Here is a 282,251-nt window from a genome sequence, read left to right as displayed (position 1 = left end):
GATGAGTTGTTATAACTACAGGTGAGTTGTTATAACTTATAAAATTAAGTTCACTTTTCTCAACTATATTTTATAACTATATTTTATAAGTTGTGACAGCTCATTTCTGTTGACATGACTTGTAAATCTGAGTTGATTTAACAAAACAAATTAAGGCAGCAAAGTATTTTTTACAGTGTGACATTTTAAGAGTTAACAAGTGATATTTTTTTCCTAAAATCTACCATAATGTAAAAATAAATTAAGATTAATAAGAATTGGGGAAATGTCAATGTTATTAAAATAATGTCAATGGAAACTTAATTATAAAATATGCCTTATTTTCTTACATAGACATAACATTTAATTTGGGGTGGAAAATGAGTTTGACATGTCTTGACAGTTTTTTTTTATATTTCCTAGTAGTTAAGTCATTAGGATCTATAATTAAAAAATGACAAGGTTAAAATTATGTTTATTTGTACAGCTGTGGGAAAAATTAAGAAACCACTCCAGTTTTGCCTTTAATTATTATTTCTACATATATTCTGGGCTGCGTTCTCCGAAACTACCTTAACGCTACGTCGTTCTTAAGTTGTACCTTAAGCTGTACCTTATCGCTAATACCTGTTTTCCGAAACGTTCTTAGTTACGTATCACTTCTGTAAGTCGTTCGTTCGGAAGGTTGGTCTGGAGCACTCTTAGCTATACCTTTTCCCACATGATTTCCACTAGGGGCCATCAGTTTCATAAAAGCTTACATTGTAGTCTGTATAACTAAATATTTGTAAAAAAATGCAATACACTCCGTGTTTAATTAGGCAAATATTTTTATATTTAAATAATAAAACATTTACATAATTAGACATCATTACATTGATGGTTGTTAGATTTTTAATTATGATTTCCAAAGGGACATCAACTGCGAACTATTACATGCTACATGATTAAGAAACTATTTAAAAAATATATTTTGGGTGATGGAGTTGGTGAAACTGGCAGCTATACAGCGAATCCTACTATTTCATTTGTGCATTTCATATCCGTTAAATCTTAGTCTAACGGCTAGTATTTTAGCTGCATAAATAAATCAGGTAAAATTACAAAAACTAATTATGATTATTCATGTTAATTCGACTTTGCATCGAAGTTTTTTAATGTTTTATTACTTTGAGGCAACTGCATGCCATATTCTTTATAAACATTCAAAATAAACTGTGCACTTGATTACTGCTTGTATAGTCTAAGGTCGACAAAATGTCCATATTAAAACTAATCAAAGCTAAAATCTAAAGCAATCATACTATATATTTATAGGCTATTAATATTATATAATATTTGATATGTTATATTTAGACAGACAGGCTCCAGAAATGCGTCCATTAAGCTTTATCCGCATTGTTAACGCGCTGCTTGTGCATACAGTGTCCAAGCACAATAAACGCGTGAACTAATGACAACAGCAGTTTGTTTTTATATACTTTAAGTGTAATGCACAGCCAAGTACTTGCACAACCCACTGTATTCCCCTGTGCAACGCACTTATTGGGAACCCCTAATATAAATGATCCTTTCAAGCCATAGCGGATGAATTGGAGCAGTTTAAACATGATACGTTTGGAAATAAAGTTGCGGGTTTTGCACGGGTTTGATATAAAATATAGAAGGTTGAATTTAGTTGTTTGCAATTTGAAATATTTTTTACCAGATATTCCTAATAAATTGAACTTGAACTATTTCTAAAATGTTTATTTAATAAAGAACACCGCTATCTCATAACGCAGCGAAACCTATTACATGAAGTGAATAATTGATTGTCGAGCAATCGATATCAACCTATTCAGCACCTCCACCATGGACAGCACCCGCTAAGGTCGAACTTAAGAAGGTTTACCTTAAGCAACATCCTAAGGGATAGTTCGGAGAACACACGTAGGAAAGGTATACCTGTAGTTAAGGTTTAACTTAAGAGTCTTCGTAGCGCGCTAAGAGACAACGTTATCGGAGAACGCACCCCTGATCATTACAGTCCAGTGTTTGTCGAATTTCAACTAAAGCAACCATTTGGAGTGACATAAAGTCATCAAACAGCAAATGTAAAAGACATGACAAAACCCATGAAAGATGTGAATAAAAAAATCTACACTGAAAAAATGATTAATTAAATTTACTACATTTTTTAAGGTAAGTGGTTGCAATCAATTTATTTAAGCTACATTTAAACAAAAGTTTTTTATTTTATTTGTTTTTTCTATTTTTTTTAAATGTAGCTCAAATAAATTGATTGCAACCACTTAAAAAATGTGTTAAATTGAATGAATCATTTTTTTCCAGTTCAAGGTTTTCCAAAAAAAAATCCTAAAAACAGATAAAAACTTGTATTTAGTTGTTGAAAAATGAATTTGAACTTGTTTTCTTTGCAGTATTAAAATTTGGAAAACACTGCATGTTTTTTTTGTTATTTTGAACATTTTTGTAGTAAATAAATGTAAATAAAAACATTATTTTTATTAAGAATTTGGTAAAGATTTTGTCGGTAGCTGACAAAATGAAACAAAAAATATAATTTTACCTAATACCTAGTAAATCTAGAAAGGGAACATTAAAATTGTCTATTATTTGTATGTGCACAAATACTTCTCTCACTGTAGTTTTGCCAGATTTAGAGCGCCACCATGTGGCTAAACAAAAATCAGCATTTTATAATAAAAACAAAGAATCTTGAATGAAGCAATTTGCAGTTAAGCAGCTAAAATACAAAATACATTCTTAAAAATAAATGTGCTACATCATACACCAGTTTTGTTTATAAAAGGTTCTTAGATTATAGAAAACAAAAGGTAAGAAAGAAATGTTTTTTTAGAAGAATGGTTTGTTGAGGAACTAAAAATAGTTTTTACATGGCATCGCTGTGAAAAACCTTTAAAGCACCTTTATTTTTAAGAGTGCATGCATATACAGCAAAAACCAAAACGTATTTTGACAATATATGATAACAAATCAACATACAGGAACAATAAAGACATGCATTTAGTTAAAGGCACTGCCAACATACTTAATAACTTAAAAAATAATGTAGCATAAATATAAACATACTGTAAAAATGTATTTGCTGCATTACATTTTTTAGTTTAATAAATTTAGTTTAAATTAACTTATAAAAATTATACAGTTTGTCCCATATTTGTACTTCAACTGCAGATTTGATTTTCTAAAAGTTTGCCTGCTTACTCTTTTGTGTTTTGTTTACATAAACACAGATCATACCTACTTGCTTATTAAGACACTACTCGGATGATAAAAGAGGGAGTTTTATAAATACTTACATAACACTTACATAACACTTATTTTTACATTAGTCACTTAAAAACATAAAAACCATTACAGTATAAAGATAAAACGCTGTAAAAAATACTGGACTAGAAGCACATCAATAAAGCAGTTAACTACTGAAATACTGAAAAATCAACTACAGTATATATAAACAGAAAAATGAAGACTTTTAAAAAATAAATATAGACACTTATTGTTTTATTTAAAAATAAACTTTAGTTTAATTTAATATATGCAGATTTGACATTGACCGACTTAACTCATCTGTTATCAAATCATGCCAGGATAAGAAACTCAATGGTCTATAAAACATTTTTTATCAATGCAACTCAGACTTTTGATCTGTATATCTATATAAAATTAAACAACAAAATGTATTATTAAATGATAACAAAGCTCTTTAGCAAATGACTCCAAAGGTGCAGAATACAATCCAGCATTAGTGGGTCAAACTTTATAAACAACAAGCCAAACCCATACATTTTCAAGTGCTGCCACCTGCTGGAACTTTACCCCAAATACACCGGCCCATCTTCATAACAACTCCATTTACTCACATTATTTGTTCAAAAATCAATAAACTTCTTTCAATATGGCCCATGACCCATTGGCTCTTTAACCAGCAGTCTGCACATGTTGTCAATGCACCTTTTCACCTTGAGTTTGTGCCACACTAAATGAAGCTGCTAAACACAACCTGCCCCAGATCAGAGTCATTGTGTGCCCAACATTTATTTGTCCAGATAATGTTGACAGATAATACCCAACGCTTGTACAGGAATGTTTGGATGAGTTACATCAGAGCACAACGTTCCCTACGACCCACGGCAGCGCCCTTTGATTGATGCTTACAACCCTGTTGTGCCCTTGAGTGGGTTTTATCTCAAAGCAAATGTCAACGACTCACCTCGTGAGTTTGTTTTTCAAATGAAGGTGTAGCAGAGTTCACCGGGGCTATCCTACAACCATTAAAGACCATTGTATGACGTGTAATATTGTGTAATATCTAGATTGCTATAATATATGCAAAGGAAAACCATACAGGACATAACCAGAAATGTTCAGGCCGAGCTAAACCAAGCAAGGTGATGAATTAAATGTTTTTCTTGGGAACAGAAAGTCTCCCACACTGTAAAAATGCAGCATTTTTGTCAAATAATAAACTTATAGTTTTATGTTAATTTAAAAGTTTTGACCTATGGTAACTTGAATGCTAACTTATAAAAACAGTGTTTTTTACAGTGTAATAGACCTTATATCTCACCAGCAATGATTTTAAAGCACTTCATATGTTTGTTAGTATTAATATTAACTTTAATACTTTATGACTAGCTCATAAATTGCAAATAAATTGTCTAAAAATTAAACTAGGTTTGGGAAATTTAGTGAAATTTTTTAATAATAAGCTTGCAAAAGCTGGGAATTTAAAGGTTGACGATTAAAATTAAAATTATAAATAAATTTTAATAAAAAATTTAAAAAAGTAAAAAAATAAAAAAATAAGTATAAAGTAAAAAAGTAACTCTTTACAATAAAGTTGTATTTGTAACAACACTGAAAAAAATGATTCTGTGCCTTAGTAAATTTAACTTAAAATAAATTATTAAATTCTATTAAAAAAATGTAAAAAGTAAAAATAACACAAAAAATTTAAGTTAATTCTAAATTAACAAATTATTGAGTAAATTTCACTTAATTTTATTATGTAAAATCCACCCAAATTTGTAAAGGGAAATTTTGTGTTGAAACTACTTGAATTATTTAAGTAAATATAACTAACTAGGCAGTGGGCTTGTACTTCCCAGCATGCTTTGCATGGGACTGCATTTGGAGAGTAAAATTTGAAATTAAACGCTATTTTTTGTGTTTTTAACAAAAAAGAAAGACTTGTTAGTGTTTCAGGTTAAATTATCTTTGAGATTTAGAAGAGTTTCTGTTTCTGTTTTAAGTTTTGTGGTTACCATCATTCAGAAGAGTGGTGCTTGTGTATAGACAATAGGCGACACGATGAAAATCATGATGTAAGCAATAACTGTGCTTATGCCAGTAATGAGATCTATTGAGTCTCTTCTTACTTGCTCAACATAATGTGGCAGTTAAATGTGAAAAGTTAAATAGAATAAGAGATTAAAAAAATGATTGGATTATCTTTATTTTAGTATGTAGAAATTAAACCATTAAATTGATTTGTTTGCACATAATTAATTTTAGTGTACTGAACATAAAAAATTGAGCAAATTCTACTCAAAATAATTATGAATATAATTAATCTGAAATTACATATAAAATATAAGTACACTCAATTGATAAATTATAAGTACACTCAACTTAAAAAATATATCTGGAGTTAGATAAATTAATTGTGTGCATCTTCTTGTCATAATAAAATTAAGTAAATTCAACATAACATTTTTTTCAGTGAATTAGATGCATAAGCTAACATGAACTAACATTGAACAAAACTAAAGCATTTATTAATCTTAGTTCAAGTTAATTTTAGCATTTAATATATTATTAAAATCAAATGATTAAAATGTTAACATCTGTTAGAGAATTAATAAATGCTGAAAAACTATATTGTTTGTTAATATTAGTTAATGCATTTACTAATGTTTACTAATACAACCTTATTGCACAGTGTAAAGAAGTCAAACAAACGACTATGCACTGTAAAAAAACTTTGCTGCCTTAACATTTTTTCTTAAATCAACTCAGATTTACAAGTCATGTCAACAGAGATGAGTTGTCACAACTTATAAAATATAGTTGAGAAAAGTTAACTTAATTTTATAAGTTATAACAACTCACCTGTAGTTAGAACAACTCATCTCTAGTCAAGATAAATAATAGTAAGTTGAAATGACTTGAAAAAAGTATTGCAAAGTATTTTTTATAGTGTGTAAATAAATTAAATATATATTACAACTTAGACTTTCTTTATTTATCCCCAAAGGGAATATTTTAAAACAATTATAAAAAATAAACAATCATTATTATTTAAAATGATTTTTTTTATTAAACTTTCACAATGAGTTACTTAAAATAATTTAATTAATAATCTATATTAATACTATTAATATAGGTTCTTATCTCAAATAAATACATTTTTTAACCACTGTTGTCTTTCTTGTTTCTCTAGTAAAAGACACCGAAACAGCTGCAGATAAACTGAGAAGTCAAAAACAAAGTTTCACCTGCACATTGACTTGTTTATTAGTCCAAATGTTCAAATATGATGTAGATCAATTTTATGTTGATTGAATTATGTACGCAAACTCAAAACCCACACACATTCAACACCGGCTGTTGACCCCTTGACTTATTTGTCATCTAGCATTCAGCATAACAAGTTTATGGCTACAAAGTCTATTGCGTTCAAGAGTCCATGCCGATTGAGACTCTGAGGAGCCGTTTTACGGAGGGTTCGAGGGGAAGCACAGAAGCTGCGAGGCAAAGTAACCTTGGTCACCCATCATTGATTACACAGTTCACTCACTCGTATGGCCTTGTTGCACTCTATGGTCAGGAGACTGACATGATCCAGCAGATATCATCTCATGCACATACATGCACTTACATCATAGATGTACAATCTCAGAAGCCTCTCACCTGTGGTGCGTCTGATATGCTTTCTTGTAAATCAGCATTTTCTATGTATGGATTCGAAGTGGTTTTTCTTAATGGCTTGAGATTAAGCGAAAGTATTTGATAAATGTATAATGCATGCCGAGAGTATTGGGTAATAAGATGCACGGCATTTAGAGGCTTTTTCATCTGACCTCCTCTTGTGATAACAAAATATTTTTATGAATAACTTTATTAAACATCATTAGCTTCTTGCAGATAATTAATGTACCACATTCAGAAATATACCAAACATTGATATATTTTAAAGAAAGTCAAGTTTATTGAATTTATTTATCCATGGACCCCTGCCAGACGGTCAGTACATCCAGGAGTTTGACAATGGATGACTTACAAATTATAATATCTATTTTCTCATGATCCCACAGATTATATGATGATATTCTTGGACTCCATTCAGCTTTTGAGACTTTAGATAAACATTTCTGAAATATGTAGTCATTTTGTAAATATTCTCCTTCTAGGAGCATCTATGAAGTAAGACGTGGGACACACTGGACAATTTTTTACAACTTAAAAGATTTTAAATGCGTGGGAGACAACAGACATAGTGACAGTGTCAAATAATTTTAACAACATAATCTTCAGAACGCACACTGGATGATTCAACCAGGCCGCGAGATTACACACGTGACGACGAATTCAAAGTGACGCGAGATCTCACAGAAACACAAAATCAAATGTGACTTGAGAAAAACAAATGTTGTGGTTATTTTTGCATGACACACTATAAAAATTTATATTCTTTCTCATTACTCCTTCTTCATGTCATTTGTTTTCATTTCTTTCATTTGTGGGTGTCTTTCAGCTATAAAAGCAAACAACATCCAGTTGAAGCTTGCACGCTCTTATTGGTTATTGCAGCTGTCACGTCAAAGGCAGCACGATTAAGTTTGATATTTACGATTTGGGATCAGAGAGGCTCGAGAGCAGCAAAATAATCACAATGACACCACACACCGGAGGTTTTTTTTGGACAAAAAATCAGCTGCAGTAAAACACTAATCGGGTCACCCACCCTTACGATGGCTGCGGGTGCAAATTGGGCTTAAAATCTACATGTGTGTAGCCAGCCTGTAGCAAGATTTTGTCATTTCACAATGCCGGCTGCTACCCAGTCTCACGAGGTTTCGTGATATAGTCAGGTAATTTTTGTATTCTTTTTTCGTGATATTATCACAAATTTCCGCAATTTTTCATGATCGTAAAATGAATTCCTGTTTTCGTGTGATTATCACGTATCGGTTACTCAACTGCTTTTTACTATTTTCAAACCATTGTCGATTCGGGTTAGATTTGGTGCTTGCATTAGAATGTCACTTTATACATTGGTTTATACTATTTTTTCTGATTTATTTTTTATATGTCGCCTGGCGTTAGGGTTAGAGTTGGGTTTGGGTAGGGATGTCATTTGATGTAAATCTAACCCTAAACTGAAGTGACAATGGTAAGAAAATAGGACAAAACAGTTGAGTAACCAATACGTGATAAACTCACGAAAACAGGAATTCGTTATACGATTACGAAAACACGGAAATTCGTGATAATATCACGGAAAAAGAATTAAAAAAATATGTGACTATATAACAAAATTTCGTGAGATTGGGCTGCTATAGAGCACAAATGTCTTTTTTGTGCCACCCAGCACAAATTTTTATAAATGGTTTTTCATGTCTCTGCCACGACTTTCTTTATTGTGTAATTAAAAAAAAAAATCTCATAGTTTTTTCCTATTTTTAAATCATTGTCGCTTGGGTTTAGGGTTAGATTGGGGGTTTGTGGATGCAATTTTATGCATTGGTTTCTACATGTTTTTTGTCCGCTTTAAAAACTATTCTCATCTAGAGTTGGGGTTTGGGTAAGGAAGTCGCAAAAAGTGATTCTAACCCCAACCCCAAGCGACAATGGTAAAAAAATAGGATACATTTCCGTGAGATTTGAACTTAAAATAGTAGGTTAAATTGAATTGCAAAAAAAAAGTAATTTTACAGTGTACTGCAAAATCAAAAAAAGGACATAAGATTTTATTAATTATATTAATTTCCTTCATGAAAATATAAAACATAATTTTTAAGATTTTTTTCTAACACAACAGATGTATTTATGGTTTAGTGATTTGGTATGCAGCTGAAACCATGCTATGTGAAGTTGCAAGGGTTGAGCTACAGTAAAAAATATTTGCTGCCTTTTTTTGTTTAAAGGGTCGGTTTAATGCTATTTCATTCATTCTGATTTATTAACACAGTTTAAGAGTTGTAGTCCTCATGCTAAACATAAGCAAAGTGTCAAAAAAGCAGTTGAGCTTGTAACAGAGTATTTCTGAGCCAAACTCAAGCCTCCTTTTTCCTACAAGTTTTGGAAAGTTTTTTTCAAATGGGGGTATCCGTTACGACTGATTGACCCCATATTCCTTTTATGGGTCTTTACTCCCAGAAAAGCACGCCTGCCGTGCACGTCAAGTGAGAGCGGGAACGCGCATTAGCATTGCTCCGTCGAGTAGAAGTCACCGGTATCATTGCACAGCACGCGACAACTTTGTTTTAGCAAGATAGTTTGACAAAAGAAGTGTGTTTTTTGGATGTAAGGAGAAGAAAACCTTATTTAGCTTTCCCTGTCGTAAGACAACAGTGGATGCAGTTTGTTTTTCCTGGACAGCAACGTAATTGCGAATGAGTTTGTTTGATCCAAGGCTGTATTTCGGAGAGGACTGCTTTACAAACAAGGTTCAGTTTGACGCCGGATTTTCCACTTTTTTACAACTATTGGAGCGGTTAAACCTTTAAAAGACCCCGTTTAGGAGTCACAACCACACGCGTAAGTAATTCAAAATCTCACGTGTTTTGTTTGCAATCGCGCATACGTGCATGTAATGTAAACAACACCAACAACAGCACTTTGTACTGCATTTACAACATTTACACCTTATAAAACGGGCAAATGCTGTTTAAAAACTGGATTATGTTGCTTTTTTATTAAAATAGTGGATAAACAAGCAAGGATTAATTACTTGATAGAGACGTCCTGCTGTAATCGTTGCTGCCATTGTTCCTGTTCGTCCATTACTGACTAAGTATCCGATTCTGGACCATATGTATAATGTAAGGCTGGTTATTTAAAAAAAAAAGTTTTTTTAAAGTTTGATTTCTATCTATGTCGGCTGTAAATCCAAAAGTAGTATCCAAAGCTGCGCCTACTCGTAACTCTTCAGCTCCGCCTACCGCACGCCTTCAAGTGTTCGACCTTTTACGCCAAAAATCGGAAAGGCTGTTTTTTCTTTTATAAATCTGACAAAACGAAAGACTCTTTGGACATATGAATGATGAAATACTAATCTATATATAAGCAAGATTAACATTAGATTGGCAAAAACGTCTTGTGTTTAGCAGCTTTAATCAAATTGGCTTTTAGTTGCAGCCAGTGACTTCTTTTTCGAGGGCACACCCTGCGAAGCTCATCAAAATGTATGTAGCCCTTCATGTGTGTGGCTCATGTCATGTCAAAATATGTGTTTGGTGCATCATGTAAACTCATGTGCATAACGCGCCATGTCAAAATACGTGCCTGCTCCAGACGCTTCAAAGGATTTTATGATAAAAGAGATGTTCACGTTTGCCAGATACTCAATCTCATGTGTTATCAGAGTTTATTACACGGCTCTCTGGAATGCTTGATTCTGATTGGTCAGTTGAGACATTTGCAGGTTCGTTCTTTTCAAATAATAACCGCTCCAAAGTAATAACGCATAGCCGGTACTACTTGTACGATTAAAATCGCTCTGCGCCAATAAAGATTACTGTTTGGCGCCATCTTGTGACAAACACTGGACAACCACAATTAAGAATGGAAATTTTTGACATTAATTTTAACATGTACGGAAAAAACTAAACATTTAAACAGTGGATAGAAGAACGAACAACGACAAGACACAGAGAGCTTACTGAGACTGAACTTGACAAAATAGAGCATGACAGCTACGAAGCAACTCACAAAAAAAACAGAATGGGCATTAAAACTTCTCAAAGACTGGCTAAAAGAGAAAAAAATTGAGACAGACAAGTATGAAGCAGAGGATCTTAATAAGGTATTACGATCATTTTATGCATCTGTGCAAAGTTTCGTGGAAGGATAAAAATGTTAATTTAAAACAAATATGCCAATAAAATGGTTCAAATTCATATTCATGTCCAGTTTTTTTTCATATGTGGCAAGTAGCCGTGTAATAAGCGGGATAATGTAGAGGCAGCCTGTAGTTATCACAAAATAAGCCCCTTCAGTGTGATACAAGACCCTCCGCCACTGTCGGGGCTTATTTCCCGATAACTACTGGCTGCCTCTACATTATCCCTTACTTAGTGTTAAAAGTATTTTGTGAATGTGAGCGTCTCTTGCATCATAAATCCTTTCGACACATATGAGTTTTGACACGAACCACATAGGTTAACATGATGCACCGAACACATATTTTGACCTGACGAGCCACACACAACACCCCAAACATATATTTTGAATTTGCACCCCTCAAAAAGAGAAGTCACTGGCCACCACTGTTAGCTTAACAAGTCATTTCAACTTACCATTTTACATTTTGATTGCACTTTAACTTATAAATAAAAATCTTATCTTCATTTTGTTACAGTGTATTCAAAACCCAAAACAGAAAATTGAAATGACTTGCATAGCCAATGATTCAATGTTCAGGGGCGGTTTCCCGGACAGGGTTTCTAGTCTCAGACTAAAATGCATTTTTGAGCTGCCTTCATTTTAAAACACCTTGCACAGACACATCTTAACATATATCAGTGCCTTTGTTTTGTCTTAAGATGCACACTTGTACGGTTTGTTTTTAAACGTCCTAATATAAATAAGGCCTAGTCCAGGATTAATCTAAACCACCCTCCAGTGTATAACTTTTGTGCTTTGGCACTTTGACATTTAATATGGAAAGAACATAAAGTAGAACGTTCGAGACATTATTAGAAAAATGTGTGTGCTTCATTTCAAAATAATGACAGAAGAAAAGATGAATCACTTTAAAAATACTTTCTGCGAAATATAACTTTTTTCTTCCATTGGTTTTGGGGTGAAATGTGTCCTAGACCATTTTGGTGACATTTACTTAACTATGACCTGATTCATTTTAACACCGGGAATGTGGAATGGTGAAAACAGACCCATAAAAAGAGAGAAAGAGAGACGCTGGCATAGGTCATACAGTGCATGTTCCCAATCCCAGTGGATGGTGATTCACAGGTTGTATAGTTAATGGAGTTTAGCCCTCAGAACACAAGCACTCATTTGAACCCGAACTCTGGCACTCATACAACAAATAAACTGAGGAGATTGCAAACACACATAGTACACAAAAACATCTTCTGCTGATAGAGGCACAGTTTAAACAATGAACTACGATTTCTTTTTTATATGAGTATTTGCATAGGGGTTACTATATTGTTGTGAAGCTGGGCATCTCCATGTCAAACATCCAAAAGCAGCTATGCGCTACAACTGAATACTTGCGGTAGGTGATTTCTTCGAATGCCTCACCAAAAGAATGAACGTAGTAACAGACAGACCGTAAACGACAATGGCTCATGTTAAAACTATGAAAACGACCAGCAAAACAAATACATTTTTGGTTCCTGTGAGGAACATTCACATGCCACAGACTTGACTTTTTTATTTTTTAAGTTCAACACACTTGGCGCATCAGAAAGGCACAGTGTTTAGCTCGGTCGACCTTGACCCATCTTGGTCGTAACTAAGTGATGTTTAAAAGTACTGACCATTCCTTTAAACCACCTCAGCCCTTGGCCAGACCAACTTGGCTTTGGCAAGCCGGCTCACGGGACAAATGTTGAAATGATTGGTGACAAACATCAAACCACCTTTTTCCTGCCATCCAGAGGAAGAAACACAGCCGGGGATTTAATCTTTGGTTTGTTTCTTGCGGCTGAGAAGTAGTTGGGATTACTGCGCTCTCCTTGACCTGCTCAAACCAGTTTTTTTAGGGGCGGTTGTTATGCCTGTTTTCCAAAATGATGTCAGATTCCTTGAGTTCCCTGAGTGTAACACCAATTTTACGAGTGTTGTGCAAGCGTAAATTCTTCCCCCTGATAAAAGGCGAGGGGGAAAGTGTAACCCCTGGAATGTTTAAAGATATGTTTAAACTGGGACAGCTTGGTATAAATGTCTTGTTTCAGCAAGTACAAAAATCAAAACACTGTTACGTATTGGGTTGGTTTGGGTTTGCTATAGTTGTATGCTGTGGCAGCTGCAAGGTAAACGGGCAAGCAGCTGTCTATTATGAAAACAACTATCTAGTAATTCCCAGCATGCAATGGGGTGGCCTAATAAAGCCATTCAAAACTTCACGAAGGAATAGTTTATTGCTTTAAGGACACACTTTAAATCTCTGTCTAAGTATTAACCTTCGCAAATGTTTCTTAATTATATTTATTTGGAGAAATAAAATAAGATTGAGTTGAGCTTGTGAACATACATGGTAGAGTTATTTAACTAATGTGGATGGCTCAGATATTTTGGTCATGAATTAATTTAAAAGGATAGTTCACCCAAAAATGAATTTTCTGTCATAATTTTCCCATTCTCACGTTGTTCTGAACCTGCACTCAAAAAAATTATTCAGGCCCTTCTTAGAAATAACACATTAAAATTGTGTTCAATGAATTTAAAATAGCTAATTAAGAGCAATAAGTATATATATTTAATTAGTCTAACACAAAATGAATATGCACTATAATTTATTGATTTCGTTTTAATTGCGTTAACACAATTAGTTTGAGTCTGGGTTCTGGAAAAATAATTTCCCAGCATAGTTTGCATGCAACTGCTTTTGGAGAGTCATTTTTTATTTAAGTGTTATTTTATGCATTTTTAGGTAAAGAGAAAGACTTAATAGTGTTTAATGTCCGTATATCTTATTGTTTTAGAAGCGTTTGTGTATTTTTTCAAATAGTTTGGTTACCATCGTGCAGAAGAGTGGCGCTTGTGGTTAGGTTGTGGATGTGACATATTTTTCGCAATGAGCACTAACTGTGTTAATGCCTGTTTGGAGATCAGTCTCTTCTCACATGCTCATCCAAAGTATCATATGTTATTATTATTAGCATGCTAACATCTGCTTATGCTAATTAGTATGATATAAAAACGTTGTATATAAAAGAACAGAATTGAGTTTATCAGATTACACTACATTGAGTTATTTAAACTACGCTAAATCGAGTTATTCAAACTACACTAAATTGAGTTGAGTCAACTAATCGAGTATTGCCATTTACTTTAAATTGAGTTGGACTAACTCAATATATTTTTATTGTGTAAAGCAGTTTTTTATGAGTTAGGGGTACACATTCATATTGGATGGAAATCCTGCCCACAATTTTATTGAGTTAATCCAATTAATCATTTTTTTTAAGTGTGTATGAGTTTTTTATTTTTATTTTGATGACAAAAAAAGAAGATATTTTGATAAATGCACACAGCTAATTGTAACCATTGGCTTTCATAGTAGGCAAACTAATATTATGAAAGTATTGTAATAAATGATAAAGAAGATATTTTAATAAGTGATGGTAAGCACACATCGCATTTGTTTTTCCTACTATGACAGTCAATGGTCGCTATCTGCTTTGTGTTTACCATCATTTATCAAAATATCTTTTGTGTTCATCAGATAAAAAATGAATTTATAAAGATCTAGAACAACATTAGGATGAGAAAATGATGACAGAATTTTTATTTTTGGGTGAATCTCTGGTTGCATTTTTGCACTTGATCTCAAGGAAAGTCATATTATAGTTACAAAAAAATAGATATTTTTTGTGTCCATGGCACGAAATTGAGCTGTTTTCTTGTCTTGAGCACGAATTTCTTTGTCGTGTCACGCGCACCAACCCCAAGCGACAATGGTAAGAAACAATGAGAAAACAATACATAAAATGAAACGAAGAAAGTCGTGCAATGGACACAAAAACTTTTCATAGAAATTCTTGTGCGTGACACGACAAAGACATTTGTGCTCAAGACACGAAAAAAAGCTGAATTTTGAGCCATGGACACGAATAAATTAATAAAAATTTTCATGACTATAACACAACTTTCCACTATTCTTACAAGTTATTCATACATTTTTTATTCAAAACTAATCATTACTGTTTTAAGTAAAATGTAGACTGAATAACTAATTGCTAGTTGGTCAGACTAGTTCTTACGACACAGTCTTAACTTACTGGCAATGTTTATGCAACCGACCACTGAAAACAGCACATTGATATCTCCTTTGAGATGTGAGAGTACTGGGGTCTTTATTTCATCAAAAATGCATGTGTGTGTGTGGGGGGGGGGGGTATCTGCATTAGTACAAACGGCAATAATAATTACATCCCTCTATGCATTAAAGGCTATGAATTGTGTATCATATCATGCACAACTCTGATGTGTAACAACACCTTGTTTACCCGACTGTATGATTTATAGAAAACATGCACAGATATTCAAGCCAACATTTTCCAAAACATGTCACGTGACTCTATTACATCACTCTCTGTAAACACGTAAGTGAGCTGAGTAACTTGAATCCACTAGTAAGCATCGACTGTAGTCATTCATACCCATCATGACAACCACCGATGAGCTCATCATAACATCCCTGAATCTTATTTCAGTGACATCGGAAATGGGTAGAAGGAGTTCTACTTAAACATTTGGACGGTTTTACAGGATGCTTCCCGAAAGGTTAATGAGACATGTGGCTGTAATTTATTTCCTGCATCTGTTGGGTGCTGAAAGAATTATAAATAGAGCTGCTAGGAATCTGTGATGGTGGTCCCTCCTACAATATACGAGTCAAATCACTGACACATCTTCCTTTGGGGGACGCTGGAGGGGTCGAGTAACACCGTCAACACATGAGTATCAGCTATTTGTAACCTAATGTATGTAAACAATGATTTAAATACAGAATAAACTTTGATTATGCAATGTCGAGATACAATGACACCATCACTTTCCCTCATGTTTATCAGTCTATTTTCGTTATTTTTTGTCACACTACACAGTCAGCAAGACATGTAAGGTGTGTTCGACCTCATGCGGCACCGCAAGGTGATCAAAATAACGTGAGGGTGATTTGAGAAATCATACGAATCACTCTCGGGATACTTTGAAGTCATCATTTGGTGTTCACCAAAATGAAGCTGATCACCCTACTGAAAAATCCAGCTAAGACCAGCATAAGCTGGTGAGCTGGTTTTAGCTGGTCCACAGCTTGGTTTTAGCTGGTTTTGCTGGTGTAGGAAGCTGGTTTTGCTGGTGTAGCAAGCTGGTCTAGCTGTGTTTTGGTCACATTTTAAGCTGGTCTAGCTGGACTTAGCTGGTCATGCTGGAATACCAGCTGGCCCACCAGCATGACCAGCTTTGTCAGGCTGGGAGGACCAGCGTAAACCACCTTAAACCAGCTAAAACCAGCTACCAGCTTATGCTGGTTTTAGCTGGATTTTTCAGTAGGGCAGACTCTTGAGAATTTGCACCATGGTGTTATTTTCTACCCAGTCTCCTGAAGATGCGTATAAATAGCAAGAAGTGTAAAACTCGTGCAATACATACGCCAAATTCCACTTTGGCGTGCATATGATACGCAAGTCCTTCCCATTCACTTAAATGGGGCATCTTTTTTTGTCGTTTTATTTATTGGTTTCTCAATTTTTTTCTGTTTTTTAAACCATTTTCGCTTGGGTTTTAAGGTTAGATTTTAGATTTGCTTAATGATGTTATTTAATATACAGGTTTCTCCATGTTTTTGTCCATATTTAAGCCATGGTCGCTTGGAGTTGGGGATAGAGTTGGGGTTTGGGTTAGGATGTCATTTTTATAAAACAAAAAGTTGTTCTAGCCCTAAACCCAAGCGAAAATGGTAAAAGGGGCAGAAAAATTGAGAAACCAATAAATAAAACCACAAAAAAGATGCACTGTTTAAGTTAATGGGAAGGACTTGTGTATCATATGCACACCAAAGTGGAATTTGGTGTATGTATTGCACGAGTTTTACACTTCGTGCTATTTATACGCATCTTCAGGAGACTGGGCTCTTATTTTCCAGTTCAAGTGCTTTAAACCACTTCAGCGCTATGTAAGTCAACACACTACATCCTACTAGATACAACTGGATATTAAACATCTGTTGTTTTTTTAGTTTTTAGACATGGGTTTCACCTGACAGATGATGAAACAGCTTACCTGAGGACCATTTCTAAAGGCTGCCACATAAGAGAAGATAAATGGGGCAGATTTGAGCTCCTTACGACAATCCTAGATAAAGTCTTGGTGGTCGTACCGATTATCTTATCCTATTTCTCTGTGGTGTGTTAAGAGTGATTGTATCTGCAAAACGCAAATATTCAACATCAGAAATCCTGTTTTGTGGGCCGGGGGAACCCAATCAGAAAGCGAGCTGATGAAAGACAAAAGCATACTGGCACAGTCCAAAGAAAATGCAAACTATAGTATTAATATCATATCTTTATGCCCGTCGTTTATGAAGGGGATCTGTTGGTGTTTGGTGTACTGCCACACACTATACAAAAAGGTTAAATCATAGATTATTTTATGGTTATGTTTCTTGTCTTTCACATTTTGACAATCTGATATGATTTAAAAAAATATTTTTGTGTGGCCTCGCCTTAAGGTCTGACACCACACAGGACGCATTGAGTTTTGCACGTGAAAGCACCACTTATTTTTGTGTGGTTGTGTGCTCTGACATTGTCTTTGCGTTTGTTTTCTCTGTCATAACCTGATAAGATAAGAGCGCCAGGATTTCTGCTTGTTTCCGAAAGCCTCTGCACCCTAGATAGGGTTTGTGAGCTGTGCGGTACACGTATCTAAGGTCAAGAGCTTCAGCAAATTTACCCGAGGATTTAAGTAGTTGTTGGGGTCACAGGGGACATCATCACCTGTGTGTCAGCCAGTTCACTGTAGTATGCATATATTTGGGATCAAGATTAGGAATTTTTTGAAACTAAAGGCATTGTTAGGTGAGATCTGCTACACAGCCTACACTGCTAGTTAAACATGTGAACATGCATGACTGCATATATTTAAATTATATTGATTTATTTTTTTTAAATCTGAGGATAAATGACTTGTTTTTACAATGCTCAAATGTATTAATTTGTTTAGCATACATGGGAACTTCTCCAGAACATCTCACAATGAACCTCAGGGGGTTGAATAACAGAAAGCTGTAAGGAAAGAGCTGATATTTTGATAACGCAAAAAATATAAGATATAGTCGTTTTGATTTATGTAACAATTATATGGTCTCTGCTGCATTATTTTCATACTTCCATTATGGTTTTGATGAAATAAAGTCTCCCTGTAGTTAATAATTTTATCACTTAAATCTTTGAGCATCATAATAGCCAGCCTGATTTCACGAGAAAATGTATATATTTTATGAGTTGGCAAATTCGTATCAATTTATATGAAATTTATCATGCTAAATCGTACGATTCTTATGAAAAAAAAAAACTAATCCCTCCCCCAAATCGTACCAAAACTTACAAATGTAGTTGTATGAATTAATAAGAATTAGCCAACTTGCAAAATATGTAGGAATTCTTGAGATAGCGTTGCAATAGCATGTAAAAGTTTTTTTGTGACAGTAATTTCTTTATGCTTTAAGACAGCTGAAATGTAATTCTACCCTCACCTTGTTTAATATATGCAGACCTATGAATATGCAAATCAGCCCCCGCCTCCACTCCTTCCCCCAGACCATAGATATAAATGCAGATAGATGCTTAATTTATCAGTTTCAGACAGGTTGATACCAAAAATCAAATGACACGCTGTAAAACCGAGAGTCGTTCAGAGTACTTAAAACATTTGTTGGAAACTGATTACCTAAGTAAGTAAACCAACTTAAAATGTTAAAGTAAATAATATTTATAAATTTTCACTTAATCCAAAATTAAATATTCTTACCATAAATTAATGTTTAGGACTATTGAGTCTTTATCTTTACTGAAAACCACACACAATATCACTTAATTTAAATTTAAATTTTAAATTAAAATTAAATGCTTTTAAGGCTCATGCAAAGCATGCTGGGAACTGGAAATTCTCACCAACCAATCATGTTGATTTAACTTTAAACTGAAGTAAATTTTTAAACTTAACTGGCCATAAAACTCATCACAACCACCAAAAGTTTGTAATTATTTGCAGGGTTTGTTAAAATGAGGCTGTGATATTGAAATTACTCTGTTTGGAAGTTTTAAATAAAATGTTTGAGTTAGCTAAGATCTTTGACTCGTTTTATTTGAGTTTACATCACTCAAAGCGGTAAAATTATTGAAAACACATATAACTTTTTGAAACAGGTTTGAGTACAGTTCATTTAAACAAAAAAATTGTAAAGTAAAGTAAAATATAAAACTTTTGTTTAAATGTAGCTTAAATAAATTGATTGCAACCACTTACCTCAAAAATTGATTAAATTCAATGACTCATTTTTTTCAGTGTGTTTGGGTTTACAGTGCAAATATTTCAATATGCATTTTGCATAAAACTGAGATATATGAACTGTGCTATTCACATCCACATTAATTTCATAATTTAATTTTATAATCCTACTGTATCCCAACAATTGTTTTTTATTTATTTATGTGTTGTAATTTATTTTAACTTACTTTTGAGGAGAAATAGCTGAGAAGTTGATTAAACGAAACATCAGTTTACTGAGAAGCGAACTCTGAGCGATGATGTTTTCTTCAGGGACGTACTGTACATAAAATGTTTTGTCATAATTTAAGGCTTGTGTTATTTAAAATCTCTCAATCAAAAAACATGCATGCTTTGAACGTGCGGGCACAAGATGAGCTGAACATTGCGGGCAGGTGGGGACAGACTTTTACTCTGTTATATATGCAAATAAGAGAAGCTGATTTGGAAAACTGATATTGATTGCACCCGTTGATCTATTGGCTCATTTGTAACCCTTTGCATTCAGGGCTGTGCTAAAGTAGAGCAGTACGTAATGACAAAGAATAGATGATGAAGCATAGGAAATTTCAAGTTAACATACAGTACATTTATATTTTGCATGGATATTGCAACAAAATGTTAATTATTTGGTAAATTGGTTTTATGTTGAGAAATTACATTGTTTTGTTGCTACGTCAAATTGAAAGCTAACACGCATTTTATATTTTACAAAGAAAATTATAATTATTATTCATGCAAATTAATTTATATAAAGTATTCATATAATGTTTGTGTGTGTAAAGTAGTAAAGGATAGTTACTGGCAGCTGTACACAGGAGAGACCCTTAACCCTTTCCCAACCCTTTAAGTTGTTTGTGAAGGAGAGACCTCAATGAGGGTCAGTGAGTTTACAGAGGGGTTGTTCCTTCCCCAGATGTCATCTTTACACCAGTTTCAGAATAGTGTAAACACACTGTACATTGACAGCAGAATGATTGTCATACTGGATTAGATTAGTTACTCAAGTGCTGATGTGATAACAGGAATGAATGACGTTTTACACCTCTTTCAACACATTGATGCCTTGAGGAATGCGCAACTTGTAGCGGGGATGGTCCACTCGTTCCCGGCACAAGTAAAGAATGATATTGCTGGGAAATCCGGTTAAGGAATTTTGGGAATTTCTAAGAGAAGCACAGGATGGTTTTAATTATCAGACAAAAGCCTCTTTATTATTCTATCTACAAATCTGTGTGTAGTTTGTGTATGTGTGTGTTTGTGTAGTGTGTGAGTGTGTCACCGAACTCATTGACCTAGCATGAGTCGGGGTCGTACTAGCTTGAGTCATCAGTTTTGGTTTAGTTTATGTGTAAGTACCTTTAGGTTCAAAGGGTTTATGTGGGAAGCACATTCAAAACTATTAAAACAATAGTTTTGTTTATGTTTTTTAGGCATTACTGTATATCAGTATTGCTTCGACTCATAAATTAATTGTTTTGAATAAAGCCCTAAAACTATGGATTCAACTTTAATGCAAAGCTTATTCCAGATTATTGCTGATCCAAACATAAATAATAACTTAAATCATTGAGGAGAGTAGAGTAGTGTTGACTAGTCTAAACTATAAATATTTTTATATATATGAAGAGTTTCGTTGCAAAACGAGATAAATCCTTTTTTTAACATTTTTGACAAAACATATTTATTATTATGTTATCATGTTATTATTTTGTTTTATGGTGCTACTTAGCTGTATTTTTTAAGTTATGAAGGTTTAAATCAAAACAAACCAACTGCAGTTGAATTGATATTAATTGCACAACCAAAAAACGAGATTTCTGAACAATTAAAAAAACGGTGGTTATCTCGTTTTGCAACGAAACTCTTCAAATATATTTTACATTTTTGTCTAGTGAGCAATAAAATAATCAAATAACACATACAGACAGCTACGTACATTAAAGGTACCACAGTAATGCTATGGGCTCTTGTGATTTGGGCCAGTAAACACTTTGAATATCCCTAACCATCAACACTATCTTCTATGCAGCAATTTTGTCAAATCAACATATAGTTTTAAATTACTTAACTTGAAAAATTAAGTTAAACATTTTTAATACAGTTTTAGTATATTTTAGCAACCATAAAGCAAACCCTAACATCATGTTTCATCTTTTATTCATTTGAAAATAATAATGTTTGTGCAGGTTTTGTTGTATTTTGTTTTTGTCTTTCTTTTCATCTTTTCAAACAGTGTTGAGCAATGAACAATCCAAAGAGGCTGAAGGGACTTAACCAAAAACCCACCAAAAGAAAGATTATCGTGTCAACCACAAAGGTCCGCAGCCTAATACTGACTGCCAAATAACCAAATACAAGTCAAAGGTTTAAAGTCCTTGCATGGCTGTAGTTCTGTCAATACCTCTAATACCTTGTTTTTGCCAAAGTAACCACTCTTGACCTCTGGATTAACCGGTCTATGGGTTCAAACGGGATATTTGCTATTTTATTGAGCATTTTGTTTAACAAAACATGTTCTAGTTCAAATATTTGTAAGGTCTTTTATGCAGTGATCTATCAGACAGGTCAGTGCTGGCCGATAACTTTCATCAGTTTTACGTTTTAAGTGTAAATATTTCATTTTGTTATTTGGCTAAAAATATGAATTTTAAACAAATATGTGTACATTACTTGGTTGCTGTATTACAAAATCCGTTTAAGGTCTAATAAAATTTTATTCCATTTTGAGCTTATTATGTCAGTGTTAAATTTACAATGTTGGGCCTGAAGGGTAGCAGAATTTACCAGTGCACCTTGCACATTACATGAATTAGCTATACTTCTTACCTGTTAAAAATCTACCTTTTGAATAATTTTTTAGGTAGCAACAAAATATAATTTTGATTTTAAATGTCTTTGATACTATATTGAGTTTTAATCAAAGTTTAAAGATAATGAAATAAGTTTTTAAGAAATAAATTATTTATTTGAGATGTTGAAAGTATTTATGTAGCAATATTTGAAATTATCTGTATCTTGTTATTTACAAAATAAACTTAACTGGTTCTGTTTTCTTGTCTGTGCTTTGTTTGACAAAATATCTGTTTTCTGCATGAGGGCCAGGTGATAATGTTCTGGACAACGTGATCTCACAAAGTTCCATGGGGATAGTCACAGAATTTTTTGTTAATTTTTCTATGGCATTCTCATGGATCTTGCATTTTTCCGTGGCCCTGCCACGCACTGTCTTTTTCCGTGGCATTCTCACGGATTGGTTACCATTTTCGCTTCGGTTTAGGGTTAGATTTGGTGTTTGTGTTAGTATGTCACTTTAACTATTGGTTTATACAATTTTTTCTGATTTATTCTTTTATATTTTCTAAACTTTAAACAATTGTCGCCTGGCGTTGGGGTTAGAGTTGGGTTTGGGTAAGGATGTCATTTCATGTAAATCTAACCCTGAACTGAAGCGACAATGGTAAGAAAATAGGACAAAACAGTTGAGTTACCAATCCGTAAGAATGGCACGGAAAAATACAGTCCGAGAGATGCAGAGGTCCGTGAGAGTGCCACGGAGGGATGGGCAAGAAGATTCTGTGACTATCCCACGGAGATTTGTGAGATCGGGCTGGTTCTGGAATGTGAGGTGGGGGGTACAGGTGCTATTAGCATTATAAATAGAGGACAATAAGCTCTACAGACAGCATTGTGTGAATTCTGTGGAATGGCCGAATCCTTTCAAATGTATGTAAATGTGATTGGAATTGATTTGCATTGAATAAGCATGGAAATAATGTGTTTTTTATTTCAGAATTCTACCAGACAGGACTGTCTTATCTACAATGTGTATGATGTCATTTATATCATTCAAACTTGAAAAAAGTGACTTTGAGATGGAACTGCTAAGGTGGAATGTGGCCTCTGAACTGAAAAATAAAAACTATAAACTCTATGTCTGCCCATATAATGATTATGTGAACATCACACCAACAAAACCAAGCCATTTGACAGGTATTACTCTCTGAAAAGGGATTTTATTAGTCTCGATACTGATATATCACTAATGATGCCATCTCTTTCCATATACTACTGGAGTACCTCTGAAGGTTTGTGTCAGAAGACATGATCATGATTATGTACATGGACATACAGAATAGGCTACTGTTATTGGGCTACATAAGCAGTACACCCTGCAAATAAACTCTTAGATGTTCTCTACATTTGTTTAGATAGTGAATGAAATTACTGAAATTCTGCTACCTCAAAGGTCCAATGTTGTATTACAACATTTCCATAAAAACTTACTAAAAACCCATTTATTTCTGCATTAGAGTGCAAAAAAAAAAGATTTGAAATAAATCTATTGATATCCACAGGTTTGTATGAGGGTTAGGTTTGATGATATGAGTACAACCTGAATGTGTATGTGTTTTGTGGCTTGTTGAATACTTTGGCAGACAGCTTGGTTACCAGCAAGCAATCTCTGCAGAGTTCAAGGTTATTTACACATGATCTATGTATGCTATGAGTCAACATGTTTACTGTACCATATCTTTACTTTTGTAAACCTATACTATGTCATAAGTGTGGTTTGGGATTACCAGAGGCTCTTGAGTTCAGATGTAAGGTTATGTTTTTCATCATACACTGTGTACTGGGCAAAACACTTAACCCCTGCTAATTTTATACCCTAACTTGATGGGTCACACGATACACACATTATCAACATGGTTTGGATGCCGTACCCTTACACAAATTTACCATGATGGGCTAACTATAGTTTCTGTCAAAGTAGCACAGGTAATGGATAGATGATGAGATTTAAGCAGTGTCCTGTAGTGTGATATGCATTTCTATTAGCCTATATTCTAGTAAAAATGTTCATAAACATCCAATTTTTATAGGTTTGATTTCCTTACATCAATTAAAAGACTACATGTAATAGTGAAGCCAAAATGGTTATGAAACAAAAAAGTAAGAAATACAACTAAGATGTAAACTTATAAATTTGACCTAAAATCTTGCTGTTGAAAATATAGGGATGGAGAGGATGGAAAGAAAAGTTGGATATGTTATCTGTGAACATAATAAAGTGGTTAACTAATAATGATCCATAACAATTATATGACTATAAGATTATCAATGAAATTCCACAATTGGATGTTCTATTGCTCAAGCGCGCGAATGCAAACAATTGTGATTGCCATGCGCCTTTGACCACTCGTGCACACAGTAGTTCTTATGCAAATATTTACGCATATTGGCGAAGCGTGGTCGTAGTGTTGACTCAGAGAGAGAAGTTAAGGTTGTTCCAATATCAGGAGCCAGGACAGCTCAAAGCGAACCGCGTCACCTCCTTTTTGTTTATTTATAAAGCGCGTTTGAGGGCACTTCCTCGGTTTATCCGGGGTGATGAGGTACTTACGCGGATCCATAAATGAATGGTGGGCTCGACATTTACGCACGATTCCTGATTGGTCCTTGTGTCCGACCGAGATAAACACGGACAAGGGTATATATATTGTGACAAGATGTAAGCCATCTAAGAGAAACTTGAGGAACACTTTTACGCACGTCATTTTACGCACGCATAAAGATGAGAGGGCAGATCCAGAAAGCTCCCCAGATTTTGGAGCTGCTGAAGAAGAAATCTGTGGGTCTTCAGCACTGCAAGACCACAACGTCGGTGTGCGTGCTGGACGCAAAGGATGCTGTGCCGAGCGCGCCTTGCGCTCACAGCCTCGACTCCATCCCTGGACCAACCAACTGGCCGCTGTTCGGCAGCCTTATTGAGCTCCTTCGGAAGGGAGGTTTAAAAAGACAACACGAGGCGCTGGTATGAACCACTTTCATACTGATGCACTTCATGCATTGCCTTATAATTTATGTTTATTTTTTAATATTGATACTTTAGTAGATTTAAATGTTTTTAAAATATTTATATGCTTATTTCCCTTCAATTAGATCGATTACCATAAGAAATTCGGGAAGATCTTTCGGATGAAACTCGGATCTTTTGAGTCGGTTCACATCGGCTCTCCGTGTTTACTGGAGGCGCTTTACCGCAAAGAGAGCAACTATCCTCAGAGACTGGAGATTAAACCATGGAAAGCTTACAGAGACATGCGAGACGAGGCTTATGGGCTGCTGATATTGTAAATATATCATTTTCATTACAAGTACATGCTTCATTTTAGTTTTCAAGATGTTATTTATAATATAAACTTTTCTGCGTTTGCAGAGAGGGGAAGGATTGGCAGCGCGTGCGCAGCGCATTTCAACAGAAGTTAATGAAACCAAGTGAAGTCATGAAGCTGGACGGAAAAATCAATGAAGTGAGTATAAGAGCTGATATGATATGTCAGTCCCAGGGTATAATGTAAAAGTTTAGCCTGTATGATGGATCGTTTGTTGTCTTTGTTAAAGGTTTCAGCAGACTTGGTTGAGAGAATGGGAAAAGCTCACGTGGATGGGAAGATCAATGATTTGTATTTTGAACTCAACAAGTGGTCCTTTGAAAGTAAGTTTTAGTTATGTAAAAAATGTTTTGGTTCTTCTTCCTTAAAGTTTCTTGTAAGATCTGCTATGTGTATTAAGGGTTCCCCTCTTTTTCTGTCATTATAGCTATTTGCTATGTGCTCTATGACAAACGTTTTGGTCTCCTGCAAGAAAGTGTCAGCGAGGAAGCCATGGATTTTATCACAGCGATAAAGACGGTAAATTGATCTCTGCATCTCTTTGATCTAATAAGAGTCGAATCAGTGAAGTTGCAGCATCTGTAACAAGTTTTATCTGTGGACGTCCACTGATACAGTTGTGTTTGGCAATGCAAAGATGCTATAAACAGTTCACTGGGTTCAACAAAACCAGGACATGCATCACATTTTATGAGCTGTCCACTCTGAATTTGTAAACTATATCTATGAAAGTGTGTTTTGTTGTCCCTTGCAGATGATGAGCACCTTTGGAACCATGATGGTGACTCCTGTGGAGCTCCATAAAAGCCTAAATACAAAAACATGGCAAGACCACACAGCAGCCTGGGACCGCATTTTTAGCACAGGTACTAAAGATCTCCTTAATTGCATGACGTGTGACTCATAAAAGCACATTTCCAGTAAGGTGATGACACATGAATTTACGGCTTAATAGTTTGCCCCCTCTTTCGTACCCCATAGTAGATCCTTGTGTGTAGAGTAAGAGAGGGAGGGGTGGAGAGTAAACCTTTGTAGTAAACGCAGTGACCTGAACGCAGCCAAATATTTGTAGTAGAAAAGAGGGAGGGGTGGGGAGGACTGTTGAACTACTCACAGTTTGTTGTGCGGCTGTACACTCCGTTAGTGGCAGATGTCACACATACGGCAAGGCTTCAGGTCACACAGAGCTTATATACACATACGCACACCACTAACAAAAAACAAAACAAAAGTAGTACTAACTGGACTGGACGATACAATTTTTTGGGAATGTTTTTGTAACATCAAAAAATCTATTTGTGCCTTAACAGCAAAACTTTACATTGACAAGAAATTGGAGAAACACTCAAACGGGGAGGCCAAAGATTTCCTCTGTGACATCTACCATCAAAATCACCTCACCAAGAAGGAGCTGTATGCCGCTACAACAGAGCTCCAGGTTGGAGGAGTGGAGACGGTACGAGTTCATTTATCTTTGTTCTGCTCTTATCCATGTTAAGATTGAACTACACATAGTTTAATAAAGCACATGAGGCATGGCATGTTTAGTGTAAGAAGAACATCACTAATAAAACGTGATAGTCTATCCGCTGGACTTCCTAAGAGCAACCTTTCATGTAAATCCCTGTTTTCCTGTTTCAGACGGCCAATAGCATGCTGTGGGCTATTTTCAATCTCTCACGTAATCCCTGCGCGCAAGGAAAACTTCTGAAGGAGATCCAAGAGGTGATTCCACCTGGGCAGACGCCATGTGCCATGCACATCAAGAATATGCCCTACCTCAAAGCCTGCCTGAAAGAGTCCATGAGGTACAGACCCAGAATCAGTTGCTATGACATTTGAAGTTTATTGTAATTCCCATTAAGCACAATAATCAGGGGATATGCATTACTGTTATCATTCTGTAACCTCATCTGAACACAAAGTCGTCCCGGTAGATTAGACGGGTCATTACCAAGTTCGTTGACCTGAGTTGAAAGCCACCGAAAAACATAATAGCCTCTGACTGGAATTCATGAGTCATGTTTTCACCGTGATTTGTTACAGGAAAACATGACATTAAAGCAGGATAATGCTGTAGTATGTGGTGGAATGTTCATGGGATTATCTAGCCGTGCCTCACGGCTTACGCTCACTTGCGTGCCAAACAGGAATTGAGGGGTTCACTGTTGTTTTCTCTCTCTCTTTCTCACAGACTTACACCATCCATCCCCTTCACAAGCCGAACTTTAGACAAGGACACGGTGCTGTGCGATTACACTTTACCTAAGGGCGTAAGTGTCTTAGTAGTATTTTCTTACAGTATACTGCCCCCGTATGCTTTAAAGGTGAAGTGTGTAATCTGTTAGCTTAGACGTTGGCTAAAAGCAAATACAAAAAGCAATACAAGAGGCGCCATATGCTCATTCAAACTAAAGGGGCACATCATGCTCCCTCATATTTTTGTGCCAAGTTGATTTAGCATGCAATCTTAAAATCAAAGCGTCTATTCATCCACTACTTGATTTTATAGGCAAAATATTTTAAATCTATATTCACATGCTTCATTCTGGACAAAATAAATTATTAATTAATTATATTACAAACCATCATCTGCCCATCTGTTATCTGATAAAATAAAAAATGCAGTTATGTTATAAAATGGCACAATTAAGCAGACTTTTTATTGTCTGTGCATACATTTCTGTGTGCTATGCACATTAAAAAACTTTGGTGAATGATGCTCCTGCAAGTGAAACTCACAATATAAAGTAAAAACCACCTTTAGACCTCCAGAGCGGCCTGGCATCACATTTTCACATTTCACCTTTAAGGAATTGTAGTATGCTACTGTAGTAGGAGTCTTTTTCACGCTCATTTTTATGTTCTTAGACAATACTGATGATCAACAGTCAGGCTCTGGGTTCAAATGAAGAATATTTTGACAATGGAAAGCAGTTCAGACCGGAGCGCTGGCTTCAAGAGAAGAGCTCCATCAACCCGTTTGCGCACGTGCCCTTCGGGATCGGAAAGAGAATGTGCATCGGTCGACGTCTTGCTGAACTACAGATCCAGTTGGGTTTGTGCTGGGTAAGTTTACTGTCCAGTGTAGATAGATTTTGTCTTATATTGAATAATTTGTTTTTTCATGTCAATATATGTTTCGTTTTTTTATCACAGATACTACGTGATTATGAAATCGTGGCCACAGATTTTGAGCCAGTGGAAGCGTTGCATTCTGGAACGCTGGTTCCCAGTCGAGAGCTTCCGGTGGCTTTTATTCCCAGATGATGTAATAAAATATATGTATTATTTCACAATGTAATGTTTCATATGGATCGATGAGGAATAAGTTTCTACTGTATTTTCAAACGTGCTTTTTGTTTTCACAGATAATGAACCAATGTTAACCTCAATGGATGATGTCATATCAGTGGATCCAAAACGCCTTTATGCTGCTAACCAGAATGTATCAGATCGCCTCTTTATACCTCATATCATGTAGTTTATAGTTTTTACTATAGTAAATATAGTTTAAATATGATTCTTCTATTTATTTCGTTTGACAATAAGCATTTAAAGAAAATATTTAAAGTGTTATCTTAATTGCTGCTAAACTATTATTTTATTAATGTTATATGAAATATTATTTAGCACTGAAATCATTCCATGTACAGTATGTAAAATTTTGTAGACTTTTTCTGAAATATTTTGTGTAGAAATGTTGTACATAAATTTCATACATAAATGTAATATTATATTTATATACACAGCAGAACAAAATTGTTTATTGTATTGTCTAAAAAAACAGTGAATGTTGTTTGTTTGTTTGTTTATAAAAGAGTTTAGAGGATATTGGATGTTGTTAAACCTTAAACCACTTTTGTGTCTAAATAAAAACACATTCTGATACTTGGTGCATCAGTCATTTGAAACAAATTCACCTTAGACAAAATCTCAAACTCCTATAAGATAAGAGAGTAATGCACTGTAAAAAAAAATGCAGCACAAAGTTAAAACAACTTGTTTTTATAAGTTAGCATTCAAGTTACCATAGGTCAAAACTTAAAATAGTAGGTTGAATTGACTTGCAAAACCAAGTTCAAATTGTTAAACTTAATTTGTTAAGTTAAAGTAACATAAAACTATAAGTTGATTATTTGACAAAAATGCTGCATTTTTACAGTCTGTAATAACACAATTACACACAAAATGTGAAATCTTTGAAAAAAAAGCCTTTTATTCTCTGGAAAAGATGACAAACTACTAAAAGAGGACATAAGCCAGTTGTGAAATTTTGTTTTAGTAATTGTGTGGATGTTATTGTGTAATAGCTTTTCAGCCAGTAAACAATTTGTGAACTATAATTTTATAGGGCATGGCCCATTATAAACTCATTTTTTGCAAACTTCTTGAAAAACAAAGTTGATGAAAATAAATCACTTTCCTAAATGTGTGTCAGTGTGGTTTTGTGTTCAATGGTTTACCAGCCATTACAAAAATGTTTTGAATTTCAGTTTGGAGGACAGATTAATAATATAGCAAAGATTTACTAAAAGTAATATTAGTAATAATACTATGAAAGTAAAGACTAGCTTGAATTATCTAAATTGTTCACTTTGTGTCTTCAAGAAAAATCCCATGTTCCTTTCCGCAGCGTTTGTCTCTTGTCATGGGTCTTATAAAGTGGGAGGGTCTTGTTAAATGGGCGGGGCTTGTGGTGGGAGGGGCTGTTGATTAATTAGCCACTTTGAGCTGACATTGGACACAGATTTAATACAATGTCATGATGTTCAGATATTTCACAAGCTGTGAATCTGATGTTTTGACAGAAAAGCACACAAAAACATTGCCAAGTGATATAACAGCGGCTACTGTAACTTTAACCCTGGTTTCCCAACGTCCCTTTGCTTTGGCTCGTGGCCAGTGTCATTCACCTCCGAGTCTTGTGGATTTAAATGCAAAACAAACCCCAATACGCCAATAGAGCGATGCAATAAAGCCAAATGTCCTACTGCCACCTGTGCTTATATGTTGCTTTTGGAAAACTTAAGCTCTTTGTGAAAAGTCACCTGCTATTAAAAATTGTAATATTGATGATTGCTGTTTTGGCAGCTGTTTATCATATATCAGATCTGATTCTGCCTTTACAATCTCACATATTTATATAGTTGTATATTCTTGATTAAAGTCATGATTTAAATGCTTATTATGTGATTACATATCACCCTGTGCATGGTGTATAAAACATTAGTCCATTTTGACAGATAATTGCATTAATGAATAATTAAAAAATATTTTTAAATGAAAAATACACCAGTCAGTTACTGGTCTTATGCATATCAATATAAACAGTTGTATTAGCATACCATAAATTCAAACAGTCTTACTGATATTACTACATCTGTTATTGACATTGTATATATTACTGTCTACTGACATTTTTCTGTTAGCTTACAGTTTTTGATATGGCTTTTTGAAATTTAGGGAATATGACTTCATACATCTACTAAAAATCACAATGTCACCAGATGTTTAAAAGTCATTTGATAAATGCGTGCAAAGTGATTTTTACTGATTTTCCATATTTATGTACTATGGTAAAAAGCACTGTAACACTTAACACTGGATTAAAGTAAGATGCTGTTCTTTGGTGCAAAATGGCTTCATTCTTAAATACTGTGATGCATCCTGATCCATCTGTCTGATCTGTCTGAAATTACACTTTTTAAGTGCAATTATACTAAAGTTCTACAAATATTAAACTAAAGTCGCTGTCTCCCTCTAGTGTTTGCTTAGAAGTACAGCAGAAAAGGTTTTATAGCTACTGTACCATCATCATCTTGAAAATTACGTTTTGTTTAAAGGTGTTTTTTATATGTTACACTCACCATCTCCTTTATCTTCACAATGATGAAAAATAAAAATAAGGGAAACTTTAGTTAAAGGCGGGGTGCATGATCTCTGAAAGCCTTCTTTTGATAGACCCGCCCCACACATACGCATCCCAGGCAACAATGTCGGTTAGTAGACACGCCTCTTAGTTCTGATTGGCTACAAGTGTCTTTGGTAGTCGGCCCAACTCCTTTTTCCAAAGCGTATTTCAAAAATCATGCACCCTGCATTTAATAAGAAACTGTAAGCAATTTGCTCTCACACTACTACCCTTACAAAATTAACCATGGTTACAGTTAAAACACAAAAAAACATGGTTACTGTAGTAAAACCATGGTTATGCTAATAGTAATCAACACACCAAAAGAACATGGTAACTACAATTTTACCACCAAAAAAACATGGTTAATTTTCATAAGGGGTGTCTCACTCATATTAGTATTACATTATCAGTATATCATGTTTTAAACAATGACATTATCTGGATATTTTATGATGTGAATTGTACTTTGATTTTTGGGTTACACTTTATAATAAGGGTCCATGAATCATAATGAACTACATAGGCCTAGATTAATGCGTTACTAGTCATAAACTAATGAAGAGTCATCATTAAGTACCTTAACTCAGCACTTCATATTCACTCCACTAAATCCATCATATTACTAGTAGTACCCTACTACAGTTCCTTAAAGGTAAAATGAAAATGTTATGCCAGGCCCCTCTATGAGGTCTAAAGGTGTTTTTTCCGAAGGGAGCACACAGTGTGCATACACAAAAAAAAAGTATATGCACAGACCATAAAAAAGTCAAAATACAGACATATTAGCAGAGCCTACTTTTGAAATGGCATTAATGTTTATTTAAGACAACTGTTTAAAATAACTGCGTTATTAATTTTATCAAATAACAAAATGCAGTAACGGGCCACCGATCGTGCACAGATGATGGCACCAGCGCTGATGTGTTTGGTTTTGTAATATAATAAATTAGTGATTCATTTTGTGCAGAATGAAGCATGTGAATGAAACAGAGAAAGTCTTAGAAAAGTGAAAAAATACAAATATTTTGCTTATAAAAATCATGTAGTGTATAAATAGATGCTTCGTTGATTTTAACATTACATGCAAAATCCACTTGGCTCAAACATCCGAGGGGCATGTGCCACCTCAGTTTAAATGGGCATGGCACCTCTTGTATTGCTTTTTGAAACATTTTAGGACTTTTAGCCAACTTCAAAGACAACAGACGTGGCCACAGAAAATGCACACTTCTCCTTTAAAGCATACTTTCCATGTGTAATGATTACATAGGGGGCAGTATACGGTAAAAGAATACTACTTCATATTTAAAGTAAGAATTAATTTAGGTATTAAGATTTTTGGATTGCATTTTTGTGTATATAATGAGGTTATATTTTTTGTGAGTACCTATTGTAATATTACGTGGTATGATTTAGGAAGGCCAATGAGGAAATTATGTATTTCTTTTTTATGATTTTATTGTGAATTTTCCATATTCGCTACTTATCAATGAATCATTCTACTTCAACTCATTATTATATTGAATCCATTCATTCAATTACCAATGTCATATCAGCCATATGTGCGGGTTCTGAAACACAAATTCGATCACAACAGAGGTTTGGCAACCCTGGCCACTGTAATCATCTATATACTGTTGATCATCTTGATCATTTTCAATCTGGCTTCCGTCAGCATCACAGCACAGAGACAGTGCTCATAAAGATAATAAATGATATTCGCTTAAACTCTGATTCAGGTTAAATATCAGTGCTGGTGCCACTAGATCTTATAAATCACTTCATGGCTTAGGACCCAAATACATGACAGATGCTAACTGAATATAAACCTATTACTCAGATCATTAAGATCCGGTCAGTTAGAAATACCAAGGGTTTACTCAAAACAAGGTGCGTCAGCATTTAGTTATTATGCCACCTCTAGAACCAGCTTCCAGAAGAGATCAGATGTGCTTCAACAGTAAACACTTTTAAATCTAGATTAAAAACACATCTGTTTAACTCTGCATTTACTGAATGAGCACTGACTGCACTTTTAACTCAAGTCACTTTTACTTCTGTTTTATTCTTTTTAAAGGAATATTTACATTTTCTTAAAAGAAAAATCCAGATAATTTACTCACCACCATGTGATCCAAAATGTTGATGTCTTTCTTTGTTCAGTCGAGAAGAAATTATGCTTTTTGAGGAAAACATTGCAGGATTTTTCTCATTTTAATGGAGTTTAATAGAGCCCAACATTTAATACTTAACTCAACACTTAACAGTTTTTTTCAACACAGTTTCAAAGGCCTCCAAACGATCCCAAACGAGGCATAAGGGTCTTATCTAGCAAAACGATTGTCATTTTTGACAAGAAAAATAAAAAATATGCTCTTTTAAACCACAACTTTTCGTCTAGGTCTGGTCCAGCGTGACGTAACGTAAATGCGTAGTGACGTAGGGAGGTCATGTGTTACATATATAAAACGCACATTTGCAGACCATTGTAAACAATAAACTGACACAAAGACATCAATTAGGATCAGTTGACATACAACAACGTAGAAACGATCCTCTTTCAACACACTTGTAAACACTGGGGCGGAGTTTCGCGTTCGTCCTCTGTGACGTCTTGACATCATTACATATTGCGTGGGGTCACGCTGGCGCATCACGACCGGATCTAGACGAGAAGTTGTGCTTTAAAAGTGCATATTTTTTATTTTTCTTGTCAAAAATGACAATCGTTTCGCGATAAGACCCTTATGCCTCGTTTGGGATCGTTTATAGTCCTTTAAACTCAATTGAAAAAATTGTTAAGTGTTGAGTTAAGTATTAACTGTTGGTGTCTATTAAAGTCCATTAAAATGAGAAAAATCCTGCAATGTTTTCCTCAAAAACATAATTTCTTCTCGACTGAACAAAGAAAGACATCAACATTTTGGATGACATGGTGGTGAGTAAATTATCTGGAATTTTTCTTTTAAGAAAATTGAATATTCCTTTAACATTGTAAACTGTTTTTATTAAAATCACATTTATTTTCTTAAATTGTTATTTTAAATTCTCATGTATCTTTGTTTTTATTGTAATTTTATCATGTATCTATTATTTTTACATCTTTTTTCTCTTTTATATATTGTTTTCTCATTTCTATGTAAAGCACTTTGAATGACCTCTGTGTATGAAATGTGCTATACAAATAAACTTGCCTTGCCTTGCCTTGCCTAAATGACATGTTATGTAATGTTAATGTACCCATTGTATAGGACTGAGATAGGCTGCCTTACTTTCAACCTAGGTTTTACGTATAAGCAGAACAATGAGACTTTCAAGGAGAATTTTGTGAAAGCCCTCCAAGTAGTCTGAAATGAAGTGTTTTTACGATTCTTCTCTATCAGATCGGAAGTAACTAACTTACTACTTGAGTAGTTTTTTCATCTAATACTTTTATACTCTTACTCAAGTAAATAATTAGATGGATACTTTTACTTTTGCTTGAGTAAATATTTGTATAAATACTTGTAATTTTGCACAGTACAGATTTTGGGTACTCTACCCACCTCTTCCCCAGTGTTAGAGTAACGTTTTGAAAATGCTATTATAACGTTATAGGGGAACGTTAAACTAATCTAAAAAAAAAAAATGTTTTTGGGTTTTTGTATAGAACCTTTCCTGGCTAAACAAATACAAACCTTGGGAAAGAACATTCTGTAAACCAAAGACTATAGGGGAAAGTTTTGGGAACCAAAAATTGTTAGCTGGGAGTATGCACAGTTGACATGGAGCAACAACAGTTTAATGATCTACTGAAAGAGCGCGGACAGCCCAAGACTCCAGCCACAGTAAAGAAGTATGGCTTACTAAAGTACAGCACGTCTATTAGTAGATTCCATGTTGTGTTTTTATCGATCATATCTATATAAAATAAGTAAAACATATTTCCATGTAATAAGGAGGAATAAAACAATATATTTATCATAGTTATCATAGCACAAAGAATCATAGTTAATCTATAGTTATTAAATAATTCTACTACTGGGAAAATTGACTGTTGAAATATTATATAAATATATTAAAATACAGTACAGGTAAAAAACAGTTTTTACAACAATCAAAAGCTTCTAACATCATATTCTTTTCATATTCTCCTCAAATCGATATATATATATATATATTCTTTCTCAACTATTTAAGTTACTTAATTAGTAAAGAGAAAATAAATGCTGACCATTTTTAACGATAACGTTCATTTAAAATAAAGTTATGGGAGAACGTTATTTTATGGTTCCAAAAAGAATAAAGAAAAAACATTAGAGAACGTTCTGAATAAGTTCTGTATTTTTAGGTTATTTTAAAAATAATCACCCTGCAACGTTATGGGAACATTATTTTATGGTTGCAAAATGAAACCTAAAAAGAACTCCTGTTTTAATGTTACAACAAATTCACAACTTGTTTGACACAAACAATGACAACTTGACTGCTGTTAGATAATGTTTCCCAGATAATCAGCATCAGTTTTTTTTATTAGTGCCTGTTCACTGACACAACCTGCTCAAAACTAGGCATAATTATTTTCGTTATCACACGATGACTGACATTTTGTCACATTAAACATCTCTCTCTCTACAAATAGGCATAATACTTTTATTAGCAACTGCTTTGCAAACAAAAGCTTTAGCTTACCTGAAACTAGGAAATGTTAAACATTTCAAGTGATTTTAAACAATTTAACCCGCAAAAAGGCGCTAAAGTGAGCAGCTTTCTGGACGCACATGCGGTTGAATGTATTACTTTCATAATACATAAAGTGCAAGTTAGGTTAATAATACACTGTAAAACATTTCTGTAGAAATAAGAGTATTACTGGGTATTATGGCAACTAGCTGCCAGTAACTTACTGTAGATTTTACATGTATGTTATTTACTGACAACAGTTTGTTCAAAGTTAAATAAACATGAAACATGAAAGTCTTTATTTTCTACAGTAAGTTACTGGCAACCAGCTGCAAAATTACAGCAATTTTTTTTTCTATACTGTGCATACATAGGGTAAATGTATTTGTTGCATAGTTTTACCACAAGTTCAAATGATGGCTATCAGTATTATAATTACAACCTACAATGTCAATTTGCTAACAGAATGCTATCTAATTATTTAACCAAGTGGAAAAAACTCTTTATTCTCAAAAAATATGCCTTTATAAACTACATCATCAATTATTTCGTTTATAATGGACTGCACAAACAGTGTACATGAGTATGTAACTGTGTAATAGCACTTCATTTCTTGATGGTGTTTTTGTTTTTGCAGCTATGAGAGAGGTCCTGGAATAGTTAGCCTGTCTGGAACCGAGCTGACTTGAACCACTATAATGTTTGACACTTGCATTACATGCGAACGGCCCCTACGCTAATAGAAATTCTGTTTTTCTCTCCCTGTCTCGTCCTCCACCACGAGGACAATGAGAAAAACAGACCCAGTTCCTGTTGCTGTGAAGAACATCGCATCACTGATCTACTGGATGTCCTTCAACGTGATGACCAGCCGATGCCCGACCAACGACCACCGGCTAAACCAGTTTAATTCGCTTACCCGCCTCCTATCCCTACCGTATCTATATATATATATAAATATATATTAATTCCTCCCAAGGGTTTTTGTCCTTCTAGGAGTTTTTCCCATTGGGGGTTTTTTCCTAGGGGTTTTTTTCGTCCCAGGGAGAGTCAGCCAACTTTGGCTTAACTTAGCACTTTACTGTATACGTTACATTATTAATATGCTCGCTTGTACGGTTTAACCGCTATCTCTACTTCTTATATTATCTATTGATTTTCTGTGTTCTCCTCTACATCTTCTCATGTAAAGCTGCTTTGCAACAATTAACACTTGTGAAAAGCGCTATATAAATAAAATTGAATTGAATTGAATTGAATTGAAACATCAACTCCAAGGAGGAGAACATTTTCTCCAGCATTGGTGCTTCTGACTGTGTAGGCAACCATCAGTAGGGGGCAAAACCACCTTCTCGTGCTTCTCCAGGCGGCATTACTGTCATACATTTTTCTGTTTACATTGTACAGCTGTCCCTGTTATGTTAATATTAATAACAATAACCATAAGTGGTGATAGAATAGTTATGGACATGTTAAAAATTGTCATGTATAAATAAGTATCTAATGTATATGATAATAAATACATCACATGTATCTATGGCTTACCCTTTATTTTTTGGCCATCAATACACACTGCAGTTGTACAACAGTTATAATTAACCCTTGTGTGGTGTTCATATTTTTGTTACTTAGACGATGTTTGTGGGTCTATTGGACCCAGAGCATTATTAGTATCTTAAACCAATGCAGTCATACAAATTTATGTAATATTGTTTACAGATGTTTACTTTAGCCTTATTGCAAGTAACATAGACAGAATTCATGGTTAATATTTGTTATTTACCACTGGTAGAGGACTATTTATAAACTAAAGTGCCATTCGTTTTTGTGGTAATATGAAATAAAAGAAGAAAATTCTATTCTGATCCAGATTTTGGGGGAAAAACTATTTTATCATAAATAAGTATAAATGAAACCAAGTTTTTCATCACTGTTGATGTTATATTCTTTGAACTTTTTGAAATTGTACACATTTGTGTCAGTCTACACAGCACAGGCCCCAACTGAGCAGATGCCGTAACTTAAGAAATTATTTACACTGAACACATAACCTGTTCTTGCCAGCAAACACAACACATTAGAAGCAAAATTTTACTGTGTAGTTGTGTTGCGTATGCATTTCTTGCATTTTATACACATATAATGTGTCCATCTTATGTCCACACACATGTTATACAATGTGTTGCTATTGAACATAACTTAGAATGATGAAAATTCATGGATAATATTTTACTTTCTCTATTATTCACTCTCTCTCTCACACACACACACACATCTTTGTTGGACATTTAGTTCCCACAATGTGATAAATACCAGGTACACACACGCACGCACATGTTTCTGGTTTCCATGTTTTGTGGGGACATTCCATAGATGTAATGCATTTTATTTCTATTCCCCTTACCTACCCCATTCCCTAACCCCAACCATCACAGAAACCCTTCTGCTACTTCACATTTTCAAGAAACATCATTTTGTTTGATTTATAAGCTTGTTTCCTGATGGGGAAATCAAAATGTCCCCACAAGGTCACAAAAATACTGGTATTCCTATCTTTTTGGGGACAATTGGTCCCCACAACGTGATAATTACCCGGCCGCACGCACGTGCACGCACACACACACACACCAGGTTTTGTGGTAAACCCATTTTTTTTTACTACACTTTTACTACAGTAAAACCATGGTTATTTTTTGTAAGGGATATAATGGTAAAATGTAGAATGTTTCCTGTTAGACAGAAGGTAAAGTGTTTGGGACAGTGGGGGCAGACAAGTGTTCATGCATGATATATAACATGTTGGATGCTTGCGGCATTACAGCAAGAGTAGAAGGACAAAACTCTGACATGCATCCATCACATATGTACAGACATATATACAAACACACTCATGCACTCACAGGAGTCGCAGATAGGAGAAAAACAGAGTAAAGTTACATAGCAAATTCAATTTTCACATTCTTATTACCCCCGGGTCCAGTGGACCCGAACACCACATATGTAATATAAATGTGTAGGGGGGGGGTACACGATGTACAGTAATTATAAAGTTGTTTATTTTTATGTTCTTCATAGAAAATGAGCCAAGGCCAATGAATCTGAGGTTGAAACAACAATTAATTACATAATTTTTCTTACAGTAAACATTAAAAACGGGTCCCACAGACCCGAACACCACACAAGGGTTAACAAAAAATCTTGAATTTTAAGAAACAAAATATAATAGAAATAAATGCAAAGTAAATTTGTTTGATGCCTTGACACTGCAAATATAGGTTTGTGAGTAGTCTTGTGGTATTGTATGATTATGCCAGAGGGAAAATCCTAGCCCAGAATTAAAACCTGGGTCATCTCCTGAAGAAGTCTCTGTGGACAGAAATAAAACAAGGCTTGTAAGTAAGTGAATGATAATATGTTGGCAATATGGAACTGAATCCCAATAAATGACAAATACACAGAACTAGATATACATTTAGATTGACATTGCTACATGTGTGCACAATATACTACTATGTAAGTACAGTAGGATACAGTAACAGTGCTACATGTGCAATGCTACTAAGTATGTAAGTAAGTTACAGTAAAATTGCTACATGTGCACTACGTGCTACTATGTAAATAGAGTGACACTGCAAGGTGTGTACAGAGCTGCTACGTAAATAACGTTACTATTTTGTGCAGTATTATGGTTTGTCACTCAAGTCAGCATATAATAACGTTACAGTAAGTTTATGAATAAGTACGTAACTCCAGACACCTCGATTACAGCACTTTTGTTCCTTTGGAGAGCTTTCACTCTTTCAATATCCTCTCTTGTGCCATCCTCTCTTAGCGGAAACATAAACACCTTTAACCCAACGAGTTAGGTTAAACAAAAACTATCCAATACTGATAAAACAACCCAACAAAAAACCCAACTGCCTCAACCCAGCAGTTGGGTTAAAAAAAAAAACAACCCAACACTTTTTAGAGTGAAGTATCATAGGAAGTCTGTGTGTTTTGTGTGAAGGCCGGGACGATGAGAGAATGTTTTACATGTGAGTTTTTTTCAGTGTGAGTGTTTGTTGCGTGAGAACCGTTTGCCTGTGAGAATTGCCTGTATGTGGGTGTAAAAAGATAAGAGCCCCGGAGTGCTGCCGGAGGCCCAATAATGTGTGTGCGGACGTGTGTGCATGTGTGTGTGTGTGTGTGTGCGCACATGTGTGTGCATGCATGTGTGCGTGTGTGTGTGTGTGCTTGTGCGTTTGTGTGCGTGCATGGGTGTGTATGTAAGAGAGAGGGAAGAGATATGGAAACACCTGCATGCTGTCTGCCAACTGGCTATGTGTGTGAGAGAGAGAAAGAGAGAAAGAAAGATTTTCTGTGAATGTGAGCTGTAAATCTGAGTGATTTTTTTCTCGTTAAAAACAGAGCTTTTGATCTTATTTATTCACTTTCTCATTTTCTTTTTTTCCTTATTAAATGAAGTAATTATGGATGATAATAACTTAAAATATAAGAAAAGTGTATTTATAGCAGCAGAAAAAATGTGAAACGCTAAGATACAAAGTGAAACAAGAGAAATTAAAGGCGTAGTCCATAATGTTTGAAAAACTCGTTGGAAAAGGAGATGGGCCGACCACCAAAACACACTTATAGCCAATCAAATCAAATCACATGCCGGGTTGCGTATGTGTGGGGCGGGTCTATCAACAGAAGGTCCAGATTCTATTGGGGTAGGGGCGTGTTTGTTTAGGTGATTTCAAATATCAACATTGGCTTTCAAACATCATGGACTCCGCCTTTAACATACGCTTCTGGAAAGACATTTTGCAAAGATTTGGCAGTAATACAATACGAATTAATAGACTGGTATTTGAGACAATTAGTGGAAATACAAAAATTACCAGAAGTTGAGAAAAGTGGCCATACATATCCTTTGTGGAGTTTCAGTGTTGACAGAATATTTAGAAATAGTTTGCTCATACAACTTTCAGAGATGAAGTACGGCACATTCACCTGAAACTATTTTGGAAATATTTTTGTTGAGCGTGAAGCTGCCTATTTACAGTATTCATTGGTCACCCCTTATTTTGTATTGGGGAATATACAAGAATTATTGCATAATAATAAACAACTAGATAGGTACATTTCCTGAAGAAAATGTGAAGTGGTGCTTGCCGTGGCAAATTTCTGGGGACAGTATATGATTATACGGTCCAACTCCCGTGTCTCTACGATGTTCTGATGCGGAGATATAAGGCTTTGTTTACTCTGTTGCTAGGGTACTGTATTTGGTTGCTAGGGAAAAAATTGGCATCCCATAGTGATTACACTCTGAGTCACGAGTCAAACGGTCCAACCCCTGTGTCTCTACGATGTTCTGATGCGGAGAGATAAGGCTTTGTTTACTCTGTTGCTAGGGTACTGTATTTGGTTGCTAGGGGAAAAATTGGCATCCCATAGTGATTACATTCTGAGTCACAAGTCAAACTGTCCAACTCCTGTGTCTCTACGATGTTCTGATGCGGAGATATAAGGCTTTGTTTACTCTGTTGCTAGGGTACTGTATTTGGTTGCTAGGGGAAAAATTGGCATCCCATAATGATTACACTCTGAGTCACGAGTCAAACGGTCCAACTCCCGTGTCTCTACAATGTTCTGATGCGGAGATATAAGGCTTTGTTTACTCTGTTGCTAGGGTACTGTATTTGGTTGCTAGGGGAAAAATTGGCATCCCATAATGATTACACTCTGAGTCACGAGTCAAACGGTCCAACTCCCGTGTCTCTACGATGTTCTGATGCGGAGATATAAGGCTTTGTTTACTCTGTTGCTAGGGTACTGTATTTGGTTGCTAGGGAAAAAATTGGCATCCCATAATGATTACACTCCGAGTCACGAGTCAAACGGTCCAATCCCCGTGTCTCTACGATGTTCTGATGCGGAGATATAAGGCTTTGTTTACTCTGTTGCTAGGGTACTGTATTTGGTTGCTAGGGGAAAAATTGGCATCCCATAATGATTACACTCTGAGTCACGAGTCAAACGGTCCAACCCCCGTGTCTCTACGATGTTCTGATGCGGAGATATAAGGCTTTGTTTACTCTGTTGCTAGGGGACTGTATTTGGTTGCTAGGGAGATATAAGGCTTTGTTTATTCTGTTGCTAGGGTACTAAGTTTGGTTGCTAGGGAGAAAATTGGCATCCCATAATGATCATACTCCAAGCCACAAGTAAAACGGTCCAACCCCCGTGTCTCTACGATGTTCTGATGCTGAGATATAAGGCTTTGTTTACTCTGTTGCTAGGGTACTGTATTTGGTTGCTAGGGGAAAAAATGGCATCCCATAATGATTACATTCTGAGTCTCGAGTCAAACGGTCCAACCCCCGTGTCTCTATGATGTTCTGATGCGGAGATATAAGGCTTTGTTTACTCTGTTGCTAGGGTACTCTATTTGGTTGCTAGGGAAAAAAATTACATCCCATAATGATTACACTCTGAGTCACGAGTCAAACGGTCCAACCCCCGTGTCTCTACGATGTTCTGATGCCGAGATATAAGTGTTTGAATTTTATGTTGCTAGGGTGCTCAAAAGTGGTTGCTAGGGGTGTGGCTTAATACCTATGTAAGGATCCTGAGAGACTGATTGGATGCCTGAGTAAAATGAGCCCACCCCCATGTCTCTATGACACTGTGGTGCAAAGATATCCATCTGGGCATTTTATAATGGCAGTCTATGAGAGATGTTGCTAGGGTGCCCCAAAATTGTTGCTAGGGGCGTGGCTTAATAGCTCTAGGATGATCCTGAGAGACTGATTGGATGCCTGATTAAATTGAGCCCACCCACTTATCTCTACGACACTGTAAAGCAAAGTAATCCCATCTGGAACTGTTTTATTCCCTTATATGGGTGTGTTCCCTGCCCCATTATAAGTAAATGGGAATTTTCGGGTGCCTCTTACACCCCAGGGGTACAACTTACACCCCAATGTCATGTATGTTTTTACTGAGTCTAGCACCCTCTTCAAATTTAGTAACCCACATGTTTCTATGAAATCCTCACTCGGACCTATGACCCGTCAAAATGTTTCCAATGGTAAGTCTATGGGATTTTGCCCCATTGACTTTTCATTGGGCATTTTTGGGCACCTCTTACACCCCAGGGGTACAACTTAGACCCCATTATGATGTATGTTCTTAGAGAGCCTACCACCCTCTTCAAATGTTGTAACCCATAAAATCCTCAAACGGAGCTATGACTCGTCAAAGTTGGACGCAATGTTAAGTCAATGGGATTTTTTGGGTGGTTTTTCGTCCCCCTTTCGGAAATCCTGCACCCGGTCGCTTATAAAAGTCATAGCACACCTCTCCTCAATAATCCGGTCGATTTGAGCCCTCTTTTATGGGTCTACGACAAAACGTGCGGGACGAGTTACGCGCCGAAATTTTGTGCAGACATAAGAAAATATAATAATAATATCCCTGAGCAATAGTAATAGTGATGCTTTGCATAAATGCAAGCACCACTAATAATAATAATATTAATAATAAATAAATAAAAGTCACAATGGAAGAAAAGAAACAGGTCCCTCATAATGAGATGGGTCGGAAATAATAACCATTTACCAATGATTACAGGTGACATACAATTTGAGGATAGAAGTAGAATAGAAAATAAAGAATAGAAGTAAAGCCAGACCAACCGCAGGCTAGAGCACAAACCCTTGTATAAACCTTTATACTCACCTACTCAACACAAACAGAGATATGCCCAATAGAAAAAACACAGACAGCTAATCAAGGACACAACCCAGTTCTTAACGCATATGCTGATGCAGCCAAATAATTAGAACAGATGATAACCCCCTGAGATACATAAAAAATATGATAGTGTAGCCACAGCATCAGATAACACCCCTAGACGTAGGCAGAACAGTAAGGCCTAAGTTAAGGATGGAAAAATATAGTGATTAAATTTTAGAATAGACAGATACAGTGAGGAAAATAAATATTTGAACACCCTGCTATTTTGCAAGTTCTCCCACTTAGAAATCATAAAAGGGGTCTGAAATTGTCATCGTAGGTGCATGTCCAACATGGCCAAGAACAAAGAGCTGTCCAAAGACACTAGAGACAAAATTGTACACCTCCACAAGGCTGGAAAGGGCTACGAGGAAATTGCCAAGCAGCTTGGTGAAAAAGGTCCACTGGAGCAATCATTAGAAAATGGAAGAAGCTAAACATGACTGTCAATCACCCTCAGACTGGGGCTCCATGCAAGATCTCATCTCGTGGGGTCTCAATGATCCTAAGAAAGGTGAAAAAGCAGCCCAGATCTACACGGAGGAGCTGGTCAATGACCTGAAAAGAGCTGGGACCACCGTTTCCAAGGTTACAGTTGGTAATACACTTAGAGGTCATGGTTTAAAATTATGCATGGCACGAAGGTTCCCCTGCTTAAACCAGCACATGTTCAGGCCCGTCTTAAGTTTGCCAATGACCATTTGGATGATCCAGAAGAGTCATGGGAGAAAGTCATGTGGTCAGATGAGACCAAAATATAACTTTTTGGTCATAATTCAACTAAATATGTTTGGAGGAAGAAGAATGATGAGTACTATCCCAAGAACACCATCTCTACTGTGAAGCATGGAGGGGGGTAGCATCATGCTTTGGGGGTGTTTTTCTGCACATGGGACAGGGCGACTGCACTGTATTAAGGAGAGGATGACGGGGCCATGTATTGTGAGATTTTGGGGAACAACCTTCTTCCCTCAGTTAGAGCATTGAAGATGGGTCGAGGCTGGGTCTTCCAACATGACAATGACCCGAAGCACACAGCCAGGATAACCAATGAGTGGCTCTGTAACAAGTCAGTTTCCAGACCTAAACCTAATAGAGAATCTTTGAAGGGAGCTCAAACTCCGTATTTCTCAGCGACAGGCCAGAAACCTGACTGATCTAAAGAAGATCTGTGTGGAGGAGTAGGCCAAAATTCCCCTGCAGTGTGTGCATACCTGGTGAAAAACTACAGGAAACGTTTGACCTCTGTAATTGCAAACAAAGGCTACTGTACCACATATTAACATTGACTTTCTCAGGTGTTCAAAAACTTATTTGCAGCTGTACCATACAAATAAATTAAAATAAAATAAAATAAAATAGTTAAAAAATCATACATTGTGATTTCTGGATTTTTTTTATTTTGTCTCTCAACGGGACATTAAAGCTCTTTTGGCAAAGAGTGTGGGTGTAAATAAACTAAATGAACTTTTTATTGATTCTGGACTGAGAATCGCATTTGACAATATTAGAAGAGATGAAGTGGCTTTTGATCCATTCAGAATGGACATGTGGGCAACACTGCACAGAGATCAACCCATGCAGATTGACCCAAAGATGCTAAGAGGGAATTCGATTGGAAAAACAGAGAATCCAACAGCATATGCACAGAAACAGCTGGAATGTTGGCTTGAAGAACTGGAAAAAGACCTAGAAACAGACTTTGTTTTAGCTGCACTGTTCAGAAATGCAATAGCGGAAGCTATTGTCACCGGGTGACTATGATGGGGCGGAACCAAAAGTGGCAGAGAAAGGTTCCGCCTGAAGATGGTTTCCGCCCGGGCCCGATTTTTAACTACACTATTTTACTTCCTGGTCTCCCTGACAACACAGATTACGAGGGAATGAGCAACAGGTGTGGGGCATCAACGTGACGACCCGTGATTGGAGGAGGAGGAGAGACAAGACACATTAAATAGGTCCAAAGAAGCACAGAGGGGGAGAGTTGTTTTCGGGCACGAGCTCCTGTTATTGCCTAGGGCAGACCTGTTCACACGCTCCGTCCTTAGAGGAGCCGGAGGGCGCCGTTGATCCACGGAAGCGCTTATAGCACGAGGAAAGAGTGCGGCAGCCCAGAAAAGCGAGAAGGACGGAGCGGTGGAAAATAAAGGAGCACTACACCGGAGCGTGTTGTTGATGGCACTTTGTGCATACGTTGCTTGTGCTCGTTGCTACGGTGGAGATCGGCTGGGTTGACTCACATTTATCCCTCAGGGAAGACGAGAGGTTGAAGACGTTGGAGCAAGGAAGTTATCGAGTGATTTGGATGTGGAGAAGCAAACACAACGCTGTTGGATGTATATTGGGAAATCGGTTGGACAACCAAGCACAACAAAACGCTCTGTGTTATTCAGAAGAGGAGTTACTGTTATCTTTTTGGGGGTGTTGAAGGTTACCGGCCCTGCGGAGATTGAATGCGTAGGTGAGCCGAAGAGGTAACTAGGAGACATAGAGGGGCGTTGTGGAACATATTACCTGTGAAATCTTTTCTCTTTCTCTGGCGTGTACAACCCCCAACCCGCCTCTCAAGCAGCTAAGACCTAGGCGGCCAAGCCTTAACTTCACGTGGAGTGCGTGTGCAGAGTGCTGTGGTGTGACTTTTACCGTGTGTTTCACTAAGCTTGCTGTGTGTGTGCTGTATTGACAGTAACTGAAGCCGACCGGGTCCCGTGCAGATTGTGCGAAGAAATAGCACGTTGAGGCCGAGCCAGAGGAGAGAACCCAACCATTACCTGTGTTCGCAGTAACGCCTCGAAGAGGATTAAACAGTGTCAGTAGTGAGAACCCATTACCTCTGTCTCCACGAATGCTTGGAAGGAACCAAAGGCCCCAGTGTTGTGAGTAACATTACCTGAGCAGTGTATCACTTACCTGTGTTTGCAGTAACGCCTCGAAGAGGATTAAACAGTGTCAGTAGTAAGAACCTCCTACCCCTGCCCCAACGTATGCCCTGGAGGCGAGAAGAGGAAGATTGTTTTAAACTGCCCTTCCCCTTTCCCCTTATGTTTTAATTATTTAATAAAAATTCAGTTTTGTAGTAATTCACGTGTCTGTCTGGTCATTGGGGTGGTCTTGGGAACCTCCTCGAGGTGGGAACTAGAGAGGGGCGTGACCCTTTAGTCATCTTGGGTCCGCCCCGGCCGTGACACTATGCCACCACCTGTTAAAACCAAACTCGAAGATGTGGTAGGACTGAACTCCAAAACACACAAGGAGTTCACATGCAGTCGAGCAGTATACCGAAGGATTGAGCTGAAGGCAAAGACAGTAAAGAGGGGGCTGGCACACTGTTCTGAAGGAGGAACAACCAGCTGTAATGGTGCTTATCAACACACCTGCACCCACCATCCAGCAAACGCAGACGGCAACACCAGCCCAACCCATTTTGGGAAATGTTCAACAGCAAGCCACTCTCATTGTTATCCGTGCAAAAACACAGCAAAACAGCAGGAATGGACAAAAACAGCAAGGAAGCAGAGGACGGCCCAGACTAAAAACACATGAAAGATGCTGGGGCTGTGGAAAGCCTGGACACTTCATAAGTGAATGTAGCAGCAGCAATCACAATAACCCCAGAGCGGTCCAGTGAATCCATGACAAGGTTTGTTTCTGAAAACACCAATTTATTTATTAGAAATAGATCATCTGTATAGAAAATACAGATGATGGCATTTATATTTACAGTGAGGTAGTTAGAAAAATTACAATGATGACACCACAAGTATTTCGGAAAGGAAATTTAGGATAGAATGTAAAAAAGTTTGGAAAAGAGCAAATTAATGAACGTAGAAGTCAGACTGTGAATTTTTACTGTATGACCCCTTACCCAGAACAGTTCTAGGAAAAGAGTGACTACATGAGACAGAAGGATAGGAAGTTCCCCTGATTTTCCAGCATATAATAATAGGGCCCCAAGAAACAGCCGTACTAATAGACACGTGTAACGTCATAAACAAAGAACAAGAGATTTATGACTCAGCACCACATGTAACTACTGCAGGCAACTAATTTTAGTATTAAGATCTTCGCCATATGATGAGAAAATAAAATAGGGAAGCATAGAAAATTCTATACTGTTTATTTTGGAAGACAAGAGTAACTAAAAGGTTGCGTGCACCACGGACGGTTTCGGCAGGAGTAGTCGTAACTGATAAAATAGAAATGCGTTTGGCAGTCGTCCCAGAAATACAGTACAGGCAGGTATGAGTAATACAGTAGCTGCTTCTGAATGATTTATAGTCTCAGAATGCAGAAACTTGTTTGCATTTACCTACGAAAGTAAACAACTCATCTAGATAACTGCAAGATTTCCTCATTCACTTTGTATTTTTGATACATTTTTACAAACAGTGTTGAAAAGATCTAGTGCTAGTTAATACACTGTTCCAATATGTTGATGATCTTTCAATTTGCTATCTTACACTTGAACAATGCGCTGAGATTATACAAATATTGAATAAATCAGATGAGGGGGAAGGCACGCTGAAAAAAAAATGATTCATTGAATTTAATCAATTTTTTTAAGGTAAGTGGTTGCAATCAATTTATTTAAGCTACATTTAAACAAAGAGATTAGTAAAGTAAAATAAAATATAAAACTTTTGTTTAAATGCAGCTTAAATAAATTGATTGCAACCACTTACCTTAAAAAAATTGATTAAATTCAATGAATCATTTTTTTCAGTGCACACACTGTAAAAAATAATATGCCCCATCTACTCAATAAAATTGTGGCAACAGATTACAAGCAATATCATTAATTACATTCAACAAATCAAAATTGATTTAGATTTAGATATAAACTCCTTAATATTTATATATTCAAAAAGCCAAACTGCAATTTGCAATTAAAATTTTTATTAAAATTTAAACAAAAATATTGTGTATACTAGACAATAGGGGTGGAACAATACATGTATTCGTTTCGAACCGAATCGGTACGGGGGTCACGGTTCGGTGCATGAATTTAAACGGAGAATACACGGTATGAAAATAAAAAAAAACTTGCGTGCAAAATAATTAATGTTATGCGGAACTACTGTTAGATAGGCGGGTTCTTTATGGACAGCTAATCTGTTGCCCCGCTTTAGCTCTGAAGCTCTGATTGGCGCCGATGCAGCCGAGCTCCGCCTATGTATGCGCTCTATCAGAGACCGTCTACATTCTGGCACTCTGCAGTTTTTTGTCAGGTTCACGGTCCAGTGAGTGAAATAGCAGCGACAGCGAGTATGGCAAATGGTGGTGAGGATCCGCCGGCCCCTTTAAGATCGCAAGTTTGGCAAAACTTCAGTTTTCCAGTCAGTTACAATAGTACAGGCGAGAGAGTGGTGGAAAAGACGAGGACTGTGCGTCGGCGTTGTTCAGCAGTTGTTAGGTATGTGAGTGGAAATACATCTAATCAGGGCTCTCAAGTCTCACGCATTCACCTTGACAAACACGCATTTCAGTCAGTTCAAATGCCACACTTTGTATTTCTCACGCTGAGAAGTAGGATATAAATTGTCCTGCTATATACAACAGGCATACGCAGGGCAGTTTTGTCGAGTTCAGCTGCTTTCAGTTCTTTAAGCGTGCTCAACTTTACGCAGCGCCATCAGCGTCAGAGTACCGCGAGAAATCTTGCGGAGGAGGCTGATTTCAAATCGCTCTCGCGTTACTCTGACGTCATCCACTTGTCGTTTCTTGCAGCGCCTCGTGAAGTCGTACACACCTATTAATTCATCCTACAAGCCTATTTTTTTGTTCTTTAGTACATTAATATGAAATAAGGCCATAAATGTAATTTAAAAATGTATTTAGGTAACACTTGTAATACATTTGAACCCCTATTTGTATGAAAGATGAGTACAAGATTACTTAAAGTGGTATATATTTTTGAAATACGAGATAGTATGTTAAATGCATTTCAGTTCATATTCATGACATCTCAACATAACACTGATAAGGACACCTATGTTTTTAAGATTAGCTTAAAAAAATGCCTTCTTCATTTTTGTTTTGCTTTTTTCCTCCATTGTACCGAAAGTGAATCGAACCGTGAAGCCTGAACCGAGGTACGAACCGAACCGGGACTTGTGTGTACCGTTCCACCCCTACTAGACAAAGATCTAGCACTATACAATAAAAAAAAATATTATGCCATATCTACTCAATAAAAGTGTGGCAACAGATTACAAGCCATATCATAAATTAAATTCAACAAATAAAAATTGTGTTAGAATCACTCCATAAACTCTTTAATAGTAACCCCTTCAAAAAGGTAATCTGCAATTTGCAATTAGAAATTAATTTAAATTTAAACAAAATAGCCTATTGGGTATACAGGACAAAGACCTTGCACTATACAATAAATACTATTCAATTATATTATTTTAATTTAACATCATCCATTAATATTTTTATTAGTAATGAGTATTATATCTGATTTCAGAATGACAGACAAAGATGAATCAATTCCTATTTTATTGCAGTCAAAAGAACAGGAAAGCATCTCATTTTAATGATGTATTTGTAACAGTGTAAACTTCAAAAAGTATTTTACAGTCTTTAAAGAAAACCGTCCACATTTCCCGACGAAAGGTTCTATGTTTGTGTACATTGATTCACACCCAGAAAATCAGACAGCAGTTTAGACTTACTGTACTGTAATCAGTTCATAAACTTTGAAGAATCCAGCTCCAAGAAAAGTTTCTGAAACACCTGAAAAGATGCCTGGGATACTGGAGATTCAATGCATAGATCCAATGAGGATAAAGCATGCCCTGTGAACACCTTTAAGGCCTCAATAACAATTCCAGCATCCTTTGGGCTTCCACTCCTACAAGATCCATTCTTTACAATTACAGCCATCACAAGCTGCTCAAGTCCCGCCTCTTCATCTTTATCCTGCAACATTAAACAGCAAATATGTCTTAAAACCTTTATAAATGTATACAGCTTGAATATTGAAATAATCCACACATTAAACTTGTATATTAAAATGTTTTAAAGAAATCTGGAAGATATGTGCAATGGAGTTCATCTGAGTTTGTGGCTTATTAGGTATGTTTGAAATGTGCAATAATATCGAAAACTGATAATAAATTCTCATTGGAATTACAAATAATATCAAAAAATGTTTGAAAAGATATATAATCTATATTTATAATTAGGGCAAATCTTTTCCCTACATTTTTTTTCTGTCACACGACAGTCACATATTTATTTGTTAACCAAGTTACTCACATGTGTACAGTATTGTTCAAAATAATAGCAGTCCAATGTAACTAACCAGAATAATCAAGGTTTTTAGTATATTTTTTATTGCTATGTGGCAAACAAGTTACCAGTAGGTTCAGTAGATTCTCAGAAAAAAAAAGACCCAGCATTCATGATATGCACGCTCTTAAGGCTGTGCAATTGGGTAATTAGTTGAAAAGGGTGTGTTCAAAAAAATAGCAGTGTCTACCTTTGACTGTACAAACTCAAAACTATTTTGTACAAACATTTTTTTTTCTGGGATTTAGGAATCCTGTGAATCACTAAACTAATATTTAGTTGTATGACCACAGTTTTTAAAACTGCTTGACATCTGTGTGGCATGGAGTCAACCAACTTGTGGCACCTCTCAGCTGTTATTCCACTCCATGATTCTTTAAAAACATTCCACAATTCATTCACATTTGCTTCAGAAACAGCATTTTTGATATCACCCCACAAGTTCTCAATTGGATTAAGGTCTGGAGATTGGGCTGGCCACTCCATAACATTAATTTTGTTGGTTTGGCCCTTGGACCCAAAAAGAAAAATTTTACTCTCATCAGTCTACAAAATGTTCCTCCATTTCTCTTTAGGCCAGTTGATGTGTTCTTTGGCAAATTGTAACCTCTTCTGCACATGCCTTTTTTTTAACAGAGGGACTTTGCGGGGGATTCTTGAAAATAGATTAGCTTCACACAGACGTCTTCTAACTGTCACAGTACTTACAGGTAACTCCAGACTGTCTTTGATCATCCTGGAGGTGATCATTGGCTGAGCCTTTGCCATTCTGGTTATTCTTCTATCCATTTTGATGGTTGTCTTCCGTTTTCTTCCACGTCTCTCTGGTTTTGCTCTCCATTTTAAGGCATTGGAGATCATTTTAGCTGAACAGCCCAGGGCCGGAGTGGGGCCACTTTTCAGCCCGGGAGTTTCAGGCCCAAGACCGGCCCACTTTTTCCATAGTGTTATTCCAAATTAGCACTTTTTTCAAATTGGATAAATAAAACAAAAGTCCAGCTCTTACTATAGTTTCTATTAATATCATGGTTAAACAAATAAGGTAAAAGTTAAATAATATTTCACTTAAGATGAGAAGTTAACAAAAATATCCCTCTACACTTTAAAAAAGGCTGTGTTATCCTTGACCCACAATGGGCAAACATCCGACAGAACAAATGCTGGGCCAAAAATAACCCAATGCTGGATTGCTGTTATGCAACCATGGATTATAATAACCCAACAGTTGGGTTAAAACAACCCAGCATTGGGTCAATTTTAACCCAGCATGTGTTCTGTCCAATATTTACCCATTATGGGTCAAAAATAATCCAACCCCTTTTTGGAGTCAATTCCACAAGAAAAGGTTGATAAATTATTAGCATTGCTAATGCTATGAAGGCTATGATTAATCAGATGCAAATAGAAATATAAAACCCAGTCCTAATTAAAAAAGAAAACAATTTGACAAAAATATTGAATCCAATATTGGGTAAATATATAGCATAACAAGTGATTTATAAGCTTTTTTAGGCTGGTCATTTTTGACTGGGAACACAAAAGGTGTTATATGGTTCTGAACACAACCTGAGGGTTAAATAACTTTAATTCATATTGTTTTCTCATGGCCTACTCGTTTTCAGCAGGGAACTGGCTTATCTGCTGCTCAGAAGCTGCTTGCATAATATTTGCAAAGTCTATGAATCGCCATGTATACACAAAAGGCTAATATTTTAACTAAAAAAAAAGTTGGCTTGTAAATAGTTTGACAACAGTATTAGCCGAATAATTACGTTGCTAATGCTAATCATTAACTTACTAGACTTATTTATCTTTAAGTTACCTGTTGTTGTCCTCTTGAAAATAAATCTGTAAGTTTGGCACATTTGGCAGCATCATCCTCCAATGGATTTTTTCTTCAACCTGTTTTTTACGCCCTCCTCCTCTCAGACGCGTATTGTTACGGTAGGGCCGGCCCAGCCTACCGGAGAAAAGTTTTCTGGGACGTGCTTTGGACCGAACCAACTCTATGGGAGGGGAGGGGGAAACTCCCTCACATGGAACAACCCATGAAAAGGCTGTGCGCTGCAGTGTCAATGCGAAATGTGTGAAGTGTCATTTAAGAGAAGATAGACTCACTAACGTGACAAATGTAAAAAAAAAAAAAAAAAAAATTGACCGGCCCAAAAGTGAAGCGGCCCACCGGGAATTCTCATGGTTCTCCCGATTACCCACCCCGGGCCTGGAACAGCCTATCATTTTTTGCACCTCTTTATAGGTTTTCCCCTCTCCAATCAACTTTTTAATCAAAGTACGCTGTTCTTCTGAACAATGTCTTGAACGACCCATTTTCCTCAGCTTTCAAATGCATGTTCAACAAGTGTTGGCTTCATCCTTAAATAGGGGCCACCTGATTCACACCTGTTTCTTCACAAAATTGATGACCTCAGTGATTGAATGCCACACTGCTATTTTTTTTAACACACCCCTTTCAACTAATTCAACTAATTGCCCAATTGCACAGCCTTAAGAGCGTGCATATCATGAATGCTGGGTCTCATTTGTTTTCTGAGAATCTACTGAACCTACTGGTAACTTGTTTGCCACGTAGCAATAAAAAAAATATACTAAAAACCTTGATTATTCTGGTTAGTCACATTGTACTGCTATTATTTTGAACAATACTGTATATACACACACATACACTATATACACAATATAATATGTACAATATATTTATTTAATAATATTCCTCACCTTTTGTTGTGAATAAAGTTCTCCCTCAGCAATGTTTCACGTTGCCTGCAGGAAGCTGCAGTACGTTACAGGCCTTCATGAACACACAATTTAGATAATAGGTCGCGAAATTAATAATAATAATACAATTTTCAATTTACATTATGTAGAAAGCTTAAACATTTTAAAAAGACAACTTATACATTTAATATCTTACTCACCTTTTGTGGAATTAAATGAATAATGTTATATTTCCCCTCAGTAATGATACTGTACTCGCGGGAAAATTCAACACAGGGCGTCGCAATTGAGCACACAATTAATTTACAGCGAAGAATAGTTTTATATTACCAATTTATTCGAATACTTTGTGGATATAGTTAACACAAAACTAAATAAACCGAAAAAGACCGCAGTAAAGTCACATTTATTTTTATAACACGAACCAAGCGAGCGAGCGAGCAGAATTTGTCATAATAGATACATACATGATACATATCTATGAGAGTTAGTGATAAGAGAACCCACCCATTCAGAGGAACAGTATGATTGGTAAGTTTCCCTATCGAGAGCGGTCTCTCGACATTGTGTCCGCTGACGCTATGGGTTAACTCCTCCCACTTCACCAAAACTGAAATCTTATTGAACAACGCCATTGCAGGGCACTGGCCAATCGTCGCTGACCGCGGGAAGCGGGAGCCTATAAAAGGCGGTGTAAGAGCGACGAACATCAGAATTCTCTTCTTCACTCAAGATGAAATCTTCAAGCAAGTCTATGATCTGCATTCTCTGCGCGGGACCCCTGGAGCAGCCGGACTCCCACGAGCACTGCATCGCCTGTCTGGGATTGGCGCACGCCGAGGCGGCTCTCGCGGATTCTTCGTGCGAGCACTGCGCCGACCTCCCAGCACGCGTGCTCAGGATTAGGAGAGTTGTGGCTCGAGGTCTCGCCGGGGAGCAACCCGCTGCCGCCGCTGTGCCGCAGGCGGGTCCCCCCCCCTCTGATTCTTCTCTTGCTCCCCGCCAGGATGGTAACGACGGCAGGAGCTCCTCCGGTGGCGCCCGCCCTTCGGGATCTAAGCGCTCTCCAGTGGAGTTCCACCCGGATGTTTTCCGCCCCCCTTCTGCTTCGGACGTGGCTGTCTCGTTTGGTATTGAGGACGAGGAAGACAGCATGTCGCTTTCTGCATCTACCAGCTGGGCTGAGGCAGAGCGGGAACGCCCGCCTCACGTGGATCTCCAGTCTGAGATGTCTAGGATTATGGAGATGGCGGCAAAAGAGCTGGACCTCAGCTGGACATCGCCTGACGAGCCGGCGAGGAGCAAGCTAGATTCATGGTTCCTCCAATCGGGCCGCCAGCAGGCCGCTCCGAGGAGGAAGACGCCTTTCTTCCCTGATGTTCACGATCAGGTCTCCAAGACATGGTCTGCACCCCAATCGGCGCGCGTCCATGCACCCGGCATGTTCTCGCAGGTAGACGGCGGGGAAGCCCACGGTTACGTGCGCATTCCCCCCGTGGAAGAGAACGTCGCGGCACACCTTTGCCCTTCCTCCGCGTCACTCGGCGCTGAGCGCGGCCTGCCGTCAAAGCCCTGTCGGATGACAGCCCATCTGGCGGACAAGGCTTATGCATCATCTGGTGAGGCGGCGGCGGCGCTACACGCTATGGCCGTTCTACAATTCTTCCAGGCGAAGATTCTGCAGTCGCTGGGTGATGATGTCGATACTGAGGCGGTACGCAACCTACGCGCTGCCACGGATTTTGCTCTCATGGCAACGAAGCTCTCTGCCCAGGCCGTCGGAAAATCTATGGGCTTCATGGTCGTCCTTCATCGCCACCTATGGCTTACCCTAGCTGAGCTGAAGGACAACGAGCGTAAAGCGTTGCTGAATGCTCCGATTACTCCCGCCGGCCTCTTCGGTGACGCCGTGGAGTCAGTCGTCGAGCGTTTTTCAGAGGCACAAAAGCGCTCACGCGCCATGAGTCAGCTGCTTCCCAGACGCTCCTCTCAGCATGAGGCGGCTAGATCGCGCTCTTCTTCAGCCCCGCGATCCGCGCAACGCCCTCCTAAACCAGCTGGTTTCTCCGCACCATCGCGTCAGGAGCCCGATGTGCGCCCTAAGAACTGGCAGCCCCGAGGAGGTCACGGTCGTGGCAGGAGCCCTCGACGCCGCGGCGGACAGCATCAGGCTCGCAAGCCTTCTTCCTGATGGAGAGGGCGAGAGGAGGAGATCGCTCGTGAAGGGGCAGGCGTCTACACGCCGGGTTCCTCTGCCCCCCTCTGTTCCTGTGGGCGACATTCCGTGTTCAATAAACACCGTTGTAAATACTGTTGTGAATACTGTTATGTGTGTAAATGTAATAAAAACACAAACATCACCACAAAAAGAGCTTTTTCCTCCTCACAGCCCTCATATAGCGACCGAAGCCCTGCAGTCAAGCAGCGCGAGGTTGAGATATGTACAAAGTGCTTATCAGTTAAACTCGGGCACCGCCACCGAGCCGTTGAACGAGAATCAGCTTCTACGTGCCGCCCCGCCGCTGACATTTCTAGCTCCGCAAGGGTCAGGCTCGTTCGTAGAAAACACGTCACAAGCGTCTATGCACGGCCACCTTCGCCCTCTATGCCAATTTCTAGAAGCTTGGAAGGCGATTCCGGGCGTATCAGAATGGGTAATAAGCATCATAGAGAACGGCTATTCTCTACAATTCAGACGCAGACCGCCCCGTTGCAATGGTGTGGTAACGTCATTAACAACACCGCAAAATGCCCCTGTCCTGAGACGGGAGATACAAAACCTGCTCGCGACAGGAGCGATAGAGTGTGTCCCTCACGGCGAGTTGAACAGCGGATTTTACAGCCGGTACTTTGTGGTGCCCAAGAAAGACGGCGGGATGAGACCGATTCTGGACTTAAGACCTATCAATCGTGCGCTACGCAAACGTGTATTCAAAATGATAACCGTGAAACAGATCCTAGCGCAAGTTCGCCCTGGGGACTGGTTTGCGTCGATCGATCTAAAGGACGCTTACTACCATATTCAGATATCCCCCCGTCACAGGTGTTTTCTGAGATTTGCGTTCGAGGGCGCAGCTTACCAATACTCCGTCCTACCGTTCGGGCTAGCTTTAGCCCCGCGCACGTTCACGAAATGCATGGATGCGGCTCTCTCCCCCCTCAGAGCGAGCGGGATGCGCATTATGAATTATCTGGACGACTGGCTGATTTTAGCTCAATCTCGCGATCTATTAATCAGTCATGCAGATGCATTGCTGCCCCACTTGGAAGCGTTAGGACTCAGAGTCAATGTACAGAAAAGCAAACTCATACCGAGTCAATCCATTTCTTACCTGGGAGTTCTGTTGGATTCTACATCGATGCGCGCTCATCTCTCGCAGCAACGTGTAGAAACATTAACGCTGTACATTCGCCGTTTCAGAACCGGCCGGTTTGTCCTCCTCAGAGAGTTTCAAAGGCTGCTGGGTCTGATGGCATCAGCCGCTCCAGTTTGTCATTTGGGATTGCTTCGCATGCGGCCGTTACAGATATGGCTGAAAGATCGAGTTCCGATGAATATGTGGGCCTCAGCGTTTTTGCGCATTCAGATAACACACAGCTGTGTCAGCGCGCTGAGACCGTGGCGCGACCCGACCCTGTACAGTGTCGGAGCCCCGCTAGGACAGGTAGCCTCTCGTATAGCGGTCACCACGGATGCGTCGAGGTCAGGCTGGGGAGCGGTATGCATGAGCACACCAGCGTCCGGTGTGTGGCCGGATCCAGTGAGTGTTTGGCACATAAACCGTCTGGAAATGAGAGCGGTAATGTTAGCGCTCAAGACATTTCGTCCGCAACTCGAGCGTCATCATGTTCTAGTACGGACGGACAACACGACGGTGGTTTCATATATAAATCGCCAGGGAGGTATTCATTCAAAAGCCCTATTCGAGCAGGCGGCCAGCCTTCTTCTATGGGCGGACCGCCATTTACTCTCCATCAGAGCAGCACATATTCCGGGCATTCTGAACAGAGGAGCGGATATGTTATCGAGGAAAGGCCTTCCCAGCGGAGAGTGGTGGCTCCATCCCGAATCGGTTCAGCTGATATGGAGCCAGTTCGGGAGGGCGTCGATAGACCTGTTCGCGACCAGCGAGAACACGCACTGCCCGCTGTTTTTCTCGCTCACTCACTCCCCGCTACAAGGGGACGCGTTGACATCACGCTGGCCGGAATCCAGACTGTATGCTTTCCCTCCGATAAAACTCATACCCTTGGTGTTATGCAAAATCAGGGAGGAGAGAGCCACGGTAATTCTAGTCGCACCAGACTGGCCGAACCAGCCGTGGTATCCGAACTTGAGAGAGATGTTATTAAGCCCCCCATGGCAGATTCCCTTAAGGAGGGACTTACTGACTCAGGTGGAAGGTTCAGTATGGCACCCCAACCCAGGGCTGTGGAACCTACACGCTTGGCAGGTGAGAGGAACGTAACGTTAGATAACTTTAGCGATCTCTCGCATCGGGTGGAGAACACGCTCACTGAGGCGCGAGCGCCGTCTACGAGGCGCTTGTACGATCTTAAATGGAATGTGTTTCTAAAATGGTGTCATGACAACGGCATCGACCCGTTAAACTGCCCGGTGTCGGACATTTTGCTTTTCTTACAGCATAAGATGGACGCCGGCAGCTCGCCGTCGACGCTAAAAGTCTACGTGGCGGCTATTGCGGCGATACGCCCCCCCCTTGGAAGGGCACTCGATAGGAAAACACGCACTTGTTGTCCGATTCCTGAGAGGAGCGAGAAGACTAAAACCCCCTCGCACCCCTTCGGTGCCGCCTTGGGATTTAGATGTAGTGCTTAGTGCACTTTCACGACCGCCGTTCGAACCTCTGGAGTCTTGCTCTATTAAAGACCTGTCTCTTAAAACGGCTCTTCTTCTCGCTCTGGCTACTACGAAACGCGTTGGGGATTTACAAGCGTTTTCTGTCAACGAGGATTGCTTACGCTTCGGCCCGGGAGATTGTAATGTCATCTTGAGACCCAAGATTGGATTTATACCTAAATCTCTCTCTACCCCCTTTCGCGATCAGGTAGTTACCATATCGGCGTTATCTGCAGCGCCTGCAACATCTCAGAACGCATCTAACCAGGAGGCTATTTGCCCTGTCAGAGCCTTGAGGGCATATGTGAATCGTACTGCCAATTTCAGAGCATCGGACCAACTCTTTGTGTGCTTCGGTGGCGCTACTAAAGGCAGAGCGGTGTCTAAACAGCGGCTCTCTCACTGGTTAGTGGATGCTATAACGCTAGCTTACGAGAGCGGCGGATTGGAGCCCCCTTTTAACATCAGGGCACACTCTACGAGGGCTATTGCCTCATCATGGGCTTGGTTTCATGGTACTACTGTGCAAGATGTGTGTCGCGCGGCTGGTTGGGCTTCACATAACACCTTCGCGAGGTTTTACTTGCTCAATATGCATTCGCTAGCTGCAAAAGTTCTGTCGGTGAGTACTGTTAGTTAGTTAGTTAAACCTTTATTTGTCCCCTTAGGGCAATTTGTTCTGCAGCAAGACATACACTAGACAAACACAAATACAAAAATCAAGACACATGAAATACTTACATTACAATACAATCACCATTACATCACAACATCATGAAACCTCAATGAGTATTATTCATGCTATATAACAGACCCATCACTAATTTATTGTCAAGTCCTCTGGGCTGCGTTTAAGAGAGAAATGGCTGTCGGAACAAACGAGTGCCTGTATCTGTTGCTCTTTACTAAAGGTAGTCTAAACCGAGACCCAGAAGGCAAGAGCTGAAACTCTAAATGAAGAGGATGGGAATCATCAGAAATTACAGATTTTGCCTTCCTTACTACCTGTCTGTTATACAGGTCAGTAAGACTGTACTGCTGGACACCTATAATTTTACTGCTAACCTTCACTATATTTGAAAGAGCAGTTTTGGCCTTAACAGTGAGATTTCCATACCAGCAGACTGCTGAAAATGTTAGTGTCACGGGGTGACGACTTTTCAGGGCGGAACCAAAAGTTGAGGAAGTTTGGTTCCGCCCGGATGTTTCCGCCCCGACCGGAAAAATAGAAACACCGGACATCCGGCGGCTCCGCGAAGGCTGTAATCAGCCGATTGGGCACAGCTGTGCCTAGTTAAAGAGATCGCCGGGTAATTGGATAACGGGAGTGTAAAGAGAAGTATAAAAAGCGCAGTTAGATGACAGTTGGCAGTTGAGTGTGTGCTGAGGAACGGAGCTGTGCTCATTGTTAGACGTGGTGACTGGCTATATTTCTCTCTCTTCCCTCCTCTCTTGTTGCAGTTACGGTGGACCGGCTGGATTTGAGGAATAACCCTACGGGTAGAAAAGGAACTCTGGTCCAACTAGTATTTTGGAAGGATTAAAGCGAGAAGGGATTTGACCTCGTTACACAACGTAAACAAAGGCTATCCGCTGTGAGTATGTCCGTTGGTGTAGCATAACTGGCAGAAACTTACATTGTGTGATCGTTGGAGTCTTCTAGGATTAGGAAGGCGGCCCTACCCCTATAATTAGCGTGGTGGGCGAGCCGCTAGAAGCATACATTCCATACAGCCACAGCAACGCGACTTTGGTCTGGTCGGTTTGCCATCGCCTCTACGTTAGCCCCAAGCACAGTGGAGGATACCGGGCGTTTCCCTTGTGGTGTTGCACTTACAGTGTGGTGAGTGAGACTTTACAAATCATAAGCTTTTTCACGTTAGAGTGGTGCTGTGTATTTGCTGTGGGTTGCTGTGTGTCTTGTCAGAGAAGCCCCGCACCATCCATTCTCTTCCCTGGAAGGAGGACGGAGGGGCCAACGACCTCAGACCTCATTGCCATCATACGCTGTGAGCTGTTTTAAGAGTACGAAGAGACGCAGACCAAGAGCTGTGAAGGACTGTGAGTAAAATATTAGAAGCATTTGTGGCGTAAGCTTATCTGTGTTTGTATTGTCGCAGAGTCGGAGGCGAAAGGGTCCGCCGCCCCCGTGGTCTCTACGAAAGGGCGCCCCTATCCGGGATTCGATCGGCCTACGGACAGTGGGGATAGGGCAGTGCTCGACCCGGCGAGGTGGTGTGTGACCTTCGCCCCCCTGCTGACCTACAGAAGAACCGACTGTGAACGTGATACTTACCCAGAAAGCTGTAAGCAGCGGAGCCGGTGAGAAACATTCAAAGTCCAGTAACAGTGTTTCTGTGTCCTAGCGATCACCTGTGGAGAGAGAGAGAGGAAAAACGAGAGTGAATCAGTAAAGAGCCAACTGTGAACGTGATACTTACCCAGGAAGCTGTAAGCAGCGGAGCCGGTGAGAAACATTCAAAGTCCAGTAACAGTGTTTCTGTGCCCTAGCGATCACCTGCGGAGAGAAAGAGGAAAACGAGAGTGAATCATTGAAGAACCGCCTGTGAACGTGATACTTACCCAGAAAGCTGTAAGCAGCGGAGCCGGTGAGAAACATTCAAAGTCCAGTAACAGTGTTTCTGTGTCCTAGCGATCACCTGTGGAGAGAGAGAGGAAAACGAGAGTGAATTAGCAAAGAGCCGACTGAGAACGTGATATTTACCCAGAAAGCTGTAAGCAGCGGAGCCGGTGAGAAACATTCAAAGCCCAGTAACAGTGTTTCTGTGTCCTAGCGATCACCTGTGGAGAGAGAGAGAGGAAAACGAGAGTGAATCAGCAAAGAGCCGACTGTGAACGTGATACTTACCCAGAAAGCTGTAAGCAGCGGAGCCGGTGAGAAACATTCCAAGTTCAGTAACAGTGTTTCTGTGTCCTAGCGATCACCTGTGGAGAGAGAGAGGAAAACGAGAGTGGATCAGTAAAGAGCCGACTGTGAACGTGATACTTACCCAGCAAGCTGTAAGCAGCGGAGCCGGTGAGAAACATACAAAGTTCAGTAACAGTGTTTCTGTGTCCTAGCGATCACCTGTGGAGAGAGAGAGGAAAACGAGAGTGAATCATTGAGGAACCGACGGTGAACGTGATACTTACTCAGGAAGCTGTAAGCAGGGAGCCGGTGAGAAACATTCAAAGTCCAGTAACAGTGTCTTTGTTGTCCTAGTGGCCGCCTGTGGAGAGAGAAGAAGGCGAGAGTGAACCATTGGGCACGGACAGTGGGAAAGACCTCTACCAGTCACACCAAAAATTGTCTGCCTCCAGGAGAGAAGAAGGAGGGCGCCACGGCTAGCAGGGTCCAGGCGGGAGCCTGACGTTTCCCTCTTTCCCCGTTGACGGTGGTTGGCACCCCTGTTGTTCTGTCCCTGTTTACCCGTGGCTGCAGTCTCCCTGGAGGGAGGGGAAGAAGCCATTAGTTTTAAATTTCCCTTCCCCAATTTTCCCAGTCCTTTTAAGTATTTAAATTCAATAAAGCTTGTTTTAAATTTTACTTACCTGTTTCCGTGTTTGTCTGGTCATTGGGTCGGCTTTGGGGACCTCCTCGAGGTGGGAGTTCAAAAGGGGCGTGGCTTAGTCAAACACAGCCAGCCCCTAGTGGTGACAGATTTTGGCGTAGTCGGCAGGGTCCCACCTCGAGTTGAGTAACCAAGGTCACCCAATGACTGACAACGCGGGGCCAGCAGCCCCACCCCGTGCCACACCCGTTATCATGGGCAGCCCATGGGTCCAGAGATATGGAGGAGCAGAGTCGGAGGTACGCCTGACCGAATGGAAGGCCCAACTGGAGTACTTGGCCGACTTGCAGGGCCTTAGCGCCGCCCAGCGGCTCCAATTTGTGTTGAACTCCCTAGAAGGAGAAGCACGGCGAGAGGTACAAGCCGCCCCCGAAGCAATTAGAGCCACCGCCCAGACTGTGTTCCAGTTCCTTGCTGAACAATATGGTGACCATACCCCCGTAGCTGTCCTCCGTTCACAATTTTTTAATTGTAAACAAGGCCCCCGACAACCTATTCGAGCTTTTGCCCTCAGGCTGCGGGAGCAGTTCACTCGCCTGCAAGCCCGACGAGACCATGGGCTAGGAGATGGAGAAGCTTTGTTACGCGACCAGTTCCTCCTGGGGATGAAAGAAGGCCCCGTGAGACAAAGTCTGAGGGTCCAGTTTCGGAGGGACCCCGGGCTTACCTTCGAAGATCTAAAGAAGGAGGCGCTAGCCCTGGAGGGTGATGAGGCCGAAGTAACCGAAACCCCTGTATGTGCAGCCGTAAGTGGAAACACAGCAGCGCCACCTGAACACGCAGACTGGAAGCAAGCCCTGAGGGTAGAGTTGTTGAAAGATGTCCGAGAGCAGATGTCGGAACTATCTAAGACCCTCTTGGGAGAACTTCGCCAAAGTAGGGCGCGAGAGGAACCGAGGCCGGCACCCCGAGAGCGAGTCTACTCTGAGAGGGGCCGGGAGCCACCGGGACGCCCGAATCGTTTGAACCGGCCCCGCTTCGAGTGGGATGACCAAGGGCGGCCAATCTGCAATCGGTGTGGAGAACCAGGGCACTACAGTCGCCAGTGTGGGCCTCGCAGGGCATCGGAGGGGGGTTTTTAAGACGACCGGCCACAGTGGGTCGTGTGGCCGGGACCCCTAGAGAAGACCCTGGAAGACGTGAGAATTCTAGAGACCAGATGGTTGGGCACAGCCCAATGGCGGAGGTGAAGGTATGTGGCAAGACAATACAGTGCCTAGTAGATACGGGCTCTCAAGTGACATTGTTTGCGGAAAGTCTCTCGCAGGAAGTATTTGGGAAGCAGAGTGCCCAAGGAGGGGAGGCCCCCTGGCTGACGTTGCGGGGCGCCAACGGCCTAGAGATCCCTTATATTGGCTACCGGCTGACGGACTTAGAAGTTCATGGGGTGTTGGTCCCCCAAAAAGGAGTGATTATCGTGGAGGACAGATGTTTGGGTGTCCATCGAGCCCTATTAGGTATGAACGTCCTCTCCGAATGTTGGGAGGAGTTATTTCGGGCTAAGCCCGGCCCTAGGATCTCCCCTGTCGAGAGGCCCCTATGGGAGCAAGTAGTAGCCGACTGTCGTCGGGTCCAGATGACCCAGGTCCGCAGAGGCCGGGAAGAGGTAGGAAGAGTGATGTGTCGATTTGCTCTGTCTATTCCCCCTAGGAGTGAGGCCATGGTGTGGGTGAGAGTAGCCCCCCGAGGAGTTGGCCCCGAAGAATGGGTATTGGTTGAACCTCACGCCGATTGCCCCCAAGTGGAAGTAGCACGAGGCCTAGCGGCGGTCCGCCGGGGGAGGGTCCCTGTGAAGGTCCGAAACGACCACCCCTACCCAGTATACTTACACCGACACCAGCGGCTGGCCCGATTAACGGGGGTCGCGCCCCATCAGGTGAGGGAGGAGAGAGATGTTAGGTTCCGTCAGGTGTGCCCCACTGTCATCGAGGTGGCCCTGACCCAGATGGAAGCCCCTTCGAACAACGGGGGGAGGGACGTGCCGAGGCACTTGGCAGGTGAGTCCCTGCAAGGGGAAGAGTTGGAACAGGCGCAGACACAAAGACTCCAAGCCCTCCTTCAGAAATGGCAACATGTATTCGCAAGACACGAGGAGGATTATGGGTGTACTAAGGTGGTGGAACACCATATACCGACTGGAGATGCAGGACCCAGTAGAGAGAGGTACCGGCCGATCCCACCCACCTTGTATACAGAGGTACGCTCACTACTGCAGGGTATGCTGGAGCGAGGCGTCGTCCGGGAAAGCAGTAGCCCATGGGCAGCCCCTATCGTACTTGTGCAGAAAAAGTCAGGAGCTTGGAGGTTTTGTGTGGACTATCGGAAGCTTAACCTGGTGACCAAGAAAGACGCTTTTCCCTTACCCCGGATTGAAGACTCCCTTGCCGGTCTCACACGGTCTGCTTGGTACTCCACTTTGGATCTGGCCAGCGGATATTGGCAGGTGCCAGTGGCCGAGGCCGATAGAGAGAAGACCGCCTTTACGACCCCGTTCGGACTATTCGAGTGGGAACGGATGCCCTTCGGGCTCTGTAACGCTCCGGCCACGTTCCAACGCCTCATGCAGCGCTGTCTTGGAGGTCAGTTAATGGAGTCAGTCTTGGTATATTTGGATGATGTAATTGTGTATTCCCCAGATTTCGATTCCCACCTCCGACACCTCGAAGAGGTTTTTCAGGCGATGGAGAAATATGGGCTGAAGTTGCAACCCGACAAATGCCATCTGTTGAGGCGGGAAGTCCAGTTCCTGGGCCACGTGGTCAGCGCTGCTGGGGTGGCCGTAGACCCTGGGAAGGTCTCCGCGGTAAGAGACTGGAGTGCACCCAAGACTGTGAGGCAAGTGCGGTCATTTCTAGGGTTTGTGGGGTACTACAGACGGTTCATAAAAGACTTTTCAAAGATTGCCAAGCCCCTTAACCAGCTACTGGTCGGCACAGGGCGAAACCGGGGACGGGGGTCACCCCCTATTGATTGGGATGAGTTCTGTGAGGGGGCATTTCAGAGATTGAAACAGGAATTGTTACAGGCTCCTATCTTGGCCTATGCAGACTTTACCCAACCATTTCTCTTGTATACAGACGCTAGCAACCTGGGGCTGGGAGCAGTCTTGGCCCAACGACAAGCGGGTACGGAACGGGTGATCGCCTACGCAAGCCGAAGCCTCCACCCAGCGGAGAGGAACGATGCGAACTACAGCTCATTTAAACTGGAACTGCTGGCCCTGAAGTGGGCCCTGAGCGAGAAGTTCAAGGACTACCTCTGGGGTGCTAAGGTAACGGTGATTACAGACAATAATCCTCTGGTTCATTTACAGACAGCGAAGTTGGGGGCTGTGGAGCAGCGCTGGGTGGCACAACTTGCCAATTTCGATTACCAACTGCAGTATCGGCCCGGCCGGGAACACACGAACGCGGATGTCTTGTCCCGATTGCCAGAGGTGGACGGCCCCGGCGGCTGTGATGGCCAAGAAGAGGAAAGCCAGGGGGAAGGCTATCTGATAGGGGTCGTGGAAGCACCAGGAGGCCAGCAGGAGGCGGTGCCCGGGAGCTGGGGTTGGGACCCCTGCCGGTGGAAGGAAAGACAGGCCCAGGATCAGGATTTATGGCAGGTGAAGATGTGGGTGGAGCAAGGCCGGCGGCCAACGTCGTCCGAGAGGCTGACCCAGACAGAGACGGGAAAGAGACTGCTGGGGCAGTGGGACAAGCTGGAGATACAGGAGGGGGTACTTTGCCGAAAAGTAAGTGATCCGAAGCTGGGCGAGGAGGTGCGCCAGATCGTGGTGCCCGCCGACCAAACAGCAGCCCTGGTGTCTGCCTACCATGACCAGCTGGGGCACCAGGGACAAGAACGGACCGCATCACTGCTGCGCAGGTTCTTCTACTGGCCGGGGCTGGAAGCATCAGTACGTAGCTTGGTCCAAGCTTGCCCCAGGTGTATGTTATTCAAGTCTCGACGAGAGGCCCGAGCGCCGATGATACCCATATGTGCCAAAGCCCCCCTTCACATCATGGCGATGGATTTCCTGACCCTGGGCCGGCCACAGGACCGCTATCCGAACATCTTAGTAATCACCGACCTGTTTACGAAGTATGCATGGGCAGTCCCCACCCTCGATCAGACGGCAAGTACCACCGCAACGGCTTTATGGCGGCACGTCTTCCAAACGTTCGGATGTCCAGAGTTCTTACACTCAGACCAAGGGGCAAATTTCGAATCAAAGGTGATCCGGGAATTATGCCAGCTGTATGGGTGCATGAAGACCCATACGACGTCATATCACCCTCAAGGAAACGGCTGCTGCGAGAGGTTTAATCAAACCCTGTTGGGGCTCTTAGGGACCTTGGATCAACGGAAGCAGAGTGATTGGGTGAGTGCTCTACCGAACCTCTTACAAGCTTATAATAACAGCATTCATAGTACGACGGGATATGCCCCCACTTATCTGATGTTCGGTAGGCATGTGCGGATGCCGACGGACCTGGTCCTGGGAGCGGCCGCGGGCCAGGAGGAAGGACGCGTGACGGAATGGGTAGGGCGCCACCACCAACGGCTGCACTTTGCCTACGAGCAGGTATCCCAGAAAATACGGGCCACAGGAGAAAAGAACAAGCGGTGGTACGACCGGACGGCCCGGGAAGCCCCCTTGTTACCAGGAGAGAGAGTCCTGGTACGAGACAACCGGCGGCAAGGCAAAGGAAAGTTGAGCGACCGTTGGGAGGCCACCCCGTACGTAGTCTGCAGGCAGCAGAGACCGGGCCAGCCGGTGTATACCATCCGGCCGGAAGGAAAGGCCGGTCCGGAACGGGTGGTACACCGAAACATGATTCGCCCTTGTCCAAATTATCCCGAGGTCACGGAGGAGGTAGTTGCGGAGCCGGCACCGACGGCCCCCTGGATGGAAGGATGGGCTGTGGTACCAGGCTTACCTGTGGTGGCACCACCCCCGGCCGCCCCAGGAGAGCCAGAACTAGCACCTGAGCCAGTTGAACCCCCGGCCGCCCAGAGGCAGCCAGGACCAGCACCAGAGCCAGCCGAACCCCTGGCCGCCCAAAGACAACCTGAGGTTGTGCCCGAGCCCGCCGAACCTGACTCCCCTGTAAGGCGCTCCCAACGGGAGAACCGCGGCCGGCCCCCTTCCCGCTATGGTGAGTGGACTACTCAAAGGCATTCCAGGGACTGGAATGTATTGGCGGGGGAGGATGTCACGGGGTGACGACTTTTCAGGGCGGAACCAAAAGTTGAGGAAGTTTGGTTCCGCCCGGATGTTTCCGCCCCGACCGGAAAAATAGAAACACCGGACATCCGGCGGCTCCGCGAAGGCTGTAATCAGCCGATTGGGCACAGCTGTGCCTAGTTAAAGAGATCGCCGGGTAATTGGATAACGGGAGTGTAAAGAGAAGTATAAAAAGCGCAGTTAGATGACAATTGGCAGTTGAGTGTGTGCTGAGGAACGGAGCTGTGCTCATTGTTAGACGTGGTGACTGGCTATATTTCTCTCTCTTCCCTCCTCTCTTGTTGCAGTTACGGTGGACCGGCTGGATTTGAGGAATAACCCTACGGGTAGAAAAGGAACCCTGGTCCAACTAGTATTTTGGAAGGATTAAAGCGAGAAGGGATTTGACCTCGTTACACAACGTAAACAAAGGCTATCCGCTGTGAGTATGTCCGTGGTGTAGCATAACTGGCAGACACTTACATTGTGTGATCGTTGGAGTCTTCTAGGATTAGGAAGGCGGCCCTACCCCTATAAGTAGCGTGGTGGGCGAGCCGCTAGAAGCATACATTCCATACAGCCACAGCAACGCGACTTTGGTCTGGTCGTTTTGCCATCGCCTCTACGTTAGCCCCAAGCACAGTGGAGGATACCGGGCGTTTCCCTTGTGGTGTTGCACTTACAGTGTGGTGAGTGAGACTTTACAAATCATAAGCTTTTTCACGTTAGAGTGGTGCTGTGTATTTGCTGTGGGTTGCTGTGTGTCTTGTCAGAAGCCCCGCACCATCCATTCTCTTCCCTGGAAGGAGGACGGAGGGGCCAACGACCTCAGACCTCATTGCCATCATACGCTGTGGGCTGTTTAAGAGTACGAAGAGACGCAGACCCAGAGCTGTGAAGGACTGTGAGTAAAATATTAGAAGCATTTGTGGCGTAAGCTTATCTGTGTTTGTATTGTCGCAGAGTCGGAGGCGAAAGGGTCCGCCGCCCCCGTGGTCTCTACGAAAGGGCGCCCCTATCCGGGATTCGATCGGCCTACGGACAGTGGGGATAGGGCAGCGCTCGACCCGGCGAGGTGGTGTGTGACCTTCGCCCCCCTGCTGACCTACAGAAGAACCGACTGTGAACGCGATACTTACCCAGAAAGCTGTAAGCAGCGGAGCCGGTGAGAAACATTCAAAGTCCAGTAACAGTGTTTCTGTGTCCTAGCGATCACCTGTGGAGAGAGAGAGAGGAGAACGAGAGTGAATCAGTAAAGAGCCAACTGTGAACGTGATACTTACCCAGGAAGCTGTAAGCAGCGGAGCCGGTGAGAAACATTCAAAGTTCAGTAACAGTGTTTCTGTGCCCTAGCGATCACCTGCGGAGAGAAAGAGGAAAACGAGAGTGAATCATTGAAGAACCGCCTGTGAACGTGATACTTACCCAGAAAGCTGTAAGCAGCGGAGCCGGTGAGAAACATTCAAAGTCCAGTAACAGTGTTTCTGTGTCCTAGCGATCACCTGTGGAGAGAGAGAGGAAAACGAGAGTGAATTAGCAAAGAGCCGACTGAGAACGTGATATTTACCCAGAAAGCTGTAAGCAGCGGAGCCGGTGAGAAACATTCAAAGCCCAGTAACAGTGTTTCTGTGTCCTAGCGATCACCTGTGGAGAGAGAGAGAGGAAAACGAGAGTGAATCAGCAAAGAGCCGACTGTGAACGTGATACTTACCCAGAAAGCTGTAAGCAGCGGAGCCGGTGAGAAACATTCCAAGTTCAGTAACAGTGTTTCTGTGTCCTAGCGATCACCTGTGGAGAGAGAGAGGAAAACGAGAGTGGATCAGTAAAGAGCCGACTGTGAACGTGATACTTACCCAGCAAGCTGTAAGCAGCGGAGCCGGTGAGAAACATACAAAGTTCAGTAACAGTGTTTCTGTGTCCTAGCGATCACCTGTGGAGAGAGAGAGGAAAACGAGAGTGAATCATTGAGGAACCGACGGTGAACGTGATACTTACCCAGAAAGCTGTAAGCAGGGAGCCGGTGAGAAACATTCAAAGTCCAGTAACAGTGTCTTTGTTGTCCTAGTGGCCGCCTGTGGAGAGAGAAGAAGGCGAGAGTGAACCATTGGGCACGGACAGTGGGAAAGACCTCTACCAGTCACACCAAAAATTGTCTGCCTCCAGGAGAGAAGGAGGGCGCCACGGCTAGCAGGGTCCAGGCGGGAGCCTGACGTTTCCCTCTTTCCCCGTTGACGGTGGTTGGCACCCCTGTTGTTCTGTCCCTGTTTACCCGTGGCTGCAGTCTCCCTGGAGGGAGGGGAAGAAGCCATTAGTTTTAAATTTCCCTTCCCCAATTTTCCCAGTCCTTTTAAGTATTTAAATTCAATAAAGCTTGTTTTAAATTTTACTTACCTGTTTCCGTGTTTGTCTGGTCATTGGGTCGGCTTTGGGGACCTCCTCGAGGTGGGAGTTCAAAAGGGGCGTGGCTTAGTCAAACACAGCCAGCCCCTAGTGGTGACATTAGTACAGACTCAATGTATGATTTATAAAAAAGGGTCATCAAGGTCTTATCGATGCGGAATTTTGACAGTTTTCGAAGGCAAAACAGTCTTTGCTGGCCTTTTTTGCAGATCATTTCAGTGTTGGAATTAAAATTTAATTTGTTATCAATCAAACTGCCCAGATACTTGTATGTTTCTACAAATTCCACCCTCTGCCCGTTTATGATAGTGTTCTGTGGAATTATTGGCTTGCGCCTAAAATCAATCAGCATTTCCTTTGTCTTCTCTACATTTAATTTAAGGAATGCCCTATCACACCAAAGCACAAAGTCATCCAAAACTGGACCATGATCACTCTCCTCAGAGGAGAGGAGACTGACAATAGCAGAGTCATCTGCAAATTTTAAAATGTGTCTGTTTTCATGCTGGCTACGGCAATCATCAGAATAAAGGATGTAAAGTAGTGGTGAGAGGACACACGCCTGAGGAGACCCCGTGGATGATGACATCACCTCTGACAAACAACCATTCACCCTTACTCTCTGAGTCCTATTTGTTAAAAAGTCAAGAATCCATCCCACAATATTAAAATCAAGGTTAAAATTCTTTAAAAGCTTATCAACTAAAATATGTGGTTGGATTGTATTAAAAGCAGATGTAAAATCCATAAATAAAATCCTTGCATGTGTTTTACTACCTTCAAGGTGTTTAAATAACATATTTAGCAGAGTAGTAGTGGCATCATCTACCCCGCGCTTAGCCCTATAAGCAAACTGTAGGGGATCCATGAGCTGCTCTGTTTGTGTGAGAACTACTTTTTTAACCAGTTTTTCAAAACACTTCATAACTAATGAAGTTAGAGCCACCGGCCTAAAGTCATTTAAAACTTTTGGATGATTATGTTTAGCCACTGGAATAACAGTTGACTGTTTCCATATATTAGGTACTTTCTGTTGCTTTAAAGATAACTGGAAAATATAATGAAAAATGGGGCCTAATTGATCAGCACAAGAAATGAGCAGACGACTACTTATATTGTCAGGCCCAGAACTTTTTCCAATTCTCGAGTGTTTAAACATGTTAACCACCGCTAGTTCATCAAAAAAGGGGACAAAACCATTTCCAGATAAATAAGATTTCTGTTCTAAAATGACATTTGTAAAATTAGAGGTGTCAAACCTCAAATAAAACGTGTTTAATTCAGATGCCAGACTGTCACAACTAAAACCTTCCAACATGACCTTAACATTCTTTTCTGACCTGGTCCCAATAACGGTTTTCATACCATCCCAGGCTGAACGTAGATTTCTTCCACTAAAATCTCTCTCAATTTTTTCCTTATAATCCTGCTTTGCTCTCTTTATTTCACTTCTTATTTCCCTTTTCAACTTGTTCAATTCTAATAAGTTGCCTTCCCTAAATGCCTGCCTCTTTTTATTTAATAGCAGCTTAAGTGATTTTCTTACCCATGGCTTATTGTTGGGATATACCTTTACAATTTTATCAGGGATTACATTATCAGCACAATAGGAAGCATAACAACTGACAACATCTGTAAGATCATCTATGTTGGAACAGGAATCCTTAAACATGCCCCAGTCAGTACAGTCAAAACAGCCTTGAAGGCTCAAGATAGCTTCCTCAGTCCAAATCTTAACACGTTTAGTGAGAGTTTTACCCCTCCTCAGAGCCGTGCGATACGACGGGATGAGATGGACACAGTTGTGGTCAGCCCCGCCCAGCGGGGGAAGAGGAAGAGCTTTATAGGCACCTTTAATAGAACCATAACAAAGGTCCAATGTCTTATTTTTTCTAGTCGGACACGTAACATATTGATAAAAGTTTCTCAGGCACGTCTTCAGTGAGCAATGATTAAAATCACCCAGGACGAAGACAGGTGCTTCGGGCGATATTGCTTGCAATTTTTGAGTAACTTTCAAAATCGACTCCGCGGCTTTATCCGCATTTGCTCTTGGATGAATATATACCACTATAACAAATATTTGTGGAAACTCCCGAGGCAAGTATGGGGGGCGCAAAGAAACTGATAGTAGTTCAACATCTGTGGTGCACAAACTTTCTCTAATGAGAACATTTTTACAGTATCTTTGGTTCACATATAAGCAAACCCCCCCACCTCGCGACATACCTGTAACATCGGCATCTCTGTCCAGGCGTATAGGCGCGCCGAAGCCATCAATGACCAGTTCCGAGTCCAAATCACTTTCCGAAAGCCATGTCTCTGTAATCGCCAGTAAACACGCATCTCTGAATTCATGCTGGAAGCCTACATGGGCTTGCAGCTCATCAGTTTTATTACGAAGTGACTGGGCATTTGATAGAATCATAGAAGGTAGGGGGATCCGGGAGAAAGATTGTTTTCTCAGTCTTTGAAGTACGCCACCTCGCTTTCCCCGCTTCCTGTTTTTGAGTGGAAGCGCACCAGTAAATTCCCCTTTCCTTTTTCCTCTCGATTGATCAGGGAAACAGTTTAGATCAGGGAAGATCAAATCGAGGGGAGGATTATTGACCTGAAAGTTGCTCCATTTTAATAGAAAGTCTCTGCTGTATCGAATATGCGTTGGATTAGGTGGCTCATTCAGAGTTTCCCCGAAGTGGAGCACCGTCCACCATACAATCAAAACGATCCACTCCATCGCTATTTGTTTCCCAACAAAACAGCGTAGGAAAAAAGTCAAATGAATTTCTTTTCACTCACTCAGACCGTTTCTATTTGTGCAGGGAATTAAACAAAGCTACAAGCAAGCAAACAAAACATAAAACATAAAACAAAAAACAAACAAGACGTGCCTCGCTGCTGGTCGCTGCACGAGCATGCGCCCCTCCTACTGAACATTCTTATGCCTCTAATTTATAGCGCCCTGGGTTCTCTCAGGTCGTCTTGGCTTCTAAAGCAGCTATCTGTATGTGTGTGTGCTTGTGTTACTCTCTTAGAACGCTGCGCTCCATCAGGTCGTCTCTACTAAAGACGTTGTGGGTTTAACGGTGTCACCGCTGCGGCTGTTAACTCCGTGTTGAGACAGAACCCCAATTACCTCTATCAATTTTGCTCTATGTTGCCCGGCAAAGCCGTGCGTGCTACTATTACTACGTGTATTCACTCAAATTACTTGTCTATTTGCCCCGTAGCGGCGCAGTGATGAGTATTCACGTTTCTTAGGTTTGGATATGCAAATTTCATACCTCAGGAATATCTACATCCTATTGGCCGGACACGCCCCCTATGTTACGGGCGCCGCATGTCAGGGTTTTTATTGGTTGTGTTCTAGACAACATTGCGTTGCAGGGCTGGCTTCACCCCTCGCTCGGCGTGGTTGTACAATGTTCCCATAGCGTCAGCGGACGCAATGTCGAGAGACCGCTCTCGATAGGGAACGTCTCGGTTACTATCGTAACCTCAGTTCCCTGAGAGACGGGAACAAGACATTGCGTTACGCGCCGAGCTCGCGGCTTGCCAGCCATATTCGTTCAGTCGAGTATTCTGATGTTCGTCGCTCTTACACCGCCTTTTATAGGCTCCCGCTTCCCGCGGTCAGCGACGATTGGCCAGTGCCCTGCAATGGCGTTGTTCAATAAGATTTCAGTTTTGGTGAAGTGGGAGGAGTTAACCCATAGCGTCAGCGGACGCAATGTCTTGTTCCCGTCTCTCAGGGAACCGAGGTTACGATAGTAACCGAGACGTTTTCTGTCACTCAAAATGAGTTGCATCTGGACCACCAATCGCAGCATGCGAATCGACGAATGCATCCTAGAGATGCGACCTCCTGGGTCCTAAAGCTGAAGCTACGTCCAATCCCAGTTCATATTAATCCTTATTGTAATTAATATTTACAAATTACAAACAAATTATACAAAGAAACCCTGCTTATAGACTTATAAGACTAAAGATTGCCCGTTAAATTTACCCGAAATGAATTTTATTCACAGTTTAAACACTACATTGACGTCACAGCCAGCGGAGATTTTCAGCGACACTGGCCGAGGTGAGGCGCCGTTGTCCCGTATATTTACGCGCGGAGCGCCCGCTGATTATCTGGAGGTCCCATCACCAAAAAACTCGAAGGAAATGGGCGATATCTTTATGAACCTACTGCAGATTCTTGTTTAAAAAACATACATTCTCGACTGAAATGTTTTCAAAACTTTGAATTTTGGCACAATAACAGAAATATTTCCTAAATCCGTCTGCACAGCGCTCACGACCTGCAATACAACCCGGAGTGGTTTTTGATTTAAAACAGCTGATTAATATTACGTTGGATTTATTCAGTATTCGCTACATGCGCAGATACACAATAAGAATAGCTAAATCCTTCATAAAAACAATAGGTTGTTTTTATTCCAGTCATTTTTAAAGAATTTTAACACAAAAAAAACCCAAACTACATGAAATTAATTTTATTAAATAAAGTTTACATATTCAATTTCATAAAATCTACAAGCCTGCAGAATGACTTTTTACAGTGCACTTTTTGGACATGATTTAGCTTTGACTGCATAAAAGATCATAAAGCAAAGTGTCTCAATAGAACTAATGGAACAGGGGGAATAAACGTGGGAAAAATTCCATGATCATTGCATCATGATTTGACATCTGGATAAATGTATGTTTTATGCAAAAAAGATATTGTCAGAACTTGGTATAATCTGTGAGCTACAGCAACATTTACAGACAATTTCACAACATACTTTGCTGCCTTATATTTTTTTGTTAAATCAACTCAGATTTACAAGTCATGTCAACAGAAATGAGTTGACACAACTTATAAAATATAGTTTAGAAAAGTCAACTTAATTTTATAAGTTATAACAACTCACCTGTAGTTATAACAACTCATCTAGTCAAGATAAATAATAGTAAATTAAAATGACTTGTAAATCCATCTATTTTTTACAGTGTAGAATTTACTAGGAAAACCTGTAAAAAAGTTAACACAGACCATTTTTAATTTAAAATATTATTTATTTGATAATTAATAAACCTGATGAACCAGTTGAGCCCTGACCTGTTAATAAAATGAGCCCATCCTTTAATGATGTATTGATCAGCCAAAGGGAATAGGTTAAAGTCAGAAGATAAATCAAATTTGGATTTGAATTCAAACTGGTTTGGATAACACCCAACTAAAAATGGTGTTGAGTAATAAATAAAATGTGCTCAAATGTATTTAAAAAAAAAAAAAAATATATATATATATATATATATATATATATATATATATATATATATATATATATATATAAAGTGTATTTAGCTACCACAGTACATTTGAAAAGTTTACTACAAGTGCTAACTAAATACATTTTCTATTTGTGCTGGTTAATTATAAACAATAGGTACGATTAAACTGCTAGAAAAAAACATGAGAGTGTGTGTGGGGTGTGGTCGAGGGCCAGCAGGTATGCTGCAAATACACAAGAGCCCAACCCCTAACAGATCTAATCTTACTCCAAATTGAGAAACGGCCAATGTCTGTGGATCCTATATGTTTCTGTGAACTTTGGGATGGAGTGGACGTATGTTTTATGAAGGTGACGTCAGTGGTGTGTCTCATTATTTTATGTACAACTTCAGTCAGATTTGAGCATCGCATCGATTCAGGATAAAGGCGTTACAAAATAATATTAAACAAACAGTGAGTAGCAAAATATCTATCTGTCTGTCTATCTCATCTATTTCGTTTTTATCTACTCCTCTTTCTTTACAGTTTTAAATCATGTTTATGTATTTATTATACGTTGCATTCCTGCGACAAAGAATCATACCTGTCAACACTGGAATTTGAAAATAAGATAAACTTCCTAAACCCTAACAACCCCCCCCACACACACACAAACACACACAAACACACACACACACACACAAACACGCACGCCATTTTCATTATTACACAAGGGAATGGATGATTACACTGATTACAAAAATGACTTTCTTACTTAGTATTGTTGTTAAATATTTTCATTAAATATCTAACAATTTTTAAATCAAGATGTATTTTCTTGATGAGCAAATTAATTAAGAAAATAAGTCTAGTTTTTAGACAAAAAAAGTTTAGTTTAATGTGCTCAAGTGAAACTTTTTTTGTGCTCACGTGAAACCTTCATGTGCAGAATTTAAAAAAAAAAATTATTTTCATGTGCGCATGCTAAACTAAACTTTATTTAATTTTTTCTCCATGTCCCCTTAGAGGCTCAGCAAATTTGTGCTTAAAAAAGCAACAAAAAAAAAATGCCAATAGGGTGACAAAAAAATCTTTAAATAAGTTTAGTTTTTTTTAAACACTTAATTGAAGAAAAATTTATGAAAAAATATCAAACCCCATTAGCAGACTTTTTTCTTGTTTTAATCACAAATTCGCTCAGATTTGATTTTTTTTCTTAGGTCATTTTGATCATCAAAATCTTGATTTAAAAATTGTTTTATATTTGTACTGAAAACAAGATAAAAATACAAAGTAAGAAAGTCTTTTTATGCAGTGTTTACCTTGTATTATTGTTTGTATGGCTCTCTTGCCTCTGCAAGTAACTAACACATAGGTCGCATACATTGCATTCCTTAACACCATCTGAGTTAAGCAGTAAAGCACAAACAGCAGTGCTTCCCTATACATGCAAAGTAAAAAAAAAATGTTTGTGTATTCTCACGCTGGCGGACAGACGTGCGCGCTAATGCTTACACTGGTTGAAGCTTTGCCCACGGCTCGTCATTCTCCACCTTCTCCACCCACCAATAAAACAAGAAGAAAATTTTTCTTCTAACAACAATAATTTAATAAGATTGTTTTCTTCTTGTTTCATTGGTGGGTGCTGTTTAAGTGATATGTTACAGATAAACTGCTGCCTGCTTTACACATAACCTTTTTATATACATTTTATATATGCCAATGGACATTTTGAATTAATTATGAGCATATGTGACCGTCAAAGCCTGAAAGATCAAAGCTCTGCATGTGCACGTTTGTTCCTGCTGAGATTTTATGGGCAGAAGACTTTCAGTTGTGTCCCAGCAACTTAATTTAAAGACTACAAAACAATAAATTGTAATACATTATGATATTGCTTCACCAGATCCTTGCATATGAGACATATTGTGTGTCAAGCAGGTTTCACAAGGACTGTTCACGTGTGTATACTCATAAAAATAATGCATTATAACTTACCATTAAACTTTAGAAATATAGTAGAGATAATGTCTTTATGCGTACTCAGAAGATGTGATTTACTGTTAACTGTGTGGTGCAGGGCTGTTATGATAATGGGATACAGCGTGCTATAAGAGGGATTGATCTTTTGCGTTACTAAATTAAAGCCAAAAAATTTTCACCAAGTTGTCTACTCTATAATGACAGATGGTATATTTTATTTATTTTAATGAGACAGTTTTCATTTCTGGAAATATTTAATACAGAATATGACAAATAATGCATGATCCCAAAAATGTGACATTTTGTTGATTTTGCGCTGTTCTGCGATCACAAACACATGAAATATTAGATGGTGTGTTTGCTGCCAAGATGTACACAAATATGGTGGCGGGAATGGCAGAAGTGATGTCTTTGGTGAATTTAAACAATACAAGAACCAATCACAAAGCAGAGACAACAAATCACTATGACAACAAACAAGAGGCAGTGGGTGAGTCAATAGTCCCTTTCAGACATACAGTCTTTACTGGTAATTTACTGGTAAATTGCCGTTAACATGTCATGTGTGAACAGAACCTTTCCGGTAAATCAGTGCTCCCAATTTACCAGTAAGACAAGTTGCAAGATTACCAGTAATTTACCGGTAAGCGCTGTGTGTGAACGAAAATTATAGGATTACCGGCATTTAGAACGGACGACGTCAGACCGTGCTGACAGCTTCGGGCCAATCATAGCGTTTTAATACAGATGACGCGTTTACCCCCACAGTGTTTACTGACGTTTCCACACACATATGCTGCTTGAAAGTTGAGCACACCTGAAGTTTACGTCCACATTTCTTCACCAAAGTTGTTTAAAACAGCTTACCGCCGAATTGCCGACGTCCTTAGCACGCCCTCTGTGAAGCCTAAAGTGCAAACAGTACTGTTATTAAAAACACATTTTCGGTTTGACGTCGTCTCATTCAATGTTGTTTGGTCATGAGCAACTTCGCGACTGTTTACCACAGACGTGAAAACAACAAAATACGGACCGTGGTTATGAACGACGTGGATTGTTTACAAATACAACACTGAGCTTGCCGCGTGCTACAGGTACTTCCGCTTTCTCAACGAATTTACCGGTATTTTGATACTGATGTGTGAATGATGTTTTACTGGTAAAATAACGGAACGCCACTGCGTGTGTGAACAGCACATTTTTGTATTTACTGGTAAATTCATTCTGGTAAATTCATGGTAATTTACCAGAATTACTGTGTGAAAGAGGCTAATGACTATCCATGGTAACAAACAAGGGGGCGGAGCAACACAGGAACAAAAAAGAACAAGGCAGACTAGAAAACAGGGCAGACACAGACCGGACTTCATGACATATAGCATATTTAACTGCGTACTAAATATGAATACATAATGTTTAAAATTGACTTTTTGATGAATTAGGCCTTTATTTACAATGATGAAAAGCTCTTCTGTTGATTTGTATATTTGAATAACTTTCCTCTCTTCTTTCTCTTATCCCTATCACTAGTGCACATTTTGGTCCGTCGATATGAGCCTTCTGATCAAGAAGCCATTGAAATGATTTATAGAGATGCAACTGAGGAACACATCAACCCTACATTCCTACACGCCATGACCCAGCCTCTTCATATCACTATAAGTCTGTTTTTTTGCATTGGTGCTTATCTGCTCGGCGGGTCTGTTATTTTGGCCATAATATCTGGAGGAGCCTGGGTTGGCCTGGTTTACTTCTGCTGCTATGAGTTTTACACTTCTTATGTCCGGGAGAGACTGCGTACAGACATGAAGGACATTCCAGGTCACTATCTCAGCAATCCAGATAACTGCTTCTGGGTCGCTGAAGCCGAGATGGACAGTAAGCGTCAGATTTTAGGTTTTGCGGCTGTGGAAGCCATAGATGATGGAGACGGAAAGAGATATGGAGAGCTTTTACGAATGAGCGTGTTGTCCACCTGTCGCTGTGCTGGTCTCGGTCGACAGCTGACTAAAACCGCCGAAGACTTCTGCAAGGAACGTGGCTTCACAAAGATCATACTTTCAACCTCTTTAACTCAAAGAGCAGCCGTGGCATTTTACTATAAGATTGGCTATAAACTTGTCCTGGTTAATACTCAATCTGAGAGACCAAAGTGGTTGGTGTGGATGTCTCGACTCAAAATTTTGTACATGGAGAAGACCATGTGATCCTTAACTGCTGTTATTACTGAGCTCAATAGCAGAAAATATTTGTAACAATATGTTATGTTTGGGGATATAATATGGAAAAAGTATTTTATAGCTACAGGGTACCTAGTATTGTAATATTAAGTGGTATATAACTTACGTTGATGGGTAATGTGGCCTACTGATTTTTTGTTATTATTTTATTTAGATTTTATTTTCATATTCGCTACCTAAAGAAAGTATATTCTATACAGTTCATGTCTACGAACCATATTGGCAAATAAAATATAACACTTCACTTTTATTTCGGTATGGACTGTATTATACCTGCCCTAGCTGAGGCTCGAACCGACTTTGTAAGTAGGAGTACTATGTAACTCTTACGTTTGTGGGCTGTAAATGAAAGTGGTGCTTGTTACCCCCTTGTTCTGTGTATTTAACTTTATTTTGTTTCATGTTGAGTTTGTGCTCTTATTTTGTATTTTTGTAATTTCCAATTACTTGTTTTCTCAAACTTAGGTAGATTGTTACTTATATATGCATGGCTGTAATCATATCCCTTGATTGTTTGTAAAATTGAAGTAATAATAAAAACAGGTCATTCTTATGTGATACACCTTTATGTAATAACACAATTTGGTGTTTAACCTCTTAAACCCTGAGGACCCAGTCCCGGGTACAAAATTTCGTATTTTGACTCAAATAAAATATTCTTTTAATCTTTAATGGTCCATCATGGACCCCAGTAACACATATGAGATACTGTTTGAAAGCTTAGCCTCTCTACTTTCTCCAGATATGCATCACTTTGAGAAATCTGTTACTGTAAGAAAGTTATTTACACTTAATTTACACTATCACCCCCCCCCATAATTTTGTATATGATTTAATATTCACATATTTCATATTTTTCAAGTATGACAAACATGGGCAAGTCTTATATCAAATGAAAGCTCTCATTCTCAGGAATAAGGCTACAGCGTTATTTTTGTTCTATTATCAACACATATCCAACAATAGTTGAATGAATAATAAGGTAAAAAATCGTCTTTTGTAAACATATGGGAAAATTGAGTGTGGACTGCTTCAGATAGCACATATAGCCACAAATGATACACCATCTTTTCTATTAGGTCCTACTCTAAAAAATGAGTCCATTTACAGCATTTTCTTAGGTTGTGTGCATGAATAATCCCTTGTTATTTATTATATGTCCAAAACAAAAAATTAATATTTATATGAAAAATGTATTTTCGGACACTTCAGTAAAATGAAAATAACTTTTGAATGCGACATGCTAAAGAGATCATTCTTTTTTTGGGTGTTTACTGTCTGCTGCTGTTAACAACCAGAACTGTCTGCAGTCTGCTAGAGCACACAGAACCAGAGTTATACACTATCAAAGACAGTATTTACAACATAAAAAAGAAAATTTGGTGTTTCATCATATGAAAAACAACATAAATAACACTATTTGTCACAAACAGCAGATTTTTATGTAACTTCAAAGGGTTTTCTTTAAAATGATATAAAGAAATTGCATTTATTCCACTGTATGTGGTTATGGGAGCACTTCAAATGTTTTTAGGCAGAAATTGTATACAAAAAGGGTATTATTCCTCCCATCAGTTGGAGTAAAATAACTTTTGCATATATTATGATAGAGAAAAAATTTTTTCCTCTGTAAGCTGACAATTGCTGGAATCAAACAAAACTGTCTGCAGGGAGCTGAGGCACTCAGGGCCAGAGTTATACACTTTCAAATAAAAACTTTAGAAAACAAAACATCAAAAAGCGCCTATTTATTTTTGTGTTTATTAGAGGACTGACATCACATACAACCATGTTTAGCACTTTCAACAGTGTTTTATGTAATTCCAAAGGGTTTCCTGTAAAATGATACCAAACATTTGTATGTAAACCTCTGCATGTGGGTATGGGAAGCTTTTGAAATTGGGTAGGCCAAATCCAGGCGAAAATCCCCAAAATAGCTTCAGGGTATGTTTATTTGATAACACAAGTAAGTGTTTAAAAGATACGTGTTTATGTGTTAACACAATTTTGTGTTTAAAATATATGTGTTTATGTGAAAACATGCAGCGTCCATTAAAATTGCAACTCTCATTGTGTAGTACAATATTAATGTAGAGGGAAACCAAATGAAGCAGAACCAAAGTGCGGGTATTGTTGCACTGTGCTGCCTAAGTGACGGACGCCTCCCTCTTCTCTCATATTGAGATTTAGAGACGAAGATGGCGGTTCGCTCTTTCACTCATTGACTTTACATTCTGTTTTCCAGGCTGTCATCCAGGAGAGTTGAGAGTAGTGAACCCCAATTAATTGAAATCATTTGTTACTCCAGTTCCATACATTTAAAACTCGTAACAAACTGTGGGGGCTCGTCCGGGATCTCTCCTCATCAACCATAGGGGGAGCAGGTCCAGAGATACTAGAACCACGCGACCAAGGTGACAAGACGCTGCTGCATGCCAGGAGTCAATCCGTGGGTGTCCGAGGAGGGGGACCAAAGAGGAAAGGGATCTCAACCTCACTTAGGAGCTGCACTGCTGATCCTGAGGCCAGCGCACGTTACTTTCCAGAGGTCTACGTGCTGATTATGTGGTCATCGCACACCAGCATTTGGGGATCTTACCTGTGATCGAGAGGTCGACACGCACACACAAGCCATTTTCTAAGTCACAGCACCACTAATTTACTGAACCACACACCATGTCGGCAACTCGTAAAGACCTAGTATGGGGCATCAAGAAACAACTATTCAGACTCTCGAGCAACGACATCTATCAGGTTGCAAAAGACATTGGAACTAACAGTCGACATGAACAAGAGCCGAATGTGGATGATGAAGAAGGCTGCATGGAGTATGTAGTCTCCTACATGCAATCTGACACCTTACTAGAACTTGAGGATGAGGGTATGGGTCAGCTGTTGGTTTTAAATGATTTGATAGGTAAAATGATTAATGCTGATGCTTCTGTTAATTTTCCAGTGGGTACATTGAGTGAAGCTAGCACACACATTACACCTAGTCAAAGTCCAGTTACTACACACCCAAACCCTACATCACAACCTTATTCTCACCCTAACAGTACAGTTATGCAAACACAACACCACTCTAACACTCCTACCACTACAACAACACAGTCATTAGAACAACTAAGACAAGTGTATGAAGAGCTGGGGGAGAAACTGCGGCAACGTGAATTCACAGAGATCCCAGCACCCACAACCTACCTCCATCGGGGTGAGTCAGAGTTACACTGTACGCCACAGATGATCACAGAGCGACCAGTATTACTGAAGGACATCTCCTACCTGCCGCGTAGAGACTTCAAAGTACATGGCGGTCAGGTTGGGGATCAGAACTCTGATTTAAATTACAACAATATCAGCAAACAGATCGACGAGGGAGTGAAAGAGGGCTTTGCAGAAGCAAAAGTGGTGAGAGGGGTGTTGAGGATCATCAAACCAGGGGCTTTTAAAGATGTGCTTGTAAACAAAGACTCAATTACAGTATCTGAGCTAAAAGGTTTCCTCAGGTCTCACCTCAGAGAGAAAGCAACGACTGAGATGTTCCAGGAATTAATGTGCGCCAGGCAATCAGACCAAGAATCGCCTCAGCAGTTTCTCTATCCCATGATTGGGCTGAAGCAGAAAATCCTTTTCCAGTCCCGACAGGCAAGCGCAGACATTTCATATGATCCCAAAACCATCCAGAGGTGTTCCTTCATACTATCTATCAGGGTTTGGGGACAAGACATGCTGATCTCCGGCAGAGATTGAGGCCTCTAATCTCAAACAGCCAAGTCACAGATGAGGAAATCCTTCGCCAGGTCATGAAAATAATAAGTGATGAGAATGAACACCAACGCAGACTGGGCCAACCACCCCGGCAAAAGGTAACACAAGCACATAGCGCCAAGGTTGAGACAGGAGATTGTAACAATAACAAGTCACGGGATATGCCATCAAACAGTGAAAATCTCCACACAATACAACAGCTCACTTCTCAGGTAGAGACCCTTACACACATGGTGGCTTCTTTGATTGAGCGGCAAGCAGAAAATACACGTATGTCTTACCCTCCTCCTCAGCCAACCTCTGGCAGACCTGTCCAACCACAGCTGGGGCAACCTACAGTCCAGGTGAGAGGAAGAACAGGCCGTTGTCCGAAATGCACCGAATAGGGTGTACAGGAGTGTAACCATTGCTTCATGTGTGGAGAGGCAGGGCACAGAGCAGTGGGATGTCTGCAACGTGTCAGAGTGCAGGGAAACGGGGCTCGGTCTTCGGGGAGGGATGCCCAGAGACCGGTGAGCAGCTTCAGTCCCAGACGGTAACAAGTAACAAAACAATAACAAAACACCCCAAGCAAAACAAACAGCAAAATTCACAGGTACTTACCAACCAGAGTAACATCGCCTCCAAGGCATACCCTAATTGGGAAGAAAAGTCTGCTGAAATGTTTGATTGGCGGGTACCCAGCTACCGTCCTATTTGATTCAGGCTCACAGGTGAGCATAATTGACCAACAATGGACCGATACTCACATTCCCAATCATATCTTGAGACCCCTTTCTGAACTGTTAGAGGAAGAACTTGGCGTCTATGCAGTTACTGGCCATGCTGTCCCCTACAGTGGATGGGTTGAGCTCACTGTCAATCTTGCAGGGAATGAAGACCCAAATCATACCATACAGGCCCCTTTCCTTGTCAGCCCACTATCACTGCCCCAGCCCATTCTAGGAGCAAATGTACTCCAGGAAATCATCAGGAGGAAGGAGCCCTCAGACAATGCAGTTGCAACGGTTGTCAACCTTCTCCGCAGCGCCTTTGGAATAGAGGAGGAACAGGTGGAGGCCATTGTGAATCTCATCCAGGTGCCTCCTCGGACATACAGTGATCCAGTAACTATAAGAGTGGGCCAAGACCATACCATCATTCCCCCTGGCAGAACAGCTCATGTATGGTGTAGGATACCTCCTAACTTTGATGTCTCTAATCCCCTTGTTCTATACGAACCAACAGAGGAAAACATTGTCTTAGGGCAGCTGAGTGTAGGAGAAGGCCTCTTGGAAATCAATAACACCCGTCGGCCCTATGTTAAAGTGCCCATCTCCAATCACTCAAAACATGAAGTCACCCTGCCAAGAAGAACCTCACTGGGAACCATCCAACATGTTATCAAGGTCATTGAGACCGATGCACCACAGTCACATCATGCGGATCCCACACCAAGAAAGTCGACATCAGTCGAGGTTAAGGTTGTCGCTTCTCCCATCACCGCTCCACCCGAGTCTTGGCTTCCTCCTGTTGATATCAGTCACCTGAGCCCTGAACAACAACAGGCAGTGAAGGAAGTGCTCTACGAGGAATGTGGCGCATTCGCCCGTGACAGCAACGACATAGGATGCATCCCCTCCCTACAGATGGAGATCAGGACTAAAGATGACATACCTGTTCAGAGGGCCTACGCATCCATCCCAAAACCACTCTACAGGGAAGTTAAGGAGTACATCCAGGAGCTGTTGGTTAAAGGGTGGATCGTGAAGTCCCAGTCGCCTTATTCAGCTCCTGTCATCTGTGTAAGGAAGAAGGATGGGTCCTTGCGCCTATGTGTCGATTACCGGCTCCTCAACAACAAAACTGTGCCAGACCGTCACCCACTTCCCAGAATTCAGGACCTCACTGACTCCCTGGGAGGATATGCCTGGTTTTCGATCCTCGACCAGGGCAAAGCCTATCATCAAGGCTTTATTGCCGAAGGGTCAAGGTACCTGACTGCCTTCATAACCCCATGGGGGCTCTACGAGTGGGTCCGCATACCGTTTGGGCTATCAAATGCTCCAGCGGCTTTTCAGAGGAGCATGGAAAGGATGCTTGACACGCTGAGAGATGAATGCTGCATCCCTTACCTCGACGATGTGCTGTGCTTTTCCAGATCCTTTGAGGAGCATGTGCAGGTGCTACGCAGAGTCCTCCAAGCCTTGCAACAGCACGGGGTTAAGCTGAAGCCGGAGAAATGCAAGCTCTTCCGCAAACAGGTACGATATGTCGGCCGGTTGGTGTCAGTGGAAGGGGTAAAAATGGACCATAAAGACCTTGAAGCAGTGCGTGCTCTGAAAGAAAAGACGCCACAGACAGTTGGGGAAGTTAGGCAGTTACTTGGGTTCCTGAGCTACTACCGAACATACGTGCAGGACTTCTCACGTATAGCTAAGCCCCTGTATGACCTGCTCCAGTCAAAACCCAGCACCCCTCCGGCCAAACCGCCACGAGGAAAAACAAAATGTAGTCAGCAGTCCTCCCGTACTCCGGTAGAGTGGAACAGGCAACACCAACAGGTCCTCGAACAGCTTGTGGACCAGCTGACCAAAGCCCCAGTGCTGGCGTACCCCGATTTCAACCGTCCCTTCACACTCCACACCGATGCATCCCAAAAAGGTCTTGGTGCAGTTCTTTATCAGAACCACGATGGGAAGATGAGGGTGATCGGGTACGGGTCACATACCCTAACATCAGCTGAACAAAAGTATCACTTACACAGCGGAAAGCTTGAATTCCTCGCGTTGAAGTGGGTGATATGTGAGAAGTTCCGTGACTACTTATTCTACGCCCCACATTTCACAGTCTTCACGGACAATAATCCCCTCACGTACATTCTGAGTACTGCCAAACTCAACGCAGTTGGTCACCGGTGGGTCGGGCAACTGGCTGATTTCAACTTTGACATCAAATACCGGCCAGGCAAAACCAATATCGATGCGGACACCCTATCACGCTGCCCCCTGGACATTGACACCTTCATGGCTGGGTGCTCGGAAGAGATGTCGGAGGATGCAGTATGTGCTGCATGGGAAGGAAGCCAGAGGGCACAACAAGGAGATGTGGCCTGGGAAAAGGGAAAATGGACACACACGCAAGGAGGTTGTTAAGGGAGTGGAGCAGATTATACATGGAGAATGACCTTCTCTATAGGAAGAGTGCAGGTCGACAACAACTGGTCCTACCCGCCACCTACAAATGTACAGTACTTACCCAGCTGCATAACAACATGTGCCATGTTGGTGTAGAAAAAGTTCTGAGCCTTGCGAGGGAGCGTTTCTACTGGCCTTTCATGAAAAGGGAAATAGAGGAGTATGTGACAAGAAAGTGCCCTTGCATTAACCAGAAAAAGCCAGCTACACATGAAAGAGCACCAATGGGAAGTATTACATCAAATTCACCTCTTGAGTTGGTGTGCATCGATTTCCTTCACCTGGAAGCCTGTAGAGGTGGATATGAGTATATCCTGGTAGTGGTGGACCACTTTACCAGATTCGCACAAGCTTATCCCACCAGGAACAAGGCTGGCAAGACGGCGGCTGACAGGCTTTTCAATGATTTCATTCCCAGATTTGGGTACCCGGCCAAACTACACCATGACCAGGGTCAGGAGTTTGAGAATGAACTCTTCAGAACTCTCAGACAATTAGCTGGTGTCGCTCACTCCAGAACCTCCCCGTATGACCCCCAGGGCAATCCTGCAGAAAGATTCAACCGCACGCTATTGCAGATGCTCCACACCCTGGGGGAAAAAGAGAAGGAGAGTTGGAAGGACCATTTGCCCCATGTACTCCAGGCATATAACTGTACAAGGCACGAGGCCACAGGGTTCTCCCCATACTATTTGCTGTATGGCAGGCATCCCCGCCTACCAGTGGACATCCTCTTCGGCCTCATAACAGATGAGGGAGCTGAAACGAATGGACCAAAAGGATATGCTGAGAAATGGGCAGGAAAAATGGTGGAGGCATACAGAATAGCAGACGCAAATAGCCGACAGTCCAGCTCTAAAGGGAAGACATACTATGAAAAACGTAGCAGATGTGTGGTTCTTCAGCCTGGGGACAGAGTCCTGGTACGCAATCTCAGTGAACGAGGGGGCCCCGGGAAGCTTAGACCTTACTGGGAACAGCTTATCTACATTGTGAGAGAACAGGTCGGAGATAGCCCTGTATACAAAGTAAGCCCAGAGGCAGGAGGTTGACCCATTCGCACTCTACACAGAAACCTCCTGTTGCAAGTCAACGACCTACCTGTAGAGCCTCTTCAGAACCCGACTAACAATGCAGCTGAGTTACAAAAGAGAAAGAAGAGGGCTCCAGACCCAGAACCCACACATGAGACCCAGAACATAGATGTAAGTGACTCAGAGGAAGAGGAAAGTTTGCCTTGTTACTGGTTGGGAATGCCTAAGGAGAAACCAAGAGCTGGAAATTACTTACCTACATCGCATGTTACTCCTGACTTCCAAAACAGACCTGAACAGGAAGAGATCCACCTAGGAGAAATGATTCATGCAGAACCTGAACATGACAGGGAGAGTGTTAGAGACGAGGGACAGGAGACATCCAGTGAGAATGAACATGGCATGGAGCAGCTGCAACCTGCAATTGTCCAAGAGGAACTTTATACTGTCTATCAAGAAAACAATGTCCCCAACCCACAACCTGAACATCAGGTCCCACTGAGACAGTCCACGAGAGAGAAACGGCCAAAAAATGTGTTTACTTACCCATCCCTGGGTCAACCATCTTATTACCCATGGCCCACAGGGAGTGCAGTTGAAATCCAGCCAGTACAGTGTACTTACCAGTGTTTCAGTTCACCATACCTCCACCACTTCCAACCCCCGTCCATTCCCCCATACCCTTACCTACCTGTAGTGTACCCAGCCCACTGTGGATGAGATACAATGAAAGGCAATTACAGACCTAACAACAGTTACATTCTATACTCACCAGTTACGTACACACACTTTATAGGACATATAGGATACACTGATTGAGAGTTGGGATATTTTGAAAAAAAATGTGGGAATGTTCAGAGTGAAATTGTTTAAAACATTTTGTGTCAGGAGCCACTTTTATTTGTTGGGGAGTGTGTGATACACCATTATGTGATAACACCATTTGGTGTTTAAAAGGTATATGTTTATGTGATAACACAAGTAAGTGTTTAAAAGATATGTGTTTATGTGCTAACACAATTTGGTGTTTAAAATATATGTGTTTATGTGATAACATGCAGCGTCCATTAAAATTGCAACTCTCATTGTGTAGTACAATATTAATGTAGAGGGGAACCAAATGAAGCAGAACCAAAGTGCGGGTATTGTTGCACTGTGCTGCCTAAGTGACGGACGCCTCCCTCTTCTCTCATATTGAGATTTAGAGACGAAGATGGCGGTTCGCTCTTTCACTCATTGACTTTACATTCTGTTTTCCAGGTTCGTACTCTATAAAAACAATAACAAGAACTGTTTCATCCTGAAGTGTATGTAGTGTATTGAAACTGTGATGAGTTTGTTATGGAGTTTTTGATAAGTTAAAGCAGAGTTAAAGACCCGCGTTTATAATCGCGGGAGAAAGCATGCGTAAACGATGACGTCATCGGCTGTATAACGTGTGTACTTTGTGATTGAATGTGTGAATAGGTGTATAGGTGTCCTCACTCCCTGGTAATGCTTTATTGTTATTGTGTCCTGACAGTTTTTAAGTTATTGTAAATGTTAAGGAAGAGGAGTATGTTGTTAAAACCTCTAAGTGAAAATACTACTAAAGTTGTACAGAAGCAGTTAGCTGTCTTACAGCCGTTAAAGTATTGTTTTACAATGTTTTTATAAGTTGAACAGCCTTCCCTATGTACATGATTCATGTTGTGGCTCTAAAGTCATTTAAATATTCATTTACTGCCAAAGAGTGGTTATCATTCACATTACTACATTAGTAGATTTCTGAAGTTTAAAGGAAGAAAAAAACAATTAATTATATATAAATAACTATATAGCTTAAAACATGATTTATTTGTGATGTAATTGCACTTTAAATTAAGAGTGATGTTGGTTTTTGCAAAGACATGATTATTTTGTAAATGTGAGCGTGTTGGTTTTTGCAAATACATGATTATTTTGTAAATGTGAGCGTGAAAAATGTAACTCACTGATATGTTGAGAATAGGAAAAAACTATTGAAATGTTGAACTTGAAATTACCAGACTTTGAAATTGAAACATGTTTACAATAAGGGAATGTTATTGTTTTATACCATGATTTTGATACATTTATAATAAACATATTAAGATTTAGAGAATTTAGAAGATGGCGGTTCGCTCTTTCACTCATTGACTTTACATTCTGTTTTCCAGGCTGTCATCCAGGAGAGTTGAGAGTAGTGAACCCCAATTAATTGAAATCATTTGTTACTCCAGTTCCATACATTTGAAACTCGTAACACTTACAGTTGCAGATTGTAAACTGAAGTGGTGCTTTGATCACCTCTTGTTATAAATTTAGTTATAGGGTAAATACCATAAACATACACAATATTGTAATCTTTATTTTAAAAACAACTTATTTTAAAACATCTTTACAACACTATATTTAAAAAGACAGTAAGATGGTAATTTTAAGCATCCTATCATTGTTTATAAGTCCTGGACAACAGGTTTAAAGTAATTTTACTTTATGCGGTCAATTCCAAGAAGAGACCAGGACCTTTAAAAATGGTCTTGAGACCAGTCACCACGGGGGTGGTGATGGCGCAGTGGATAAGACACACTTTTTAAAGGTCTTGGTCTCGTCTTGGAATCGACCGCATTTTTACTCGGTCTCGTCTCTGTATTTCAAGACTACAACTGATGGCACATCACAAATTTATTTTATCATTAATTTTATGCAGTTTATTCAGGTTTGGCATATGATGTTGGCATTGTTTAAGCATTGTTTAAGTTTCTCACAATGACAATTTTTCTAATTGTATTACTAAAAACCCCTGCATTGTGTTAAGTGGATGGCAAGCCATGGAAAGACAGTTCAGAATAAATGGTTAAGTGGATTTCAGCACTTTAGTGTTTGTTCACTTTTATTTGCTTATAGACAAAGATAAATTCCCACATATCTGCGATATCTTTTATTATTTTATCAACTTCTCTGGTGGCATACACACACACACACACACACACACATTCTGGTTTCCATGTTTTGTGGGGACATTCCATAGACGCAATGCATTTTATACTGTACAAACTGTATATTCTATTCCCCTTACCTACCCCATTCCCTAACCCCAACCATCACAAAAACCCTTCTCCTACTTTACATTTTCAAGATACATCATTCTGTTTGATTTATAAGCTTGTTTCCTCATGGGGACATCATAATGTCCCCACAAGGTCACAAAAACACTAGTATTCCTATCTTTGTGGGGACAATTGGTCCCCACAACGTGATAATTACCAGGTACACACACACACACACACACACACACACACACACACACACACACACACACACACACACACACACAGACAAGAAGTGCCTAATCATATGCTTATTTCACATTTTATCATAAGTGTTTTAATGCAGTGACTTGCAATGGTCTTGACTTGGTCTCAACCCTTTAAAGTCTTGGTCTTGTCTCGGTCTCGGCCTGTCTTGGTCTTGGTCATGACTTGGTCTGGGTTTAGGTGATATTGACAGCAACACTATCTATAACATCACATAACATGAAGAAGGTGCAATATGAAAAATCAAATAAAAGAACTGTAGATGTTCAGTATATCAAACTACTTAACTGTCATGTTATTACACTTTCAACACTAAAATAATCATCAACATTTCAAAACTGCTAATGCACTAACAATTTAACATAACACTTAAAACAAGCAATGAAAGAAGTCAAACTCTTAAATTACTTGGGACTCAAAAACAACACAAACATGCTCACTGTTCTGGAGATTGTCTTAATTCTGATCATGATTTAATTTTTGCTCAGCAGTTTTATGAAGAACTTCAAAAGCATCCACAGCCAAACTTATTACTGTAAATGTCCTTGCTTGTTGCTTTGGTTCTTCGCTGTGCAGCATGTGAACTTGCACCGTAGTATTACATTTTCTAAAAACAAAACTGGGAATACATTACAAGCGTAATGGGCCATTCACATTATAACGATAACTATATCTATAAAAAATATAGTTTTAAAAATCATTTTAAAATACAGAGAATAGCGGTTTCACACCACAACTACAGTATAACGATAAAGATACAATGAACAATATCTGTGGGATCACATTCAGAGAGATTTTTGACACCATTGACAGCCAATCAAATCTATTTGAACTTTAAGTGCACATACTTGAAATGACAGTGAAGAAGCTCATTGCTGAGGTCTATAACATAAATTACCAGCGCTGATGGAGTTGCTGTGAAATTGACTATGTAATGTTTTTCCACTACTACACTGACTACTACACCAAAAGGTAGATATTAACGTTAGATTACACAAACTAGATTCACTGTTTAGAGTAACGCAGCGTGTTGAGGACATCTGCTGGTTAACCATTGTGTAAATGCAACAAGAACAGCATATATACACATTCAGTTACATGTAAACAATTGCAAACATTTTTATTACAGAAAATACAATATTAGTTAATGTCATTAAAGACAAGTGATTTGTGAGCGAATTAGCATAAAGTTATTGTTATCATCCGGTGATGTGGACGCTATATAATTATTGTTATAATGTGAACAACTCTTAACGGTTATGAGGGACTGTCTGTTATATTATTTGCTCTTTGTATTAAAGTGACAGTCGATCAAAAATAATAATTTCAATTCTCTGTTCTGTGGCCTTCCACAAGGCTTTTTTTACAAGGCTATTTTAGCTCCATTTTATTCTCTCTTTATATGCTTCCATGGGCTCTATTCTTCAAAAACATTGTGTTTTCTTTTCATTTCTTTACAAATGCCACCCAAATCTACTTACCAATGATTAAAAACAACCCCACTGTGATCATCTCTTCTCCAATGTCAAGAAGAGGCTAAATTATGGATAGCCCAAACTTTTTTTTGTAAATGAGGACAAGACCGATGTTATTGTGGCCCAGATGAGAACTCTCAGTGATTAAGCACCAAACTAGTTTATCCGTTTTCAGATCCTCACGGGTGAAGAATCTTGGCATCTCTATTGACCAGCATTTAAAATTTGACAAACAAATTTATTCTGTTATTGGGTCCAGCTTTTATCAACTGCGTTTACTCTCTAAAAATAAAACCTTTCTTACTCCCCCCACCCTATTGAAAAATCCAGCTAAGACCAGCAGCTGGTAGCTGGTTTTTGCTGGTTTAATGTGGCAGTAGCTGGTCAAACTGATGGGTCAGCTGGTCTTCTAGCCTGACCAGCTAAGTCTAGTTAGACCAACTTAAAAAGTGACCAAAACACAGCTAGGTTTTTTAGTCTGTGTAATATTTTATGCTCTGTAAAGCACTTTGGTCAGCCTTGTGGCTGTTGTAAATTTGCTATACAAAAAATTTTTACTTGAACTTGACTCATGGTGTTCCGGTTCCTACTGAAAAATCCAGCTAAGACCAGCATAAGACAGTGAGCTGGTTTTAGCTGGTCTCCCAGCTTGGTTTTAGCTAGTGTTGCTGGTGTAGCAAGCTGGTCTAGCTGTGTTTTGGTCACTTTTTAAGCTGGTTAATAAATGTGGGGGAAAAATCCATGATCATTGCATCATGATTTGAAATTTGGATAAATGTATGTTTTAGCAAAAAAAAGATATTGTCAGAACTTGGTATAATCTGTGAGCTTCAGCAACATTCACAGACAATTTCACAATAGTAGAATTTACTAGGAAAACCTGTAAAAACCAGACTATAACTTTTTCTTCTGATTTAGTCCAGCAACAGACAAAACCCACTGCTGTAGCCGAATTTTTTCGGATATGGGGCAGAAATGCCCCAGATACTGGAAAGGTGCTAGAGTTAAATGAACACAGGCCATTTTTATTTAAAATATTTTTCATTTGATAATTAATAAACCTGATGAACCCGTTGAGCACGGGCCTGTTAATCATAGAGTAAAATAAGCCTATCAAAGTGCCAATCCATTAATGATGTGTTAATCAGCCAAGTGGAATACCAAATGAAGTTAAAGCCAGAAGATTAATCAAATCTGGATTTGAATTACACTGGTTTGGATAACACCCAACAAAAAATTGGTGTTGACGACTAAAATGTGCTAAAAATGTATTTAAAAAAATGTATTTAGGTACCACTTGTAGTAAATTTGAAAAGTTTACTACATGTGTTCACTAAATACATTTTCTATTTATAAACAATAGGTACAATTAAACGTCTAAAAAACCATGAGAGTGCATGTAGGGTGTGGTCGAGGGCTGGCAGGTATGCTGCATATACGCAAGAGCCCCACCCCTAAGAGATTTAATCTTACTCCAAATTGAGAAACGGCCAATGTCTGTGTGGTTCTGCAGCTGGATCTGCTCCTGTGAACTTTGGGATGGAGTGAACATATGTTTTATGAAGGTGACGTCAGCGGTGTGTCTCAGGTCATTTTATGTCCAACTTCAGTCAGATTTGAGCATCGATTCAGGATAAAGGCGTTACAAAACAATATTAAACAAACAGTGAGTAGCAAAATATCTATCTTTCTGTCTATTTCATGTATTTTGTATCTATCTACTCGTCTTTCTTTACAGTTTTAAATCATGTTTTGTTCATGTTTTCAGAGTGTGCTCACAAGCATTATAGAATTAATGCTTGGTAGCTGGTTTTTGCTGGTTTAAGGTGGCAGTAGCTGGTCTAAGCTGGTCCTCCCAGCCTGGCAAAACTGGTCAAGCTGGTGGGTCAGACCAGCTTAAAAAGTGACCAAAACACAGCTAGAGCAGCTTGCTAGACCAGCACTACCAGCTAAAACCAGTTCACCAGCTTATGCTGGTCTTAGCTGGATTTTTCAGTAGGGTTGCCTCTGCAACTGACTTATACACAGGTCACAGATGTTGCATTTCTTAACACCTTCTGAGTTAAACAGTAAAGCACAAACAGCAGTGTTTCCCTACATGCAAAGTTACAAATAATTGCCCGCATATCCAAATGTGTGAGTTTGTATATTCTCACGCTGGCGGGCAGACGCGCTAATGCTTACAGCAGTAGCTTTGAGTGTCCATGGTAACAAACAAGGGGGCGGAGCAACACAGGAACAAGAAGAACTAAGGCAGACCAGAAAACAGGGCAGACACAGACCGGACTTCATGATATATAGCATATTCAACTTCGAACTACCCATAAATATAAATACATAATGTTTAGAATGGACTTTTTGTTTTATTAGTAGGCCTTTATTTACAATGATGAAATGCTCTGCTGTTGTTTTGTATTGTATAGGAATATATTTTAAAAACGTATTTCTCTTATCTCTATCACTAGTGCACATTTTGGTCCGGCGATATGAGCCTTCTGATCAAGAAGCCATTGAAATGATTTACCCAGATGCAATTAAGGAACACATCAACCCTGCATTCCTACACGCCATGACCCAGCCTCTTCATATCACTATATGTCTGTTTTTTTGCATTGGTGCTTATCTGCTCGGCGGGTCTGTTATTCTGGCCCTAATATCTGGAGGAGCCTGGGTTGGTCTGGTGTACTTCTGCTGCTATGAGTATTACGCTTCTTATGTCCGGAACAGACTACGTACAGACATGAAGGACATTCCAGGTTACTATCTCAGAAATCCAGATAACTGCTTCTGGGTCGCTGAAGCCGAGATAGACGGTAGGCGTTGGATTTTGGGTATGGTGGCTGTGGAAGCCAAAAATGACGGAGATGGAAAGAAACATGGAAAGCTTTTACGAATGAGTGTGTTGTCCACCTGCCGCCGTGCTGGTCTCGGTAAACAGCTGGCTAAAACCTTCGAAGACTTTTGCAAGGAACGTGGCTTCACAAAGATCATACTTTCCACCTCTTCTACTCAAAGAGCAGCCGTGGCATTTTACTATAAGATGGGCTTTAAACTGGTCCTAGTTCATACTCAATCTGAGAGACCAAAGTGGTTGGTGTGGATGTCTCGAGTGAAAATTATGTACATGGAGAAAATCATGTGATCCTTAACTGCTGTTAATACACCTGACCTGAGCTCAATAGCAGAAAGTATTTGAGAGTTATGAGATGGTCAGATGAAAACTGATATGGAGTTCCATCATTTAAAAATAACCAAAGAGTTTCGATATTTTTCCTATTTACAACTTAACTCTTTTGTAGTTGCATTGTGTACTAAAACAGACAGAAAATTTAAAGTAAAAGTAAGATTCAAATGTTTAACTCTAGGGGAGCTGGAAAATGAGCATATTTAAAAAAAAAAAGTAAAATCTCCCTTTAAGCCTAAGACACATTTTTTGTTTTATCTGTCTCAACTGAAAATAATAGAAACACTTTATATTACGACCCGCAATCTCCTGCATAATTAAACCAAATTACAGCGTACCTATTTGTAACAACATAGTACTTTTACAGTATGTACTTGTAGGTATAAGGAAACAATATGTAAAGTTTGGGGTAATTATATGGTAAAAGTATTTTATAGCTACAGGGTACCTAGTATTGTAATATTAAGTGGTACATGACATACGTTGATGGGTAATATGGCCTATTGATTTTTTGTTATAATTTTTTTTCTTATTCGCTACCTAATAAAAGTATTTTGTATACAGTCCATGTCTACGAACCATGTTGGCAAATAAAATATAACACCTACGTCTTGATCTGTATATGTAAGTAGGAGAACTATGTAACTCTTACGTTTGTGGGCTGTAAATGAAAGTGGTGCTTGTTACCTCCTTGTTCTGTGTATTTAACAGTTAACTCTTATTGACGGTTTCAGCAGTAACAACATAAACAAGCGGCTGTCGCGGTCCGCACGTAACTTCCGGTAAACTCTGCTAAGAATAAATAACAACAAAGATCTTTAAACGTAGTTTATTTATATATCAAGCAAAAAAACAACACATAGATTACCTAGGAAACCAAAACATTTGTTATTTTTGACGAGGCATTTGTTCAAGAGATCAGTTTAGCAACTAGTCAGACCATTAAAAAACGAAACCGGAAGTAAGGTTCGGATCCAGACGTGTATCACGTGTGTCCGATGAAACGTCTATATTTGTAGCCTGTTATTAAATTGGTGCTTGTTACCCCCTTGTAATGTGTATTTACCAGGTAATTCTTAAAACTTAATTTTGTTTCATGTTGAGTTTGTGCTCTTATTTTGTATTTTTTTAATTTCCAATTACTTGTTTGCTCAAACTTAGGCAGATTGTTACTTATATATGCATGGTAATTGAAGTAATTATTAAAAACACAGGTAATTCTTATAGTTGCAGACTGTAAACTAAAGTGGTGCTTTGATCACATCTTGTTATAAATGTAGTTATAGGGTAAATAACATACACAATATTATAATCTTTATTTTAAAAACAGCTTATTTTAAAACATCTTTACAACACTATATTTAAGTCAACGCTTATCAACTTTTATTTCAAATAAAAAGTCATGACAATCTTTTGTTGTTTTTAATAAACCTGATGAACCCGTTGAGCACTGGCCTGTTAATCATAGAGTAAAATAAGTCTATCAAAGTGCCAATCCATTAATGATGTGTTAATCAGCCAAGGGGAATACCTAAAGAGTAAAGCCAGAAGATTAATCAAATCTGGATTTAAATTTACACTGGTTTGGATAACATCCAACAAAAAATTTGCGTTGACGACTAAAATGTGCTAAAATGTATTTAAAAAGTGTATTTAGGTACCACTTGTAGCAAATTTGAAAAGTTTACTTCAAGTGCTAACTAAATCAATTTTCTATTTGGGCTGGTTAATTATAAACAATAGGTACAATTAAACTTCTAAAAAAAAGAGTGTGTGTGGGGTGTGGTCGAGGGCCGGCATGTATGCTGCAAATACACAAGACCCCCACGCCTATCAGATCTAATCTTAATCCAAATTGAGAAATGGCCAATGTCTGTGGTTCCTCAGCTGGATCTGTTTCTGTGAACTTTGGGATGGAGTGGACATATGTTTTATGAAGGTGACGTCAGTGGTGTGTCTCAGGTTATTTTATGTACAACTTCAGTCAGATTTGAGCATTGCATGGATTCAGGATAAAGGTGTTACAAAACAATATTAAACAAACAGTGAGTAGCAAAATATCTATCTGTCTGTCTATCTCATCTATTTCATTTTTATCTACTCATCTTTCTTTACAGTTTTAAATCATGTTGTGTTTGTGTTTTCAGAGTGTGCTCACAAGCATTATAAAACCAATGTATGTCATTCTTATACGTTGCATACCGACTACCACTTTTTTCTTAAACACTTAATTTAACAAAAATATATATGTATTTTTCCTTGTTTTAATCAGAAATTCACTATTTTATTTTCTTAGGTAATTTTGCTCATCAAAAAAACGCATCTTGATTTAAAAATGATTTGATATTTGTACTGAAAACAAGATGCAGTGTATGCCTGGTATCATTGTTTGTATGGCTTATACACAGGTCACAGACGTTGCATTTCTTAACACCTTCTGAGTTAAGCAGTAAAGCACAAACAGCAGTGTTTCCCTACATGTAAATTTACAAAATATTGCCTGCATATCCAAATGTGTAAGTTTGTGTATTCTCATGCTGGCGGGCAGACGTGCACGCTAATGCTTACGCCAGTTGTAGCTTTGCTGAGAAGAAAGATAAGCTTGTTTGCTTCTTGTTTCATGTTGTTTAAGTGATATGTAAACTGCAGCCTGCTTTATCGGAGTTGAATGTAGCAAACATCAAATATGGCAAGTGGGATTTTTTTCTAGAAAGACAAAAAATACGGGAAAAATACAGAAAATTATTTAAACGGGATGATGGTGGGAAAGAATGGTAAAATATGGGAGAATCCCAGGAAAAAAACGTGAGGGTTGACAGGTATGCCACCTTTAAACCAGCTAAAACCAGCTACCAGCTTATGCTGGATTTTCAGTAGACAATATAGTCCTTTGTGTGACATTTATTTTTAAGTACAAAGTAGTCAAGTAAAAAATATAGTAATAATAATAATAATTAGAAAAGGGTGAAACATATACAACGACTGACCAACAGGCACAGTAGTCATCCGGACCACGTGATGTTGTTGCCACCATTTTTGTGTCCAATCACAGCTGCACGCTCTGCTTTAGTCTATGGTCACAGCAGCCACAAATACAAGAGGAATATCAATTAAACACTACCAGGAGGTTTACAACAAAATTACAATATGCCCAGGATATGTTGTGTTGTTGGCTGTAACAGTCGTCAGAGGAAACCCAAACTACAATTTGATTCTATTTCAAAGGAGGAATAAAGGATTGCCTTGACTACAAAGGGCAACATAAATGCTTGCTGAATATTAAGTGAATAGTTAAATAATCAAGTAAACAGTAAGAACAGAGAAACAAATAAAAAATGGTTAAATAAACATAACATTAAGTTGCAGATTGTTTTTTTGATTAACATATACAGCTGTCACTTTAAAAGCTTACAGTAATGGATTCATCCGTCCTAAACCACTTTATACCTAAACTGAAGGACTACAAAACAATAAACTGTAATACATTATTATAATATTGCTTCACCAAATCCTTGCATATGAGACATATTGTGTGTTAAGCAGGTTTCACAAGAACTGTTCACGTGTGTATCCTCATGAAAATAATGCATTATAATTTACTCTTAAACTTTAGAAATATAGTAGAGATAATGTCTTTATGCGTACTCAGAAGATTCACTGTTAACTGTGGGGTGCAGGGTTGTTTTGATAACGAAATAATGCAGGATCCCAAAAAATTCAACATTTTGTTGATTTTGCCCAATTCCGCGTTGGCAAACAACTTGTGGGACTGACTGGCAGCCAACATCTAACTCCAGATTGTAAAATCAATATTTTGTCTCTGGTAAGCGCTCAATTCAACTTATAAATGTGATCATTTAGCACATTAGAAGCTGTGTTTGCTGCCAAGACGGAAGTGACATCTTTGGTACCCATGAATTTAAACAATACAAGAACCAATCACAAAGCAGAGACAACGAATCACTATGACAACAAACAAGAGGCAGTGGGTGAGTCAATGAGTGTCCATGGTAACAAACAAGGGGGCGGAGCAACATGGAACAAGAAACAAGGCAGACTAGAAAACACATCACTCTTCACATCACTATAAGTCTGTTTTTTTGCATTGATGCTTATCTGCTCGGCGGGTCTGTTATTCTGGCCCTAATATCTGGAGGAGCCTGGGTTGGCCTGTTGTATTGTTGCTGCTATGAGTATTACGCTTCGCTTCTCCGGAAGAGACTGCGTACAGAGCTGAAGGACATTCCAGGTCACTATCTCAGCAATCCAGATAACTGCTTCTGGATCGCTGAAGCCGAGATGGACGGTAAGCGTCAGATTTTGGGTATGGTGGCTGTGGAAGCCAAAAATGATGGCAATGGAAAGAGGAATGGTAAGCTTTTACGAATGAGCGTGTTGTCCACCTGCCGCCGTGCTGGTCTCGGTCAACAGCTGGCTAAAACCGTCGAAGACTTCTGCAAGGAACGTGGCTTCACAAAGATCATACTTTCCACCTCTTTAACTCAAAGAGCAGCCGTGGCGCTTTACAATAAGATGGGCTTTAAACTGGTCCTGGTTAATACTCAAACTGAGAGACCAAAGTGGTTGTTCTGGATGTCTCAAGTCAAAATTTGGTACATGGGGAAGATCATGTGATCCTTAACTGCTGTTAATACACCTGACCTGAGCTCAATAGCAGAAAGTATTTGTAACAACATAGTACTTTTACACTATGTACTTGTAGGTATACGGAAACAATGTGTTAAGTTTGGGGTAATAATATGGTAAACGTATTTTATAGCTACAGGGTACCTAGTTTTGTTATATTAAGTGGTATATGACTTATGTTGATGGGTAATATGGCCTATTGATTTTTTGTTATAATTTTATTTCGATTTTTTTACAGCACACACTGAACCGTGTTTTTGGATGATGCAGTTCAAGCAGAAGGTCATCTCTTTCACTGTATGGTAAGTAAATGTTCAATAAATACAATTTTGATCAATAACATTTGAGAGTTTTTAGGTGTTATGTTTTATATTGCTGTTAGTATGAAGTTTAACATTAAGGGTCATGTGTTATTGTCATTATATGAATGCTGCAGTTGAGTTTAGGTCTTAGTCTCAGATGGAGCAATTCATACTCATAATGTTTTGGGGAGTTTTTTGTTGTTTTTTGCTTTATATGCTGTTTTAGTTTAAAAAAAATTTTTTTAAATCCATTAATGTGTGCAGGAGATTCGCTTTGGGGACTTTGGAGGAGCACAGAAATTGGCCTACATGAAAATTTCTTAAGATGAAGAGAAATTTTATAACAAAGTGAGTATTTTGTGCAAAACATAAATGTATAACTATTTTCAAAGTATTTTGTAATGTGTTCTGTATGTAAATTCTGTAATGCATTCTGTAAATATTAGTTTCTGCGATGCTATACTTAAATATTGTTTTTTTAATAATACATTTTCCCCTTTAAATTTTGTTTTATTAACAGAAACGTTCAATATCCAGTCTGAAGGTCTGACCGAGGATCATATCACCTCCTTCCCGCGGCTGGTTCATCATATTCTGCTGTTAATATGTGAAGACCAACATGGATTTTGGATTAAAATGAAGTCAAACTTGTTTGTATGAACTGAAGTATCCCATAAACTGTATTTATAAATATCTGTACTATTGTTATACATTGGGAATGTGCTTTTTAGTTGTCTCGGATATTAATATGTTAATTTAATGAATACTTAAATGCATGATACATTGAGGACAATTTTTCTGTCATAAATAAATGTTGATCAGATGACATTTAAAAAAATCCTTAACAGTTTTATAATGATAATGATCGATTATACTGCTGTATTGTTACATTAAAAAAAACTGTTTAAAAATAAAGTTTTTTGTCCCAAAAGTACCGTAATATGTTTCTGTCTTTACATTTACCATATTAACACCATAGTATAAAAAATAACACTACATTGGAGTTAACAAATTACACCGAGGGAGTTCATTTTTAACAAATAAAAATATTTAACACTGATTAGTGTCAATTTATACTTAGATTTTTAACTCTGTATAGTGTCAATTGCTAACACTTTAAAAGAGTCAATGTGCCAACACTTTTAAAAGTGTTAAAATAACTCTATTGGGAGTGGACCCCATGAGACACTTTTAAAGTGTTGAAATTAACTCTTATAGAGTTATTCTGAGGTTCCAGATTTTGCTGTGTAGGTCAATACATGTTGCACTATTGTTGGTCTGTGCCACTGATCTGTGGTCTGTGCGGAGACTCTGTCAGTTGACCAATCAGAGCAGAGTAGGCTACTGAAAGGTGGAGTTTTGGCCGACTGAGTCATTGAATGGCTTCACATAAATCGTTTGGGGATCTCAGAGAAACGGGGTAACTTTAAATTTATATTTTGAGAAAATTACAGTGTTCTTTTACCTTGCATGCATTTAAACCTGTTTAAAGATGTTTTAAATTAAGTTGTTTTTAAAATAAAGATTACAATATTGTGTATGTTTATGGTATTTACCCTATAACTAAATTTATAACAAGATGTGATCAAAGCACAACTTTAGTTTACAGTCTGCAACTATAAGAATTACCTGTGTTTTTAATAATTACTTCAATTACCATGCATATATAAGTAACAATCCGCCTAAGTTTGAGCAAACAAGTAATTGGAAATTAATAAAATACAAAATAAGAGCACAAACTCAACATGAAACAAAACAAAGTTTTAAGATTTACCTGTTAAATACACATTACAAGGGGGTAATAAACACCAGTTTAATAACAGCCTGCAAATATAAGAGTTACCTGTTAATTACACAGAACAAGGGAGTAACAAGCAACACTTTCATTTACAGCCCACAAACGTAAGAGTTACTTATACAGATCAAGACGGTTACAAGTTGGTTCGAGCCTCAGTATACAGTCTATACCGAAATAAAAGTGAGGTGTTATATTTTATTTGCCAACATGATTCGTACACATGGACTGTATACAATATACTTTCATTAGGTAGCGGAGATGAAAATAAAATCTAAATAAAATTATAACATAAAATCAATAGGCCATATTACCCATCAACATAAGTCATATACCACTTAATATAACAATACTAGGTAACCTGTAGCTCTAAAATACTTTTACCATATTATTACCCTAAACTTAACATATTGTTTCCTTATACCTACAAGTACATAGTATAAAAGTACTATGTTGTTACAAATAGGTACGCTGTAAATTTGGTTTAATTACGCAGTACATTGCAGGTCGTAATATAAAGCGTTTCCGTTATTTTCAGTTGAGACAGCTCAAACATGTGTCTTAGCCTTAAAGGGAGATTTCACTTTTTTTTGGAAAATATGCTCATTTTCCAGCTCCCCTAGAGTTAAACATTTGAATCTTACCTTTACTTTTAATTTTCTGTCGGTCTTAGTACACGATGCAACTACAGAAGAGTTAAGATTTAAATAGGAAAAAATATTGAAACTCTTTGGTTATTTTTAACTGATGGAACTCCATATCAGTTTTCATCTGACCATCTCATAACTCTCAAGTACTTTCTGCTATTGAGCTCAGGTCAGGTGTATTAACAGCAGTTAAGGATCACATGATTTTCTCCATGTACATAATTTTGAGTCGAGTCATCCAGACCAACCACTTTGGTCTCTCAGATTCAGTATTAACCAGGACCAGTTTAAAGCCCATCTTATTGTAAAGCGCCACGGCTGCTCTTAGAACAGAAGAGGTGGAAAGTATGATCTTTGTGAAGCCACATTCCTTGCAGAAGTCTTCGGCGGTTTTAGCCAGCTGTTGACCGAGACCAGCACGGCGACAGGTGGACAACACGCTCATTCGTAAAAGCTTTCCATGTTTCTTTCCGTCGCCGTCATCTTTGGCTTCCACAGCCACCATACCCAAAATCCGATGGATACCATCCATCTCGGCTTCAGCGACCCAGAAGCAGTTATCTGGATTGCTGAGATAGTGACCTGGAATGTCCTTCAGGTCTGTACGCAGTCTCTCCCGGACATAAGAAGCATAAAACTCATAGCAGCAACAATACACCAGGCCAACCCAGGCCCCTCCAGATATTAGGGCCAGAAAAACAGACCCGCCGAGCAGATAAGCACCAATGCAAAAAAACAGACTTATAGTGATGTGAAGAGGCTGGGTCATGGCGTGTAGGAATGCAGGGTTGATGTGTTCCTTAATTGCATTTGGGTAAATCATTTCAATGGCTTCTTGATCAGAAGGCTCATATCGCCGGACCAAAATGTGCACTATTGATAGGGATAAGAGAAAGAAGAAAGTTATTTAAATATACAATACAAATCAACAGAAGAGCATTTCATCAATATAAATAAAGGTCTACTAATAAATCAAAAAATTAATTCTAAACATTATGTATTTATATTTATGGGTAGTTCAAAAGTTGAATAGCTGGCTTTTAAAGTGACAGCTGTATATTTTAACCGCTTTTTATTTGTTTCTCTGTTCTTATTTTATTAACTTACTGATTACTTGATTATTTAACTATCTATTTTATATTCGGCAAGCATTTATGTTACCCTCTAGTCACTTCTGATTAAAGCCAATCCTTTATTCTGCCGATCTAACTCCAGAATAAATTGTAGTTTGGGCACGTCTGCCGCCAGCGTGAGAATATACAAACTCACACATATGGATATGCAGGCAATTTTTTGTAACTTTGCATGTAGGGAAACACTGCTGTTTGTGCTTCACTGTTTAACTCAGAAGGTGTTAAGAAATGCAACCTCTGTGACCTGTGTATAAGCCATACAAACAATGATACCAGGTATACACTGCATAAAAAGACTTGCTTATTTTGTATTTTTATCTTGTTTTAAGTACAAATATCAAATTTTTTAAAATCAAGATGCATTTTTTTATGAGCAAAATGACCTAAGAAAATAAAACATCAAATCTAAGTGAATTTGTAATCAAAACAAGAAAAAAAATTCTTCAATTAAGTGTTTAAAAAAACTAAACTTATTTAAAGATTTTTTTCTCAATTGGGAGTTTTTTTTTTGCTTGTTTTAAGCACAAATTTACTTACATTTTATATTTTTAGTCTAAAAACTAGACTTATTTTCTTAATTATTTTGCTCATCAAGAAAATACATCTTGATTTAAGAATTGTTAGATATTTGTAGTGAAAACAAGACAACAATACTAAGAAAGTCATTTTTTTTGCAGTGTTAGGGTTTGGGAAATGTATCTTATTTTCAAATTCCAATGTTAACAGGTATGATTTTTTGCTCCAGGAATGCAACAAAAAAGAAACACATACATTCTATAATGCTTGCGAGCACACTCTGAAAACACGAACAAAACATGATTTAAAACTGTAAATAAAGACGAGTAGATAAAAATGAAATAGATGAGATAGACAGATATTTTGCTACTCACTGTTTGTTTAATATATTGTTTTGTAACGCCTTTATCCTGAATCGATGCAATGCTCAAATCTGACTGAAGTTGTACATAAAATAACCTGAGACACACCGCTGACCGCTTCATAAAACATATGTCCACTCCATCCCAAAGTTCACAGAAGCAGATCCAGCTGAAGAACCACACAGACATTGTCCGTTTCTCAATTTGGAGTAAGATTAGATCTGTTAGGGGTGGGACTCTTGCGTATTTGCAGCATACCTGCCGGCCCTCGACCACACCCCACACACACTCTCATGGTTTTTTTAAATGTTTAATTGTACCTATTGTTTATAATTAACCAGCAAATAGAAAATGCATTTAGTAAGCACTTGTAGCAAACCTCTCAAACTTACCACAAGTGGCACCCAAATACACTTTTTAAAATACATTTTTAGCACATTTTAGTCGTCAACACCAATTTTTTATTGGGTGTTATCCAAACCAGTGTAATTCAAATGCAGATTTGATTAATCTTCTGGCTTTAACTTCATTTGGTATTCCCCTTGGCTGATTAACACATCATTAATGGATTGGCACTTTGATAGACTTTTACTCTATGATTAATAGGCTCAACGGGTTCGTCAGGTTTATTAATTATCAAATAAAAAATGGACTGTGTTAATTAAACTCTAGCACCTATCTGGGGCATTTCTCCCCCAGATCTGAAAAAATTTGGCTACAGGTTTTTGTTTGTCGGTGTGCTAAATCAGAAGAAAAAGATATAGTCTGGTTTTTACAGGTTAGTAAATTTTACTATTGTGAAATTGTCTTTACAATTGAAACATACATTTGTCCAAATTTCAAATAATGATGCAATGATCATGGATTTTCCCCCCTGTTCCATTAGTTCTGTTGAGACATTCATCCTGTAGTCTAGTGAGTAATCAACATCATATTGGGGCTTCAAACAATTCTCATTGTGATGATACAGTATGAATGCCGTGGAGTGAAAGTGAAGCTCTTAAATTTTGTTGCTCCACCGCATTATTAATGATTTTAGGTGAAAAGAAGTACACTTCCATAGTGTACTTATACAAAAGATTCTTCTTTAGTACTTCTTAAGATAATCTTAAGAACATCAAAGTACATTAGGTTTGACAAAGTAGTGCTTATTGCGAATTCTTTACATAATATAATATCATATTTCATATGATATTTGCTGAAAATAGGCAGAGTTTTAAAATTACAGCTTTAAAGATTATAAACTTTAAAACAAAAAAAATCCTGCCCAGGCGCAAGGAAACAGTTAAGACCAGAATAAGCTGGTAGCTGGTTTAAGGTGGCAGTAGCTGGTTTAAGCTGGTCCTCCGAGCCTGGCAAAGCTGGTCAAGCTGGTGGGTCAGCTGGTCTTCCAGCCTGACTAGCTAAATCCAGCTGCACCAGCCTAAAACATAACCAAAACACAGCTACACCAGCTTAAAAAGTGACCAAAACACAGCTAGACCAGCTTGCTACACCAGCAATACCAGCTACCAAGCTGGGGGACCAGCAAAAACCAGCTCTCCAGCTTATGCTGGTCTTAGCTGGATTTTTCAGTATGGACCGGAACACCACGAGTCAAGTTCAAGTTCAGTTTATTTGTATAGCACATTTACAACAGCCACAAGGCTGACCAAAGTGCTTTACAGAGCATAAAATATTATACGGCATATAAATAAACCTCAGAGTAGTCAGTAAGCTAAGGAAAATAGAGTTTTTAGCAGGGACTTAAATCTAGACAAGGAAGGGGCCATCCTAATGTCTAATGGCAGGGTATTCCACAGTCATGGTCTGGCCACCGCGAATGCACGCTCTCATTTACGCTTTAAGTTTACGCGGGGGACCACCAACAAAGCCTGGACACAGGGTCATAAGCTTCTAAGAGGAGTGTAAGAATAAAGGAGTTCAGATAGATAAACAGAAGCATTGTTATAGAGAGACTTGTATACAAAGAGGAGAATCTTAAAATCTATTCTCTTGCAGATCGGCAACCAGTGTAGAGATCTGAGAATTGGAGTGATGTGTTCATGTTTGCGACCGCATAAGCTGGTCTAGCTGTGTTTTGGTCACTTTTTAAGTTGGTCTAACTAGACTTAGCTGGTCAGGCTAGAAGACCAGCTGACCCACCAGCTTGACCAGCTACTTCCACATTAAACCAGCAAAAACCAGCTACCAGCTTATGCTGGTCTTAGCTGGATTTTTCGGTAAGGCCTAAGACTGTTTGTTCAATGCACCTGTTTATCTATCTGATCTCCTTCGTCCTTACACTCCTCTTAGAAGACAACAAACCAGTGACCATTGTTGGTTGTCCCGCACGTAAAGTTAAGCTTATAGGAGTGAGTGCATTCGCTGAAAACCAAGCAGAGTAATAAAGTCATTCTTAGAGAGCACACGTTGGACATGTATCTCTGTGTTTATTTGTTAAGTTAGAGCCACCTACCCTACCCGAACCGTTATTTACCGATCTGGTTGCAACGTGCTTTCCTCAATGCTTTACAAGCAAAAATTATTCAATCCAAAGTACCGGTGTTAACGAGTTTTTTGACTGTATAAATACCTTGAAGAAAGTATAATGGTTAAAGAATGCTGTTACATGACTGTGGTGTGCATTAAAATACCGTGATATTCTTGTTTACAAAAACTGCTTTGGTGATATTATATCAAGCCAGAGCCGATCTTAGACTTCTGGGGACACTTTGTGAAGGGGCCTTGTCAGCGTGTTCATAAAAACCTATTCATTGTCTCTGCTTATGTAGCTATAAACAAAAAGTTAACTAAATCATGTGGTATAATTTTACAGTTTTTTATTATCTGGATATTTTCAGTGGGCATAGTACTTTGATTTTTGGATTGCATTTTTTGTGTAATTTGTGTGATTTTAACCATGCTTAGTGAGAAAATACATCAATCTTCTTTTTGAACTTTAACTGGGCTGTGTAATCAATGAAATTGAATAAGAGAAGTACTTTAATAATTAACTGAATACATAACATATTAGCTATTGTGCAACAAGCAAGGCATTACTAGGACAACAATCCAAATTCAGAAGTGTAAAATCTTTTACATTTAATTTTTGTGTAATATACTATACAAAGTGCTACTAAAAAGTAGAATTATGTAACTATGAAGAGGTAAATAAAATGATTTATCTTGTAAACAAAGTTTATAAACATCAACATTACTACATTTCCATTGATAGGTCACACAGAAATGTAAGATTTCTTTCTGGTTTCACACACAAGGCTTAGCTAAAGCCTGGACTAGTTAAATTAATATATGTTTAAGCATATTTTGTAAACATGCCTTAGAAAAAAAGATGTTACCTTGAGACAAATCAATAGCACTGCCATATTTTAAGATCTGTCAGTGCAAGTTATTTTCAGATGTGACAGCTCAAACATGTGTCTTAGCCTTAAGCCTTGTCTGTGAAACCGAAGGAAAAACTGCATATAATTTTTCATCTGACCATTACTGTCTCTCAACTCTCAAAAACTTCATGCTATTAAGCTCAGGTCAGGTGTATTAACAGCAGTTAAGGATCAAATGATCTTCTCCATGTAAAAAAGTTTGACTCGAGTCATCCAAATTAACCACTCCAGAGATGGATTACTTTCAGATTGAGTATTAACCAGTTTAAAGCCCATCTTATTGTAAAGCGCCACGGCTGCTCTTTGAGTAGAAGTGGTGAAAAGCATGATCTTTGTGAAGCCACGTTCCTTGCAAAAGTCTTCAACGGTTTTAGCCAGCTGTTTACCGAGACCAGCACGGCGACAGGTGGACGACACAATCATTCGTAAAAGCTCTCCGTGTCTCTTTCCGTCGCCGTCATCTTTGACTTCCACAGCCACCATGCCCAAAATCCGACGCCTACCATCCATTTCGGCTTCAGCGACCCAGAAGCAGTTATCTGGATTGCTGAGATAGTAACCTGGAATGTCCTTCATGTCTGTACGCATTCTTTCCCGGACATAAGAAGCATAAAACTCATAGCAGCAACAGTACAACAGGCCAACCCAGGCTCCTCCAGATATTAGGGCCAGAAAAACAGACCCGCCGAGCAGATAAGCACCAATGCAAAAAAACAGACTTATAGTGATGTGAAGAGGCTGGGTCATGGCGTGTAGGAATGCAGGGTTGATGTGTTCCTTAATTGCATCTGGGTAAATCATTTCAATGGCTTCTTGATCAGAAGGCTCATATCGTCGGACCAAAATGTGCACTAGTGATAGGAATAAGAGAAAGAAGTTTTTAAAATATATTTAGTATATTAGTACAATACAAAACAACAGAAGAGCCCTTCATCATTGTAAATATGCCTACAAATGAATACAAAAGCCCATAAACATTATGCATTTATATTTATGAGTAGTATGCAGTTGACTGTGCTATATTACTGCATTACCAACTTTTTTAATTCTCGTATTGTTTTTGTTAGGCTACTATTGTTTTTGTTTTTTAACTTGACTACATTGATTATTTGTAGCCTACTTAAAAATTCACGTCACACAAAATGACTATGTTGTATTAACCATTTATTCAATTAATAGGTTATTAAAAGCATGCACGTTTATATATTGCCCTCTGCACCTTTAAATCTACATTGAACTTCTATAGAGGGTATGCATTGACATCACTTTTCCACGTGACCACGCCCGAACTCGCCCTGTTGAGTGGCAAATGTCTCAAATGGCGCACTTTATGTGGGCTTTTTGTCTCGTGGCCTTGAATTGGGCTTGCTCGCTTAGTCTACGAGTCCGTAGGGTGTCCCATCTGTCATTATTATGCTTCGAAGTGTGCTCATCAGCCCCCCCCTTTACCCCCTTGATCCGGTCTTTAGCGAAGCCCACACTGCAGCAGGCTTTGTGCACTTTACCAACCCAGAAGTCCTTGCGAAAGAGCAATCAGACCAATCAGACAATAGATGGGAGGAGTTCACACTGACGGGCAACTTCTCTTCCTATTTCCGGCTTGACACTCGAGTCTGTCCCAAAATACGACTACGTGCAACCACGTGGACTCGCATCAAGGGTCCCTAAAGTCTGCACTACATGATGTCATCAAAGTGTGGACTCTAAGGAGGACCACAAGTCTAGAGTGTGCTATTTGGGACAGGGCCAAAATGTCTGGTTTCATAGGGGCTGCTGCGAAAATGCCAGTAAAACTGACTATTATCAGCTTAAATTGAATTTAGTTAGACTTGATAGCAAAGGTGGACAATACTTAGTTACATTTTCCAAGTATCTGTGCTTTTGTATTGGAAAAAAATTACTTCACTACATTCTAAAGCATAAATCATACTGTTTTCTTTAATATTGCATATTAAAATTTATTGAATACCTAATTACATTAAAATTGTGTACTTTTACGAGAGTAAAATTACGTTAATGTACTTAAATATTAAATGTAAAACAAAAACTTTTTTTTCTGAAATGTAAAAGAGTAAAACTTATGATAATATGCTTTGGAATATATGTTTAAAACACACACACACACACACACACACACACACACACACACACATAAAATACAAATACTTGTAAAAAATACTTTTAAGTAGAAAGTAAACCTCTGCTTGATAGTGACCCTAGCAACTTGTCAACCCACCTGTGGTCTGTGGACGTTGGCATGAACAATCAATTTACTTCTCCTTTCTGTGTTTTTCTGTAAAATGATAGCTCCGAATTCTTGTTAATCTGCTTGTACAGTTTACCGCACAACAGCTGTTTCCCATTCAGACTCGACACTCATTCTGCCGCTCTGCCTTTGCCACTCAGTGGGCGTAACCGCAGTCATTTTCGCCGAAGGTGACGTCACGTGCATACCCTCTGCTATCAAGTCCAACTAAATTCAATTTAAGCTGATAATAGTCAGTTTTACTGGCATTTTCGGAGCAGCCGCCATGAAAACCATCCATTTTGTTAAACGTTTGCCACCCACCAGGGCGTGCTCTGTCGTGGTCACGTGGAAAAGTGACGTCAATGCACACCCTCTATGTGGAGAATCAGGAAGACGCGCTTTTTTCTAAACAATTTATTAGTTATACTGTAATAAAATGCCTGTAATACTTATCTACACTGTAAATGTATATTTGCCTTTGTTGTTAATATAATTTAGTATTAAATAAAAAAATCAGGAAGACACGCGAAACTTTGAATGAGATTCGTGAGTCGGTGACAGATTTAAATGTCTCATTCTTAAACATTGCTCTTCTTTGCCGCAGAAATACAACTAAATAAATACAAATAAATAATGCTCGCAAGCACACTCTGAAAACACCAACGAAACGTGATTTAAAACTATAAAGACGAGTAGATAAACACGAATATATATATGAGATAGACAGTCAGACAGACTCATCGTTTGCTACTCACTGTTTGTTTGATATTGTCTTGTAAAGCCTTTCTGCTAAATCGATCCGATGCTCGAGTCTGACTGAAGTTGTATATTTAATTACATACACACGCCACTGACGTCACCATCATAAAACAAATGTCCACTCCAAAGTTCACTGAAGCATGAGATCCAGTATGCAGTATCCAGCTGGAAAACCAGAACGGGGGGAAGTTACGTTCTTAACAGAGTAGCACCACCTACGGTTTTATGGTGTAATTTGCTTTTATTACATATAATTTACGTCATACTTTGTAATTACAATACATACAGTACAATAAGCAGTTTATAACATTGATCTTGTGTCATACAGTTGTTTAGTTATCCGTTTTATTATGTGAGTTATTACCTGTTTATGATGTTAAAAAATAATGCTTAAAAGAACTTTCTATGAGATATCTTATATGTTGACAAAAGATTCCTAACAATAGCTTACTGCACAAAGCGGTATTGTCCCCATTTTACATTGTCAACATATAAAATGTTTCACAATGTTTTGTTGTTTGCACCATAATACCATAATACTCTGTAACTGGAACCTGTTGTACACAAAGGTGGACAATTACACTGCTTGATGTTCAAAGAAAAATAATTGTTTATTATATTTATTGGTTCTTCCTAACCACAAATAGCTGGAAGAAATCTAAAATGCACCAAAGCTCGCGTCTTATGAGGTAAATCACTAGACTCAAAATTTACTCTAAAGCAAATAAAAAAGGAGCAGAACATTTTAATTTTAAAAGAAAATTATACAACAAATGATTAAATTGAAATGTATTAATCAAACAATTCACTCAGGCACATTTAGTCATGACAATCCTAGATTAAAATGTATCAAATTAATAATTCACTCTTACGCTCATTTTGTTATGACATGCAACAATAAACTCCATCCTTGAACCCAAAATAAAACATGAAGGGCTCTCTTCTGATTGTTCCATGAGATTGGTGAGGGCCTGTTGGTTGTCTTTATCAATTTTTAAGGAATATCCTTGAAAAAGGAAAAAAAAACAATGCATAAACCAACAAAAGTGGAACAAACATATTCATTAAAATGCAAATGAGCAGTGTAGATGACAGTGCCGTGGTTGGATAGTGCAGATTAACGTGCCCATCTTATGACTGCTTTTCCAAAAGTTAAATAGGTGTATGAGTTCCATAAAGCATGTTTCAAAAGTTGTTTGCTCAAAATAGCTTGTAGGAAAAGATTGTTACCCATCTCTAGGAGCCTCTGTTTCAGGGCATTTCAGATTGTGCGGTTTTGAGCTAGTCATTACATATTTATGAGCTGCTGCTCCTTTGATCAGCCCCACTACTAACGTCATGTGCGCATGCATAGTGATATCGTGAGCAGTACAGACCATACTGTGTTATTATTTTATATATTATTATTATTAACGGTTTATGTTGCCAACAGACAAATCATGCAGAAAAGTATCACAAATAAGTAAAGAGAAGAAACCCATGAGTCAACAATAAACTCGTTTTCCCTGGACAATACTAACATCCCAGCTAGCAAAAAGTCGTCTATTGGACGTTGAGTAGACGTAAACCTTCAACGTCTAATTTTGGTCCACTGAAGGTTAAAAATTAAAATTGAAAAGACGTCAAATTTGTCCAACTTTTCAACGTTAAAAACAGGTCGATCTTCAACGTCTAATTATGGTCCAGTGAAGGTTGAAAATGAAAATTGAAAAGACGTCAAATTTGTCCAACTTTTCAACGTTGAAAACAGGTCGATCTTCAACGTCTAATTATGGTCCAGTGAAGGTTGAAAATGAAAATTGAAAAGACGTCAAATTTGTCCAACTTTTCAACGTTGAAAACAGGTCGATCTTCAACGTCTAATTTTGGTCCATTGAAGGTTGAAAATTAAAATTGAAAAGACGTCATATTCGTCCATCTTTTCAACGTTCAAATCAGGTCGATCTTCAACGTCTAATTTTGGTCCATATTCATCCATCTTTTCAATGTTGAAAACAGGACCACATTAACATACCAACTAACATTTTATAAAATGAAACAAAGCTTTAAGGGTTATAAGAACTTTAATAAAACAGCACATTTTAAATAGTGCAAACAGTCAAGTAACCAACAGATTTCACAGTCTGCAATAAACAGGTCGGTCCAGTAACCAACACAGAGTGCAATAAACATATACCAACACAGATTTCAGAGCGCAGTAAACATAGGTCAGTCCAATGCAATGAGCCAGAGGTTTTCGAAGCTGTCCTGGAGGACTACTAGTACTGCACAATTTGCATGTCTCCCTCATTAGACACACCTGGTTTAAATTTTCAGCTCATTAGTAAAGACTGCAAGACTTGAACTGGGTGTGTAAGGTAACTGAATGAGGTGTGTCACAAAAGGGAAACATGCAAAATGTGCATGACTAGTGGTCCTCCAGGACAGCTTTGAAAATACCTGCTATGAGCAGTCCAGAGCTTTCTGTAATCTGGCGGTTGGTTGGGCTTCTCTCTGTGATGATGGGTGGAAGATTCGCGTCACATTCACCTGCCTCTTCGCTTCTTCTTCTTTAAGTTTTATGGCGGTTGGCAACTACCTTTAATGGTGCATTACCGCCACCTGGTGGGGTGGGGTAATTATATCATGAATCCTCATTGCACCTCAATCGCAGTTTCAAATTTTTTATAACTTTGACGTAATATGTAAAACTCTTTACATTTACTTAAGATAATTGTAGAAATGAGTGAAGAGTCCATGATAAATCCAAACCAGCCGTATTTATTACATAAACATCTGTAGTGTATATTCAATTTACAGCTTTCACAGCCACAGGCAACAAACCGAAACTAAACATTTCAACCCGGCAGGGGAATATAAAACAGCGCCAACAGGACTCATGCGCACTTCCACTAGTACGGTGTCTCTCAGTGTCCATAGAGTACGCAAGCGCAATCATTAACAAGAATGATCTACAATAATAATAAACATGGTTTGGTAATTTGTATTCTCCGTTGTTTTAGCATGTATAACAGATTATCTAGCTGTCTTAGATTATGAGTTGAAAACATGGTCAGTTGAAAACATGTAGTCAAACAGTCCAGCCAAAACTACTTAGTTGAAATCACGTCGTAAACCAGTCCAAGGCGGACCGACTTATTTTCAACCATATTTCAACGTTGAAAGACCGTAATTGTTTACTGGTAGATTATGAGTTGAAAACATGGTCAGTTGAAAATACGTAGTCAAACAGTCCAGCCAAAACTACTTAGTTGAAATCACGTCGTAAACCAGTCCAAGGCGGACCGACTTATTTTCAACCATATTTCAACGTTGAAAGACCGTAATTGTTTACTGGGATATTCCCGTTAGGCTATAAAACATTTTCAAACGCATTATTTTCACAAATTACAGAAATTAAGACCCGGCGGGGGATGTACACTGCTTGTGGACCGCATGCTAATTGCTAGAAGCTAGCGGGAGGTCCGGACCGTAAAGTTATAAGAGGCTCCTGGGTCAGCCTCGTCAGAAAAGCCGGGGCGGTAAGGCCCGGTCTCGGTTAGTTTGGCAAAAAACTTTTATGCCTGGCTCACACCACAGGATAATCGGGCCGAATTTACCCCGATTTTTCCCTCCCGAGAATCTGAGGGAAAATCAGGCAATGGACCTTGATCGGCTCCGAAGTTCGGCCCAGATTATCCTGTAATGTGAGACGTTTAAAAATCTAAACTTACACCTTCCGATATGCTCTCAAGCAAATCGGGGCCGCCCCGATCTTATCAAACATGTTTGATATTTAGGATTTTTACGTCATACTTTCACAATAATCATTGAGAGACGGAGATGATTGACAGCTTTCGGGACCGCGAATCAAGCTGCTGTACGGGTAGACAGCGCAGCCGGACTCATTCCGCCACAACTGCAGCTCGTTGGGGCAGACAGACTTTAAAATATAGAAATTAATTCCTTGCTTGATTCACGTTGTCATAAACATTATCTAAAATATCCTAAAAACAACAGAACATGATGATGGTCAGTCACATCACGCACCTGCAGCTATTATGTGTATAGAGGAAATTTAATGAAATAAATAGGCATACACGAAATAAGTTGCACTTAAATAATTAGCTTATTAACAAAATTAATTTAAAATGATATGACGATTTTCAGTTCTTTTTTTGTGACGCGCTCCACAAACGCACAGAACCCGATGGGGCAGGCGGCAGAGTCGCAGCTGGAACCAGCTCCCAGAAGAGATCAAATGTGCTCCAACAGTAGCCACATTCAAATCCAGACTCAAAACACATCTGTTTAACTATGCATTTACTGAATGAGCACTATGCTGCGTCCGAACTGATTGCACTATATTATATATGCACTATTTTAATTATTTTCTATTTCTCTTGTTTTTATTCATATTTTTAATTGTTTTATACTTTTATTCCTGTTTTATTATTTTTCACACATTTAAACAGTTTTTATTAAAATCACATTTATTTTCTTTTAATTGATATTTTAAATTCATGTATCTTTGATTTTTGTTTTCGCATTTCTATGTAAAGCACTTTGAATGACCTTTGTGTATGAAATGTGCTATACAAATAAACTTGCCTTGCCTTGCCTGCCTTGCCTTGCATCATGTTTTAAATATTACTTTACAGACGCACAAAGTTTTTATCTGTATGACCATATAACCATAAAAGTAATTTAAGGTCATCATGCATGCATTGCTGTTCAGTGTTCACCGGCATGCAGGATATGTACTATCAAACATTATGTTATATCACGCAATTAGTTGTTCGAAATATAAATAATCCGCTTGAACCTCACCCAAGTGCAGCGCTGATTGCTGAAATACCGCACACTTGAGAATCTGATGAGCCTCATATCGACACTTACAACGTTTCACATTAAATGACATATTTGTCCAAAACCATTGGTAATGTAAATACTGAATTAAACACTAGACCCTACACTGCAAGATAAAATAGAATAGAATAAACACTTTACTGTCATTATAAAACTATCATAAAATTTGTTTATAAGCTCTCAAAGACCAGCAGCCTCAGAAGAATAAACAACAAAAATAGAATCCACATAGTATATAGCTACAAAACAATATCACCGCAGAGTATATATACAGTGGAATTATGCAAACAACAGTGCAAAAACAAGTTTAACCAAGTATCAGTCATTTAACGCTTAGCCTACAATAATATTCCTGTTAAGAAGGAACAGGAAAACAGAGCATTAATAGAAATAGCCTAGATCACTTATAATAACTCTTAAATGTGCAAAAAATAATGACATATAGGCTAGCCAATTATATTAAAAATATGTTTTTAAATAGATGTATTTAAATTTAAATAAATCTTGCATAAGGATTAGACTTGAGTTGGTGCTAGATTGTGCACACATCTACAGTATGCATTCAAACACTGCCTGCATAACACATCCTTAAAACATATCATAATCGTTGCCGCATAAACAAGAGCTGAGGAGGAGAAATTGCCTAGGTTTCAAAAAGAAAGCTGCTACTTTGTAAATATTTAAAAAGAAATCATAATAAATGTGTCATAATCTTCATTCCTTTATATACTCTTCTCCTGAGGTGAAGTGAAGTGCTTGCTCTGGCAAGGTAATCCTAATAATATCCTGTAGTGTGTGATGCACTAGGATTTTTAATTCCTGTAGTGTGAGCATGTTTAAGATTTGAGAGAAGAATATCTGACAAGATTCTCTTTATGTGTGCGCTGCAACCAGATTTCAAAATCTGCCAGGATTTTAAAAATCCTGTAGTGTGAGCCAGGCATTAGTTTGGCTAAGCACTATTACTTAGTTCTTGTAGAATTGTAAAATAAAGCCGTTACATTTTTTTTAAACTTTCGAAACCACGCTGCAAACTATCTAGCCTGCAAAAATATCTATATAGCCTACTGTCTACAAACAATTATAAAATCACTATACATTTAAAAGGTACAATTTACGGGATTAGCATCAATGTATGATCTCTGTTTTGAGATACAGATGCTCTAGCATGTGCTCTCTCTAGCTCCCTGGTGTGTGGAGACCTGCGAGTGGGGTGGTGGGCGGAAAAATTCAAACGGAATGTGACGAAACGGCTAGTTACGTAACAACGGAGCTGAGTTTGAACTTGCGCAATCTGAGACTCAAGGCAGAGGACATTCAGAAACCTGTATCTCACTCAAAACAGCATGGATGGATTTTTTTCCAAGTTTGTATGCATGTGGAAGCATCAGAGACACAAAATAACACCCCAAAACCCAGAAAAATGTGAGTTTTTCATAATATGGGCACTTTAAACTACTAATATACTGTCTAGGGATGTAACGATTCAATCACGATTCAATCGCGGTCCTCATTAAAAATGCCTGTCTGAAATCGATTCTGAATCGCAAGGCTGCGATTCTTTTTTTCTGCACAGCCTGTGCCTGTATTACGACATTTGGTCAGTAGGAAGTCCTTATCAATCTAAAATCTTTATGAGCCGGAGTCGTTTTTAACGTGCATTTAAAAAAGCAACACTCGTTAAACAAAATCATTCAAAATATTCTTTATTATCATGAAAATACCTGAAACAATTTGAAGAACAGCGTATAAATATTCATGTGTAGACATTTCCTGGAATAGCGTTTGTAATGCTACTTCTTGTGTGGCAAAAAGGGAGTTTCTGCACGGGAGCGCCCTCTGGCGTTCGGATGTGCCGGGATTTCACCGTATTCATTCAAATTCATTCATTGAGAAAACGCGCATTTGCACGATGAATCATTACACCCCTAATACTGTCAGAGAGTCACGTTAGCAAGCGGTTAGCGCATGTACACTTACAGTTTTGCTATGACCCGGTTAGCTTACATAAATGCTTAAATGAGTGTAAAATGTTAGTTTCTATTGTCGTTTTCATTGCTTGGATTAATGATGAATGATATGTATTGATGTTGATAATGTCTTCTCGGTAAATCATGTTAGCACTAGGTCAATACATGTTGCACTATTGTTGGTCTGTGCCACTGATCTGTGGTCTGTGCGGAGACTCTGTCAGTTGACCAATCAGAGCAGAGTAGGCTACTGAAAGGTGGGGTTTTGGCAGACTGAGTCATTGAATGGCTTCACACAAATCGTTTGGGGATCTCTGAGAAACGGGGTAACTTTAAATGTATATTCTGAGAAAATTACAGTGTTCTTTTACCTTGCATGCATTTAAACCTGTTGTCCGGGACTTACAAACAGTGATAGGATGCTTAAAATTGCCATCTTACTGTCTCTTTAAAAACTTCTTATTTCAAATGACACAGCAATGACAACAAAGCAGAATGCTATTTGTTCATTTTTAATAGGTGTTATCATTGGTAGAATAAAACTTTTCAACACGTGTAAATACAAGCATTTTAGCCAAATATAATTTATGCAATGTCAAACCAGAATGAAACAACAGCGATGGGTATGAAGCAAAAGAAGACTGCATGTGTATTATGCGTACTGCCCGTCCGCCTGCAGGAGGCTTTGCTGGAACACGATCCTGAGGTGAAATCTCTTTACTAAGAGGGCTTACACTGTTGGCTGTGAGTGATGTGAGCAGGATCCGCACAATGGATCAGATAACTGGTTTTGTTAATACATGACTATGTTTCAAACAATGTTTTCTCAAGAAGGTTGCAGTAGCAGCAGGTTAGCTAGCACATAAGTTAGCCAACAGTTAACATAGCACAATAACTGGCTTAGAAAACTCAGTTTCTGTCAAGGCACAGTGAAGAAACATTTATTGAAAACTTTAATTGATGTTTATATATGTAATGCAGAACAGCTACATTTGTGAGACTACATCTACTCAACACCCGAGTCCTTGGTGGACAAGAAGACCAACAGAAGAAGCCAAGACGCAAAAACAATGAAAGATTGTCATGACTTTTTATTTGAAATAAAAGTTGATAAGTGTTGACTTAAATATAGTGTTGTAAAGATGTTTTAAATTAAGTTGTTTTTAAAATAAAGATTATAATATTGTGTATGTTTATGGTATTTACCCTATAACTAAATTTATAACAAGATGTGATCAAAGCACCACTTTAGTTTACAGTCTGCAACTATAATACCTGTGTTTTTAATAATTACTTCAATTACCATGCATATATAAGTAACAATCCGCCTAAGTTTGAGCAAACAAGTAATTGGAAATTAAAAAAATACAAAATAAGAGCACAAACTCAACAAGAAACAAAACAAAGTTTTAAGAATTACCTGTTAAATACACATTACAAGGGGGTAATAAACACCAGTTTAATAACAGCCTACAAATATAAGAGTTACCTGTTAATTACACAGAACAAGGGAGTAACAAGCACCACTTTCATTTACAGCCCACAAACGTAAGAGTTACTTATACAGATCAAGACGTAGGCTACAAGTTGGTTTGAGCCTCAGTATACAGTCTATACCGAAATAAAAGTGTTATATTTTATTTGCCAACATGGTTCGTAGACATGGACTGTATACAATATACTTTCATTAGGTAGCGAATATGAAAAAAAATCTAAATAAAATTATAACAAAAAATCAATAGGCCATATTACCCATCAACGTAAGTCATATACCACTTAAAGGAATAGTCTACTAATTTTCAATATTAAAATATGTTACTACCCCAACCAAGAACCGTTGACACATCCCTCCATCATCTGTGCGCGTGCACGCAAGCGCCGGAGCACGCCGCGACGCCTCGACAGCATCCAGCCTAGCCCCATTCACTCAACGGCACCATCCAGAGACAAAGCTAGAAGTGACCAAACACATCAACGCCCTTCCCATTCAAGACGAGCAGCCACACGAGCAAGTTTGGTGGTACAAAATAAAACGTAGCTCTTTTCTAAGCGGATTTAAAAGAGGAACTATATTTTATGGCGCAATAGCACTTTTGTGAGCACCTCGACTCGGCGCAGTAACACCCTCCCTCTCCCATTATGAGAGAGAGAAGGGGAGCGGACTTTTCAGGCGAGTCGAAGTACTCCCAAAAGTGCTATTACGCCATAAAATATAGTTCCTCTTTTAAATCTGCTTAGAAAAGCGCTACGTTTTATTTTGTACCACCAAACTTGCTCGTATAACTACTCGTCTTAAATAGGAAAAACGTTGATGTGTTTGGTCACTTCTAACTTTATCTCTAAATGGTACAATTGAATGAATGGGGCTAAGCTAAATGCTATCGAAGCGTCGCAGCGCGCGTTGCAGCATACGTGCACGCACACAGATGATAGAGGGATGTATCAACAATTCTTAGTTAAGGTAATAACATATTTTAATATTGAAAATGAGTAGACTATTCCTTTAATATTACAATACTAGGTACCCTGTAGCTGTAAAATACTTTTACCGTATTATTACCCTAAACTTAACACATTGTTTCCGTATACCTACAAGTACATAGTGTAAAAGTACTATGTTGTTACAAATAGGTACGCTGTAAATTTGGTTTAATTACGCAGTAGATTGCGGGTCGTAATATAAAGCGTTTCCGTTAATTTTAGTTGAAAATACAGCTCAAACATGTGTCTTAGGCTTAAAGGGACATTCCACTTCTTTTGAAAATATGTTCATTTTCCAATTCCCCTAGAGTTAAACATTTGAATCTTACCTTTACTTTTAATTTTCTGTTGGTCTTAGTACAAAATGCAACTACAGAAGAGTTAAGTTTTAAATAGGAAAAATATTGAAACTCTTTGGTTATTTTTAACTGATGGAACTCCATATCAGTTTTTATCTGACCATCTCATAACTATCAAATACTTTCTGCTATTGAGCTCAGGTCAGGTGTATTAACAGCAGTTATGGATCACATGATTTTCTCCATGTACAAAATTTTGACTTTAGACATCCACACCAACCACTTTGGTCTCTCAGATTGAGTATGAACCAGGACCAGTTTAAAGCCCATCTTATTGTAAAGCGCCACGGCTGCTCTTTGAGTAGAAGAGGTGGAAAGTATGATCTTTGTGAAGCTACGTTCCTTGCAGAAGTCTTCGGCAGTTTTAGCCAGCTGTTGACCGAGACCAGCACGGCGACAGGTGGACAACACGCTCATTCGTAAAAGCTCTCCATGTTTCTTTCCGTCGCCGTCATCTTTGGCTTTCACAGCCACCATACCCAAAATCTGACGCCTACCGTCCATCTCGGCTTCAGCGACCCAGAAGCAGTTATCTGGATTGCTGAGATAGTGACCTGGAATGTCCTTCAGCTCTGTACGTAGTCTCTTCTGGACATAAGAAGCGTAATACTCATAGCAGCAACAATACACCAGGCCAACCCAGGCTCCTCCAGATATTAGGGCCAAAATAACAGACCCGCCGAGCAGATAAGCACCAATGCAAATAAACAGACTTATAGTGATGTGAAGAGGCTGGGTCATGGCGTGTAGGAATGCAGGGTTGATGTGTTCCTTAATTGCATCTGGGTAAATTATTTCAATGGCTTCTTGATCAGAAGGCTCATATCGCCGGACCAAAATGTGCACTAGTGATAGGGATAAGAGAAAGAAGAGAGGAAAGTTATTCAAATATACAATACAAATCAACAGAAAAGCTTTTCATCATTGTAAATAAAGGCTTACTAATAAAAAGTTCATTCTAAACATTATGTATTTATATTTATAGGTCGAAGTTGAGTATGCTATATGTCATGAAGTCCGGTCTGTGTCTGCCCTGTTTTCTAGTCTGCCTTGTTCCTGTGTTGCTTCGCCCCCTTATTACCATGGACACTCATTAACTCACCCACTGCCTCTTGTTTGTGGTCATAGTGATTCGTTGTCTCTGCTTTGTGATTGGATCTTGTATTGTTTAAATTTATGGGTACCAAAGACGTCACTTCCGCCATTCCCGCCTCCAAATTTGTGTCTGTCTTGGCACAGCATCTAATATGTAATGTGCTAATGATCACATTTATTAGATTAATTATGGGCTTACCAGAGACAAAATGCTGATTGTACAATCTGCCAGTCAGTCCCTCTAGTTGTTCGCGATCGCGGAACAGTGCAAAATCAAAATGTCGCATTTTGGGGATCCTGCATTATTTGTCATATTCTGTATTAAATATTTCCAGAAATTAAAACTGTCTCATTAAAATAAATTAAATATAACATCGGTCATTATAGAGTAGACATTTTTTGGCTTTAATTTACTAACGCAAAAGATCATTCCCTCTTATAGCACGCTGTATCCCATTATCATAACAGCCCTGAACCCCACAGTTAACAGTAAATCACATCTTCTGAGTACGCATAAAGACATTATCTCTATTTCTAAAGTTTAATGGTATAATGCATTATTTTTATGAGGATACACACGTGAACAGTCCTCGTGAAACCTGCTTGACACACCTGCTGTCTCATATGCAAGGATCTGGTGAAGCAATATTATAATATATTACAGTTTATTGTTTTGTAGTCCTTCAGTTTAGGTAAAAAGTGGTTTAGGACGTATGAATCCATTATTGTAGGCTTTTAAAGTGACAGCTGTATATGTTAATCAAAAAACAATCTGCTACTTAATGTTATGTTTATTTAACCATTTTTTTATTTGTTTATCTTTTCTTTTTTTACTTACTGATTACTTGATTATTTAACTATCTATTTTATATTCAGTCTAGTCACTTCTGAATAAAGCCAATCCTTTATTCCGCCGATCTAACTCCTTTGGAATAGAATAAAATTGTAGTTTGGGCACGTCTGCCGCCAGCGTGAGAATACAATGCACAAACTCACACATTTGGATATGCGGGCAATTTTTTGTAACTTTGCATGTAGGGAAACACTGCTGTTTGTGCTTTACTGTTTAACTCAGAAGGTGTTAAGGAATGCAATGTCTGTAACCTGTGTATAAGCCATACAAACAATGATACAAGGTATACACTGCATAAAAAGACTTACTTACTTTGTATTTTTATCTTGTTTTCAGTACAAATATCATTTTTTTTTTAAATCAAGATGCATTTTTTTAGATGAGCAAAATGACCTAAGAAAATAACATATCAAATCTAAGTAAATTTGTAATTAAAACAAGAAAAAAATCTGCTAATGGGGTTTGACATTTTTACAGTGTACAGTGTTAAAAAAACTAGACTTATTTAAAGATTTTTTTTCACCCTATTGGCAGTTTTTTTGCTTTTTAAGCACAAATTTACTTAAATTTTATATTTTTTGTCTAAAAACTTATTTTCTTAATTAATTTGCTCATCAAGAAAATGCATTTGATTTAAGAATTGTTAGATATTTAATGAAAATATGTAACAACAATACTAAGTAAGAAAGTCCTTTTGTTGCAGTGTAATCATCCATTCCCTCATGTAATAATGCGTGAGTGTTTGTGTGTGTGTGGGGGGGTTGTTAGGGTTTGGGAAATTTATCTTATTTTCAAATTCCAATGTTGACAGGTATGATTCTTTGCTGCAGGAATACAACGTATAAGAATTACATACATTGGTTTTATAATGCTTGCGAGCACACTCTGAAAACACGAACAAAACATGATTTAAAACTGTAAAGAAAGACGAGTAGATGAAAACTAAATAGATGAGATAGACAGACAGATATTTTGCTACTCACTGTTTGTTTAATATTGTTTTGTAACGCCTTTATCCTGAATCCATGCGATGCTCAAATCTGACTGGGGACCACCAACAAAGCCTGGACACAGGGTCATAAGCTTCTAAGAGGAGTGTAAGAATGAAGGAGTTCAGATAGATAAACAGAAGCATTGTTATAGAGAGACTTATATACAAAGATCTCTTGCAGATCGGCGACCAGTGTAGAGATCTGAGAATTGGAGTGATGTGTTCATGTTTGCGACCGCATAAGCTGGTCTAGCTGTGTTTTGGTCACTTTTTAAGCTGGTCTGACTAGACTTAGCTGGTCAAGCTGGAAGACCAGCTGACCCACCAGCTTGACCAGCTACTGCCACATTAAACCAGCAAAAAAACAGCTACCAGCTTATGCTGGTCTTAGCTGGATTTTTCAATAAGGCCTAAATAATAATAATAATAAATTTTATTTAAATTTTAAACTTGTATTTAACTTGTATTTATGAAATGTAATAGAATAAAAATTATGATAATGTGCTTTGGAATGTATGTTTTCCAAAGAAAAACATGAATAAAATACAAATATTTGAAAAAATACTTTTTAAGTATAAAGTAACACCTCTGCTTGATAGTGACCCTATCAACTTGTCAACCCATCTGTGGTCTGTGTGGACGTTGGCATAAACTATCAATTTACTTCTCCTTTCGGTGTTTTTTTTTGGCAGTCTGTAAAACGATAGCTCCGAATTTTTGTTAATCTGCTTGTACCGTTTATCGCACAACAGCTGTTTACCATTCAAACTCGTTTTCACCGTGTTTTCGCTGATTTCACAATGTACACAAATGCTGCCGCTCTGTCTTTTGCCACTTAGTGGGCGTAACCGCAGTCATTTTCGCCGAAGGTGACGTCACGTGCATACCCTATGTTATCAAGTCCAACTAAATTCAATTTAAAGAGTAACTAAACCCTAAACCAACTTTTTTAAGTTAATAATCTGTAAAAATGAAGCTTTATTCGTGCTGTTCATTGATTTTAGTAAGTTTTTTGACATTTGGATATTAAGTGTTTCAATACTACAATATATGTTGTAAAAACGTCTGAGTGCTGCCCTCTTCAGGTTGAACGGTGGCTACTGCAGTTGAATTTTCCTATTGGATGTTGGGTCCAAAAAATACCTCATGACGTAAGCAGGTTCAAGCTCACCACGCCCTTGTTACGATCTCACCACACATTTGGTACGAGCTTAGTTTGTCCCCTCTGTCTCCGTTGGGATCTCCCCATTTTTCTTGCATTTTTCAAATATTGCCAGTGGGTGGAGTCAGGCTCTGACCAGTGGTTTAGTTACGCTTTAAGCTGATAATAGTCAGTTTTACTGGCAATTTCGGAGCAGCCGCTATGAAAACCTAGCCTGACTACGTCAGACTTCGTACTTCCGCTAAATTTCATTACGCTTCTGTACTCAGTCTGAGATACCTCCCATTCAAACCGTTTTCCACCGGTCTCAAAACGACCGTCCAATCAACGAACAGAGGGCGGGCTGAGAGCCGTGACGTAGACGCTAAACGCCGAATCACGGTTGTAGTCTGTTGTGGACATGGAGACACAGAAAGCTCTGTTGTGGAGAACCGGCACTTGCCAACTTTAACCCGAACAAGAAAAGTGTGTGTTAAACATTTGAATGGAGATTGTGTTGTTGCCCTGCTCCCGACAAGTTTTTGGAAAAGTTTAATTTATCAACTTTACCGATCGTCAGCGAGAAACTGTGTGCAGCACAGCTTGACGTGCACAACGATCGAGAAATCATGGAAGGGAATTATATTGTTCACAGTTAATGGTGGAGGACGCGTGGGCAAGCATTCTTTGGTGACATTCCTGATTAACCAGAAAATAAGGTAGGGAGATTTAACATATGGTTATGGTTGTCTGGTGGAAGAGTTTGAGAGGAGAGAGGGGCTTTCCTCCCGTTAGACGTGAGTGGAAAGCCACCGTAAGGATAGTGTTCAACTAGCTCTGGCACGATTTACTTTACATAATCTGCAAAAGTCGTTCATAGCCATGTTAACTCAGGTATTTCGCTCGATGGGTTTGTTTTCACATCATACGTGTATTTTACAGCAGAGATTCGATGCGGCTGATCCGGCGCATAAAGCACATCATATCCAAATGTTATGTGTGATTGGCTTACGTTTAGACCAATGATTTTAAACTTCAGACAAGCCCCTCCCACGAGAAGGAAAACGATTGTCAATTATGCCCAGCCAGACTCTGTCTATGAAGCGAAGCAAAATAGCAGAGGATGGTATTACCAGGCTAATGAAAACCATCCATTTTGTTAAACGTTTGCCACTCAACAGGGCGTGCTCCGTCGTGGTCACGTGGAAAAGTGACGTCAATGCATAGCCTCTATATGGAGAATGTTTTTTCTAAACAATTTATTAGTTATACTGTAATAAAATGCCTGTAATACTTATCTACACTGTAAATGTATATTTGCCTTTGTTGTTAATATAATTTTGTATTCAATAAAAAAGCAGGAAGACACGCGAAACTTTGAATGAGGATCGAGAGTCGGTGACAGATTTAAATGTCTCATTCTTAAACATTGCTATTCTTTGCCGCAGAAATACAACATTGGTTCTATAATGCTCGCAAGCACAGTCTGAAAACACCAACGAAACGTGATTTACTATAAAGACGAGTAGATAAACACGAATATATATATATATATGAGATAATCAGTCAGACAGACTCATCGTTTGCTACTCACTGTTTGTTTGATTTGTAAAGCCTTTCTGCTAAATCGATCCGATGCTCGAGTCTGACTGAAGTTGAATATTTAATTACATACACACGCCACTGACGTCACCATCATAAAACAAATGTCCACTCCAAAGTTCACTGAAGCATGAGATCCAGTATCCAGCTGCAGAACCAAACGGAGGGGCGGAGCTTATACGTTCTTAACAGAGTAGCACCACCTACGGTCTTAGGGTGTAATTGCCTTTTATTTACAATACATAAGGTACAGTACAATAAGCAGTTTATAACATTGATCTTGTGTCATACAGTTGTTTAGTTATCCGTTTTATTATGCGAGTTATTTTCTGTTAATGATGTTAAAAAATAATGCTTGAAACTTTCTATGAAACATCTTATATGTTGACAAAAGATTCCTAACAATAGCTTACCGCACAAAGTGGTATTGTCCACATTTTACATTGTCAAAACATATAAAATGTTTCATAATGTTTTGTTGTTTGCACCATAATTCTCTGTAACTGGAACCTGTTGTACACAAATGCAGACAGTAACACTGCTTCGTGTTCAAAGAAAAATAATTGTTTATTATATTATTGGTTCTTCCTAACCCCAAATAGCTGGAAGAAATCTAAAATGCAAGCCAAACCAAAGCTCGGGTGATATAGGGTTGTCTGAGGTTAATCACAAGACTCAAAATAAACATTTACTCTAAAGCAAATAAAAACAGAGCAGAACATTTTAATTTTAAAAGAAAAATATACAACAAATAATTAAATTTAAATGTATCAATAAAAAAATCACTCAGGCACATTTAGTCATGCAATCCTAAATTAAAATGTATCAAATTAATAATTCACTCTTAGGCTCATTTTGTTATGACATGCAACAATAAACTCCATCCTTGAACCCAAAATAAAACATGAAGGGCTCTCTTCTGATTGTTCCATGAGATTGGTGAGAGCCTGTTGGTTGTCCTCTTCATTAATTTTAAGGGATTTCCTTGAAAAAGGAGAAAAAACAATGCATATAACAGAGGAAAGTGGAACAAACATATTCATGAATAATAAACATTTTCAAAACAACACCGGAAGGCCAATTTACATCCCGCGGTTTGAAAATTAATTGTACCATCTGCAGAAATATATTTCTATACAATTAAGTATGACAACAAACAAATTCACGCTTCTATAAGATGATACACAAAACTCTTAACCTAATACACAATAATTATTCACCACATGATAGCAATACCATTTCAGACAACTCACTGTGATCTTCGCCACGCTTATCTCATTGTCAATAACTTCATCTTTAATTTGCGTTCTGTGCCTGTGGTTCTGGCGCTGTGGTTCTGAAACTGCTGGTGCTGCAGGTCTGCAGCTGGATATGTCTCATAGGCATAGGTGGAGTTGGGGAGGCCACTGCCCCCCAGACCAGAGCAACTTATGATTTTGTCTGAGCTATTAATGAAATAGAAATAATAGAATTCATATTTTATTTATTTATTATATTATATTTATTACATATTAAAATTTTATATATTTATTTAATAGCCAGACTGGGTAACTTGTTTTAATTCATTTAAACCCTTTTTATAAACCATGAAGTCGCACTCTTTTAATAATCTTGTAGTATTGCAGTACCCTTGTTTGCCAATAGGTGCAAAATAAATACTCGCAAGTCTGGCAAACATGAGCATCTCTTTTATCATTAACCCCTTCGAAGCTTCTACAGGCAGGCTCGTATTTTGACGCCATGAGCGACACACATGACGGGCTAAATACATGTTGTGATGAGCCTCGCATTGTGCGCTCTCGAAACAAAAGTCACCGGCTGCCACTGTTTATAAAATGTTTCCAAAGTACCAATGTATTATTATTATAAATTTACATGTGCATGGTTTTGTGACCATGTAAAATACCTTAAAGTAGCCTACATATAATGGAATAAGAATGCTAATATATGACTGTGGTAGGCTATACATTTAAATACCGCAGTATTTTTGTTTGATAGGCATTACATCACTGCAAAAACATAACTGATGTAAGCCTATTTACAAAACTGCTTTAATGACTATGGAAGGCCTAAATGTTAATACCATGGTAGATGTTCAAATTTAGTAAACCGTTTCCTTAAAGGGGACGTTTCACAAGACTTTTTTAAGATGTCAAATAAATCTTTGGTCTCCTCAGAGTACATATGTGAACTTTTAGCTCAAAATACCCCAGAGATAATTTATTATAACATGTAAAAATTGCCACTTTGTAGTTGTAAACAAAAATGTGCCGTTCTTGGGCGTGTCCTTTAAAATGCAAATGAGCACTAAATGGCAGTGCCCTGGTTGGATAGTGCAGATTAAGGGGCAATATTATTCCCTTCTGACATCACAACAGGAGTTTAATTTCAATGAGCTATTTTTCCACATGCTTGCAGAGAATGGTTTACCAAAACTTAGTTGGTTGATCTTTTTCACATTTTCTAGGTTCATAGAAGCACTGGAGACCCAAATATAGCACTTAAAGGGACACTCAACTTTTTTTTTGAAATTTTCACTTTCAAAAGTCAGATTTTCATGATATGTCCCCTTTATTGTGTCTTTATATTTGATATTTCGCCCTTAAGCTTTAATTGACAGCAGGACTCAAGATAGCCTGAACAAATCTGATGCGTCTTATCTCAACATCTGGTGTGCTTCAGTGCCCACTAGGATTTACCAATGCAATGTAAAGAGATTTGATTACGCATTATTAGTCGCTATATATAAATCTTTATATAAAAACAGTGCAAAATCTTATCAAAACAAAAACAAAAAATGTTCTTTGTGTGCAGTGTCATAACATTTGTTGATTGGATGTTTAACTATTTTAAAACTTGTATTGTTCTCCGATTTACATGTGGAGACTTTAAGATATATCACTGTATGCTTGGCTTCGAGATATGTGCAGTGCATATGGTTTATTTATATCTTGATCAGTGTTTGTAATGGGAAGAAGCGGTGCAGGCTTTAGGACCCGGATGCAGAGTGAGTCTCAGACACCGGTTGATGCTCCGCTGGCGACTCGTTCAATGTCTCATATCAAAGAACAATCAACGTGCGTCTCGACCGGAGACGTCTGACACGTTTTCTGCTCGTAGTTTAACACTGATCTCAGTACTGCTCTAATCGAGTGTGTAGATATTTGCGCGTAACGGTGCGGCACGCGCATCTGCATCACCGGTAAATTCCTCCACCGGGAATCGGTGAACGAGACCGAAGCGCCGTTTATTCAGCCCGCTTCAGGCCACCGGCGACAGCATGAGCAAGAGGTTTACGGTGACTGCCGGTGACATCCAGGGGGAAGTGAACCAGCTGTTCGAAGGGGATGAGCCGACACCGGGCGCATCCGCGCAGACCCCGGGCGCAGACGGCTCCGGTAAAGGTAAAATCAGCACCGTTATGTTTGACACCTGTGATGGAGAAAAGTCATATAACTGATGGGAATGTGTGACTGGAATATTAATATCACTGACCAATAAAACATCTAATAGTCATATTGATCTTAAACTCTATTTTATATATAGATAATACGCATAGTCTAATAATTTACATTTCATTTTATGTAATTATGTAGAATAAAACCTTTATTTAGCATTTACCAGACCATTTAATCTTGATCAATAATATTTTAATATAATCAATATTTATATGACGTCATATTATATTATGTAAACAATAGTGAAATTATTTGCAATAGTCAAGTGGAGGATTTTTGCATCTGATAGAGCACAAATAATGTCTAGTTCATATCAATGTAGTTACATTTTATAGTTTTTATAAATATATTTCATGACACCTGTATTTTATGTAGAATTCATATTATATTTAATATCGACATTAAGATTATATTATACAATATACAATAAGGTTTGCAGAAAAAATCCACAGAAGTTCATTGTTTGAATCATTTGAATTGAATAATGGATCATTTGTCTATACAGCACCAGTGTATAGTGCATATATGATGTAAATGAATTTGGCCTTAATCCCTGGTGCTTCGACGACCTCTGGATATGTCAGCGTTTGTAAAAGAAAAAGTATTTTTTTCTGATGTGTCAGGAAATGAGTATGTCTGTTCTCACATATAAGATCTCTTCATCATCTCTACTGCATTGCCAGATCTGACCTCAGTGTAGCAGAGATTGGGTTTGTGTGTAAGATTCCTAACAATACTGCAAACAGCGGTGCTTTCAGCATGACGGCACGTTTACTGCGTTTAACAACACTTCAGTGCTCCTGTTGAAATTGTTACATTCTTTCTTTATTTCTGTTAGCCCTATAAGCGGACATGGTTGTCTTCACATAATGGTACATCTGAGAGTCTATTATATTTTATGAAGGGTTTGAATATTTAATGAGGCAAAATGCATTTTAGGTGCACTGCACTGTATAGTTTCAGTCAGGTAGCTTTATTCAACAGCACTGATTATGCACTTGATGTTTTATACTGTAACAACATGTGCCTTATACAGTTCATAATTGTCCTTAATGCAAAGCATTTGTGTTTTGATGAATGCAACCTATAGCCCTTAATACAGAGATTACGGAAAAAACACGGAAAATGCGTCCGGATTTGTCTGGGACCATCATTTGATTTTTAATTCATTTACACTGCCAATTATTTTCTGAAATCTGTGCGTGCATTCACACACATATGGGAAATATCCCATAAAGATAAGTGACGTATTTAAGTCCTTCACTTGGTAGGTTATTTCCACAGCGTCTGAAGTTTGCTATTTATCCGTGATTTCTCTCTCAAGAAACAATTCTGATTTTTGTTTATGACAAGATCATAAGAAGCGTGTGGTGCGCTGTTTTGTCATGCTGGTGAATGATCTCAGCATCAGGGCGGATAGTGAAAAACTCCCTGATCTCTGCTTTAGTCCAGTTTGTCAACATTTCTGGTCGTGAATGTTGATCTGCGTTTGTGTCAAAGAGCTGAACCATAACTTTTTGTTACGATGACACGCCTCCTACGGCATTGTTTCTGCCTATTGTTCACCAAAATGCTTTCCGTGAATGTTACTATAGGTCCTCTTTACGGGAGCGATCCCAGAACATTTATGGGACGTGTTTGTGTTCACACAGAAGCCTCTCTGACAATTTTACGGGACCAAAGTGTGACTGGGGTTTTTGATATCTGAATTTTTATGTTACCTGTGTTTCAAGGAGCACACATTTCTGGTGTAAAAAGGCATAAAATATAGTTAAACAGTTCATTAGGGATGCACCGCTGTCACAATGATTAAATAATCGTCTCATTGTGATTGTTTGACATCATCGCGATTCGCGATGATTTCAGATCAACACAATGATTGCACATCTCTCTAAAAAACACAAGTGGGAGCTGCAGCGCCTGTATAAACGAAACCGTATCAGATGGCGCTCCTTAACTTAAAGTGTATCGCGATACATTGCAAAGCCATTCAAAAATTCCAGCAATTCCAAATTTAGGGAAGTGAAGGATGCTATTCTTAAGGATCTGTAAGAAATAGATTTTTTGCAGGTCCAGTACTAATATACCATTTAGAATTTGCTACTATTTAAGGCCTGTTCTGGTATAGTCAGTTTATTTTTATCACATTTTTATTTTCAGTTATTTTTCAGACACTTAAAGAATTCTCAGGTTTTTAAAGATATTTTCATTAAATAGCACCGATATATCAGTCTATAATCTAAAATTTTTCCAACTATCGGACATCTGCTGATTGTAAAAACAGGTGATGATCCGAGTAGATTATATCCTTATCAAAAGGTGCAGAAAAACAAATCAAAGCTTATACTGTGTAATCATCTTGAATTGGGTGACAATGACAACAGAGTTGCGGTTTGTACCAGTGATGCGCGGGTCAGTGTATAATAACCCGCCCCCGACCAACGTTTTCAACTAACCCGCCTGCAACTCGGACCGCAAAAAAAAAATTGTACCCGACCGCTTCCTCGCCAGCATTTTTTAATAGTAGTCATTGTTTAAAATAGTTAATTGGCATCTTTATTTCAAATGACTTGACCAACCACGACCCGATTATCATTAAAAATATTTTGGTGACCGCAGGCACCCCGCTCACTTTGGATCAACCCACGTATCACTGGTTTGTTTCAAGTTATGACATAATTAGAAACAAGAGGGGGAAATCAAAACTATCAGTATCTGTTGGTATTAGTAGATGTTATTCTAACTAATCCAATCTCGGTATTGGGACATAGATTTTGTATTGGTGCATCCCTACAGTTAAGCCTGATACTGATTTATTGAAATGAATGGTCAATGAGCTGGGAATCCTGCTGAGATTTCATCCTCATCTACCAAAATATCTTACACTGACCCCTAACTAGGATAGCCTGTCGTGTCGTTTACTTGTAAGGGAATTAGTTAAAACCCTACCTAGGCTGCAGAAAACAAAACCGCTAGCATTTGAAACAGCTTGAGATGTCACTTTTGATGAATTCATTACTATCACACGTCTGTGCCTAATGTCACTTTGCCAAATTCGTTGTCTGAAAACTAAAAAAGGTAATCAGTGTCCAACAAGAAGGTGTAGGTCCATCCATCTTTGGGGTTTCTTTAAGGTGGACTTTACTCAGGATGTGCACCTGTAGTCGCCTAGAGACGGCACAGCCTTGGAGCTCTTGTCTCTGGTTTAAGTCACCACAACGTTTCCATGACAACAGCAGCCTCTTTGTGCTCTGATTGGTGAGCACAGAGGGAGTGCTGTGAGTTGATAATAGTAAAATCACAATGACTGCTCTTACCGTGTCAAATAACAGCATAATTCTGCCTCATTACCTGCCTCTTAAAAAGACAACAATTGTGTTATTCTTAGGTGTCATTTTTTAGAGGACTTGTTTTGCAGTACACGTGTGTTTATGTGTGTACTGTATGAAGCTGTAAATTATAGAGTACTAATGATTTTTGTAGTCACTCCTTGTACGACTTTGCCGGTAAGAATGCTATTGGTGGGGATTAAACATATTGCCGCTTTTGCTTTATGGATCTGAGGAGATGGTGGTATGACATTCAGGTAGAGAGAGATTAGATGACCCTTTTCACCCGACCTTGAAGATCTGCAGACAGCCTGGAAGATGTAGTCTGTCGCTACACGCCGTATGAAGCTAATCGAACAATTACCAGGACCTGGATTCAGTGTTCAATTATTCAGGATCTGCTTTCTCCAATAGTAGCTCATTTTTTATGGTAGACACACGTGTTGCAATTACAGCCTAGAAGCTTTGCAGTTACCATGAATTAGTAATAAAATGATAAACAAGAAATAGCAGATTTGATGAATATTTTGATAAGTGCTCAACTGTTAGAGGTTGGCAAAGCGTTGCTTCGTGGTTGCTAAAATGTTGTAGACGCTTGCCAGGTCTTTGCTGCTAGGGCATTGCTATGTGGTTGCATTGGTATTTCCAGTGGTTTGCATGCATGTTTCTGTATAGTATGTGCACCTGTATAGCTCAGTAGTAGAGCATTGCATTAGCAGCACAAAAGGTAATGGGGTCGAACCCAGGGAACACAGACATACTGATAAATTGTGTATTTTGTAATGAACTGAAAAAAAAACAAAAAGGAGAATTTACTTCATTTTTATTTTTAAATATTTTTCAAGTACATTTTACACATATGGAAACTAAGTAAATCTACTCAACCATTGTGGGTTGTTGAGGCGATTTTGGGCCAATTTTGTTTTTTATGTCTTAATTTGGCTTTCTCTGTGTTTCAGCAAATGGAATGATTTTTGGTGACAAATCTTACACATATTTTGAGAAAATGCTTAGACATTTTTCAAAACCTCCAAAATATACCGTGGGCAAATTTACTACCATTTCGTGTTGTTAGTGTACAAAAAAGCTACTAAATTAAACAGCTGTTAAAATGTATCAGATGAATATTTTTCCAATTTTTTGTTGATAAATCTGTTAATCACCCTCAGCACCGACCAAAACCACCAAATGCCCACAAAATCTCCATGATTCCAACTACCCAATTGCCAAATTCATATGTGGTGTCACTGATTTGATGAAAAAAACCCACACACGATATTACAGATTTTCAATATAAAAAGTGATTCTGGTGATCAACAGTAACAATTACAAATTTTACCTCTTAGCAAAAGGAAAAATCCACAACAATCAAGAATGCATGATTATATGAAGAGTTTGGTTCCAAAATGCGACAAACGCCATTTTTGAAAAAAATGAGTTACTGCCAAAATCAGTATTATATCAGGTCAGTAGTTAAAAGTAAATTCTTAATTTTACGCAAAATCCAATATCCGCCGTGTTATTCTGTCATCTTTTCTCCCTTTTTTCCCAAAATGCGATAAACGCCACTGCTCCTTTTTTACAGAACGCAATAAATCCATTTCTGATATTAGCCCACCAGTCATGCAATGTAAACAAACAATGGCGGACGCGCTGAGTCCACGGAGTCCTAGTTTTCCTCATCTACTTTGTACTTCGTGATCAACAAACAAAACAAAATAATACTTTAATTGCATCGCTAAACCTGTGATGGTTTTCTGTGACTGGAAAGAAACGTAAGCCATCAGCATCTAATATTTTCCCTGAGAGGCACTCGGGAGACGGGTGCTTGTTCTCCCGACAGCAAGCTTCTCATGCTAACACATTGACCCCAGAGGATCTTATGAAAAACTTTACATTATTTTACTCAAAGTCAACGAAAATCGAGCAGGACCAAAAACATTTTACAGCTGATCTCTGTGAAAGACGTTAAGCGAAGACGTCAAGTAACCGCAATGACAGTGATCTTAATATGACAAAGTAAGTGTTTTGATTAATGACATTAATGTTTATATTTTTAATTAGTGTGTACAACTAGTCAACTAAATGAATATAACATGGCAAAGATGAATGCACATTTATATAGGCGATTGATTCAATAGATTTATAGCATTTTGAATAAAAACTTGTCATGGATTTATTGCATTTTGTGGAAAAAATTATCCGTTTTTATAATAAATCTTTGAAAATCAACTTATGGATTTGAATTTTTTATGTTTTTATAACCTAAAGATGCTATGTGAAAGTTTGTAACAGAAAATAGTTGTTTTCATCTTGTCACTTTCTTGGTATAGAAAACACGTTTTTACCAAAATTTGTCAAAATGGATTTATTGCGTTTTGGAACCAAACTCTTCATTAATTGTCATGGCTTTGCAATCAAAAAATTTTGTTATAATGGAAGTCAATGGGGCAAAAAAGCCACGAACAACTAATTAGGGAGAAAAAAATATAAACCAATGCTACACAAAAACTAAAAATGCATCAAAGCCAATGTTTTTACCTATCTTTGGCATGCCCAAGACTGTGAAAAGGTAAAAAAAATCCAGTCCACAATCACTTTTTATATTAAAAATCAGTCAATTTGTGTTCCCCCCAAATCAGTGACACCACTTATGAACTAAACAATTAAAGAGTTAAAATCATGGAAATTTTGTAAACATTTGGTAGGTTTGATCAGTACTGAGGTTGATTAACAGATTTATGAAAAAAATAAAAAATAAATATCTGATAAAATACAGACGTTTAATTCAGTGGCCTTTTTTGTACACGAACAACCTGAAAGGGTGGTGAATTGGAACAACCCACAAGACTTAACCAAGTAGAGTAAAATTACACTGTAAAAAATATGTGGTATTTACGTACTAATTTTGGTTACAATATTTTACATAATATTTTGAATTAGGGGAGAGCGGGGTAAGTTCTCACACTCTTCACACTGTCTAACATTTACTGAGCACCATACATCGTATAAATCTCATACCAAATGAAAGAAAGAAGTCTTGGGCACATATGTTGTATTACATTTTCATATCTTATCTCATTAAGGAGTTGTAGACTGTTGAATAGAGAATGTTTACTTGTGACAATTTGCCCAATCGGCGGGTAAGTTGTTAAATTAGATTATCTAAAAAGAACAACACAATTACTCAACTCTTTTCACAATGTGCTTAACCCTGGGCTATCTTTTAACCCATAGTTATTTCCAGTGTGAAAAGCATGTAAGGACTTGCCCAAAAGTCATTGAGACAACTTGCCCCAAACTGACATGTGTTAATGTTGGCTAAATATCAGGGTTAGCTCAACATATCAGCTAAAGTAACAAAGGACACGTTATTGTCTCCTCTATTTTGTACAATTTTGACATTGTATTGCACAAAATATAAAGTGCATTTTTTTAGTTTTTAAGCCAAAAATGTGAAAATTGTGCTAACGTCAAATTAGAGCGATCTTGACCACATGTGAACACAAAGTTGAAGTCGCTGTTAAAAGTCGTCACACAAAGTGGCTATTTGAGATAGAGCTCTAGTGTTGGAGTTATGAACAGTGTGACAACTTACCCCGCTCTCCCCTACTTTTAAAGGCTTAATTCTTTAATGAAATCTGATTGAATCATGTAAAATTGCCTTTTCTTTACATATTTATTATTATATACCACATTATGAAGAGCAAATAGGAAGAGGTCTCAGTACTGACATAAGCACAGTTATTGCTCATTGAGTGAATTAACACACATCATGATTTTCATTGTGTCACGTACAGTGTAAACACTAACAACACTCTACTGAACAATAGTAACTACAAAACTACAGAAACTCACACTAACAAGTCTTTCTTTTTTAGTTAAAACATAAAATTAAATTAAATTTAAATTTTTTCCTATGCAAAGCATTTTGGGAACATATGTTTACCAAAATCATTCATGTAGTTTTAACACAAAATTATTAAGTTTTTTTCCTTCTTACAAATTTAAGTGGATTAAAATTAAGTTGAATTTACTCGATAATGTGTTAATTTAAAGGTCCTTAACCTGTAGTGTTTTGTGTAAGGTATGTTTGTAAAAGCTTCTTAAATGACCTAATATAAATAAGACCTAGTCCTGGATTAGTCTAAACCCTGTCCGGGAAACCACCTCGTAATTTTTCATGTCCTTGTAACCCTACATTAGTGAAATACTGAAGTCTGAAAGTGAATGGTGTGCGTGCTTAAGTGTAATACTTTGTTACTAAAAGTCTTATTTATAATTATGAGCAGTAGTAACAGTAAAGCTTAAACTGGCATCAATAATTACATTTTCTATTTTCTCTCTGTTGTCTAATGCTGTCAGCAGAAGTGACAAATCCAGTATTTTGTCATTCTGTTGTTGCTATAATTAGCAATGCGTAGCCGACACCGGAGACAGAGATAGCACCATACGCTGTTTTTAAGCATGTCATTAATAGCTCACAACATGTTCGTCTGGTGGATGACAATTACAGTATCCTCCATCACAGACAAGCTGCGTGGGAGTTTTGGCTGCTAAGTATTCGGCTTACTGTAAACCATCGTGATGGATAAACTTGTCTAGATTTAGACAAAGAACATTCAGACATCAAGGACAACCCACTCTCAGGGTTTTATAAAGTTGTGCCATAGTCTGGCGAAAATGTGTTACCATGTAAATGTCTTAATAGTTTTACTTTAAAGACGCAAAACTTCTTTGATTTAGTTATCACGGGGCAAACTAAAATATACTTAAATGTACTAAAAATAATCGTATATACCAGCAAGTAAATTATTAGTACATTGCGATTTTTTGTGATAAATAAAAGTAAATGTTATACTTTACAAGTATTCTTATTAAAAGTATTGTTGTACTTTAGTGCACTTGAAAAAGTATACTAAATATGTAATACCAGCCTGATATGCGTTGGCTAATTTTGTATTCATTTATATGAAGTGAATCATACAAAAAACGTACAATATCATAAAATTCAAAAAATAAAACCCGCCCCAACCCCAACGTCACAGCGGCAATAGCAAATCATACAAAAACGGCCGTATGAATTAAAATAAATTAACCGATTAGTAAAATATGTACGTATTGTCGTGAGATTGCGTTGGTTATACATAAATAGATTTTTTTGTGTATTTTAGTGTGTGAAAATAGTAAATTTATACAGTGTACTTAAATAAAGTGTATTTTAGTGCACATTTTTGTTAAACATTTAAAGGGATAGTACACAGAAGAATAAAAACATTTGTTCAGTATCCGTGACAAAAACATAAAAATATGAATATGAGGGTTTTATATGAAAATTAAAAACAGCTATGATCTTTAAAAATGTATGCATCATTTTGCAATGACATGAAGATGAGTAAATAACAACAAAGTTACATCTTTGGGTGATGTATTTTTTTAAATCTTATAGTACAATGTTGTCATTAAATACTTGGCAAGTACGATAAATGCGGCCAAGCAAAATCCATTGTGTTAGCGGATGTTGTGTTTGTCTCTATTGTTGTTGGTTTTATTTGCATAATGATTCAGTCAATTGCTGTCCAAATATGGCGGAGGCCATTAGCCTATTGGGATATGTAGATTTTTTCACTTTCAATGCGGTGTGTTTCCATTTTTCCACAATAGCACGTCGAGCTGTTTGTGTTCATTGAAGCTGGTGAGATAGATATGGAGGCCTTTCTCATAATGGTGGTCTGGTGGCACAGGTTTCATGTCTATTAGTCTGTTGTTTGTCAGTCTGAAAAACAATCAACCTCAAGACCCCACCATTCCCCTCAGGTAATAATGTGTTGATCATGAGCCCAGCTGTACTGTGGGTTTTAAAGCGATAGTTCACCCAAAAATGAAAATTCTGCATTTTCTCATCCTCATGTTGTTGTAAACGTGTATGAATTTCTTTTTTCTGATCAACACAAAAGAAGATATTTTGATAAATGATGGTAAGCACATAGTTGACGGCACCCATTGAATTCCATCATATTTACTACTATGGAAGTGTATGGTTACCATCAGCTGTGTGCTTACCGCCATTTATCAAAATATCTTCTTTTGTGTTTATCAGAAAAAAGAAAGTCATACAGGTTTACAACAACATGAGGATGAGAAAATGCAGAATTTTAATTTTTGGGTGAACTATCCCTTTAAAGGAAAATCATTACTTATCCAGAATCTCTCTCTCTCTCTCTCTCTCTCTCTCTCTCTCTCTCTCTCGCTCTCTCTCTCTCTCTCTGTCTCTCTCTTTTACATAGATTTAATTTAATGTGGTTTAACGATATCAAAAACGATAAGTCATTTCTTCATGGTCAAGGTTATAAATGTTGACCGTGTTAATGAAATGAATTACTGCACTTTTGGATTGCACACCACTAGTAACAAAAGATAAAGTGTGTTTTCTCTTTGTGGTGTAAGTTTTTACTAATACACGCGAAGCGTGTAATCGCGTTGCTCGCTCTAGATTACTCGCGGGATTTAATTTCGTGTCATGCTAATTTTTCGCTCAAGTTGAATATTTTCAACTTGGACGAAGATGCGTTTGAGGCAAATAGCACGTGTTTTCACTGCAAACGTGCCGCCCATATCGCCCCACGTGAGGACGCGGCTTATTGCGTCTTTGCATTGACTTTGTATTTAATCTACTCGCGCAAACCCACAGTAATGGTTTGTCCCAATACAAATATTGGATCTACCGTCTTATGCAAGCATATAAACACAAACTCCATTAAGTCATTGCTTCATGGTCAAGATTACATATACTAGCGTAACGTTGACCGATTTCTAATCAGAACACCCAATATGATCCTCTTGTGCAATGTGACACAAACATTTCTTTTCTTAGTTAAAGGGGACATACCATAAAAATCTGACTTTTTCCATGTTTAAGTGCTATAATTGGGTCTCCATTGCTTCTATCAACCTAGTAAATGTGGAAAAAGATCAACCCAGTAACTTAGTATTGGTAAACCAAAATCTGCAAGCATGTGGAAAAAAAGCTAATTGAAATGTGGCTCCGCCTGTGATGTCAGAAGGGGATCTTATTATAATAATACCGCCCCTTAATCTGCACTATCCAACCACAGCACTGCCATTTAGTGCAGAGATCAACTCATTTGCATTTAAAGGGACACACTCAAAAAATGTTTTGCTTACACCTACAAGGTGGCAATTTTAACATGTTATAATAAATTATCTATATGGTATTTTGAGCTAAAACTTCATATAAGTACTTTGAGAACACCAAAGATTTATTTTACATCTTCAAAAGTCTTGTGAAATGTCCCCTTTAAAGCACATTGTCTCCTATTAATCCTATTACTTATAATGACTTCTCATGTAATGAAAAAAGATCATATATTATCTGCGTGTAAAGTATTCTTTTATAATGAAAAAAACAGTAATGATAAATTAGGGGAAAGTGCATAATCATTTTGAAAAAGGTAAATGTTTTGGGATGAAATGACGTGGACCTGTTTCAGTAAGATTGAGTGCTTTAAGTGTGCATCTGTGTAACTGATGTACATGTTCATGTACTTCACATTTCAACAGTAAAGTGTTTATTTTCATCTGTATAAACTGTAGAGGGCAGCTGTGTACTGCAGAAATATGACTGAGTTGAGATCCAGCTCTTCTCAAGCTATCAGGGCTAGAATTAAACATGAGATGGGGGTCGTAGCTGTGGAGATGAGTGCCAACATCATCATGCAAAGCCTTTATAGGCCTGTTACATAACACAGTGTCTACACAAAGAAAAGATGAGCAGAGACACCAGCGTGAATCTTCAGGAAAAGCCAGATGATTACACGCTTCCGTTACATCAAAGAGAAAGGGTTTATTTTTCCTTTTACACACTTTAACCATATTACGATTTATATCCTCCATCTTGCCGTATCATTGCACGCTCCAAATTACAGCAGCGATGAATTTCGCAAGGCTTTTATTGCTATGAGACTGTTAGGCAGGCGCCTTGCTGGAACAATGATGTGTGGTTTGGATTATTGATTCTGACTGTTCCTTAATATTAACACAGATTTAATCATAATAACTTACTTGTGGCTATGAAATTTTGCGCTGGGGTGTATTGGTGTAAACAAGAGCAGGGAGAGGAATATGCAGACATAGTTACGGTCTGAATGTTCTCGTTAAGGTGATGAATAAATGATGCCTCCATTGTTCATTGGTTCTCATTTGAAATGCATTTTAGCGCACGTAATAACCGCAAATGCTCAGACCGATCTTTACAAATCTTTAGACTCTTCATATCGTAATGGTGCCGTCACATACAAGATAATGGAAATGAATATGCCTTGTTAAATATCTTTAGAACAAATACAAGTAGAGACGCAGTAATAGAGCTCCTCCAAATGCAAATTTCATGCTTGAGGGATTTCGATTCTCCATGCCAGCGCGCGCGCACACACACACACACACACACACACAGAGAGAGAGAGAACCTGGTTTATAAGTAGAGGAGTTGCCTCTGGTTTCATCATTGTCTCATGGACAGAAGAGAGATTGTGGTGCCAAACACCATAGCCAGGTTTTAAATTACAGGATGGCTACAGAGAGGTGAGACCCCAAAATCATAGACCCCTGAGTCACCCAACCAATGGCGGACGGTGACTTCTTTTTTGAGGGCACACGATGCGAAGCTCGTCACAAGATGTATTTAGCCCATCATGTGTGTGGCTTGTCGTGTCAAAATATGTGTTTCGCGTGTCATGTAAACTTATGTGCATCATGTGTCAAATACTGCAGACGCTTCAAAGGTTTAAGACAAAAGAGATACTCACATTTGCCAGATCCTCACTTTATCTCCTGTTTAATCAGAGTTTAGTGTTAATATAGTGTCTTGCAAACATTTTTTGAACATGAGCGTCTCTTTTATCCGTAACCCTTTTGTTCCGTGTACCAGGCATGTATTTTTGACATGCCGCATGATGCACATAGGTTTACATGATGCAACGAACACATGACAGGCTAAATACATGTTGTGACGAGCGGGTGACTCAGGGATCTATGATTTTGGGGTCTCACCTCTCTGAAGCCCTCCTGTAATTTAAACCCTAGCAACACACATGACACTTCGAATGCATTTTGAATTCATGAACCACCGGAAGAGAAGTCACCATCCGGCCAACAATGGACTCGATGGTATATAATTAGTTGGACAAATAAATACACTTTAAAAAAATCCAACTTAAAATGTTCACCTACCAAACATAATAAAGTACACTCACCTAAAGGATTATTAGGAACACCTGTTCAATTTCTCCTTAATGCAAATATCTAATCAACCAATCACATGGGAGTTGCTTCAATGCATTTAGGGGTGTGGTTCTGGTCAAGACAATCTCCTGAACTCCAAACTGAATGTCAGAATGGGAAAGAAAGGTGATTTAAGCTATTTTGTGCGTGGCATGGTTGTTGGTGCCAGACGGGCCGGTCTGAGTATTTCACAATCTGCTCAGTTACTGGGATTTTCACGCACAACCATTTCTAGGGTTTACAAAGAATGGTGTGAATATGAATGAGCCATCCAGTATGCGGCAGTCCTGTTGGCAAAAATGCCTTGTTGATGCTAGAGGTCAGAGGAGAATGGGCCGACTGATTCAAGCTGATAGAAGAGCAACTTTGACTGAAATAACGACTCGTTACAACCGAGGTATGCAACAAAGCATTTGTGAAGTCACAACACGCACAACCTTGAGGCGGATGGGCTACCACAGCAGAAGACCCCACTGGGTACCACTCATCTCCACTACAAATAGGAAAAAGACGCTACAATTTGCACGAGCTCACCAAAATTGGAAAGTTGAAGACTGAAAAAATGTTGCCTGGTCTGATGAGTCTCCACATTCAGATGGTAGAGTCAGAATTTGGCATAAACAGAATGAGAACATGGATCCATCATGCCTGTGCAGGCTGGTGGTGGTGCAATGATGTGGGGGATGTTTTGTTGGCACACTTTAGGTCCCTTAGTACCAATTGGGCATGGTTTAAATGTCATGGCCTACCTGAGCATTGTTTCTGACTTTGTCCATCCCTTTATGACCACCATGTACCCATCCACTGATGGCTACTTCCAGCAGGATAATGCATTGATCCATCATTGGTCACAAAGCTCGAATCATTTCAAATTGGTTTCTTGAACATGACAATGAGTTCACTGTACTAAAATGGCCCCCACAGTCACCAGATCTCAACCCAATAGAGCATCTTTGGGATGTGGTGGAACGGGAGCTTCGTGCCCACAAATCTCCATCAACTGCAAGATGCTATCCTATCAATATGGGCCAACATTTCTAAAGAATGCTTTCAGCACCTTGTTGAATCAATGCCACGTAGAATTAAAGCAGTTCTGAAGGCAAAAGAGGTCAAACACAGTATTAGTATGGTGTTCCTAATAATCCTTTAGGTGGGTGTATACTGAACAAAGATTTTTTTAGTCAAAGAAATCCATTAATTATTTGGTATATACTGAAGTTTAGCCTCAACATGTTGCTAACAAATAATATTTTGTTCACTTGACTTAAATACTTAAGTATTTGACCAAAATGTATCAAAATTTGCTCAACGTACCAAACTGAGTTATCTGAACAAACTATTTTAAAAGTGAAGCGTTCCCAGCATGCATTGCGTCATGTTCAATTCTGTGGTTAAATGATTAAAAAAGATGACTGTTTTAGTGTTTGCTGGCTTTATTCATGCTGTTGATGTTGTATGTGTTTGCTATCTGTTGTATTAAAAGGTTGTTGTTATAGTAAATTATGTTTGTTGATTGTTACCATGATTGAGGTTTGTGTGTTCAGGTATGCGGTCTCTGGTTGAAAATGCATGATGGTGCATTCAACATAAACTGCTTGAGCAGTTACTTGACCAATGTTTTGGTCTCTCTTAAGGACAGTTTATGTAATTTACATGTACATTTAGTCATTTAGCAGACGCTTTTGTCCAAAGCGACTTACAAAGGAGGTAAACAATAGAAGCAATTATAGCAACACAAGAACAGCAATACATAAGTGCCCTGGAAATAGTCTCATCAAGTCCAACACAGTATACATAGCCAAGGGTTGATTAGTACATTTTTGTACAGATAAAGATAAAGGAAAAATAGAGAAAGATAATAAAAGTCCTATATTAGGAAGTGAGGTAATGAAGGAAGACATGGTTTATATAATAAGATATGGTTAAATAAAAACAGAAATTTGTTGATTGGCTAGTTATTTTAAGTTGGCTCAACTCATTTTAATTTTTTGGACTGGAGTTGACTTAACTCATTAAATTAACTACTTGACCCAAAATTTGAGTAAACAACAGTGTTTGAATTGAGTGGGGGGGATTGGTTGGTCCTGGACTTCCTATATGCATTGAGGAACCCCCTATAATGCACCAAAATATATCAGTTAGAGGGCTAACCTGTTTTTATTAAAATTAAAATACTACATGAATTTAAAATTATTGTGCTGTGCTGCCATAAAGCAATACTGTAAACTGATTTTTCCCATTTTCACAATTAACTAATCCAAAAGACATCCGACTGAAATAAATGTAAACTCTCATGCTGTTTTCTAGAGGAATAGTTCTTTCATGGGCTTTTAAAAAAATTCTTCTCAAACTATCATTTCACACTAATTTGAGGGGTAAAAATGGTCGGTTTGAGTTAAGAGTAATTTGGGGTTTAACGTTGATCCAGGACCAACAAAAATGTGTTGTAGGGAAATCAAGAAAAAGTTACAGCAAATTTGGGTGAGAAAGCGTTAATTTTCAAAATGTATTTTTAAATTCAAAAGTTTGTATGTTGAATCCATTTAATAAAGTTGAAAAGGTGAACGCAGGTCAGAGCTGCAGCGTTTGTGCAGAACACAGAGATAAAACAATCTGACATTGTAGATTAAAGTCAACATGAATTGCATTTGCTAGCCATTTCACATCCATGTACAAAGCTGTACTCACACATAAATGTTTTATTTATATTAGCTGAAGTAGGTTTTTAGATATTAGGGATTTGGAGGTAGTCATAGAGACAATGGTTGTGATCTCTGCAGTTAAAATGTGCTGTTTAACTCATTCACTACTTTTTTTTTAAGTAGCCAGCTTGTTTTAGTGATTTTCACAAAAATTTCACGAAATGCCTTCCAGAAAGTTATTTTCTATAAATATATAAACATATGATGGGCAAAGATTAATTGTGATTAATCGCATACAAAATCAATTACGCTTAATCGCATACAAAATAAAAGTGATTTTTTTTGCATAAGATATGTGTGTGTGCTGTGTGTTATTATTATGTATATATAAATACACACACATTCATGTATGTATAGAAACATTTACACGTGTATATATATATATATTAATTTATATTTCTGTATATTCTTATATATATATATATATATATATATATATATATATATATATATATATATATATATATATATATATATACAGTATATATATATATATATATATATATATATATATATATATATATATATATATATATATATATATATATATATATATATATATATATATATATATATATATACAGTATATATATACAGTATATATTTATATATATGTATATATATATATATATATATATATATATATATATATATATATATATATATATATATATATATATTAGGGCTGTCAATAGATTAAAATATTTAATCGCAGTTAATCGCATGATTTCATGAGTTAACTCGCGATTAATCGCAAATTAATCGCACATTTTTATCTGTTCTAAATTTACCTAAATGTAACACTTTTTAAGTTTGTAATGCTCAAATCAGCATGGATTTGGATAATATCTATACTATATGCAAATGTATGTCTACAACAGCCTGTTTACATTTTCAACAGAACCATCAGCCATAGTTTATAAATGTTTTTGCCTTTAGAAGACCTTGTTCTTTCTCCATTTCTGTTTGCTGCTGCATCATTTGTGACCTGTGCTGGCAAATTGAGTTGGGATGAGCAAATTTTCAAAAATGTGTCATTTATATTTTAACATTCTCTATTAAAAAACTTCAAAACAATTGGAACAATTGTTGGAATCTGACAAAGCATGACAGAACTATACCTGTTAATGCAGAGCAAAAACAATATCAATATTCATATATGTTTTTCTTTTATTGTTTAAATTTGACATTGAGACAGACCACTTTAAGACTGTAGGATAATGCAAGGGTTTAATATAAATGACACAACAGATACTTTTCCTTAACAGTTAACCAAACATTCACTTCAGATATAACAGATTATAGGTCATACCTGCGTGAATTCTTGTCAAAACAGATATTTTTAAACCTGTAATTTTGTGTTACTGTACATATCTATATATATCAGGGTCGCGCATTTGTGTGCATGCGCTTCAGACGTCTGCGTCAGACATCGCTTTTGAGCCTTGTCACTCTTAATAACTCTTTTAACATCAATCAGATCCCGAACTTTATCTCTCTTAATAATTATTTTAACATCAAGAAAGTCCTGCGGTCTATTTTCTATCATTTCTGAATGCTTTTTAAAACGAAACTAAAAAGTGAAAGAAGACGCATCTTTGCTTTATATGGATTTGGGACGGTACACTTCTCAGGAAACGTGCAGATAAAGAAAACTGCACGTGCAGAAAACGTGCATTTTAGATGTTTAAATACCATTTAGAGCATTGGATTCGCTAGACGAGAGCTTAATGTTTATTTTTATAAAAAGCTCCGACTCATCTAGACAGCGCCAGTCATTTGCTGCGTCTTAATTCATCCAGCTGTGGGTCAAACAGAAATTGCGTGTTGCGTTAATCGCGCGTTAATAAAATTAGTGCCGTTAAAATGAATTTGCGTTAACGCGTTATTAACGCGTTTATTTTGACAGCCCTAATATATATATATATATATATATATATATATATATATATATATATATAAACAAAAAATGGATATATAAATAAAAAATGCCCTGAAATGTATATAACTATGTGTCATAATTATATACATAATTATTACACACAGCACAGACACATATATTATGCAAAAATGCACCTTTTTATATGCGATTAATCGCAATTAATCTTTGCCCAGCACTAAATATATTAAATGAAAGATCAGAACCTTTGCTTTCAAACAAACAAACAAACAACAACAAAAAGTGTTATCCTATCTTCATTTGTTTTTATCACCTCTTAAATATGGGTAGGTTTCTTCAAAAATAAAAAATTTTGAGCAAAAAGGCGAAATAATTGCGTTTTTGTAATTGCATTGCAACTTTTGTTAAGGGATTCAGGGCGATGATCAAAACATACACAGAGTTTCAACTGTTTTTGAATTAGTTCATGCGTCAGTGTTTTATAAGTTAGGTAAAAGCGGAATTACAGATTCACTGCTAATAATAAAAAAAATCTTGTCAGGGAATCGTCTTTGGCAGGTAAACGTTTTCTCTTAATTGACGAGATAACTCCTCAATGCCCGGATGTTTTCTCAATGCAAGGATGTTTTCTGAGAGATATGAGAGATTGAGTGATGTTAATACTGTAATGAGCTGTAACACAGCTATTTTAGTCTGATCTCATGAGAATTGGTACGTATTTTACTAATTCGTATGAAATCGTATGAAGTATCATAAAAAAAAAAAAACAATGACGAAACCCCAACCCCAACTTCACAGGGGTCAAGGCAAATCGTAAAAAATGAATATGAATGAGCCACCTTGTAAAATTTGTATGAATTGCAGTGAGATAGCGTTGGCTATTTTCCTCTGCTGTGTATGAAGGAGACTTGCCTTCTGTGAAATGAAGGTATAAAAGTTGCCCTTGGCAAAACATTTCAAGCTATTAAACAGCGGCTTTAAACCGACGGTGAGTCATACCAAACAAACACAGCATACACTTTCTGATGCTTGAATCAGACATCAATATGAGATCAATACTTCTGATCATGTCATGCATTTGCCAGACTTACTAATGGCAGGGGACGTGAGAAAATCTTCTCATTATAACATTTTTCCTTCTACTAACATCTCAACCGCTGCTTAATCGAGCCTAAAACTGCTTGTGTATGTACTATACATGTTTACTTGCTGGTAATTATACAAAACTCTGCAAAACTTATGATTGCAATCTCTCGTTCTCCAGCCCCAGGCTATTTTTTTGGCGCTATGATATAGACGTGTCGCACTGAAATCTCATTCCTCCATCAATTCCCTTAGGAGTCACCATCACCGCAGGTCAGCGACCCAGATCCCAGCTCATATTCAGTGTTTATCAAGTCTTATCTCAGTCCCTATAGAGGGTCAAGCTGACTCCAGATCAGATTTACCCAGATATACTGAATCATTATTAGCAGTGAACCAGTACTAACTCACAAACTATAACATATGGACAAAGTCAGAAAGGTGAACGCTGTTTTTTTTTTCTTGTACAAAAGCATCCTAACAGCTCCTGACCTTTCGCTGTGACTGCCAGAATAATGACATCCTTATTTGTTAAGCACTTTATTACATTATGGAAATACAGATCAAGCCGTAGTGTCTGTGATGAACGAGTTTTGGGATGCTGGGATGGTTGGCGTGAGATCAGGCATCATGATGTCTAGCTAAATTTTGTATTTTGGTTGATCTTGCACAACATTTGCATTGACAAACATTCACATTTAAACTTTAAAGGTCATGTTAAAATGATATTTATAAAATATTCTGTGATTGTGGCATTTTCATTATAATTAAGCACTAATATTATAATAATGCATCTGGACATTTTACTTTGCAAAGTTGCTGAATGTAACACAATTTTTGTTTGTGAGTATTTAGATGAGATATTTTAATTTCTGATTTACAAGTCGTAAGACAATGTGACATCGATAGTCTAATGATGTGGTTTACATGAAATGGATGGCTTTAATTTCATTACAATATTTTGTTTATTGCTTCATTTTATGCTGGCAGTAAAATCATTAAATATTCTATTGATCATATTATACTGCATATATCATCTATTGAATATGTCATTCAGCCTTAGGCTTACACATTAAATAGATGCCACCATCCGTGGATGAATTATGTTGGTGTCAGTGCAGATGTGTGTGTGTGTGTGTGTTGTAAGGCAGATAGGCAGGTGAGAGTTTTGATATAGTTGTGGTGTGTAAGGCACTGCTGTAGTTTTTTTTTTTTTACCTCAGGTCTGTGCTTATCTGCTTCACACAAGCTGAAAGGTCACATGTGACAGCTCAAGGTCTTCTGTATCTTCATTTAAACACACACAAACACACACACAGCCATGCACACAGTGCAATTTTTTTCATAAAGCAATGTGACTCTCTATCCCATTAAAACACAGTGTTTAATGAACATTAGTACTGTGTTTGAAATGACATGAGTGTAAGTAAGTGGACTACATGGATTTAGTAAAAATCTGGTTTGTTAATGCGATTGTCTCTCCTGTGAAAAATGTCAAATGTGTGTATAGGACCGGATTAAGCACTCAGAAGTGAAAAACACATTTAGCTGCAGCGCTTCTGTGTTTGGGATTTGCACAATTTGTATCACATAGAAATGCGAGGAATCTCCTGCAGGCGAAACAGTTCATACTTTTTCATAGGTGATGATTGTTTTTCTAAATGAAAAAAGTGCATTGACAAAATGTAGATGTGGAATATAATAGGCATGATTATAAAATAATGGGAAGCAAATGAGCACTTAAACGCCCCCAGCCCTCCTCCATCAGTTCAGAGTACAAAGACCAGATGCGAAAAGCAAGACGTGCTGAATAATTCTCAGCGACAACACTATTAATTTCTTCTGCTTTTCTTTAGCCTTCCTCACTCATAAAAATAGAAGATTTTACCATAAAAGAACCATTTTTTTCTTACCATTTTATCATTCTTCAAATGAAGCACCTGCTATGACATCACTGTGAAGCACCTGCTGTGACATCACTGTGAAGCACCTGCTATGACATCACTGTGAAGCACCTGCTATGACATCACTGTGAAGCAACTGCTATGACATCACTGTGAAGCACCTGCTATGACATCACTGTGAGGCACCTGCTAACACATCACTGTAAAGCGCCTGCTACGACATCACTGTAAAGGACCTGCTGTAATATCACTGTGAAGCACCTGCTATGACATCACTGTGAAGGCCTGCTATGAGATAACTGTGAAGCACCTGCTGTGACATCACTGTGAAGCACCTGCTATGACATCACTGTGAAGGGCTGCTATGAGATCACTGTGAAACACCTGCTATGACATCACTGTGAAGCAATTGCTATGACATCACTGTGAAACACCTGCTATGACATCACTGTGGAGCGCCTGCTATGACATCACTGTGAAGCGCCTGCTATGACATCACTGTGAAGCAATTGCTGTGACATCACTGTGAAGCACCTGCTATGATATCACTGTGAAGGCCTGCTATGAGATCACTGTGAAACACCTGCTGTGACATCACTGTGAAGCACCTGCTATGACATCACTGTGAAGCAATTGCTATGACATCACTGTGAAACACCTGCTATGACATCACTGTGGAGCGCCTGCTATGACATCACTGTGAAGCAATTGCTATGACATCACTGTGAAACACCTGCTATGACATCACTGTGAAGCAATTGCTATGACATCACTGTGAAACACCTGCTATGACATCACTGTGAAGCGCCTGCTATGACATCACTGTGAAACACCTGCTATGACATCACTGTGAAGCGCCTGCTGTGACATCACTGTGAAGCGCCTGCTATGACATCACTGTGAAGCAATTGCTGTGACATCACTGTGAAGCACCTGTTGTGACATCACTGTGAAGGCCTGCTATGAGATCACTGTGAAACACCTGCTATGACATCACTGTGAAGCAATTGCTATGACATCACTGTGAGGTGTCTGCTATGACATCACTGTGAAACACCTGCTATGACATCACTGTGAAGCGCCTGCTATGACATCACTGTGAAACACCTGCTATGACATCACTGTAAAAGCACCTGTTATGACATCACTGTAAAAGCACCTGTATTTTTAAGAGTGCTCTTTCTCCACATGTTTGTCTTTTCCTTATAAATTATCTTTTTCTCATCAATCAGCAATGACCGGTAGGGTGATTTAGCAACAAAGCAGCCAGTAGATTTATGTAACACAAGTATTTAAGCACTACTGAGATACCTTGCAGTTGTTTATGCATCATGCATTTACATACGAGCCTCAGATTGTTACTTTGCTCTGTGCTGTTTATAGAAAATTAAGCTGACCCCTTCAGATTTATAAAGGAGTTGATTTCAAGACTATAGCTTTAAACTACAGCTTTTGTCTAATGCTTTCACTATAGCTCATCTTGAGCTTGCAGATTTGTTTATTTTCCGTTCCTCGCATCTTTTGTTTGCTCCGGCTACAGTCTTGTTATTGTGACGTCGGTTCATTATGAAATCTGCTGCTGGTGAATTACACAGTGTGCGGCCTGAATTAAATATAAAAAAATTTTATAACATTTACAGGGTAAATCATGTGAGATGCTGAAACCCATTTTTATGTCTTAAAAGACCTCATATTGTTTCAAAATTTTGTGGTTTTATGGTCTTGTGAATTCTGCAGCACAGATGAAGCAGATAATCCTGACTCTTAATACTGATGGGATGAGCCAGGATGTCCATCAATTGGTTTAACATCATTCTTTCTTTTACAAACGCTCCTTTACATACAGCTCTCCAGGCGTTGTTTCACATTAATTAAATGAGGATTGCTGTTGCTCAGTTAATAAAGAATTGCATTAGCAATGCAAAGGTCATGGGTTCAATCCCAGTAAACACATATAGACTGATAAATGCACGGTAATTCAGTTTGGATAAAAGTGTCTGCCAAATGCACAGATTTAAATAAATACAGACATCTGACAAAACAGTAACACCCTGTCAATTTACTGACAAGGATTTCCCAATGTTGAGCTTTATACCACATGGAAAAGATTCTGGATGCGTGTTAACAACACATACACTTCATTCATCTAGCCAGTGGCAGTAATGCATAATCCCAGCTATTTTAGTGCACCATCCCACGCACAAAAAATCCAAGGCATTCTCCCGCGTTTGGTTTTCCATGCAGGCGTTATGTAACGCACTACGAAGGGAGGGTGATGGGGAGACGTGCATGCAGAGAAAGATGCTCAGCCTGTCGCACGTGGACCTTTGTCACAGGGCTCGCTGCACACACGCCGCCTCAGTGAGTCAGTGACGATGCTTACAGGAGCGTTTGCCCTTAAGATAAGAAGCAACGGAGCTGAGCTCGTCTCTCTGTACACCGAGGTGTCAGAAAATGTATGATTTACACCTCCTGTCTGAGATCCCTACATGTGTGTGTAGGGGGAAAGACAGCCTGATATTTATAAAGAAAATGTGACGTGCCATGTGGGAGGAAAGGTGTAATTGCAAAAGTCAAAATCTTTTTCCCTCTCCGTGTTCTGTATTCATGCACGAGTGAGTATTCATTAGTTAGAAATAATCAGGAGACAATCTGTTGCTCACGGGTTGACATAAGGAAGAGATGTACATTTTATGCAGACAGGTTAACTCGGATCATTTTGTTTTACGTGAATTTGATGAGAAATCTATTTTAGGATTGGTAAATGTTTTAAAGATCTCTATTGAAATTCTAATAGAACATTTATCTCCTGGGTGCATGCATGCAAAAGCTCTTAGTTTAATATCTGTATGACAAATGATTGAGCTTTTGAAGAGATATTAAAATGTTAGATTTTTCTTTGCTATATGTGTTGGAAAAAAGAGGTTTTGAGTAAGACCTTCAGAAATTAGCTTTTTTATGTATTATTGCTCTTTATTCTCAAACTTTTCCATTTCCTGCATGGTAGGGGACGCCTCGATCGGTGGAGGAACTTTTGCAGCACAGTAGCGATTTTAATTGAAATTGATTTTGTCTGTGACAAGGCAAAGCAGTGAAAATAAATAGCTCAGTGGCTGAGATGAGACATGCAGAGCCCCAGATTTCTAATGGTGTCCTGTGTCTGGAGTCAAATTGAAAACGGGCTGTGATATCCTACAGGGACACGAGTGTAGATTAGAGCGCTCGCTTAACGCTCATGTCAAACACAAGATCTCACAGTTTTCTCTTCTGTCCGACGTCCATACAAATGGATTACAAGTTTCACAGTGCCCAGCAAGTGGTTTTGTCTTTTAAAGACGTCTAATAGCCGTCCAAGCACAGTCCAGATGTCTAGGATAAAACTGGGCAAAAATTTTAACAAATCATTGAAAACTTAATAGACATCTAACCATAGCCAAAAAATAAATAAAATAAAATAAAATAAATAAATAAAAACTTCGACACTGCAAAAAATTACTTTCTTTCTTTCTTAGTATTTTTGTCTTGTTTTAGTACAAGTACTTTGCTTGATGAGCAAAATAACCTAAGAAAATAAGTGTAGTTTTAAGTGTTCACATTTAAATGTGAAATTGTGCATAAAACAAGCAAAAAATAAAAAAAATCTGACAATAGGCTAAGCAATTAAGTGTTAATGAATTAAGTGTTAAAGAAAAAAGTCCAAGTTTTTTTTTTTGCTTACCCCATTGGCAGTTTTTTTGCTTGTTTCTGCACAAATTCACAAATTTGATTTTATTTGTCTTAAAAGTAGACTTATTTTCTTAGGTCATTTTGGTCATCAAGAAAATGCATCTTGACTTCATTTATACTTTATATATATATATATATTTGTAGTGTATAATCACTGTTGACTTTGCTTGCAAGATGAAATATCAGACTTCTCACAAGTTATTTTGGAAAAACAAAAAGTAACCGAATTAAAATTTATTTTGGGTAGAAGTGGGTTACTCATTGCTGAACCACATAGTTAACCTAGACCAGTGATCTCCAACATGGTGGCCGCACATTTTAAACAATGACAAACCATACCATCAAGTAAAATAAAATAAACAAGTAAAAAGTTTTAAATAGACTATTTGAAAAGTTGCCCCCCAGAATGTTTTATCCATTGTGGTAAATATTAATGCAGATTTTAATCCTAGTTTGAAATTAAACCGTTTGACCTCTTGCATTAAATAGTTTAACCTTTTTGGCTGCATTGGCTTTATGCTTGAAATCATATTTATTTCAAAAGTTCAGCCTTTAAAACCTTTGCTTTTAGGTTTAACACCTCACGCTTGTTATCCACAGGCACTTTCTTTTCTTCTTGCCCTGCATTTGTCCAATTTCCTGTTTTTTTTCTCTTCAATCTCTCACCCTGTTTTTTTCACACAGACATGTGTGGGCACGTATTGCACATCCATTTTTGGGTTGAGGATGTAGCTCTTGTCTATAGGTGTGTGGGAAGACAAGCTCTCTCTCTCTCTCTCTCTCTCTCTCTCTCTCTCTCTCTCTCTCTCTCTCTCTGTGTCTTGTTCTCTCTCGCTCTCTATTTCCTAAAGAGCAAATGGCAAATAGCAGCAACCAGTGGATGAAATGGTTTGTTCGACAGCATTGTCGTCAATAAGTCATTTGGAATTGAATAGCCGGCAGTCGGTTTACCTGTTAGCGCTCACCTCTAATTGAATTTGGCCGGGCCAATTGAAGCAACAGCTGCAATTTATTGAGTTGCTTGTGTAGGTGAATGTGTTGATCACATTTCCACCACATTTTCATCTCTCGTGCATACTTTAAATGTCAGATTTGGTTTGTTTGCATTTTAAGGAAAAGTTTACCCAAATATATAAATGCATCTATGATTTGCACACCCTCGTGCCATTTCACGTGTATAATAGATGTCTAACCATAGCTCAAAAATAAATAAAATACATAAACAAATAAACCAGGGCTGTCAAAAGATTAATCGCGATTAATTGTATACAAAATAAAAGTTTTTGTTTGCATACAGTTATATTTGTGTGTGTATTGTGTGTTATTATATATATATATATATATATATATATATATATATATATATATATATATATACATGTATATATAGTGTGCACACACATATATTATGCAAAACAAACTTTTATTTTGTATGCAATTAATCGCGATTAATCTTTTGACAGCCTTAAAATAAATAAAAACAAACAAACACCTCACTGTTGACTTTGCTTACATGATTGAATATCAGACATCTCACAAATTATTGGGAGAAACTACAAAATTCAAGGTTATTTTGGCTAATAGTGGGTTACTCATTGCCGGACTATAGTTAACCTAGACTGTGAAATGGCGTCTACTGTATTGCTTGCTTGGTTCCTTTTTTCAGTTTAACACAAACAAATAATTTAAAATGCCATCATGTTTTCTAATGGGATTCATTTTTATGTATTGAAGCTTTGCCATTCACATCTGGGATGCATGAAGGTGAATAAATTATGAGAGATTTTTTTTTTGTATTTAGGTAAACTATTCTTTTAGGATGCTGCTTTTTTAAAAAAAAGACCCATCTTCATAACACTTTTGTCTCATTTTGGTTTAGACAATTTTCCAAAGTTGTGACATTGAAGAGGGCTCAGCTCTGACTTTGGCTAAGCCCTTGCAACCATCCAGGACACCCTAAAAACCACATATCAATGCCCTGGTTATCATCCAGTTCTCTTGCATTGCACTGGTAAATTTTACATATTGAGCCACATTCACATATGACATTTTCTTTGGATTTAAAAAAAAAATATCTATTTTGTGTCTGTCATTGCTCTGTTATTGGTTGTAAAGGTGAATGCAATCCTAGAGGGGCATATTACAGGGCACAGGCATCATTTAACGTTCCCATTTCATTAAAGTAACTTGTTTTCTCATGGGGAACATAAGCAAAATCCTACAACACAAGAGCAGCGTGATCATAACATGAGCTGTTGTTTGCTAGAGAACCAGAGCAAATGTGAACGCTTATTACCACTAACATTACTATCTGGTTAAAGCTGGACTTGATTATTAGCTGATCCATTTTGGTTTGGAAGCTGGTTAGAACTTTGCTATGTTGGTAAAGTCTGACCAGCTGCATGCTCCAAAAACTTGATATGATTTGAATTTAAAGCCAGAAAGTTGAAAACTTTGTGGATTTATGTCTTCAGACGTGTTTGTCTATTCCAACCAGTCTTACTAAAGGTGCTGTCAGTTGCATTATGTGAGATAAATTGTTTCTTCACAACGGCTTAAGCGTTGGATCATTGATTGATTGGACGTCACGGGTGATACATGCCCCGTTCTTCACAGTCTTGCTTTGTAATCGTGTTGGGCGAATGTGCTTGGCTGTGAAATGAGATTACGCCACTTTTGTGTTGTTTCACATCTGCCTGAAATGATCTCAGAGAAAGATGCAGATATTTTCTTCTGAAACACTAAGGGGCGGTTTCCCAGACAGCGTTTAGAATAATCCAGGACTACACTTCGAAAAATGATTTTCAAGAAAAAAAAACTCCTAGTATTTTGTCCTGTTTTCAGGAAAAATATAAAAAAAATCTTAAATTAAGATGCTTTATCTTGATGAGAAAAACGACCCAAGAAAATAAGTCTAGTTTTTAGACCAAAAATATCGAATTTAAGTGATTTTGTGCATAAACAACCAAAAAATCTGCGGAAAGCAAATTTCTTAAATTTTTCTTGAATTTAGTGTTTAGTGAATTTAGTTTTATGCACAAAATCACTTAAATTGTATATTTTTGGTTTAAAAACTAGACTTATTTTCTTGGGTCTTTTTGTTCATCAAGAAGAAGCATCTTCATTTAAGATTTTTTTCATATTTTTAGTGAAAACAAGAAAAAAATACTAAGAACATTTTTTCTTGAAAATCATTTTTTTGCTGTGTAGGCCTTAGTTATATAGGACATTGAAGTCGTTTTTACAATCGTGTCTTACAAAAAACAATACTGGTGTGCATCTTGAGACAAAACAATGGCACTGATATATGGTAAGATGCGTTACTGTAAGATGTTATTAAATGATTGCAGCTCAAACATGCATTTTAGTCTGCGACTATGATAAACCCTGTCTGGGAAACCACCCCTAAAAGTCAGAGATTTGTTATTAGGACAGTTGTGACAAAATTAGGCACTTATTAAATGTCTTAAAGTAATTTAAGATAGTAATTTAAAATACACAGTGACAATAGGGTCTGAATTAACAGATGGTTGTGATTTTTGTGGATATGTCAACCAATTTATACACTTCAAATCACTTTAAATGAGTTTTGAGCTTGTCTGCATACAGATGATGTGTGCTCATGAATTGTTCATCAAGGCCTCATCATGCGGCGAGCACTTACATACATTATGACTCTATTGAATTGGTTTTTGTTTTTCAGTCGGAAGATAAGACACTTGCTATGTTTGTAGGAGTACTACAGTTTTGATGTTTATATGTAGTTTGTTTTTTTATAAAAAAAGTCTTTATCTTTCTATCTGTATAAAAAATTTCTTATGTATAAAAAATGAAGTATACTTGGGCCTTTAGACAAATGCTGCTCTTCATGGTTGGCTGAAGAGTATTTGGCTTTTTAGACTCAGAACATGGGTATTTTTGTAGCTACTGCATGTTACTGAAGGGATAATTTTAACTCTTTTGACCTTTATTCTGTGGAGCACAGATGATGATCATAGGCAGAATGCTGCAAGTCCTGACAGTCTGAGTCACCATTTACTTTCACTGTATAAATAAACGATGCAATAAAAGGGAATGGTGACTGAAGCTGTCCATCCCTAACATTCTGCTATTTTGGTTGCACAGAAGAAAGAAAGTCATATGGGTAAAGGAGTTAATACTGTCAGAATCCTGCCAGATCCTTGTTTGTATTTAGATCTAGTCAGCATGGCAGGGTTCTGACAGTACAATGTTTCATGTGGGAGATGCATGGTTTTTGTATTGATTTATTCTGACCACGCATTTCCCGGGTCTCGTCACTTTTCCCCCGATCCCTTACTTGTGATTATTTTCCAGGTGTTTGTAATTTACTTTCTCCCTATTTAAGAGTCCTTGTTTTTGTTGTCCAGTGCGGGTTCGTCTGTTGTACTATGTTGTCTGATGCCAGTCGTTGTTTCCAGTGTGTTCCAGTTTCAAGTTAAGTGTAGTTTGTTCTAGTTAAAGTTTAGTGTTTGGTTATATGTCTAGTTTAGTGTAGTTCTGTGTTTTAGCGTTTGTTCTGTTCATTTGCATTATTTTTTTGCATTTTGGTATCCGTGTCTGCGTTTGGGTTCATCCTCCTGCCAAAATCCTGATAGTACGAACCCGTCAGAACTGAACCCAGCGGACCAATATGGATATTACTCAGTCCACCCAGCGAGCCACCCAGGCCCATTTATTGTTTGGTCTCCGAAAGAAGGGGGCCGACATCAAGATGTCGCGTTTGAATTCCTCCAAGCAGCGGGGGGTTCCGGTTTTAACGAGGCAGAACTTAAGACTGTGTTCAATGGCTGCCTCGACGAACCCCTCAACCTCAGCGAGATGAGGTTGCTGAGACCCCTGGGCTTTCCGGACATGGTCAACTTTTTGATTAATTGACCTGAGCCCAGGGTCTCAGCCAAAGCCGCTGACCCAGCCCCTTTGCCTCCTGTTCCGAGGGGTCCCATCATGGGATCAATAAGGCTGGGAGGTCCTCGTCTGCGTTTGCTGCTCCCACCACCGTCCCAGCCGCCAGCGCAGCCAGATCCGTCAGAGCAGCCGTCAGAGCAGCCGCCAGAGCAGCCGCCAGCGCAGCCCGAGCAGCCCGAGCAGCCGCCAGCGCAGCCCGAGCCGCCGGCAGCGCAGCCCGAGCCGCCGGCAGCGCAGCCCGAGCCGCCGGCAGCGCAGCCCGAGCCGCCGGCAGCGCAGCCCGAGCCGCCGGCAGCGCAGCCCGAGCCGCCGGCAGCGCAGCCCGAGCCGCCGGCAGCGCAGCCCGAGCCGCCGCCAGCGCAGCCCGAGCCGCCAGCGCAGCCCGAGCCGCCAGCGCAGCCCGAGCCGCCAGAGCAGCTGCCAGCGCAGCCCCAGCCGCCAGCGCAGGCCGAGCCGCCAGAGCAGCCGCCAGCGCAGCCGAGCCGCCAGAGCAGCCGCCAGCGCAGCCCGAGCCGCCAGAGCAGCAGCCTGCGCATCCGTGCACCCACAGCCGTTTGCCAGATCCAGAACTCATTCCCCACCCAATCCCACCCAGTTTGGACCACCACCTGTCATGAACTTTGTTGTTCACTTAATAAATTATTTTTTGGCATTTTCGTATCCGTGTCTGCGTTTGGGTTCTTACCTCGTTTCAAAAGCCTGACAAATACCGTTTTAAGAAGCTTTAAGAACTGTCGTTTTAAAGTCCCCATGAAATCGAAAATGAAATATTGCAACGTTTATTATAAACAATTTATGCTTGTGGGTCATTATCTTTAAAGGTGACAGAGAATGAAAAAAATATTTTTACTTTGTCTTAGTTGAATAACAGTAGTCTACCTGCATTCATGAACATACGAAAAGTGCTAGACATTCTGAACATCTCCGTTTTTATAGAAAATCCTTCTTTAGAAATGTCTGCCGGAAAATGGCGGACACATATATCTTAAAATGCATCTCACTTCCCCACCCACTCTCATTCAATTCCCTCCCCTTCAAAATAATTTGCAAACATCCTGCATCTCGCCTCCAACGGGCAGTAAATTGCAGCAGTGTTCGCGAAGTTCAAGGCGAAATGGCGAGTCGCGTTGCGAGGTGTGCTCCTCTATCTGTAAAATTTTGGTCTGTCCATGTTCTGAAGACGGCGAAGTTAACATTCTTTTAAATGGCAGTAAAGGCAGCCAATCAGTGTTAAGTGATTGCATTTCATAATGAGGTTGCCAGTTAAGCCCAAAGGGATGCCAAATAGGTGCAAAACCACGCGTTTTAAAATCCACCACCCTAATATAGCTTTCTGAGAGAGGTTTTTAGAAAAGCATTACAGACTCAACCAAAATTTTGTTGTCTACAACTCACATCACAGAACAAACATAAATACCTCGTTCAATCATTCTATGTCACCTTTGAATAAATTGACGTGCCCTCATAAACTTTAATCAAAATCTAAAAATGTACTGCCACACTTTTGTAGCAATCCTTCCCTGATGATGTCAGCTAGACGGCTTGGGTGGCGCTATCAGTTAACTCCGCCCCCTCCAAATGTCAGTCATTTCTAAATGAAACACCTACTTTTCTATATCCAATCAATTCACAGTTGAAAGCACAAGCCACTCCCGCTATTTTCATCATGTGATAATATTTTGTTACATCACGATCTGGAAGACTTGTCAATTGCGACTTCCTGGGGACTTTAAGTAAAAGTTTTAAACTCATGATCTGCCTTTATAATCATCAATGTAATAACAAACTCCACCTCGGATGCCACTTTACACTATGTAACCTACAAAAGATTCGAGCCATGTTTGAAACACTAATATCAGTGTTTACTTGCTGCTCTGAACTTCAGATGAATGTGTTTATCCTAATTCTGCACAATGTAGCTGCAGATTTGAACAGCAGGGGATGTAGAATCAGAACAGTGTGAATCCCAGAATATCTGCTGCTTTGCTGAATGCCAGAAACCCTGTCTGATGACCTGTGTTTCTGTGTGTGTGTTGGTCTGATAAGAGTTGGTGTGGCAGAGGCAGTCTGGCAGACTTGAACCCAACAGCGTGTAACAGGACAGTGTGTTTCTCAAAATGAACAGAGAAAGAATCGATGAAGAAGAGGAGAGAGGCAGATCCAGGAATTCAGGTTTAAAATACCATTAAAAAATACATTTTCAATCATTGGATATCTTGGTAAATGAGGTGCCTTGCAAGAGGTCTTCACGGGTCTACTTAGAGCCGAAAACCCGAGGTCCCACCCTAGACCCGAGGGGGTTCGATTCTAAAGGTTTCACGTGTGCCTTGGACATGGGTCGGGTATAATATTAGCTCGGGTAATTTAAAAATGGATGTTTTTGCCGAACAGACCCAAGAAGACCCGAACTATCTCCCCTGTGTGCATCAAGTCCTTTTCAAACCCCTATCCAACCCCATTTTAGCAGTAACCTTGGTGTCGTCGTCAGATAACAAATGAAAGTAAATGGAGCAGCAGGCCAAATTGGTTGCAAGGCCACAGTTTTTTTTTTGTGCATGTGGGGATGTATTCTGCACACACATCAGTGACATTTACATTTGGGTCTAGTCAGGTTTAAATAAATTGCCACTAGGTCGGGTCAGACTCAGGTCTAATTTTCCTGGGTTTGTCTTGTGTCGAGCCTTTCTTAAAAATTAAATAAAAATTTGGGTCATTTCAGGTCGGGTACATTTCTTTGGACCTGAGAAAACCTCTACTTGCAAGTGGTTGCATTTTTGCCAAATTTGCAAGCATTGCTGTTGAACATACATTGTCACAACCCTTTTCCTAAATTTAACCCTAACTACTGCATAACCCACTACTAAACTCAAATGACAGTGATGGGTTGACAACCATCAAATCTGATTGTTTGATAGTAATGTTTATCCAGTACCAGCAAGGATGCTGATGTCCAACATGGCAAAATCCATCCATTGCCATGAACCTACAAACATGAAAACCATCTGAACCATAAAAGATTCAACGTTCATCACCAGGAGATAAAAATGTGTCCTGTAAAACACACAATTCATCTGCGGGTTCAAGATGGTTTGAAAGACCTCCATGTGAATAATCACCATAGACGAAGAGCACAGAAATGGATCAGGCGAGTCGGTGACAGAAACCAAAGAGAGGCAGAATAGAGGAGGATGTCGAAAAAAGAGAACCGTCTCTTTAAAAGCCTGCTGCTCACTATATTGGAGAGGAGTGCTGTTGCCACGGCAACCAGTGGGATCCACGATCGGTATTTGGAGCAGCGCTCCAGTAGAATAGCTGCGGAGTATTTGATGTTCGGCACACATCTGGGGTCGACAAATACCTCTCGTCTTTTTCCCCCGCTCATCCGTTTTTTCCGATACACTGCCTGCGTCTTCATTACGGCCTACGCAATCCCATCGTCCCTTGACACCACGTCCAATCTTCTTTTATTGCCTCACGCTTGTTCCCCATCAGCCTCTGGCTCGTGGTGCTCATGTAAGCTGGAGTTTAAGCGTGTGTGTCGGATCTGGAGATGCCTCAGGTGTTGTTCCCTTGTGCGCCATCCCTGTCTATCTGGTCAGGACGGTGTGCCGGTTTTAAGCTGTGTTAATGACCCATGCTATGTGGATAAAATATAGGGGAGTTTATCCTACTAGGCCTATTAGATGTGTGCACGATGTGTGTGGTTTAACAAATCATGGTTATCTTATATGTTCAGTAAATGTTTAATAATATAGAGTGATGTGTGTAAATGAGAAATATTAAGTGAAATACATGCAGGAAAGATGCATGGTTTTTGCACTTCAATTTAGAAAAGAAATTCAATGAAAAGACAACTGTAACTGTGACATCAGTAACAGGTCACATGGTTGATCCATAGTTTAACACAAATTATCATAATAATCTCATAGGTGATTCTGCTGTATATCAGCATTTCAACATTATTTGTATTCATTAATAATTAAACCCATCTGGTGCAGATATACATGTTTAGATTTTCCTGATGTTTTGTTTGCAGTCTACGGGTATTTTTCTTTCAGTTAGCAGAAAATTAGCAGGTTTGGTTATATTTGGCAATAATCGAAAAGACAGAACTATTTAGTAGGTTTTTTGCACATTTGTTGCAAGAAAAAAAATTTTCCCAGAAAAGATTGACTAAGTAAGTCATTTAGGGGCGGTGTCCCGGACAGGGATTAGACTAGGAGCTGTCCAAACTGAAAACAACTTGCACTTACATATCTTAAAATACATCAGTGGCCTTTGTTTTGCCTCAACATGCATACAGGTAATGTTTTTAGTAAGGCATGTTTGTTAAAACTAGTTATATTTCCTAATTAAACTAAGGCCTAGTCCTGGATTAACCTGGTCCCTGTCCGGGAAATCGCCCCTTAGTGTTTTAGACAGCCTAGTCACACGAAATTAGGTACCTAATTTTTTTATTCTTTTTTGTGATATACTGTCACAAATTTCCGCGTTTTTTCGTGATTCTATCACAAATTTTTTGTTTATGTGTTATTGTCACGTATTGGTTACTCAACTGTTTTGTCCTATTTTCTTACCATTTTCGGTTCGGTTTAGGGTTATATTTGCATAAAATGACATCCTTACCCAAACCCAACTCTAACCCTAACGCCAGGTGACAATATTTAAAAATGTAGAAAATATTTTTAAAAAATCTGAAAAAATAGTATAACCCAATACTTCAAGTGACATCCTAACACAAACACCAAATCAAACGAAACAACACCAAAAGCGAAAATGGTTTGAAAATAGGAAAAAGCAATTAAGTAACCAATTTGTGACAATGACACATAAACAGAAATTTGTGATACGATCACGAAAAACCGCAGAAAATCGTGACAGTATCATGAAAAAGAATAAAAAAATTATGTGACCATACATAATTTTGTGAGACTGGGTATTTTTAGACATATGCTTAAAAATTTTAGTTTATTAAAATTTTAGTTTATTAAAATTTTAAGTGTACAAAATACTAAACATTCAAGTATAACAAAATTAATATTATCAGTACATGTTTTGTGGAATACTCATAATCATTTGCACCTAAATATTTTGATTATTTATGCTTTATCACAGAATAAGAACTAATAAGAACTTTAACTATAAATATCTGTTAATAAAATGTCATAGAGGTTTAAGCTCTTATATTATTAATAATTTTGAGAAGTCACCATTCAGGTGATCAGTGTTTACTTACATGAACTCTGTTCAACACATTTTATTGTATTTCTCTCCACAGTACTGACAATTTATGTCAAAAATTCAGTTTTTGTATGTGTTTGTGGAGAATCAAGTTTATTCAATGATTGGCTTATTGTCAGTAATGAATATTGTGTTATAATACCATTTATAACACCAAAAGTAATATAAATGAATTAAAAATAGAAAATCTTTGAACTTAATAAACTAAGTGAAGATGTTGGACAGAGCAATTGATATTGCAAATGAAATCAGAATGATGTTTCCACACAATTTATAGTAAAATCAGTAATAAAAACAATCAGTAACTCAGAAATAATGTTTAAATCTGCCCGCATTCTCCACCATTATAATGTAGCGAATCAGCGGGTGGAGGGGAATAACGTTATTTAAAACACTATGAATCTACGGCTAAAACACTACAGGAAATTTAAGTGAATTTAGGGGAATTCCCAGATTTAACTCAGAGGGAAATAATAAGTACAATTATCTGTAATTATTATACAAATTAATAAGATTTTAACTGATTTAGCAGAATAATAATAACAATTAATAAAAAAATTCTAATCTTGTGTTTACACTAATTTTCCTGTCAAAGGAAAACATCTGGCCAAAAGTGTCAATACGGATTCCTCCTTATATACGTCGCTTCTCTTCACCTTTAAAATCACTGTTCGAGTTCTCCACGTCAGAACATGGAGAGATTTCTCCAGAGGTCTGCATAACAGATGTGAAAATCTGCTTTTATTGGTTTTGGCCATGTGACAGAGAAACACAAATGTAAAGGATTAGAGGCACAGAATCTCTTTGTATGTGTCTTGTCTTTATCCATCTTTTACAGAGAACAAGCATACAGATTTAATACATGGCTTGTGTATGAACACGGACATGCAAATCCTTATTTTTCCTCCAGTACTTTAAAGACATGAATACTGAATCTAGTTGTACATATCTGCCTGTACTCTTGCCTGGTGTAGATTTGGGTTGTATTCTTCTTTATTATTAAAGTAAAATGGATGAGCAAATTATCTTTCAAGAGAAAAACACCTGCTCTGCTATCCCACAATTATTTTCTCCTTTATTGCAGTGTAATTTTCAATGTAGACATTCTGCCTAATGGAATTTTTATTGATTTCACATAAATGCGCATTTCAATACCTAGTGATAAGGATACTTAGTATCTTTATCATTTTATTTATACAAAGTTTGTCTTCGCCATGCAACTTTGGACTTAATCAGTTATAAGCTCAATTATGAGTCACGTCTTTCATACATAATTATGAATATTTTACAAACACTGAATGTAATAGTTAAAAAATATAGTAATGCTCAAAGAAAGGTTTATATTAGTTACAGCACACATAGTCTTGTGTTTGAGTATAATTGTGGTTGCTTTGTTTTTTGAATGAGTCAAGTGGGGTAAAATCTTTGGTTTGGGATCTCTCTTCAAACATGTCATAATGACGGGTTTTCCTCAGTGAGATCTCTCTGTGTGGACTCACAACTATTTCACACTCTTTTTAAATGTATTATATGCTTTTCTGGCCTAAATAAATAAACTTAAAGCACACAGCTTACATTATGTAGCATCCATAATGGCATTCGTAATGGATTTCACATATATTTGTATATAGTAAAGTAGTGCATTAAATATGTGACCTGTGCTGGCAAATTGTGTTGGAATGAGCACATTTTCAGAAAATTAGTTATTTATATCTTAATTTTTGAAGCGATGTAGGATTTGTTGGAATCTGACAAAAAATGACAGAGCAACACGTGTTTAAAGTCAATTTTGAGAAAAATCAAGGTAAAGATTTTGTAAAATTCAAAAGCAAAATCACTGCATTCATACCCTAAAATCACTGCTAAAACTATTAGATTTAGCACACACAAATTCAAAAATAATATCTATAGGAAAATATATGTTCATTTTTTCTTTATTTTATTGTTTGATTGACATTGAGACAGAGAACTTTTAGATTTACTGTATAATGCAAGGATCTAATATAATGTTACACATCAGATATTTGTTTCCCAACAGTTACCAAACATTCACTTAAGACATAACAGATTATGGATTCTTGTCGAAACAGATATTTTTAAACTGTAATTCTGTTTATACGTGTATATTTTGGGGTCACATGCTCGTGCAACTGTGTGCATGCTTCAGATTTGCCCCGAAGAAGATTGTTTTCAAGTCTTGTCACTCTTAATAACTCTTTTAACATCAATCAGGTCCTGAATTTTATCTCTCTTCATAATTCTATCAAGCCCTGCACTTTATTTTCTAGTTCAAATTTCTGCATGTTTTAAAACCGAAACCAAAATGTCTGACGCGTGAATGGATGGACGTGCATCATTGTATTAGATTAAGCATTTCAGAAAACCTACAAATAAATACCATTTTAGATGTTCATAATTCATTTCTTCTTTTCACTGATGCTCGCGTCTGATGGGTGAGAACTGTGATCGCAGGGTCACTGTCGAGTCCTCTCTCCCCACTGTGTCAACACTCTCCCATCGCCTGGAGGAAATCGACTAGCCTTTCTGTTTATCTGTCGCTAAACCTCCATCCTTACAGATGCTCGGAGTCGATTACTTCTTTTGCCTCGGTTCTCACACGTCACTTCATTTGACAATCAAGCGCTTAGATTTCCAGTGTTGATCCCCCTGCAGTGTTCAATCCACAAAGCAAGTGATTTTTTTCCATTAATTAACCAGTTTAACCAATTGTGCTCCTTTATAACGCAGTGGTAGAGCATTGAGATTGCAGGGCAAAGGGTCATGGGATTAAACCCAGGGAACACACATGGTGATAGAAATGTATGTATGTAATGCACAGTAAATCACTTTGGATAAAAGCATCTGCCGAATGCATGAATGTAAGTGTAAATAAGCTAACTTTTCAGGATTCATTCAGCATGACTGCCAGTCAAATTAGTCAGTACAAGTTTTTTTATATTATCAAAGCATTGAATTTCATGCCATATGTTAAAATGGGTTTGGAACTGTAACACATCTTTCTATTTATTATAACATCTATTATAATGTCAGAATATTATTGTGATGTGCAATGTATATCGAGTAATGTTCACACAAACTTTAAAAAATGTGGTACACACAGCAACAAAGTATAAAATGTAGTGTTTCTAGATATTTTAATGGAAAAGCAAGACAAATATTATTTTGAAAATAATGTTTTGCTTTATATACAGTGGCAAGGAGTGAACCTTTTGGATTTTCAAAGTTTTCTGAATAAATTTGTCATAAAATGTGATCTGATCTTCATCTAAGGCACTGCTTCTCAAATAGTGGGGCGGGACCCCCAGGGGGGGCTCGAAACGACACCAGGGGGGGCGCGCGAGACCCCGGGGAAAACACTTTTTCAGGAAGTGATTTTTTTTGCACTGTCACTTAAAGACATTACACCCCAAACACGCTGATAAGCCGCTTGCGTTTTTATTATTTATTGATTATATTTAATTTAATTTTTCAGTATTAAATGGTCAAAGAATATACTATAAAGAAGGATTGATTTTTTTTATTTCATGCAAATTGATGCATTTAAGTCTTTTCTGTTACAGACTAAAAAACAATGTTAATAAAGTTATTCTTTGTTGTTAGTTGATTGATATTTCTTTTTTTGTGTTTTCTTTAATGTTAATAAGGATACAATGTTTTGCAGATGTGTAATTTTATAGACAAATTATACTATTTACAGTCGCGGCGGAGAGTTGGGGGGGGCACGAAATGTTTATTTCTTCCTAGGGGGGGCGTGACAGAAAATAATTGAGAAGCACTGATCTAAGGGATCTTCAGTGGTATTGCTACCCGTTCTCACCAAGATGCGTACAAATGACACGCAGTGTGATTATCGTGCAATAGATACGCCAAATTCCGATTTTGCGTGCATATGATACGCCAGTCCTTCCCATTCACTTATATGGCGAATCGTTTCGTGACGTTTTATTTATTGTTTTCTCATTTGTTTTCTGTTTTTTAAACCATTTTCGCTTGGGTTTAGGGTTAGATTTCACATTTGTTTAAGCAGGTTATTTAATATACAGGTTTCTCTATGTTTTTATCTATATTTAAGCCATGGTCGCTTGAAGTTGGGGTTAGAGTTGGGGTTTGGGTTAGGATGTCATTTTTATATAATAAAAAGTTGTTCTAACCCTAAACCCAAGCGAAAATGGTAAAAAAAACAGAAAACAAATGAGAAAACAATAAATAAAACGTCATGAAACGATTCGCCATATAAGTGAATGGGAAGGACTGGCGTATCATATGCACGCAAAATCGGAATTTGGTGTATCTATTGCACGATAATCACACTGCGTGTCATTTGTACGCTTTTTGGTGAGAATGGGTTGGGTATTGACAAACATAATGTGTCTAAAAAAATAACACAAAAAATCTGATCTTTCATGTCCTTATTGAAGACAACTAAAAAGACTCATAGTGCTTGTGGGAAAAGTATGTAAACTCTTGAGTTAATTACTACCAAAAAGCTAATTGGAGTCAGGTTTTAGCACACCTGGTGTCTGGTTAAGATAATACGTTTGGAGTTGTGGACTACAGCTACTTTGACTGATAAGACCCCTCAAACTTTTGGAGTTTGCTCTGCACAAGAACACAACGTTTATGTGAGCGACGCCTCGCCAAAAAGAGCTTTCAGAGGAGCTACCATCAAGAATTGTTGCTTTACATAAAGCTGGAAAGTTATTTCCAAGACTTTAGAAACTCACCAGTCTACAAATGGGGACGTTTTGGGACTGTTGCTGCTCTACCAAGAAGTAGGCGCCCAGTCAAAATGACACAACAAAGACTCATCAATGAGGTAAAAAAACAACCCTGAATGACAGCCAAAGATTTGAAGGCATCATTGGAACTTGCTACCATCTCTGTTGATGTGTCTGCAATACATAGATACTGAACAAGCAGGGGATCCCCGGCAGGACACCAAGAAGGAAGCCACTGCTTACTAAAAACAACATTGCTGCACGCCATAAGTTTGCAAAAGAGCACATTGACACTCCACAGCGGTATTGGCAAAATGTTTTTTGGACTGATGAAACTAAGATTTAACTATTTGGAAAAAACACACAGCGCTATACAGTGGAGGAAACATCATGATTTGGGCCTGGTTTGCTGCATCAGGGCCTGGCCAGCTTGCAATCATTGAGGGGAAGATGAAGTATATCAGACAATTCTTCAGGATAATGTGAGAATGTCTGTATGTCAGATAATACTGTTTATAAGGTGGGTGATGAAACAGGACAATGACCCAAAACACAGGAGCAAGTCCACAACAGAATGGCTTCAAAAAACCAAATCTGCCTTTTGGAGTGGCCAAGTCAGAGCCCAGACCTCAACCCAATAGAGATGCTATGGATTGACTTGAAGAGGGTTAAACACAAGACGTCGAAAGAATATCGCAGGGCTAAAGCAGTTCTGCCAGGAAGAATGGGTTAAAATTCCTCCTCAACGATGTGCAGATCCACAGCTACAGGAAGGGCCGGGTTGGGGGTCAACCAGTTATTAACTCTAAGGGTTCACTTACTTTTTCCAATGCCATTTTGAATGTTGAATGAATGTGTTCAATAAAGACATGAAATAATTTTGTATGTAATTATTTTTAGACGCATAATGTTTGTCAATACCCTTGACTTAGATGAACTTTTATGACAAATTTATTCAGAAAACCATGAGATTCCAAAAGATTCACATACTTTTTCTTGCCACTGTATTATATTATATTATATTATATTGAAATATTATTTTATTATGACTAAATATCAGTTATACAACAAATAATGTGCCAGATATTTTTACTCAAGCATTACAGTCAGTTAACCATTGGGATGTAATCTGAATCTCACCCTTCCAGGCCACAGCCGTTTAACAGAGCCAGCGAATAAAACCTGAACGAATCGGCTGTTATATTGCAGAAAGAAAAATCAATTTGCTGGCTGGACAATATCCCGTATTTTTATTGCTCTTTCTGTCTTTTAGCCTTTGAATAGAAGCCATTGAGCGTAATAGACTTTTCTGTCCCTTGGCTCGTCTTCTTTGGGTCCAGTGGCTGCGTTTCTCCATCACAGAGCGACGCCGATGGACGTCTCTTATCAGCGAGCCCACAAGGCACGAGCACTTTTCTAAGACATAAGCTGTGAATGCTTGCGTAAACCGTACCCTGTGCTTCATTTCACATACATACATGACCTCAAAGCCCTGGGAACATGAAGACCATTGATGTTGAGAGTTGAGCAAAACACATTTTTTGGATTTCAAATTTTACACTTGTTTAAAATGATGCACACAGCATTGTTGGTCCACACGGATAAGAGAATAAAAACACACATTGTTTTTCCGCCCAGTCCTGTTTTGTTTAAAAACGCTGTTGATTTGTTGATCGTCTTCCTTTGTGCATTGGAGCGGTGTTGCGTGTTTGCATGCAAGCGTAAAACGCCATCATCTATCCTCCAGCTATTCCTTTTCCGTGTATTATTCATGGATGTGAGAACTTTGGTTTCATCCAGCTATTTATAAACTTACAAAGACCCCTCACTCGAAAACACTTCTCACGAGCATTCTCATCCTCCTAGCAACTGAATTCGATTCCTGTCTCACAGTTTTTTCTTATTATAGATTTAGAGGTCTTTGTCCTTCTGCTCTCTTGGTCTTTCTCTATTTTGTTGTGTTAACGGATCTGTGGCAGCATCGATGTAAAAATGTTTGTTTAGACTTTAAAAATAAGTAAAGTTCAAAGACTATTTATTTTCTTTTTTGTGAAATGATTGGGTATTTGGTAAGGGACTAAATAGAGTGCCGGAGGCATAACGTTTTTTGTAGGCCATTCCGGAAGTTAGCGGGACACCAGTTCCCTAGCCAAAAAGCCCATTTATCTTTCCCATAGACTTTTGGATTTACTGCAAAAGAAGAACTCTGCGTTTAACAAAAGTTTGACATTACAACAATAATTTTCACAGATGAACATGAATTTTGAAGTCTAAATGCGTTTACTAGAAATAAAAAGCTAACCTTACTCTACAAGCAAACTATACGATCTCTCGACATCACGTCATCACCACCAAGCTTCCAAAAGCTATTTCAAACTTTATTTAACACGTTTAAAAACATGTTTCCTGATAAGGAAATACTTTGAGGATATATATTTTTTGGGAATTGTGCCCATATTGCGTAGTTTTTGAGATCTTTATTTGTGATAAAGTCCCCAAAAATGTCTGTAGTCCCATGTAGCAACTTACTGTAGCAACTGTAGCTTTTAAAGACACGTAAATTATTTAAAAATCACGAGTGGGGATATTACTGGTCTTAGAATAAAAAATGAAATGATCTTGGGTTTATGCTAACCCAAGACCTTATTTAAGGAGTTAACCAAAACCCCGTTCAAAAAAACCCATTGACTTTGGGACGATTGAATCTCTATAAGTAACTTGATCTTTTGAGTCCCCGCTCCTGGTTTGCCAAATTTTTGAAATGAATGAGCTGCTTAATTTCATCTTTATTAAGGCTAAACATTAATGGTGTAAAATTACTATTTCTCAGTTCTGTAAGCTTCTGTTTGATGTTAGCAATTTAATGTTTTTTGAAAGTGATTCCCCTTCATTTGAGGAATTGAATTGCATGTAGAGTAATTGTTGTGATTGATCTTTGTCACCACAGTCTGAGCTGTTGGGACGATTGAATTATTTTTTCTTCCTAAACGCTAGGTTATGAAATAAATTGTCTTTAGGATTCAACATTTTTGATTTCTGTACGAAATGACGGCACACATCAACCTCTCGAGTCCCTCTGTTTTACACAGTTCATTTTCACTTTGCGTCTCGATGAAGCCCGGTGGGTCTTGATGGATCCTGATGGATCACGACATGGTGTTGTAAGGGTCATGTTCAAACATGCAGACAAACTAGTTTGTTCACTTCTATTCCATTACTATCCTTTATTGAACTGTTCTCAGTAGTTTAAGTGGCTTTTAATGAAGTAACATTACACAGTTGGATTTACAGTGCATAAAAGCCACTGCCTAATTATGAAATTATATTCAAATGCATTTTCATCACTAAAATCAATGACAGCAGTTGCATGAACTTGTGGTCCTGTGGTCTACATCCAACAAATTACCAAACTCAATACTGCAAACTCAGATTTAGATAAAAGCTGAGACCTCGGTGCGTCCATAAGCACATACTGTACTGTATGGGATGTGACCCTCATGCCAGGTCAACATTCATACAGTATAATTCCCTTTGAGCTGAAGTCATTGTAGATAAGCTAACGTGGTTTTGACCATTGGCTCGGATTAGCACACAATTCTATCAATAACATTTGTTCACCTTTTCAACCAAAATCAATAGCCTTTGAGAGCAACTGTGATGTTAGATATACAGCTATTGAAGTTATTACAGAAGGTCAGGGTGCACAGTTATATTTTTATGATATTAGCTCATATTTGTTCAAAGACTGTAGTTTTAAAAGGAGACATTTTACAAGATTTGTTTTAGATGTAAAATAAGTCTTTGGGGTCCCCAGAGTACGTTTTAGCTCAAAATATCCCATAGATAATTTATTATAGCACGTTAAAATTGCCACTTTGTAGGTTTGTCCCCTTATAGTTATGCAAACACTGATCACCATAATGGTTGTTTGTTGACATTGAAACTCAGTTGTGCTCTCTCTCTCTCTCTCTCTCTCTCTCAAAAGTCAGATTTTCATGACATGTCCACTTTAAGTGACTGATATGAGAGAGATGTACAGTATTAGTATTGGTGCATCCTTTAAAAATATCTTTTACATACTCATAATGGTGTGTGCACTCTTAAAGCTTGTCCAGATGTTTGATTATTACTTCATTTGCTTAGCATCATTATTGCTCATAGTTGAGGAATGTAAAGTTTAATATCTGAAATTATATGTTTTTAGGAGCGAACACATTTTTTGCCTGGACGACGATAAAACCACAGATAAACACCTCACATTGGCTTTAGAAAATGTTAAGGCATTTGTACAACCTTGATTTCTTTCTCCTCACAGCTGCAGTTTGCTCTGTAAATTTTTTTTTGTCATTATCTTTACACTTTCTCTGTCAAAAGCACAGTCGTTTAGACAGTAATTGCTTTTACGTGGGACTGCGAGGTGATTTCAGCATTTATCGGAGCAGGTTGGCGATCATGTGAATCAGAAATGTGTTTTTACACATGAGATCTAAAATGACCTGCTCTTTTTTATAATCACCGGGGCCGTGTGGCAATTTCATTCCCATTAAATTCTGCATCTCCGAGTTTACAAGGTTAAAATTGGCCCGAAATTAGTTTCTTTGACTACTGTTATTGCTATGTTAATGTCTGTCTAGATAAAGCATCTTTCAGTTCAATTTATTTAGTATTTTAAATAAATGTAAAGTTTTGCATTGCATTGATTATTAAGTCTAGGAAGATTTTGGCATTATCATACTTTACAGATGTAACCGGTTTACATCAGCAGTGTTTCTGCTGAGATGATGATATCTCCATGTCAGTCCTCAGCTGTTGTTGTACACTAGGATTGGCTGGGTTGGCATTTAAACAGGTTGTGAAATTGTCTTACTTTTCTGCTCTAAAAAACACTTGAGTGTGTTGCACTTAATAGGAAAGGTCAGTGTAGCATAGAATTACATCTAATGGGCAGCGGTAATGAGGTTGCCTTTTATAGCACTCTGGGTGCTTTAAATGATTTTATATGCGTGTGCCTAAGATGAATATTATATTTTATACCACTAGGTTGATTGTGATTGGCTGAGACATGTTCCACAGATATGTACTAGAAGCACTAGCCTACCGCAACACGTTTTCGTTCAGAACACGTGAACCAGCTGAAACGGACAAGGAGATCAGTGATTACAACGGCTACCGTAGTTGCAACACGCATTTGAAAAAGCGAGGCGCTAGAGAGCACTATTTGTTTGAATGCAAAATACAATTTCACCAATAGATGGGGGTAAATCCTACTTATTGTCCATTTAAAATAACCACTAGAGCAATGGCTGTGGTAACCGTGGTATAAAAGGAATAATTGACTCCGGTCCTTTGAATTTAATTCAACGCCCTGTAGTCAATTATTTCTTACATAGGGACTTTGTTACACACATAATGAATTAATTCATATATATAGGCTATATATATATATATATGTGTGTATAACATTATGACCACCTGCCTAATATTGTGTTGGTCCCCCTTTTGCCACCAAATCAGCACTGACTCGTTGAGGCATGGACTCTTCTACATCTTTCTATCAGCATTCACTTTTTTTCAGCATGTTCAGCTACAGTAGCTCATCTTTTAGATTGGACAACTTGGGCCAGCCTTTCGCTCCCCACGTGCATCAATGAACCTTGGCCGCCCATGACCCTGTCGCCAGTTTACAGATTTTCCTTTCTTTTACCACTTTTGATAGATACTGACTGCTGCAGACCGGGAAAACCCCACAAGAGCTGTGGTTTTGGAGACTTTGAGGACAAGTTAAGTTGATGTGTTGTGTTGATGTGATATAAACCTAACCATAAAACCATGTTTGCCAATCAGAAGCCATTGTACAGACAATGGCTAAAGCAATGGATATTGTGACACACCGTCTGACGTCAATCAAAGGATGTAACAGCGCGCACTTCAAATTCACAAAGTTCGAAATCTCCAGTTTTACATCTACACGACAACAATGCAACCGTAGTTTCTGAAAATCTTATCCCTGGGAGGTGTTTTCCAAAAGGTTCAATTTCAGTGACCTGATACCATTTGTATGTGGATGAACGTCCAAACCGCATAAATACTCGTGTTCGTGTGTACAGGGCCTAAGGGGTGTTGTAGTTGTTTCCTTTGAGATTGCTAGGTGTGTGCTAACTCCTTTTAGTTTAAAAATCCAAATGTATGTTAATTTGGCTCAGGTCTGTGGGATTTTTTGGTTGTTTTATGGTCTGCCAGGTAAAGTAACCACACGGCACTCCTTTACCCAACCTCTCTGCATGAAATAAAATGTCATGCATGTGTGTACACACCAGTTAGATTACTGGTTTGTTCAAATCCCAACTCTTATGTTAGTCCAGTCCTTATAGTGATGCTTTTTTAGTTTTAGTCATAGTTCTCCTCATCTGCATTTATGGCAAGACATTTTACTTGTAGCTTTACGTGGTCATTTTAGTCTTTTGCCCTACCGATAACATTTTGAGAAAGCAACAGACCGTCTTCTGTGGATGTTTATGAGCAGAGACATGAATGCCACCGCTTGAGGTGATCTTAGTCACATTCTTACTTGGACGAGGATTATTTCGCTTCTGTAATTCAAACCGGCGCCACGGAAGAGAATCGGCTACAAAGACTTAATTTGTCACGCTTTATCCTTTAATCGAACCCGAAATCTTTTTTTTTCCTGCGTCTGCGCTCAGCGTAATTCAATACTAATTGCTTACACCGCTGTGCAATTTATTTGCTGTCAAACTGTGGCTGCCGGTCACAGCAAAAACATGAGTTTACTCCTGTGTCAAAAGATTACACCATTCATCTGATACAGCACACCAGCACATTGCCCTATATTCACATCTGTGTTGTGAGACCCAGATACTTGGCCTCCTTTGAAACACCTTGGGAGCTTTCACAATGTTTGGTAGGGCTCCAAGTGAATAGCCAAACACAGTAATTGTACAAATAGCTGATTGCGATGCATTTAGACGCATAGTGCGACAAGATCAGATGCATTAAAGAGATGTTTAGTTTAATTAGCAAATAACACGTTTGGATGAGCGAGAGTGGAGTCGCAACCCAACGCAAGTGAGCACCCTACAGCTGGTCTCTGATGTTTTACTAACTATGAGTTTGCTATACCGCGGTAACAGCAGCGCATGACAGGTCAAGCCGGTTGTACTTACAGGAGACCCATTTGTATGGGTATTTAAGTGGTTAAAATAAGTCGTTCCCTTCCTCTCGCCAAGCCAAAAATGGCCTTTATTATGGGTTTGCATGCAAATGCCATATGCAAATCCAGGTTCATTAGATCTTCCCAGAATCCTTCAGTGACAGTTCCTCTCACAGTGTTGCTTTTTCATGACCTCATTTCTGCTGGGGGGAAAAGTGGGTCAACTTGCACCTTGTCTATTTCCAGCCTCGGATAAACTCACACGAACGCTAACAAATAGCAGTCAGCGCACAGAAAATGAATTGACATTTTGAGGTACCAGAAATCAAATTTACATTTCACATTTATCAACATTCACATTTGTGCATTAGCAGTGCAAAATGTCATGATCCCAAGAAATGAAAGTACTGATGAAATAATAATAAATTGGATAAAAACATCTGTCAAATGTTTAAATGTACATCAATAAACGGGTGTAAAATAGTAGACTATATTGGACCGGTGCACTTTTAAAGTAGCATAAATGATTTAGGCAATATTGAATTTATACAGTAAAGTAGGGATGCACCGAAAGGAAAATTCTGGGCCAAAGTCAAATAAAATGAAAACTAAGCCGAATACTGAACAAGTATGTTGTTCAAACATGTTTTTTTATTTCATTTTCATAATTATTAAGCCAATTTTCTACCTAGTTACATTTTTGGAATTTCCTTTTTACTATATTTACTTCATATATTTAACAATGACTTTTTTGACATTTCGGCGACATTATAGGGCCTTTTTACACCAAGTAACTTCATCTATTAAAACTGTTAAGTTTTGCCAACTTAAAATTAATACATTAACTCAATTGGTTTCCTCACTTTAAGTAAACTCAACTTATTACATTATATAATGCATTGCATAAGTTACATTTTCGAAAATTTCCTTTTATTTATTTCACATTATTTAACAATGACATTTTTTTAACATTACAGCCAACATTATAAGGCCTTTTTATATCGGGTCACTTCATTGGTCGGAAAGCTGATTTGTTAAAACATTGTCCATTTACGTTTGGCCACGTAAATCAGTCTTATATTTTCCTGCACAAAATGCAATTACATATTCATTTCTCCAACTTATGAAACTTGCAACGATGCTTAAGCACAGAGTATAGTTTATTTTTTAAGTGTACGTGAACGTACGTGCATGGTCGAACACTGCTGATGCATTTCGTCGTTAATCTTTTAATTTATAAGGAGTCTCTCACTCTCCCTGCTTTTGCATTTAGCAGGATTATAATCGCCACTGTGTTTTTCTCATACGCTGCATGTTGTTCAGGATGTCTTGATTTTAAATGATAAATGAAACTTATGCGCACCTCTCACTCTGCATTGGTTGCTATTTGATCGCATATTCAAAGGTCTCATTGTTCAATAAAATGTATTCAGTCTTCACTTTTTAGCTGAACACCGAAAATTAGTTTTTGCTATTTTCGGCCTAATAATTTCAGGTGGCGAAAATTTGGTTCATCCCTACAGTGAAGACTATCCAATATTATTTTACATTTAACTACTTAATTTAGATTCTGTACTGTACCTGAAAACTAAAAAAAAACTAAAGACCAACTTGAAAAACATGAAACGCACTGTTCATTTCATTTTTAATGAAGCAAGCTCCTGTGAGTCAGCTTAACCTTTCGCTCATTCAGTTTAATGTACAGAGTCGATTAGATGAGGAGTGTAAACACTGTGGCTCTGTGGGGCTTTCACTTGGTTCTGTGTGTTTATTTTTGCCGTCTGGTTTGGTGCTGCAGTGCATAACTTCACCTTAAGCAAAACAAACGTTCAGCTTGCCTTGCCATTGTTATGAAGGTAATTTTATTTTTATTCGACCCCTGAGATCTCGGCTCTGTTTTCTCCGCGTCGCTCTGATGTATTGAATTGCTTTCGCGCACAGAATCCCACTGCAGTTTCTACCTTGACATGTTTTCCCGATTTTTCACTCTGAGTATTTTCTCGGAGAGGAAAAACACGCCGCAACACAGTAATCCTGTCAGGTTCACCTTTAAACAAGGCACAGACTCGCACATCATCTCCAGTGTCGGCCCTCAAAGCGCCGGTGCTTCAGTGCTGATATCTGTTTGTTGTTCATCGTAAAAAAAACAGACTGAGATCGTATTCACCTTGATTTGTATCATTGTGCATGAAACACGTTTATTAAGCACATCGCCGGCTGTGCCGTACCCATCTGAGTAGACTTTCATCCATTGCACCTAAAGAGATGCGAAGACAGGACAGATGCTTTAGATCTGATGTTGTATTTGAGATTCATTGAACGTTTGTACTGTTTGCTAGTCATAGTCATTTTATAAATTGCATTGAGGATGCACGTTCATGACATAAACGATGTTGGTACATTACATTTTCAGGACACCCTTCACTGTACTCAGACAGACAAGGTAAAGGCAATAAAACTGTAATAAAATGGAGTCCTTACCGTGATACAGACCCCACACCTCTGATAAGTATTTACCAGAAGCGGACTTCAAGGTTTGATTAGATTTGTTTGTGAAAGCGATGGACAATTTCTGCGCCGGTCAGTTCCAGCAAAAAACAATTTACACCGCAGATGGATCTCCGACATTCGATTTACACAGAGCGATCGGTAAGCTAGAGGAAAGATTAAAGTGAAATCAAGTTGACAACTTCAACCGATTGTAACGCTTCAGCGTCCGTCACCCTGAATCGCCGGGCACAGACAAATGCGTAATGAGTGCTTTAAAGGTTAATGAAGGGGGTTTGTGCTCCGGGCACAAACATTATCTGACTTTGAGTATTAGAGAGAAGCTTAGATGAATCTAATGAAGAGGAGAGTCATTAAGCGATAAGCTCGTGCTGTGCTCTCTCCGCTCGACAGACGTGATAGCGGGGGCCGTGATGGACGATTGCTCTGCGCTTTGTTTGTTTGATTTCCCAGGGCCGCAGCTTTGGTGTCTCTCCGCTCGAGGGTGGGTGGGTGTATATCAAACTCTCCTACTCGCATGCACACAGGTCACGCTACTTTCCAGCTCTCCAATTCATTTTCCACGCGAGATGGCCGCCCATCATTTCGGTATTTGGAGTGTTTGTCATACGGCTGTGTTTATTATGCGACAGCCTTGAGCCGTTTGGTAAATGCTGCCCTAATATAGTCGCTATTCGGTCATCAACATCTAAGATTGTGTAGCCTGCGGCGACCCGGCTTCTTCTGAAGAGAGAATAAAAGTCAGGTGAAGTACCTGAGCCTTCATTGTCAATGCATGGCTAATTAGGATCGGCTGGGAAGGTATTGTGTAGATTGAAACACAAGGGTTCGCTCATCAGTATGTGCTGTAATAAAGATTTTAATGAGCTTCCTGGCACTGCATCATTGCTGATTGGTTGTAGACTGCACAGTGTCGTTTTTGTACTTCGACTTTTCATATTGCATAGAAGAAAATGACTACATATACGTGAAAAATACATAAATATTAAGTATTAACTTAAATATTTAAGTTAGATGAATATTTTTTTACACAATCAACACATCTCTGCTAATACTTAAAGTTTGTTTGTGGGACCTACAATTAGCGTACAATTACATCGATAATGACAGGAGTGTGCAATTGTAACAAACAATTTTGTTTGTTGTAACACCTGCTAGAAAATTTAGTTTGAACACAAATAATTCAATCAAATTCTGTCTATATACTAAAGGTAGATATTGTTTATATATCTGCCTTTAATAGATAGATATCCACACATTCATCCATCCATGATCCTTCATCTAATCAACATTGGCTTTTGCATCAATGCATAGAAATATATTTTTTGAAAGGGTTGAACAATTAAAAGTAGCAGTGTTACAATTAACCCCGCGTTAGTTTGTGTCCCGCTTACCCCAACTTTAAGGAGCCCCAGTGACAGCTTGGGACCATTTGTTGACCATTTTTTCTGACAGTACACCAAGTATTGTTTTCAAAGAAAGCTAACAAAGTTTGCTTATATATATTGGCCAAAAAATTTTATTTTTAGAATGCTGAACTGCATTTAGATATCTCAAAAATGAATGAGTATTATAAATATCATCCAGTTCGAAAAGTCTCGAATCTGACCCCAAACCCAAGCGACAATGGTTAAAAAAACAGAAACAAGAGAAACCAATACATAAAACGACCTGAAAAAGTTGCGCTGTATAAGTGAACAGAAAGGACTGGCGTATCATATGCACGCAAAATTCAGGGTTCCCACGGGTCCTTGAAAGTTTGTGAATCTGGGGGGAAAAAATTCAAGGCCCTGGGAAGTTTTTGAAAATATACATGCATAGATACAGGTCATTGAAAGTGCTTGAATCTATTTTATGCAAGTTTTCTGGGGAAAAAAATCCATATTATTTCCTTTGTAGTGTAGGATAATATCATAAAAAGCACCTTTACCCCTGGAGGCATCCCTAAAGTATCCCCGCAGTGACGCAGCGCGAGTTCCCTCCAAAGGGAACTGTAACAATGTATCTTAAAAGGTAACACGATGTAACCTTGCTCTCACTTGAAATGTGTCCACACATTTAGACCTTGAATTTGAGGGTATTGGACCTGGAAGTCCTTGAAAGGTCCTTGGATTTGAAGTTAACTAACCTGAAAATTGGAATTCTGTGTATGTATTGCACAACTTGTCACACTGCATGCTATTTATACGCATTTCATGAGAATGGGTTGCTTCATCACATGCATTTTTTGCCCAAACCGCTTCAGGTTAGTTCACATGCTCCAACACCAAATTTCCATATTTTTTTGTTACATCATTATGTTGGTGAACATATTTGTGTTTCATTGTAAAAACCACACAAGCAGAGGAAAGTTCAAAATGTTAATATTTGTTAGTGTTTGTTGGTACATAAACCAGCCCATAGACTGTATTGTATTTTCTCACTTATTAACAAAAAGATTTTTAGTAACTCGAGGGAATCGATTAGATTCACTTCTGACATGAAATAATAATTCGTGTGCAAGTCTGTTCAAGAGAAATATAATTTACATGGCAGATGAAACTCTGTCATTCGATTAAACTCACCGATGGGTGAGCAGGCGAGAGATTGGAGTCGAATCAACCTGGAGCTGTGCCGTGTGATTTCATTTTTATGTGTAAACAGGATGGGAAGGGCAAAAATTGCTTTCATAATTGTACTCGAAATATCCTTGTGTCAGTCTCACACGGGAACAGTCACCTTTATATAGCTCTTTATTCAATACAAATTGTTTCACAGCCTTACAATGCAGCTTCACAGCAATAAACAGAAAGAAAATGATCAATATTCAGTTCAATAACAACATTGACGGCACAAAATTTGTAAGTCATGAAACCAAGTTGAATCGTGTGTGTGTGCGTGTGCGTGCGTGTGTGTGTGCATATGAGCTCACCAGCGCTGCCATTCAGCTCCCCAGTCAACCCAGCTGTACATCTGCGCCACCTGATCCTGTGAACAACAACTCTCACTGTTGACCCACAAACGCCAGGCATTGGTTAAACCCCCCGGGGGAAGACATTCTCACCTGCAGCACTCTGCTTATTTGCCGACTTTTATTATAGACGACTTATGGGGTATGTACCAGTATATTGGTCTCGATTGGTCGGCCGCCGTGGGAATAAAGACTTGAGCTGCCGGTACAGACAGAAATAATAACATGCTATAAATTGGCACATTAATAAAGCATTGGATGAATATTGGAATATTGGAAGCACAAAAAGTCATGGGTTTAAACCCAGGGAACACATGTTGATCAAATGCACATCTTGTAATAGACTGTAAGTTGCTTTGGATGAAAGCGTCTGCCAAATGCATAAATGTAAATGTCATGTAGTCTTTTATAATGGGTGATTTTTAAGGAGTGTTTAAGGAATTTGTGATTGGAGTAAACTCTGAAATTCCCACTTGAAATCAAACAATGCAGTTTATTGAAAAAAGGTATGTTGTTACAAAAGATACTGTAGATATAACAAGATATTGCAAGACAATGCAATGCTTAACTCATTCCCCGCCAGCCATTTTTTGAAAAGTTCACAAACGTTTCACAAAATGCCTTCCAGAAAAACATTCTTCTATAAATATATAAAGATACAAATATATCAAATTAAAGAACAGACCCTCTGCTTTCAAACAAACACACAAATAAACAAACAAAACAGGTAAAAACGTTTCATCCTATCTATATTTTTTCTCAGCTTATAAAGTAATTCTGCTTATCAATTTTCTTTTAAAATATTTTTTAGCAAAAAGCTGAAATAATTAAATTTTTGTGAAGGAATTTTGTTAGAGATCAGATTTAGAACGATTATCAAAACATACATGGAGTTCAAAATTAGTAAATAACGTTTCATAAATTGGGTAAGCGCCCATCTGGTGGATAATTGCAGTATTCCAGATAAACATAAAAATTAATCAAGAACACGTTTTTTTTTCTGAGGGGCAACCTTCAGATCTCTCTGATGAAGCCAGTACGGCAGTGACTTAAACTGCAATTAATCGACTGGCCACTAGAGGCAGGCTCCAAAAGGAGTTAATTCCCATAGACCTACATGTTGGCCTCCAAATGGCCAAACAGTAAAAAAAGTGTTTACAGCCTGATACAAAATTTGTTTTTGGTCTGTATAGCTCATTACAAGTGTGAGGGGGTGAATGTTTTTGTAAATCATCCATAAAATTCCTTAAAATTCTGCATAATTAAGGGTGTGGACACTTGAGTGACGGTTGAACAGCCACTGCCCTCACTGGAGTCGAGCTAGGTGGGGATAGTTTCATCAATCAGACACCTCAGCTTCACCCACGTCCCGCCTTTTTTCCCATTTTCGGATATCTGTGAGCGATGCATGGCGCGGCCAAAATGGTGACGGCAGGCACCGCCTACTTTGAGCTTCAAAAACGATCTTCAGAAACCTATGGGTGACGTCACGGACACTACGTCCATCTTTTTATACAGTCTATTGTTTTTTTAGGCAAATAATCTTCTCTGGCGGGGTCAATGGCGGGGAAAGAGTTAATATTGCCACTGTGGCACTACAAACAACCTTTTTGAGCAACAAGGTTCTGTTGATAAAGGTTCTTGGACAAAGACCATCTTTGTAACCTTTATTTTTAATAGCATGAAATCTACATTTTGTGAGGTGGGTGATAAAACGGACAAAAAATCTCTTAGACTTGCTTTGAGGGTCATGTATCTACAGACCAGCAAAGCTGGGCTTCCATCGAAATCTTTTCAAAATTCACAAAAATGTAAGAAAAACTGGGTGCGTTTCCATCAAGTTGTACGAGCGAAGTGGTATTGGTTTAGGTAAATAAGGCACACTTGAAAATGGAGACAGGACTGCATTTAGTTACGATTTGGCAAGTTATAAATTTACTAGCAGTGCAGGTTGTAATAGCCAAACTGAATGCTGTGCACAGAAAAATAAATGCTGAATTTTGATGTAGCAAAAGCAATTTTTGATGACGACGTCGAGCCCCGTATACGGTAAAGACAACGGCAGCGGAAACAGCTAGATGGTCAGTCTCGTGGGTTCACTCTTCGCTACATCAGAATTTATTTGGCAAATGCGTTTCCATCTCACATTATTCGCATTTAGGCTTTTTCAAAGTCAAAAATCACCTCAATCGAGCGTAAAAATGTTTTGGCAAATTATTGGATTTTGATTCGTTTCCATCACTCATTTCTTATGCAATACTTTAAAAATCAGTGTGATTGAAACCCATCTAATATCACAGAGACCTGAGTGTGGATACTCGCCTAGCAACACCTTAGCAACTGCGTAAAAATACTCTGGCAACACCTGAGCGATGTGTTGGTGCATAACCAGGAACAAAATGTTCGAGATGAATCCAAACAGCGCACGTGGCCTCTTGGTCTCCAGTTGCGGCATGCGTTTTGTTCCTGAGCTGCTTGAAGGTGCGTTCAGGGGAGACGCTGATGACAGCTTTTGTAATTGAATGCTTACAGGTCACAGACCATTACAAACGAGAGCTCCCCTCCCACAGCAGAGTCTTCCTGACAGCCCTACACCCAAAAATAGCCCAGTCCAGCTGAGTCTGCCCAAGTGGCTTGTCTTGTACGATAGCGTGGAATTGAGAAATCACGCCAGGGATCTGTGCGCGTATGTGTGAGGTTTAACTAATTCAATAGATGTTTCTTACCCGCCAGAATTTTACATTTTATAGGAAGACTTATCTGTGTCATTTGTTTGTATTCATGTTGGTTATGATGAAAATATTACACCCAGAGAATTGCAATATACATGCAAGTCAAGCCGACGGAGTGATTTATGGGTTGTGCAAATGCGATTTGTGTCTCTATTTCTGCCTTTTGAAATCTAAGTTTGATTATGTGGGAAAATAATTATGCTTATCAAATAAGTTTTGATGTTTTTAAGTCAGCAGGACCTTTTATTTATATTCAGGACTTTTTTTGTGTGTCAACACACAATTCTGTAAAAAATTGTTAAAGCTTTTATCCCTTCAAACAACCATCATTTGCTATATATTTTGATCTTTAACAGCAGTCGCACAAACTCACTTTGCATTTTGTCTCTATTACTTCTCATACCTTTGCTTCTGACATTTGAGTTTTATTATTGGAAAAATGATCAATCAGTGATCATCTCCCGCTCTGGAAGCTGTTGGCTTTTGTTGAATCACTTGACATTAACAAGACAGGTGATCCTGTTATACCTTCAGTCTCGATCTTATTCTCACTTTGGCTGCGATGGGACTTGAAGTACACACAGATGCGCCAGACGTGTGCACACACACACAAACATTTATTGGAATTAAAGAGCTTTTGTGCCATTTTAGTGGATGGTGTGAAGTGTGTGTGTGTATATTAAAAAATAATCTTCAAGTATGTGTTTGTGTGCTTGTATAGTAATTGGAAATAATCCCCTGCATTTACACCAGCGGCTTCCATTTCTCATGTAGACATTAATGTCTTTCATTGGTTTTGTGACTCGTAGTCTATTCTTGCATTGGTGGCGCTTAATTCGGTGGCTTAATAGATTTTGTTTGACTCTAGGCAACCTGGAATGTGTTTTCAACCGTATATATCTGTTCTGAGGTCTGATCCAAAATAATGTTTATATAAAAGACTCTCTACTTCTCCTTCGGTCTCCATTTTCTGCTCTGTTCTCTCCTGTTTGCTCTAAACCTGCACTGATGTGAGCCACTGATCGCATTGATTGTGTTTTTCAAAATAAATTCGCTGGTGCAAAACGCTGTTATTTCATGATGTGAGAGGCTGACTGTGAAAGGCCATTATTACCCACCTACACTGAAGTAGAAAACAGCCAATAGAAGATGCAGCGTTTTTTCAGTGGTGATACCCTTACTGTATGATAACCACTGCAGGTGTATACTGAATGTTTTATAATTGCAATTTACAATATTAACATTTGCATATGTGTGCACTTGCAGTTTTAACACAAATGCAAAAATGCACAGCAAAAAAATCTATATTTTTGTATTCCAGTAAAAACAGTTTAATTTACCTGAAATAATATAGCATAAAATATAAAGGCTTTGTTTTCAGCAATGTCTATGGCCTTGTGCACACGTATTTTCAAAGCCGTAACTTTTTCTATGCAGTTTGGCCGTTCGGCCACATGCAACGCAAACACATTATTAAAGGGCAACTATGGATTCACGTTTTTACATTTCCTTTGGTGTGTAACCGTGGGTTCACACCAGCTGCGTTTGAGGCGTCAAAATCGCGTCTACCGCGCCTAGTTTGCCGCTTGAACAGTTTGAGTTTATTCGCTTCATTTGCACGTTAAATTCTGGTCATCAAGACATTCGCGCGGAAATTCGTGTCATGGGAGGGGCTTTTTGCGACTCCACTCACTTCCTGTAATCATGTCACTACTAGAGCAAGCTCCTGATTGGTTAACATGACAAAGTTCAAATTTTTCAACTCGCGTGTTTGCCGCGGCAACGCTCAATTCGCGCCATTCGCGCAAAGTAGGTGCGCGAATGAGGCGGAATCGTGTCTGCTGTGTCGCGGTAAACGCCTTATTCGCGCCGCGAGATCTCCAGACGCGCGTCAACACGTCTTTACATTGACTTAACATTGAAATCACTCGCGCTTGACGCCTCTACCATGGCTGGTCTAACGCAGCATAAGTGTTTATTAGTACATATTGACGATATGCAAAACATACAAACCCCAAGGTAAACGTAAATCTGTTTTCTTGGACTACAACAAACACACGGATTGTAGTTAATAAGTTAACTCCTGTTAGCATTGCATTGCGAGCGAATCTTTCAAACATGGTAAGGATTGGTAACAGGGGCAACGTACCGATTAGCTGGCCAATCAGGGACACAGCGTTTTTCAGATCGATGAGTTTTGTACAAAATCAATGCGTTTGAGGAAGGCAGGATATCTGGAGCTACAAAAATGTATAGTATGTTGAAAATAATGTCTTCTTAAACTATTTTAGAAATTTTAGAAACTCCGGTAGCATCGTTGTTGTGTAGCAAGTTTTTGGCTTGTGATGTCGTTGTTCGTGCCGAGGCGAAACTCTGCAATGGCTTCTGATTGGCCAACATGGCTTTACGGTTAGGGATGTATCGCCATCTGTAGGTTTGGCATGCTCTTCACAGCGCTTTATACTGGGTTTTTATGTGTTCATGTGGATGCAGAAGAGGCAAAAACTCAAACCTGTGTCTGTGTGGACTAGGCCTATGTAGATGTTTAGATCTTTCTACTAGAAAACAAGAGAAATCTATTCATCAAAAACATTTTTGTGCAGTCGAGTAAATATTATGTCAGCCACTACCCTCGGTGTTCGTAGATGAGCATGTGTGCCCAGATACCCGTCTGCATGAGTGAGAGAGAGGGTATGTTCTATCATCCAGTAAACTCCCACCGCTCTGAGCTGTTGTACCCTCCTCCTACGAGAGAGAGAGCGAGCGAGAGAGCGAGGGAGTCACGCTACAGCCAAGAGAGGAGAGAAGAGGAGACGGCTAGAAGAGAAGGATCAGAGGAGGAAGACGCACACGCTCTCGTTTCATCCTCTCGCCAGGTGGACCGATCTGTGTTTTTACTCCTTCATCTTCTCATTTGGCCGTTCTTTGCTTTTCTCCCTCGAGCGGAGGACAGTTTTGGGTGCGAGGGCAGCAGGAGGCCAGGATGGTCAACAACTTGACCGAATGCGAAGAGGCAGAGGGGGCCGCCAACAGCCAGGGTGAGTGAAGGAATCTCTGGCGTTTACACACGCTGTCATTGTCATTCACCAGCACCCAACACTCAAACACACAAACACTCGTGCGGGCAGGGGAGTGGACCGTGCGAATGAAATGAGGGTATGGGGTTCTGTTGGCCACGACAGGTCCTCTCCTGTCTCGCTGCATGGCTGCTGTGAGTGGAATAGTAATGGGCTACATTAGTTGTGTGTGTTGATGAATAAACTCACACCGTGTGCATTTGTAAGGAAAATCTCGCTCTACAACTACTGTTGGATAAAGATGATGTCACACAGTTTTACCTTTGCTGTGCCTCTAGTTGGATGCATGTTTTTTTGACGTTGATTTGTAAATGTTTCTTTGAGGGCGTCAAGGTTCATGTCCGGTAATGTTCAGTGATGTGGGAAAATACTTCGCATCAGTCCCATCCCTGTCACCATAGCAATAGTGGTTCCTTACTCGGAGGATGCCAAAGCCAAGCAAAGATTAATCTTCACCTGACAGCGCTGGATATTTTAATTACATTTACATTCTCTCAGTCATTGCTGGATCTGATTATTTAATCAGCATATCAGGGGATTTCTTTGATCTTTGAGGGAGTTTTTCCACACGCTACATATATTACGTTTATCTAATCAGATTTAGTCATTACTGTGTTGTTTCTTATGTTTCTTTGGTTGGTTGTTGGGTAGGATTGAGTTATTGTTTACATTTGGAGTAGAGGTCCAAAGGTTTGGACTTTTGTCTAATTTATTGTGCCATGAAGTCAAATGCGAGGTCAGATGCAGGCGGGTATCTTGAGTGCTGATCTGTCGCTGTCCGTGGTGCTGAATCTTCAGGGCTTTAGGGTTGCTGTGACTGTTGCTGTCCGTGGTGCTGATTTATAATTTTCATTACATTCGTAACGGATTATCGAGAGATTTAAGCAAGCATCTCACTGTCCCGCTACACTAAGATGAAAGGCATCCGTCCTCCATATGCGTCATCTGGCCCGGCATATTCATGAGACCTCGCTCTGTTAATTATTTGCAGAAGCGTTTATTCCGGGCGTGGGGAACAGAGAAACAGTTTATTTTTAGAGCAGTGTAAGTGCTGGAAGAATTTGTTTTAATTACGAAGCATTGTATGGATAATTATGTTTTTTAGTTAATGATATTTAGTTTTACTTTAGCAATAAGATACGCAATGCTCTGCGTTACATTATTTGTAAATGTAGTTGCTGCTAAATAGTGTATGTTAGGCAAAACACTCAGTGAAGTGATCTTAATATGTAAGTTTTTGCTCTTATTTACATAAAATTATGTAATTTCTATCTCATTACTCCTTGGAGAATAAGAGCCAAAAATGCTTGTGGTAAGACCTTTTAAAGACAGCAAATGCATTGATTAAAACATTTATACTTGCTTTAAGTTTTTTTGCTATATAAAGAGTCATTTTTAAAGTTCGCTTTGGTTTAGATAATGTAAGCATTGAAAGCAAGGCAGCTTATTAGATTTTAACATAGAACTTATGCAAGTTTCAGTATTATATAGACGGTTTCATCGAGCGCACGTGCAGTGACTCGCTAAGCGTCTGGTCTGAACTTTACTTCCGGTTTCAGTTTTTTTAATGGTCTGACTAGTTGCTGAAACTGAACTCTTAAACAAATACCTCATTGAAAATAACAAATGTTTTGGGATCCTATGTAATCTACGTGTTGTTTATTTTGTTTGCTATATAAATAAAGGACTTTGTTGTTATTTTTTCTTAGCAGAGTTTACCGGAAGTTACGTAAGGACCTAGAAAGCCGCTTGTTTATGTTGTCACTGCTGAAACCGTCTACACAGAAGCAAACAAACGTGAGATGAAGATGAACGTTTGAGTTATGATTTGGCATGTTAGTAAGCTAAAAATCGATGAAAAATATCAGGTTTGAATGATAGAAGCCAAATAGATATTTTTTTATTTGCATTATTTATTTACATTATGCTGTCTCAAACCTGTTTGATATTACCTACCCAGTCTCAAAAAATTATGTAACTATAGTCACATCATTTTTTGATTCTTTTTCGTGATACTGTCACGAATTTCTATTTTCAAACCATTTTCGCTTCGGTTTAGGGTTAGATTTGGTGTTTGCATTAGGATGTCACTTTAAGTATTGGTTTATACTATTTCTTCTGATGTATTTTTTATATTTTCTAAATTTTAAAACATTGTCCCCTGGCGTTAGGGTTATATTTGGGTTTGGGTAAGGACGTCATTTTATGTAAATCTAACCCTAAACCGAAGCGACAAAGGTAATAGGACAAAACAGTTGAGTAACCAATACGTGAAAATGACAAATAAACAGAAATTCGTGATATGATCACGAAAAAATGCGGAAATTTGTGACAGTGTCATGAAAAAGAACAAAAAATTACATGACTACAGGTATGTAACTTCGTGTGAATGGGCTGAAATTACATACCAGATTGTCAACAAATGCCAAAACTACACTAATTCTCTTGTGTGTTGTATCCAAGCATGACATGTCATTTCTATATCTTTTTAAAATGGATTGTTTCTCATTACATATGACTGATAGAGAGAGAGAGAGGGAGGAAGATTGGGGTTGTTCAGTAAGCCTGTGATTCGATGTGTCTTTCTTTACTGTCCTCTGGGTGTAAATGTCTCTATGTGTATCTGTTTTATCGTCACTTGTTCAGATTGTCTTTATCGGATGGGTAAAGCTGTCGCATTCATCTATTTCTTCCCCTCTCTCTCTCGTGTTTCCCTTCTCTGTCTTTTTCTTCCTCTGTCCTTCACTTATTCACCCAGTACAGTTGTTAACCTCTGCTAAAGATGGTTAATAATGGCTTGGTTAAGGATGAATGCAGTGGCTCTGTAAGAAGCCCCGTGAGTTTCTTGTAATATGTCGCAGGAGCCTCCGTGTTTAAAGAGATTTATGACTGCAGCTGCTATACGCAAAAGCTTTTGGACACAACTCACATTTAAAATATCTTGCCATTTTGCCTATAAATATCATTGATTAGATAAGAATATATCAAATGACATGCCATTTTTTGTGTGGCAATAGGCACCAGGTTGCCCGCACGGAGTGTGTGAGTTGCCCACCAAAGCACATTCTGTTAATAGCCTTAATTTTAATATTTATTTAATAGATATTTTTATAATAGCTTGGCTTCTTTTACATTTTAAACAATAATTAAAACATATCAACAAGTAAAATGAAATAAAATCAACAAGTATCAAAAGTTTGTCTATATAGACTATATCCAAAAAGTAGCCATCCAGATTACAAAAGGTCGGAGACCCCTGCATTAGTGAATGATGTCTTTAGGTATTGTACTGAACTTGTACTGGTTTATTGTGTTAGCCACCTGTGTGAAATTGAGCAGAACTGACTTCATACATCCACAAAAAAATCTGCTTGATGCCGGTAACCAAAATGAAATAGATAATGGCTCTGTAAAGTATAATGTTTTTTTTATTTTAACACAATGAAATTCAGACGTTTGTAAGTATGACTCAAATCTTTCTTTTATTTTTAAATTTCAATAACAAAAAGTGTTGGGTTATTTCAATCCTGGCTTGTGCAAAATATAGACTAACCCAACCACTAGGCTTAAATGACATTTATGGGAACACATTACAAAAAGGTTGCATTCAACCCAGCATTTTTAAGTGTGGACATGAGATTAGCTGGTTTAACTCAATGGACTTGATGTTTTAAGAAAAGATGTTGGTGTAGGTTGAGAGCATGTAGGAAGGATATTTTTCACTTCTCCTCTGTGTTATTGCCATAGTTACTGCTGTCGCAATAGAGCGGCGACTGCATTGCTCACCATTCAGAGCGAGATGCACGTGTGTTTGTTCAAGAGTGCAGAAGAGTTAAAGCCTAACAGAAGATTAAATAATGCATGAGAGAAATTATTCACACGAATCATCACTGAGGCAGATTTTAGTGCTTCCCTTAATCTATTCCCATACGTTTTTTTTTTCTTATAATCATACATTTTTGTATGATTCACTTCAAATTCCCATGAGATCAGACTGGATTCACAGATTATTAACCATTAAGACCAACGAGAAACCATGCTACCTGAAATCTCCCACGTTAACACAACAAACATCATAACTGTTAACTTTATGTAAGATTTATTTATTGTCATGGCTGTTTAAGAGGCATCACTCAATACAGCAACTAATAAAGACGAATCAATTGAATCTTTTCCATTGCAGGGTTATATAATACGATTCACTCTCATTATTAGAGCTGCTGGAGAAAAAGTTTCGATGCAAATGTTTTTGAACCTCTGAATGTCTCAGGGAGTCTAATTATGTTTCTTTGTTATCTTTACACCCACGTTTCTTTTTCGATCCCTTAAGCCTTAAAATCAGTCTAGTTTGTCATCAACAAAGTAAATAGAGAGACGTTTATCTGTTGGTATTGTTTCATACTATGTAAAACTATTACCAGAAGTTAGTTTAGTTAAAGAGCCTGTAAGATGCCATTTTTAAGCATCCTATCACTGTTTATAAGTCCAGCTTTAAATGCATGCAAGGTCAAAAAACACTGTAATTTTCGCAAAATATAAATGTAAAATTACCCCATTTCTCAGAGATCCCCAAACGATTTGTGTGAAGCCGTTCAACGACTCAGTCTGCCTAAACCCTACAATTCAGTAGCCTACTCTGCTCTGATTGGTCAACTGACACAGTCTCTGCACAGACCACAGATCAGTGGCACAGACCAACAATAGTGCAACATGAATTGACCTAGTGCTAACATGACTTACTGAAAAGACATTATCAACATCAATACATATCATTCATTATTAATCCAAGCAATAAAAACGACCACATACACTAACATTTTACACTCATTTAAGCATTTATGTAAGCTAACCGGGCCATAGCAAAACCGCAAGTGAGCATGCGTTAGCCGCTTGCTAACGTGATTCTCTGACAGTATATTAAGAGTTGAAAAAACAACATCAATTCACATCCTTCATCATTAGTCCAGGATATAAAATCGACGACATTAACATTTCTACACTCATTTAAGCAAGCATGTAGCTATAACTTACAGGTTGTGGTTAGGAGACACATGTTGTTCCAAATAAAGTGGGTACTGAACTGCCAAACGTCTAGTAAATCCCTCAGTGAAAAAGTAATTTTAACCACTGATTCTTCACAACCAAACATCTAGTAAATCTCTCAGTGAAAAGTAATTTTAACCACTGATTCTTCATATATCTTCATCCTTTGGTAGTGAAAACAACACAAACTGAAAACACAGCGTGATATGATGTTTACACATTAACTAGCTGTGGGCAGGTCATAGTTTTTGTTTCTTCCGCGGGCAAGGCTGTAGGCGGAGATTATTACGCAAAGTGTTGGTATTACGTGGATAAAGTCAGGCAGGAGTTTCAATCCATATGACGACTCGTTTCAGCGATTCAGAGTCGACTCACTACTTTAGAAGCCAATAACTTTATTAATCGTGCACTTTTCGTCAGGCTCTGACACTACTGTACCATGGTATAATGCTTGATATCTGCCATGCTATGTGAGTTTTAGTTAGTCAGACAGACAAATATCCTGTTTATTGTCCACCAGCTAAAAAATGTTCAACCGTCAAATCACTGTCTTCACGATCTTTCCCCAACAAGCCATTTGTCACATTGTCCACATGCCTGGTTACTAAGTTGGTTTGAATCACCAGCTCTCAGTATGATCAGTAATAGAGATGCTTTTCTTCCACTAATAATACTTTAAATAAACCGCCTCCATCATTTGTGGGTGCACATGCGCTTCCAAGAAGTGCTTGCTCTTCCTCTGACAATGAAGTACAGATCCAGCTAATGTGCATTTCCATGGTTACCCATCACTGCAGAGGTGCCCGTGGATCTTCATTCCAACCTTTTTCAGCGTTGCAACGGTTTTCCAGCGAACGCCCTCCCCTTCCCAGTCCATTTGGAAGACAGCGCAGATGGTTTTGAGTAATAATCTATAGTGCAATGGCATTTTCTCAGCGGTGGTAGAGTAATGTTGTTGTCTTGTCCATTACTGTATATCTCGGTCCCTGTATGCAGCGCTTCACGACTGCAGATGAGCGCAGAGGTGTGTGTACCATATACAATAAATCTGTGTTTGTGTTTATAGTGTTACTCATGTCCCAGTAGCATTAGGGGTGGATATATCTGTGCGCGTGTAATTGGCTGAAATAATTTGCTGGTGGGTGTGTGCACGGTGTGGCTATCACGTTTGCCTAATTGTATTTTCACATACTTTGTACTGTATCTAAGGAAACTGTGTGGAATAGAGAAAATGTGCTCAATGCATTCTCACAAGGAAACATCACAGATTGTAATTCATACTATAATTAAAAATATCTGATCATCATGGTGATGTTCTAGCTACTTGCATGTTCGGTGTCGCTCAAACATGTATCTGTAGAAAACCATTGTATGTGTGCCTCCCTCAGTGGGATCCAGAAATAGTCCATCTGAGGAGTTGTGTAATTGGTGCTGATGATGTGCTGGGATATTGCAGGAGAATTTAAGGAATTCTAGGTATCACCTGAATGTTCGGATATTAGACTTGGATCATTAAGCAAACATCTCATAACCTCTATAACCGCTCAGTGCATCTTAACAATCATAGACCAATGCTCTGGCAACTGGCCACAACATCTTAGCAAGGTGGAAAGTCTAGCACTGTGAATTTTACACCACTTAAGAGTGCAAAATTGTTGTCAAAGTCAATACACTACATCAGTTCTTTTTTTTTGGAGTCTATCTCTTTCTCTCTCAGGTGTGGTTGTTCAATGAAATGATGGTTTGAAGTTTGACAGTAAATCTCATTTGTTTGAGTGCTTACAGTGAAAACGAACGATGTGTGAATAATTCAGTGGGCAGTTTCACTGATGGGCACAGCTGCTATTTATGTCATAAAACATTACAAGTATTGAGCTATTTTTAGCATGTTTCGTGGCTTTTTCTCTTCATATGTTAACTTTATATGTTAGCTTACTCCTAAAAGTTGAAAAACAATCATTTAGCAAAAACAAAGCTAAAATAGAAATGCCTGTAGACAAAACAGGGTTGGACATTACATTGGTCAAACCGTTTCATTTTGTTCAAATATAAATTTATTACCCTATTTTGTGTCCCAGCAAGCAATAACCGTTATTTTATTGTCTAGGTTAACTATAGACCCAATATAGTTTGGTTATGGGTAACACTATAAGCCAAAAACTTGAACTTGAAGTCATATTTACCATAATAACTTGTCTGATATTTCATCATGTTATCAACAGTGATTACAAGCTGTTTGCTTCAATTTATTTATTTATTTTAATTCATTTATTCTATTTTTAGGCATTAACCATCATTTCATTGTCTATGTTAACAGACCTAATTTAAAGTGTAGTCTGGTCATGAGTAATCCACTTTAAGCCAAAATAAACTTGTGATGTGGGTTACGACGTGACGTTAATTATTTTGTGTCCATATGGTTCAATGTAAAATGTTAAATGTAAAAGGGTTAAAATTTTCAAATAAATTTGCAGATTACTTGCATACGTTCTCTTTTTTGATGACCAAGTCTAAAATTTCTGGTTTTATTTAATTTTGAAAAAATATTTAGTATGACCTGTCTGTGTCTATTGGTCTAACTAGTATTTTTTTAAATAAATATATTCATAAAAAATGTGGAAAAAAATATAATCATCTGTATTTTTGTCTTGTTTTCAGTAAAAATATCTAAAAATTCTTAAATTAAGATGCTTTTTCTTGATGAGCAAAACGACCCAAGATAAGAAAATAAGTCTAGTTTTTAGACAAAAAATATTGAATTTAGTGATTTTGTGCATAAAACATGCAAAAAAAATCTGCCAATGGGGTAAGCAAATTTTTCTTAAATTTTTCTTGAATTTAGTGTTTAAGAAATTTTTCAAGATTTTTTGCTTACCCCATTGGCAGATTTTTTGCTTGTTTTATGCACAAAGTCACTTAAATTTTAGACTTTTTTCTTGGGTCGTTTTGCTCATCAAGAAAAAGCATCTTAATTTAAGATTTTTTTTGATGACTCTTACATGTCATCAAGGTGGATAAAATATTTAATATTTATCATTCTTTGGCGCAATTGGCGGTTACACCATTTGACATTTTCAGGTTCATTCAGTCTTAAGGTTCATAAAAATGATGCTAATGCAATTTTGTTATTGCATAAAATCAACATAAACTTTTTTGATATTTTTTTAATTTCTCATCTTGCCAGTTTTTGCCACTGACCCATGTATGATATTTTATCATGTAGGCAAAGTCAGTAGTGCGTAGGAAAGTGTTTGGGTTCATTATTTATTTATGCTTATCAAACTTTCACTGACAGCTCAAATTTTGCCTTGATTTAGCTTAGACATCTGGGCTGTGTTTGGACGGCTATTAGACGTCTTTTAAGCGCAAAATTGCTCGCTGGGTTTCTTGATCAACCAATCAGAGAAAATCAAGAGATTGGTTACATAAATCTGGATTTTTTTGCCAGTGGACATTTTCATATAGATTCATGAATGAGGTCACTTGTCAACGCTGTTGACATTTATTTACATAGTATTGCATGTCAATCAAGTTGTACTTAACTCTAGAGCTAAGAACATTGCAAATATATGATGTTACAATCCCTGTATTAGAGTAACATTGAGTACACCACCCGTCTACAGTGATTATATATGTGAAGTGATTGCCTACACTTGAATATCTGAGCAGATGTGATTGTGGACCCCCGTGGGACCTCCGTCATGTTTCAAAGACTCTCTTTCCTTAACATATGTTTAAAGTAGTTAAAACATCACACTGTGTTTGTGACCTCAGGGAGAACAGTAATATTTTCTTTCTCTCTCGTGCTGTGTCATTGGTTGATTCCGACTGACAGGTGAGATGTGATTAACATTTGGAGAAGAGAAGCAGTCGCTTACTGTTTGTAAGATCCATTCCTCTGTCAAGCATCTCTATTTTCTGCGCTGAAGTCAACATTAAGGAGCATTCGTGACCAATTTCATTTGTGTAACGTGATGGATTTCTACAGAAGTTTTCATGCTGATCCAGGTTTGTTAGTGCTGGTTTGGTGCTGGTTCTGAAACAACCAGTTTTTTTACTGAATCCTGATGGGTTGTCAAAGCAATGAAGTCCTGCTGGTCCAGAAGGCAGTCGGTCCATTTAATGAACTGAAATAGAGAGTAAACATAGAGGTGTTTTTGCTGTAGGTGAGTGGTGGTTTTAAGTCGTGGGATGATCTTGTAATGCTGAAAAGACTTCATCACTTGTGGTGTTGGATTAGGACACGTTTGTTTTTTACAAGGACTTTAAACCAAGACCATAAGATTAATACTTCAACTCCGATATGCAACATTATATAATATTTAACACTGCTTATTACACGGCTCGTTGAAATGCTTGATTCTGATTGGCCAGCTGCTACATTATTCCCAGATGACAACAATTCAAAGCTAATAACACACAGTAACCTGAATGCTGCATATCATTTTGACAGGTACAGTTTAATATTACACAAAAATGAAATATAAATATGTCTTTTAATAACATACAGTATATGACATTACATTTACAAAGGATTATATCAAATAGTGTGGTCGTGACATTTAAACGTTTTATCTTATCTTAAATTTGAAGTAAATAGGTTTTCCTTCTGGAAGGTCTACGTTTGTTAAAAATTAGTTAAGAAAATATTTAAAATAAATATTTAGTTGTTCCTTACCTTACTTAAGGTAAATAGCCGTGTAATGTGCGGGATAATGTGCAGGCAATCAGCTGTCTGTAAATTATCCATCACTTTATTATGTAATAAATATTTCGACAGTATGAAGTTTCAGACTTTTCTTTTAGATATTTTTGTGTAAGCATAATAAGACTAATTCAGTGATTTTACATGCATTGTTTATTCTGCAAACCCCATTTGGATGCACACGCCGTCCCATCGCGTCACACTGATACACTGACCTGTAAATCCACTTATCCTGTAGCAGTTTGGATGCGTCCCAAATGGCTGGGAATCCCATCACAGTCTTTCAGATAAGTGATCAATTCTGCTGTTTTCTCCTGGGACTATAGCACCAGATATCTTTTCTTATTAAGCTGCCCACTCCAGAGATCAATGCGCTGTACTCAAGAGTCTAGACTGTGTGACATTACTTGTGGTGGACTGTAACTAAACACTAATGTGTAGCCCTTACTTTTACTTTTAAAGCTCCCATAACACATGTGTTTCTACGTATCTGATGTTAATCTGGAGTATCTATAGACAGTGCCGGGTTAAGCCTTTGTGAGGCCCTGGGCTAACACTGGTTTGAGGCCCCCCTAAAAGTTACTAAAAAAAGGGGATGCAAAAACGATGCACTGTCTATATTTTTTAGTAAATTTTAGTTTTTTACAGCGCATGTGCAACATTAAAACGCTAAAATTATTTAAATAAATTAAACAATATTATCAAATAATTTTACAATCAGAAATAGCCCAGAAAATAACATTTATTTAATAAAACTTACAACAAAAAGTGCTTCTTTCTGCTCTTCTTTAAATATAATTCTTCAATTAAATCATTAAAATCAAGTTGACGCAAAAGTAGGCTGAAATTATTTAAATAAATTAAACAATATTATCAAGTAATAATTTTACAATCAGAAACAGCCCAGAAAATAACATTTATTAAAGGCGGAGTCCACGATGTTTGAAAAACGCGTTGGAAAAGGAGAGGGGCCGACTACCAAAACACACTTATAGCCAATCAAATCAAATCAAATGCCGGTTTGCGTATGTGTGGGGCGGGTCTATCAACAGAAGGTCCAGATTCTATTGGGGTAGGGGCGTGTTTGTTTAGGTGATTTAAAATATCAACATTGGCTTTCAAACATCATGGACTCCGCCTTTAAATGCAACTCACAACTAAAAGTGCTTCTGTCTGTTCTTCTTTAAATATAATTCCTCAATTAAATTATTAAAATCAAGTGGACGCAAAAGTAGGCAGAAATTATTTAAATAAATTAAACAATATTATCAAGTAATAATTTTACACTCAGAAACAGCCCAGAAAATAACATTTATTAAATGCAACTCACAACTAAAAGTGCTTCTGTCTGTTCTTCTTTAAATATAATTCCTCAATTAAATTATTAAAATCAAGTGGACGCAAAAGTAGGCAGAAATTATTTAAATAAATTAAACAATATTATCAAGTAATAATTTTACAATCAGAAACAGCCCAGAAAATAACATTTATTAAATGCAACTCACAACTAAAAGTGCTTCTGTCTGTGGTTGGTTGTAAATATAATTCCTCAATTAAATTATTAAAATCAAGTTGACGCAAAAGTAGTAGAGCCCAGAATTCTCAGCCCGAGTCCGAACTTTTTAATTCTCCCCATTAGGAATCTGTTTCCGCAGATATAGTTACTGCATCGCGTATGTTTGTGAGTAGAAGTCTGTGCTGTCTGCAGTGAGGTTTTTATGAGAGCAGCACAAACTTTTTAATAGTCTATTTAATATGTAAAACTTGAATTTGAAAAAAAACTTACTGCGGAGAAGTTAATGAGATCTCTAGCGTCTCTCTTGCTACGTGACGCGACAATTATTTATTATTTCAAATCCGTTTACAAGATAAATATATATACATTGTGTTGTTTAACTGGTGAAATTATCTTGCTATATACGCTACATTCATTATGAGAAGCCTTTTCTTTTTACTGTTACACTGTAGACAGTAATATATGTATATTATATAAAACTCTATATGGTCGTGAAAGCACATTATCCATTATCTGTTGGTTCATGTTGGTCTAGTTTAATTCAGGGTAATCCTTTAATAAAATGTATAATATGTTATAAAATATTTTATTTTTTTGTAATATTCACAGCGCACATTCTCTCGGATCGTTTTAAAACATTTTAAATCATTCTGCAAAATTCCGCATAGATTTTGCAAAAGAAATCCGCAGAAATAGCAAAAAATAACTGCTTTCACAGCTTGTACAGCTGTACTCTTGCAGCAATTAAAGCAGTTCAGTTTTGTTTTAAATTGCAAAATAGTTATATTTCTTTTTTATTTACATTTTAGAGCAGTTTTTGTTTGTTAAAGTTTTTTATGATAACTATAGTGTTAGCGGCCGACAGCAAGTTGACGACATGTATGATGAATTGAGCCTCTCAAATCAACACTTCACTTGCCTATAATAACAACTATTTAAAATAAATATTTTCAGCATATCACAATGTTAGTTTAAATGTTTATTATCAACACATACTATTTTAAAAAAGCGAAGGCAGGTTGCTCTGCTGCTCGCAGTTGCAACGGGGGCAGAAATAAAAAAAATAAAAAGGGCTATATAAAACGAAACGAAATAAACATGAAACAGAATAAACATGCATGTTGCCTTATCTTACAACTTCACTTTTGCATATACATTTTTTTAATTTAAGGACTTACCACAGAAGATGGCTATTTATGTATCCATCCAACAGTTAAACTAAGAAAATTGAGATGCCAGAAGAATTGCGGCCGCGATGAGCCACAGAGACTCCCGTTTACGATATGATTTTAATGATGATTGACACAGGACTGTTTAGGTTCCTTAACCTACGTTAAAAGTGTACCCGTTAAAATATTATTAATGCAGTTAAAGAGTTTATTTTGATCATGGTTTGATCTGGATAATTCTGAAATTACTTTTCAGTCATTTGCGATGTTACAAGGTTGAACGTCTTCTTCACGTATACATGATTTGCGAGGTACATTTGCAAACGATTCATAAATAATACCTCTGTATTTTAGAAGTACTGTATACTCAAACTCTAAAGACAGCAATGTGATTGCCGATGCGCTGAGAGAGAGAGAGAGAGAGAGAGAGAGAGAGAGAGAGAGAGAGAGAGAGAGAGAGAGAGAGAGAGAGACCGCGGCGATGTGATCGATGTTATTTGAAGTCGGCTCTTAAAGGACAAAATATCCCATAAGCTATTACGTAGCTATTATACAATTTTTTTCAGAACATTCTTGCGACCCAGTGGTTGGGGGCCTCTGCTCTAGGTAGCACTTACGCATAATTACGTCAATCAAAATGTTTTTAAAAACTCAAAATAGAATTGCCTCGGAGGCCCCCTAGTGTTCGGGCCCTGGGCTGCAGCCCATGTTGCCCATTAGGATAACGCGGCCTTGTCTATAGAGTAGTATTACATCCTTCATATCTTCATAGAGTCTTTAGTTTTATCAGATTTATAAAAGACAGATTAGCTTTACCGGTTCTTTCTGATAACGTACAGAAAAATTTGGAAGGAGGAGTTACGAGCTGCGGGAGGAGCGAGTCCAAGTTATGCAACACTTCATGACCAATTTCATTTCTGTAACGTGATGGATTTCTACATGAGTTTTCTTGCTGATTCAGGTTTGTTAGTGCTGGTTTGGTCCTGGTCCTGAACCAAACAGTTTTTAATGAACTGAAATAGAGAGTAAACATTGTTTATTTCAACCATAGATGTGTTTTTGCTGTAGGTGAGTGGTGGTTTAAAGCCGTGGGATGATCTTGTAATGCTGAAGAGACTTCATCACCTGTGGTTTTGGTGTTTTGATTCATATCTCCATAGAGTCTTTAGTTTTATCAGATTTATAAAATACAGATCAGCTTTACCGATTCTTTCCGATAACGTACGAAAAAACTCTGAAGGAGTTACAAGCTGCGGGAGGAGCGAGTCACGAGTCATGCAACAATGACTGAATAACTTATGATTCACTACATCTTTATGTCATTTATATTTCCAACATAACACAGAAGTCTTACCGCATGCAACTCATGACCCGGTTGGGACTTGTCAGCCGGACTTGTAATCGGAAAAAACTTTTCACGCTTACGTGTCTGGTTTGAATTTTACCTCCGGTTTCAGTTTTTTTTAATGGTCTGACTAGTTGCTAAACTGAACTCTTGAACAAATAATTTTGTTTCATAGGTAATTTACATGTTATTTTGCTTGTTATATAAATCAATTACTTTAAAAGAACTTTGTTGTTATTTATTCTAAGCGGAGTTTACCGGAAGTTACGTGTTGACCACGAAAGCCGCTTGTTTATGTTGTTACTGCTAAAACCGTCTATACATCCTGATGTCAAGAAAAACCTTTTTGAAGGTTTTTTTTTGTTGTGTTTTGCCTTACTTCTGCTACAGTAGTAGACAAGATCTACCAACTGATCCAGAGAACATTTAATGCAATATCAAAAACAATGTTTGTATAGTTTCTTTTTTTTGGTTTAGAGTGTGCATTGCTAAATTTAAAGTGTTAACTTTATATTTTGTGGATGTATGTACTCTTCTAGTATTATAAAAGATCTTTGTAGTCCGTTTAAAGCTCACAGATCTCTGTCGTGTCACTGAAGGTTGTGGTGATGTCACAGGAGTTTCAACATCAAACAGACCCAACCTGTGGTGGACAATAATCCCTTTAGTTCTGCGAGTACGTTTGATCTCCCATCACCTCTAAATCCCAAACCATGATCACTGCGCACTCTTAAGTAAACACTGTTAGCCATACATTCATCTGAAATATTTCTTTAGAATATGATTTAAGGTATAAAAGTGCACCACACCCTGGTTATTTAATATTTTCTGGACATTATATGTGACCCTTAACCACAAAACTAGTCATAAGAGTCATTTTTTATTGAGATTTATACATCATCTAAAAGCTGAATAAATAAGCTTTTCATTGATATATGGTTTGCTAGTACAAGACAATATTTTGCCAAACTATTTGAAAAACTGGAATCTAATAAAAATGTATTATTTACAATAATAATTTTGACCATACAATATAGCCGTGCACTTATGACTAGTTTTGTGGTCTAGGGTCACATATGAGTGCACTTTAAATACCACGGTAAACAATGGTAATTTTTGGTATATGAATATGGCATTTGTCCAGTATATATACATTTTTGATGGCGTTACCACCTAATACCCGTGCCATAATACACCTCCAATACTTTTTTAAAGTTCACCTGAGATTAATTTTCAAGTGTCTCCTTTAATATTTGAGGTTTAAATAGATCAGGTTGGGTGTTCTGATCTAATCTGATCTTGTGCTGTTTCTGACCTCCACACTCCCATGGCCAGAAGCTCATTTCATGGGCTGTCATTATAAATCCCTCGATGGAAAGTGAACAAAAAGCCTCTTTGAATCACAAGCCAGGTGAGAGAGAGAGAGAGAGAGAGAGAGAGAGAGAGAGAGTTAGAAAAATAATTATATTCTGCCTTCACCTCTGTGTGTGTTGATTTAGCTGCTCAGTATGCAAACCGTCTGGTTTAGCACTGCTTAATGTCCAAGCATTACTGGAGTACATTTGTAAATGCATCATTAAGTGTTAAATAAAAAATCATTAAATGACACATTATGTCAGTTGTTATTAATTCAAAACAGTCAGCTCAGAATACAGACACAGTCAAACCATGCAAACCCCATGTCACATTTAACCTTAGATTTAAAAGATAAAATAAGGATTCAAATATTGCATGAAGAAAACATAGCCTATACAGATGTTCTTGTTGTTATGTCCTATTTTTTTCATAATTAACCACATTTTTACTTCTCATAATGTACTATACAGTATCTGACCCAGTTTTTTGTAATTCTCATCTCATAATTTCTTTGTACTATCACAACAAGAATTTGCTTTTTTGTCATTATGAATATGCATTTACATGGTGAGAGATTTGAGGATTGAATGCTCTTCTAATTTAAAGGCCTACTTAACTTTCTTTAAAAAAATCTTGATAATTTACTCACCCCCATGTCATTCAAGATGTTTTTGTCTTTCTTTGTCTTCTCTTTTGTCTTTATTTCTTCAGTCGAGAATAAATTAAGTTTTTTAAGAAAAACATTCCAGGATTTTTCTCAGTTTTAATAGATGTTATTGGACCGCGAAAGTTTGCAATTTCAACACAGCCTCAAAGGGCTCTAAATGATCCCAAATGAGGCATAGGGGTCTTATCTAGCAAAACGATTGTCATTTTTGCCAAGAAAAAATAAAAAGGAAAAGTTGAAAGGGAACCTAATTTCTTCTCGACTAAACAACGAAATACATAAATATCTTATATGACATGCGGGTGAGTAAATTGAGTTAATTTCTTTGTGGAAAATCCGTTTAACCTGTTAATGTCTCAATACAGAAATTGTCCCAAAATTCGCTTTATTTTCTTTAAGCTCACTTTTATTTCTTCTTGTTCTTTTTTATTTTGAGGTAAAATACAGTACAGTCAGTTCTTGACAGATTCACCTTTAAAACCTTGACAAGCATTAAAAAATCAGATTAGACATTTTCACATCTAAAGCCCGGGATACACTACACGATTTTTGGCTGTCCCAGGCGAAAGATTGCCATCGTGAAACAATCGTTGCGATTACTGTGATCGTTGCTCTTAATCGGTAGTTCTAGGTCGTACAGTGAGAGAGGTTCAAAGACGGCCATTTTCCCGGTTGTCTATCCATCACGATAGTTGTCTAAGATAGTTGTCTTTCCATCACAGGTACAGTAATGATCTTATAGGATGGCAAAAATCCTGTAGTGTGTCCCGGGCTTAATACACTTTTACAAAGAAAGGTTCCTAAAATATACTTTCTTGAGCTGTATGGTTTTACAAAGAACCTTAAAACGGTTATTTGTACGACAAGGCAAGTTTATTTATATGGCACATTTCATACGGTCATTAAAAGTACTTTACATAGAAATAAATCATATATGCATAAAAAAAACATTTGATTTTATAAAAAACTTCAGAGGTCCTTAATGGATAGAGATGAGGAGCCGGGACCTCCAGTACGTGTAACAAAATGACTGGATTTACATACTTGGTTACAAAGGTATTAAAATAATAATTTTAGGCATACTACATTTTAGATTTTATTGTGGGAACGTTATGCTCTTCATTTTATAGCATAGTTTTAATTTTTATTATTGACCTTTTAATGCATTTTAGTTTGATGCCTAATAGAAAATTGCATTGAAATTGTATATTTGGAGGACCCCCAGTACGGACCCCCAAGGGTTCCCAGATGGTCAGACTTATGTTCTACATAATAAAAAAGGTAAAACTTGTTAATTTTGACTAAAACAAACCCCGTTTAGTACCTTTATTGTTAACTCTGCAGTTTTATAGAGAAATGTTAGCAGCTCACACCAACTTCAGTGTGAAATCTGTGTTGCATGTTTCGAGTTTGTGATATAATTTGGCATGCGGGGTGTGTGTTTGTGTTTTCGTTTGGCAGCCCTCACCGCCTCCGACCGTCTTCTCACTCGTGAAGAGGTGTAGCCTTTGTCTCCGTGCGCAGTCAGTTGCCATGACAACGTGACTCTGCATTCCATCTCACCTGCTGTTTTTATCAATTCGCACTTTAAGTGCTCGCCCTACGTCGCTCTCTATCACTGTTTGGGTATTTTTGCGTGACATCGGCCGGATGCCAGCTCCAGTGGAATTTATAATAAATGTGACAAAGCAAATTTTAGAGATTTAAACAGAAATTCTGCTTGTGATTGGATTTAGTTTATTATTAACTGACCTCCTCGTTTAAAGTGGACACTTTGGACGTCATGCAGCGTACAGCTCATGATCTGACCCCGACTGCGATCGAGGTCTCATCGACCTCAGTGAGGTTTGTTAGTGCGAGCGTTTGCCAGTCTCAGTAATCAAAGACACTCCTGAGGCTGTATTGGCACTCCAACTCTCTTTCAAGCTATTAAAACACCCTTGATTCTTACAAGCACCCGGCGACCTCTTAAAAACCAAATGCAAGTGGTTGCATCTCTGCCAGCTGGTAAAATCATGTCAAATCGTGCTCACTTTACCTCTGATGGCTGACCTTCGAATGTTTCAGTTGTTAACATTGACCATCTGCGGTGGTCTCAGGAGCGGAGTCCCACGGCCGAGGAGGGATGTGACATTAGAGGATTAGCTACTAGGATTACCTCTCTGATTGCTTCTTTAATATGCAAGGATCCGGAAAGCTTAGGATAGTGAGAGTATAAATAAGAAGTTGGGTTTGCTAGGCTGACTATCAGTGATAATAATGAGCATGTATGGGACACGTTCACTGAGCATGTTAAGATCTGTGATCATTTATGAACTGCGTGTCACTTTGATGATGATGATGGGTGGGTCTCACGTGCACAGAAGTGCAGACCCTGCGGCGTGTGGCCGTGTGTAGTCTCGCATGTGTCAGTGTTAATGTGTGTACCTGACCCAGACCTTTGGCTCAAAAGCTGGGAATTGTGGGTATAGTTAAATAGCATATAATTTTAATAACACATACATGCTTGTTGACCTTGTTTTACATGCAAGTGTACAACACTAAAATCTTATAGACCAAAACCACAGTGTTTGTAAATTTATATCACAGTAATTGTAACAATACTAAAAAGAAATTTTTTTTTGCTGTGAATGCAAAGGAATTAGGTTGAAATTCCTATGTTTTGATTATATAGCAAATTAAATATTTAAATATTTAAATAAATGCAAGTTAAACATTTAAATAAATAAAATGTTATGCATCTTTAAATTATGAAAATGCATGGTTGCATTTTTATTTTATGTAAATCTGTACATATGATTGCATGAGAGAGAGAAAGAGAGAGAGATGGATTGTGCGATTGCCAGATCTTCTCAATACTTGCAAACGTCACTGTGCAAAGTAGGTCAGACTGTGAGCTTCCATGGTGAAATACTGTGGTACAGAATCTGTGCTGTGCCGTCTTAATACGACTTATTTCTTTCTAGTCTGCCATTAATACTCTGCCCTTATTCTGTTATGGTTATGTTGCCATTTATAATGTTTGGCTGTGAATAACTACTGTAAAGTGTATACAATATATTTATACTACCTGTATTAAAAGACTAAGAAGACAAACATGATTGTCATTAACATATAATGGATTCACAAGAACAACACTAAAATGCATGTTTGATAGGGGCGTCATGCACCATATTTTTTAAGGGGACACAGTGTGCACATATATATATATATACAGTGCACTCCACAATAATTGGCACCCCTGTTTAATATGTGGTCGTGGACTTCTAAAAATTCTCCTTTTTATTTAAACAACATAGAACCCAAATGCAAAAAAAGACAAAACTCCAACCTTTGATTTAAGTACATTACTTTGGTGGTAAAGAATTTACACATTTAGAAAAAAAAAACTTGAAATCATGCGTTCCACAATTAATGGCACCCCTGATATTAATACTTTGTACAACCCCCTTTTGCCAACACGACAGCACTTAATCTCCTCCTATAACATTTCACAAGACTGGAGAACACAGAGAGAGGCCATTCTTCTTTGCACAATCTTTCTAGATCATCCAGTGTCCTGGGACCGCTCGCCCCACAGGTTTTCGATTGGGTTGAGGTCTGGGGACTGAGATGGCCATGGGAGGACCTTGAGTTTGTGACTGCTGAACCATTTTTGTTTAGGTTTTGCCACATATTTTGGATCATTATCCTGCTGAAAGCCCCAATGACGACCCATCTTCAGCTTTCTGGCAGAGGCCCTAGGGTTTTTATTTAAAATGTCCTGGTAGTTCAAAGCGTTCATAATGGCATGCACCCTAACAAGGTTCTGAGGGCCTTTGGAAGAGAAACAGACCCACAGCATTACAGATCCTCCACCTTACTTCACGGTGGGCATGAGGTGCTTTTCGGCATACTCATCTTTTGTTTTACGCCAGACCCACTTAGAGTGTTTGTTGTCAAAAAGCTCAATCTTAGTCTAATCTGACCAAAACACATGATCCCAGTTGAAGTTTCAGTACCGCTTAGCAAACTCCAGATGTTTACGTTTGTGAGAAAAGGCTTTTTCCGTGCATGCCTCCCAAACAGCTTGTTGGCATGTATAGAGGTTCTGATAATTGTTATGGAGACTTTGTAACCTCAAGATGCCACTCTTTGATGCAATTCTGTGACAGTAAGCTTAAGAAAAATCTAAATATCCTCCTCACTGTGTGTTGTGGCAAGATAAACTTGGGACCTCTTCCAGCCTTGTTTGTCACTGTTCCAGTTGTTTTAAACTTCTTAATGATTCCTCTGACTGTAAATACGGGCAAGTTAAGGCGAGTGGCTATTTTCTTGTAGCCATTGCCTGACTTATGAAGGTCGACACACATCTGCCTTACTTGAATGGTGTGTTCTATTGTCTTTGCCATGATGATAAATGGGTAAGAGAATTAGACCTCTTTGTCACGTCATATTTATACTCCAGGGAAACAGGAAGTCATAAATTACTAATTAAAACTTCCTAGATACCCTGACCAACTTTAGCAACTACAGAAAAATATATTTAAAACTTTTTTTTATTATTTTTCATAGGAATTGTTAGAGGTGCCAATAATTGTGGAACAGGTGATTTTATAATATATATTTTTTTCCTAATTTGTGGACTTTTTAAAAATTATTATTAACTTGTGCTAAAGGGTATATTTTTCAAAATTTTTCTGTTAGAGATTATGCTTCTGCAAAAAAAAAGAAAGAATTAATTTGATCGCTTTTAACACATCTTAAACAGGGGTGCCAATAATTGTGGAGGGCACTGTATATATATATATATATATATATATATATATGATTCAAAATAATGACATATTAGCATTATATTTACATCTGAAATAGCATTTTTGTTTATTTACATTTGTTTAATGACTTGTTTAATTGTGCCATTAATGCATTTGCACAACAACTGTGTTAACTGTGTATAAAATTAGTGTAATTTTAAATCCATAAAGTATATAAACAATATAAAATGACATAAACTGCATTCATATGATTGATTTTAATGTTCAACACTGCAAAAGCAATAATGCTGTAATCTGCACTTTGTTTATTTTCAACTTTTCTTTTAATTGCAAAATTAAAAACTTTAAAAATATGTTTATATAAAATTATTAGAGAAATGCATTTTTGCATAAAGTTTTACTTTATATGTGAGCATATGTGACTCTGGCGTCGTACCAAGATAAATCTAGAAATCATTAACGTCGAGACTGTCACATTTTAAACCATACATTTTCTAAACAGCAGAGGTTAACTGCGCATTACCGTATTTGTTTTTTTTTTTTTTTGCTTTTCTGACGACGTTTTAATTCTTCAGATAGAAAAATGCAGCAGCAAGGAGCCTGCGAGTCTATGATGGCGCTCAAATGCTGATGACGTCTGCAACTGCTGTCTATAATCTGGCTTTTCTTTTTTAGTATGTGCTTATTGCCACAGAGAGATATATGATTAATTTATTCATGGTTACACAAGAAGCAGAGCGAGTCAGTTGCTTATCTTTTCCAGTTCATCCTCTGTTATACTGAGTGCAAACATATAAGATAAACAAAATGGAAATACAGTACAGTCTGTCAAAGAGTTGGTAAATTTATACACTGTAAATATTTGGATGTAGTTGGAAACAGTGGGATTGTATGGCAGTACAATTACAGCTCAAAGGAATGAGAAAATTGTCCAGATTACATAACATGTCAGGGTTATATACAGTGTGTTAGATGTTTATACTAAAATCCCTTAGAGAAAAAAAACTTGACGTAAATGTGTCGAGTGTGCAGTAATAATGTAGAGCTCTCATTTGTGTCATTGGTTTAGTTTAGTGATGAGTAACATTTAAAGCAACACTATGTAGTTTCCATGTAAAAATGACTCCCCCATGTGGTTGAAAAGCGCAACAGTGCCTGGTATCAGACACTCTTCTGCAGGCAGGGGGAGGGGTGGGGCTGTGTGCTCTACCCCCCACCGCCACTTTCAGAGTGTGCTTGTAGCAGCTAGGAGGCAGCTCAGGTTGCAGCAACAGTACAATTTGTCCAGTTAAAAGTTGTTCTATCACTGAAATAATTTTAGAGACATTATTTAAGGGTAAAAAAATACATATTGTTGCTTTAAAATGACTTTCTTTTTATATCTGTGAATCTACTGAAACATTGTTAAGATCTTTGTAGAAAAACTTGAAATTGTGACAACCAGGAGAGAAAGTGATTTACCTTGGCTTGTTATCTAGGTGACACATTTATATAAATCTGCCCTGCTTTCCTGGAAACATATTAGGACATAAATCCTATATACACAGTGTATTCATCAAAAATCCTGACTTCTGGTGTAATTATGTCAATTTTTGCCATATATATCTGACCCTGGACCACAAAACCAGTCATAAGGGTAAATTTTTTGAAACTGAGATTTAAAGAGGACCTATTATCCAATTTACATTTTTTCCTTTGATGTGTAAGTGGGTATTAGTACATATGCAAAATGGCGCGAGTTATCGTCTTCAACTTAAATCTCTTTTCTTGGACTATATCAAACACGACGGTCATTATCATATTCCCGGCCGCTTCTGATTCATAGCATGTAAGTGGTCTATGTTTTCATATTTAAAGACTTTACTACTGACTAAACCATGATTCAAACTTAAGTTTGTGCAGTGAAGGGTAGCACTTGTTGTTTGTCGTTTATACGATCACAAATGCAGACATGGTTTTAATGTTTAGTATCCTTAACTTACCAATCTATCCTGCTCAAGCCATGCTGGTAAAGTTGATCGATCAGCTTGGTCATCTGCATTTTTTGGACTAGATTCAGCTCGTATTGATAAGGTAGTAAAGACGATATTAACTCCTGTCAGCATTGTATTGGGAGCTAATCTTCAAAACATGGTAAGGAGCGTCACATTTCCAGCTGACGTCAGAAGTATTCGGGCCAATCACAATGTTCTTGTTAACTGTCCAATCGGAGAACACTGCACTTTTCAAAACTATGAGCTTTGCACAAAATCAATGCTTTTAAGGGAGGTAGGGCATAGAGGAACAACAATAATGTACGGTATGTGGAAAATAATGTGTTTTCATAACCATAAACCACGCAAAGTAATGTAGTTTTTAGCAATGTAATAGGCGCGTTTTAAACATCATCTGAATGCTAAATAAATAAGCTGTCCATTGACTTAGGGTAGGACAATATTTAACTGAGATACAACTATTTAAAAATCTGTATATTAAAAAAAATGCTTTTAAAGTTGTCCAAATGAAGTCCTTAGTAAATGCATCCACTCACAAAAAAATAAATGTTTTGATATATTAACAGGAAATGTACAAAATATCTACTTAATAGTACTATCTTTACTTAATATCCTAATGATTTTTAGCATAAAAGAAATATCGATCATTTTGACCCAAGCAATGTATTGTTGCCATTTGCTACAAATATACACATGCTACTTACCTCTTTCCCGCCAGCGTTTAAAAAAAAGTTGCCAGCCAATCTGCTTTCAAACAAAAAAAACATTTCATCCTACATTCATTTGTTCTCTTTTATCACCTTTCAAATATGACTTTTAATGGAGATCAGATTTAGAGCGATCATCAAAACTTTTCGGTTTTATAAGTTTGGTAAAAGCGCCACCTGGTGGATAATAGTGAAAATTCGTCATTGGCAGTGAAGCTTTTCTCTTAATTGATCAATGGTGGAGAAAAAGTTAAGGTTTTGTGTTCCAGGGTCACATACATATTTCTATGTAAAAATCTCCTTCATGGCGACATTTTCTAGAATCGTTATTAACACTCTGGGGTCGACTGCGGCGCAGGTGCCGCAAACTTTTTATTTTTCAATCACTCCGCAAAGAGACTTAGACTTACTTGCTGATTTTGAAAATACAGATATGATTTATACATCATTTACAACGTTAAAGTGTCTATTTTTTTTCTATCCACTCCCAATAAAAACAGAATGTTGTTCTTTTCGCAAAATTAAGAAAATAAACATGATGCGCGTTTTGTTCTCTCTCCCTCAGTGAAGTCCTTTCAGAAACACGTCAGAAAAATTAACTGTAACAATTACTTGTCATAGAGACAAAAGATAAATGTCTACATAATGCTTGGAATGTCAGCTTTTAAATGATGTGAGATCGAAAACAGATATTGTCATTCGGTGTAAACTGTATTAGAAGAGGGAGATGTACCGTCTCTCTCCTGTTACCTGTTTATCTGTAATGAGATGAGATCGCCACACCCCCGTGCCATTGAAGTGAATGAGCAGAAACATCCATATGCATAACTCGTGCCTCCTGAAGTCAATGTATACACAATCCACAATTCAGTCTCTCCATTCCTTGTTGTTTCATCCGAATGCACCAAACATGACATCTAAATCCTTATTTACTTGCATATGTGTGTCAGTATCTCCAGACGCGAGTGTTTTCTTTGTTCTTCCGCCAAACATTTCACGCGATGGGAACGCACATACACAAACACGCGAGGCAGGAAATTCGACGCGCTTTTTGGTATTCTTATAAAATAGACAATTGCAAACAGTACAATCCTTATTTAGTTGCGTCTAAGCACAAATCTCCGCACAGCAAGTTTATTAAACACAGGATCACTCGCGTGTGCACACATACAGCTTTCATGATCAACACGTGAGGGAGTAACTTAATGGCGGCGGCTGTAAACAAACATTGATAATCACGCTTGTCCCTTGTTGTGTTTCTACTATAATGATTACAAAAACACAAATTAGAGTCCAGACAACGATAGACTGTTGTTCTTTTGATCTTTTTACTGCACAAAAGTAAACATCTCGCTGGCCAACCAAACACTAACCACCCTGTGATCGTTTTACAATGGCCAAAGAGTACCTTTACCATGCTACTGTGGTTTTTAAAAGGTAACTTATACTTGTGAAATTAATAGAAAATATTTCTCTCATATTGAAAAGTAAACCTTATCATGGTTTTACTACAGAGAAAGTTACGTTCCTGTTGAACATCCCCACAAGGCTTATTATGTGGCTCATTATGCAACTCTTTTGTTCCTCAGCTGTCAATCACTGATTATTCAGGAGCTATCCCACCTCCACGCATACAGCCTTTCCCAGGAAAAAGTGTCTTAGAAATTGTAAATCAATATATTGTTTTATGTGAATGAGTAGGCTGAATGCTTTTCACATCATTTTGAAGAAAAAACTCTATACTACTAGATCCTGTTTTGAAAAGTCTTGGGAAAACATGTTTAGAATGAGTTTTGTGGACTTATATCAGTGACATAAAATTTTGCTTTTTCAAAAACCACGCATACACATTTTTCTCTCAAAAATACAAACATGTACATACATGTTGATTATATAATATTGTAGCCCAGTTTGTGCTGAACGCAGTGTTATGAGACTTTTGCCATTTATATGTTTTTAACTCTTTCACCGCCAGAGTTTTTAAAAAAAGTTGCCAGCCAGCGCCAGCGTTTTTCATGATTTTCACCAAAGTTTAATGCCTTCCAGAAAATGTTCTTCTTTAAATATATAAACATACAATATACCAAATGAAAGAACAGACCCTCTGCTTTCAAACAAAAAAAACCGTTTCATCCTACCTTCAGTAGTTCGTTTGTAATCAGCTTTTGAATATGGGTAGGTTTCTGCAAAAACACCACATTTGAGCAAAAACCGAGATAATTCCATTTTTGTTACGGACTTTTCATAGAGATCCCATTCAGAGTGATCTTTAAATCAGACGCGGACATGCAGCCGCTTGCCATAGGGCAATACTTCCGGGTTTAAAAAGTTGCGGAAGGGCGCCACCTGGTGGATAATAGCGGTATTGCGTAAAGATGGAAATACTTGTCATTGGCGGGGAAGTGTTTTCTCTTAATTGACAAGATCTCGTCAATGGCGGTGAAAGAGTTAAGCAACTGAAAAAAGCACAAATGTCAGTGCATGTCAAAACTTCCCCAGGGCCCTAAAAACCCCTTAGACCCCAGAGGGTTAAATTAGTAATTTTTTCTTCTGAGAATTTAATGATGTAGTTCATATAGAAATATAAAAGGAAATCTGGAAGACATTGCTAAGATCTCTGCTGAATCTGAAGTCACATCTGAGAAGGAAAAGAGATTGCACAGAAATATCTAGAAAAAAATGATATTAAAGAAATTGTGATTTGTCTTACCTATAACGCCTCACAGTTAGGCTGAATTCCCAGAAATATGTTTCAGTGAATAAATGTCGTATATATCTTAATAAGCTACAGCTCAGTGAAAGGTAGGGCTGTTGAAAGCTCATAGGTTGCAGGTGAGGCTGACAGCGAGCGATCATTCATATATATTGAGTGATGACAGATTCTCTGTTTAAAGTGAAGTGCATCCTGGAAGGAAACCCTGACTCACGAGCATACATTCGCTCATCTAGTCACGTCTAGTGAGAAATGAAAGAAACATGAACTTGTTGAGGCCAGAAAGCAGAAAGCATCCATCAGAATAATCCTAAAATGTAAACACTCACAGGACCAGTAAACTGCATAAAGAATAGGTACAGCCATTCAGCATTGCATCACCGTGGCACGGCTGAACCTGTGCCCTCAAAAATACACGTCACAGGTAAAACCTCTGGGTACTGTGGGATATTTTAAGTCAAACATGAGTGGATTTAACTAAAACTGTTTGCTTTGTTAAGCATTCAGGCTGAACACAATTTACATAAGAAATACTTTGTCGATTGGTTAGGGTTAGGTTAGGGTTAGGTTAGGTTATAAATATAAAAAAAAGATTTTTTTTCAGAATTATCACAATGTTAAACATAGTGGAAGGATGTTATGCGGTTGCTTATTGTAGGAATGAAGTACATATACAGTATCTGCTATAATCTTTATGATGATATGTATAAAGTACCATGGAGAACTGTATAAATAAGAATAATATGAGAATCCTACAGTATCATATATTATGTATGTATTGGCATCACTGTTTCATACTAAAGTCTCAGTCATTTTTCTGCAAAAGCGTCTGATGGAATTGAACATCAGAGCTCTTACGTAAGAGCTTATCTGGGACAGAATCCTCCACGTCCATCCAGGCGTTGCATAAGACGTTTCCGCACACCGCGCTTTATTTCTACTGCGGGATCAAGAATCATACATTTTTCAAACCCGTTTAGCACACACAAAGCTTTTGAACTGCTCATCCTTCATTTATTTATGGAGTTCATTACGTTTGCTTGGTTTAATTAGTTCTTTTATGGGATCTGTGTGGTTTGCCAGTGGAGAGTCTCATCAAAACAGCAATGCTTTGCACTGAAGACTCGACTCACGATTGATTTTAGTAGACTTTGACTTTGGTATGTTGCCTAAATTAGGACCACGATATCTCAACAGGCATAAAAGTATGGATTGAAATATATTGAGCTCATAGCAATGCATTCTGGGATATACATGATGCTGTCTTAGAATTTGTCCTAAACAAGTTATTGCTCACTATTTGTCTCACATTGGGACACACATTTTAATTCTGTCTTCATAGGAAGCTCATTAGGGATTGAAATGCAGCATACGTGTCATTGACTTATTAGTAGTCATATTTCCTTTGGTCCCGCTAAGCATTTGTTTATTTGAAGTTGTACAAAGCCAATGGTTCCACGTGTAATCCGTCTCTATCCCTCTTAAAGGTTATTCTGTTGTAACAGAGATGAAAGTTGAAGGCTATTGGCCAGCCAGGGGACTTGAAAGAATAAAAGATAAACGTACAGCACTTAACATGGACTCATCAATTCAAGTGTCTTTGAATTCAATGCGTTTGTGCTCAGAATCCCAAGTGCTTCAGATGTATGGCTTTCATCTTAATTCATTCTCATGTTGAAATCAAATGAAGATTCGGATTTATTTCTGTTTCATGTTTTTAACCAGATTGTTACATTTTCTGGAGAAGCCGGGAGTGTTTTTAGCTCGTGCAAAACTGGCAACCACCCACAACATGGCTGTCAGAGAATTGCTATATTGTTTCTAGAATAGATGCGGCAGTGTTCTGAGTGGTTGTTACAGTTTTGTGGGTGGTTGCTAGGGCTTTGCTAGTTGGATGCTAAGGCTTTCCTAAATGAGTCCTGACTGGTTGCTAGGGTGATGTGGGTGGTTGCTAGGGCTTTGCCAGGTGGATGCTAAGGCTTTCCTATATGAGTTCCTTTCTAAATAAGTTCTGAGTGGTTGCTAGGGTGATGTGGGTGGTTGCTAGGGCTTTGCCAGGTGGATGCTAAGGCTTTTCTAGATGAGTTCCTTTCTTGATGAGTCATGACTGGTTGCAAGGGTAATGTGGGTGGTTGCTAGGGCTTTGTTACTTGTAGGTAGTTGCTAAGGCTTTCCTAAATGAGTCCTGAGTGGTTGCTAGAGTGTTGTGGGTGGATGCTTAGGCTTTCCTAAATGAGTTCTGAGTGGTTGCTAGGGTGTTGTAGGTGATTGCTAGGACTTTGCTAGGTGGTTGCTAGGGTGAGTCCTGAATGGTTGCTTGGGCTTTACTCTTGTAGGTAGTTGCTAAGGCTTTCCTAAATGAGTTCTGAGTGGTTGCTAGAGTGTTGTGGGTGGATGCTTAGGCTTTCCTAAATGAGTTCTGAGTGGTTGCTAGGGTGTTGTAGGTGATTGCTAGGACTTTGCTAGGTGGTTGCTAGGGTGAGTCTTGAATGGTTGCTAGGGCTATACTCTTGTAGGTAGTTGCTAAGGCTTTCCTAAATGAGTTCTGAGTGGTTGCTAGAGTGTTGTGGGTGGATACTTAGGCTTTCCTAAATGAGTTCTGAGTGGTTGCTAGGGTGTTGTAGGTGATTGCTAGGACTTTGCTAGGTGATTGCTAGGGGAGTCCTGAATGGTTGCTAGGGCTTTACTCTTGTAGGTAGTTGCTAAGGCTTTCCTAAATGAGTTCTGAGGGGTTGCTAGAGTGTTATGGGTGGATGCTAAGGCTTTCCTATTTCTTTATGAGTCCTGAGGGATTGCTAGGGTGATGTAGGTGGTTGCTAGGACTTTGCTAGGTGGATACTAAGGCTTTCCTAGATGAGATTTAGCCATCTGCACAGATCTCTAAAAGCTTGTGACTGTGAAGACTTGTCAGATTTTTTTCTCTTACACAGCAGATGTTGATGATGTGATAAGTCTTGGATTAGATCCGACCCGGGTGCAGCGGGTCACAAAGGGTATTGAGGAGATCAGAATTCTGGCCTCCGTTTAATACTCTTTAAAGCTTATGAGGTAAATGTACACCACACTATGAGAGATTGATGCGCCATAAACATACCAACCATTTTAACACTAAAGTTTTTGCAAAAATCAACTTGGCACTTTTTGGCACTTTCTTTACAAAACACTTTTCACCATCCAATCAGATATTGATGGATAATACATTGATAACTAAAAAAAAATTCTGCCTTAAATGTTTTGTTTCCTCAAAGATTTACAAGGCATTTTAACTTATTAATATTTATTTTGACAAGAATTGATTTGCTACAACTTACAAAATGAAGTTGACTTATTTCAACTATATTTTTATAAGTTATACCAACTCATCTCTAGTTGAGTGGAACATGGAAACCAAAATGTGTGCGTGCGTGTATGTGTGTGTTAAGCTTATGAGTGACAGGTCTGTATGATTTATTCAGTGTCCATGTCCATCCTGTCGCTCACTTTCAGCTAAAACATACATGCATACACACAAATCACACTTGTCAAAATAATCAATACTGTTTCTCTATCTACTTGATAGAGGAGTGCAACATGTCAACTATCGGAATGAGCGATAAAATGTGTTTTTAGGTCTGCATCTGCCAAGCTATAAAAAGCTTTTCTATTCATCTCAATTATAGCTGTTCGGCTGGCAGGTTGTCAGTTTTTTTCGAGTGAGCTGATATTTAACAGTAGTATTGTTAGTGGTATAAACATCCTACAACGTCATAGACAATAGCGTGCAAATGATCTATTTCATGCTTTTAAGAGCCTCTCAGAAATCTGTCACTGTTTAACATCTGTTGTAATCTAATGAAAGATCTGCAATTTATATGTTGCTTGAAAAATAGTGGTGAACATGAACTGGCAGTCATTAAAACAAAAGCAGCACAGAACAATAAAGATCTGTCTCACTATCATGAGGTGAGACAGTTAGCCGGTCCTCAGCTGTTGGCAGGAGGAAAGCGGTTTGTTTTGATGTGACTGCTTGGGTTAATTCACAGAAGAAGCATAGACAGGTTTCATTGTGGTGTAAGATGAATGAAAGAGGAGAGGTGAAGAACCAGAACGGTGAAGATAAGTCGACTTCAGAGAGCCGCATGATTTCCACAAAGACCCGAGTGAATCCTGAGCCATTGCATGGGAATTATGGAGATCTAAAGGAGCTGTTTTCAATGCTTGTCTGTCTCGTTTCTTTGGCAGCAATGGCTGTTCGGCGATTGATAAAAAAATATTTGCCATAAAATATGTCTGCTATATCACGAAAATATCATGAAGTTTATAGATATGTTATCTAGAGATCACTGACTTGCATGAGAAAGTAACAGACACGCTGAACTTCCGCCATAAATTGTGTGATACAGTGAAGTGTGTTATGAATATGAATATATCCATTCCTCCTCCTGAGACGACTGATTGAACATGGTGAGATGCTGGATTGGTTTCCAGTGAAAGTCGTGCAAAGGAAGCATGCACAGCAGAAATAACAACTTGTTTTTGTGAGGACTTTATCCCTTTGGTCTGTCATTCGTCTCTTTTATACAGAAACTCAAGCGAAAGGTCATGCAACACCATGCAACACTGAACTAAAGCCGGTGTAAATTACTTTTTTGACCCTCAGATGATGGGAATGTAGGATAAAACTAGTCATTTTGTGAGGAATTGAATAGCATTGCACAGGTTTAATAAATAATACAGCTCATTATTTAACCCTTTTAATGATGAAACACTTGATTTATACTGTAGCTCACATATGCAGAGAGTTTTATTGGGACTAAATACGCTGACAGTAATACTGTAGGGGGAAACTAAAACTCATTCACTGAACTTCTACATCTGTTGTTCACATTCAGGGTATTTTGTTTTATATGCTTGACTTTTTTTAAAGTCAACCATACAAAAAAGTAAAAAGAGCTGAAATTACAAAAAAAGCAATTTCAGAAATTACTGCGGTGTAAACGCCCATATACTTCAGCCTGATCTTACAGAAATATATACACAATTTATGAGGTGGCTAATTCATATGATATTAATAATTTACAAAAATATACAATAAATAAAAACAATAATGAAGCTCAAGCAAAGATATTGGATATAACATGATTGAGCACTCATATTACCAGCCGCCGATCGGTCAGCGCAGCGCCGCATTACAGTTTTTTTCCAGATGCTAGGACACATTTCTCAATACTTAGGTCACTTTTGCAAAACTCTTCACACAGTGAGCACAACAGTAGTCTATGTGGACTAAACTGAGGATCAATTATCAATTCTTTGGCACAAAATGCATTCAATGACTACATCTCTCAAATTTCATGAATTCTTTTCTCACTCAAACGCAACAACAAAACTCTTTGTACATACAGGCCAATTTACACATGCTTACATACTGTTTTCAAAACTGTTAAACTTATGTTCAAAACAATGACATAATACAAAACTGAATAAGACAGCAATTTGCTACATTTCTACTGTAATATTTTAATGAAATATACTTTAAATCTTAAAATTAAATGCTATAAAAACTATTGGACAATTGAACCAGCCACTGCTGTCCACAGCCGAGTAGATTAGCATTACTACTGTATCTATCTGTATCAGTGGATGGTGTGCGTACAAATTATTGTATTTTGGAATTACGCAATGCAAGTTGTTGTAGTACATTTTGAATGTGAAATTAACTGTTTTTGCTAAGCTGAAATTAGGTTAGGAGAACTGTGTGAAGCCTAAGTATTGAGAAATGTGTCCTAGCAAGACTCAATATGGCCGCTCTGGCTACAAAAGCCCCGCCTTCCAGTTAACAGATCCAATCATATGATTCCCCGGGGGGAGGAGCTAATGTGCTGCGCTTGACAACCTGTGCGCAGGTGCAGTAGCTTATACTACTTCAAAAATTGTGTTTTAGGGCAGTTATGGTACAGTTTAATTGTTGATCAGAAATATGTTGTTTAATTATGATATAAGCATGCGGTTATCTGTCTTTCCTCAATCAAGAACATAGGACTTTAGTCTTGCATGACTAAATTAACTGCCCGTAGGCGTTGCAAACATGGCTGCTTAGTAGTCAACTTCCCTTGCGACGAAAGCAGATCATACTAAAACATACAAATGAGATTGCACGTAACTGAAATGAATTGGGCACCTCGTAACATTGTTATTTTGTTTAGGGTGACCATACGTGCCATTCATCCTGGCCAGGATTTCGATGCGTCTTTGGAAAGTTGTATTTGTTGACCGCATATGGCATTCGGTTAAAACATAAGACATACAATCGTAATTGACAAATACGACTTCCGGAAGACGCACCCGAAATCCAGGCCAGGACGCGTCCGGGAGGAATGGCACGTATGGTCAACCTAATTTTTTTTCATATTTCATTTTAAAGTAATGTTGGAAATTTTGTATTATTTTCTCATCATTGAGACTTTGTCTTTGTTGTGATGAATGTTTGTGTTACTACGTTCTAAAGTTGTGTGTGTTGTGTGCGTTTCTCTCCAGTGGTCAACACCACCTGTCAACCCAAAAAAGGTGAGAGACAGGCAGACTACTGCCGTGTGCGTGACACGCCACACGTGTGTACACGCAAAACCCTGTGTCGTTGTGTGTCATTGTCTTGAACTTTTCTTGTTAGAAAAGTTCCTTGTACGTTTGCATAGTTTTGTTTGTGTTTATGTATGTTTGTCTGTGTTTGTGAATGTTCCTCTAAATGTCTATTGTGATTGTAACCCTGAAAAGTTTGAAATGAGAACACGTATATTGTGACTAAATGTAAATTTGTGGGTGATCTGTTTTGGTGTCTTTTGTGTTGATGATATCTTCAGTGGGAAGCGTATAGAAAAGTTTCTAACTCCTGCATTTGAGCTAATTAACTAAACCTCGAACTGCATTTGAGCTCTTGACATTTGTGTAATCTTACGTTATCTCACCAGACAGACGATGAGCTGAGGAGTTTCATATCTAGGTTACGCACAGCAGGTTCACCTTTCCGATATTATCTTAATTGTTAGATGTTATCTCGAACAAATCCTATTAGTTTAATCCTGATGAATTAGTCAGAGATTCTCCAGTAGAGTTGGAGCGAAGCGAGTGTGGGATGTTGGATCTCATTAGAAACCGTTTTAAAGTTTCATCACTCAAACGTTTAGTCACTCTTGAGCTGAATACTGGAATTTTTATTTCAGACACGGAGTCTTATTCTGATTACACTTAATAAATGGATTATGTGTAAGGTCATGGAAACACGTAAAACAGTAAAAAGTCGTAAACGGCTAAAGCAAAATCACTCCATGCATAAATGCCTTAACTGGCTTATTCGCAGTTTTGTTCATGTGTTCATGTCTCTGCGTGCAAAATATAAATGTCCCACTCAGAAGCGTAAAGTAATGCATAAAAGTCTGTTCTCGACTTGTGAGGTTAGAATTAAAAACTCATGTTATACTGTCAGAAATAAAGTACAAAACTGTACCTTTTCTGTCACTGCGGTGGTACCCTCAATGGGTTCTTTTTGTACCTTTATGGGTATATAACACATTAAAATTTTGTACCTTTTGGGGTACAATATTATACCCTAAGAACCTATATATTTCTGTGTAACTTAAGAAACAATTTTTTTATCAGACTAATTGTGCAAAACACTTACACAATAGATCCTTAAAGGGGACATTTCACAAGATATTTTTAATATGTAAAATAAATCTTTGATGTCCCCAGAGTACGTATGTAAAGTTTAAGCTTAAAATACCATAAAGATAATTTATAATAACATGTTAAAATTGCCACTTTGTATGTGTGAGCAAAAATGTGCCGTTTTGGGTGTCCTTTAAAATGCAAATGAGATGATATCTGCACTAAATGTCAGTGTCGTTGTTGGATAGTGCAGATTAAGGGGCAGTATTTTCCCCTTCTGACATCACAAGGGGAGCCTAATTTCAATGACCTATTTTTTAACATGCTGCAAAGAATGGTTTACACATTTTCGATCACTGGGGATCCGAACCGAACACATCTCCAAATCCTGTGGAAATTATTTGATTTGCATGTAAATGCATGAAAACAGGTTTCTATTAAGCTCATTTTTGATTTTGATTATTTTGTGCGTGTAAATGCATGCCCTGTGTCTAAAAATGCACACTCCTCTTTATTTATACGTCTCTGTATATCTGTATTGTTTTTGCACTTTACAGCTGCTGCTTATGTAGAAATAGTAACATATTAGTTTTAATATTTAAGGCTGAGTCTTACATAAACAATTCATATTTAAGTCAAAAAGGCTATTATTCGTATTTTCCATTAGGATTTTGCATTGTGACATTTCATGACAACTTTTGCGACTTTACTTAATGGTCCTAGAAATATATTTTGACATTATAAAAAAATGTTTGTTTTTTTTAGGTGAAATATGATCTGAGCATCACATAACACTGACATTAATGTAATTACCAATACCATGATATTTAAGATCTTGCCTATATGTCTCAAATTCAGTACCATGGTATATTCTGAAGTATCATGGTATTATCATTACATGCATTGTTTTTTTACATTTGTGTTTTTTTTAAATAAGGGGTTTAGAAGATGTTTCTCCCTTAACTTGATTTAAGGTTTTTAAATTATAATCAATCATGTTAGTTTGCTAGACTTAACTGGTTTAGTTATACTGCCAGCTACCCTCCCAGTTTCACCAGCTGACCTGGTTATCCAAAACCTCTGTGAAACCATCGATCCAAACCATCCTGACCAGCCTTTGCCAGAAAAACCACCTAGAGATCTTTTTAAACAAAATATTAAGTCTGAATATCCAAATAATCTAAATATATTCAGCGTGTATCAATATGTACCTTTAACCATCATTGGCTTCATCTTCTCTCTGTTTGATCGTAAATCGTTGTGAACCGCGTGTGCTCGACCGGTCTGCCAGACTTTTCGGAAAAAAAGGTGATATTGTTAGACTACAAAGGAAGCGAAGCGAGGCCGTTCCACAGGGTTCAAATAGTCCTTTTGAAGTGCCAGCCTTATTACAAAATGTGCAGTTTACCCTCGCACCTACGCTCACACACACACTGAAAATTGGTGCTTTTAAAAGCTTAATGGAGCTGTCGTTCAGCAGGTCCCAACCTGCAGCCATCTGCATGCTATAAAAATACAAAGATGCACAAAAACATTTTCCACTTCATGAGAAACTGTGCAGGATATATTAAAGATTATTCAGCCTGCAGTTGGGTTTGTAAAATATGTTAAGGAATAAATTAAAAGAAATAATGCATTGCAACAGAATGGATAACAAATCTCAAATGTGTGAACTGAACTATGATTTTACTATGATTTGACATGAAGTGTTGCATTTTATAAATTACTTAATAAAATATGCGCTTAAAGGATTACTCCACTTTTTATAAACATCTCTGATCATTTACTTACCCCCATGACATCCAAGATGTTTTTGGACCTCAACAGTTTTAATGCAGCTTCAAAATACTCCCAACCGAGGCATAAGGGTCTTATCTAGTAAAATGCTATATTCGCTAATCGCTAATTTCATTAAAAAAACACTAGCCGTGAGATGCACCAGCATGACCTTACGTATTACGTAATCACGTCGAAAGGTCACGCATGATGTTCATGAAACTAGGGCTTCAGTGTTTACAAATGTGGAGAAAGAGGAGTGTTTAGACGTTGTTATATGTGGAATGATACTAACTAATGTATTTGTGTACGTTTATTGTTTAAAACCCTGCAAGTGTGTATTTCACAAATCTAACGTGTGGCCTATCAGCGTGATTATGTAATACGTAAGGTCACGTTTACGCATCACATGGCTAGTGCAAGATGAGAATTTGTGGTTTAAAAGTACATCTTTTTTTATTTTTCTTAGTGAAAATGACTTGGTTTTGCTAGATAAGACCCTTTAGAAGCTTTAGAGCCCTTTGAAGCTGCATTAAAACTGTTGAGGTCCACTAAAGTCTGGAGAAAAATCCTGAATGTTTTCCTTAAAAAACTTAATTTCTTCTCGACTGAACAAATAAAGGCATATTACACATATTGGATGACATGGGGGTAAGTAAATTATCGGGATTTTAGCGCAAAAGGATTTGGGTTCAGTCCCAACATAAACTGATAAAAATGCAGTGTAACCGTGGGTTCACACCAGCCGTGTTTGAGGCGTCAAATTTGTGTCTACCGCATCTAGTTTGCCGCTTGAACATTTTGAGTTTACTCGTTTTAGTCACGCGTGAAAGCCGCGCGTGAAATTCTAGTCATCGAGACATTTACGTGGAAATTTGCGTCATGGGAGGGGCTTCTGCGACTCCGTTGGCTTTCTGTAATCATGTCACTACTAGAGCAAGCTCCTGATTGGTTAATGCGGCGCGTTTTTCCGCCAAAGTTCACATTTTTTACCTCGCACGTTTGCCACGGCAATGCTCAATTTGGTGTCATTCGCACAATCTAGACGTGCAAGTAAGGTGGAACCGCGTCAATCGCACCAGGCTAAATGCCTCATTCGCACCACGAGACCTTGCAAGACGCACCTCAACGTGTCTTCACATTGACTTAACATTGAAATCACTCGCAGTTGCCTCTACTGTGTCTGGTGTGAACGCAGCATAACGTGGGTTCACACCAGCCATGTTTGAGGCCCCAAATTTGCGTCTACCGCATCAAGTTTGCCGCTTGAACATTTTGAGTTTACTCGCTTCATTTACATGTGAAAGCCGCGTGTGAAATTCTAGTCACTGAGATATTCACGTGGAAATTCGCGTCATGGGAGGGGCTTCTGCGACTTTGCTCGCTTCCTGTAATCACGTCACTATTAGAGCAAGCTCCTGATTGGTTAACGCGTTTTTCCGCCAAAGTTCACATTTTGTAACTCGCGTGTTTGCTGCGGCAACGCTCAATTTGTGTCATTCGCACAAACTGGACCCGCTAATGAGGTGGAATCGTGTCTACCGCGTCACGCTAAATGCCTCATTCGTGCCGCGAGACCTCCAGACGCGCGTCAACGTGTCTTCACATTGACTTAACATTGAAATCACTCGCGCTTGACGTCTCTACCGTGTCTGGTGTGAACGCAGCATAACGTGGGTTCACACCAGCTACGCTTCAGGCATCAAATTCGCGTCTACCGTGTCAAGTTTGCCACTTGAACATTTTGAGTTTACTCGCTTCATTCACACGTAAAAGATGCACAAGAAATTCTAGTTATCAAGACTTTCACGCGGAAATTTGCATCATGGGAGGGGCTTCTGCGACTCAGCTCGCTTCCTGTAATCACGTCACTACTAGAGCAAGCTCCTGATTGGTTTGAACGCAGCATAATGTGGGTTCACACCAGCTACGCTTCAGGCATCAAATTCGCGTCTACCGTGTCAAGTTTGCCGCTTGAACATTTTGAGTTTACTCGCTTCATTCACACGTAAAAGATGCACAAGAAATTCTAGTTATCAAGACTTTCACGCGGAAATTCGCATCATGGGAGGGGCTTTTATGACTCCGCTCACTTCCTGTTGTCACTATTAGAGCAAGCTCCTGATTGGTTAACGTGGCGTGTTTTTCCGCCAAAAGTTAAAATATTTCAACTCACTGCAACGCTCAATTCCCGCCATTCGCACGAACTAGACACGCAAATGAGGTGTAATCGCGTCTACCGCGCCACGCTAAATGCCTCATTCGCGCCGCGAGACCTCCAGACGCGTGTCAATGTGTCTTCACATTGACTTAACATTGAAATCACTCACGCTTGACGCCTCTACTGCAGCTGGTGTGAACACAGCATAATTCTCTTTGGATAAAAGTGTCAGCTAAATGCATAAACGTAACCTTAATCTAAATGACTGATTATGTGCAGGTTACGTTGGAATAAAGGTTACACCATCATTCCTCTCTCACGTCAGTCAAAACGTATCTGAGATCTAGACAAACTTCAGCTCTATTTATTTACCTGTCTGCTTTGTTCTTTTCTCTCTTTGAAATGAGATTGTCAGCGCTGTCAGCAATTACCAGAAAATACAGCGACTGTCGAAGAGAGACAAAGTTAGGAAGACAGAAATAGATTCCATATAGCTATGACCCACGACAGATATAGAGGTCAGTCCTCAGAAAAAGCTGTGTGTGTTCATCTGTGTGTGTGTCATTAATTTTTCAAAGCGAACACCTGCAGTGCATCTGTCCAGACCCGACAAAATTATTTGACAGCTCACTTCGGTCAAACCTGATGAGGCAACATTGTGCCCTTTCCTACAGATATCACTCAACTATTCTCTCACGTTATTTTTTACTCTGATTAAGTGTTCAAGTATAGAGGAGGCCAAAATTGATGTTTCCCGGCCCAAGAAGCATCTGCAACCAAGCAAATATTGAATTTAAAGGTCATTGGTTACATCCTGCAGTGTTCATAGGAAATGCATCAGTACAGACAAACAACAAATCATTTTGTAGGATGCCATAATGTAAGATAATATTGTAAAATATCATGTTTGTTTTCATGGATGAGGGGAAGCTGTACCTGCACTTTAAATAAAGCTATTCTCCAACAATAAAGGCTTTGTACTTCAAATTATTATTTGTAAGTTGCAGAAAGAACCCATTTATCATCTTTGTTAGCCTGCGACACAGTCAGACAGATATGTTCATAGCATGACGGACACAAACCACATTTCTTGTTTCACTAAATCCCTGCGATGAAGAAACATTGATCTGTCATCATGGGTCAACATCCCATCAAATGCACGCAGAGTCTTCCACCATATTAATGTCCACAGGCGCTGTTACTCACAACATTACAGAGATGTTTGGACAGATTTGCCCATTAATGCTCCTTCTGGACCAGGGCTTCTCCACGGCGATTTTCCAAATAAAAAGGGGGATGAGATCAAACTGGTCTGTGATCAGTCGTCAAGGGCAACAGATGGTGAGACCGCTGTGCGCGGTGTGTGTGTTGTCTCTTTGCAGATCTCCTGTAATGTGAACGGTTTCATCTATAGAGAAGAATCCTGGAGGTCATAACTGATGAAGGATATACCGGGTCTGTAGTTAGCCTAGACAGTAAAATCAATACCATAACAAACACCTCTGTCTGTCAATGTGTCATCATGTAAAGTAATATTTTATTGTTATTAACAACAACATCGTGTCAATGTCTGGCAGGGCCGGCAGTCGACTTGTGTTAGCTCTGTACGCTGATGTTTCATTTCACATAAGGCTGTAGAGAAACAGCGGTGAATGTGACCAATGCAAAATAAATTGGATTTAATATTTGGTTTCCAGACAGCACAGCTGTGTGGCCGAGCTGAGTTTGTGAAAAGAAAAAGAAAAGATTATGGCATTCGTACATACAGGTGAATAAAAATCATTAGGAAATTACCAATGACCCCCATTTGTCATAATGAGCGGAGGCAGAAATTAACCATTTATTTAAGAGCTATATTTTCCTGAGGCACAAGTATTTTACCTTTAGTTTTTTAATGTCTGCAATCATTATGTGTCAATTTTATTTAGTACAATCATTTCTTAACTAATAAGTTGTTACCATCAACTCATGCATCATGCATCGTAAACATCAACTCATGTTTTATGTGGTATACTGTATATATTATATTATATATTAGGCCTAGATTAGATAATAGATTAGACCAGTGGTTCTCAAACTGGGGTCCGGGACCCCCAGGGGGGCCGCGAGATGGTGCCAGGGGGGCCCCAGTTTCATGACATTTTATAAAATACATTCATTTATCATTAATTCTGTTTAAATAAACCTAAAAAAGAATGGCTACTAACCAACAGCACTACTTTGTATAACTTAATATGTTTTGTTTAATTAAAATGTTAAATTTTAGAACAGTTTTTGTCATAAATTTTCTTGTGGGGGGGCGCGAAGGAACGCACGGTACACAAGGGGGGCCGCACGTGGAAAAAGTTTGAGAACCACTGGATTAGACAATATTTTATTAAGAAATATTAGAAACAATAATTAGAACATTTGTTACTAAAAATAACTCATTACAAAGGATTTTTTAACCCCATTGTTCAACATAAGCTGAATTTCTATCACTTTCTATTGTATTTTAAAGTATCTAAAGCCCTATTTGCACGGGATTACTATTAGCCTACCAGGTGACCTTTAGTGATTTGTAATAATTGCAGAGGTTGTCTGTGATCTGAATCAGCCATGTCTGTAATTTGTAAAGTAAAAATTCCCCTGCAAATGACCTACCATATTTTTTGCCGAACACCGAGGTCCTGTGATAATATTAGTCTCGTGGGAATTGTCATCTCTGTGATTTGGCTGGGTCGTATATCATTTTTCAAGGCTTTTGTTACCTGTGCGCCTGTTTATTTCATTTTGCTCTGTTTCTGTGCCTCTCGCACTGCATCTGAGGAGCGCACATATATATAGAGACACATCCCTCTACTTCTTATGGCTTTCCTTGTGAAACTTGAGGGATTTTTTCTGATTTTAAACGTTTAACCAGTCTCTCCTCGTCTATGTTTGATGTTTAATATTCAGAATGTGCAGAACTGTCATTATTTGAGATCTCTGAGTTTAGGTGTTGTTGTCCACCATCCACTGGTGCTCGACGAGCTGTCTTTACAACACGGCTGGGGACAAAAACTCTGATTAACATGGTAAAGATAGACTACATTTTACCACGTTTTGTGGATTGCATGTATAAGACAGGATGTGACACAAAGCCTCAACATCATATCCATAAGTCAGTAAATGTAAGTAAAATCACAAGCTTTGCTTATCGCATTCCAATAATACTTTACAGTGTTCAAATTATGTTAAAGATTATACGATCGCCTTTTTGTTGGTCCTGGATCAACATTTTAATAAAGGAAAGGCCAAACCCTATACCCATATAGCAAAAAAAAAAAAAACATACTTTCAAATATAATTTTAAATATTTTCAAAAAATTTATTTGCTGAAATATATTTCGAAGTATGTTACATTTATATTCACTTCACACTGTAAGAAAAACTTTATGTTACAAACCTGTAAACAAAAAAGGTTTAAAAGGGTTAAAATTAGGGCTGTCAAAAGATTAATCACATACAAAATAAAAGTTTGTGTTGCATAATATATTTGTGTGTAATTATTATGTATATAAATAATAATAGTGCCGCATTTAAGAAAAAAATCATGTATTTTTTATATATAATATCTATTAGAACAAAATCAAAATTTTTGTATGCGATTAATTGTGATTAATCTTTTGACAGTCCTATTTACAAATTATATATTCAACTGTAAAAATATACTTAAGAAACTTGTATATTTTGACCAGGAATTATTATTTTTTTTTGCCATAAGGGTTGCAAAATTATTATTATTAAATATATTTTTGCCCTGAAATAATTTTGAAATATATGTTAATATTTGAAGGTCAAAACTAAATATATTGTCAAATTAAGAAATATATTTTAATAAACTTTGTGCTAAATGTATTAATAAAAAACAATTGCCGGGCAACCATTTTCAACCTCTCAAAGTAGTATACAAAAATAGTGTTAGAAGAATTCTTCAAAAGTCCCCCTAACCTAATTCCAAATCTAACAATCTGTCAATTCCTCCAGATAACAGCGTGAGGCGCACTTGAGAGATTACATTTATTTCAGACAGAAATCTTTTGGATTTGTTTATTGTGAAATTGGGACAAATAATGAACAGTATCACTTTGTGGCAGTGCAGCATGAGAATTTTAAATTCAAGTAGTCTTTTAATTTTAATAAAAACCAGGGGACCTCCCTAATTTATATAGGGGGTCCTTTAATGCTTATAGGAGATCCGGGACAATCGTAGACCACCCCCCATTGGAACACTGGTATTAATACTCTCCAAAAAAAAAATTTGCTAAATAGCACTAAAAGTGGGTCACTGGCTCGTAATCATGGGGAACTACTTTTAGTGCTAAACATAACCGCTGTAAAACCATATTTTGGTGCATGTGCACAATATTGTGCTATATAGCTCTAAAAATGGTTCCTCTATTACAAGCTTTTAGTACTATTTAGCACCATTTTTTTTTTTTTGGGTGTTGTGAACCTAATTCACAGTAAAACCAGAAAACTCTGTTGAGCTCTTCAGTCTGTTCGTGTTCATTTAAGACTCATCTAAGAATTTATTAACACCACCCGATTTATCCATAAGTGGATTCAGATCCGTGACCAGGCGTGACATGCGTATCAAATACCTTCTGCCTCTTCGTTCTGGAAAGTTCTCCATGGATGATATCACCTCTGCTAATGGCAACACTTTTCTGTAATGACTTTGAAGATGTCAACTGATTAGGGTACACGTTGTGCTATGTGAAGTCTTCAACAGCTGTGAAGCTGGAACACAGTGTTTGATGGTTCAAAATTCATATTCATTTCAGTTTTGGTGATAGCATACGTTTTGATTGTTAAGCGGTGGAACGCTGGGTGCGGGAATCTGAAATTTTAGCTACTCATAAGATTTTACAAAAATAATAAAATGTTATCGCTTGTTATAGAATTGAGCCATTCAGAATTGAGTACCGTTATGTACTACAGATGATAATGATATCAAGTCTAGGCAAGTCTAACCATGTTGTCTGTAGTGCTTTTTTATTATAGGATGGTACAGTATATGTACTGGTTACATTTCAAGACTGCAAACTTATACGATTTTAATGTTTTGGGTTCAAAACAAGTTTAACTCAAAAATAGACTTCTATTGTAGGTGCATTACATGATTTAAATATAGTATGTACATTTATAATTTATGCATTTTATATGTAAAATGTATTGTTAGTGTTGTAAGGAGTGATGTAGTGGTGCCTGGAGAAGTGGAGCATAAATTAAAAGTAGAAGTGGGTATACTCCATGCCAACTAATAAAGAAGTGGGTATACCCCATGCCATCTAATAAAGAAGTGGGTATACCCCATGACATCTAATAAAGAAGTGGGTATACCCCATGCCATCTAATAAAGAAGTGGGTATACCCCATGCCATCTAATAAAGAAGTGGGTATACCCCGTGCCATCTAATAAAGAAGTGGGTATACCCCATGCCACCTAATAAAGAAGTGTGTATACCCCATGCCACCTAATAAAGAAGTGGGTATACCCCATGCCATCTAATAAAGTAGTGGGTATACCCCATGGCATCTAATAAAGAAGTGGGTATACCCCATGCCATCTAATAAAGTAGTGGGTATACCCCATGGCATCTATAAAGAAGTGGGTATACCCCACTCTCCTCTATACACTTAATAGAGTATTGTTTTGTGTAGTTTGTGTATTTGTTTTGGAAAATAAGGCATTTGATTATTAATTTTTATTATGTTCAGCTTGTTTACACTCTTAAAGCAGTCTTTGGCTGTATGGTTTCATAAAGCACCTTTAACATCCAAACAACCTTTCTGTTTCACAGCAGGTTCTTTGGTGGAAAATGTCTCAACATACTGTAAAAAGTTAGAAAGGAAATATTTATTTTATGAATCTTTGACTTGGAAAACCAAAAAAGGTTTTTCTACAGCATCACTGTTCAGATCCATTCTTTTTAAAAGTGCCGTTTTAATGTAAGCAGGAGTGAATGTGATGTTTGATTCTGCTCAGTCCGGCGTGACTAACAGCCTGCGTTGAAACGCTTCAGAGAACCAAACGTCAATCAAGCGATGACAGCCGACAGACCTCAACATCAGACACTCAGAGCAGATGAGATCAGAGAGATTGTCAGATTTCTTACTGAGAATAATCATTGTGGAAATCACATTGGAACCGGATGGCTAACCTGTGATCAGGACTTTGATTTTTTCTGAGCAATACGCTTACAGTGGTGAGGTTTATGAAATCCAACTTCTAGATATTTCCTCAGTGTTTGATTGCTCAGAGTTCATGTGTCATCAATGTATTTCTTAGTTAGAGGAAATTAAAATAAACACAAGTGGGACAATAGTTGACACAAGATAACAGATGATATGTTTGAGTTTATTTTAGAATTGAGATATAAATAGTTGATTAGGGATTTTTTATCAAGATGTTGGCGGCTTCTTTTCTTTTCTTGGCAACCTTATTAAGGCAAATAAATGAGTAATGGCACATATCTGGGTCTCCAGGAAAGAGAGAGAGAGATAAAAAATATATCTTTAAAATATCCTTCTTGTGGTATGAGGGAGACACCCAATCTTCACAAACACTTCAACTCTGTCATAAATATATTTGCCCTCTTATCCAAGATCCCAGGAGTTTGAATTCACCAACAGCCATCTTTACAGATCTACATGTGTCTCCAAACATCACTGCTCGGTTTCCTCAAAGAGAACGGATGAATTATAATGAAAGACACAAACAGTGATTGTTTTATAGTCCTGAAACTCAACGTGAGCTTGGCACCTCATGAAAGACATGAAAAGCACTACAAATACATTTGACTTGACTCGTACATCATTTCGGGTGTGCTATTCGCTTTAAGCATCAATTTTTATATTAAAGTTTGCAATGTTATAATGATTTTATACATGCATAAGATCTAAGATCAATGCAATAGATGCTGTTTCGAGTGTCTAAAGTTTTGAGTCTCTTTCGTCACATTTATGTTTTTTTCTTGATGTTGACCCACAGGTGATTCAAACCCCAAAGAGAGCAGCCCGTTCATCAACAGCACTGATGGTGAGAAGAGCCAGCAGTATGACGGCAAGAACATGGCCCTGTTTGAGGTACACACACACACACAAACTATAGCGATGAAGTGAATTAAAGTCTCTGACAGTCATTAATCATTATAATTAGTGTTTGAAGGGCAGAGAAACTAGAGGACAGCAGGTGGATGATAGCGGCACATCTCCAGCACATTAAGATTTACTGTAACAGAACCACAAAAATGACACAAATGTATCTCTAACAGGGCAGTGTGATGTGCTTTAATGCACCGGTATCTCACATGTATGCATGTGACACAACTCGGATTGAAGCTACTTTTTTTGTTTTTTTATCCGTATGCTCTACCAGTAGTGCCGCAAGGATGAGGTATTTTTCAGGTTTTGTCCAACAGACTGCCAAAACTATTTTTTAATAATATACTGTATGAGTGCTTTATATATCTGCAATAAGGTACGTTGGTGACCAAAGACTACTGTAAATGTTTACTAACAGTGTATTTGTTTTGTGTTGTTGTGTTTTTGCAGGAGGAGATGGACACAATTCCCATGGTATCGTCTCTTCTCAGCAGTCTTGCCAACTACTCCAATCTGCCTCAGGGCAGCAAAGAACACGAGGAGGCCGAGAACAACGAGGGCTCACGAAAGAAACCCGTTCAGGTACCAAAACATGGATATACCTGCTGTTGATTTACACATTATACATTTACAGCGAGCTCTTGTAAGGTGTGATTAAATTGATTGTTGCCAGATTGAACCTATAAATGTGACTTGTTTTGGCAAAATGAGTCTGAATTGAGCTACACAGGCGAAAGAAAGTATAAAATTAGATTTTGGTCGAAATTGAGCCCTCATCTAGCGATCCCAATGCTCTGAATAGTCACTAAACATCTAAAATTATATGTATTTGTACGTTTTCTGAGAGCTGTACCGTCCTATATGCTTAACCAATTCAAAGATGCACATGACATTTTGGTTTTGGTTTTAAAACATGCAGGAAATATAAAATAAAGTGCAGGACTTGATGTTTAAATAGTTATTAAGACATGAAAACAACGTCTTTCTAAACAAAAGTTCAATGCATCCCAGAAAGGATTGTTCCAGTGCACCTATACAGCCACCGCGAGGGTGGGGGCCGACACAACAAACACCCCAAAACTCTCGGGCCAGCACCATATGTCCAAACCCCAGTCAAAACTGCCCATTCCACCACAAACAATCTGAAAACAGGGCTTTAAGTGCAAAATATCGAAATTGTCCTTTAACTTTTGAAGAAAAATATTTAATGTGTAAGATTATATTAGATCCTTGCATTACAGTAGATCTTAAAGCTGTCTCTGTATGTCTAAATGTCAATCAATAAAAGAAAGAAAAGAGTTAAACAAATATTTTTCCTATAGATATTGTTTTTGACTTTGTGTGTGATAAATCTAATAGTTTTACCAGGGATTTTAAGGTATGAATGCAGTGATTTTGTTTCTAAACCTTCAAGATTCTTTCTTGATTTTTCTCAAAATAAACTTTGCTGACTCTATCAACATTTGCCAGCACGGGTTGTAAATGCAGTCTTTTTCTCTACCCAATAAGCAATAGCTGTCATTTCACCATCTAGGTTAATTAATAGACCAGATATAGTCCAGCAATGAGTAACCGGTTGCATGTTTTTGCCAAAATAACACTCAGATGAGATGTCTGATATTCAATCATCTAAGCAATGTCAACAGTGATTACAAGGTGTTTGTATTTATGTATTACATTTCATTTATTTTTGGGCTGTGACCAATGCAAGATGCTTATTTTTGCCTTGTTTTAGCCTAGATGTCTGGGCTGTGCTTGGACGGCTATTAGACTTCTTTAAAGCACAAAATAGCTTGCTGTGTACTATGCATGTGCGATGTGGCTTAAACTTTGATTTGAAAAATGTTGAAAATGTTACAGTTTCCCTGCTAGAGTGGACAAAATGTAATTTTAGTAACAATTTAAACATCAGCTTACATCAGCCCTCAGCCGACCCATTCAAACTAAAGGGAGAGGAAGAGAAATCGAAATAAAACGGGGAAATGAGAGAAGGAATTGGATTTGCCCTCTCAACACGAGTGAGAAGAGAGTGATAATCTTCCTCTCGTCTCACACAGCGACTTCAACTTAATTAGCTCGCAGCCGCTCTCCAATCAGTGTCCGTTTTGAGAGGTTCAATCCGCTCATCTCCAGCAGCAAATGTACCCGAGCCCAACGTCGAAGTTCGGCCGCGGGGGTCCTCTGATGACCAAATACATCATCTGAGTTCAGCCCACATCTCATACTGAAAGCATCCGCCTAGCAACCACCCTGAACACCCTAGCAACAGGATGTGAATGTGTTAAAATCAGTCCTGCCTTTAGTGACAGAAACAGCACACATAAGCGTTAATCAATTATAAGCTGTGCATGGTTATTGCATCTTTGCCTTTAAATTTATTGTACTGCACAACCATAATTGTGTTAATGTATATAAATAAAACAATTGACATGTTAGTCTGAACTCACTGATGCTTCATAATTCGCCAAATAGAAGATTTCAGTCTTAACACATCAATGAAGGGTGACAGCATGAGAAAAATGTGTTCTCTTTTTCCAAAGCATGATGTAAGAGGAGTAGTTTTTAACTTATAATGTGAGGTTATCAGATGTCCCGGGACATGTGGTCATTACAGAGACCATATGCTCTTTCTGGATGGCTTGTCGACGTGCACTGCATGAACACACACACAAACGCACACATAATAACTTGAACACACACAAAGTGACAGTAAAAAATGGTTATTCATGTCAAGCTGTAAGGGAACAGAGGCACAGAGCAGTTATTTGTGTAGTTTTTGAACATGCTCGCAGTATCTGTGCTTTTAATAATTCACCTTCACTAAACTAAAGTCACATTAACACTGCCAGCTCCTGTTTGAGGAGCCAAGCAAGAGGAGAATACTGCAGGCTCATCTCCTCCTCTTCACTGCTTTCTTCTCCCTTCTTCCCTATCATTTATATCCCGTTGCTTTCTTTCTTTCCTCTGCTCTCATCTCCTTTCCTCTCCCATCATCTGTCCTCTGTTCTCTCCTCCTCCTCCCCTCTCTCCTCTGTATTCTCCTCCTTCCATCTCTCTCTTCCTCTCTCCTCCCTTCACGTATCCCATTTGTTCTTTCTTCTCTCTCTGTCTCTTATCTCTCCTCTTTTTTTTCCTCCTCTCTCCTCTGTTCTCATCTCCTTTTCCCACCTCCTATTTCTCCTCATCTTCTCTTGTTTGCTTTCCTTTGTTCTGCCCTCTTCTCTCCTCTCCTTTCACCTCCAAACTTCTTTCCTCTCTCTGTTTTGCCCTCTTTTCTTCTCTATTCTCTTCTCTCCTTAGTTTTCTCTGTCATTCTCATCTCCTTTCTCCTCCTCTCTCCTATGCTCTCATCTCCTTTTCCCACCTCCTATTTCTCCTCATCTTCTCTTATTTGCTTTCCTTTGTTCTGCCCTCTTCTCTTCTCTGCTCCCTCTCTCCTGTCGTCTCTTCTCTCCTCTCCTTTCACCTCCTCACGTCTTTCCTCTCTCTGTTCTGCCCTCTTTTTCCTCTATTCTCTTCTCTCCTCTGTTTCCTCTGTCATTCTCGTCTCCTTTCTCCTCCGCTCTCCTTTGCTCCAATCTCCTTTTCCCTCTTCTTATTTCTCCTTCTCTTCTCTTGGTTGCTCTCCTTTGTTCTGCCCTCTTCTCTGCCTTCTCTCTCCTGTCATCTCTTCCATCCTTGGTTCTCTCTTTTCACCTTCTCACTTCTTTCCTCTTCTCTGCTCCCTTAGTCACTCTGTCTATTTGCTCATCTGCTCTCATATTCTTTACCCTCCTCTTATTTCTCATCATCTTCTCTTGTTTTCTCTCCTTTTGTCCTCTTCTCTCTTCTTTACCCTACTTTCCTTTCTCCTCCTCTTTCCTCCCTTCTCTCCTTTGCTGTTCTTTGTTCTGCCCTCCTTTCTCCTCTTATCTCTTCTCTCCTCTGTTCTCTCTGTCATTCTCATCTCCTTTCTCCCCCTCTCTCCTCTCCTTTTTCCTCCTCTTATTTCTCCTTCTCTTCTCTTATTTGCTCATCTTTGTTCCGCCCTCTTTTCTCCTCTCTCTCCCTCTCTCCTGTCGTCTCTTCTATCCTCTTTTCTCTTCTCTCCTTTCACCTCCTCACTTCTTTCCTCTTCTCTGCTCCCTTACTCTCTCTCTTTCTTTATTTGCTCCTTTGTTCTCATCTTCTTGAACCTAATTTACTTTCTCCTCCTCTCTCCTCTACTCTCATCTCCTTTTTTCTCCTCTTATTCCTCCACCTCTTCTCTTATTTGCTCTCGTTTGTTCTGCCCTCTTTTCTCTTCTCTCTCTCTTTCTCCCTCTCATCTCTCTCCTGTCCTTTCACTTCCTCACTTCTTTTCTCTTCTCTACTCCCTTACTCTCTCTCTCTGTGTGTCTTTATTTGCTCCTCTGCTCTCATCTTCTTTATTCTACTCTTCTTTCTCCTCCTTTTGGTAACACTTTATTTTACGACCCGCAAAGTACCGCGTAATTAAACCGAATTTACAGCGTACCTACTTGTAACAACAGGGTACCTCTACAGTACGTACTTGTAGGTATAAGGGAATTATATTTTAAGTTTGGGGTAATAAGGGGGTAAGAATATGAAGAATTATAAATTATTTATACTCTAAGTATTTTATAACAACAGGGTACCTATTGTAATATTACGTGGTAAGTATGACTTAGTCAAGTCTATGGGGAAATGATGTTTCATTTTTTATTTTATTTTATTGTGAATTTTTCATATTGACTACTGAATGTTGTATACAGTCGATGTCTACGAGCCACATCGGCAAATAAATATAACAGCGCATCACTTTTATTTTAGTAGCCTATATTACTTGCTTTTAATAACACACGTCCAGCTGATTTAACGTGGTTATCTTTTTTTAAGGTAAGTACAATAAAAATAGCAACTTATTCCCTATTTACCAGGAAACTCTTACATTTGCGGACATATTTGAAGTGGTGCTTTGCTATTTATTTACTTTTATTTCAAATGACACAATAATGACCACAAAGCAGCACGCTATTTGTTTATTTTTAATAGGTGTTATCATTGGTAGAATTAAACTTTGCAACATGTGTAAAGTATTTTAGCCAAATATAATTTATGCAATGGCAAACCAGAATGAAACAACAGCAGATATCAGCTCCCGCTAAGCAAAAGACGACCACATGCGTAGGCTACTGCGCAGGTGTAGAGCGCGCGGTCGTCTGCAGGAGGTTTGCTGGAACGCGATCCTGAGGTGAAATTTTTTAAGAGGTTTTAAAAACTTTCTACACTGTGGAGTACGGCTGCGAGTGATGTGAGCAGGATCCGCATGCTGAATAAGGTAACTGGTTTTGTTAATACATGACTCAAGCATTTCAAACAATGTTTTTTCAAGAAAGTTGCCAGCTAACAGTAGCAGCAGGTAAGCTAGCACATAAATTAGCCTAAAGTTATTAACTGGCTCAAAAAACTCAGTTTCTGTCAAGGCACAGTGAAGAAACATTTACTGAAGGCTTTCATTTATGTTTTTTATATTTATTGCAGAACAGCATTTGAGACGACATCAACTCATCATCCGAGTGGACAAGAACACCAACAGAGGAAGCCAGCCGCAAAAACAACGAAAAATTGTCATGACTTTTTATTTGAAATAAAATTTTTGTGATAATAAAAATGAAGTGTTAAGTGTTGGCTTAATTATAGTGTTTTAAAGATGTTTTGAAATAAGTTGTTTTAAAATAAAAATAACAATATTCTGTATGTTTATGGTATTTACCCTATAACATTAATAACAAGAGGTGAACAAAGCACCACTTTAGTTTACAGCCCGCAAATGTGAGAGTTACCCGGTACATACACAGAACAAGCGGGGAATAAGCCCCACTTTAATTTACAGCCCACAAATATAAGAGTTACCTGGTAACTCCTGTATATACAGATCAAAGAGGTACAAGTTGCTATTATTTTTATTGTGTGTTATATTTTATTTGCCGATGTGGCTTGTAGACATCCACTGTAGGCTATACAATAGGCTATACAATAGGCCTACACTTCATCAGGTAAGTAGCATATATGAAAAAAAAAACATATTACACATAGACCATATTACCCATAGACGTCATACATACCACGTAATATTGCAGTGGGTGCCCTGTGGTTGTGAAATACTTAGAGAATAGTTTTCCATATATTCTTACCCCCTTCTTACCCCAAACTTAAAATATTGTTCCCTTATAACTACAAGTACGTACTGTAGAGGTACTCTGTTGTTACAAATAGGTACGCTGTAAATTCTGTATAATTACGCGGTACTTTGCGGGTCGTAAAATAAAGTGTTACCCTCCTTTTTCCTCTCCTTTCTCCTTTGCTGTTCTCTGTTCTGCACTCTTTTCTCCTCTCTCCTCTCCTCTGCTCTCTTTGTTTCACTTGGCTCATTTCTCTTCCTCTCTCCTCTGATCTCATCTCCTTTTCCCTCCTCTTATTTCTCCTCCTCTTCTCTTGTTTGCTCTCCTCTATTCTGCCCTCTTCTCTCTTCTCTCTCCCTCTCTCCTGTCTTCTCTTTTATCCTCTGTTCCGTCCTTTTCTTTTACCTCCTAACTTTTTTCCTCTTCTCTGCTCCCTCTCTCCTGTCGTCTCTTCTATGCTCCGTTCTCTCATCTCATTTTGCCTTCTCACAATTTCCTCTTCTCTGCTCAGGTACTCTCTCTGTCTCTATTTGCTCCTCTGCTCTTATCTTCTTTACCCTACTTTCCTTTCTCCTCCTCTTTGCTCTATTCTCTCCTTTCGTGTTCTCCATTCTGCCCTCATTTCTCTCCTCTCCTCTGTTCTCTCTGACTCTCTCATCTCCTTTCTTCTCCTCTCTCCACTGCTCTTATCTCCTTTTTCCTCCTCTCATTTCTCCTTCTCTTCTCTTGTTTGCTCTCCTTTGTTCTGCCCTCTTCTCTCTCCCTCTCTCCTGTCATCTCTTCTATCCTTTGTTCTCTCCTTTCACCTCCTCACTTCTTTCCTCTTTTCTGCTCCCTTACTGTATCTGTTTCCATTTGCTCCTCTGCTCTCATCTTCTTTATCCTACTTTTCTTTGTCCTCCTCTTTCCTCTCTTCTGTTTCCCTGTCTTCTGTTGTCTGTTCTATCCTCTGTTCTCTCCTCTCTTTTCACCTCCTCTCTTTCCTCTTTTCTGCTCCCTTACTCCGTCGGTCTCTATTGGCTCCTCTGTTCTCATCTTCTTGACCCTATTGTACTTTCTCCTCCTCTCTCCTCTACTCCCAACTCCTTTTTCCTCCTCTTATTTCTCCTCCTCTTCTCTTATTTGCTCTCGTTTGTTCGGCCCTCTTTTCTCCTCTCTCTCTTTCTCCCTTTCTATCTCTCTCCTCTCCTTTCACTTCCTCACTTCTTTTCTCCTCTCTGTTCCCTTACTTTCTGTCTTTATTTGCTCCTTCACTTTCATGTTCTTTATTCTACTCTTTGTTCTCCTCCTTTTTCCTCTCTCCTTTGCTGTTCTCTGTTTTGCCCTCTTTTCTCCTCTCTCCTCTCCTCTGCTCGCTTTCTCTCATCTCCTTTCCACTCCTCACCTTTCTCCTTCTCTCTTTTTTTCTCTGTTTTCTCTTCTTCTCCCTTCGTCTCTTCTCTCCTCCTCTCCCCTTTTCTCTCCTCTCCTGTCCTATGCTCCTCTCCTGCTATGAATTATATCTAGCATTAAAAAACTATTGTTGGAGCACATACAGAGCTCTCGAAAAATTGAAGATAAATGCACACCTGTAACCTCATATTAGTTGGATTCTATAGACAATTATTGAAATTAGAAGCCCAAAGAATAAAAACATTACTACTTATCTTTGATTTAACCATAAGAAGTTAAATTTAGTTTTTGTTTAGTTTGGGTCACATTTAAGTAATGTTATTAATTACTATGATTAGATATAATAGTATATACATCATAAATAATAAAGTAATTTTATTACAGATAGATTTTATTTACTACCCAAAACTTCCTATTAAAGTGCTGTCACTCAAAGCTGTATTGTCATGTGTAAATAAACTCATCTTGCTCCTGCAGCGGGATGGGTTGCATCTCGCTCTGACTCACGGGTGTCCGTGGCAGGGGTGCACGGCTGCGGGCACCATGATTGTATAATTTAAACAGCTGGCCGTAGTCGCATGGGACCGAAACACCTGAGGCTTAGAGTCCGGGTCTTCCAGCAGTTATCTCAGAGGACTGCTGGGCATCTGCTCTCTGCTCTCTTTACCTGAGATTCTCATAGGCTGGAGATCACAGGGGAAATCATAAATACACAAACAGAAAGAAAGAAGTTCGATTATACACCTGCTCCAGATACACGGGCAGTCAATCGAAACATCTCAGCTATGATGAAGTCTATTTGCTCCAGAGGCTCAGATGAGGAATGACTGCTGCCAAACTCTGTTGATTCAGATTTTCTCACTGGTTTGACACACCACTGCAGTTTGGAAAATGAGACCTAAATTCAGCCCGCATGGTGTGGAAACAACACTTTTGACTCAAACAAACACAGCTTGCTAAACACAGAAATATCACAGAAAAAATGTTGTGTACTACTGAATCTATCTGTCTGTCTGTCTGTCTGTCTGTCTGTCTGTCTGTCTGTCTGTCTGTCTGTCTGTCTGTCTGTCTGTCTGTCCATCCATCCATCCATCCATCTACAGTGTCTTGAGTGTCTGTATGCCTGCCTGCCTTTCTGTATTTCTGTCTGTCTTTCTATCTACTCCGTCTGTCTGTCTGTCTGTCTGTCTACAATGTGTGTCTATCTGTTTTTTCTATCTACAGTGTCTGTCTGTCTGTCTGTCTGTTTTTCTGTCTGTCTGTCTGTCTGTCTACAGTGTTTGCCTGTCTATCAACAATGTCTGTCTGTCTGTCTAAAATGTGTGTCTGTCTGTCTGTTTTTTTTCTATCTACAGTGTCTGTTTGTCTGTTTTTCTGTCTGTCTGTCTGTCTGTCTGTCTGTCTGTCTGTCTGTCTGTCTAAAATGTGTGTCTGTCTGTCTGTTTTTTTCTATCTACAGTGTCTGTCTGTCTGTCTGTCTGTCTCTTTTTCTGTCTGTCTGTTTGTCTGTATGTGTGTGTGTGTGTGTGTGTGTGTGTGTGTGTGTGTGTGTGTGTGTGTGTGTGTGTGTGTGTGTGTGTGTGTGTGTGTGTGTGTGTGGGGGTTGGCAAATGTGGTTTACGAGGACATGAATAGTGTATAATTACATGTTAACTATGCTATTACCATGGTTTATGAGGACAAAGGAAGTGTCCTCATAAACTGAAACGCTAAAAAAACATACTAAATGGTAGTTTTTCATAGATTAAAGACTGGCAACAGGTTTTTGTGACATTGGGGTTAGGGACTGGGGTAGGTTAGGGGAATAGAATATAACAGTTTGGACAGTATAAAATGCATTGCGTCTATGGAAAGTCCCCATAAACCATGTATGCCTGACTGTGTGTGTGTGTGTGTGTGTGTGTGTGTGTGTGTGTGTGTGTGTGTGTGTGTGTGTGTGTGTTGGTTTGGATAAGAGCAAGCAAACAGTAATTGCAAACACACAGTGAGTAAAGGCATACAAACAAAGTACATATAGTATTTAAATATTAAAGGTATAGCGGAAGATTTTCCCGAATTATTTAAAAGAACCGCCCCTCGATATTTTTTATATTTCTCTTGCGACCCTCAGACATTTTGAAAAAAGACAGCGAGAATGCGAGCTTCAATGAATGGTTGAAACCGTAACACAACACACATACACGTGAAAGTGCGCATGTGCAGCAAGCGAACCTAGAGGCGAGCACGTACGACGGTTATACGTCAACATATAATCAAAATGATTGACATCTGGGATGACCGATAGTCTTGATGATCCACCCGGAAAACGAAAATCTTCCGCTATACCTTTAACATAAATCTCAGGGTGGATATTGTGAGAATGAGATTGGTGCTTTGGCTTTCTAAACATTATTGCGCAGATTTGTGTGGTGATGAAACAGACATTAAGACTCTCATTTTAGAAATCACAGGTGCGGTAACAGTTCAAGTGTCAACCAAACCATTCATTAGTAAACAATGAACATATGGTGCTCATTTACACTTTACTGCAAAAAGATATAGTGATCTGCAAACAGATTTGACGCTATCATTGTGCTTTTTTACATCGAATGGTGCACACATTCACTTTTTGCCTGTGATAAATACATAAACTTGGATGTCAAGGTTATTTTAGTCTTCAATAAAAGATGCACAGCCCCGTCGTCAGCTCATTTGGGGAACCACTGATCAATGTGTGTAAAAAAACCACCTCACTGACCCAATACAGCACTGATACACATCCCATCTCCTCTCAAGGAGATTGCTAATATAATGCAATTATCCTCGAGTTCAAGAAGGGTCATGGGGAGGAAACTCGGTTCACCAAGCAGGATGAATACACAGGCGAGAACAAGGCAACATGACAGTGGTGTGCAGGATGAATGCTAACACACCCCTCTATTCACACTCATGATTAAATCTGAAGTAATGGCCGTCTGCAGTCCTGTGAGACTACAGTACATGAAGACATGAATCAATTGTTAGTATAGTTGAGCACACACACACATACACAAATGCATACAAACAGCCACAAAGATGCACATACATACACGCACACACACACACCTGTACACATAAAGACACATGGACACAAATGCACGCGTGCACACACACACACAGGCACGTACGCATACATACATACACACACAGATGCATACAAATGCCCACAAAGATGCACATACACATTGCACAAAAACACAGACACATGGACTCAAATGCATACACACACACACACGCACACACACGTCTTTTGCAGACTCGACGTGCCAACAGATGGCAAACTGGGAAACAAGACTTTTAATTTAATTAACCTGAAATAAATAAGACGTGCTGAATAATGCATGCCATTAAATTCAATATCAGCCATGCAAATGCAAATTCAGTGCGGGATAATTTGATTTTTGAAGGCAGGATTAATTTCAGTATTAATGTAATCTAATATAATGTGGCTTTATAAGCCGCGTCTAAACAACGGAAAAGCAATAATTACATTCTGTGATAAGGCCGCAAATTAAGCGAACCTCAAGTCTGTGATGCTTGTACAATTTACACGAAACACCTTTTTTGTTGTTGTGCAACAACTTTAATGCAGTCATTACACTTTATGTAATGCATCAAAGCTTTTCAAAATCTCTTAAAGTAGTTACAAATTCCAATCTGTTAAATTTATTTTACAATTATAATATCTTACATCATTTACACCAGGTACATATAAACAAAGTAATAATTTCATGAGACCAAATACTGCTGGTTTGATCAACCCAAAACGAATAAAATCTCATTTTTGACCATCAAACACGGATACACCAAAGCCGCGTCTGGATCTCACGTCCAAATCTTTCTAAGCAAATGTTCAAATCTTTACTAATTGACTGCAGATATGAATATTATACATATATATTCTCACCTGAACTAATCTTAAACCAAGAAACGGTAATATTGAAAAACTGAAAAATTTCATTTATTGCTATCATTCAATGTGTCAGGCTGGGATCGATATCAACAGATACTTCATCAAACCACAAATCAACTATGTCTTGATCACATCTTCAGCAATCATTTCATTTCTGCTGTACAGTTTTTATTTTTAAGGAAGCTCAAATCTTTGTAAATGATTCGACTGATGGAAGTTTGTAGATGTATGCAAATAAACTGCATATGCATTCTTACATTTTAAAGCCTCCTGCCCATCATAAGTTCAACAGAATGCCCATGTGACAATACTGCAAATGTTACAGTCTGAGATTTTCTGTGCAGTCCATTAAACTTTTGCTGGAATATGCAAATGTGTGCGTATTTAATAAGATGTCCGATGTGAATAGTTTAATCTTTAATTGTTCGTTTTTCATTTGACAGAATTTTATTTTGATAAAACAGAAGAACAATTATAGCTGATTTATCTGTAGCACCTTATCTTATAGCAGTTCAGTCGACATCTCTCTGTATGTATGAGGGCTCAACACACAGACTCTTATAGCCAAAGGGATCCCAGGCAGAGACACGAAGATCATCTTTGCCATTTTGACATCATTCTCTTTATGCTAATGTGCGTGTTGTCAGAGGAATGTTAATCAGATTTACCGTCTGTGCCCTGCGGTGTGGCTTTCTCATCTCAACGCTGTCTTTCTTGCATTCATTTTTCCAGCCCACGACTCGATGACAGCAAAGACATTATTCAAATATAGTTCTTTCTTTTATGCTAGAAATTGCACAGGGCATAAAAAACAACGGCTGGACAATGAATGCCAAGTATCTATTATATATTATATATGTTATTGCTATTAGCATGGCTGGGCTATATTGACCACAATTTATCTCGATAATTTTGGGATGAAATTTTGTTTCATAAATCATCCAATATCATATTTGCAGCAGACATTTGCACAAACACAATGATCATCAATTCACATGGCTTGCTGAAAAAAGCTGGTGAATGATAAAACAGAAACTTTACATGAATTTAAGAGTTTTATCTACAGACCAGAGTAACAATGAAACTTTTGACTTGGGCCAGTAAGCAACCATTTAATGCCACACAGCAACAGCATAGCCAAGCCCAGTATAAATTTGCTTTGCACCAGCAGTTTTTTATGAGCAAATTCACCAGAAAAATTCAGCATTTTGTATATAATACAAATTAAGTTTAGCACATAAACTGTCTTTTCATTCTCTGTGTGGAAACTGAAGCACAACAAAATGACTGTAAAGAAATAGACCAGGGTGATAGAATAATGGGTTTATTCATAAAAAGTGTGTCAAGATAAGATTATACCTCCTCTTTTATGATAATAACACCGTTCCACAATATACTGCACCATTTCCTGCCCCAACATCCATGAATCCAAGCAAATAGCACTTTATTGCTCATAAAAGACCGACTACAACCTAATGTCTTTCTCTCGCATGTCTGGCATCTCTCTAATTATAAACACAGGAGTTTGCTGCCCGTGAGGCGTCTTTATGTTACTCAGAGTGAGGGAGATGTGTTAGATCAGCACTTTGTGATTAAAGTGCTGTCGCTAGGAAGTTTGTGGTACTGCAGGGCAGGGGTACTTTTTGCTAAATGTAGGCCGTAGTCCAAAATACCAAAACATTACCATGGTACCATTGTAGACAGCCAAACATTGTAGTTAAACAGACAGACAGACAAGCAAAGAGACACTGTAGATGTACATACACACATAAAAACAAACAGACAGACCGACAAACAGAAAGCCAGAAAGACAGACAGACAGACAGACACACACACACACACACACACACACACACACACACACACACACACACACACACACACACACACACACACATGCTGTATATCATGTTAGCTCTAAGAATAACTTTGAAACCAGTGTTGTTTTTGGCAGCCCTTTTAGTTTTAGTCACATTTTAGTCACTTGTAAAATGTATAGTTTTAGTCAAGTTTTAGTCGACGAAAACGCAAAAAGGTTTTAGTCAAGTTTTAGTCGACGAAAACGCAAAAAGGTTTTAGTCAAGTTTAAGTCAATTTTAGAAAAAAAAAGTATTTTTAACCAATGAATTTAGGTTAAAAAGTGTGGTGTATTTAATACAATTAAAATGTGCATTAAGGTTGTCCCTGAGGGCTTGCCGTTGTTTTAGTCAGTGTGCCTTCTGCGCATGTCATAACAAAAACTTATGAAGAAAAAAGTTTAGCCTAATATTCCCTCGTGTTGAGTTTGTGTTTTGAGACCTCGCTTATAAAGTTGAGAAACGCGTGCCTTGCCTTATTTAAATACATCACAAAAAGTATTGGAAATGGGCTTAGGTTTGACAAGCAGATACATGTAAAACCTTAAGCTCACCATGAAATGTGTCACAAGCCGATTGTCGAGTAAAATTGAATGTATATGATATGTTAACAGCGTGACTTGTTAGTTACCTTTAAAAAATATTAGCGTGATGAGCCTTCAGGTGCCGCTTGAGATTGGTGGTATTCTTCCCACCTAGTTTGTGGCCACATTTACAGTCATCTCCCAATATGCATTCCGTTTTTCTGTCTGAAGGATTATACTGAAAGTATGTCCATAAATCATCTCGTCATTTCCGTTTATTGGCGTCACCGCTACGGTCCTGCGAACTCGCCACAGCCGCAGGTGTGTTGTTGTTGTTTGAAAAATCTGGTGCGCGTGCGCGGCATGGCGGCAGCCGGGTGGTGGGCGTGAGCGTGACCCAAAACAAGGATAGAAAGCGGCAGCATTTAGCTAAAAACAGACAGATTTCACGCAAAATAGGCAGAAATGACATGCATTATGAACGTGAGACTTATAATCCTTTTCGTTTCGTCTCGTTTCGTCAACGAAAACTCAAAAGCGTCTCGTCATGTTTTCGTCACCTTATAGACATTTTTAGCTAGTCATCGTCGTGTTAGCGTCATAAAAAATATGTGCGTCAACGAAATCATTTCGTTATCGTCATCGTTGACGAAAACAACACTGAATAACTTTGAAACCCCTTGAAATGAATTATACAGATGGTTCATCTGGTTAAATTAACTACAGTACAACAATAACTCTGTTTTTTACCTTTTTTTGAAAAGTAAAGGTATAAAGATGTGCTTTTGCTCATTCAGAAGTCTCTATGATTTTTGTGTTTAATGGGTGATTGGCAGGAAACTGCTTTATGGTTGCTATGTGTTTTACTAGTTACTAGGTGTTAGTTAACTGACCCAAGTCAACAGAACTAACCTCTAAGTATTATTATTTATTATATACCAGGTAAATATATACCATATAATTTATATGTGGCCCATGCTGAGGAGCTAAGGAAGTGAAAAATAGCAAGGTTTTCATAAAAATATGTACATTAGGCCCTTGTCTATCGTTCACAATGCTCCAAATAATAATAGTAGTAATTAAACATCTAAAATTATTTTTATTTGGACGTTTTCTAAGAGGTGTACCTTCCTATATATTTCCTAAATCAAAGGATACGTGTCCACCGGAAGCAGAGCATGTGTGCTTCTGACGTTTCGAAACCTGCAGAAATGAGAAAATAAAGTGCAGGACTTTTTTGATGTTAAAAGAGGCATTAACTCTTTCCCTGCCATTGACGAGTTATTTAGTCAAATTAAGAAAAGACGCTTCACCGCCAAATTTCGCTTCCCTTACGAGTTTTTACGTCTATATTTCCATTATTATCCACCAGGTGGCGCTCTTACCCAACTTATAAAACACTAAGGGATCTATCATACACCCGACACAATGCAGTGCAATGCGCGACGCAAGTGTCTTTTGCTAGGTTCAACCCGGCGCAATTATCATTTTCACGTTTAGCCCCACGTTGTTTAAATAACGTCATTTTTGCACCCATGGGCGTTCTGATCTAAAAACGAGGTGTGTTCAGGCGCATTGTTGGTGCGTTGCTATTTTGAGGCAACTACAATACACTACGCCATTGACCATGCGCCTATAAATGAGACGACAACGCGGGTTTGCTTATCACATACATGAATGCACAGCAGCACAAAAAAGCTTTAAAATATGAAAAAGTAAAGCATTCAAATGTAAAAGATTATTATTGAGTCTCTTGGACATAAATGAGGAACGATTATGAGACGTTAGAAGGTGTAAAGAGCTGCTTCACCTGTAGCCTGGTAAATAAATGCTTTGCTTTAAACAAATGCATCTGTTTTTAAATGTTTTTTAAAATGCTACCTCATGGATTTATTGTATATGATGACTCTGTACCTGTGGATATGATGAAATGAGAACATTTTTAAGTAATGCTTTTTTTAAAAATCATGGCGCTGTCCAAGTGCTGAAAACGCTTCGGCTCTCCGCACGTTTGTAAATTCTTTATCTCCTGTTTGTTACAAATAAAGTATTTTTAGAGTACAAACCGTTTCTTATATACTTGTAAAACATTTTTTGATGATATTGGATATCCATACATTTACACCAAATAAAAGCCTGCTATTTTTACTTTCATGACTAAAAGAAAACTGGTTTTAAAGGTTTTAATAAAAAAATAACTATTTCAATACAAATGAAAAACAACAAATTTTTTAACATTAATCTTAAACTGGTGGTATTCTTCCTCTGCTTATCTTTTCAGTTTACAAAGTCCGTCATCTAAATAGGGATTAGACATAGCGCCAGCGCAACAGGCTTTTAAAGGGGATGAGAGCTGAGACTCTCATTGGTTTATTGCACGTTACGCCCAAAACAAACCCATTACTCATTAAAAGAATAGGAACAACTCTTTTCGACCATGCGCTCAGCGCACAAACCATTTTTCCCGTCGTTAAATTAGTAAAAGTGGATTTGGACACACCCATTTAGACCGTGTGCTTAGATCGTTAAAATAGGGCCCTAAATCATTCACTGATTCAAAAACAGTAAAAACTCAGTGTATGTTTTGATCATCGCTCTGAATCTTTATTTATTGTTTGTTTGAAAGCAGAGGGTCTGTTCTTTCATTTGATTTAATTGTATGTTTATAGACAGTTTCAGCAGTAACAACATAAACAAGCGGCTTTCGTGGTCATCACATAACTTCCGGTAAACTCCACGAAGAATAAATAACAACAAAGTCCTTTTAAATCACAAAAAATGCTGGCGGACAACTCTTTAAATAAAGGCTGGCATGGAATGAATAAAAAATATTACAGTATACTACAGTATGTTTATATGAGATGACTGTGGGAACCCTGGATTCAGTTCGTCTCTGTTTTTTTTATTAATAGACACATAAAAGATTGCACAGTTGTGTTGTTTGCTGTCAGCAGATTAAAACTAAATGATGTAATGGTTGCTGAACAACGATAAACAAAAAAACCATTAGACATGAAACTGATAACTGGAACGAAACAAATCAGATAACAGTGTCTTACAACTAACAGACTGCTGCGTGTTTGCGTTTACAGGCTCCGCGGATGGGAACGCTGATGGGAGTTTATCTGCCCTGTCTGCAAAACATCCTGGGTGTCATTTTGTTTCTGAGGATGACCTGGATGGTGGGCATCGGAGGGGTCATTGAAGCCTTCATTATAGTGCTCATGTGTTGCTCCACGGTAAGTTGTTGCATTTGATGCAAGTATAATTCCCAAATTTGCATTTCTCACACAGTAAGTTGAAGTTGCACACACAAAAACCATCTGATTAATGTCCTTATCTCTTTCATCTATGTGCTTGTCCCCTGCAGCACATATCAATGTGTTACTGAGCACACTATGCATCTCAGCGTGTATCCTCATTATTAGCGTGTCATTCGTATGTTTGTGTGTGCATGCATGAGCAACCTAGATTCTCTGGTGCCCGTGGCGGAGCTATTTTTATCCTAAAGACAGGTTACGCTTCAACCTCTTTCCTTTAATCAGACATTTTTTCGTTTGAGTCAAAACCATATTGTTAAACACATGCTGTTTATCCAGCATCTGTTTTTACAAATAGTATACAGTGTGTTTGCAGTAATTATATTTTCTCTTTTCGACCAGTCTCAAGTGCTATCTCTAAGCTTCTGTCCGTCAGGAAACATCTCCAGCTGTTTGTGGAAAAGCTTCTCTGACACTCGTGTGCTTTAATCCACGAGAGATCCAAACATTTGGCTGTAGAGACACAGACGTAACAGAAGATGCTTATAGATACTTTCAAGGAAGCACACTAAACTAAAAGCGCATACTATAGCACTGGTACAGCAGTTAAATATGGAAGAAATTGCAGGTTTTAGGTCAGTGTATTAAAGAGCACCTATTGTCCGATTCACGATTTTACATTTCTTTTGTTGTGTAAGTGTGAATTAGTGCATGTTAATGATATGCAAAAGTTACAAAAGCCAAAGTAAACAATGACGCGATAAGTTATCGTCTATAACTTAAATCTTTTTTCTTGGACGACAACAAACACACGGATTGTAGGCAACAGTTTACTTCCTGGGATTGGTGATGTAGACATGACCGACATTATCACAGCCTGTAAGTTAACTCCTGTTAGCATTGCATTGTGAGGGAATCTTTTAAACATGGTAAGGAGCGTCACATTTCCTGCTGACGTCAGAGGTATTCAGGCCAATCACAACGTACAGATTAGCTGGCCAATCAGGGACACAGCGCTTTTTTTTTAAATCCGTGCGTTTCAGGAAGAGAGTGAAATCTGGAGCTACACAAATGTATTGTATTTGGAAAATAATGTGTTTTTAACCATAAACTACGCAAACATATTGTATTATACCAAATACACAAAACATTGTTTTTAGCAATGAAATAGGTGCTCTTTATAAACACAATTTGTCCTGCATTATAGTCCACAGTGCTGGATATCACAAAATCAAAAAAATGCTGGGTTGTTTCAGCTTATGGTTGGGTAAAATATGGACAAACCCAACCGCTGGCTAGAAAATCAAGGACCAATCTTGCTTTGTGCATAGGAGCATTGTCATGTTGGCTTTGCCAGTCTGCCGAAACTGTTGCTATAAAATTATAAGTACACAATCCTCTAGAATATCATTATATGCTGTGGCATTAAGATTTCTGCTCACATAGATGAGCAAATTAGTTTAGGGTCGCAAATAAGCAGAGCTGATGCTCCTCAGGTGCGGGTGATCTACTAACACCTAATGCACTTGAGTTCAGCACCACGGACTTCTCAGCTGAAAATGCAGGGTGTGAAACCCCAGCTAACAAAGCCATAAAATACTGAAAAGAACCAGAGGACGAAAAATGAAGGGGTTACAAGATTTTTGGAAAAATTTATTAAAAATTATTAAAAATATTTTTAAAAAAATATTAAAAATAACATGGCTTGGCAAACAATATTTTTGAATAATATGTTACTCTGGCATTTCAAATAAATTTATCTGTGTGGAAAAAATCCCCTCCCTTCAACCATGCGCTCTTTGATTTCTGCAATGCCTCCACCTAGAAGCAACAGTTGCAGCCATTACAGCCAAGTGCAAAGTTTTTTAACACATGCTTTTCTGCATTAAATAATGGCACAAATACAGCAAATTTTTGCAAACATTTAGTAAATCGCGCTGCGTGAATCATATAAATAATCTCCTCTCATATATTTTGCATCTGAAAAGGAAACTCCTACACATGCATTTGCAATAAGGTCACGGTCAGTTGCAAAAATAACTACACCGCACCTATTCAGCGCTAATTATCCACTGCGCATCTTTAGTAAATCTCGATAGTTGTTAAATGTAAATGGCTCATATATGACATAATGAGAGCTATTAAACTGGCAGATATTGACAGTAACATCTAATGCATTGTACAATAAATTCTGAGATTATTTCTCTTAAACTTTAATAACATTACATAAATATAGCCACAGCCATCGAAGACCTAAGATAACCAAATCTTTATGTAATCCTTTAAAACAAGTTCAAAAAGCCACTGAAAGAAATCGTGCTTCCAAACTCGTAAAAATAAAGATGCCATCCATTTGTGACCCTCGAGCACAAAACCAGGAATAATGGGTAATTTTTTTTGATTGAGATTTATACATCATCTAAATAAATAAATTAGCTTTCCATTGAAATATAGTTTGTTAGGTTTGGACAATATTTGGCCGAGATAAATTATTTGAAAATCTGAGGGTGCAAAAAATCTAAATATTGAGAAAATCAACTTTAAAGTTGTCCAAATTAAGTCCTTAGCCACATATATGGCTATTGATAAATAAGTGTTTGATATATTTATGGAAAATGTATAAAATATCTTAATGGGACATGATCTTTAATTAATATCCTAATGATTTTAGGCATAAAAACAATAATTTTGACCCATACAGTGTATTATTGGCTATTGCTACAAATATAGCCGTGCAACTTCCGACTAGTTTTGTGGTCCTGGGTCAGAGTTTTGGCTGTTCTCAAACTTTTTCATCATGCGGATCACTTCATGCTCCCCACCAAAAAAAAATGTGATGTAAACATTTTAAAACTTACAATTTTATGTAAACAAAACATATTAAATTATACAATGTAGTGCTGTTGGATAGTGTCTTATTTACACAGAATTTATGACACATTAATAAAACTTTAATACATTTTTTAATATAAAAAAAACTTTTTATTTTTGTAATAAAAATTGTGTAAAACTGGCCCCAGTTTGAAAACCACTACTATAAAGAACCTTTAACACCTGAAGAACCTTTCTGTTTCAAAAAAGGTTTGAATTGCATCGCTGTAAAAAACCTTTAAGCATCTTTACTTTTGAAAGGGTACACAGGAAAATGTGGCGTTTCTTTAAAAGACTCTGTGCTGGTATGACGGGTTACACTTCCAGTCTGAGATCCATCGGATCGGCCCATCTCAATGACTTTCAGTTTGTCCAAGGAAACACTTTGAATAATGTGAGTGTGTGATTTATCTGCCCATCCACACCATCAGCAGAATCGACAGCGGTCCGGGGGGCTGCGAACAACATCTATCTGTGCTTTCTGAATGACTGCATAACATGCATCATTATTAAAAGTAGCGGGATGCTATCAATATCATCTGGAATTAGAAGCTCGCCGCCAGCCGCCCATCGCTTGCTTTTCATCCTGATCTGCGTCTCATGGCAACAGGAGATGATGTTGATTTTTTCATCTATCAGGGGGATGCAGAGACAGACTGCAGCCATTAAACATGCAATAATGAATCATTAAAGGACACACACAACAACATTGATCTACTTCACAACAGTCATAGACGGCAAAATATTGACAGGCGTATGACAAACAAGTCTGCTTGGATTTTTATTTAGAAAGGTTTAATGTTAGTCAATGTGTTTGGTATTATTAGCTAAAGATGTCACTAGGTCTATATAGTTTATTTTATTTAGTGAACATATAAAAAAAAAAAAAGGAAAATCTACGCTTTTTGCTCGGATTGCATCCCAGTTGTAATCGTTTGTATCACAGTCTTCGGGTTGGTTGTCACAATATCTGTGGCAATGTTATTGGCCCACGCTGCTCAAGGCAGATGGTGCGATTGGCCGGGCAAACTGTCTCGAGCAGCCGGTGCTTTAAATTGTCCAATCAGAGCGTGTTCTCAGCATGTTATTAGCATATGGAGGCCTGTGATGATATGACGGAGGCCGAGGGTTTCAGATGCTGTCAGTGGATTGCTGTATGTGTCTGTGTGGGTGCAAATGAAGCGACTCTCTCGCCTGGCTTTTCAGTCATGGCGTTTAAAGATATAAAACTATTTGTGTCTTATCAGGATGAGAAAAAACTGACCCCAGATCATTACTAGATACGAATACAGTGAAAACAGCTTGTTGTCTGCTTTCCATCAGCTTCAGACGTAAATGTTATTGCTCAGAGATTTAATGGAGTTTACATTTGTATACAGTATATCATTTGAGGATCAACTTTGTTTAGGATGTTTCTTTCCAGATTCAAATTAGATGTCAAAACCCTCACAAAACCTAATTCTCAGATACCACAGCTATCAGTTTAGAAATTATGTTTTTATTATTTCAATATTTTTTATCATTTATTTTGTATCCATCACTATATGTATCCTCGACCACCTCTGATCAAAATACTGTTTTTTATGATTGATGGATGGATGAATGTGTGGATATCTATCTATTATAGGCAGATATATAAACAATATCCACCCTTAGTATATAGACAGAATTTGATTTAATTATTTGTGGTTAAACAAAATTTTCTAGCAGGTGTTACAACAAACCCTCCGTTTGTTACAATGAACCCCAACTATGGGGTAACATTTGCACTCATATCACTTTCGGCATAACTGTACGATACAAACAAACTTTAAGTGTTCATTTGTAGCAGAGATGTTTGTGTTGATTTTGTAAAAAATGATTAATCTAACTTAAATATGTTTTGATATATATATACAACACTGTTTAACTTATGATTCACTACATGTTCGTTTCATTTATATAACATACAACTCATGACCCGGTTGGGACTTTTCAATGAAATCCAGCGCATCAAACACACACGCAAAACTCCGCTGCTTCCCCGGATAAAAAACTATATTCATTGTTTTCATAAGGCTGACTTTCTTCTCCTTACATCCAAAAACACACTTCTTCTTTCGTGCCATTGTTGAGTTTTGAAATTAAACAAAGCTGTGTCGAGTGATATGATGTTTGTTTATTTCTAGCGTCTCCCGCCGATTGACGGGTGGGCGGGATTTTCCGGGGGAAGTGCCCATAAAAAGAAGTGATACGTATAGAAACCTCTAAAACGTCAGCTGGACCCGTAATCGAAAAAACTTTCCGAAACTTGTACTACGAACCCTGGCGAAGTGCAATCGGCACAGAAATACTCTGTAATACACACAACTGCTTTTTTGACGCTTTGCCTACGTTTAGCATGAGGAAACAATGAAATAACTGTTTTAATAAGTCATAATACATGAAATACCATTGAACCACCCCTTTAAAAAGTGATTTAACTTTTTGGTGGCACTCTGTCCCATGGCCTTGATTCCTACAGGACTACTCCACCCCCACAACAAAGGACACACCCACTTTTAAGTTTTTAAATAAAGGGGCAGTGTGAGGTTCATAAAGGTAGTTTGTTGCTTGCAAGTTTTAAAGGTGTGGTCCATTTTGAAAAAACACTTTGGAAAAGAGAGTCGGGCCGAGTACCAAAACACACTTGTAGCCAATCAGCAGTAAGGGGCGTGTCTAATAACCAACATCAAAAAAGGTCCAGATTCTATTGGGGTAGGGGCGCGCTTGTTTAGGCGATTTCAAATATCAACACTGGCTTTCAGAGATCACGCACCCCGCCTTTAACAGTTCAGTCATTTATTTAAGTTATACAATAGTTACCACTTGTATGTCTACATAATGCATCAACTCAAGATGTTTTTTAATACCTAAAACATCTGACTGTATCCCTCATCAGTTTTTCTCACTCTGTCTTTCTTTTAGCCAAGCTGTAATTGGTTTCTGTCTGTATCTTCACGGTCTCTTTTTAAAGAAGCTCGTGCTTCATGCTGTGTTCGTCTTCATCTGTCAGTGTGTGCTCAAACTCTGTCCTCCAAAATAGACACATTTGCATTTAGTGAGACAGTACAAAGATGATTTAAAGGAGTTTTTTATGGGCGCACCGCTAACGGGAGACGAGAGAGGAGGTTTTTAAAGAGAAACACATTTATTCAGGCACAGAAGCATTCATAATCAAGGTGATCTGTCCTGACCGTAGATCAGCGATGATGAGCACGGCTGTGTTAAGATGTCCAATTAAAAACATCATAGTTTAAATAAACCTTGAAAGAAATCTTTTAACTCGTAGGCCGCCATTTTGTTTACATCACAATACATGACGTCATACTATAGTATATAACTGTAGTAATATTAGCAACATGACATCAACACATAATTGTCACCTCTATCTATCTCTGTCTTTACCGTCTTTTGTTTTTCTATTCCAGACGATGCTCACGGCAATCTCCATGAGTGCTATCGCCACCAACGGTGTGGTACCTGGTAAGTAAATCCCTGATGGAGCTTAACTTGCATGCGGGTGTTGTCTTGGCAACAGGAAGCGGTCACCCTAGCAACAGTAACTCTTATGACCGGACAGCAATATCCTGAAAGCTGTATTTATGTATTCATAATCCAATGACCGCGGTCTGTTCTAATCACCACCTCGATCTCATCGTTTGATTGGAGGAGATCAGAGGTGAGATGAAATTACAGGGTTTGCTTCCTTTTCCATTGTTGATCAGCGATAGGCTGCTATTATCCCTCGAGTGCTAAAAGGTCTTTTCTATAGGCATGCGTCATTTTTGTAAGAAACAGGAAGTTATTGTCGGCTGAATTATGGTTTCTATGTTATTTTTCAGCATTGTTCGGTATTAAATTGGTGCCAAACACTATAATACAGACGTCACGCTTAAAAATAACATCACAAGGTCTGGCCATGTATGAAAGCCAGCACTGAAGAGTAAATATATGTATAGCTTTTCTAGTATTGCATTATTTTGTCCATGATGTCACAGTTTAGCATTTGTCGAAAACCATCAGTAATCGATGTGTCATGTTTGTATAGTTGCTGTCACCCTATTTGAGATGATAATTGTACACTAGGATATTTTCAGCCAAGCTTTGGGCCAAAAAGGCGTTGGGTTAAATCAAGGGTTCTCAAACTGAAGGGGGAGCAAGATGGTGTCGGGGGTCCCCAGTTTTAGGACATTTTAAAAACACATTAATTTATTATAAATTCTGTGTTAGTAAACCACTAACTAACAGCACTACATTGTATCATTTAATACATTTTGTTTAATTCAAATTAAAAGTTTGAGATTTGTTTATGTCATGAATTTTGTTTCGTCGAACAGTTTGAGAACCACTGAGTTAAATACACCCAGGAAATCTTTATATTTAACCCAACAATCGGTTGAAACAACCCAGCATGGGTTAAATTACAACCCAATGAGTTGTGTTTTTCCCTTTAAGACCAAATGCATGGGTTTAAGTTTCCTTACAGAGTCTTTTTTGTGGCAGAATAATACTTTAAATTATATAATTGTCTAAATTATTTATATTTCATATATCAACTGAATATACTGTGACCTTAATAGCTTCTTTAGTTATACTTTTAAAAAATAGTGTTAAGAATAGGTTCACTCTAAAAATGGGTGGGTTATTTTCGAGCCATAATGGGTAAATAATATTGAACAGAACACATGCTGGGTTAAAATGACCCAATGTTGGGTTGTTTTTATGCAACCATAAGTTGGGTTAAAACAACCCAGCATTTGGTAAATTTTAACCCAGCAATGTGTTCTGTCCAATATTTATCCATTATGGCTCAAAAATAACCAAAAGCCATTGTGTTGTTTCAATCCATGGTTGGGTTAAAGATGGACAAACCTAACCGTTGAGATTAAATTAACCTATGCTGAGTTGTTTTAACTCAAAATGTTGGGTCAAATATGGACCTTTTCTAGGTTTATTTAATCCAACGGTTGGATTTATTTCATATTTTACCCAATTTTTTTATTTAGCCCGGCATTGGGTTAAAAAGGGACAAACCCAACACGGTGGGTTGTAATTTAACATGTGCTGGGTTGTTTTAACCTTTAGTTGTGTTGAAGCAACCCAATTCTTTTTGGTGGTGTTGTTACTTTAGTAGCATTTACAAAAGGATCGCTTCACTTTAGTCTAACTGCTATAAATTAACTATAGTTTCAATGCAGCTTCCTCAACATCATTAAAATAAATGAAATGTAGAGGTTCAGAAGAGATTGTGGTTTTGCTTGGATGTTGATGGATAAACTAAATCAATGTTTATGTGTTTATAACAGCCGGAGGGTCGTATTACATGATCTCTCGTTCATTGGGTCCTGAGTTCGGTGGAGCTGTGGGGATCTGCTTTTACCTCGGCACCACCTATGCTGGAGCCATGTACATCCTGGGATGCATTGAGATCTTACTGGTGAGATGAAGAAGTCAATTTAAATACTTTAACTTTCATGTATCAAGAGTCTCAGCTCTCAGTTTGTCATGTCATTCAGTATTAATTTAGTCTCAGATGATGATTCTTATAACCTTTTGGGGAAATAAAATCAAACGCATCTGAGTCAATTGTTGATATGCAGTGTAACGTGTATAGAGTTATAACATTTACATAAATTGCATAGCTCAGATCATTTGGTCTTGGGAGAATCTGATAAAAGCTTTTTTGGTTCGTTTTGAGTCTGGATTGCAGATGTTTGTGTTTTGGCTAATCCGAGCACAGTGTTTCCCAATCCTGGTTCTCGAGGACCCCCTCCCAGAATGTTTTAGATGTCTTCTTATTTAACACACCTGGGAGGGGGTCCTCAGGACCAGGATTGGGAAGCACTGGTTTAAGACATTCTTAAGACTCTCATTTGCTCGTCTTGTATTCAGCTGCACAGACGTCACCTCATAATAATCCTGTTAATATTTGTTGTCAACAGTGTTGGGGAAAGTTACTTTTAAAAGTAATGCATTATAATATTAAGTTGCTCCCAAAAAAGTAACTAATTGTTTTACTTAGTTACTTTTCATGGAAAGTAACGCTTACATTACTTTTTAGTTTCTTTGCTTACTTTTTCTTGGCTGAGGCTTGATCTCTTTCAGGCCTTGCACGTGTTTTTATGACTGAAAAGTTCTGTATTCAGAAATTGCAAACTTTATCGCAAAAATGTCGAGCTCTGGCCTGCAATCTCAGTTTCTGATTCAAACGGTTCCCACACAGGCGTGTACGCAGAGAGTATAATGTGACTACGTTTAGTTTAATTCAGTACATGATTTTTTACAATCTAATTAATTCAACTAAAAAAGTAACTTGCATTACTTTTTTTTAAAAGTAACTCAAATATTAATGTGTACATTTAAAAAGTAATGCGTTACTTTACTCGATACTTTAGAAAAGTAATATTATTACGTAATGCGCGTTACCTGTAATGCGTTACCCCTCAACACTGGTTGTCAATGCTTACATATAACACAGAAAGGATTTTGTTTGCGCTGTTAAATCATTTCTTTAGTTGTCTTTAGTTCTTTAGTGCCGTCTCAGCATTTCATGGCATTCGTATTGTGTTTTAAAGACGGTGTGTGTGAAGTTTAACATTAGCTGTCTGATTTTTAAGTAAATGCAAGAACACACACAAAACTTCTTGTCTTTATTAGTGATGTCATCATCTGTCTTTCATCTTTATAACCTTCTTTTTTTTCTTCGTCTCTTTATTTTTTTGTTTCTACAAATCAACCATGACACAATCATGTACTGTATGTTTATGTCACCATGTCCTTGCAATAAAGCACTGTAGTGATATACCATAGTACAAATGATGTTACCATGCATAGTAGTTTTTTCGGTATAATTTCAATCTCTCTCTCTCTCTCTCTCTCTCTCTCTCTCTCTCTCTCTCTCTCTCTCTCTCTCTCCTGTGTAATTAAGTAATTATTCAGACTCTGCGTTTAATTGCCCCACTGATGAGCGCTATAGTGCATCATTCGTCTTGTATTTGAACACACGTCCTCCTTTCTGCTTTGCTCATCGGCTTTCTGGACCTCCGCTGTTCTGGGTTAATTCTTTCTTTAGAGGAACATAAGTTTAGCTGACATTCATCCATGCTGAATCTTCTTCGCAGTAGGAGATGCACACCTTGGTTTGAGTTTTATCCAGCCTACAGTTCAAAAAGACACTAAGACGTCTATTTATAAAGTGAGCTGAGCGCTGTATTGTGTAATCCTGCAGATACGATAAAAATGAGCAGGTCACTATAGCGACCGGCTGGTCAGATGTATGTGCGTGCATTTATCTGTTCATGCACATTTTATCAATTCAAAAAATAATCTTTTAATCACATGACACGCAAAATGTAATCGTAAAATTGGGTGAAGCCCACTTAAACATGTTCAGGTCTGCCAGACTTATGTATATTTTTTTAAATAAAAAACAACTTAACTGTGTTTTGAAAAAAACTCAAATTTGACTAAAAATGTATGATTCATTAATTTTAAACGAGCAAATTAATAGCAAGACAACAAAAATCCAACTCTACTAATCTTGTAATAGTAACACTTCCCACGGAATTTTTTCAAAATGTACTATTTATAGGTACAGTATGTGTTATATTTATGTTTTATTTGCATTAATTTATTGAAAATAAAAATGGGGAAAACATGGTGACAGTGTTTTCCAATCTTCAGTACTGCAAAGAAAACAAGTTCAAATTAATTTCTCAACCAACAAAATGTTGACCACAAAATACTTTTTACATGTATTTTAGGAAAAATTCAAAAAATAATTTTTTTGGGGGGAAAAAATATTTTTAGTCACATCTTTCGTGGGTCCTTTCATCTTTCATCCATCTAGAAATGATGATAAAGGTCAAACTGGAGTGGTCTCTCTACTTCACAGCTATATATATATATATATATTAGTGCTGGGCAAAAAAATTATAATCGCGATTAATCGTACACAAAATAAAAGTGATATTTTTGCATAATATATGTGCGTGTACTGTGTCTAATTATTATGTATATTTAACCACACACGCATTCATATATTCATTTCAGAATTGTTTTATTTATATATCATTTTTTAAAATGTATATTTAATATAGATTATATAAAAATATAAATAAATATATATAAACATGTAAATGTTTCTTAAATACATACATGAATGTGTGTGTATATATTCATACATAATAATTAGACACAGCACACACTCATATATTATACCAATAATCACTTTTATTTTGTATGCGATTAATCACGATTAATCTTTGCCCAGCACTAATATATATATATAAAAAAATTGCATGCTTGATTCTTTAATTCTTTTTAATTTATATATAGCACTTTTCACAATTAATTAATTGTTTTAAAGGAGCTCTACATTAATGAAAGCAGTAAAAAATGACTCCCTAGGGGTTGAAAAAGCTCTGAAAACTCTTCATTAGGCTAAAATTAGGGTTCTTATGCACTAAATGACAGTGCCGTGGTTGGATAGTGCATGGTATTATTATAATAAGATCCCCTTCTGACATCACAAGGGGAGCCAAATTCCAGTGACCTATTTTTCACATGCTCGCAGAGAATGGTTTACCAAAACAAAGTTACTGATTTGATCTTTCTCACATTTTCTAGCGACTTATAGCACTTAAACATGGAAAAGTCTGATTTTCATGATATGTCCCTTTTAACAGCTGCTCAAACATATATACTTAAAGGTTTATGGTATTGAATATATTTGAAGTCAGGAATAATGGTGAGCTGTGACTGCTTCACACCTGACTGCTTTTATTAACTCTTATACAACTGAATTCATTGTGTCTTTATACATCTCACTCATTTCTATGTATTTTATCTCTCATTGTTTGTTTGTTTTTCATTCTTTGTCTATTTACTTTTAGATTTCCCATCTTTATTTTATAGTTTTACCTGCTGTTTGTTTGGTCCATGTGTTCAGTGTGGTGAGGATGAGACTGAAGATGAGGATTTTAGTGAACATTGTAGCAGAAGCAGCACAAAATAAGAGTACAGATAGTCATTTGAAATGGCAAACGTGCCAGGCAGCGCTGCAAGAAACACCATTATACTATAAATAAATAATATGGTATGTCGTGCAGTTATGTTTGTAGACAACACGCTTTAAAAGTTATTAGCTGTAATGCACATGAAACTTTAAATCTGACTGTGGATGCGTCAAGAAGGACCAGTTTCAGTAGCCGAGACGAGGTTTTAAATTTAAAATGTGTAAAAAAAAGCTTTGATAAGCAGTTTGATGAATTGGCCATAGGTGTGAGTGTATCATCAATTTAACACTGACTTTATTCTTGGTTTGGTTTTGTATTACTATCGTTTCTTAGAAGTTATTTTTGTTGTTTTAAATTATCTTTCAATTCCTTTACAATTTGTTTTCCCCCTTCTCTTCATTTTTGGCCTTTACCTCAGATCTACATCGTACCACAAGCGGCCGTTTTTAAGATGGAGGGATTGGAGGGAGCGGAGGCCGAGGCGGCCATGCTGAACAACATGCGTGTTTACGGCACGCTGGTGCTCACTTTCATGGCTATCGTGGTGTTTGTAGGAGTGAAGTACGTCAACAAACTGGCGCTCGTCTTCCTCGCGTGTGTCATCTGTTCGATTCTCGCCGTTTACGCTGGAGTGATCAAAACGGCATTCGAGCCGCCCATATTTCCGTACGTTACATTAATATTACACACTTCACCTGTAACACATCATTAAAAGTTTTTTATAATGTCAGAACTTTTTTAATTAAATATTGTAACTTTATTACTTCCCATAATTTTGTGAACATGTCTTCTTCATGTGATTCTTCAGGTGAGACTTATTCTGTGTATCATCCAAAACAAATGTAAAAATGCCTGACGTTTAATTATTGATATATTTGCTTAAAGGTGCAGTGTGTAGGATCTTTTGACAGCAATGCAATGTAATATATATAAATAAACTATGTTTTAAGGGGTTAAGGTTTTTTACCTTAGATTCAGCCATTTTTATCTACATACACCGCAGGTCCCCTTACATGGAAGCCGCCATTTTGTGCCATCATGTTTCTACAGTAGCCCTAAATGGACAAACTGTTATAAAGAGTGTGTTTATCACTACATTGTCTATGTTTGTCCTGTGACGGCTTCCCGAGGTTCTCTAATTGCTTCGAAAGGAAGAGTTGCAATTCACAATCTCACCAGTAGATGCCGCTAAAATCTACACACTGCACCTTTAAAAGTTTTCCTGCATAGCCACACTTAAACAAAATCACAAGTCTACATTTTTTCAATTAGGGGTTTGATTTTAGGAGGTGTTGTGTAGCACAGGGCTCACTTTTGATCGACATTTCTCCAGGGATTTCAAAGTTTGAAATGATTGTGATGTCGCAGTGTGTGTGTGCTGGGAAACCGGACTCTGGTTTGGAAAGGATTCGACGTGTGCGCGAAGTTCATGGAAAAAGACAACGTCACGGTCACGACCCAACTATGGAGACTCTTTTGTGATTCCGAGTTTCTGAATGCGACCTGCGACTCTTATTTCACCAACAACAATATCACAGTGATCCAGGGCATTCCCGGAGTCACCAGCGGCATTCTGCGGGGTAAATATGAGCCTGCGTGCATGTAGTCATGTGATTAAATAACGAAATGTCATCATCCCAACAAACTGAATCATAACAAAGCTAAAGGAGACTTTTCATGTAGCCATTTATTTCGTTTATTTAATTTCTTGTTGTTGTGGTATAGTCTGGAGCAAGTGGAGAGTTTTGAAGACACCAAAAATGAATTAAAAGTTCTTGCGTTGGTGTATTTCACATAGAAACATGTAGTTGGAACAGAAATAAGTGCTTGATCTGAAGAAAAACAGACAATAGTCTTTAAATGACATTGAGCTAACAAATCCCCCAAACTTTGATATTGAAACGTATTCAACTTGTATGTAGCCTCGTTTTATTGCTCTTCATCTCTCCTTTAGAAAATCTCTTTGGGAATTACATGGAAAAGGGTGTTTTCATTGAGAAAGTGGGACTTCCTGCAGTCGAGGATTCAGATTCTGTCCCGACCAATACAAACCGTTATGTGCTGGCTGATATCACCTCCTTCTTTACCATGTTGGTGGGGATTTACTTCCCTTCTGTAACAGGTTAGTCTCAGAAATATGAAAAAGATACCTTACCGATGAGTTTTGACTACACATTATTTCCTGAATTACTAATACTGTAAGTAGGGCTTAAAATAAAAAAAGTAATGTATGGTAAAATAAAAATAAGATACACTGAAACATGTCTTTGTGTTTGATAGACAAATCTAAAGGATATAAATGATTGATTTATATTCAGAATAAATACATTAATGTAAAGGCATTTTTGGGTTTTGCATTTGGACAAAAGCCTTCAAAGGTTTAACCACTACATCATATGACCAGTTTATTGAAATTGTCTTGTAAACAGGTATCATGGCCGGATCAAACCGTTCTGGTGATCTGCGTGATGCGCAGAAGTCCATTCCCATCGGCACCATACTGGCCATCACCACAACGTCCATCATCTATATCCTACATCCATAAACATACACAGAGCTCCACCTAATGGACACAGTCTGACATAACACCCTCCTGTAATACATTATTGATTTATTCATGGACAAATCTCAAAGCCTTTAAGCATTCAGAATGTAAATGTACATTTCTGGACAGTTTACAAAGAAAGATTTTTGCTTATAATTAGGGATGCGTCATCGGCCGAGAATTAAAGATAAAAATGAAGATTACAACGACTGAAAGCAGCTGGCATGATGTTTGTTCACATATTTCTCTTTAACTGAAGTATTCAGATATGTCCAGTGTGCTGCTCTTTGGTTCGTGTATTGAAGGAACAGTTTTGAGGGATAAGTATGTGTACTTTTACACATATCTACTTTGAATAGAAATCTTTATGAGTAAATGAGATGATGTTTAACTGTGTTTTAGATTTGGTGAGGCTGTCAGAGGTAATCTGGTCATCGGGACGTTAGCGTGGCCGTCACCGTGGGTCATCGTTATTGGTTCATTCTTCTCCACCTGTGGGGCGGGGCTTCAAAGTTTGACAGGCGCTCCTCGTCTCTTACAGGCCATAGCACGAGATGGCATAGTGCCATTTCTTAGAGTAAGTGCATGTACATATAAATACATGAAAACTGTTTGCTTGTGTTTCGAAATGTGATCCTGGACCACAAAACCAGTCATAGGTCACATATGTATATTTGAAGAGTTTGGTTCCAAAACTAGATAACTCCGTTTTAGCATTTTTGTCAAAACATGTTTATTATTATGTTATCATGTTTTTATTGTGCTACTTAGCTGTATTTTTTGTTATGACGGGATAAAAATCAAAACAAACCAACTGCAGTTTGATTGATATTACCGATAATTGGAATGCACAATCAAAAAACGAGATTATTGAAAAATCTCATTTTGGAACCAAACTCTTCATTTATAGCAATAGCCAACAATACATTGTATGGGTCAAAATTATCGATTTTATGCCAAAAATCATTAGGATATTTAGTTAAGATCATGTTCCAAATATATTTTGTAAATTTTCTATCGTAAATATATAAAAAATGTTTCATCCTAAATACTGTTATATGTGTTGCTAAGGACTTCATTTGGAGAACTTTAAAGGTGCACCCTCAGATTTTTTAATAATTGTTTATCGGCCAAATATTGTCCTATCCTAACAAATCATATATTAATGGAAAGTTTATTTATTCAGCCTTCAGATGATGTTAAAATAAAAGATGCACCCATATATCGGCCAATAATCGGTATTGGTCGATAAAAGCAATTTTTCACACTATCTGCTATCGGTTGATAGTTTAAAAACAGCCGATAGTCATTGCCGATTTATATCCTGTCAATCAAAAGAGAACAGAAAAATGCAATAAATTTGAGCTCTGTGTATAGAAAATGTAAAGAAACATCACTAGTTTAATGTTCAATATTAGTGGTCTTTATATGAATAAATAACATACAGAATAATTAATCTTCAGAATTTAGTTAATGCAAGTTAATATAACCACCAAACTATCGGTATTGGCTATATATCAGTCTGAATAATTTGCAGAATATTAGTGGAATAAAATAAAATAAAATATTGGTGCATCTCTAGTATAAATCTCAAACTATCGGCATCAGTATCGGCAGATATCAGTCTGAATAATTAGCAGAATATTAGTGGAATAAAATAAAATAAAATATTGGTGCATCTCTAGTATAAATCTCAAACTATCGGCATCAGTATCGGCAGATATCAGTCTGAATAATCGGCTATCGGTGGAAAAATAATCGGTACATCTCTAGTATAAATCTTTAATTTTAAAATGATGACCAAATGATGAAATGATGATCCAGGGTCACATATATAACCATCATGGAATACCTGCAAAAGCCTGCAAATTGTTGAAAATCTTGATGTGATGTTGTATTTAACTGATGGTGTGTATGAATTACAGGTTTTTGGTCATGGGAAAGCGAATGGAGAGCCCACCTGGGCGCTGCTCATGACCGCTTGTATCTGTGAGAGTGGAATTCTTATCGCTTCCCTAGATTCCGTCGCTCCCATTCTCTCCATGTAAATAATCCAAACATTTATCCAGGAATCAATTTCTTAACTAGTATCTCATTCTTCTTAATTATTGTCAGGGTAAAACGTTCAAGCAAAAACATCTTTTCAACATTTCACAAAAAAGCGTTCTTTTAAAATGTTATTACGTATAGCAATCCCATTCATACACTAAGTGTAAAACTTTTTGGTCACTCTGTACTACTTCATGTTGTGATTTGACACACAATCGAAGGCACTCGTTTCTGATGTGCTTGTTTTTCTTTTCGTGCGGCTGTAGGTTTTTCCTCATGTGCTATATGTTTGTGAATTTGGCCTGTGCTGTTCAGACTTTGCTCAGAACGCCAAACTGGAGACCCCGCTTTAAGTTTTACCACTGGTGAGCACACCTGATGACCCATGAGTTTATTTAAAATTGTGAACATTGTGAGCTTTACTAACACGTGCTTCTCTCTGTTTAAAGGACTCTGTCGTTCCTTGGCATGAGTCTCTGTCTGTCCCTCATGTTCATCTGTTCCTGGTACTACGCTATTGTTGCCATGGGAATCGCTGGCTGTATCTACAAGTATATCGAGTTCAGAGGGTGAGTGGATTGTGATTCAGACGGGGTGGGGGGGATTTGAAGAAGATAGATTAGAATTGAGTTTTAACCATTTGACCTGTGAGGATTTCCCATCTATCCTCCTCCCTCAGCGGCGACTGGAATCAGTTCAGGATTTGATTGGTTTAGTGTCGTTCTTTGACACGGGTAAGGATGTTAAAAGTCAAGCCGAACAGTGACCTACAACGCGCTGGAAATTAAGGAGAAGTGACTAAATTTTGTAGTATTATAAGAATCTTTGTGTTGAATAGATTACTGTCATACTGCTTTTTAAACACCGCAGTAAATGCTAAAGTGTACTGACTACAGATGCCATAGAAGAACCTTTATGATTTCCCCAAGAAAACATTCAAAGCAAAGGTTCATAAATGTTAAAATCATTGATGTGTTAAGCATTGTGTAGCACCTTTATTTCCATCTTTATATCACATATAGTAATTAAAACATTAAGCTTCTTAAACGGGTGTGCCGCACCATTTTTCCATAAATTGCATGTGGATGAATTTTTTTGGCTCTCCAACATTATGTTAACCCTGTGACAACATTTCAATCAAATTTCAGAAGTTTGTTTCAACTGTAAGCTTACAACATGAATTAGCTGCGTTTATACCATTGTTTTCACTTATCATTTTCCTCTAATTTTAGGGTTCGGTTAAGGTTTTATTTACAAAAATGTTGTCCTTGGCTCAATTCAATGGACATCTCTCACTTGGCAAAATCAGGTCGAGCTGGGTTTTTTTTGCATTTGAACAATTCCAATATGCAAATGTAGGCCTTACCATGAAAAAAATTAATAAAAAAATAACCATACTGATATCTCGGATGTCAATATTTATTTATTTTATTTATTTAACCTTTATTTTCCCAGGAAGGTCCCATTTGAGATTAAAGAAATCTCTTCTTCCAGGGAGGCCAAGATGGCCTCATTAAAGTTTCACATAAACACTTTATACACAAAACAAATTCTAAACAAGCAAGACAAAAATACTTCACTCATTTTACATTGCAAAATATTTTTAAACACATTCAAAGAAGGAATTATTTCTAGATTTAGTGGCTAAATCTCAAAACTCATTCCCCGCTGGCCTTTTTTGTTTCGTTTTTGTGAAAAGTTGCCTGCCAACATTTTTTGTGATTTTCACAAAAGTCTCACAAAATGCCTTCCATGAAAATTTTCTTCTAAAAATATATAAACATACAAATATATCCAATGAAAGAACAGAGCCTCTGCTTTCAAACAAACAAACAATAAACAAACAAACAAAATGGGGAAAACGTTTCATCCTATCTATATTTTTTGTCTGCTTATAAACTCTTAAATAGGTTTCTTCAAAAAGATTTTTTTGAGCAAAAACCTGAAATAATTGCATTTTTGTAAAGGAATTTTGTTAGAGATCAAATTCAGAATGATTATCAAAACATACACGGAGTTTAAAATGAATAAATAACTTTTTTGCTTCAGTTTTTATAAATTGGGAAAGAGCGGCATCTAGTGGATAATTGGGGTATTTCAGATTACCATAAAAACTCATTAGAAATACGTTTTTTTTTTCATGCAAATGTTTTCTCTTAATTGACGAGATAACTCGTTAATGGCGCGGAATGAGTTAAATATCAGTGCAAGGTTTCTGTTTAAGTTTTCAAGCATTTTAATATATATTCCAGGAAGGTGCAGCATTCAGAAATGTCACATCCATAACGCTGTTTTTTTTCATCATAAATGCGCACATGAAAATTTAAACAAAATAAATAATTAATGTTAATTGTAGAGTAGAGGGTCATGTATGTTGTCCCCCAAAAACTTGTCCTTTTTATCACATCCATAGTGCATGCATATCTAAAATAGAAAACATAGTATAGACTGATGTGCATAAACAAGTAGAATGAATTGCATGTTAGTGCATCCTGTCCGAGCCAAATGTGTGTGAACGCAGTTTTTGTTAATGTGTTTGTTTGTGTTGATATAGGGCTGAAAAGGAATGGGGAGATGGAATAAGAGGTTTATCGCTCAGTGCCGCCCGATTCGCCCTCATGAGGTTAGAAGAAGGACCTCCACACACCAAAAACTGGAGGTGGGTGTGACGTGTAATCCATATCTTCATGCTGCATGTTGATGAATAGAAAAAAGGAAATGCTAAATACATTTATTTACATTCATGCATAGATGCTTTTATCCAAACATTGGATTCAAGCCATATGTTTTTATCACTATGTGCATTCTCATGCATTCTCTCTTTTTTGTTTTACAAATATGCTTAAGATCGACAGATTGTGAGACATGTAATAGACTTACATTGTTGATGTTTGTCACATCTCTCTTTACAGGCCTCAAATATTGGTCCTGGTCAGTATGGACGCCGAGCTGAACGTTGAACAGCCTCGTCTGCTCTCTCTGACCAGTCAGCTGAAGGCAGGGAAGGGTTTGACCATCGTGGGGACGGCGCTGGAGGGCACATACCTCGAAAACTATGCTCAGAGCCAGCAGACTGAACAGGTGACATGAACAGAAACAAAATTAATTACAATTAATTATTAGAATAGAAGTCCAATTTATTTATATAGTGCTTTTTTAAAATGTTGCATTTTGTAGGCGCACAAGGTTTGAAACATATCCTTTGTTTATTACTTTACATTGTATTTTAATGTGCATGTTGTTGTAATGTAATAGTTATTCACTTTATTTCTCTTATCTGATTCCTCAGTCTTTAAGAAAGCTCATGGAGGCAGAGAAGGTTAAAGGATTTTGTCAGGTGGTTATTTCCTCCAACATGAGAGATGCCACCTCACATCTGGTTCAGGCTGGTGGTTTGGGTGGTCTTCAACACAACACGGTTCTGACCAGCTGGCCACGTAACTGGAAACAGTTAGAAGACCATCGGATCTGGAAAAACTTCATTGGTGAGTAACAGAGCCATGAAAAGAAATCAATGAGGTCATCAACAAAATAGGACTTTTTTTCTCCTAAAAGTCAAGGATTATTAATAATCGAGATTTTAGTTTTAACCCAAGCATTGTAAATTCTTCAAAGACCAAATTATCAGCTTTGCAATTTACATTTTTTTATTTTTTATCTTATGAGAAAGATCTGAGATAAACATTAAGGATTTACCAGATAGGTTTTCAGTCTGTGTTAAATGTGTTACATCACAGGTGTTAGTGTGATGTCTTTTCAATGCTATGTAGTCAATATAAGACCATCTGAAGGTGTCAGACCGAGCAGGTGCAGGTTTTCACAGTACAGCTGTTCATCTGTAAATCTGACATCATCTTATGTGCAGCTGGCAAAATAAAATAAGACATTATTTTGGTCTGATTTGGGGAAATTGGAGAGATCTCTCAAAGTACATTTACATTATAAGTGACTAGTAGTAGCAGGGTGACGCGATCTCATTAATTTCAATGAAAGCTTGGCGGCGACACGAGCGACAGTGACCGTTGACGGCTGGATGGGCATGTCCAGTTGAGAAATGTTTAACTTTATGCAAATTATGAGCGACATTCGGGAGCGACTACCAATGAGAACAAAGCAGGGGAGTTCACGTCATCCGTCTCTCGGCAGTTACTGGAGTGGACGGTACTCATTTGTTTATGACAACCAGATTTAGAAATGCCTCTTTCGAAAGAGACAAGAGACACACAGCGACAGAGTTGAGAGACAGAGAGAGCAAAAGAGCGAGAGGGAGAGTGCCATATGAACCTGTAATGCGGTCGACAGACCTGGAACTACTTCATAGGTGTGCGTTTACTGAAAAAGAATGCACACCCTATTTTTCAACCAATCAGAATGAAGCATTTAACAGCCCCTTGGTATAAAACAATGTAATGTTCTTTATTATAGAGCTGGTGAGGGAGACCACTGCTGCCAGTAAAGCTTTGCTCGTGCCCAAGAACATCTCAGCCTTCCCATCGAATGGAGAACGCTTTACTGAGGGACACATCGACGTCTGGTGGATTGTACATGATGGAGGAATGCTGATGTTGTTACCCTTCCTCCTCCGTCAGCACAAGGTACATCGTTGAACTCTTTTTTTACTATTGACACTTTATTGCAGGTATGTGATTATCCAGAAAACCTGAATAGAAGAATTGCTTAAGAGAAGTCAAGTAGTTCTGGAAGATTGATTTTAAGTAGATGGGTGTGTCTGATACATCTTTCAGGCTCACGTTGTGATATAATGTTGTTGTTGAGATCTGTGAATGGTGTTTTGTAGGTATGGAGGAAGTGCAGGATGCGTATCTTCACCGTGGCCCAGATGGATGATAACAGCATTCAGATGAAGAAAGATCTCACAACCTTCCTGTATCACCTGCGCATAGATGCAGCAGTTGAGGTGGTCGAGATGGTGAGACGGCCTTTGATTTTTTTCTGTCTTGGGATTTCAACTCATCTGATCATTGTTCTTCGTAAAGACACTTTACCACAAAAGCTCCTACTGGTCTTTGACTGAAATTTATGTTATCATTTGTGGGTTTGCATGAAAAAATAAATCCTCCTTAAAACCAGATCGATCTTAAAGTAGCTCTGAGAATGTCTCAGTTATGGATGTAACCCTCGTTCCATAAAGGTAGGGAACGGTGACGTCATGTTGATGACCGATGAATTGGCAGATTACCACTAATTCCCAATTCCTCAGTCATCAACGTGACCAACTGAAAGGAAACATTTCGGTTACGGATGTAACCCTCGTTCCCTGAAGGTAGTGTACGGAGACATTATGTTGATGACCGATGAATTGGCAGATTACCCCTAATTCCCAATTCCTTGGTCATCAACGTGACCGACTGAAAGGGAACATCTCGGTCACAGATGTAACCCTCGTTCCCTGAAGATAGGGAAAGGAGACGTCATGTTGATGACCAATGAATTGGCTGGTTACCCCTAATTCCCAATTCCTCGGTTATCAACGTGACTAACTGAAAGGGAACATCTCGGTTACAGGTGTAACCATTGTTCCCTGAAGGTAGGGAATGGAGACGTCACGTCGATGACCAACGAATTGGCTGGTTATCCCTAATTCCCAATTCCTCAGTCATCAACATGACCGACTGAAAGGGAACATCTTGGATACGGATGTAACACTATTTCCCTGAAGGTAGGGAAAGGAGACGTCATGTTGATGACCGATGAATTGGCAGATTACCACTAATTCCCAATTCCTCGGTCATCAACGTGACCAACTGAAAGGAAACATTTCGGTTACGGATGTAACCCTCGTTCCCTGAAGGTAGGGAATGGAGACGTCATGTTGATGACCGATGAATTGGCAGATTACCCCTAATTCCCAATTCCTCAGTCATCAACGTGACCAACTGAAAGGGAACATCTCGGTTACGGATGTAACCCTCGTTCCCTGAAGGTAGGGAACGGAGACGTCATGTTGATGACCAATGAATTGGCAGGTTACCCCTAATTCCCAATTCCTCAGTCATCAACGTGACTAACTGAAAGGGAACATCTCGGTTACGGGTGTAACCCTCGTTCCCTGAAGGTAGGGAATGGAGACGTCATGTTGATGACCAATGAATTGGCTGGTTACCCCTAATTCCCAATTCCTCGGTTATCAACGTGACCGACTGAAAGGGTATGTTGCGGTTACAGATGTAACCCTTGTTCCCTGAAGGTAGGGAACAGAGACACTGAACCGCTGATCCATGCTGGCGTTATGGTGATAAAGCATTGAATCTTGTTTCTCGATAAATCTCTCGTCTTCAGCATGACAGCGATATATCGGCATACACTTATGAGAAAACTTTGGTGATGGAGCAGCGTTCTGAGATCCTCAAACAGATCAACCTCACTAAGACCGAGCGTGAGCGAGAGGTACGACTCCATCTACACAACAATCACAAGATTAACAGACGCAAACACCTGTGGTGACTTACGAGCCCGGTTTGCCCCTAATATTCCTAATTTATCACTACAGATCCAGAGCATCGCCGATAGCTCTCGTGGGTCCATCCGGCGCAAGAACCCGGCCGCTGTAACCACACAGCTGAGCGTGACGGAGGAACCTGCGGCCAGCAGTAAAGAAGTGAAACCAGAAGAGGAGGTATAACATGTAGTCGCGGTCATCGTTATAGCTCAGTCGCACTCTTTTATATTTTTATTTCACTTTAAAAATATGTTCGATTTGACTCATTGATTGTATCAATGGTGTATATGAATCAAATAGTTAGATATAAATGAAAAATCCTAGAATCAATGCAAAAAAATTCTAAATTAGTTGTAATTGGATTTTTTTGTTTTTGTTTTTATATTTTTATGCCAAAACTTGTATAAAAGGTTTGTACTTTCTTTGTATTTGTCTTTCTTGTCTGTTGCCCTGCTATTTTCCACACATGCGTATGTGTTTTTCGTGCCCCGTTTCAAAGCGTGTCCCTATTTCCTCATCAAAACAGGAACAGCTCATTCATGATAAGAGTACCAATCCCCCCACCCCGGCCACCCCTCAATCCCCCGCCACAGAGGCCCAGACCCCGAGCACGGCCATTCAGATGACCTGGACTGAGACTAAGTGTGATGGAGAAAAGGCAAAACCAGCCGGAGCCACCACACCTGAGGCTATTAAAGACCTTTTTAACATGAAACCGTAAGTGGAGTGAAACCGCTTCATCTGCTGCTGTGTTGCAAAACAGAATGACCACAAATGTAGATTTATTACATGATCTTGTCATGTAAATCAATTGACATTTAGCCGACATTATGAATAAGGAGAACCACTCACGAAAATTAACCATGTTTTTTTTTATGGTAACCTTGGTTTTGCTACAGTGGGCATGTTTTTTTGGTTGATGCTTAATTTTCATAAGGAACAATACAGCAGTTCATCTTACAGAGATAAGAGTAATATTCAAAATGCAGTACAAAGTTAAATTCAAGAAGAAAAACTAGTCTGGCAAGCTTTGTCAACCTCATGACATGATTATTCAGTATAGTGTGTACGCATTTTAAGTACACAATTGTAGCACATGTATAAATTTAGATTGGGTTGTGTTTTGCGAATATGCACCGCTTGACATTTGTCATTGTTTCTTTGTCATGCTACAGCGAGTGGGAAAATCTGTAAGTATAAACCAGAAATACACATTTGTATGCACACTATGGCTACTTATTTGCTAACTCTTGATCTTTCTGCTGTTAGAAATCAGTTCAACGTGAGGCGCATGCACACTGCACTTAAACTGAATGAAGTCATCGTTAAGAAATCCCAGGAAGCCAAACTAGTCCTGCTTAACATGCCCGGACCACCGAAAAACAGAACCGGTGATGAGAACTGTATCCTATCATAATCCAATACTAGTGTTGTGGACCCTCATTTATAAAGCATGCGATTTGATCGTAGAGTGCGCGTACGCAGAAATACACAGCGACATTAAAAAAAATTAAGCAAAAAGCTAAAATAATTATATTTTTTGTGAAAGAATTTTATTAGAGATCAGATTTAGAATGATTATTAAAACATACATAGAGTTTAAAATTAGTAAATAACGTTTTTGCTTCAGTTTTTGCATTAATTGGGTAAGCCATCTAGTGGATAATCGCGGTATTACAGATTAACATAAAAATTCATCAGGAAAACGTTTTTTATGCAAATATTTTCTCTTCATTAACATGATAACTTGTCAATGGCAGGGGAAGAGTTAATTCATACGACCAAATTCGTAGATTTTGTACGATTTGCCTTGACCCCTGTGACGTTGGGGTTGGGTGCGGGGTTAGGGGTTGTGTTTCATTATGTTTTTTTTTTTTTATGAGAATCGTACGTTTTTGCACAATTAACTTCGTTTGAATTATACAAATTAGCCAACTCTTAAAATATGAATGAATTCTTGTGAGATCAGGGTGCTTTGCGGTACGTTAGGGGACGTCCACACCAAAGCATTTAAACGTGGTTAAAAATGCCAGGCGGACGCAGACTGTAGGCGCTTACCAGCTTTTTTCAGCTGAGTGCTTTGGAGCTATGATACTTCTGCTTTGTTTATGATCGGTCGTTGAACGATGTGCCAGTTGTTGTGATATTTGTCCCGCCCCTCCTCCACTGTGATTGGAGAGCCGTGTGAGAAGTGACATTCACGAGCTGAGTTATTCACACGAATATTCACAAAGTTGAATATTTTTTAACTCGTCCTAGACGCTACTCGACGTGGGGCGGCGCTGACGTGTGTGACCCCCTTTAGGGTCTGAGCAGAGGTACAGACTTTTGCTTGATCAAGTGCTGCAAGTTTATGGTAATATAAGACATTCTTGCCACTTTTAATGGATTTGGATGTTTAATATGTCAATAAAATGAAATAGACATTATTTACAACGCGGAGATCTCTGTTCAGTTTCGCACAATTTTGAGATCATTCATTTTCATCATGCAATTTTTTTTGTTTTGTTGATTTCACATCTAAAAAAGAGACACATTTTTCGTGCATATGTTCTTTCTATGAATCTCGCGTATGCATTTAAAAAAACGTAGGATTTTAACTTTAAGTAAGCATTGCATTGTGGGATACAGTTTTTAATGTAGTTTCCTCTTGTTTTGGCAAATAAAATAGCTCTTCTAGATATTTTAAACTTGTATTATAGATTATATGTAGTAGTAATTTTATATGTAGTGTCTGGATCTGTGTTTACATGTGTGTGGGTAATTTGTCTCCTTAACTCACTAACAATCAGACATGGAATTCATGGAGGTTTTAACCGAAGGTCTCAACCGGGTCCTCCTTGTACGTGGTGGCGGTCGCGAAGTCATCACCATCTACTCTTAGGAAACTACCTAACATCACCCAACCCCATCTGCTTTCAACCCTTCTTTCCAAAACTGCCCCTACACCATCCAACACCAACAAACTCCCCAGTGTGGCCCAAGCAATATCCCAGAATTCCCTTCATGACTGCTCTGCCAACCTGTTCCCTTATTGGCCTTCTGGCATTCTGTGAGGACCGATCGTTCGCATTTTACTGTTTTATGAAGGTGCACTGTTGATGTCAGTGGGTATTTGGTCAATGCCCCTCATCTGTAGCTTTCATCCTTGTGCACTGCGTTCATCCGCCAAACACCACTCTCATCCAAACAGAAGAGGTGGGTGGGTTTAGCTTGATTGTTTTAGTCATTGTTTATTATTTATTTTGAGGAGGACGATGCGGTACAGAACATGCAACAGTCAACGAAGATGGACTTAGACAGACTTTGACAGACGAGCGTTGAAGAACATTTCTGCTGTGGTAGATAGAGACTGATCTCCGCCCAGCTGCTTTGACAACCTTTGAAAATATTAATCCTGTCAGAAGTTTTAACTGAAAAAAAAAACGTATACAAAGTCAACATGAAATCATAATTGACCCTATTTACTTTCTTAATGCACATTCTTATTGTTAAGGAATTTACAGACGTCATAATTTTTCTGAAGTATTTGGCCTCTAATGTAACGTTCAGTTTCGGCTGATGCCTCCAAACCTCTCCTCCAACCAGCAAGTTTCTCAACTTTCAATCCCAAATCTTGCGTTTTCCTCTCACGTGGCTTCACCTTGAAAGATTTCATATTACGGAAGTGAAACGGGTTGGCGAATGCCATTTCATGTTGACTATAAATGGGTACATTCCTATGCACAATGTCATAGTTTCTTTCCATCTGCATGCGTTTTGTCTGATCAACCTTCTCGTTTTCGGGGGTTCCTGTTTGTTTTTAAGTGACTAGCTATTTCCCTGCCAACTACAGTCACAACATGTGCCAAAAATGAGGCTGGAAGGCTGTGCGCCTCTTTGTCTGACGGCAAAGCGTTGAAGGAGGGCCGTCTATCAGTGTTAACCGCACTGTTATTAGTAAAAGAAAAGAAACTACTGCACCACTCAGAAGTGGATTCGTGTAAATAGTGTAAAAGGTATTATTAGATATCGATGTAGTATTTTTATTGTGAAATAACCGAAGCTTCTGGTGAAGAAACGCAGGGTCAGGGTGTTTTGAATGGCTACAGGCTTCTCTTTACGGTGGATTGAAGTATCGTACTGAACGGTACGGTAACAAACTTCCTCTTCCCCAACAAGCACTCAACCTGCACTGACAGCCACTGTGTAACAAATGATTTAATGAGTCGTCCGATTTATTGAATGTGTGTCTGCGCATGTTTGCATGAATGAGTAAACAAGTGATGCGTAAGTTAGCCATTTTTTCCTGTTTTGCAAGAAATTGTATATGTTTGTTACGTTTACAGACAAATCTATTATCTATAAAGTATCTAGATCTAGGTAAAATCTATACAAATCTATTAGATTGTCCGTGATGGAGTGTGACGTTACAGAGCTATACAGTATAAATATTCTAGAATGTGATCGTGTTGCCAAATTTAGATTTCACTTGTGCCATTTAAATGAAAATGTGAAATGTTACTGATGCCATATTCACTTTAAACACAATGCCGAATTGATTTTGTGTCAGAATTACCATTACCACAACTCAAGAGTCGTAGTATTTTGCTGTTGTTATTAAGATGCACATGCATCTACACCGATATTATGATTACTCCCATAACACCCACGTAATATCCTAGTAATAAGACGTGAACTGAATAAAATCGAATTTAGTAATAATGGTAATTCTGACATAAAATTAGTGCAGATTTACCTGTTTTTAAAAGAATGATGCAAAAGTTTTAAAGATTTGATAATGGATTGAATAACATCCATAATTTAAACTCTATGCAGTCCTACTGTAAGGCCCCGTGTCCACCAAAGCATTTAAACGCGACTGAAATGCCCACTTTTTCTGCTGGGTGCTTTGATTGCTATGAGACTTCTGTTTGGTTTATCAGTCGTTGTATTATGCGGCGGTTGATTGGTTGGTGTGGTATATTCATCCCTCCCCCCTTACTGTGATTGGGCAGCTGAGTGAAAAGTGACATTGACGACCAGAGTTTTCTTCCCCAAGTTGAAAATTTTTCGACTTTCGGTGCACAGACAAAAATGCAGAGCTGCTGGCATATTAAAAAGTCTTTGGAAACATTTAAAGACGTTCGCCGTCCGCAGGGAAAAAAACGCTCCGGTGGACACGGGGCCTAAAACATCAGCCAAATGAGAAAATCAAATGTTTCATTGGCTAAGTTGGTTCTTTAAAATCATCTGTAGCCTTAATTTTGGCTAAAATCCAGATAAATATAGAGTTTAGGCCAGAAACTAGTTTTGCACGGGTATATTGTAGAATTGGGAATTTATACACTGCAAAAAAATGACTTTCTTACTTAGTATTTTTGTCTTGTTTTCAGTACAAATATCTAAAAATTCTTAAATCAAGATGAATTTTCTTCATGAGCAGAGTGACCTAAGAGGGTGGGTCTTTGTTTTTGGACAGGAAATAAACTAAAATTTGAGTGAATTTGTGCTTTTAAAAAATCAGCCAATGGGCTAAGAAAATGTTTCTTGAATTAAGTGTTGATGAATTTTGAATGATTTTTTATACTTACATAATTGGCAGAGTTTTTGCTTGTTTTAAGTACATTTTCTCTTAAATTTAATATTTTTTGTCTAAAAACTGGACTTATTTTCTTGGGTCATTTTGCTCGTCAAGAAAGTGCATCTTGATTTTTAGATATTTTATACAAAAAAGACAGAAATACTAAGTAAGAAAGTAATTTTGTTCAGTGTATATTCATTGCATTATTTATTTTTGTAGAAATACAAGCTATTTATATCCATCAGTGTCACAGCAGAAATAACAATAGCTATATATATATATACATTAAATATTTATAGAAATATAACTTATATCACTAGTAAGAAAGTATATACAGTAGTTTACGAAATAACAGATGATGTTATTTTATGTTTAAATATATATGGGAAAACCTCATAGGGTATGAATGCGCTGCTATGTATTAATAGATTTGACTTAGATTGTGTGTGTACAGAGAGAAAGATATTTAATATTTAAAGATACGTTTACACAGTTAACACGAGGAGGGGTTAATGCCGAGAATTAACCTGTACTGCCGTTTGAATCAAAAAAAAAAATGAGCATCATAATCATTGTTATCATGTTTCATTGCTTTCATATTTAGTTTATAATGTTGACTTTTAGCGCACTGAACCATGCATTGAAAAACATTTCAACAAAGTACTGCCTGCATAGACTGAGCCTCTGGTGATGTTTCAAGAACAAACCACGGTTAGTTTGTTCAGAGATGTTTTTTACACCTTCACTTGCGATGCGTGTCGTTTTACTCCTGTTTGCATGATGTATGTTGGAGAATTTGTTGTACAATTATTTTCATAATGTCTGATGAGATCCGGGCAGTTCAGACTGTTGCCTGTTGGTGACGCTGTTAAATACCTGCCCAGGCAAATTTTGTGTATATATATATATATCGTTTTACATGTGGTGGTTTGGTACTCGTAAATCATGTTGGTTAGATTAGCGCGATACTCTGTGTGTCGGCTTTGTATATACTATCGCTGTAGCTGAGTGGTTGTTCATCCCTGTCGTACATCGTACAAAAATGGTGTATGAACTTTTTGTTTTTAATGGTTATGTGCAATATTGATTTCAATGGATATTAGTACGCACAGCGTATTTAAATTGACATTTTTTGTTTTTGCCCACGAGTCTGCTTCTCTCAAAACGGTCTTGTACATGGGCCATGTAGTTCATCAGTGTGATAGAGAAGTGTGTGTCACATCTGTTCTATGGTGGCTGAGATAGAAATGCACTTTAAACAGAATTACACGTTCGTAGTGACAATACTGCGTCAGAAAATTGAGCATGCCAGATCATCAGCACTAATGCCTCTAGTGGCAAAACTGTGTACTGCAGTCATTTAAAACATTGCTTCGTTACCCTAATCCTGAAGGATCCCAACTTTTTGTATGCCTTTATAATCTAACACACCTGATGGTAAAGTTTGTGAAATGAATGGACATCCAAAATGTTAAAGGGGTCCTACAGGAGCAGGGTTGGTACCAGTGTTGGGGAAAGTTACTTTTAAAAGTAATGCATTACAATAATGTTACTCCCCGTAGTTACTTTTCGTGAAAAGTAATGCTTACATTACTTTTAAGTTACTTTTTTTTAAAGTAACTCAGATGTTAATGTGTACATTTATAAAGTAATGCGTTACTTTACTCGTTACTTCAGAAAAGTAATATTATTACGTAATGCGCGTTACGTTACCCCAACACTGGTTGGTAAAACGAATTTAGAAGCTTTGGAAGTTACTGTGATGGGTTTGCAGACCGGATAGATTTGTTTGCTGCAGTAAAATTACTACCTGAATATATTGATTTTATTATGCTGTACAAATGTCAGTGTGTATGCTGTTTGTTTGGCATGAATTTCTAGTGTTTCATTTATTAAAAATGACAAAAAGAATATACGTAGATGTAAAAGAAAAAGAAAAGATATATTTCTTATACAAATCACTGAATCGATGTGATCATTTCCATCACATCTGACATCACTGCATCTTTCCACATCTCTGAGCACTGTATTGAAATGTGATCACAGTATGAAACATTTGATCATATCGATATTGATTAAAGATTACAAACAAGCGCTTCCACTACTGGCTTTGGCTCTGACAGTGTTTCTCTTTCCTTTAGTCAATATTATATGATTATGAATACCCGAATCGTGTGTAGCAAGAAGAGAAATCAAATTCTCTTACAAACAGACACATCTTTAAAACAAACAAAAAGGGCTCTAACAACCATCCAACATGGTCACCTGCTGAAAGCGGATGGTCTCAAACAACCACAAAAAAAAACATTTTTATTAAAAATTAAGTCCAGAATAGAAGGTTGAGCATTAAGGTCCATTGGAGTCTGTTACCAAGGCCTTTGCCGTGGGTTTCTGGGTTTTTTTTTAAGCACTATTTTATACCGGTTCTCCACCTGCAAAATCCTGTTTGGTTCAGAGAGCTTTGTTTTTAAGGGTGTAGCCCTGTAACTGTGATCACATGAAGGCTAGTATTTATTTCACGAAACATTCCAGTAATCGTGGTAAAAACAGTACAGTACTGCAGTGCATGAAGATGTAAACCGTACCTTTAGTTATGTTACCGAGCTCTTATTAGGGGTCCAGATGTTCAATTCAAGCAAATCCATGTGAAGCGGTTTAAATAAAGCCTGAACCCAGATCTGTTGTTTTGTTCAACGCATGCACATTATCCTAAACAAACTGATAAATTATATATATAAATGTTTTGTGATACACAGTATTAGGTTCACCCCAGTTCTTTTCATTGTAAATGCATTATTTTTTACAAGATGCTTGATGTTCTTGCTGTAAAGTTTCTTTGGATCCTTTAGTGTGAATGAATGTTGATTGATTAAAATGGTTGATTTTTACTGGTTTAGCCAAGAATGAGACCATTTTGCTTTTATTGTGTTAATTTATCTAAAAACAAACAAAAAAATGAACCGATTACCAAAGTATATTTATGTTAATCTGGAAATGTCTTTAGTGTCATTCTAATAAATAAAAAATAAGCTTGAGGGTCTCCTGCCTTTTGAAATAAAATCATTATTATTTATATCGGTTTCGTACTCATGCCTTAAACACACAAATTGGCAGCTATGTTTACTGATATGTTACTAAAAGTGCGATGCTTATTGGTTATTTATTGCAGAATTGAATTAGCTGAAAATGTGCATTATGTTTAATTCAACTTTGCAAAAGAAATATTTTGTGTAATAGTCCGCATTACAGTGCTTACTTGTGTTGACTATATAAAATTGCGATGTAGTGAACACATTGTTTTCAATGTTTACATTTGTGGTGCAAAAATTTACGAAAATACAAAATCTTTATTTTAAATTGTGATTTGATGTGTTGATATAATACAGATGAAAGCACACAAATTATATTATTGCACTGAAAACATCATAAGGGTAAACAAACTATATTTTTGTGTGAAATCATTCTGCTTTTCAGTGTAACTATTTATTGGTGTGTTTTATATTTTTATTAAAAAAAAACTATCACTAACCTTGAATTATCACTATCACTGTTATGTATCCCAGACAGCAGATGACTCCGGGACGAATCTGCACCGGATCCTCTGACTTCGGCGCGGATCCGGCCCGGAGTTGTCTGCTATCTGGGATGGCTTATGTGGCTTACTGCTTTATTAACATGTTTATAGAGTTGTTGTACAAATCCAGTATCACGCAATCATGTCGTTTTGAATTTTTCCGAATGAAAGCTGAATTAATCGTAGATCAAAATGCGAAAACCCTCAGGCTTGTTTTTGATTTGTTTGAAATGAAAACCTTTTGTATTCTCATTTGAAATGAGTTTATTTTGTCCTCTCTGGTGTATATGATCATATGTAGTGAGTTTCTGTGTGTTATGTTGTGTGCGTGTGAATGCGTGTACATTGATGTACACGCAATAGATCTGGGACCACAGGAAAGGATCGGGTGTCCTGTAAATATAGCAGAAATATTATTGAGGTGTTTATTTTTTGTGTCCGTGAAAGTTCGATATTTTGAAAAGATAAATAATGAGTATTATCTATTGTGTTTCATGGTACATAAAGAAAATAATGTAGATTTATCTTACACTTCAAATGCTTTATCTCTATGGCTTCTGCAGAACTATCATTCCATTTTATAGATTTGTCAGCACAAAATGCAATAAACTAAAACCATTTTATTACAGATTACTTGATCAAGTTTTCATTTCAATGCCGTTTAATGTAAAGTGCTGTTTTTTCACAGGACTGATCGGCATTTGGATTTTAGTGGAGACAGTCACTATTAAAGAGGACGCAATATGGAAAAAGTCAGATTTCCATGATGTTTAAGTGCTAGTATTGGATCTCCAGTGCTTCTATCAATCTAGAAAATGTGAAAAAGATCAATCCAGTAAGTTAAATTCTTAGTTTTGGTAAACCATTCTCTGCAAGCATTTGAAATAATTTAAATTTGGCTCCCCTTGTGATGTCAGAAG

General features: G+C 38.1%; 8 protein-coding genes and 1 long non-coding RNA gene across 17 annotated transcripts; 5 read left to right on the top strand and 4 right to left on the bottom strand.

Moving 5' to 3' along the window:
- Positions 1-24,859: 24,859 nt before the first annotated feature.
- On the top strand, positions 24,860-29,549 carry cyp24a1 (cytochrome P450, family 24, subfamily A, polypeptide 1). Of its 2 annotated transcripts, none has more exons than XM_055214057.2 (12): positions 24,860-25,297; positions 25,426-25,616; positions 25,703-25,796; positions 25,888-25,981; positions 26,086-26,177; positions 26,413-26,524; positions 26,969-27,114; positions 27,300-27,466; positions 27,853-27,931; positions 28,530-28,727; positions 28,818-28,929; positions 29,030-29,549. In XM_055214057.2, exons 1-11 carry the CDS (start codon positions 25,058-25,060, stop codon positions 28,926-28,928), a joined length of 1,524 nt encoding a protein of 507 aa, XP_055070032.2. In that variant the 5' UTR covers positions 24,860-25,057; the 3' UTR covers position 28,929; positions 29,030-29,549. The 2 variants fall into 2 exon arrangements, with proteins under 2 accessions (XP_055070032.2, XP_073726621.1); XM_073870520.1 differs by having other exon boundaries at positions 28,818-28,942; positions 29,033-29,549.
- A 21,105-nt stretch (positions 29,550-50,654) lies between these two features.
- On the bottom strand, positions 50,655-54,590 carry LOC141365750 (uncharacterized). The gene is made up of 3 exons (XR_012370778.1): positions 54,258-54,590; positions 54,058-54,130; positions 50,655-50,949 (listed from the first exon to the last, which is right to left on the bottom strand). It is a non-coding gene; the product is annotated as an uncharacterized lncRNA (long non-coding RNA).
- A 21,086-nt stretch (positions 54,591-75,676) lies between these two features.
- Positions 75,677-79,972, top strand: LOC141349159 (probable N-acetyltransferase camello). The gene is made up of 2 exons (XM_073870974.1): positions 75,677-75,839; positions 78,879-79,972. Coding segments are annotated over exons 1-2 (678 nt in total). The 5' UTR covers positions 75,677-75,838; the 3' UTR covers positions 79,556-79,972.
- A 13,906-nt stretch (positions 79,973-93,878) lies between these two features.
- LOC129449884 (probable N-acetyltransferase camello) lies at positions 93,879-96,004 on the top strand. Its single transcript, XM_055212171.2, has 2 exons — positions 93,879-94,024; positions 94,824-96,004. Coding segments are annotated over exons 1-2 (678 nt in total). The 5' UTR covers positions 93,879-94,023; the 3' UTR covers positions 95,501-96,004.
- A 3,571-nt stretch (positions 96,005-99,575) lies between these two features.
- On the top strand, positions 99,576-100,420 carry LOC129450877 (probable N-acetyltransferase camello). The gene has a single exon (XM_073870973.1). It carries the CDS (start codon positions 99,578-99,580, stop codon positions 100,175-100,177), a length of 600 nt encoding a protein of 199 aa, XP_073727074.1. The 5' UTR covers positions 99,576-99,577; the 3' UTR covers positions 100,178-100,420.
- Positions 100,421-101,984: 1,564 nt separating this feature from the next.
- Positions 101,985-105,118, bottom strand: LOC129450639 (probable N-acetyltransferase camello). The gene is made up of 2 exons (XM_055213561.2): positions 104,957-105,118; positions 101,985-103,806 (listed from the first exon to the last, which is right to left on the bottom strand). Coding segments are annotated over exons 1-2 (678 nt in total). The 5' UTR covers positions 104,958-105,118; the 3' UTR covers positions 101,985-103,129.
- Positions 105,119-107,749: 2,631 nt separating this feature from the next.
- Positions 107,750-126,801, bottom strand: LOC129450637 (probable N-acetyltransferase camello). 2 transcript variants are annotated; one of them, XM_073870517.1, is made up of 2 exons: positions 126,670-126,801; positions 107,750-109,181 (listed from the first exon to the last, which is right to left on the bottom strand). In XM_073870517.1, coding segments are annotated over exons 1-2 (681 nt in total). In that variant the 5' UTR covers positions 126,671-126,801; the 3' UTR covers positions 107,750-108,501. The 2 variants fall into 2 exon arrangements, with proteins under 2 accessions (XP_073726618.1, XP_073726617.1); XM_073870516.1 differs by lacking the exon at positions 126,670-126,801 and adding an exon at positions 111,334-111,484.
- LOC129450878 (probable N-acetyltransferase camello) lies at positions 120,641-126,808 on the bottom strand. Of its 2 annotated transcripts, none has more exons than XM_073870519.1 (2): positions 123,927-124,060; positions 120,641-121,840 (listed from the first exon to the last, which is right to left on the bottom strand). In XM_073870519.1, coding segments are annotated over exons 1-2 (678 nt in total). In that variant the 5' UTR covers positions 123,928-124,060; the 3' UTR covers positions 120,641-121,163. The 2 variants fall into 2 exon arrangements, with proteins under 2 accessions (XP_073726620.1, XP_073726619.1); XM_073870518.1 differs by lacking the exon at positions 123,927-124,060 and adding an exon at positions 126,670-126,808 and having other exon boundaries at positions 120,672-121,840.
- A 2,907-nt stretch (positions 126,809-129,715) lies between these two features.
- Positions 129,716-279,315, top strand: slc12a5a (solute carrier family 12 member 5a). Of its 6 annotated transcripts, none has more exons than XM_073870521.1 (27): positions 129,716-130,081; positions 219,909-219,938; positions 231,992-232,086; positions 232,555-232,686; positions 249,064-249,210; positions 255,552-255,606; positions 257,430-257,560; positions 261,559-261,806; positions 262,509-262,720; positions 263,095-263,262; positions 263,570-263,672; positions 263,956-264,009; positions 264,088-264,262; positions 265,611-265,729; positions 266,001-266,099; positions 266,184-266,303; positions 268,289-268,393; positions 268,647-268,815; positions 269,024-269,219; positions 270,160-270,329; positions 270,533-270,664; positions 272,035-272,142; positions 272,246-272,371; positions 272,694-272,911; positions 273,370-273,384; positions 273,464-273,597; positions 274,987-279,315. In XM_073870521.1, exons 1-27 carry the CDS (start codon positions 129,958-129,960, stop codon positions 275,076-275,078), a joined length of 3,477 nt encoding a protein of 1,158 aa, XP_073726622.1. In that variant the 5' UTR covers positions 129,716-129,957; the 3' UTR covers positions 275,079-279,315. The 6 variants fall into 6 exon arrangements, with proteins under 6 accessions (XP_073726622.1, XP_073726624.1, XP_073726623.1 ...); XM_073870522.1 differs by having other exon boundaries at positions 129,717-130,081; positions 272,721-272,911; XM_073870524.1 differs by lacking the exon at positions 129,716-130,081 and adding an exon at positions 187,092-187,381.
- The last annotated feature ends 2,936 nt before the right edge of the window (positions 279,316-282,251 follow it).

The sequence above is a fragment of the Misgurnus anguillicaudatus genome, chromosome 8 (assembly GCF_027580225.2).
Source record: "Misgurnus anguillicaudatus chromosome 8, ASM2758022v2, whole genome shotgun sequence".
NCBI lineage: Eukaryota > Metazoa > Chordata > Actinopteri > Cypriniformes > Cobitidae > Misgurnus > Misgurnus anguillicaudatus.
The sequence above is the reverse complement of the archived record's forward strand: the minus strand, read 5'-3'. Positions and strand labels throughout refer to the sequence as shown.

Coding starts and splice junctions, on each gene's coding strand:
- cyp24a1 (XM_055214057.2), top strand. CDS start 25,058: ATGAGAGGGCAGATCCAGAAAGCTCCCCAGATTTTGGAGCTGCTGAAG. Junction 25,298..25,425: donor AAAGACAACACGAGGCGCTG/GTATGAACCACT, acceptor CCCTTCAATTAG/ATCGATTACCATAAGAAATT. Junction 27,467..27,852: donor TGCCTGAAAGAGTCCATGAG/GTACAGACCCAG, acceptor TCTTTCTCACAG/ACTTACACCATCCATCCCCT.
- LOC129450877 (XM_073870973.1), top strand. CDS start 99,578: ATGGAACAAGAAACAAGGCAGACTAGAAAACACATCACTCTTCACATC.
- slc12a5a (XM_073870521.1), top strand. CDS start 129,958: ATGAGCAAGAGGTTTACGGTGACTGCCGGTGACATCCAGGGGGAAGTG. Junction 261,807..262,508: donor TTCGAGCCGCCCATATTTCC/GTACGTTACATT, acceptor GTGATGTCGCAG/TGTGTGTGTGCTGGGAAACC. Junction 268,816..269,023: donor AGAGCCAGCAGACTGAACAG/GTGACATGAACA, acceptor CTGATTCCTCAG/TCTTTAAGAAAGCTCATGGA.